Below are 215,703 nucleotides of genomic sequence, written 5' to 3'. Positions count from 1 at the left end.
CCTGAATGTACTACTAACCCTAAGTAGCCCACTATATACCTAAATCTAAGGTTAAGTGGAATAGCCTATGGCTAGACTTCGCCTATTATTATTTAATAAAGTCCTATTAATATTATTATTATTATTATTATTACCTATATAATAAACGTGTGATCTTTAAATTTCAACTCTAGTTGGCAGTGACACGTACGTCAGCAGTACATCATTCCCAACTAGAGCAGACATTTAAAAAGTCACCCGATGGAATATAAAAAAAGGATGGAAAAAACTTTCATGGGAAAAATTAATAAAAATTGATAGAAAATTAAGTAGTAATACGTTTTATTGCGAATAACAGATCATAAAAATTGTCTAACAAAGGTAAAAACTTTTTTTAAATATAAATTATGAACAAGCAGAACAAACAAACAGATTAATGACTATGTAGCGTAAGTCTTACATATTGTAAACGATATTCCTCAGCGTTTGTCAATATTTCATGAAAAATTCTAAACAAAACTGTAGTGAGAGAAAAATTTTAAGTGCACTTGGTGCAGGTAAAATTTATTTGTCCATCTTCTCCACAACAATTGTAAGATTATGTCAAAATATTTTGAAATAAATCTCACTTATACCCAGAGAGCGGCAAACCCCCAACGCATGTAAACCGCCCGTCGAAGCGATTAACCTTCAGATGACTATAATAACTGTGCGGTACAAAAAGGGGTTGGTTAGTTTTTCCAAACTCAGCAGCGATTATGGCAATACATACAACTCTGTACAATTTCACTTATTGGGTTATTTGGTGGTTTCTAGATGATTTTTGGTCTTTCTATACTTGCAAATCTATTGGAAGGATACATTTGCAGAACAAAAATCGTCAATGTAAATTATATATGTAGGGATTGTTCTAAAAAGTTGTGTAAATTGATTGTTATTAGATAAAAAATGATAACTTATAACTATACTATAAATATACTACAATTTTTGTATAAGATATTTGCTATAACTATATGAAAATAAAACAAAATTAACAGAGGTCTACAAGTAGTTGCCTATATATGAAACGGTCTTGAACTGGTATTGAAAATAGAAGTGGCATTGCCAAATTATTATGAAACCTCAATTATCCCTCTTTTTATATTCATATTTCAGAAAACGTTCAATAATTTTGTATATTTACAGTCAATGTCAAACAGGTAGTGAAACAAAGGTGAAAATTTGAAACAAAAAAGATAAATTATAACGAGGATAATTAATATATACAAAAACTATAAGGAAACTACAAATTCGAAAACTTAACAAGAGGTCAAAGGATCGTCTTGTTTGAGCAGTTGACGTGGTGGTTTTTTTATAGTTATTTTCAGTAAAAAAGTTTTGTGAATTGTATGACCGCTTGTTGAGATTCTGGGAAGTCTTTGTCAGCAACAAAAAAAAAACATATAGTTGTGAAAAGAAAAACCCAGCACAAAATTATACCAGTTGAAATTAAAAAAAAAAGATTTTAATAGCAAAGTAACAAAGAGATTAATTGAAGCTAACTAAAATAGAACAAACAAAACGACAATTATGAAAACGAAGTGTCCATAGAAATTTGCTGTCAAAAATTGCTTTATGAAACATACCAAATATATCATTTACATAGTCATCTAGAGATTGTCTTCACTGCCAAATGCTTGATTTCTTTAATGGACAGAGATTTTTTCTCTATTTTTGCCGTTAGGTTTTTATTTTTTGTTTCAGCTGTTTTTTGCATTGCTGCTATACTTCGTGTATAATTAACTTTTTTTGTGTTTTTCTTTGCCTGTTTTTTATCAGTTCTGATGACCGAGTATGGAAATTTAATTATTGTTTCAGCAATTTTAGACAAATTGGTCTCACAACTAAAATAGGTCAGGTTAAACAACTACAAAAAAGGCAAAAACAGCGTTAGCTGCCGTTCTGTAAATTGGGCAGGTGATTTTCATTAAACTCGTATGAAAAAAAAAAGATAATAAAATAAATCATAAAACAGACGAGTATTGGCTACGATAAACGATGCCTGGAGGATAATAACAGTAACACGCGTTTTTTCTATTAATGCCTTTTCTGATGCTGTAGACAGCAGCAACGAAATTTAACCTTCTTTTCGTTCCTGCTGAGGTTTTACTTGCGTACCCTGTTTGACCTAGCTGTCAGCTATGCAATCTGCAAGACGCGCTCGTATGTTTGACTACATAATCTCATGTTTGCGTACCGTCTCTACCTCTAAAGGAAAACATGTACATATTTAATTACTCGTCACGTTTTGTTCATTTAATTAAATCACTTTATAATGTTCAGTTTAAAGGGAAATCTTGCCCGTGACGTAAACAACTTAATGTTTAAAATGAGTGTGAAAGTGAAATTGGGGTTCAAGGTTTAAATTCTTGGGCTACAACAAAGATTAATGGTTTCGTCACTACATTTTTCACTTGTGATCGGATTACCTCTAGGTGATGAAATCGTAGCGGAACTCTCAAATTGTTATGTTGATATATTCAAATGTAGTCGATGGAACGTTTAGATTTTCATTAAGATGCATGAATCGTGGATTTGTAAACTGTGATAAAAGAAAGCATGAGAAAATTGTGAAGAAAATAGAGGATTATCAAATTTGTGAAATCTTAAAGAGGAGCGAATAAAGGAAGTCGATGGGACGGGGGACCTACTTTTATCCCAACGTTGCGATTAGCTGGATAATTAGCATTAGCGACGAACAACAGAGAAGACAGACGGCTTGAAACCGAAATGTCCATAAATTTGTGTACGCTGTTAAATGTGTCTATAATATTTACACAGAAACTAATCTTAAAAGAATAAAACTGTATCGCTGAATCGACAGATGGTTACTTTCCACGTTTTTTGTTTTGTATATTCAAGACGTAGTTTCCACACGTAAAGGTATGTTTCCATTAGGACACTCGTTTTGTTTTGTTTAAGTTTTATAAAACAAATACCCAGAAATGTATGATTAATAATTTCAAAAAACAAGATCGTGTAATTATAGTCGTCGCACGTAAGAAATATCAATACGTCAGTAATAAAGTCACATTTGAAAGTTAAGCGCTAACGATTCTTTCAGACTTTTTAGGAGATTGCGTAGTGGCATAGTGTTAATTTTGGGACAATATTTTAGAAATTTTGTGTTAGTGTGACTAACATGCATATGCGTACGAAGAAAGAAGTTCTCGTGTCATGTCAAGGACATGGTAGGCAATTAATTAAGACAAGTCCTTATGTGATGCCAGGACATCGACGGGTGATGAAAATGGTTAATCAGAATAATGATATTCCCGTTGTTGGATCTGTTACACTGGAATAACTGACTTCATAAAGGGATGTCGCAGCTGTTACCCATGGTTTGTAAGCAGAGTTACATGGTTCCGGTTTCCTGAGTCTAGCTTAACTGAAACCTGGAGCGGAAGCCGGAGAGTAGGGCACTGGTGCTAGGGTCTGCCACGAAGGCGTCGAAATCCGCCTTTAGGTGCCGCTAATTGTTAATAAATTGAGAAAGTGTTACTAGTACTGATTTACCAAAGCTTTATTTTTTTGGCTACAATTTTTACCAGCAAATCTGTATTACACCGAACGATTTCCATATCCCGTTAGTTTTATCCCTGAAATCGCAACGGAAACTACAAATCGTGTTGATATTATTCAAATAGCTTTGAACCAGGGGTAAGCTTCCGGTTAAAATTAAGAAAAGCTTCACGTTTCGTTAGCAAATTGCGAATTCATGAGCCGTATCATTTATAAAATGTTCCAATCCAAACCAGAAGCCGGTTTATGTCAGTTTTGCGAATAATATATTTTTATGCCTGTTTTTTCGAGGATCGATTATTCACACTTTGCACCTCTGAGTTCAGAATGGAATTTTTGACGGCCACCAAAAACAAATTTGTTTATCATTTTTAAATGCCGGGAATTATGACGGCGATAGGGTGGGAATCGTAACTGGAATTTCCAGTTTAAAACCGGAAAAACCACCGTATAAGGATCCTCAATTGTTCACATTTTTTTTAATCCGAGTTATAAAAATTAATATATGCGTGGTACGTGTTTTCAAGGATAATTGTCCAATATTTAATTAAATTAAACCCAGCTGCTTTTGTGTGCAAAGTATATACAACAAGTGCACTTGAGTAAATTTTAATTTAATAATGTCTTCCGATGACGTCATTCCTTTTCTGAACGAGATGAAGTGTTTAAGAAGTCGGTGTGGATGTTACAACTTTTTTTGATACAGCTGTGTATACAAATTTGAAAGTAAATTATTATAGTCAAAATCTTAAAATAATCAAAATTTTTCTGCTCATCGCGAACACAAATTTAATGACGCCGTTTAAAAATTTTGCAACTCTTATATTCCCCAAGGATCAGTGGTGGGTCCGCTGTTGTATCTTTGTATACTTTTGATCTGCCTAATAAAGTTAAACGTGCTTCATTTTATTCTTAATTTCTTGAATAATGATCTAAACTCTACTGTCCATCCAGTTTACTTTTAACCATATGTAAATTTTAACAAAAACTTGTACAAGTTTCTAGTGTAATTAACAATTTGGGGATTCTATGCAAAATTACAATAATTTGTATTTAATTACTTAATGCTTATTATGTCATTTATTTCTGTTTCTTTTCTTTTTATTTCCCGAGGGTAAGCTAAAGAGGACGTCACGCGTCGCCGTCTGTGTTGATTTTTATTAGACACGATCTCCGAAACTACTGGAGCGATTGTTGTCGACTTTTCTGTGGGTGTTAGGAATAACGTGTGGATGGTAAAATGTGTAGTAAATGTTATTTATATTTTATATATTTTTATTTCCCTAGCGTAAGCTAAGGAAGTCTAGTAAGATGAATTTTCAACAAACCCTTGTTAGTTCATTTGGTTTATTATTGTTATGGGTCCATTTGTCAACAGCTTATTATTTTGATTTATACCCCTATAATTTTTTATGATAGCCCCTTAATATTAATATACAAAAAAAATAATAATAACAAAATACGATTTGTTAAAAATTATGCATTAAAGTTGTTTAAATAATTTTAGAAAAAAAAATGTGATTTAATGACCCTTTGTAAAAATATATGTTGCTTTTGATATTACTGTCACGTATTATTCAACGTGTCATTAAATATGGCTTTTACGGCACTCCGATATATCAACTAATAAAGGAGTTACGGCCTGAGAAATCTGGAACACCCGGTGTACACTTTTTTTTTTCTTGGCGTAATTCTTGCATACTTGGTATCTATACCCCATCAATGTTCCCCAGAGCCGGCTCAGTCCCTTAAAATGTTTATAAATCAGCGCGCTTTTATCGCAGTGCGTTGCCAGGAGGAGAGGGAGAGTGAATTATAATCCGGTCCTGTGGCTGATAGACCGGCGTGGTGCAACACTGGGGGAGTTGCGACGCCTGCAGTATTCACGTGTCTCCGCCGCCGAGCTCACTCCTGCCTTCGTCCTGCCAGCACCCGAACGCGCGCGACTGCAACTTCCAAGCTTTCAAACTCCAACAAGTGCGTGTGCACCAATAAACGGTATGTGGATTTTTATGTCACACACACATACACACCTTCACGGGGAACCCCAAATTTCAAAACTCCCGCAAATCTAAATTTTTTTTAACTTAGCGCAAAACGTGTGCGACAGATAAACGCGCAATCAAAAGCTTTATTGGCACTTTAATCTTACGGACTCGCGAAACACATGTGATTCCCCTTTCGACTTTATTACTTTTGTATTTTACTATTTTTACTGCTCTGGCGGGTTGATGACCACGAATTGCGTTTTATGCGAAGCCGTGACTTTGTGATTTTTTTTATTTAATTCGATTTTGCTGATAAAGCAGGGATGAAATGTTATCATTGTTATAGCTTTTATGGACGCAGGGTTGATCAGGATAAGGTTAACTTTTCGCATCAAACTTTTCTTAGATACATTTTTTTTTCGGATATTTGCATTTACTGGAGCAAGGAAAAGTCAATATTTTATTGTTTTTCTTTGAAATAGTAAGAGTTTGCGACAAAGTGTACCTGTCTCTGATGATTGCAAAAATATTCGAATAGCGCGAATCGCTTAAAGTGAGATATTTTTTTCGTAACGGGAAATAACCGGATTTTTCAAGCCAAATAGTTTCGGGTTATTTCCTGCTGTGATCACACTCTTTTATTGAAAAAACGATAGATTTTACATATACGAAACGCAAGCTTACTACACAGTGTGCACGAATTTTTAATTTTGAAAAAATATTAGTTAATAGCGCTATTTATTTCTGGTTAGCAACAATGTTAAAACATTGTTAAAATCTAAATATATATTATAATATGATACAGTTTTTTAATACACAGGTGTCCCAGAAAAACTACGCGCTTTATGGATAGAAATATTGAAATTTTGTAAACGCCATTGTGTTTAAGGGGAAGTTTAATTTAGTACATGCAAATATGCGGCGTATAATTTTTTAAAGGATTTTGAATACACCAAAGTATTTTATATCACTTTAACAGTAATTTAATCATTTGTAATTAAAAGAAAAAAAACGTGAGGTGTCGTGGGACACCCGTATAGAACGAAGTACCTTATGCTTGTATACAATTTATGAAATAATACAATAAATTAAATGAAGGAATGATAATCAAATTGTAGTCATACTTTTTTTATTTAGTATGTCTCTCACTACATTTTTTACTAATTTTTGTAGTTGTATTTAGAAACAGAAAATAGAAAGTGTTCAGGAGTAATAGCAATTACATATGTCGATGTCAGGCTGTTACGGACGGCAACTTGGATGTACTAAATTAAGCTTCTCTTTTCAAGCTAAAAGCAATGGTGTTTACAGAGTTTTAATATGTCTATTCGTTCTCAAAATATAAGGCCGCGGAGTTTTATCTGGGACACCTGTATATTAAGAAACGTAATTCTAATTAAGAATGCTTGGAATAATTTATGATCGATTCCTGGATTCTTCTAGATTTTAGAAATGTAATTTTTATAGTTTGTTTCCAAAAATATTCGCAATTTTCAGTAACTTTGTCAAATTTTGAATTTTATTGTTTGGAAGGTAACGAAGATGTCAATTATTATAGACATTGATTGATTAATTTTAAATGACTGTTGAATTTTACGTAAATGTTGTCTTTTATAGCTTCCAAACATTGTATGACGTCATCGCAAACTTTTGTTAAGTAAACCTAGTTTAAACGTGCCTAACTGCCTAGTAACATATTTCTTTATCTCTCTTTTGTTCCTCCCAGAATTTTTTTGTGTTCCAAAAAAAGGCGAACTGGAGTAGACGATGGAAATACTTCGTAGTCTAACTAATTTCAAATTTTCAAAAAATTTTCCTTAACTTTTCTTTATCCAAATTATCGAGTCATGGCTACATTTCTCAACATTGGGTTTTGGAAAATCATTTATGCCTAATTTTTGTACGGAATTTAATTGTCCATCTGGAAAACTATGTTTTTGTCAACGAAACGATGGCAGCATCTTCATGCGGATTTCTGCTTTAAATATTATATGGATTATGTCATGCGATCCTCATTTATAAAAAATGCGTCGTATTTCATAGATAATGATTACGTTCTCCTTAACCACCGAAAACGACAACGGTGAGCTCTAGAATTGCATGGAATTTTAGATCGACCTTCGCCGAGATCCAGATCTTATATATTGGGTATAATAATCCTAATTTCGTTCCATCCCCTGTTCCGATAAGACTTAATTTTTTGGCAATAAAAGTGAAAAATGGCGGTGTATTACACTAATCTGGCACACCGCTTAAACACTCCAGACAATTGTTTTGCGATATTATATTTTTTTGAAGTTGTAATTCATGTATGCGCCACCTTCCCACCACATTTGAATATAAATATTGCAGAGGGATGACGTTGTATCCCGAATAAGGGATTCTCTGTAGAAGACCGAGACTTTTTAAGAGTGCTTTATTCAACCCGTCCAGGAGGCAATGCTTTATTCATTACAATTTTTATTTAGAGGAGAGCGTACGACCGGACTCTGAATCTAGCTTAGGGAACACGTATTTCTAGCAGTGAAAAAATATGTAAAATTATTTAGGCATTTCTAATTTGGTTGCGTTTGCAAGGCGAAGAAAGTTCGGCGTAAATACTTACAACAAATTACAAATTTTTTATATTTTACAGAAATGATTTTGGATAAAAGAAACACCGTTACGACTGTTTCTTCGGGAAAAGAATCGCCGCCATAAAAAGAGATAGCGCATATATTTCTTTGTACTTGAATCTGGTTGATTCTATTTCAGGTATATCCACATTTACCTATTCAATAGAGAACCGAAAGGCGAAAGACGTTTTAAAATAAATACATGTCTCACCACCCTTTCGGTGTTGACGATCTTATTAAGGCAGCGAACATTCGATAGATGCCGTAAAACTGGGAACTTTATTAGTAAATTAAGAATCAATCACAAAGTGACAATCAGGCTTTAGTTCGATCGTACATCTATAACGTTTTTTTAAGTTTAGTCCATCACAGTAATGAATCACTTTATTAGCAATCTATTGATAGTTTTTCCACGTCATATGCATATATAATTTTGTACTTAACAGAGCAAACATGCATTTTCGTGTTCCATGAGCTACTAAATGCCGAGAAAATATGAACTTAGACATTCGTCAAAATAAATCTATTAAATACTTCATTTGGCTGTTTCTTGAGTGGTAAAATTCGATTTTTATTGTTCAGTTTTCTATTCCACTTGATTTATTGCTGGAAAATTAAAAACAAAGAGAGCGGAAAAAATTTCAAGCTTTTTTAGCTTTGTCGAGATATATGAGTGAAGACTATGTTGTAATCATGTTCAGTTGGCAGGGAAAACGGTTTCAAGTTAAATCACGTTAAGAGAGAATGTTGAAACGTAGCTCTAATTGCAAAAGTGGGAAATTTTAAAAGGTGGTGGTTTTTTGCGCATATATGGAGTAAACATGTTGCAGGGAGTTTCGCAGTGGTTGAACAATTAGGATAAATCCCTTATTATCGTTATCTGCAGTCGGTATCATAGATTTTATGTACTCCAATTATTTCATAATTGTCTAGTTTAGCCAGAGTTGTAACGAGCTCAATTAATTGTAAGATCAACCCAATTTCTTCTATGGCTGGTTGTGCATTCAATCCAGGCCTTTACTGTTATTACTGTTAGATCGTCTGATAAACAAAGCATCTGTGCTGTTTCTACGAAGAACATAATCTCACTTTTATTACGTTTAATGCTTCAACGTAAAACCTAAACTTAAACTAAAAAAGCATAGCGCAATTTTATTTATTTACATAATGCTTTTTACTTCCAAACTTAAGCTACTTCGGTCTGTCTGTCTGTCGCTTGCCGCGTGTGTCGAATTTTATTACACCAATTGTTCTCAAATTTTAGATGTGTGTTAGGAATATAATATAATATAATCCACCAACAATGCGATCGAAAAGAGTCACCATTGTATAAAATTTTACAATTTAACTTTGAAACTCCCTCGACGAAATATTAAAACGAAATAATCACCAATTTGATTAGCGTTTTTAGGTCCTTTACTTTATTTTCTTTTCTTTCAACTTTTTACAACTTGTCTTTCCAAAATGAACCATGTCCAATGGGCGAAGATGATTGGGGAGGTATCGTATTAGTGAACGCCCGACCTGGATCAGAGTTGAGGTTCTCGGTGCTGACGTACTGTGATTAACATGATCGGACTGTTTCCTAATTTGGACAATTATTGATTCATTTAAAAGTAAAAATCATTATAATTATTCAACAGATATTAGAATTTTGGGTGCTATTTCGGGAATTGGGTTAAGTAGTGCGTTTCATTGATTTCTGAATTTGTATATTAACAGATCCGTTGATTAACAATATCATTCGCCCTATTTGCTTTTAATTAGTCGTTTTTTCGAATGAGTTTCCCACAGTTCTAATATGTTTCCGTGAAATGTGGGGCGCGTCGAGCACTGCGGTGCGGGCTAATAAAATGTGAGCCTGAAATTCTGTATCTTGCTCATTTCATTAAAGATACGGCACTGAAACAATTGAGTTACTTTTATAGCTCCATTCTACACCAAATATTCAAAATATACTATCTTAATAAAAATTAATTAACTTTACTTTTGTTGAGAAAGGTGGCGGGTTTTGCGGATCCGGCATTGCACTTTAGACAATCGTTATATTAAGGACCGTCATTATTACTTAATTAATGATATCATCCCCAAAGTTGAAACAATGTAATTTTGGGTAATGTAGAGCAACAAGGGCGCTCCGTTCAGCTGTGTTTATAAAGTCGGGATTTTAGGACTTACTCCTTAGCAAAAATGAAACGTTTGTAAAACTCAAATACGCGCCTTTTGTGTGTTTGCTTTGAAATATTTAAACAGGCCCTTTACAAGAGAAAGTATCTTGTTGGCGATTTTTTTTTCAGTACTTGGGTCGGTAAACAAACGCGAATTAATCTGTTTAAAAGGGCCATTCACACTTAAAACGTAATAACAAGAAGTTAAGAGAAAATAATGGTGTGTTTGAAGTCGTCTTTGAATTCATTCGTGTGATTAAATTATATCAATTATCCGGTAATTCAAAGACGCTAAACTGATTAATGGAAACAAGTAAATCAAGAAAATAATATAAATTTCTGTTAACAGAGCTAATGAGAAAATAAAAGACAGTTGCCCCTGCAACAATTGATATTGCGAGTTCTTTTGTCTTTGTGTACGTATAATGAACCCATTTCTTAATAGTCACACAAAAAACGTAGTCTAACCACGTATTTCGACTGTGCTTTTACCGCCGGGGCCTAACAAAGAAACCATAATTAATAATAGAATCAGTGAAACTATTCTCTAGGGCAGCGAGTAATTTCCCACAGCCACTTGCATTTAACCCGGAAAGGGAGGAGTTGAAAGAGTAATTGTCCGATTTGGGCGAACGACGTTCGCACCGCAATTCTTTCGACCGAAAATTCGTTAATTCGAGCAAAGTGAGTCGAAACGGTTAGAAACTATGAACTCAGAATCGTGCGAGCTCAGAACGAGGGTCCATTCATCTAACACCACTAGCCGCGAAAACACTTCACTTACATTTTGTAACATTCCATATTTCATCCCATATTTTCTCATCATATACAATAGAGATGTACTACTTTAACAAGATTCTCTTGCTTGTGTGTTTGTTTCAGCCAAAACAGGCATTTTCGTGCTTTTACGGTTGCAGTATTTCACCGAGATGCTCTCATTATGAGTCGCGCTAACACGAGAATTTTCTGGTCTCACTAACATTGACAGTTTTTTGTTTCCCAGAAATGCTTTCTCTGCGTTCTGAGTATCAAATGTGACTGTTTCTGTGAAATAATTCGTGCAAAATGCAAAATATGCTTTGTTTTCGACAAGTCACTTTTATACTTTTTTATTTATGACGAAGAGTCGTTGGCTGCATTTATCCTTGTTTTTCATTTTAGCGGCATAAAATGCGAACGTTTCAAACTATTTGGTAGAAAAAATAAACACACACCGAAAATATAACCGAATTCTCCGATGGTTTATTTAATACATTTATAAACTTATAATTATCGTTAAATTTGAATTTCGCGCTACTTTAAGTTTAATAGTTCCTACAATCAATAAAGCTCTGCACAACTACTAACAATCTAATTTACTAACTTCTTGACCTAAACGATGAATGGAATATAGTTTAAATCGGAATACAAATAATAATTATTATTCTGGGTACCCTCTAAACTTATTTAGGTCTGAATGGGCTGCCTTTTGTAAACCGGAAAGGAGGAGGCTAACGGAACAGACATACAAGAGTTCCTTTAAGCGAACTAGACACGGTCTTGAGGCCCTATCCTTATCCTTAACCGAGCTAGTCATTTTTTTACTTAAAAATTCACCCTTGGAGTCCACACCAAGAGCATTTGGTAAAATTTTTCCTTTCATTTATTCTTCTTCTTCGATTAAATTTCACGTTTTGGTGATATCCAAGTTCCTTTATATAACTCCGTTGTTTTAGTTTCTTTTATATGTGTCTCTTGTACTGCTGGTGGATCCAGTCTATATCTTTAGCTTCCGCCTCCAGACTTCTCACTTCTCTTTCTTCATTCAAACCCCGGATATTTCAAGTCCATTTCTTTTCTCTTTTCTTTTTTACCTTGCATTATCTCCGTTTTCATCGCCTTTTGGCTTCCGTTATTTGTAAACCGATTGTTTCCTTTTCTCTTCTCTTTTGCATTGTCTGTTCTGTCAGTGTTAAGTCACAATCTATGTAAATTGCTTCCTCCTTATTACCTAACTAAGGACTTTTCCTTTACCCTCAAAACTTTTCAATTTCCTTTTTCCTTGATCCAGATGTATTCTTCGGAGAAAAGTATTTAGATTCATCTTCACCTCGCTCCTGTGCACGTGTTTATTCATGAAGAGAAGAGCAATAACTAATAAACTGGAATAAAATACTTAGAATTTGGACAGTATGGATTTTAAAATTGCGTTTTACCTGACGTTCCTGTAATCTGTATTATTTAAACAAACATACATTTAATGAAACATGAAGTTCTTTAAGATCGTAATTTTAGACTTTTTTAATATTAATGACGACTACTTCTTGACCCTCGATTTATTAAAAAGACGAAATCAAATATTAATTTGCCTACATTTTTATTAATATTTTTTACATCGCGTATCCAAGGATCACCGAACGAATATTATTTGAGCGTTCAAGGGCAACAAAACCTTTAAAATGCCGCTTCGGGAATGATGCTTCTGGTATTGACTTGTTCCTTTATTCTGTTACAATTGTAATTATGTATAATGGATAATCTAAGAACACAATATTGTTATTTGTATTAGACTGTACATCAAAATTTATATAATTGTCGTCACAAAATGACGTACGTGTTGTATTGAATTTTCTGAAATTTTTAAAAATTGCGATATTTCAATGCACTGAATTAATTAACTAATCCTGGAAAAAGGTTCAAGTTATCGAAGAAATGAGGCCGTAAGTGGCTTCTGCGGCCCGGAATCTACAAGAAAAAGTATTTCGTTAAATTTCGAATATCGTCAAAAATGGTTCGAAATTTGTATGAGGTGGAAAATTTCAGTTTTGAAATGGTTGTTTAAAAATTCTGAAAAAATTCAGGGATATGTATTCCAAAGTGCTGATTCCAAAAATATAGCGAGTTTATGGTCACGGAGCAACATTTTCGAAAGAATCAGTACGAAATGCGAATTTTTCAAAATTTCGATAATTCAACGTTCGATTCCGGAAAATCCGTTACCTTTATCAAAGAAACGAAGCTGGAAGTGAGTTCTAGAGCTCGAAATATACAAGGAAGTGCATTTAGTTAAGTTTCGAAAATGTCAAAATTTGGCCGAAATTTGAAAAATTTCACTTGTAAAAAAGTCGTCTGAAAATTCTGAAAAAATTCAGGGATGTAGATCTCGACTTGCTGATTCCAAAAATATAGAGTGTTTAGGGTTACGGAGCAAAATTTTCGCTAGAATCGGTATGAAATGTAATTTTTTTTAAATTTCTAAAAATTTCGATAGTTCAACGGTCGATTCTGGAAAAACAGTTGCAGTTATCAAATTAACGAGGTCGGAAGTGAATTCTAGAGCTAGAAATCCACAAGAAAATGTATTTAGTTAAGTTTCGAAAATATCAAATTTTGGCCGAAATTTGAAGAAGGGGGGACCATTGGAAAAATTTCACTTGTAAAAAAGTTGTCTAAAAATTCTGAAAAAATTCAGGGATGTAGATCTCGACTTGCTGATTCCAAAAATATAGAATGTTTGGGGTCACGGAACAAAATTTTCGCTAAAATCGGTATGAAATGCGAATATTTTTAAATTTCTAAAAATTTCGATAGTTCAACGGTCGATTCTGGAAAAACAGTTGCAGTTATCAAATTAACGAGGTCGGAAGTGAGTTCTAGAGCTAGAAATCCACAAGAAAATGTATTTAGTTAAGTTTCGAAAATATCAAATTTTGGCCGAAATTTGAAGAAGGGGGGACCATTGGAAAAATTTCACTTTTAAAAAACTTGTCTAAAAATTCTGAAAAAATTCAGGGATCTAGATCTCGACTTGCTAATTCCAAAAATATAGAATGTTCAGGGTCACGGAGCAAAATTTTCGCTAGAATAGGTATGAAATGCAATTTTATTTAAAATTTTTAAAAATTTCGGTATTTCAACGATCGATCCTGGAAAAACGGTTACACTTACCAAAGAAACGATACCGGAAGTGAGTTCTAGAGCTCGAAATCTACAAGAAAATGTATTTAGTTAAGTTTCGAAAATGTCAAAATTTGGCCGAAATTTGAAGAAGGGGGGACCATTGGAAAAATTTCACTTTTAAAAAAGTTGTCTAAAAATTCTGAAAAAATTCAGGGATGTAGATCTCGACTTGCTGATTCCAAAAATATAGAATGTTCAGGGTCACGGAGCAAAATTTTCGCTAGAATAGGTATGAAATGCAATTTTTTTTAAATTTCTAAAAAATTCGATATTTCAAGGATCGATTCTGGAAAAACGGTTACACTTACCAAAGAAACGATACCGGAAGTGAGTTCTAGAGCTCGAAATCTACAAGAAAATGTATTTAGTTAAGTTTCGAAAATGTCAAATTTTGGCCGAAATTTGAAGAAGGGGGGACCATTGGAAAAATTTCACTTTTAAAAAACTTGTCTAAAAATTCCGAAAAAATTCAGGGACGTAGATCTCGACTTGCTGATTCCAAAAATATAGAATGTTCAGGGTCACGGAGCAAAATTTTCGCTAGAATCGATATGAAATGCGAATATTTTTAAATTTCTAAAAATGTCGATATTTCAACGGTCGATTCTGGAAAAGCGGTTAGACTTACCAAAGAAACGATACCGGAAGTGAGTTCTAGAGCTCGAAATCTACAAGAAAATGTATTTAGGTAAGTTTCGAAAATATCAAATTTTGGCCGAAATTTGAGGAAGGGGGGACCATTGGAAAAATTTCACTTTTAAAAAACTTGTCTAAAAATTCTGAAAAAATTCAGGGATGTAGATCTTGACTTGCTGATTGCAAAAATATAAAATGTTTGGGGTCACGGAACAAAATTTTCGCTAGAATCGATATGAAATGCGAATATTTTTAAATTTCTAAAAATTTCGATATTTCAACGGTCGATTCTGGAAAAACGGTTACACTTACCAAAGAAACGATACCGGAAGTGAGTTCTAGAGCTCGAAATCTACAAGAAAATGTATTTGGTTAAGTTTCGAAAATGTCAAATTTTGGCCGAAATTTGAGGAAGGGGGGACCATTGGAAAAATTTCACTTTTAAAAAACTTGTCTAAAAATTCTGAAAAAATTCAGGGATGTAGATCTTGACTTGCTGATTGCAAAAATATAAAATGTTTGGGGTCACGGAACAAAATTTTCGCTAAAATCGATATGAAATGCGAATATTTTTAAATTTCTAAAAATTTCGATATTTCAACGGTCGATTCTGGAAAAACGGTTACACTTACCCAAGAAACGATACCGGAAGTGAGTTCTAGAGCTCGAAATCTACAAGAAAATGTATTTAGTTAAGTTTCGAAAATGTCAAATTTTGGCCGAAATTTGAAGAAGGGGGGGGGACCATTGGAAAAATTTCACTTTTAAAAAACTTGTCTAAAAATTCTGAAAAAATTCAGGGACGTAGATCTCGACTTGCTGATTCCAAAAATATAGAATGTTCAGGGTCACGGAGCAAAATTTTCGCTAGAATCGATATGAAATGCGAATATTTTTAAATTTCTAAAAATTTCGATATTTCAACGGTCGATTCTGGAAAAGCGGTTAGACTTACCAAAGAAACGATACCGGAAGTGAGTTCTAGAGCTCGAAATCTACAAGAAAATGTATTTAGTTAAGTTTCGAAAATGTCAAATTTTGGCCGAAATTTGAAGAAGGGGGGACCATTGGAAAAATTTCACTTTTAAAAAACTTGTCTAAAAATTCTGAAAAAATTCAGGGATGCAGATCTTGACTTGCTGATTGCAAAAATATAGAGTGTTTAGGGTCACGGAGCAAAATTTTCGCTAGAATCGGTATGAAATGCAATTTTTTTTAAATTTCTAAAAATTTCGGTATTTCAAAGATCGATTCTGGAAAGACGGTTACACTTACCAAAGAAACGATACCGGAAGTGAGTTCTAGAGCTCGAAATCTACAAGAAAATGTATTTAGTTAAGTTTCGAAAATGTCAAATTTTGGCCGAAATTTGAAGAAGGGGGGACCATTGGAAAAATTTCACTTTTAAAAAACTTCTCTAAAAATTGCGGAAAAATTCAGGGATGTGGACATCGACCTGCTGATTCCAAAAATATAGCATTTTAATGGTCACGGTGCAACATTTTCCAAAGAATCGGTACGAAATGCGAATTTTTGAAAATTTCTGAAAATTTCGATATTTCAACGGTCGATTCTGGAAAAACGATTCCAGTTATCACAGAAACGATGCCGGAACTGAGTTCTAGAGCTCGAAATCCACAAGAAAATGTATTTAGTTAAGTTTCGAAAATGTCAAATTTTGGCCGAAATTTGAAGAAGGGGGGACCATTGGAAAAATTTCACTTTTAAAAAAGTTGTCTAAAAATTCTGAAAAAATTCAGGGATGTAGATCTTGACTTGCTGATTGCAAAAATATTTATATGTTTAGGGTCACGGAGCAAAATTTTCGCAAGAATCGGTATGAAATGCAATTTTTTTTAAATTTCTAAAAATTTCGGTATTTCAAAGATCGATTCTGGAAAGACGGTTACACTTACCAAAGAAACGATACCGGAAGTGAGTTCTAGAGCTCGAAATCTACAAGAAAGCGTATTTAGTTAAGTTTCGAAAATGTCAAATTTTGGCCGAAATTTGAAGAAGGGGGGACCATTGGAAAAATTTCACTTTTAAAAAACTTGTCTAAAAATTCTGAAAAAATTCAGGGATGTAGATCTTGACTTGCTGATTGCAAAAATATAAAATGTTTGGGGTCACGGAACAAAATTTTCGCTAGAATCGATATGAAATGCGAATATTTTTAAATTTCTAAAAATTTCGATATTTCAACGGTCGATTCTGGAAAAACGGTTACACTTACCAAAGAAACGATACCGGAAGTGAGTTCTAGAGCTCGAAATCTACAAGAAAATGTATTTAGTTAAGTTTCGAAAATGTCAAATTTTGGCCGAAATTTGAAGAAGGGTGGACCATTGAAAAAATTTCACGTTTAAAAAAGTTGTCTAAAAATTGCGAAAAAATTCAGGGACGTGGATATCGACCTGCTGATTCAAAAAATATAGAATGTTTAGGGTCACGGAGCAAAGTTTTCGCTAGAATCGGTATGAAATCTGAATATTTTTAAATTTCTAAAAATTTCGATATTTCAACGGTCGATTCTGGAAAAACGGTTACACTTACCAAAGAAACGACACCGGAAGTGGGTTCTAGAGCTCGAAATCTACAAGAAAATATATTTAGGCTAGTTTCGAAAATTGAAAATTTAGGCCGAAATTTGAAGAAGGGGGGACCATTGGAAAAATTTCACTTTTACAAAAGTTGTCTAAAAATTGCGAAAAAATTCAGGGACGTAGATGTCGACATGCTGATTCCAAAAATATAGCATGTAACGGTCACGACGCAACATTTTCCAAAGAATCGGTACGAAATGCGAATTTTTGAAAATTTCTGAAAATTTCGATATTTCAATGGTCGATTCTGGAAAAACGGTTGCAGTTATCACAGAAACGATGCCGGAACTGAGTTCTAGAACTCGAAATCTACAAGAAAGCGTATTTAGTTAAGTTTCGAAAATATCAAAATTTGGCCGAAATTTGAAGAAGTGTGGACCATTGAAAAAATTTCACTTTTAAAAAAAGTTGTCAAAAAATTGCGAAAAAATTCAAGGACGTGGATATCGATATGCTGATTCCAAAAATGCATGTCGATGGTCAGGGCGCATCATTTTCGAAAGAATGTTCACTTTACAATGAATAATCGTGTCTTCCTTTTAACATTTGCTTCCCTTGGTAAAATCTGTTTCCATTTCATTGCCTTGTCCATTACCATAATCGTCGATGTTTACATATTCTCGTATTTACTACTTTCTTGTTGTTTTTCTTATTGTGTTTGAAGCGAATATACTTGAAGGAATCTCTTTTACCGTTGCTGTGTCTCCTTGTCATTTGGTGTTTGGCTTAGTATAAAGTTTTCGAAACTCCATAAGTTTTATCATTCACTAAGCTAAGAAATGTTATCATCGGGTCCATCCAACGAAACTTTAAATTTTTGTGATTCATGAACCTGCCTTGAGCTTTCATCCTAGACATCCAAATTTTTCCAAAAAAATCCAAATTGTCTAATACTTCATGTTTCTTTTAACTGTATTTCTTTTTAGGTATTTATTGAAATTTTTTTAACTGGATTGGGTTCAGGCGTGTTATGTACCGGTCCACCGCATGGTTTCAACTTTTATTTGATTATCTGGACTGTCCTGGATATTTGACGTATTTATTGCCAATCTTTTATGCATTTAATTCATAAACGGCCAACTGTTGTTTTCTTTGTTGTAATACAGAAGTTTAATATTTCAGCGAAATAACTGGTAATAAAAAAATCTGATATCACTGAATATGAAGGAAGAGACTAGAATATTTTTGAATCACGATTTTACTTTTCTTCTTTCGCTGTTTTGTGTTAATTAGATCTGTTGCGTTGTGGGCAATTTTTTAATGCACGGTGATTGAGAAATTTGGTTATAATCGACTTTTCGGTGAGCTAGTATAACGTTTGTGAATTCGGAGTTCTGTTCTGTTGTTAACTTAATTCGCCACGGTAGAAATGTTCTACAAGATCTATATTATGAACAGACGTGATTATTATATCTACAAAGGGTTACACTTCTCTAAACAACCGTTTATGTAACAAAGCGTACTCGTCAACTACTGTTTATTTTATTTTATCTAGTGTAATATGAATCAGTGCCATTAACCCCTTTTAACTATGTAAGGAACAAAAGACAGAAACACAAGAGACGTGATTATAGTTTTCCCTTATCCGCGCTTTATCAACCAAATTGTCGCTCTTAGAGTCTCGCATTTGTAACATGCCGACGAGTTTGTGTATTTTTTTTTGTGAACAAAAATCGAGGCAAAACTTTCCCTTCTATTATAAATTATCAAAATGTTATACCTTGCCGATAATTGCTTTTTTACTGAAAGCTTGAAGTAATGCCGAATTTTTAAGTAAGTCGTAGCGAATTGTCCAAATGAGGTTTAGGGGAGCGCACAATTAATGTTCATCATTCATTCATTCACAAAATTTGTTTTAGGGGATACGTTCGCCATCAGGCCACTGTATTAATTATTATTAAACGAAAATGGGTATTATCTCTTTTTCCCTAATTAGAAAAATTTATACTTCTGTTTGCTCTTAAGTTGTTTATTGATTTTGCGCCCCCAAGTTTTAATAAAGTTATCAGAAATCCAGGGTGTAGTATTAATTTTAAAAGCTCTAATTAATACAAACGTAACGAACTTAGAAAAGTTGATTATGCTCAAATAATTAGATCAAGTTGGAAGAATTGTACTCACTCAACATGGATTGCTTGTGGGAATGATATTAACCGTGGTTGTTATTTCATTTAGAACATGCTAAATTCGTTACCGAAGTTCTTCAGCGTGTTATGTAAAATGTATTATTGAGGTTGATAGGACTCTTCAGACTATATTAAGTAAACCGGTTTTAGCCAATGTTGTTTCATTCGTTCTGTAATTCATCAAACTGGAATTCTTTCCCTATACTTCAATATTTTCAGAAGAATGAACCCGATGATGATATGAAAATTTTATGTTTGATTTATTCGATATTGGATATTCACTTACTCTAAAAGTTAATTAAAATTTAAAAACCAAATATATTCTCGCAGCAACTTAAAAATGTTCTGATAAATCACAGTTGGTTTCAACAAGATGGTACGCCGGCTCATACTACCGTTAGCCATTATTTGGACAAGAGAGTTACACAACGTCATTTTACTGTGTTTTGAGGCTCCGGACTCCGGTAGAAACTAAACCCACCTGTTCGAGCGTTTTTCATTCCTGAATGTTTTATCGACTCTACAAGCACACTACATCTGCTCGCACTAAACTACATAAAATAGCAATCGTAATAGTTTTGTTGTATCAAACAAACATTAATGACATTTTAATTAAACTTTCAACATTTGAGCACTGGAAATATATTAGTAATAATAATAGTAGAGAAAAAGTATACATAGTTATTAGCAGAATCATCCCTTTCTTGCCTCGAACATCCCACCAGCAAGTTCTGTAAATTTAATGTTATTAATTAACCGTAAAACCCTCAACTCCGCTTTTTCACTTTTCAACATTGTATACTTTTGGCTATATTGATTAACTTATCTTTTACTTCAACCCGCTATTACCACAGTTGCGAGCATGCGAAAGTGAACAAACTTCACAACTACATAAAGGCATCAGCCTTCAAAAGCAGGTAAGACATTAAGCGTCTCCAAACTGCGGTTAAATTCAACAAACATTTACAAAAACAGCACATGAAAAGCACCTTTCATATTACATTATCTGCGGATGTCAAGAAAACAACATCAAAGTTTTCACGGGGCCTGAATAACTTAAACAGTACGCTGGGGAAGGTTATTGTTACGATTTCCGAGGAAAAAATGTAAATTTTGTTATAAACTTTGATGTGGAACGTCCGAGATACGAAACACTATTCGATCATCATGACCTAATATCTCTAGGCTCAACAGCAGCCAAGCTTGTGGTTAATTAGTATTATAGACTTCGGTATACAGCTTCGGTATTGAACTTGGGGGTTCTGTTTTATAGGACAATTATTTGTGGTCTGACGCATTCCCTTATTTGTACTATTGTTAGCAGAAGTTGCAGTAGTATTTGTACTATATAATGTGCACGGAACGCCTAAATAAACTTACAATAAAGCAACGAAAACAAATTCTATGCTATGAAGTATACTGTAATTACAGAAACAATAGTTCTGAAACTGTAACCTATTATTTTTCGCGAGTGAAGCGAGCAGCAATTTGTTTCTTTTAAAACGTAATTACATTTCGAAAGACGAGTTTTACGACATCAATTTTCTTCATTCAATAATAATGGTAAGCGGGGAAAGACAAGCTCCTCCGTAGTCTAGTGGTAAGGGCACCTGCCCGGCACTACAATTTTATATTGATTTTTTGCAAGAATGGCGCAGTCAGCTGGATTCAAAATTTTGAAGACTTTTTATCGAGCGAAGCGAGTTGTATTATGCGTCATCTAAAAAACGAATTCTTTCAGAGAACAAAATGAGTGTATCCATACAACTTCTTGCAAATAAAATTCCTTGAAATTCTTTCAGCGAGTTTGAGTTGCATGCTTTTAGAAACGAAATCTTAATTCTCGTGGGAGATTTTCTTGGAAAGCGATAGCTAGATGGATTTAGAGAATATCCCTAAATGTTAGGTGTGTCAAATTATTAAATACATGGAAGGCGCGACCTGTCAACTGCCAAATTTGGCAATGTCAAAACCTTAACCCTTCTTAATGCGAACGAAGTTCCGCACACATCCATTAGTTCTATTAATAAAAATGGATACTTTAAAATTGCCTATCCTAACAAACCCTACTAAAGCGTCAGCTGCTGCGTCTTCCACCCCAAAATATGCTAATTATATCACGTAGCGTTTCAATAGTATTGAATAAACACAATCACTAAATATTGCTTAAATATTGAACATATTTATATCGACGGTACTGAAAATCTTTCTTTGTGTTAGACCCGGTCAAAGCGCTCATCTATTTGAAGTAAATGTTGACATCGGAAAAAATAAAAGTGTTCGATCTGGTGTGCATAACGGAGGGAATCAAATAAAATGAAAAACCAGCCAAGCTATTATTTTCCTATAGTAAAGGACGCTGATAAACCAATATTTAAAGGCAAACGCCGCTGACCCAATGATCTTTATAGCGTCGATTTTCTGAGGATTATTACTAATGCGTGAGATAGAAGGTCCTATAGAACCTGTTTACCATTCACTGTTGCCGTTAAGCTTCTTACACCAATCTCAAACATATGTATGCGATAAATTGGGAGCTTAAGGGATTTTTACCATTTTGTGTTGGTTGCGTAGATGTGTATAAGTGTCTGATAAGTTGTGATTCTTTCAAAAGTGGATACTTGTACGAATGAAAAAATGAATAGGAAAGATACGAACAAAAGCCAGGAGAGGCACCATGGTGAGAGACATCTTTGTTTATTTTCATCAAAACATGTGTACACAAAGTTCGACTAAGTTGCTGCAAAGAAAATGTATCGTTATTATATATTTGGTTTAGCCAGATAAGTTTTAAGATTTGTATGTTTAGAAAACAAGAAATGTCCTATAGGGGTTTTGTCGGAGTATACGTGGTCCTCCGACTCATAACGTCTTTCGCACGTCTAAGATGTTTAGGGGAAACACAGAAAATGAATTCTAGGCCAGTATGTGTAAATAAAACAAAATTACAGCCATGCTCTACTGAGTTTCATTTCGTCAGTGCCCTAAGGCTATACCTAAGATCGATAATCCGCACCTACCACGCGATTTGCAGAAAACCGTACAAAAGTAAAATTACGAAATTCCAAGTTTCCATTTTGAACTTTCCACAAAGAAGATGGTTAATTTACATATTCCGAATGACGTAATAGCCGCTAACCGCAAAGCCACAATAGCCCTGTACGAATCTCGGCGCCCAAGGTCGCCACTTTTCGTTTAATATTTTTAACAAAACGATAAAAAGTAACGTGACTGGAATTTCTCCTCCCGCCATTTTGTTTTCATATTAGGAAGTAGATTCGGACAGCGGAAAATATATGTCGCCATTTACCTCAATTCCCAATTGATCAACTGTACCTTATTAATCAAAAAGTGACATCAGGTGTGCCGCTGCATATGTATCGCATTTGTCGAAATTACAAAACGGCAAAACCGACATAATAATTCAGAAAAGGTTGACAAGAGAAGATAACACGAGCGTCATGAATACCTAACAAAAATATTGCATTTTCATGGTTGTTCGTAAGCATTCTAGCGCAAGAGATAAATGTGTACAGATTTTACAATGTGTTGCGTTTTTAATAATTATCGCTAAATGTAAACAAGTGTTAAAATTCCCGCTTAATTTATTTATAAAGTCGCTCTTCGGATGGAGTTCGATTTAAAAAAAAATTATATACTCGCACTCGTGCGGAAATTGGCGTGGTCATCAGTCACGCATCAGTCGATGTTAACATTATTTACGAATGATATGTTCATTTTGTGTCGCAGGAGCTTTTTGTTTCTTACACTGTTACTGGTATTATCTAATTTTTTTACTTCCCGAGCATAAGCTAGGGAAGTATTGTAATCGAGTCCATCGGGCGACTGGTTGCTTTCACATTTTCTGTTCTTTTCAGTCTTCTTTTGTCTTGGTTTGGTTTTTGGACCAGCAAATTTGAACTTCTTTCTTTGTTTACATTTGCCAAATTTGGTGTCCGTGTCCGTGTCGGTGTCGGTGTCGGTGTCGATGTCGGGGTCGGTGTCTGAACTGAGTCTAAACATAGGTATGTAACGCCGCGCTATAGAAAGAGAGAGAGAGAGAGAGAGAGAGAGAGAGAGAGAGAAATAAACTATTTAATAAAATGTGTTCGTTTGACTGTTCCAACGACTAAAATAGGTACAATAATTGATGCCATTTTCACACGCTTTATTACTCATTTAAGAACTAATATTTATATCACTCATTTTAGTCACTATAGGTCACTAATAACTATATTAAATGATAGGGATATATGTAGATACTGAAGGCGATAACGCTTTGACTGAATAGTAATTTGTATTTTATATCGAGTAAGTTATAAATACTGCTATAGTATTTGTAAATATTTACTTGTTATTTTAATTGGTAAATTACACATTGTACTTTAATTTGTTTGATACAATATTATTATAATAAACAACAGTTGATAATACATGGATATTTACTTTAATTAACCCAATCATCATCATGAATCATCATTTTGTCAAAAAATACAAATGCAACATATTTCTGGTTTTTATTATTAATAAGAAAAAATTAATGACTTCGCCGTGTATATGTGTTTAATTTATATAAATTGACAACCCAGAGTTTAAACTCCATCCGTGCGTCCCTGGGTCGACGCACTCTCTTTTTTAATTCTTTTTTTAGCTTTCCAACTGATTAACATTTCCCGTCGTTTCATTTTCACAACCAAAAAAGTGTCTTTTTAGAATATCTGATAAATCTTACATCTATCCCTTTTTCGGTAGTTTTTCACTATTTTATTCACATGCGTTTTAACCCTTGATTGGTGGTAAATTTAAACGAACGCAAGAGTTGCGTCATCCGCTGGAGAATGTTCAGACAAACTTTAGATATGATTATTTAAAAAAGTGGTCGAAAATGGTTTCGAAAGAACTTCCCTCGCCCCAGAAGTACAATGAGACACATAGCCAGCGTTTTCGAAAAACTATAAAATTTTATTTTGCCCCCCCTAAATTGAAATAAACATATATAAATGTTAATGCTAAAATAAATGTAAGAAGCGTGCCACGAGTATGTTTCAAATGAGTTTTTACTTAAGAAAACTTTGAAATGACGTCATTATCATTTTTGCAAGGACACGTATATGCCAATGCCAACACAAAAATTTGCTTCAATCATTGATGGTCTTTGAAATTGTGGGGTGGAATTCCATCGGTATTAATACATATCTGCGTAAATAATAATAATAATAGCCATGTACTGTAGAACAATAACTGAATCTTAGAGTAACGGTGATATTTTTAATGATGATAGACTAAAAATGAAAATTCCTGTGAGTGTGGCGAATATAATCAATGGGAAGTAATTAATTTATGGACGATGTAGGTACACATACACGTCTCTATTACACAGCGCAACAGCATAAATCCATTAATTTATGCTGACAATGAAGAATGTTCCTGTGTAATTTAAATATATATTTTTTTGTATTGTACGTTTTCCAGTTTGTTGCGAAACGAGGTTCCTTATGCGAGACAATCTCAGTTTGGAGATAACCGTTGTATGGGAGATCTGGCAAAATTGGTGCTAACTCCTCGTTTTCCACATCTCAAACATTCAAGTCACACATTGTCGACTCAGAGGACTCATCTTTGAATAAATTTTCGCCGAAGACCATCCATATTAACTAATTTCATTAAGATACTGATCTGGAGATTTGGGTGAGCGTGTTTGGAATGAGAATCGCGTTAAATATTTCACACAGGCATTAAAAGCCGCAATCATTGCCGTAAAAGGGATCAAAAGGAAGTAAGCGTTCAAATTTGTGCGAACCTACATCCCCTATTCTTCTTCAGCTTGTGATTTATAATTCTGTTTCGTCAATTTTCAGACAAGTTGTGAGGGATTAATGAAATTTTTAGTACCTAGTTATGTATACCAAAACTAGTGGTGCTGCATCCAAAAACTAATTACGCAGACCTCGTTATTTTTACAAGCCCCGATTACAAAATACTCCTTGAATTAACACGAGCCGGGATTAAATTGCCCAAGTTTGGAAAAATTCAAGTCGCTTTATTAATTTTTAATGTCATTAAGAGTCGCGGGTTGCTGTCTTGGTAGTCCCCTCACGTTCCAAGTTGAAAACTTGAACAAAATTAAAATTTATAACTTATTAAATTATAACTGTCCTGTAGGTAACGGCATGCACAGGGAGCATGTATAGCGTGGTGGCGCACCAAAACTACAAGAAAAGTGACCGTTCGCCGCGCCCACAAAGCGAAAACTCCAATACAGAAATCCGCACCGCGGACAACCACAGAAAACTGTCTCTCTACCAGAGAATTTTCAGATATGTCAAGCGCCAATTCCAGCAGGAAAAAGGTGAGTTCTGTATTTTCGTTTGGCGTAGTTTGTGCTCCGACCAAAAGATGGCGCTGCCAGTTTGTTGGAATATGAAGTATCGATCACGTGCATTTTCAAACGTCCAATGAGCTTTAATGCATTTGTTTGAATTATTAACGTCGGAAAGTTCATTACAAATTCGTCATTATTGATGACTTGATGAGTAATATTTCCTAAAAATAAAAAAAGTGCTTTTAATTTAATTTTAATTTTAATTCGTAAGCCACTGGATATGAGTGTGATACCTATATAGTCAAAAAGTTATTAATGATTGTGTTATTTGAGTATAGGTCTAATTATGTTTTGTTCTATAAATACGAATCTGAATTTGCTTTAGACAGGTAATTAGATCTTCGCTATATAAAACTGTAATTACTAGTAGTATTATGTTCTTTGATCGAATTTGGCATGCCTATAACAGTTGAAAACTAATATGTAACGGAACGGGTTTTAAAACTGGTCTTTGTGGGAAAGATAGACGCATTAATAATACAAAGGAATACAAATTACTTCTTGTTGGTTGAGACGCCTTCGCTGATTAATAATTAATTTTCGTTTGAGACGTTGTGAATAGTTGGAAATTCTACAAATCAAATACATAAAAGCGTTTACTTTATGCAAATAATTTAATGGAATTTCAACTTCAAACGGCTTTCATGACAGAATATGAAAATATCGAAATAACTTTATGTTGTAAATAAATAAATTAAGTTACGCTTAACGAACAACAGCTTCGGGTTTTTTCCATTTCTTCTCTCATTTCCCAAGAAAATATGCAGTCGAGTTCAAAACTTTTGGTGACTTAAATTGTTCGCTGTCAACACTGTTTCATCAAATAAATGTAGTTATTTTGACAAATTTAGTTGGCTGCCATGCAAGTTATTACTGTCAAATGTTGGCACACTGTGCTCTCAAAACGGTGCTTAAAAAATTCGATTGATTTTTTTGACATGTGACTAATTAGATAAACTTAACTTGTTTACATGAATTTAAGCAGGCGCCAAACCTATCTACTACACATCTAGTACGCACGTTCAAGTCAAACGTGCGCGTGCGCATTGCTCCGTAATAGAATAACTCTACTGTATGTGACTATACGAATGAAGCAAATTAGAAACATAGTAAAAAAAAATGAAAAAGGTCAAATTTTGTTGTCTTTGTAACAGTAAAAACACTAAACTTTTAATGGCGTATTTTAGTTTGTATTTATTTTCCTGTCTCTAAACCTGCTTGGTACTTAGTGTTGGCTTATGTTCTTACAATATGTCCAAACTGGTCACAGCTGACTGCACTTTATTACAGTTTAATCGATGTTCCTCCGTCAAGCTTGGATACATCCTTAATCGCTTTCAAATTCGAATAAAAGTACTTGGGAACTATCCTGTCCTCGACTTTAAGTTTTTTGTTTCTGTTTATAATGTGTCGTAGGGGAATTACACAACATTAATGACATAGTAAATATTGTTTTATAAGAAAAAATATCCATACGACCACTTGACATCCATGTCAGGTCTAAAACTTTCCAAAACTGGTAGCAACAGGCAACATGGCGCCTATCACCTTGTAAATTAGGATTTTTGTGGCAATAATCCGCTGTCTGAGTAATTTGATCACGGAGGACATTGCATTATTCATTGGGGAAAAAGTCGAGAAAGACTATAAAAAGGGAACTAAAGTCAAAGATTGATATCTGGAGTAAGGGTCACAAATCTGTTAGTTTCTCATCGAATAAATTTTTCACAACGTAAACTAGACGTAACACGAGCAGCTATTAATCGATTGCGTATATTCGTCCGATAAAAATAAAAACGTCGATCAACAATCGATTCTATAAAGAAAATGAAAAGTTGCTATCACATTGTGCATCAATATTTCTCCGAAAGCTATAATTACTGTATAGAAACGATCAGATGCGCACTCTATTTATAAAGCACAATAACGGTGTTTTACGTTTGGGACTAGATGGAGATTGCATTGTCTTCGCTTACATCGAATTTACAATAACACTTCGATATAGTTTCTGTCAGATCACTTATCTAAGCTAACCGCTTTCTGCTTCCCTATTTCCATCGCACGGGATGATGGATGGATAAACGAATGAAAACATCCAAATGTTACTTATGGATCACAATAATCACGACAGCGAAAATAATGAAAGCATCAGCAAGGGTATAAAAATCATACAAGAAATTACTTGCAATCAATACCGTAGAAATTGGTAACGACGACAATAATGCGCGGACAAAAGCATCTAGGGGAGATCCACAAACACTGCAAAAAGTTTTCACCGTAATTTATATCTGGTTTTTATGTTTGTCTAATTTTATCGTGTTTCCGTCTGTCTGTCTGTCTGCTTTTTGACCATCTAAACACATACTCTCCGCAAATACTACAATGTCTGTTGTAATACTTTAGATATACTTGACGTCATGGACAATAATCAATCCAGTAGTTTCAAAGATCAGATAGATAATTTTTATTAGATAAATAAAAATAGACACAGACTGATGGAAGCGGGAGACCCACTTTTTCGTATTTTAGTTGCCAGGAAACATGAAAGTAGCCATTCGTTGGATGGATGAAGTATTACAACATACAATATCTCCATAGCTTACGCTCGGGAAGTAAAAATTAAATAATATAATTTTTTTATTGATTAAGTCAAAAATGGAATATATCGTCCCTCAATTTTAAAACTGGAGGTGATTGACTGAAGCTATTTTTGATAATTTGGCATATTTAAAAAATTGGTTGAAAGTTGTTTCGACAGAACTCTTGAGGTACAATGAAACATATCCAGCATTTTTGAAAAGTAATAAAATTTGATTTCGCAATTCAAGTATAGACTCATCATACTTTGCGCATTTAAGATAGGATATTTTCAGCAATTCAAAAATTTACCATGCTTACGTTAACTGTAAAGTAAACCATCTGCAAGATTTCAAAGCTTTGGTTTTGCAAATTCCATATTAAAATGCAAAATGTTTCATAAATTTGATATTTTTTCCAAAAATTTTGACGTTTATAGTAAAAACTCAATTCGGTGTCGTAAACTATATTGTGTAGGACCATGTTATTTTGTACAATTTAAAACCCATTTACTACGTGCAAGTTTGAAGTGACGTCATCAGATTATTGGTGGGGATGATTAGACAGACGCACAAACGGATAGACGGACAGACGGGCAGATGGACAGACAGATAGACAGACGGAAACCGGAAACCGATTTTTTTCGCTTACGCTCGGGAAGTAAAAAGTTAAATTCGTAAAATTAAATTTTATAGTTTTTCTAAAAAGTAGGATGTGTTTGTATCAGTACAATTTACTCCACCTACGAAGTGAATGTATTTTTTAGGTTTAGATTCGTTAGGTATGCGTCAATAGCGAAAACTTTACTGGCGAGGAACGATCAATACCATACTTTGAATACGAAAATAATTGTTAAAATATATAATACGTGACAGTCACGTTCCAGTCGCCATTACCTTGTCGCCTACAAAAAAATTCCCACATATCAAACCGACAGAACAGAGGTTTTGTTAAAAAAATAGACGAAAAATCGTAGTGTGTTATAGGAATATATATTCTTATGAAGTTATAACGGAAATTTCTATTTATTTATTATGATATTACAGGACTCCAACTGTGAATACGAGCGCAGGAAGTGTGAAAGTTCTGTTACTTTTAGAGTCACTCGAATTCGATCTCACGATATAGATTGCGAATTAACTGCACCTCGAATAGGTTTGTAAGGTAATCGTCAGTAAAATTTCCACTCTGTTGCTAACCTGCACAAATTGTTTTTTCAAAATGATACTTGCTCTGCTGTGTCAAAAATAGTTGCGCGAAGTTAAAAGTGATAAAGCGGCGCCTCCTATGTAAACATCCACTTGACGTAAGAAAAATATAAACATCCAACCTACCTGTTTATACTGAATGAATAATAAGTAGATACCTGTTCGGAAGTGCCACATTCAAACATTTTCCTTTAAACATGCAATGCATTCAAAAAGTTAAGAAAAAATTTAGGAATAAAGTTACTTATTTTTACTCTCCGACTAAGCTAAGGACGTATTGTAATCGAGTCCATCCCTAGAGTACGGAAAAATGTCTGTCTGTCTGTTTGTCTTTCTGTCCATCTGTCCGCCGTCTGGACCGATTGTTGTCAAATTTGATGCGGCGATGATGGGTGACTTATCATCGGTGACGGCGGCCGGGCGGCGTTCACATAAAGAAGCACACCAGAGCAAAGTATGGGTTTAAATACGCGCCACTTCGGGAACGGATTATTCAGTCAACGAGTCAAGTTCAGTGAATATTGAGAGAATCCAGTCCAGTTGCGCCGGAATTATTTTGTACATAATTGGTGTGCAGTTAGTCGCGAAAACTTGATTACTAAAAAATAAATTGTTGAGTTTGAAATTTGTAAAATATTATTAACTAACTAATCTAAATGCTTTATGAATGGATTCAAATTTCTTGGAATTATTTATATAGGATGATTTAAAAATGAGATTTTTATTACACAAGTAATCTCCACTAAAACTTGTGTAATCATCTCCACCAACAATTTCATAACGTAGTTTCAAAATTTTGTACAATAAACATTGTTTAAAATTTATACATCTGCATTTGTCGTTTATCAAGCTGCTTTCAGAATTATTTTTCGAGCAACTGAAGATCTGCATACTGCGCTCGAATGCTGCTGCATGCGTGAGTTCGAATCCCGTCCTCGTTAACTTTTTTTCTAAGACATGGAAATTGTTTGAATGTTTGACTTCAGGTAAATAACTAAGGGAAGTTTTGTACATGAATAAAAAAAACTCCATTTAAAGGTTACGTCATAAAAAAGTTTTTAACAAATTTAATTTTAAGTGTCTATAATTTTAGGCTTTATAACTACGACACCTAAAAATTTGGAATATTTTGCAAAGAATTAGTTTATTTCTGATTAAGAAAATGTCTGCTGGTGAAAACTAAACTCTTGTTGATTATATATACGTACTACATAGTACCATTTGTCCTCATGGAAGTGTTAACGGCATTGTTTTAAGAAAATAATAAAAGTCTAACTTAACTTACAGTTAGTGTTTCATTATATTTATTAAAATTAATGCATTCATCCCCATAAAATAAGGTAGGTGGATGGAGTGTAGGTAGTACTTTTGCTAGGTAAGTTAACAGATTAGTGTACAGACTTTTTCCACAAAAGAGTGCAATATGTTTTAAAAATATTAATGATGTTAAATACAACATGCTTTACCAAATATGCATTTTGCATAAAACCCGAGCCTTCTCCAAGTGTCGCTGTAGAGATAAGCAGAAATTTACACTTTTAAAATTTTGTCGCTTATCTTTGTACTGACACTACATGTCATAAAATAAAACGTGACGTCAGTTTGAAAATTTGGTTATATGTAATTCGTATTTTGAGAAGGTAACGCTTGACCCGACGGAACAATCGTTTGTAGGCAGTTTGTGTCTACATAGCTTAACGTCGAAACCGTTGTTTATTGGGATGTTCCACACGCATCGCGTGTCCCCTACCACCAATCAAACATCATGGTGCCGTCCAAATGTGTGAAATGTACCACCGGGATGGCATAATTGACTTTTCGTCGTGGATCGGTAGAAATCGGAGGTACAAAGCTCTGTAAAGCTTCGCGTGAATAGACGGTTGGGATCGCAGTAGCCTGCGTAGCTATGTTTAAGAGTTGGTGTAGTCACACGTTGTTCTGCATCCTGCGAGTCCTGCGCTAAACTGAGCGTATTCCCAGAACGTGGATTGCTTCAGTGCACATTGATCTCGTACGCAGAGTCGCAAACCATAAGCACGTGCTATTTCGAGACGATTTTTTTTTCGCATTCTGCACAGACATTTTATAAAAACTTCCATGTAACATGTTCGGAGGGAAGAAGAAAGGTAAGTCTTTTCTGTGTCATCCGCTCTCGATAATGGACAGTTTAATTGGAATTCTTAATGAAAATGAATCAAATTTTAGGTCGCAGCAAATTGCATTACTTTCGAAAGCTGAAGAGTTTTTATAGACTTTTCCTGCGACAAACGATCGCAGTCACGAATTTTATTTGGGAAATTTGACATGTACTAACGGAGCTGGCAGCTTTATTGCTCCCGAAATAAACCGGTTCATTAGAATTAGACAATACGATCTTTTCCCGATTATGCAAATGGGCAATCAATGGCGGCAAAAAATTGATAAATCTGCCCCAGTCTGCTGAATCAAAACCCTCGTTTTTAGGCGCACTCTGATTCGATTACTACCGAAAACCGTTACATATTAAATTAAATTTTATCTACACACTCCAACGACAAAACTGGCAGCGCTCGGCTGAATTCACAATAAGGTGATATCAGCCCAGAATGTGTTATTATTGTGTGCTTTATTAAATTTGACTTGGTCTCATTTTGATTCAAATGATTGCTTGAAACCGGCATAGCAATAACAAAAATGGTGGAGGCGCAGGGTTAGCACCATTATTTTGGACAACAAAATGTTATTTTAATTTTCCCACGCACGCGGCATACAATTTCTATTTAGTGACGACAACAAATTTGAATATCGTGAATCATAACAATGTACGACAACTGAGTAGTCCCTAAACGTCTTGTCATCCTCCCGAGTCTGTTTGCTTCTCAAGCGATAACACCGCAGTGTTGTGGTAATGTTTGTAATGAATGTTTTATTTCATGTTTATTTTTGACGTTTTACGCAGTATGCATTTTTTCGTTTCCATCTGTCTGCCTGTTGTTTGTTAGAGATTTTATTACAAAAAATACAAAACCGTTTGCAATGAAATTTTTTGTTTTAAATTTACCGTTAAAACATTTACCAAAATTTGTCTCTTTAAACCCCCTCCACTCAAATAAAAAGATGATGACGTTATCTTCAAATTTCGCTATAACTTGAAAGAGTGCAAACTAACATGCTATTTTACCTATGATCTCATAACGCATCTATTTTTTTATATTACATATAAATACCATTATAAATACAAAGTAATATTTTTCCAAAGAAATGACAACGGACTTCTGTGAAATTTTGGTAAGTTGGAAAGTAGATAGTAGTAGAACTCAAAAAACAACTTTTTTATTTCCCACTTGTAAGCAAGGGAAGTACTGTAATAGGATCCATTGACGAATGGCTTATTTCTACGTTTCATAGCTTTCCTGTTGACAATTGTATTAGCACCAACATTTGATGACGTCATTTCAAAATTTTGCAAAGTAAATTCCATCTTAAAAATTACAAACCCCCCCGTTTTAATGGTATCAGAATTAGTAACAAGCCCCATCTATCGAGTATTATAGAGATAGAATGGTACTAGGCGTCATCCATCGAATGTTCTACAAATACCCAAAAACGTATAGCTATTAAAAAATTAATAAAAAAATTATAAAAAGGAAAATTAAGTTTAAAGCACAGAACGAGATGGGGTTTGTTAATTTCTATTTCTAGAATACTTGAGAGATGACACCAATTACCATTTTACTTCTAGAACATTCGGTAGATGTCTTTAATTTACTTTTGTATTTCATGGTTGGTGCCTTTCATTTCATAGTTAGACCTTGAGGTTGCATTTAACAGCAGCTCTCAAGCATACTTTGCGTAAGTTTTGTACTTTGGGTAATAGCTACCGAAACATGTTAGCTATTGTTTCAGAACTATTTATATATGATGTCACAAAAAATTAATGATTCAAGCAATTTGTTATATTGGTACATCTATTCCCTGTATAAAGTTGATGACGTCATCACAAAACTTTATCAACATCCACCCCGTAACACATAGGGGTTATCATAAAACATAAAATTTTCAGAATCAGCGTTTGGAATTTTTCCAAGAAACTATACTTGTTGACTGTACTTTAAGGGCTTGGGAAGTTCTGTCTAAATAAGTTTAGATCAAATTGTATCTGTTCTTTTCTGGGGATTTGATTTGTCTCCTTAAGGTGTCTCCACGGAAAATTAATGTTTCTTTTTCAACCTTGTTATATGTTAGTGTACTTTATCAAAGTAACGTGGCTTCTCGATACTATATTTTAGAATATTCACAAAATTTCGTCAGTGATCTTCCATCTTGAACCACAATCGCACAGTATGGCGGAAATTTGTGTATTGTTTTTCATCGTTGAACAATTTTTTTCTAGAACTTTCTTAAAATAGCATGTAAAATCTACAATTTATCCATGTCCAGAACGAACTTCACTTCTAAATGGAAGTCTTACAGTCTAGCTAACTACTGACTCATTATTTATGCTAATATTATTAATTCTCAACGTTAAATGTTTCCGCGCAAAACCGAGCTCGTTTTTGTAGCGTGACGTCACAGCGATAGTTTGTACTGGTTGTTAATTCATTGGTGTTGCTACCCTTTACTTTTTGCGAATGTTGATTATTGAACTGAACATTGTTGTCTTTTTTATGTTGTCATTATTTCTTGCAGTTTCAGTATTTGTTATGTGCAACCTTTGTTATTTTCGTGAATGTACTGTTTTTCGTCTATGTTGTCGTTTCTTTTTTTATCTTCTTTTACCTTTATTATTTCTAGCAAGCAAAAGCGGCCCATTTGTGCCGAGCCACATGACGAGGGAAATGCCCGGAATGTCGATAGCACCGAAATGCTGCAATAAACAATCGAGAAACTGCAAGGGTAAATATTGACTATGGTGTAAATGTAATTGCTGTTTTGATGGACAAATTGTTTAAGTTCGATTTTGGTCAAAATGCGAAAAGCTCCGTTCGACCGAGCAGTTACCATTACGTAATTTAGTAATTATCATATTAGGCGTGAAACGCGATTCGGTCCTTATAATCTGGTAAAACGCAGGGGAGAATGTAATAAAGTTAATAAACCAAAGGGGAATTCACTCAAACACAGTATGCGCAAAAGTTCAAATTGGGTTTGTCGGTGGTTTGGTCTTGCGAATTTTTACTGCTGCACATTTAAATTGAAAACTGATGTGAAAACTTTCTTTTTGTTTGTAGATTTATGCAATATGGAAAAGTGCAACTTTTACAAAGCCACAGATTTATTTTTATTACTTGTTTTCATCAAACTTTTTAAATTCAGTACTCCATAACAATGCACTGTTGCGTTCAAATTAGCAATTAAAGATTAAAATCGGTAGTTAAAATAACAACAAATTAGTGCCGCACTTTTTAATTGCCAGACAAAAAAATTACTACGGATTTATATGTATTTTGTGTATCCACCGAAAACAAGGTAGGTATATGAAACGACTCTTTTTAAAAAAAAGTATGTTCAAACTCTTTAGTACGTATGAGATTACGTAAAAGTCAGTCCCAATGCCAATTCCAATGTATGTTCACTAAGAGATGCAATTTCTTCTACGACGAGCAGATCACACAGAGAGCCGCAATTTCATTCTATTCGTGACGAGAAGACTAGTTAGAGCATAGATGCGTTTTATTCAGAAAAATCTCGCACAAAACCCCTGCCAAAATCCCCTCTAAGCTGAATATAACTGAAGGTTATATGATAAATTATTAAAAGAGATGAGATGTCTAGACATGTATTTCAAATCGACACGGAAATTAAGAAAGAAATTGCGTGATCAAAGAGACTGAGGATAAGAAATATGAAATCCATATATCTTGACATTAAATATCCTGTTTGAATCCTCTTTTCCTGTTTTCTTTTTTAACTAGTATTTTTTCTTCGAGTACCGTAATTTGGTTCGATCCTGTCGAAAACCCTTAATAATTAATTAATAATAAAACAAATTCTTAACCGGTCAGATTGACTTGTTAAAATTTTGAATTTCGCCTATCCGGTTATTCCACGTGTTATTCATTCCTTCGTTTGAAGCGTTCTTTAAATAGAAATGAATTAAATTCAGTGAAAGTGGATTTATGGCCGTGCAAAAATGAAATATGGCTTGCTTTCATAATCGAGTGGGGTTAAATTTAAGACAAATGTGAAAAGTGGTAACGAATAAAAAGTGTTTTACCTTCACACCACGATAAATTAATATTGTCTTTCATCCCCTAATTTCAAGTGTCTTTGATTTATGGATCCGGCTTTGAAAAGAGTAGTACGACTGTTAAATTTGATGTTGAAAACGGGTTTACCTTCGAGAATTCCGTTGGGGTTAAAAATGGGTGAAGAACTTCCATTGAACACGAGTTATCTACCAAAAATGGTGAAGGCGCCGGTTTAATGGAGCATTTGAATGACGCAGTAATTAGAATGTTAAGCGTGAAACACAGTTCTCTCTCTATAATTTGGTGAAACACAGGGCAAATATAACAAACCGAGCGGATACTTGATGAAATGTAGTTGTAGACACAAGTTGAAGTTTACGGTTGACTGAACGATGCATGGTAATATAACTTTGCAAAATACTTGGACGGACACATTAAAGTCCATTAGTCCTCAGGGAAAACAGTAATTCGGCCGCAAAGTTTGCTAACTTACTTACATTCAAACTTTTTTATTTAAAAAAATCGGTTTTTATTTTCACCGCTTTAACACAAATGGTGGAGGCGCCGGTTTGCGCAATCGAATGCAGCAATTATAATATTAGCCGATTTTCTCGCTATAATCTAGTAAAACACAAGAAATAACAAGGTACTCTAGAAAATTACAAATTCGCTTTATGTGGATATAGTTAGGACACGAGGAAAATTTAAAGTTTGGGACTTCGGTTGTTCATTAAGACACATAAATCCCACGGGATTTGTCAAGTAAAACACAAAAAGTGCATTAAGGTCTGGCGAGTATTTACGTTTAAACTAGAATGGCATTTAAATATTGCTTGTTCCAGACACTAATACATGTGGGGTGGAATAGCTTGTTGGAATTTGGGACGCTTTAATGGGACACGTACACCATAGATATTACGTGAGATACTTTCCCTCAGACTGACAATAGAAACGGTCTACCTTTTATTTTTTAAGTTTCTCGGCCAACTTCCATTTCCTGAATTCATTGCGTCGCCAAACGAAGATTTACACCCTGTTTCAAACTTGTAGGTGTTCGCTGCAACTTGACTACGAAATACCAATTGAGTAGACAAATATGTGATCATATGATCCACTGGAACACGCGCATCGAACAGCAGCTTAATTCATGGTCAAATAAGTAATAACGGCACCGACAATTGCTCACTGAACACACAAAACCGCTTTCGCCAAGTCTTAAAGTTCTAATTGCTGAATAACCAAATTAAGTTTTTAAGTATTTACATAACGATAAGGTCCCTACGTTTCTCCCTTTTTTCTCGTTTGAACAGAGAGCAGCACTTCTGATATTGTAGCATTTGCATTTATTTCATCTCTGCTTTGAGGAGTTCCATTGTTTTAATTCGCGTACTTAGGGAGTTAAATTTCAATTTTCTTCAACTTCTATAAAATCTATAGAGGATATCCTGTTCGAGCTGGATCTTAAAATTACTCACTGCCAACAAACAAAAATAAAATAACCGGAGGACTTTCATCGGAAAACGTTATTGTATTTCTCGGCGAAGTTTCCTTGAAATGCTTATGGCTTCTGGTTGAAATGAATCAAAGTTAAATTAAAAGTGTTCCTTCGAAACAACAAGTTATTGAGGAATTAGATGTTGCAATTGTTGTGGTTGCTACAAATTATTTTATATCTGTCAACGTGAAGTGTTTTCGCGTTTTATTGCCACCGCAGTCTGGACATCTGTTGTACAGATGAAAGTTATTTAATCAAACGTTATTTGTAAATTCCAATAAAAATTATTTTTATCCTCTTTCTGTTTATAAGTGTAAAATGTCAGCTCCGGATCATAACAATAGCTCTAATGTGTTGTGACTTGCGATAAATAAAAATTGACAATGATTGACTGGATATAACATGGAATTCATTGACACTGGCTTCTGGCCAAAGAGCTCCACCATTTATTAGACGAGTGTTCACTTCAGTTTCCATCTTATGCAACAGTTTAAGATTGCGTTCAGGCTACAGTATTTGTACAAATTGTTTCCTTACTAAACCATTACAAATTGGTTTTTTTGCATAGATTGCTATAGATTGACAAGGCGCTAGATTCATTAGTCATTAGCAAAGACTGCTATGTTCAGATTAAACGTATCTGAACAGATTAACTCTAAATTATCGTTTTGTTGCGCCCAATGCGAACTCGCTTTAGTGATCTAATACTTGTATGCAATGGCGTCTATTGAAAGGCGTTTCCATCAGCCATTGTTAAAGACGTTAACTGAGCACACGCCTGCAACCAACTAGATACATGACTGGACCTTATCGTGTTTTTGCATGTTTTAATCCTAGTCGTTCTGTCCCATTCGTTGAATAGTCTATCTATAAATAGGGTCGCAGTAAGTCATGTAAACGTGCCGCCTCTCAGATTTGAACTATATTAAATGCCCAAGGACGGATGACAAAGATCACACGCATCTGTATGTTGAAAATGTTCTGTGACAACCTTTCGTCAATGTTTTGTATTCATGTTGCTGAGGAAATTTTGTCAAAGATGTTTGCGGATTCTGCTCAAGTCGTCTAAAATCATCAACAACTTCCTCAGATACTGAAGGTCTTCCACAAGATTTCACGGTATTTGGCCAGATATTCTTGCTTACAAGCGGTTACAGAATACACACACTCTTTGTTTACGGAGTCCCTTGCGATAACAAGACATAACAACACTTACAAACGTGAACTTTATTACACAATACAATAAATCTTATGCGAGCTATTCCCCATTTTTTTACCATACGTTTCGAAATCACCCTATATTTTTCAATGTCGCGGGTGTGTCTGCGGTGTTTTGTTCTTTAAAAACGGGCTAATCATGTGTGGAGATGTGTCAGGACTAGCGTGTCCGCTTTCATCACAACTAAAATAGCGTTTTGCTTCTAGAAATAACAATAAGTGAGATGTTTGCGTACGAAATAGACTTCACTGCGGGATTTTCCTATAAATAGAGCATTTCAATATGCAAATGGAACAAACAGCAAGTAATTACAACAAGTGTTGTTGTGTACTCTATACAGTTTTGTATATTTATAATTCATTAACAACTCGTGGAAGTAAGTTTCAAATCAATTAATCAATATTTTGAGTGTCGATGACATGTAAGCCCGAAAAAAATTATGTTCAACGCGAAAAGTGCTGTTCCGCACACAAGAAACTTATCTACGGATAAGTTTTTATGGTGATCAATCACAAGGGCATGGGTATTCTCTTTAGCATTTTTTATTCAGAGAAGCTAAGGAGAATGCTATTTATATAGATTTCCGTTCGTTCCTGGTTGCAAATAAACTTGGAAGAGTGTTTTCAATTTTTTTTATAAAATTGTGTAAATATGTCAGGGTAGATATATGCACGTTTTAAAAATTCTTTTCAAGGTACATTTGGTTTTAGTATTCGAGTGGTTCCAAAGCATTCCCTGGGAATATCCCGAATCCAACTAAAACAATTTGACGTTCACTTTAGATTCTGGTTATTATTTATGAGTGAGTCGGCAGTTTGTGAATGGAATGGCAATTGTGTCACGTCCTTTGCTATTCTTTTTTTTTGGCAGATTTTAATTGCAACAATAAAACCATTCACGATTGAAATTTGTTCGGTTCTAGTGCACTGTCGTAATGAGCTACAGACCCGACGCTTACAAATTCACCCCTTGCAGACTCGAATAAATTGCAAGGCTTTGAGCAGCTTCATAAGGCGCTGAAAGTTTTCACTTTATTAAGCGTACCTACGTTAATACTACACATTTAATAAATTCTCTTCGTTCGTTTAACATTGCTACCCAACTGAATTCAGCTTTATCACAAAATCTCTCGGATTTCGGAAACTAGGAATATAATCACGTTGTATTCTCGCTAGGAACTAAAATTTATAAAATACGCTAGTAGAGAAACCAGTCAACCAATAATAGCTTCCGTATTTGAGAAACATGTGTTCATTTGAACGAAAATAAAGGCTGGAACTGTCTATACTACTTTATTGTAGATGAATGCGCTGGAAACATTAACTTCACTGGCCCGTTCACGTGTAAAAAGACATTATTGTTTGATTTAAAAATTTTTGAATTTAATCATTCCCCTCACTGGAGGTTATTGACTTGACATGGGCACAGTAGACTTTATACCATTTCAAGGGTTAACTTGTGTGGTATGTAGTGAACGAAGTGTCTTGTATTATGTTTTTATATTGGCTAATTATGCACCCTCTGCATAATATAAGATAAATAGATGAGAGGAAGCCAATACAAAGCAATTTAAACACGATTTGGTAACGCTGGATATCGCTGCCGATGTAGTGCAGTCGCGCTGTATTATTATATTACTGTTACCCGAATTTCCGCGGCAAAAACTGATAATTCCACCGACACCGACACCGACACCGACACCGACACCGAGCTCGTAGCTCGAACTCGACATCCTATTCCGGGACGCGGTATACGTGTTCTATAATACGAAAAGAAAGGAGTTAAAACTCCATTATTTAATTTAAATAGAGTTATGGAGTAACAAAATAAAAGGAATGTTGAGATGTATCCCATAATGTGTGAATTTATCCAAAGTTCTCGTACGTTGTGGTAATATTATTTGCATCAATTTTTGATGTGACATGCTAGTCACGTAAGTGCAGCAGACACTTTTATACGTATGCATATTCATAAGGCACGTTTTGCTAATTGTTTCGCTGAACTACGCCTGAAAACATGCCGGTAATTATTTCCGAAAAAGTAGCAATTTGTCCTAATTTCACACGCGTTTTTACGAGCTTCCAATCACTAAGAGCCCTCAAAGTTGTGTCTAATTAATTGTAACGTACGTCCTGTTGTCCGCAATAAAATAAATGTTGCCCGAAGTTCGCTTATGTTTAGGATCTCACTTAATTTAAAAGACAGCTAGATATTGATGGCCTTTTTTTAAGTAAACTTTCTTGCACGATACTTTAGAATAACTAAACGACCCCCATTTGTTAGGAAAATAAATTAACGCGCTTACGTACAAGTAATTACCACAAATAAAAATCGGTGGAAATTTATGAGGTGGTGTAAGTATTGTTTAAATTTTTTCAGTTATTTACTCCAGTTTTACAACAAGATTTATTATCTCGATATTCATAAAACGCAAAATGATGCGAACAAACCATATAAATTTATAACTGATTTTTAAACAGGGTTTGCGGAAAATTTATCATTGTAAAATGTTTCTAAATCAGATGGAATGGATACGATTGGAAATGGAGACAGAATAAAACATGATATTGCTAGAAGCAGGAGGTAATTACCACATTTGTTATTCATTACTATTATATTTATTCCACCTGTTCGCACTTTCTATGGTCTTGTTTCTAACGCTTTATTGATTTTATTGGTAGCGGTAGCAAAATACATAACTATTCAGTATCAGTACCAGTAAATTGAAGTTCACATGAAAAAAAAATCACAAGAATTTAACGAATTTGTATAAACATTTTTTGGAAAAAAATCAAAACTGTCATTTTAAAATTTTGTTTTTCGTTATACCAAGTGCTCTAGGTACCTATGTCTAGTACTAGTATATGTTTTCGCGTCTTGAAGTTATGTGTCTATCTTGTATGTAAGTAACTGTTGCCAACAACCTAAGAATTTGTACATATATTTTGCGACCAAGAGCTGCAAACCAATATATCTCTGTTTCAGTTGTATATAATTATCGCTTAAGAATGCTTCCCAAAATTATGTAGTAGTGAATTTATTACTGTTCGTAGAATGAATTTGTGCGTTCGAAAATACGGCCTTCCTGAAAACCACCCACTTCAAATTGGCTCCATAAAGTAGATGTTTTGATCTGTATGTATAATATAGTTACTAAATAAGTATCTGCCGTATTGACATCATTCGAAAGTTACGTATCTCTCTCAACTTTCACGATCTGGTGAAAGTTTAGTGATTATAATCGAATCTGGCAGGGTTCCGTCTGGATTTTATATACTGAAATAAGAGAACTGGTACACCTGCGTTAGAGGCTTTTATGACTACTAAAACCTTTTATATTAAAAAAGCATTCAGACGGTATAAACTCATTTCTATATTCCACTCGGAAAAATCCAGCCATTTTATTGCCTTTTGAATATTAACGCAGAAACTTAAGTGAACAACTTCTATATTAGTTTTAGAATTTTAAAATAGAATATTTCGACATAAAAACTTATGCAACGTAGCGTTTTTGTGTTGAAATGGCCTTTATTAAATTTTTTGCGTCGTGTAATGTCGACTGTATTAAAGGATAAATTAAGGAATAATTGGGGTTGCACGAGGGTGTGCTAATTGCAGAATGATGTATGTGAAAGAATTAAAGCACCCTTATGGTTTTCAGTGGCATTTTAAGAGCCACTGTAATGTATGATTTTCACGTTTGTTAATACTTACATTACTGTAAATAAGGTACAATGGAGTGTGTAGACACCGAATACAATGCTTTTTTAAAAAAGTACAAAAATTATTTCTGTTATGTTTTAAAACAACCTCTGGCGTGACAAAAACGACAATAAAAACCCTCGGTCCGTCGGCGTTACAATCGCCAAAACGCTGTTCGTCCACTAATGAGACATATTCTTATCCCACTTTTGATGTTATATCATTTCGTAATTATTTAATTTTATATATATCATCGAGCGATTTAAAATTGAACAACAATGCGTGCCGCATACTTTTTAACACATTGTGTTTTGTTTGTTTGTTTGTTTTACAAAGTGGCTTTTGTCAAATTTCCAAAACGGAATGCGTATATTGCCCCACACATTTTTTCTAGTTCGTTTGATTGTCGCCAAATATCGATTGTGACACTGATAGTTCCACTCCGTGACCACTAATAATACAGCCTTTTGTGGAGATTTATAGCTAGACCGACAATTCTGCACATATGACAATACATATTTCTGCTTTATCATCTTCGATTTATGGTTTCATGACTGAGCAGTGGTTCTCTTTTTCTTTGTTTAATTACAGTAGCCTCAAAAAATATTTTGGCGTGAACAGAATGCTAAAATCCGTGATGTTTTAACCGTTTTTTACACTAGCATGACATATACAAACGCGAATGTTGCACAATGTTGGAAATTAATGGTCCGTTTTCATCACGACTTTGTAATGTTATTGTGTTTATTTTTGTTTGTAATGCAGATATGCAGCATCCGAGCTGAAAAAGTAAATCGCGGTAAAACACGGAGCTTTGTTTCACAAAGAAGGGGATCTTGGAAAACGAGCGGGGAAGTATACAAAGAAAAACAAAACATGAATATAACAGATAACATGAAGAACAGGAAAGAAATATCGCATAGAAATAAGAAAAACTAATCAAGCCTCATTTTGGTATGCGGTGTTTTATGATACCACTTCTGATGTTAGCGGCATTGGATACAGTAAATGCTGTTCCAGTCAATAAATGTTTTTTTAATGAAATTGAAACCATCAATTGCACTTGAATTTAATTTAAGTTAAAAAATTTCACTCATCAATCATTGGAGTTAGCATTCTGGTTAATTTAGATGAGACAGGGTAATCGATAAGGTAAAAGTAAACAAGTTAATTAACCAAATATTCCTCTATTTACTTAAGGATATTACTTACGTGCATACGTCTTGTCTTTAACCAAAAGAATAAACAGTAAAAGAAGCAAGAAAACTATTGTGAATCTCATGTTTTTAGAATTAACGAAATAACAACTCTCAGCAAAGAGTTCGCGGAGAAAAATACATTATGGAACTTTGAGAATTACTGAATTATGCGGCAAGCCGACCTATTTACTGATAAATAGTTTATATTAAGTATAAACGACGCCGCAAAAGGTAACCTCTTATCATTACCTGTCAGGCAATTTATTTATGGTCATGCTCACAAAAAAACGAACCGGCGCTTTTTCACAAGTTTCCTCAATTTAAATAATGAAGTTCTAAAGTAAGTCCACGGATATCACCCATTAGAGGGAACAAAAGATGAAGGATTAATCTGTCTTACTTTGCGGTTAAACATCTGCCTCTTATACCGCGGATCAATTAAATTTAGGCTCGAGGATGGCTTTCAAAGAAATGGATTTTGTCGCGAATTAGTTCATACGTGTTTCTTTGTTAAAATTCACGTCAACCTTAGACAACACGTAAGTACCTTTTTTTTGTCGTCACCGCGCTCCCCTCCCGGGTCGCAGTACCGTCTTCGCGCGGTTTCCAGGTTCAAGGTCGCCGCCCCCAAGTCCAGGAGGAGCCCGTCTTGAAGGAAGTCGGCTCCCAGGAGGAACGACCGTGCCGGACGTGTTATTATTTTTCTCGTAAAACCGTTTTGTAATTTTATTTCTAAGATTATCCGGAAGATTTATTATTTAGCTGTGTGGCTGGTGGCAGGAAATAAACCCGGTTTATTGTGTAAAATCATTCCTTGCCCTTTTATTTTATTCTTGCGTTTTCGCGGGCGCTCACCACTTGAAATCCGTGTCTCCGGCTTGAGAGCAACCCCGGCGCTCCCTCTTCCGGAAACCGCCCCATGAAGTACAACAGTGACACCGTTGACATTTCTGTCAGAAGAAATGCGCTTAGACACTAGAAAACTGGGTCATTTAAAGTTAATCAAAATCTACGAAAGTTACAAATACGTGTCACTGTAAGCTTAAATTAGAAATATCGATACTAGGTTATGTGTCATAATTTTACAATGACATTTGTGGCGATAGGCACGATTACGTCTCAATCCGTCAATGTGGTGTTGAATAGACGTTAAATTAACGTAATGAGTTTACTATTAATAAAACGTCGATAATATATCGGCGAACTATGCAAAATTGGTGTAAAATTAATGAAACGTTCGGTTCCGTTACTCGTACTATAAATTTTACGGTTATTTTCAAATATGAGCACGATATATTTTATAACGTAACGTTATAGCATGAACGTTATTAATCCGTGTAAAAAATCTACTACGGAATTATAGTTAGAGCGCATTGGGAGTTGAGAGGTTAGAATTTAATACAAATTAAGTTGTTTTGATGGCAAACAATGAAGCGTTGGAATATTGTGGGGCAAATGGCGTCAATAATAGTAATAAGAGCTTTAAATTTAGCTGGTGCCGTTCCGTATTGTAGTTTTAATTCAGAACAAAGCAAATAATTCTTAACAAAGGCTGTTTTTATCGATTTCCAGCTGCAATTCATCGGCTTTGCCCAAGCGTTCAGTGACTCGGTTCCCCAGTGAACCCATTCTTATTCTAATATTTAGTTGAAAACGCACCTCCTTAAACTGTCTTTAACAGTTTGAAAAAGTTGAGGTCATAAATATGACATCTCGCCGAAGGCAATGTTTAAATTTTGCATAAATTTTGCTGAGGAAAGTAGCAACAATGCCATTATCGCGTTGAGGTTGTTTATGGCCCCGTTCAGGATCAATTTGCATGGATATATGTTAAGTCGTCGTAATTCGGCAAAAGCAACAAAAATTCTGTTTTATTCAAGTGCTATCACGATCAAATCTCCACAGAGTCGTTTGCAAGGAGAGGAAATAAAGTCGATTTTAAAAATTAGTCGCTGGGGTATATATACGTTATCGCTCCTTCATAGTCGTGCAATCGCAACGAAATAATTAATTTTTTCCCTGCCGGAGACACCGTGAGATATTACGGCCATAGTAATTTTTATCGAAAATGGAAATCTACCTTAAAGGTTTTCCGAGTGCGCTAAAATTTTATTAAATCGACCAGACACGATTCGCGAAGACACGTTTCGGGGGATAGAGTCTGGCATTTCTTTATAAATTAGAATTTTGGAATTTTTCGCTAATTCTATCGCTCCACATATCGATCCTACGCCACTGCCAGTTATCTCAGACATGCCGGTCGTCAATGCAGTAGTTCAACTTCTATCGCTCTCAAATTCTGTCCCTGACGATTCGCAGTTATGTCGGCTCACAATGCGAAATTCGCTGCTTTATGTGTGACCTCCGACTCAAATTCGATACCAATCATCGTACACTGCGCTGCTAAAAACAAACAACTTGTTCAGTTTTCCATCCGTGAGTGCCCACTCCTTGTATTTTCATCCCCAGGTGAAAAGAAAATTTTCAGCGTAATTTGGAGAGGTTTCTTTCCGCCGTAACAAAAGTTTCAAACAATATCTAAGAATCTGTAAAGTTATTTAAACAGAACTTCCCCCTTTACAGTATCGCGATACATAACTCCCACTAACCCCGATCTTTTTGAATACTCCGATGAGCCAACTCATTATAACGAAACTAGCCTTGCAATAGTGTTTCTGATAATTTTGTTAAATAACCAGCGAGTCGGCAGAATCTTCGCACTGATCTTTAACGATGAATGAGTGCATGAATGAACGAATGATAAGCAGTAAAAAGTCGATTTTACTTACTACTTTTGTTTTTTCTATATTTCCTCACTACTACGTTACGTAATACCGTGGTTAAAATTATTGCATATATTTCGAAATCACCCTGTCGATTGTGTTATTAATCTTATACTTCACAACTAAATCTGCCGCAGAACGGTCGGAATGATCGTACGATAAGCGTGTTAACTTTCCATAATCACTCCTGTTTAAATGTATATAAAGCAATTTTTTTCGTTTTAATTATTTTATTTTTTTGTTAGAGCAGAAAAACATATGCTAAACAATACACAGACCCCTACTTTTAATAAAAATGCTGACGTGTTTCTGTGAAAAACGAGTAAATTTGCCGGCTTTTCAAGGATTTAATTAACTTTAGTATCTAAAAAGAGGATTTCCATTTTAACTCCTTTATTTATTTTGTAGCGACGTTTTTAAACAAATTTGTCGTTTTTACAAAGCTGAAAGAAATTACAATATTAAAGGAATCTTGATAACAGCTGTTAATTGTATTTAGTACGTTTTAAATTAAAATTTAGCAAAATAAGCCACGTATACAAGCTTGCTAAATTGAAATGTAGATCTCGCAGACGAAATTGCGACAAATCGGATTAATTTTCAGGAGAATTCTTTTTCACGAAAATGAGAGAAAACAATACGTGTAAACAATAAATAGGCTTCGTTTGATGGGCTCGGCTTCGTTCCTAACTTCCTCATTCTAAATATAAACTTTTCAATATCGTATTCAGAAATAACATATTTTATAACGAAAACAATTTCCCCAATACACAACCATATTTCTCTTAGAAATTTTACGGTTTAATCAAATAAACTTCACCGAAGGGGTTATTTAAAAAACATGACCTCGGAATCTCATGAATCTCTTACAATGAAACCGTGTTTGTCGAAAAATCCAAGAATGTGAACAAACATTTTAAAATGAATTTCTGTGTCAAAAAAAGCAGATTAAAAAATGTCCACCAAATATATTAAATTTGAAAGATATTCGCAAAGAGAACATCTATAACACACGATAATAACATTAAAGAAAATATGAAACAAACAGAAACAATACTATTAAAAATAGAGTTGTCACAGTGATTTTTTTTATATATTGATATATTTATTTTGTTGAATCGTTTAATGAGACTTTTTTTTATTTATATTTCGCCTCTTTGCACCTAATGCGGGCAGCTGTTAGCTTTTAGTTACAGGACCGTTCCATTTTTAAAAGGGGCGGCGTTGAGAATTTATTAGACGACGAACAAATCGGGGGTGTAAAATATCAGCGTAATATCCGTCCGCAAAAGTTTTCAGAATTTTTTTGTTTTGTTGTAATCAATTGAAGCAATTCGCTGGCTACTTTGTCTGCTTATGAAAATGGCTCCTCATTTTCTCTTTCCGGAATGTTTTCTTTCTTTGTCCGGTTTGTCGGGACAGATTTAAATTATGCGTAGCAGAGCTTGAAAGAAGAAAAATCGGTGCAGTTAAAGAAATAATTTATACGAGAAAGAAAGGCGAAACATGCGGACACGTTGATGGAAAGTCGGGAAGTTTAAAAATGAAAACACAGAGGACGCTCATAATTGCCTTATCTTGTCCAAATGAACACAAAGCGCTCGGCTGCAATAATGCCAACTTTGGACATATATTCCAATAATAAGCTGCCAAACCGGACTACAATGCCATGGTGGACGCTTTGTGGGAAACTTTTCAAGTAAATTTACTGCTCTGACAGCTTGCTTTATTAACGGCCATTATTGACTTTGTTTTATAGAATTTTTGCCTCCTTTGCTATGATTTATCATCTAATCACGTAACGGCCTAAGCACCGGAATTATACAAGAAATAGCACTTTTCAGCTCGATGACTTACATATTTGCCAAACAAAAAGACCTACTGGCCTGAATGTAGAACGTAATATTTTACCCAAATGGATTTATATATAAAGAAAGAAAAAATTTCTTGCAATATTTGTGCCGTCATCGTACATCATTGAACTAATCTTTACTTCTTCGTGCGTCCTTTCCGTCGACAGTTACGCCATCATCTGTTCTGAACGGCTATGCTCCATTTATATCTTCTACAACACTAATTTCTTTATTTAAAGAGACTGCAGCCACTGTTTTCCCATCTCCACGCCATTTTCGTTCGGATGAATCAATAGTCTGCCAAACAATCAATCAAAACACTTTTAAGGAACGGGAACGCATAACTGACATTTACAAACTCATCAACGAAACCAGCACACAAACCTAAAAGCTTATTGTGGTTACATCAAGGTGTTTGCCTGGGAAGTAGCCGTTCTGCCTATACTAACAAAAACAAAACCGAGAAGATAATTCATGCTTCACATCGACAAACACTGTGACGATCATGATAATGATTATTATTATTATTTTTAGACCTAAAAATTGAAATTCTCTCTATTCTGTTGTGATATGTACAGGGTTTCTATAAATGATTATAGGGTCGAAGTAGGTCATGAATACGTGCCGCCTCTCAGATTTGAACTTTACTAAATGCCCAAAAACCACACACATCTGTATAACTGGTTACCTAGATGTTTCATACCTCATTAAAGAATAAAACTAATCCATTCAATAAAAAGAAACAAATTTATTGTGGTTAAACATCACAGTAAATGTTGAAAATGTTCAGCATTTTGTTCAAGGCACATGTTCACTCTCTTTTTCATTTGAAAAATGTTCATCAGTACTCTGAACTAATCTGATTTAAATTAAGCCACTCTAATTAACTTAAGCTTTCGGTCAATCTTTAATGTTGTTAATGTTTGTACACATTATTACTGTTATAAAGTTATTAGTTTGGTGCATTAAGCAGCAGATCCATCATAAGACCGTAAATCTTGCCACAAAGTGCAAGTTGCATCTTCAGTGCAGTGCAGATGAATTAGTAAGAAGTTGTTTCCAAGATGTGTAATCATGGCTATGCATATTTAAATAATAATCGCTTTCTGCGAACGAGAATTTAAGGAAATCGTTCTGGAAATTGCCACTGCAACCACAATTCATTTTTTTATGATACCGTCCTACGTCTAGGCAGGAAATGGCATAAATAACTTAACTCTGCACCGTCACCTGAAATATTGGTCATGACGCTTCTATTAATGTAGCTACAGAAATTTATATGCGGGCTGTAAGTAGCAGCTTTTGTTAAAAGGATATTTTATGGTTTACTGGAATTGCAAATGACAATACGCTATATATAAAACACTTGAGCTGATTCGACGATTCATCTGCAATGCAAAAAAGTGCGAGCGTTTAAAGCTTTGTGCAGAGGGAGATTAGCGCGTTAAAATAACGCAACAGAAACCACAACTCAGAAACGTTGACGTAAATTATAGCACGGTTGACTGCTAGGCAACGTCACAGACATGTCTTCAAGTAGAAAGAGAATTACATAGAATGAGGTGTGACGTAGGACAGTGTCATTCAACGTTCCGTGGGAATCGACTTTTAGGTACTGCTAAAGATTAATCACTAAAGTGAAGGAACTCTAGACAGCATATTAAGACTCACACTTGTATTAACTTAATTATTTTCAAAAGAAAGCAAACGGTACCACCAGGGTACCATCCTACATCTGGTTTAAGATTGTTTTAACAATCCACACGTTAAGCCGTAGGTATTTTGAGATTTTTGCAGTGATTTTTACAACTTTTTATAAACTGAACACGTATATATATACATAATACCCGTTATATACATACCCTATTTCCTATAATCCTAGAGTGTGTGGCTATTGCCAATATGTTTACTTTCTACGTTTGTCAAAAAAAACGGGTTTGTCAAAATCAACAAAAAAATCATGACTATAATGCTAATAGCTTTTCTGCAACGACAAACCATAAACTGGATCGAAAATGGAAATCTCTGGGGGATCAAACCAAAATGAATTTCTCTGTCCATTCGTGAACTGGGACACAGACATTAATCGTTTTACCGCCAAGAAGAGCAGCTTCTGAGCTTCAATTTATATTCTACTTGATGCCTTAATGTGTGGGAGATGTGTAACTACATTTTCGATTAGCTTTGTTGGTATGTTGGTAACTGATTGTCTAGAGAGATAGTAGAGATGTGTTCCGAATTTTGATACAGTCGGATCAATTCTACGAAAAGTATTAAGTGTTGGCCAAATGGACGTGGTGAATCCGATAACTTCTTATATAAAAAATAATCTGATTAAAACTAAAGTTTTTTGTGGGATGGCGCACGCGGAACTCGTTTACTGCGGTTTCGCGTCGCTAAGTGCACTCTCTGCGCTAGTTTAGGGGAGAGTCGGGATGCTTGGAACGTTGATTATTGAAAGTTTACGTTACTATATAGTATATCATATTTAAGAAATTAGAAGGTGTGTTTGTCAATTTTAGTTGCATTGACAGAACTTGTACATTAGTGTAGTATTTTTAGCATCCAAATAAGCAAAAGTGAGTTCTTACTAGGTGTCTGAATTTGGCTGCTCTCCCCTATGCAAGAAGTCGGTTTCCGAAGGGATGAAATCGGAGCATTCCGGGGGCGCTTGGCTACCCTTATTAGTTAATGATATTATTTTCGGTATGTTACTAAAATAACTTTAATTAGGATAACCTCCTATATCATTTTAATTACAACAGCTCGAATTGTTGTTCTCAGTACGAAACAAGCAAGCAGATGCTGGTGGCATCAACTCGTAACAACCGGCAAGAGAAACTCCTAAATTATCTTTCTGTCACATTCACGATTTACGGCAAATGCATAAATATTTCCGAATATGAATTCCCGTGACTTTGACGACGGTGTTGCTGATATCATTTATATCGACTACAACTTTTAAGATAAGGAAAGTGGTTTCGCAACTTTTGTGTAACTTCATCAATTTTGTATCAGTTCCGAGTAACTTCCGTTTAATGCCAACACGTTCTATGGACCCTATCTAGTACACTGTGAAGGTAAAATCGTATAAAATGTGGTGGGTATTGTTTGATTGACAGGACATCATTGATAAGAATAAATGCGCGGTGGAATTTCTAAACAAACATACTGCCCTACATAGTTCATGTTTTGTTTGAAAAATTGTCAGTCACAAAGTTCGCCTAGCGACTGGTCTAGATTTAAACTTTTCATAAACAGAAACAACGTTTAGTTCCACGTAGCTATTAAATTCTGTAAGTTTAGCAAGAAAAAATCCCGACCCTAAAAAACTACCCCATCGTGCACGATCCAACTATTCAGCGCCGCACCGCCACTTTTTATTCAACGTTACTATCTGCAATGTAGATACGCCAAAGAAGATAAACAAATTTAAGTAAAAGACCTTAATAAAATTAGCATAACATTACTTAGAGATAGAGCGATGCCACCACGCGAATGGTGGCAGTGGCGCTAACTAAGACTCGAGTTAATGTGCATCAAGCATTAAGTGGAGAACTCATAAATGATTTGTGAAGTTATAATTTCCGTCTGAATTTGGTCTTCACAAAAACAAATCCCCGAAATAAAAGCTACGTTTGCGTAAATAAACAAATAAAAAATATTTTATTGCACGGTTAATTTCATATTTTTTTATGTTTGTTTTTATATATAGGTAGGCCATGAAATGAAATCATAATATTTTGGGAGCTTCCCTACTGCCGGAAAATGTTTTGTTCGTGTGAGAGGTGAAGCGAAAATGACTATCTTTGCTAAACTTACGAAGAGATATACATAGCAGAATCGGAAAAACCGGACCCTGAAAAAAATGCTCATAAAACTTAAGATGATATAACTTATAGTACTTATGTGCTTATATACTAGCTGCGAACTATATAAAAATAAGTTATAATAATTGCATCTATAAATAAAACTTTCAAGAGAAAATGTGGTGTAAGGGCGACGTTGGAATTGAAAGTGAGCCGTCTCGTGAGAGCTTCAAACTTATGTAACGTAAATTATGTGATAACTGACTTGACTTCCCGGCTTTAATAACACACTAATGCTCAAAAATATTGAAATAAATTTTGAAAAGGTTTCATTGAAAGCATGAAATTATTTCCATAGTCTCCCTAATCTGAAATATTTTTGATCACTTAATATATTCAATAAATTTCTCGCCAAATAAATATAAATAGTTCCAAAAAACATCAGCAAAACGTGTTTGTGTTTAAATAACACGAATAGTCAAGACTGGTGATCAGTTTAATCTAAATAAATGACCTGTCAAGCCATCTAACCCTCTTTTTCTGTTTTAAACAAGGCTACCAATTATCGCTAAGTTTAAGTTAAAAATAAACAGACTTTTAATTTTGATTTATTATTGCTTTGTGGGAAATAAAATAGAAACCCAAATCGTGTACTCTCATCGCGGCAATAAATAATGAAGCAAGAACACTAGTAAACAAGAAATAAAATTCACGCTATTAGATGTATACAAATACCCAAATGACTTTTTTTATGAGGTATAAAAGCCAGATAGTAACATTTCGTAAATTAATGTGTACCAAATATAATACAACTGAAATGAAAATATTATCTGGAAGACTATCATAAAATTGAATCTTTTCGAAAGGTTGACAACTCGGTAGTTGATTAGTATATGAATATTTAAAACATCCGTGTCAATGTATTGACGACATTTCCTTACTTTACTGAATGGACGTAATTCTCCACTACATTACTTTCAAGGTAATGGCGTTCCACTGGTTAAAAAATTTAATTCAATAAACTCATTAAAATGTCATGTCTGTTGTTAAACTCTATCAGGAAATTTACCGCTTAATTCAGATGTGTAGATGCAATTATCCAAAGCAGCAACGAGCTTTTGCTCGAGACGATTTATCCAGAGCTTCGACAAGTTTTTCAATCGATCGTTTTCGTGCACAATTAAAAACTTTGAGTGCACTTCGAATCATCCTTAACAAATAAATCGTTGCTTGAATTTTTGTGAAATACTGCTTGACGCGGAAAACTGAAATAAAACAAAAGTCGAGTGAGTAAATAAAATTTCAAAACAAACTTTGTGACATGATCACATCATAAATAATTTCGTCTTAAATTATCACATAGCTGTGTTATTTTTAACGAATAACTAAATATAAATGTGAAGTATGTGATAATATAAATATCGCAGGGTTAATCGATTTTTTAGAAGCATTTGAGATTAATAACTGGAGCGTAAGTTAATAATGGGTTATTACCATACCTGACTCCCCTTTAACTATTTCTAATTACGTCGAATCTGACTCGCAACACTAAAAGATGGAATCACCTCGTTGACGCGACTTCAAATGACCTTTACTAATTAATATATGTGACTAAACTTATGGCACATTAAATTTCTAGTCTGGTTTTATTCCACTGAAAGGGAAAACGTCACTGAATGGTCGCCATGGTGATATTAATCAGCCACCCTTATTTACACGAAAAGTGACATTGAACTTTTTATACAGAGGGTGTTTATGCTTAGCAGCTACCGAAATATCTTATGAAGTCAACTGTGGCTGAAATTAAAATTTCCAGAAGACCGAACCCGTCCGAAGTTTGATGATCAATACGAATTTGCTGGTAGAAGTAAGATTATAATCGAAAAAGGCTCTGTTTGTACACATTTAGGCAAGGGCAAGATTAGTGAAAAAGGGAGAGGTCAGCGCGGTTGGTTTTTCTACTTCAGTCTGGAACTGATCTGTGTTTATCGCACATTGTCCACCGCATCCCAAAACGGTAACTAAATCCACCCTTTTCTCACCGGAGACTGGTGCTAAAGAGGCTATCTTCTTTATTATCTTGTTTTTTTTTTTTTTTAGTTAAAATTGGACTCATTTCTGTGGGATAAATATTCGACGGGGAATCAAATCCATTATCCCTTTTTCTACTCAACAAGTATATCTTCTATTTTCGACAAATTAGGGTTAGTTTTGAAATTACGTGGCGTGCACGAGCCGGAAGTCGTTAATATCGATCCTGATTACATTATCAAACTCTAATAATAGTCTTTTTAAATTTATTGTTTTTGCTAATGACTCGTTGGTTTTATCGACAAATTTCCTTCCACTTTTACTGGGTACTATTGACACATTTAATCTACTAAATTTAACTGTCACTGTCATTTATTTTTTTAAATAATCTAGCCTCTACACATATTGGACTTCACCACAGTCGAATAGAGTTTGACGTTCCCTGAGTAGATTTAAATCGTTTTTAACCAGATAACTTTCCGGGTGTGTACATGTCACATTTTTATCCAACGACAACTCACCTTCAACACGTGAATTTATCACAGTTCGTTCGACGAATAAGCTTGTTTAATGTACGGCTTATCGATGTTTATGCCTCAAAAGCGAGCTCATTTTTGTCGTGTAATGTCATACATGTTGCTTGTTGATATGGAAGGGTGTGAAGGGTAGATTTGCCTTCACGGACGTAAGCTTGACCAATCGCAAATTTTCTCAACGTTTGATAACTCCTAAATTTGAGACAGTAGATTTGTTGTTGAACCTCGCGTCGGAGCAATTATACAATAGATATAAAACACAAAGTAGATATTTCTTTTTTCGTTACCAATTATTGCATTCCTTTAGTTCTTAATAGTTTGCTTTTATTTTAGAAGTATTTACGAGATTTCAATAATTCAGTTCTTTAAACAGGTTGAAGTGCATGTATGTCATCCAAAAAATGCGGAAAATGTGGGGTGCGCCTAACAATGAAGCTCGTGCATTATTTGTCAGCAGCTATATAAAAAATTCAGTAAGTTGTGAAGTATAATACTTATGGTAATAGGTGGGGGAGTGAGGGATGCAAATTGTCGAATAAAACGGTCCCTGCTGGTGATTTCCCTCCAATGCGTGCATTTATTCCAGAAATTCTCTGAAAAATTAAACAACTTCCGGCGGGTTAAGATTTCCAAGTGATGCGGTTTCTACAATATCCTAATATTTTACCCGACTATAGATTATTCAGATTTAAGTAGACGCTTTTATCGTTTACCCATGTGCTTGTGCTAATTATGAAACACTCTACGTTTTCCGTCAAGCACCCTTTCTGCACCTGAATTATTAACAAAAATGTTTTCACATTTTCACTTGTACTGTTTCGACATGATCAAACCTTTTCATCGATTTGCAAACTGATGTGTTACCAACAAAAGTTTCCGACGCTTTTTTCAAGAGAGAAAACGCGACTTCAGCAATTAGCAAAGTGAGAACTAATATTAAATATCAACACTGCTTAGAAATCCTATATTAAATAACGAAGAGAACGTAAACGCTTGAGCGACTTCCGACAAAGTTTTAACCGGTTTTCTGACGTCAGTACAACGTTCTGAGTTGTAAATGTCTACACCGTGTTGCCGTCAAGTTGTGGTTACACAGAAAAGAAAAATTGTTTCAGTAGGCGGCGCCTCCCTTCCAAATTTTTCTTACATTCCGACAAAAATTAACTGACGGAACAAACAGACCGGAAAATAGGAGTATATCGTGCTTTTTATGGTCTGACACTGTTAGAACCTGTCTCCGTGTGTATAACGCATATAACAGTTTTTTACATTTTATCTAAATTTCGGAACGCAGTTTTTACCACTGTTTTCAAATAATGACAAACTGCTTAAAAAACTGCATTTTCAGTTTTCAACATTTTCAAATACCATATAAAATATGATCTCTCATGGAAACACGACTCAACAAACAGTATAAATACCCAGTGTCACTATCTATAATCGTGGACAAAAAATATAAGTACCTCATTAGCGCGTAGGATTTGTTTCCCAGTTTACACAAACAAAATAAACAGTGAAATTCACATATTTATCTGCGGCGTACCAGTGTTTGAAAATCTGACATAGGGAGTGGAATAATTTGTATTCAAAGCGAATTACCAAGTCTCGCCGGAAAAGAAAACAAACATTTTTTCTTAATAGTTGGGAAAATGTAGTCGTTTTGCTTAATTTGCATTACATTTAAACTTCATCATACGTTCGCAAGTGGGAAATTGAATAAAGTGAAAAATTTTGCATGATTTAGAATGAGATTAGGTTTTGTTGTTGTACTTATTTACGCTGCGTAATAAATTAAATTTGGGTTCGTTGGTGTCACCGTGAAGAAACAGGTTATGTCGTGAATTATTTGTTGAATGGCAGGGAACATAACCTCATTTTGTGATTACGTTGTAATTTAATGTGTCGACGAAAGTGTCGTTATTTAATACACTTAAATATTATTTATTATTGAAAAATCGATAATCACTTCATTTCAGACCAATGAGCGTAGTTCCGCCTTTGGTTGTAATATTTTTAAACCATCCAACGTCAATACGGTATTACAAACCAATCACCTTGCAATCCGGCAGTATTATCTTCAGATTTCGTGCCAAGAATAGAACATCGTGGTTAAATTCCTGATTTATAGAATCGACGTAGGTACCTCAATTGATAAAGAGATTGAACAGTCGTTTTGGTCTTTAAGAAATTCCGCTGATATATTGCCAGAAGACAAATTACCAAACCGAACTTGGGCCAACTTTTTTCATTAGACATTATAGGCAATACAAAAGAATCGTGATTGGGCAAAAACCACACATTACAATAAAAAAACAGCTCGATAAAAGAAAAATGAAAGCTGATGAGAACTATTAGCCTGTGCCCTGTGTTATATTACTGTATCCTTAATGGAACATGTGTCGTGTTGTTCTGATGGAAAGGGTTGGAAGCTCATTGTTTTAATACACGGCGAAATTGGGACTAAATCACTAAGCCAAATTAACGCCTACCCTACATGCTACAGTTTGCTGAAACTGTGGAATTAGCAATCGCCCTTAGTAGGAACACATCGCCAAGAAAATGCATCAATGAAATGCAAATGCACACACTAAAATGCATCCTAATGTACACAATTCATAGGTAGAATCTGCGTTGTGCAAATAGACCAAAATAGCTTGTTATACTAACGTAATTGATTGTCTGCCACGTCACTGGTTAGTGAACACAAGCCTGGTTAACCTGTCATAATATATAATCGTTTTAGTAAACACTCGATTAATTCGGTAATTAACATAATCAAATAACTAATAATTAATAACACAATGCGCTAAATTCTAATGTATGATTTTCACCTCAGAAAAAGTGGTTGATTTTAATCGCTACATAAAGTTTAAACATTAAAAATTCAGCTTTAACCAGGAAGTTTTAAACTATGAATTTGACTAAATTTTCAAAATCCAATAAAACGATACCGCAAGCCTACGCCTACTGTCTCGTCCAACCGCATGTCCGTCATTGTGCCAGTTGTTTACGTGTTCAGAAAGCTTTCACAGCAAGAGAACCCATTTATTAGTGTCACTTCGATCTAAAACAATAGCCGCACTGAAAGCAGAAACGTCAAAAGACATTACGTGCAAGTGTTGCTGCATGCAAATAATAATAGTCATGCGAGTCTGGCCAAAACTATCAAATAATTGTATCTCTTGTTACTTTCTGCCCACAGTCACGTACAAAACGAGACTTTTTAATTGAAAAATTACTCGTTATGCTAAAGGGGACAACATTCCAGACACGCGACAAACAAAACTTTGACACAGCCTGGACACATTTTGTATTCAGATTTGGCTACATTCTAATCGAGTGCATTGTGATGGATAGTCATGTGTCTTATGAAATTTCACAGAATGCTTAATCTAATTTTCCGGTTCATGTCTCTGCTGGAGACTAAAACACAGCTTTTACATTGACCCAATTTAAACATAATTTGAAAGAGTAACTGTTGTTGGATGTCAACTTCAGTTATTTCACTCGTAGCCGGATTGTTGGAATAATGAAATTTATTCAGTGAATAATCCACAACAATGCACACTTGAGGCAAGATTTGATACGCAGAATAATGTTAGAGGGTTGTTTTTAATCTAGATCAAAGTCAGAGGCGAATTACACACTTAAACAAGAAATAGGCTAGACGTTCATTTGTACTGCCAAGGGAAAAAAATGAACTCAAAAATCTACAATATTTTTAATTGTTTTAATCATAGTCTTAAATGTAAACAAATGTAAGATAAACATACGCCTGAAAAAGGTGCAAATAGAGTTGTGATTTGAAGAGGAGAAGCACGTTAGTGGATGTTCCACAAAAATGTTTTCTCTGACGGTTCATTATCTGCTAGTCCAAACAGCGTTGTTTGCTTGGCAGCAAGACGACCAAAATAAGCGTTACTTATTTAGATCTCCTCCAGCTAGGACGTTTAAATGTTTGAAAGCCGTAAGTAGTCTCGATAGATTATAGCCGGATTTGCCTAAATAATTTATCAAGACAATGCAAAATCGCTTTAGTAGTGTCGGGAAAGTTTGGAGCATCCCGTAAAAATTTCTCTTGTTTGCAAACAAATCGAAAGTTGGTCCAACTTTTCTCCGAACCCTTTAAAACTTTTTCTGTGTACTAAATAAAAAGCAAATCCACCAATGGGACGCGGGAAGCGTAAAGAAATTCCATGAATAAAATTGGCTTCATCAATGCGTTTGATTTTACGACTTCGCCACTCGATTAGGCTTTAATCGAAAAAGTCCAATTTGAAAAATGACCCCTCAAATCGACAACATAATTGCTGGAGAATTAACGGCAGGTGAGTTCTATCGCAGGTGCGGAAACGGTCTGACAGTTGTATAAAAAATCGAAATATATCACCCCATTCAATTACTTTTTCCTCTGAAACAAAAACATACAAATAAATCATGTTTGGATCTTGTGTGAAGTTATATGGGACATGAAAATCAGAATGTGGACCCGCACCATCAGTCACTGTCTAATCTGGAGCCTGGACACAACTAACCAGGAATGCTATCCAATTTTTATTACCGAGAATGTGTCAATTAAGGAAATAGCTGAATATACGTAGGTGTTCCTGGCAAGATGTCAGTCCTTAAGGTCGGCTTAAATTAAATTCGAGTTTCAAAAAACTTTTATCATAATTTTCCTTTATAGCTAGCTGTTTATACTTCAGAGTACAGAGAAGCGATTTTCTGACGGCGAAAAAGACCATTTACAAGTTTATCCTTGGCATGTCTCTGCTGTACAAACAATATATTGATTTAGACCACATTTCGCCTAACAAGCTGAAGTACACCTAGTGTATAGTGCTCCAACTGCTAGTTTTTACAACCGCATCCTATTACACAATAGGCCTCTGCCGCAAGTAATGCAACGGTCATAAACCATAAACTATCTACAGTACACACGGCTATTTACATTTTCAATAGAGTTCCTAATACTTCCAGTAATTGAGGTTGCAGTGGCATAAAAACGAAGTCAGGGTTGGACCACTATACCAATATCTGAACGATAGCAGAGGGGAGTATTGTTAATATGCTAATTCCATGCTTTCTGAAAATGTTATTTCCACTTTCCATTCCAAAATGAATGTGCCAAAATGTCAACTAATCGAAAAGTATCTTCCCTCTAAAAAATTAATGACGTCATCATATTCGTATTCCATGTTTCTTGCTACTTTTTGATCATTGATTTTATGTCTTGACACAACTTCTGAAGTGTAGGCACCAATTGATATATAAAATATTAGACTATACTCTTTTGTAGTTCGGTACCAAGGCGATAAATTCGAGTAAATTGTGTTGGACTTTTTCAATTCAGCCCCAAATAAGTAGTTTAACATAAATATAACTCAATGAGTGATACATCACTGTTTTTATCCTCTCTGTTATAACTTGCGACGGCTGAAGATCTGCGTCGTTTCTTCTCGGGTGCGTTAATTCTATAACATTTCCATTAAAAATAAAACAGAGACTTCCCCTAGCTTCGTGTAAATTGAGTCTGAGGTTTGCAATTACAAGGATTTTTAATCCATTTTGGCTTCACTATCGGTTCCGTTCGAATCTCGTTTAGCAGGTGTTAATTACAGGGCCTAAAAGCGAGGTTCGTTATTTTGCCTAATTGTCATTAAGGATACATTATATATAATGGCGAACGCGAGACTGAAATTCAATTGAGGAGCTACAGTGAAGCGATTTTGTTTCTAGAAGTGCAGCTACTTTGACGTATGTGTGTTGTTAAAATATTTAGGGAGTTTCCCCGTGTGCAACTATTAAATTCATACTGTTGATGCTACTGTGGCATGAAATTTTGCAATATAAGAACGTGCTCGTAAAACTATAGTGTCTTCTATTAGGAATTTACTTGTGGCGTTATTAGAAGACTGTGTAGCAATTTAAAGCATACAAAGTAATCTTCTGCTAATAGGTATACGCTATGAAATAACTATCTCGATGAAAATTCCTTTTGTAGGGTGTTTCCTAGCTTTTACCTCTAATATGTTCTCTTGACGTTACTTCCCACACTAATTAAATTCCAAGGGATCATCTTAAGAAGTGCACGCGGCTTTTTTATCGCAGCTAATTAAAAAAATAATCAAATTCGTCTCTATGTTCTAAAATTCCCTAAGGAGAACGATCTTTCATATCGACCTTACCTTTGCAGTTTCCGCGTTTGACATTATTTTATTCGTAAGAGAAAATGGTCTTCTTTGCTCTTATTTATTCAGTCGAATTTGAACGAGATACATAGTAGCTTTCAACAAGTTTGGTTTTGCACCAAATACGGTTTAAATTTGCATTAACTGAAATGATTGATGAAAAGCTTAATTCATCAAAATGATGAATTTTAATAAATGGCAAACCAAATCCGTCCACGCCCATCAAACCAGCTCAACCGCACTTCATTTCAGTGTCATTTTGATGTATTGTTACGTAAATTAAGTTAGCAAGATTAGACAAAACCGGTGCTTATTTTAGCTGATTATTACTAAAACATTTAATCATCAGTTTCAACTCACAGTGGTTTCGCAACGGTCTAAAATTGGCCAAATAAATAATTTTCGTTTGTCTGCCCGCTTTCTTGCGTCATTTTGGTCGTGGTTAAATATTTACCTTGAGCTTTTCTAAATCAGAGTGGATTTGAGTTTACCATTAAATTGTCAAAGGAAGTCTCTCATACTACGTAAGTTTATGTTACTTTAAAATGATTAAATTTTAAACAGTTAGAGTTGAAAATCGGGTACCACAAATATTTGTTGTTACTATTGACACTACATCGTACCGCAATACGCGGTTTTAAAAATGCCATTACATTTACGCATAACTAAACACACAATGCACCATAAATAAATCAAACTTTACATCAAACGTGGCCTGCTGGTTATAGATCGTCAAATTAGCATGAATTACGGACAATTCAGCACTACCATACATTCGCAAATATTGCCAACCGTACGATATATTACTGTCATTGATGTAGTTATCACTTAGTTTATAGGCGGTAGTTAAGACCTCTCCAGGTAGAACGCAAAATAGAGAAACCATGATTGCCAACTTCGCTTCAGCAAAATAAAGGGGAACAGGTTGATATTTTAAGGGCGCCAGCAAGTTTTTCTAAGACTCAGTAACAACAACATTAAACTTATAACAAACCAAATCCCAATAACTAACTACTGTTAGTTATTATCGAAGAAATGAAGACGGATATGACTTCTGCGGCCCGAAATCTACAAGAAAATGTCTTCAACTAATTTTCGAAAATAGTTGAAAAATGTTCGAAAATGTTAAAACTGCCAAATCAGTTAAATACTAGCACCGCCCATCCTTCCCCTTCTTTTCATTCTAACGGCTAATTTTATTCTGTTCTGTAGAACATTCAGATCGGATAAAATCAATCACTGAAAACGAGGCAGGGTGGGTGGGCGGGGCTAATTATGTTCTTCTGTTGACTGGGAGTGGAAAAAGGATGTGAAAAAAGTAAAAAAACGCCAATCGTAAGTTCGTAAAGAAGAAGCTAAAAAGTGAAAAAATATCTAAAAATTATAAAAAGAAGATACAAAATAAAAATTGAGAACCTAAAAAATCGAAAAACAGACAACTTAAAATTCGCCAAATTATAAAAGTAAAATACGATCATTGAAAAACCCAAACAATTTCAAAAATCGCAAAATTGAAGAACCAAATTTAAAAATCGATTGTTCAACTTTTTTCAACCTTTAGATTAATTTCAATTTTTCGTTTCTTCAATTTTTGATTATGCAAAAGGATATGAAAAAGTGCCAAAGTCAGTTTTATCTTATCACATACTAGCCCCGCCCAGCCACCCTCTATTTTCTTGGAAGCTATGTGATTTGCCAAAATCAGTCTTATCTTAACAAGTACTAGCCCCGCACACCCGCCCTCTTTTTTCTTAGAGGATATATCATTTGCCAAAATCAGTCTTATCTTAGGATGTAAAGATTTTGGCAAATGATATACCGTCCAAGAAAATAGAGGGCGGGTGGGCGGGGCTAGTACTTGTTAAGATAAGACTGATTTTGGCAAATGATATATTATTGAAAGAAATAGAGGGTGGGTGGGCGGGGTAGTACTTGCAAGTAGTAGTATCACCAACCTCTTATTATTTTAAATAGTAAGCATATCATTTGCCAAAATCATTTGTACTTTAGTAAGTACTAGCCCCGCCCACCCGCCCTGTATTTTCTTAAAGAGTATATGATTTTCCAAAATCAGTCTTATCTTAGTAAATATTAGCCCCACCCACCCACCCCCTCTTCTCATTCTAAGGACTAATTTCATTTCTGTTCAGTATAAGATCATTCCATCTATTCAGAGCGGATAAAACCAATCACCGAAATGGAGGCCGGGTGGGTGGGCGGGGCTAATTATGTTCTTCTGTTGAGTGGGAGTGGAAAAAGGATGTAAAAAAAGAAAGACTATTTGCTATAAAATTTATTTCTTATTTCATACACCTGACCTGACTTTACCTAACGTGACCTGACTTGTTCTGGCCATTGTCTCAAATAAACAAATTTTAAATATGTTTGTGAATCTACAAAAAAATGTGTTCAACTAATTTTCGAAAATAGTTGAAAAATTTTCGAAAATGTTAAAAATGCCAAAATCAGTTATATCTTATCAAATATTAGCACCGCCCACCCTTCTCCTTCTTTTCATTCTAACGACTAATTTTATTGTGTTCAGTAGAACATTCAGATTGGATAAAATCAATCACTGAAAAGGAGACAGGATGGATGGGCGGGGCTAATTATGTTCTTCTGTTGTGTAGGAGTGGAAAAAGGATATGAAAAAGTGCCAAAATCAGTTTTATCATATCAAATATTAGCCCCGCCCACCCACCCTCTATTTTCTTGGAAACTATGTGATTTGCCAAAATCAGTCTTATCTTAACAACTACTAGCTCCACCCACACACCCTCTCTTTTCTTAGAAGATATCTCGTTTGCTAAAATCATTTTTATCTTAGCAGGTACTAGCCCCGCCCACCCACCCTCTCTTTTATCAGAACGTATGCCATTTGCCAAAATCAGTCTTATCTTAACAAGAACTAGCCCCACCCACCCTCCCTTTTCTTAGAGGTTATTTCATTTGCCAAAACAGTTTTATCTTAGCAGGTATTGCCCCACCCATCCACCCTCTTTTTTCTTGAGTTCGAGTTTAAAATCGATTTTGGCAAACGATCAATCTTAAACAAATCAACAATTTTAAAAGTCCAAAAATTGAAAATCTGAAAAATCCAAAACAGAGAAGTCGAAAAATCGGGAGATCGAGAAATCGAAACTTCAAAAAAATAGTAAAATCGAAAAAGTTAAAAATCAAAAAATGTGAACTTAGAAATCGAAAAATTGAAAAATCAGAAAAACGAGAAATCCACGAATTAAAATATCTAAAATTTATAAAATCGAAATTGAAAAAACGAAAAACGGAAGAATTGTAAAATTGAAAAAAAAAAAATAAAAATTGAACATCGAAAAATTGGAGCATCAAAATCTCAATAAATCCGGAAATCGAAGTACATATTGAAAAATAGAGAAATCGAAGCACCAAAAAATCGAAAAATTCAAAAATAAAGAAAACGAGAAATCGAAAATTTGAAAAATCAAAAAATCGGAACCTCAAAAAATAGCAAAATCGAAAAAATGAAAAATTGAAACATCCGAAAACTGAAAAATTGGAAAATTCAAATGAAAAGTCAAAAAATCGAAAAATCGAGAAATCGAAATAGCCCAAACGGAAAATTAAAAATTAACAAAAAAAAATCGGAAAATTGAAAAATTGAAAAATCGGAAAATTGAAAAATAGAAACATCGAAACACCAAAAAATCGGCAATTAAAAAATCTAAAATTTAAAAAATGGAAAAATTAAAATATCCAAAAATTGAGAAATCTAAAACTTGAAAAATCGAAAAATGTAAAATTGAAGAAATTGAAAAATTTTAAAAGCTAAAAACGAAAAATCGAGAAATAGAAAAACAAAAAATGTGAAAAATCGAAATTGAAAAGTCGAAAAATTGAAGAATCGTTAAACTGAAAAACACATTAAATTAAAAAATCCGAAAACTGAAATGTCGAAAAATTGATCTTCCAAGAAAAGAGATGATGGGTGGGTGGGGCTAGTACCTGCTAAGTAAAACTGATTTTGGCAAACGACATACGTTCTGAGAAAAGAGAGGGTGGGTGGGCGGGGCTAGTATTTGCTAAAATAACAGCGATTTAGGCAAATAACATACCCTCTCTTTTCTTAGAGGCCATGTCATTTGCCAAAATCAGTTTTATCTTATCAGGTACTAGCCCCACCCACCCACCCCCTCTTTTCTTGAGTTCGAGTTTAAAATCGATATTGGCAAATGACATATCTTCCAAGAAAAGAGAGGGTGGGTGGGCGGGGCTAATAACTGCTAAGATAAAACTTATTTTGACAAATGACATATATTTAAAAAAAAGAGGGTGGGTGGGCAGGGTAGTAATAGCTACCGCCGACGCACCCCTTATTTTTTTAAAGCATATATCAATTGTCAGAGTCAGTTGTACGTTAGAAAGTATTATAACTAATGTTTATATTTTGAAAAAATCGCCAATAGTTTTGCATAAATCTTACCTCCTCACTCGTGGAGAACGTCACCGACTGTAGGTTAGAAAATTTGGGGGCGTTTAAAACTCACTAAAAACTTTTCACCCGGATTGATAAATAAAACTTTTGTTTCGTCGTGTGGAAGTTTGTGTTCCCCAAAGTAGCAGATATGATTGGTGCATGTTTCACAAGTTGTAAAGCAAAATTTAAATTAGTTGGGAAGTTTGAGGAACGAATTTGTCCTGAGATAACGGAGATCGAGCATAAAATTTTTGATTCAGTTGTCTAACAGCCAAATTTACTCCGGCATCGTCTTTTTGCGTTTTATTATCTGGTTCCAGATTTCGGAAGCGCGCTTGCTTTCACGGATAGTTTCCATCATTATCATTGTTCTTGTGAGGTGATACGGTATGTATATCTGTGGAATTGCGACCGCAGCCGTTGATTGATTGTGTCGACCTATCGGGGTGAATAATCCCGAATAGAGCAGTGTAATTAGCAAATGAAGATGTCCGCATGGGAAAATTACGCAATGGAAGCTGCCTGTATAACTGTATAAAGTGTATAAACGGCATAAACGACACAGCAGCTATACTCTGGTTCGCAGACCGTTGTAATGATGCGCGATAACGGTGCGCTGCTGGTTCCTTCAGGGATCTGTTAGTACACTGGCGTCCGTCGATTAGGAGTATCGTGCGTCGCGACGCTTTTCTCGATCTCGTGCCTACCACGCGGACTTTGATGCATCATGGGTATAGATATTTTTTCAATTTTATTTTTCTTCTCTTCTTGTTTCGACGCATCCACAGCATGCTCTTGTAGTTTTTGACTCTTTTCCCTCATCACTATCGCACCACTCGATGAAATTGTCGATTTCATTTCTGACCAACTATGGACACAAAACTCATTCGATCGATTTACTACTATACTTTAAAAACTATTCATGGAATAATTAATGATGTTGCATGATCGTTCGTTGAACAGATTATCGAAGCCATCCTCATAAATCGAAATCCGAGGTCTTTGACCACCGCTTCACTGTATGGTCAACGCAAACTGCATTCATGAAAAGTTCACAAAAATCCTTATTATCAATAAGCTTTCCCTCTTGTCACGTCTAAGAGTTCATATTTTAGAGGAACGCACTCAGTCGAAGTGCGAAAAAATGAAATCTGATCAAATTTCCAACGAACGCATTCATTTGCATGCAAATTTACTGAATATTTGGTGTACAAAAAATATCTACAACATGTTTCAGCTATATAGCAGCCATCATCAATAAAACTAGACAACTTGAAATTTGACACCTTGAAATGTTACGATCGCGTTGACGTCCGCAGTTTTATAAAATTCCCCAAACGAAACACCATTTTGCTGAATTCTCGTTCCCTCGGTATTTTGGAGATCTCTTCGCGTGATTTTACGTCTTCAAACTATATTCTTTGCAGTCTTCAAATTAACATAAACTTTTGCTATATGGTATCAACAAACCTAAAAACTTTTTCCTTTACGTGTGTGGAACAGTCGTTGATTATCACCAAAACCTAATTAACTGGAAATCCGGTACCTCCGGAAACTGAGATTGGATTGTCGTCCGCAATTTCCTTTAAATTCTTCAAATAAAACGACAAAATTTTGTTAAATTCTTGTCTCCTTTTGCGATTGCAGGTCATTTTCCATGTTTCCGCTTCTTGGAAATACCTACTTTAGGATACCTAACGCTTTTGATTAATGTGTTAAATAACGAAATTTCTACAGAATGTGTAAAATATGTTTTGTTTGTAGAGAGATAAAGTAAATGCGTATACATTTACTCAGTCTTTGGTATAACATTACGCAAAAACATCCACTACTAATCTTTTCATGTTTTTACATGCACGCAGCAACCGTTGATCCTTCCCAAAACCCGAAATCTGACACCTTCAGAGCTGGGACGTGCTCCGGCCAACAATTTCGTTAATTTCCCTAAATGTAACAACAGAATTTTGCCTAATTCTTGTCCCTCCATTTCTTCGCAAGTCTCTTCACATGTTTCCACATCACGAGCATTAGCGGCATGTTTCACCACGACCATTTTTGCATTTAAAAGCATGTAAAACAGGTCCGTCCCAAAGCGTGCCGGCTAGAGCTAAGGCTTCTGCAGTGCCGCAAATTCGTCCATTTCAGGCGACATAAATCTCTGTTTGCCTCCATAAAACACAATGTATTATATTAAATTGGACAGGTCAGGAGAAGTCTCTTCCGTACTTGTTAATGAAAAGCAAAATTGCGACGGTCAAAAATAGGCCGCTCTATTATTATAAGCACAAGCAGATAAATTATGGACGTTCCATGTATTTATTGCTTTCATCTTAATAAAGCCAACGCGATTAAACGTTGTAGTAGCGCTTTAATGTACGGTTACATAAATTGTACATCATCCCTTGGGGTTCAGGGGGTTTATAGTTGGAAATGTTTTTGTTACGTGCTGTCGACTCCTTTTATTCTGTCATTTACATAATTTTATCCAATCATTTCATATAGTGTTTATTGTTCGCACCCTGCTAAGTGCATTCAGTCAAATTTTAATCTCTAAGTACGTTTAAATTACGGTCTACTCGTAAAAAACTTTCTTAGTACTACAGCGATTTGTTAATGGGTTTAAATACCGAATTTTGATTGAGTTTCGCGCAACACCCTCATTTTATTACAACTATTATTTTAAATTAGGGCAACGATTTAAATCCGAAACTGCAACCGTTTTAAATTTTCGCTAATTGGACTAAGTTAAAACTGTTGCGGCTATTATGTTCACTAACCTCACAACTTTACTGTGCCAAGAGCGAAAAGTCTATTAAAATTTTTTACGACTTCTCTCCGTTCGGACATTTAATTAAGCGGCAAAGTATTTAGTTCGTTACTAATACTGGAAGGAAACACGCTTTAACACGTTCACGTTGCTACTTATTGCTTTTAGTCTGATTTTGATAGTCTTGGCTACTTTTATTCCATTATTGTTACAACCTACGAAATTGACACTGCTCTATACAGTCTAACTTCTATAATCCGAACCCACGATTATCCGAACATCCAGTAATCCGAACAGAGACTAGTTGAAGTCGATGTCTCTTTAATCCAAACAAAACTCTGCAACCGAACTGAATTTGAAAACATGCACCTACTTGCAAAAATGACGTACGTGTTGTATTCAATTTTCTGAAATTTTTAAAAATTGCGACATTTCAATAACTGAATTAATTAATCCTGGAAAAAAGGTTGAAGTTATTGAAATAATGAGGCCGGAAATCTGCAAGAAAAACTATTTACTTAAATTTCGAAAATCATCAAAAATGGGTCGAAATTTCATTTTTGAAATGATTGTCTAAAATTTCTGAAAAAATTCAGGGATATGTTTTCCAAGGTGCTGATTCCAAAAATAAAGCGAGTTTATGGTCACGGAGCAACATTTTCGAAAGAATCCGTACGAAATGCGAATTTTTGAAAATTTCGATTTTTCAACGTACGATTCCGGAAAAACGGTTGCAGTTATCAAAGAAACGATGCCGGAAGTGAGTTCTAGAGCTAAAAATCTACAAGAAAATGTCTTTAGTTAAGTTTCGAAAATGTCAAATTTTGGCCGAAATTTGAAGAAGGACCATTGGAAAAATTTCACTTTTAAAAAAGTTGTCTAAAAATTCTGAAAAAATTCAGGGAAGTAGATCTCGACTTGCTGATTCCAAAAATATAGTGTGTTAATGGTCACAGAGAACCATTTTCGAAAGAATTGCTATGGAAAGGTAATTTTTGAAAATTTTTTAAAATTTCGATATTTCAACAGTCGATTCTGGAAAAACGGTTGCAGTTATCAAAGAAACGAGGCCGGAAGTGAGTTCTAGAGCTCGAAATCTTCAAGAAAATGTGTTTAGTTAAGTTTCGAAAATGTCAAATTTTGGCCGAAATTTGAAGAAGGGGGGACCATTGGAAAAATTTCACTAAAAAAAAAGTTGTCTAAAAATCCTGAAAAAATTCAGGGATGTAGATCTCGACTTGCTGATTGCAAAAATATAGAATGTTTAGGGTCACAGAGCAAAATTTTCGCTAGAATCGGTATGAAATGCGAATTTTTTCCAATTTCTAAAAATTTCGATATTTCAACGGTCGATTCTGGAAAAACGGTTACATTTATCAAAAAAACGATGCCGGAAGTGAGTTTTAGAGATCGAAATCTACAAGAAAGTGTGTTTAGTTAAGTTTCGAAAATGTCAAATTTTGGCTGAAATTTGAAGAAGGGGGGACCATTGGAAAAATTTCACTTTTAAAAAAGTTGTCTAAAAATTCTGAAAAAAATGAGGGATGTAGATCTCGACTTGCTGATTCCAAAAATATAGTGTGTTGATGGTCACAGAAAAACATTTTCGAAAGAATCGCTATGGAAAGGTAATTTTTGAAAATTTCTAAAAATTTCGATAATTCAACAGTTGATTCCGGAAAAACGGTTGCATTTATCAAAGAAACAAGGCCGGAAGTGAGTTCTAGAGCTCGAAATCTACAAGAAAATGTATTTAGTTGAGTTTCGAAAATATCAAATTTTGGCCGAAATTTGAAAAAGGGGGGACCATTGGAAAAATTTCACTTTTAAAAAAGTTGTCTAAAAATTATGAAAAAATTCAAGGATGTAGTTCTCGACTTGCTGATTCCAAAAATATAGAATGTTTAGGGTCATGGAGCAAAATTTTCCCTAGAATCGGTATGAAATGCGAATTTTTTTAAATTTCTAAAAATTTCGATATTTCAACGGTCGATTCTGGAAAAACGGTTGCAGTCACCAAAGAAACGATGCCGGAAGTGAGTTCTAGAGCTCGATATCTACAAGAAAATGTATTTAGTTGAGTTTCGAAAATATCAAATTTTGGCCGAAATTTGAAAAAGGGGGGACCATTGAAAAAATTTCACTAAAAAAAAAAGTTGTCTAAAAATTCTGAAAAAATTCAGGGATGTAGATCTCGACTTGCTGATTCCAAAAATGTAGTGTGTTGCTGGTCACAGAGAAACGTTTTCGAAAGAATCGCTATAGAAAGGTAATTTTTGAAAATTTCTAAAAATTTCGATAATTCAACAGTTGATTCAGGAAAAACGGTTGCATTTATCAAAGAAACGAGGCTGGAAGTGAGTTCTAGAGCTCGAAATCTACAAGAAAATGTATTTAGTTAAGTTTCGAAAATATCAAATTTTGGCCGAAATTTGAAATAGGGGGGACCATTGGAAAAATTTGACTAAAAAAAAAGTTGTCTAAAAATTCTGAAAAAATTCAGGGATGTAGATCTCCACTTGCTGATTCCAAAAATATAGAATGTTTAGGGTCACAGAGCAAAATTTTCGCTAGAATCGGTATGAAATGCGAATTTTTTCCAATTTCTAAAAATTTCGATATTTCAACGGTCGATTCCGGAAAAACGGTTGCATTTATCAAAGAAACGATACCGGAAATGAGTTCTACAGCTCGAAATCTACAAGAAAATGTATTTAGTTAAGTTTCGAAAATGTCAAAATTTGGCCGAAATTTGAAGAAGGGGGGACCATTGGAAAAATTTCACTTTTAAAAAAGTTGTCTAAAAATTCTGAAAAAATTCAGCGATGTAGATCATGACTTGCTGATTCCAAAAATATAGCGTGTTGATGATCACACAGAAGCATTTTCGAAAGAATCGCTATGGAAAGGGAATTTTTAAACATTTCTAAAATTTTCGATATTTCAACGGTCGATTCTGGAAAAACGGTTACACTTACCAATGAAACGATCCTAGAAGTGAGTTCTAGAGCTCGAAATCTACAAGAAAATGTATTTAGTTAAGTTTCGAAAATGTCAAATTTTGGCCGAAATTTGGAGAAGTGGGGACCATTGGAAATATTTCACTAAAAAAAAGTTGTCAAAAAATTCTGGAAAAATTCAAGGACGTAGATCTCGACTTGCTGATTCCAACAATATAGAATGTTTAGGATCACGGAGCAAAACTTTCGCTAGAATCGGTATAAAATGCGAATTTTATCCAATTTCTAAAAATTTCGATATTTCAACGGTCGATTCTGGAAAAACGGTTACATTTATCAAAGAAACGATGCCGGAAGTGAGTTTTAGAGGTCGAAATCTACAAGAAAATGTGTTTAGTTAAGTTTCGAAAATGTCAATTTTTGGCCGAAATTTGAAGAAGGGGGGACCATTGGAAAAATTTCACTTTCAAAAAAGTTGTCTAAAAATTCTGAAAAAAATGAGGGATGTAGATCTCGACTTGCTGATTCCAAAAATATAGTGTGTTGATGGTCACAGAAAAACATTTTCGAAAGAATCGCTATGGAAAGGTAATTTTTGAAAATTTCTAAAAATTTCGATAATTCAACAGTTGATTCCGGAAAAACGGTTGCATTTATCAAAGAAACGAGGCCGGAAGTGAGTTCTAGAGCTCGAAATCTACAAGAAAATGTATTTAGTTGAGTTTCGAAAATATCAAATTTTCGCCGAAATTTGAAAAAGGGGGGACCATTGGAAAAATTTCACTTTTAAAAAAGTTGTATAAAAATTATGAAAAAATTCAAGGATGTAGTTCTCGACTTGCTGATTCCAAAAATATAGAATGTTTAGGGTCATGGAGCAAAATTTTCCCTAGAATCGGTATGAAATGCGAATTTTTTTAAATTTCTAAAAATTTCGATATTTCAACGGTCGATTCTGGAAAAACGGTTGCAGTCACCAAAGAAACGATGCCGGAAGTGAGTTCTAGAGCTCGATATCTACAAGAAAATGTATTTAGTTGAGTTTCGAAAATATCAAATTTTGGCCGAAATTTGAAAAAGGGGGACCATTGAAAAAATTTCACTAAAAAAAAAGTTGTCTAAAAATTCTGAAAAAATTCAGGGATGTAGATCTCGACTTGCTGATTCCAAAAATATAGTGTGTTGCTGGTCACAGAGAAACGTTTTCGAAAGAATCGCTATAGAAAGGTAATTTTTGAAAATTTCTAAAAATTTCGATAATTCAACAGTTGATTCAGGAAAAACGGTTGCATTTATCAAAAAACGAGGCTGGAAGTGAGTTCTAGAGCTCGAAATCTACAAGAAAATGTATTTAGTTAAGTTTCGAAAATATCAAATTTTGGCCGAAATTTGAAATAGGGGGGACCATTGGAAAAATTTGACTAAAAAAAAAGTTGTCTAAAAATTCTGAAAAAATTCAGGGATGTAGATCTCCACTTGCTGATTCCAAAAATATAGAATGTTTAGGGTCACAGAGCAAAATTTTCGCTAGAATCGGTATGAAATGCGAATTTTTTCCAATTTCTAAAAATTTCGATATTTCAACGGTCGATTCCGGAAAAACGGTTGCATTTATCAAAGAAACGATACCGGAAATGAGTTCTACAGCTCGATATCTACAAGAAAATGTATTTAGTTAAGTTTCGAAAATGTCAAAATTTGGCCGAAATTTGAAGAAGGGGGGACCATTGGAAAAATTTCACTTTTAAAAAAGTTGTCTAAAAATTATGAAAAAATTCAAGGATATCGTTCTCGACTTGCTGATTCCAAAAATATAGAATGTTTAGGATCACGGAGCAAAACTTTCGCTAGAATCGGTATGAAATGCGAATTTTTTTGAATTTCTAAAAATTTCGATATTTCAACGTTCGATTCTAGAAAAACGGTTGCACTTATCAAAGAAACGAGGCCAGAAGTGAGTTCTAGAGCTCGAAATCTACAAGAAAATGTATTTAGTTAAGTTTCGAAAATGTCAAATTTTGGCCGAAATTTGAAAAAGGGGGGACCATTGGAAAAATTTCACTTTTAAAAAAGTTGTCTAAAAATTATGAAAAAATTCAAGGATGTAGTTCTCGACTTGCTGATTCCAAAAATATAGAATGCTTAGGGTCACAGAGCAAAATTTTCGCTAGAATCGGTATGAAATGCGAATTTTTTTGAATTTCTAAAAATTTCGATATTTCAACGTTCGATTCTAGAAAAACGGTTGCACTTATCAAAGAAACGAGGCCAGAAGTGAGTTCTAGAGCTCGAAATCTACAAGAAAATGTATTTAGTTAAGTTTCGAAAATGTCAAATTTTGGCCGAAATTTGAAGAACCGGGGGACCATTGGAAAAATTTCACTAAAAAAAAGTTGTCTAAAAATTCTGAAAAAATTCAGGGATGTAGATCGCGACAGGCTGATTCCAAAAATATAGCGTGTTGATGGTCACACAGAAACATTTTCGAAAGAGTCGCTATGGAAATGTAATTTTTGAAAATTTCTAAAAATTTCGATATTTCAACACTTGATTCTGGAAAAACGGTTGCAGTTATCAAAGAAACGAGGCCGGAAGTGGGTTCTAGAGCCGGAAATCTACAAGAAAATGTTTTTGGTTAAGTTTTGAAAATGTCAAAATTTGGCCGAAATTTGAAGAAGGGGGGACCATTGGAAAAATTTCACTAGAAAAAAGTTATCTAAAAATCCTGAAAAAATTCAGGGATGTAGATTTCGACTTGCTGATTCCAAAAATATATAATGTTCAGGGTCACGGAGCAAAATTTTCGCTAGAGTAGGTATAAAATGCGAATCTTTTTAAATTTCTAAAAATTTGGAGATTTCAACGGTCGAATATGGAAAAACGGTTATACTTACTAATGAAACGATCCTAGAAGTGAGCTCTAGAGCTCGAAATCTACAAGAAAATGTATTTAGTTAAGTTTCGAAAATGTCAAATTTTGGCCGAAATTTGAAGAAGGGGGGACCATTAGAAAAATTTCACTAAAAAAAAATGTCTAAAAATCCTGAAAAAATTCAGGGATGTAGATCTCGCCTTGCTGATTCCAAAAATATAGAATATTAAGGGTCACAGAGCAAAATTTTCGCTAGAATCGGTATGAAATGCGAATTTTTTTAAATTTCTAAAAATTTCGATATTTTAATGGTTAATTCTGGAAAAACCGTTATACTTACCAATGAAACGAGGCCGGAAATGAGTTCTAGAGTTCGAAATCTACAAGAAAATGTGTTTAGTTAAGTTTCGCTGATCCGAACACACCTTTTCCACTATTAAATCGGATTATCGAGGTTCTACTGTATTTGTAACTACTGACACGACATAATAAAAGTTATCGTGCAGAAATAAAAAAGGCAATGAAATACTTTCGCATACGTAAAAACGTTTTGGTTCTGAAGATAAACTGTAGATGGCGCAACGGTCAGAAAAACGACACATTTTTTACGTGTATGATAATTTCATAATTAGATAAAGATTCTGAAAGAAGAAAGACTTGGATGGACTTTTTTTATCCCAGTAAAGTTACAATTTTCGTAAATACGAAGTTTTACATCTCAATTTGCGACCGAGAATTGAAACAAACGTACAATTCTTTTAATTTCTTTTTACGATAAACGTTACACGAACCAACCAATTTAAAAGGGCCTTCAGGAAGTAATTTATTTGAAGCTATAAAATTATAATCTTTTTATACGTCTTAAAATAATCGCAAGAATGTACAATTTGTGATTTATACCGTCGTAAAACTCAATTTTGTTCTACGGCACTAATAATTTTAAGAATATAGAAGACAATAAAGCACTCGTTAATTCAAAGTTAGTAAGAAATGAATATACGTTTTATTGGTTTTAAAGGAAACAAAATGATCTTTAATAGCGTACGGACTCATCTTTTGATTAAAGAAAATTACTCAAAGATTACGATTAAACTTCGCGTAGCGATTCTGAAGCTTATTTTAACTCTTCATTTTAACATAAATATTTTGACAGTTGAACACATTGACCTCCCGACACTGCTGTAAGTGAAGCTCCTTCCTGATACTGTTACAATATCGCAATCACCAGGCGATTAGTACGACGAAATTCTGATGCTCTCTTTATTTTTAACTTTTCTCTTAGCATCCAGACTAACCCATCAATAAACATGAATAATAACTATTCAGAGCAAGCGTCAACACAATAATTTAATCATTGTGTGATTCATTCATGAACCTTCTAATAATAGTTGCTCTTGTTTTAAAAAATTGATCCCTACAGTTTTGATTAAGACGCCTACCATATCAAAATTTGAATTGTCTGTGTCGACCTTTCAATCAAGATCACTTTGATCCCGCATTAATCTTGCATGAATGTGTTTAATTTATAATGTAGACTCTCGCATAGTTATGACATTAACCGTATCACAACGACAAGATTGAATTCCACCTCTGAACACCTTTGCATAATTGAAATTTCGTAATAAAAACACAACGTATTTAATCTTGTAAAATCTGTCACACGAGACGTTGTGTTCAGGATATTGAGGAAAACCGGAGTAAAATTACATCATGTAAAAATTCCCCATCAGATATGTAATTGTGTTGGCAAATTCACAAGACCGCAATGCAAATTTGTCTTGTCTTCTTTAAATGAATTTCCGAGAGTAGACTAAACTCAAATCGACAAATTCAATTATGAATGTTACAAGTGTGTTATCGGCTACCGCGCTGAGGAGCGAAACCGGTCGACAGCGATACATTAAGCTGAGAATACATGTCAGTGTTACTTTTTGCGAGACGTTCAACTGCAAACAATTTTCTAAATTTTCTCCTTTGGCTAGCAACATTGCACCAGCAACTTTTGTGCCTCAGAACTAAAATGAGAGTTCATTCTAAAGATTAAAGCTTTGGTAAAACCGGTGTCTTTGATTTACCGCTTGACCTTTTCAGGCGAGGAAACATCGGGATGTGAAGTCGCGGCTTTATGGAGACGGATGTATTGCTGGGTTTTCTGCACCACGCTTCTATTCATCAAGTTTAAGGTTATAGTTGGTGGCTGAAGTAGTGCAAAGGAGCAAGTGAAAAATTGTCGCTCTCATTAGTGTAATTTTTACAATTTCAGCACCCAGCACGCAACAAATGCTCCCAACTGTGTCAGGAGCAGACGAGTTCGTTATATAATTGACCCTTGTGAGGTACAGTTTAAAACCTTTCATTTTCGCTCAGTGTGTGCCCTGCATATTTTTATTTCCAACGAGCGAACGCGATTTGCATTTTAAATTAAATATAAAATTGTTTTTAATTAAAATGGCTTTCAAATATCATGGCCAAGTCTCATTCACGTGTCAATCATGCAATTAAATTGTTTCCAATTTTCCGGATCGCAAGCGCAGCCAAACCTAAAGAAATATGGGGATTTTATTGACGTATATGTGGAACTTCCTATGAATAAATATTGTTCGCTTCGGGTTGATGTAGGTTTACGCGCATCAAACCGACAAAGAATTATAAATAAAGTAAAAATTTTAAATATTGTATACCCACCGAAACCTAACTTGAATACGAAATAGACCCAATTCACATAAAAGCCTCCACTTCTGGCCTCTAGATCACTTTTTCCTTAAACTGCCGATTGTACAATAAGTTCGTATTCATCCAACTTCTTATTGTGCAAATTAGTTATTCAGGAAATTCCAAGGATAATACACATGCTTTTGATAACAGCGCCGGCTGTTGAATAAATTTTGGCGTGTTCTATTGTGGAACCAACTTATTTTTGTTCCATCCTCTTGTATGTCGTGCTTTGTCGACGAATTTATATTACAACCTCTTGTATCTTTGCTTCGGCTACACTTCAACCCACTTTGACGTTTCGTTGTATTTGCGTTTACTGCACATCTAATTTTACAAAGTATTCCATCAAAAGTTGTATCTCCCAGCTCCTTCAGCGAGTCGCAGATCAAAGTTGAAACTTTTATTCTACTACATTTTTCTACTTAATAATAGTAGTAATAATAATTAGATAAATACTATGCGAACGTTATCGGATTAAGAAAACTTCACAAAAATTTTTGGATCGCGTGCTTCCACGCAGTATGCTCCACCTTAGTTCACGTTCCTTATAAATCTGGATACATTTCAAAACGAAACGTCAAATATAAATATTGTTTATGTCGTTTTTGTCTTCTTTGTGAGATTATGTGTTTCACTATAACTGTTATTTTTTTTTCTCTCGTTTGTAGCGCCTTTCCCTTCTGGCGTACAAAATAATAATCCTTTGCTCTTTACAACAGACTGTGAGTTTCAGGAACAGAATCTTCAACTGTAAGTGGCAGTTTGTATGTAAATTCGTCTGAGAGAATTCGATATATGAAAATACAATTACTTTTGTTTATGCTCATCTGGACAGGAACAAAGAATTTCATTTTCATGAAAGCACATTACACACTTTGTGCACATGAAAATTATATTCATGTTAAATCAAACAGTAAAATGTATAACCTAAAGCAACAAGTTAACAAAAAGCACAACCGATTCTAAACGCAACCATTTTAAAAAAATATATACATATGTATCTTTATTTCATACTAGCGCGCTACATTTAGAAAATCATATCACCAAAAAGCAAAGTATTTTTGCAGTTGAAGTTGAATATTCAGATTTTTTTAAAAAGTCTTCTGCTGTGTTCATCCATCTTTGTTTTTAAGGTTCATACATTTTTTACAAGTTTTTCCTCGCAAAAACTAATAGCCTTTATTGACCTTTCTTGTTCAACGATGATTTTTCAATCTGATACAGTAGCATCGGCTTTATTTTCTTCTTGGTCATTCACCCTTGATGGCACTCTATGGTGGGAATGAAGCGCTAACGCATAGCCACATAACCCCTCTTGTTTTACGTTAACGCCCACCCTCTCATTGGTGTCTCTCGTTTTCACAAAGAGGCCGACCAAAACTTCCAAAGTTTCTTTTAAAAAACTGCAAAATTTGGGCAATAAGGGGTACGAGGAAACCGGGGGTTGTGAGAGCAGAGAGATACTTTTGTGGCGGCACAATATCACGTCGATAAGCGGAGAAAGGTAATTCGCCTCGTGGTCTAGTGGTCTGGATGTTTGCCCGGAAAGCGAGAGGCGTAACAACATTTTTCTCCGCTTATCTACACGTATGCTCCTTACGGTCCAGTACACAAAGGAGTTGTAGGGTTGGTATGTTAATCGCTTGGTACAGACTGGGTATCGAACGAAACGGGTTACCTCACAGGGTGCCACAGGTGTTGCCCTCCACCTTTTAGCCTCCGGTGCCTTACTAGCTCGCAAGGCTAAGAAGGAATGGCGAAGGTTCACCAGTACCTCCATACTTAGGACTGGAACCTTGGGACCGGCTCTAAGCCCTATTGGACGGGTGCCGTTCTTCTAGTTAACCGGCATTGGTGTTGGACTCGAAGGGGTAGTGAAAAGTTTCTTGATGGTGGGCTCGCCCTTCGGAAAAATAAGATTACCAGTACATGAGTCCAACAAAGACCAAAAATTCAAGAAGTAAAATTACATAATGATGGTGTGCACTTCTCTGCTTCTTCAAGCGAGTTCTTCTTTGTATCCATTTTTGTAGCAGTGCAGAACCGTCTCGAGTTCTATTCGTAAAAAGTATTAAGCTTGTCCGTTCATTTATTAATTCATTGACATAAACTACGAACATAATGGGTCCTAAAACAAAACCTTATTATTATACGGTGTAATTTTTCCAGTTAAATTTTCAGATGAGGACGTGATAAAACTGACGTTTGTTATTTGTGAAAAAACCCACGCATTCCCACCCATCTGACGAGTCAGTGTCAAAACCGCTTATGTCACAAAAGGTATTAAAAGAATAAAAGCGGAATCAAAGTGAGAAAACATTATGTGCGTATCGGGGAATCTTCGAACGTTTCTGAGGGCGTTCTTATAAACCACGCACAGCCTGATTGATCGGTATTTGGCATCAGTTTTCCAAAGCGTTGTTGTTTCTTTAGATTCTGTGTAAAATCTTTCGAATCCCGAGGGAGTCTAGCGCGGCTCCTTCAGGATTTATGAAAGTTAAGAGAATACGACGTCTGTGCCAATGCAAATTAAAACATCACCGCAGGCATGGAAACGTAAAAATGTCACGAACTACTTCACCTTAGGTTTTCTTATAAAATATGTTAATTTTAAATAATGTACATATTTTACGTTCCTGTCCGCTGCATTTTCGCATATTTCATTCCTCATATTAAGCTGTCCATGTCGGCCGTCGGCTCGAATATGCGCCTAAGCTTGACGTATTCTTCCATTTGTTCTAATAATTCCGACTATATTTTGACTGTTCGTACATTCGGTAGTCCAAAAACATTCGTGATTCTAATAGTCAACCTAACCCTTACGACGTTAAGGTGCGGCCATCTCATCACATTAAAAGCATACTTGACCTCTCAAATCCTCTACAAAGGAAAAAGAACCGACATATCTATACTTCGTACGTCGCACAAAACGTTCGAACATCCAAAACCTATTTGACGTCGTTTAGAAATCGTAATTTGTAACGTGAAGACGAAGACTTCCAATCATAGCCACATATCTCTTTAGGTATGTGACAGGAACTCCTGGTGGTAGATTCAAAATACAATCCATCATGTAGCTCTGTGCTGGACTGCTTCACTGCTATTGATTGAATTCACCGAAGAAATTTATATTCAAACATGAAATATCGTTAAATGCTCGTCGCCTTCAGGTTGAAACTATATTTCAGCTATCTGAGGTGGTTAAGGCGCGTCATCAGTCTTTCTCTAACCGTTTCATCTTCCATATTTTCATACTACTGTGTTTCACATCGAGATCTGAACCCAAAAAACTCACAGTACGAAACCCGAGATAATATGTATATGATGGCAGCCGCTGTCAGTTACCAAATCTCGTTATCGTGTTTTCGCAAAGAAAATTCTCAGAGTGAAACATGTCTTCGCATATTTTTTCCATAATATCAAATTAGACGCACATTTTGCGCCTTCAATTGTAACTTTGTAAAGTGATGTGAAAATAATTTCGTTTATCGGAGCTATATATGATTTAGTGGCTGCAATAACTCAACGTTATTACTTCGTTTTAATAGTGGAAACACTACCGCATTTGTAATTACTACTATTCCCTAATCGACGATGACTTTCATTGTATAATCGATGTAAAATATTGAAACTACATTATTAGTCACATAATGAACAGCGATCACAAAGTTAACGAACCACCAATCAGAGCAAACCACTTCAATTAAATTCACTATAAATTTGCACTACTATATTATTTACTTTTAGATGATTTGCTAATAATGAAACTCTCTAGTTTCACTGTATAGGAGCGATGATCTATCTCTTTTACAGGAATCAACAGAGCTAGTTTTATCCAAAACTGACAAACAAGGGTCGACAAATTTTAGATGATCCTGTCACTGAAGCCACAGAAACGTGATAAATGAGTTCTTGACATGACATTTTAGAGGTAATAGATTATTAAAATATTGCACCAACCAGCTAAACTGGGGTAAAAACGGGGGGCATTTAGTTGCGACTGAAATCTGCGACGACTTTCACGTATTTTATTTACAAAAGTAAATGAAGCTCAAATGAAACCAGTTGTAACTGGTAGTTATTTATTCAAACGAGTTTAGTGATCATAAAACCAGTTTTAGTATTATAGCTCGTTATAGTGAACTGACCAAATGCTCATATAATTGTTTATGTCAATGAAATGTGATTTGGCTGACATTTTTTTCTACCGTCGTGAAAAGAGATGAAAAACTTTGATCAGTATGTATATATATTTTCACTATTTTTTGAAAAAATATTACTTAAATTTACAAATGTACATATAACGAAGTTATTTATATACTCTTCTACATTAGTCTCCCACATTCTAGGTATTTCGAGTGGTTAGTTTTTCATTCGTCACCACCTCATTACAGTAAGTGTATGACTATAAAGCCCTTATCCCAACTCGATCATTCCCCAACCGTATGCAAACCGTCTTCAAATTTATCCTACTCGAAAGCAACTTTGTGTGCGCCACATCCACAATAAACGCCTTGTAAAAGCCAAGTTTCAGCGTGTGATGTCTTCTTTCATCTTGATTTTATTGCATACTTTCCACCAAAGTTTTACTTTGATAAATACGGCTCTATCACTAAAAAGTGGCAGGGCGAAGATTACACCTTCATCAGAGAGCAGATATAGATTGGGTTTTACCCTAGCTTTGTTATTTATCGAGAAAACACCAAGTTTATTCATCGAAAATATACGTGGATGCTAACGCCGAGATTAGACAGGATGAAATATTAAACAAATGGTAAATTTTACGCTCAGTCACGTACGTTTAACTCACATGCCATATCCACAAATCTCGATTGCCTAATGCTATTCAGGACGAGTGTGAAAACTTACTTTGCAAATTGAATACACTTCTTACCATGTTGGTGTTCACCGCCTGCGCTAAACGATAAATCTTGAGGAGATTTCATCGTTGCGGTGAGGTGCAAGCGCGCTAATTCAAAGTACTCAGCACTACAAAGTAAAGGGCGTGGCTAAGCATTTTTGCTTGCGCGCGGCTTCTCTGTAATTTACATAATCGTTTTTTATATTGGGTACCAGTTCCTGGCGAGATAAGAAATAATGCAACTGTCACCATATATTTGAGAGATAGTTTCCTTTTGTCGTCCTTGGGCATTTAATAAAATCCGCATAAAGTGATAGGCGGCACACTTGCATGACCTATTTCGACCCCATAATCACTTATAGAAACTCTGTAGAAACACGTTTTAGTAATTTATGTTTTTTGGAGGTGCTTCGTCGAAGTGTTAGGAGACAATTTCCGCATTATAAGAGTCCTTAACCATTAGGGTTCATTGTTGCGATATGTGCTGAAGCTAATATTATTTACCTAAATCCGGCCTTACAATGCACCGTTTTAATGGAAGAGTTTATTAAGTTAGTCCAGGGCGGAAATTTATGCACTCTAAAAGTGATCAATCATAACCGATAAGTGAAAAGCCGACAAATGCATTAATATTGGAAATAACAAGCAAATAAAATTATAATGGGTATGTAGTTTACTCAATCTCAGTTATCGTCACTTTATTCGAGAGTAAATATTACTGTGCTCCAGTATATCTGCACTTTAACTAATAGAATATGATCTGTTTAGGACATGCTTTAATTTTTTTTAAACATTCTTCAAGTAATAAATTACAATATTCTTATATATGTTTTTTAATATATATAACCAGTTCCAGTTTCTTTTTTGAGATGACGTCATCGATTTCCGTAGGAAATGAATAAATAAATTTTATTAACATTCACTTCCACGCCACCGTTATTTGAAAATATTTCTAACAAATGTCGAGATAACGAATACTATCTCTTTTGAAAAACTTTACACAATTATCTATTGTGCAGCTTTAGCTTGCATTCAAATCAACACATGCAACGACATAATAAATACTAACACCAATCATATCTACTCCGCTTCACATTGGAAAACAAGATTAAATTATACAATTAATAACATTATAAAACAACCAGGTCAAATAACACAATAACTTAGAGGATTTAGAACACCACATTGACCAAAAATATAATAAAATATACAAGTATATATATCTCAGAAAAATCCATAACACTTTATTTTTTAACAATGAAAAAGAATTCTATCGACATTTAACTAATAGATACAAACTCCGATGAACTTCAAAGGACTAACAACTTTCTGGTCGAAACTTTGGTCTCAAGAATTTGAATTGAATCAGTCCGCCCAATGTGTTCATCACATATTCAATAAACTGTCCACAGTTACACCAATGAATGATAATCAAATAATACTCGATGAATTGATGAACACCATCAATAGAACACAAAACGTTAAATTATTCAATAATCGTTAAAATTCGAAATGTTGTTTTGTTACGAACAAGTCATATTATGTCGTTTATGATCCAATTCGTGTTTTCTTCATTTTATTAAGATTATTGGAAAACAATAATTACAATGTTACGAAACCCATTCGCCACCCCGGTACGAGAACTTTCTACTAGGTACGGGTGACTCATCGTTGGTGACGGCGGCCGAGCGGCGTTCGAAAAACCTGGAAGCGGAAGTCGCCATGGGTTTAAATAGAGCGGCTTCGGGAACGCAATTATCATTCAGCTAGTTCAGTGAAGAGAGTCCAGTCAAATTGCGCCGGAATTATTTTGTACATAATCGCTGTAATAGTTAGTCGTCATTCAATGTAACAGTATGAACTTTTGTATGTTGAATACTAATAAGGTATAAATTTGTGTTTCAGATGAAGAATCAGACGAATTTAACTTTCATATAGCCAGGTATCGACCAGAAGAATTACAGAAATTAGCCTCGAAAACCAAATTTACAAGGAAAGAAATTCAGTTAATGTACCGCGGATTCAAGCAGGTTAGTAAAACGTATAAAAGAATTGTTTCGTTTCTCATAAATAAAATGTGGAACCAGTTGAATCCCAAAGAGGAAATAATATTACGGGCTTTAATTGTATATATGGGTTTAATGTTTGACTATGAAGTTAATTCCGAAGTAGATTATATAATCAAAGATAACTAGCCTTTCCACATCCTCTTTGACAATTGTAGTTTGCATATGTAAATGTTGGTTTTGTGGGATGAAAGGTGAAAGGCACAGCAATAACTTAAACTTCAGCATATTTCCATACCAGCCTGTAATTTCCAACTTTGTGATAAAATTCAAATTCGGATGTTACATCTTTGTAAAGCAAACTTACTTCCGAATATTAGGTTTAGTAGATTGTAGGGATGGTTTATTTACATCCTCATATTGAATTATCGATTACTTGCATTAGAAATGTACACACAATAACACACAACCAAAATTGTATTGCTGCGAGTTTTTGTTTGCTTTATTTAGCTGTTTTTCGTGAATTATTAAGTTTAAACGAAGCGAAACCATTATTCAGTATGTATAGTTATATTATAAGAAATACACCTGGCACGACTTAGCGCGTTTATATTAATATTCTGTAAATTTCCAGGAATGCCCGACTGGAATGGTGGACGAAGACTCCTTCAAACACATATTTTCGCAGTTTTTCCCCCTAGGCGGTAAGTTCTATGTGCTGCAATTACTAGTTTTAATAAATATTTTCCGATACCATACGTGACTACAATAAGACAACCAAAACAACGTAAATCTAACATAAAAGCGCACTGTGTGCTAGAATCACCGAGTATGAAAGAAGGAGGCATTAAAAAGATATTACACTATATCAACTCGGTATTACTATGAAAACCTTGAACATGTAACGACACATTTCAGACAGATCACTTCTCAAGAGGATACTATCACAACCGCTTAATGTTGATTGAGGAAGACAGTAAAACAACTAAATTAACAAATTACAGCAATAACGGTTACTTCAACGTTTATAGCGGCAATTGTTTAAAGTGCTATCTTGCACAACCCCTTGAGAAAGCAGATAAAACACATATGTTACCAAGGATCAGATTTTTTAAATCGGTTGAATTAAACCGGTTTCAAATAACTAATCGATTCGTTTTTCGTGTTGCAATATAGCAGTCACGGTTATCATTTAAGTATTTATATGTGTAGTTAACTAATTATGTGGTCTAAGTTTCGCCTAAAACCTGTTCTGCGTTGAGATAAACCGGTTTGCGGTAGCGTCACAACCGGATCTACGTGTATGCAATAATCAAGCGACCTTTGTGTTTCGTACACGTTCTACCGTTTTCTAAATGTAAACGACGTGTTTTAAACTTTGCGCTTTCCACAGAGTTCTTTTACCTCTAATTGTAAGATATAAAAGCAAGGTTGCAGGTGGATTACTTTTATTTGCTTTTCACGCTTTTGACTAGGGACCTTTTCTGGCTAGAACTCTTAATTATCGTAAGACGTGCGAGTTAGAAACTCCTTCTGAGGTTCAAATAGGTTGTAATTTATTTAAACTATTACGTCGTTCTGCACGGGAACTTTAACAAGCAAAGCTCCTCTCCATAAATAAATTGGGACCGGAAATTTATTTCCACACAACTTGTTTAAGGAGAGTGGAATTGGAAAAAACAAAGTCTTAAAATTACTTTTGCCGTTTTAGCGACAATTTGCACGATGACTTCAATTTTTACGTTGCTTCTACACTGTTGGTTTTAATGTTCCCTTTAATGCTAAGTCGTTTCGGCAGAATTTTATGACAGCTACAATAAAGTGACAAAACTTCAAATAGTGGATGCTCGTGAACTGAATCTAATAATTTTGACTAAATTTAGAATGAAAATAATACACAAAATAATATAAAACATTTATTTTTTGTGCTTGTCTCCAACGTTATAATATGGTAGCTCAGCCCTTTATTGTGTTTACTTACGACATAATCTCCTTACGAAACCCTTATAAGCTGATTTATCACACTTCCCGTACCAAAACTGAAGCAGAACTGCAGTTCTTAATTGTCCAATTTAAAATTAATAAGGCGAGTTGAGGGATGTCCTTTGTGTTGTTACCCAACGAACCTCTATTAATTTCTTGGGTATATACATCGCATTTCAAGATAATGATCTTAAACATGCAAATGGCAAAACTGTTGCTCTTAATGAATATGCATCCACTTTGAACGTGATTTTGTTGAACAGAATTTGTAGCTACATTAGGACTGCACGAAAACTAATGAACTTTAATAACTAACATAACTTCTAATTGCCTAATCGAGCGAAATGAGATTAGTACATTTCTTGTGCTCACAGCTAATGTGTTTCGAATTTAGTACAGCTGTATTGAGATGGTAATCTTTGTCTTGAGGAAACAGTGTTAACGACATATTGTCTGCAAGAACATCCCTAAATACATGTGACAATACTGTCGAATACTACAATTCTGCTAGCTATAACAAAGGATTATTCTATATTGTGATCATAGACGCAACAATGCACATTGCACATTTAAGCTGGGAATGAAACGAGAAACAAAACAAACGCGTTTCTGTAAAAATGCTTGCAAACACTATCATAAATTTACAACGTTTCGGTCAAGTATGACGTCATATCTTGTTAAAAATGGGTCTGTCTGTCTGTAGTCGGTCTCTTGGCAGTTTTATTAGATAGATAATCTCCGAAACTACCGCACTGACTGTTGTCAATGCAATACCAAAGACGACCAACCTGTTTCTGAATATTTTCTAAGTTCTGTTTGTTTATTCCAGTTCCGCGTGTGTATTTTTAAATTTGAATAAAGTTTTTTCTTTGTTGCGATTGTAGAATATATAGTCAGTATTACTCAAACAAACGCGTTTTCTGCATAGTGAGAGGGTAAGATCAATGAGAGTGCAGTGGCGTAGAAATATTATCGTGTTACTTGTCGGCTGCAGGTATTCTTCGCGTTACGAAAGGATGATATAGAGTGTCAATATTTAATAACACTTAAAATACGTGGCAGTGTTTACAAAGCATTGTGGTGAAATATGAAATACAACCCTCAATTCCGCCGCAATTATTCAAGGTACTTGAACCGTAATATCTTCTCCATTGATAATATCTCAACTAACGCAATAAATCTGAAAGTTTTTCGTTAGCGCTGCTAATTATTAACTCCAACCCCGCTAGAAAATTTCTAGAGTTCGAACTAGGTTATATAAGCTCTCATCAGCTTGTTTCGAATCATTCTTTGATTGATTAACAAAGTGATTAATCATCCAAGAAGCTTTTAGAGTGTCTGCCGATATTAGTGTTCTTAAAACTGGTCCAATTTTAGTTTGATTGCGTTCCAAACTTGAATCCAGCTTTTAATATTTTTTGCCTTTCAAAATCAATAAGAATATTGAAGAGCAAACTTGACACGACGCAGCGAGTTGAGTTTATCTTGATTTCTATGGTCCAACTCGCTTCTCGTCTTAAATAAAGAAGTCATCCATGTAAACACAGTTGTTTGGTATATGTTTGACTTCCAAAATACGGTTCGTTCTAACAGGCTCCATACAACTCAAAAATTAAACACTGGTTAAACGTGCAGTGCAAGATTATCCTTGACCCGCATTTAACAAAACATATGTATCTGAAATGATACATCAGACCGAAGATAATATCAGTAGCCATCTCATCAAGCGAAAAAGGGAACCGAGCAAAACAGCAATTCTTAGCAACATGGAAAGACTTTCAACGTATAAAGGTCACATCAAACCTCGGTACTCTGAGAAGTTTCCAAATCGGCTGTACTTAATCTTAAAAAGGTAAACAACATTAGCACGATTAAATCCGGACAAGAGTTCAATTAGGATGTCGCCTGATCCTTTTAATTACTCTTCCCTGCTGACTGATTTTTAAAGTGACAATTTAATCTTGATGTGATCATCAATTAATTAAGTGATTGGTATCTGATGCGTGAAATGGGTTTTAGCTATTTCCTCGAGTTAGACGACATGATAAAATACGACGAGGAAAATCATAAATAGCCGAAACGAGCGCACAACGGATCTGTATTCAAAAATTCGCCAAACAACCAGAATTTTACATCAAGCAGCGATTTCGTATCGTGAAACCTACTACAAACTCAGTCGCGTTTAAAATCAGAACGTGTATACGCGAATGCTTAATTATGAGAGAGGCGAGAAGAAGTTCACCATCGAGTCGTGAGATGAAGAGGTTTCTGGTTACTCGTAAGATAGGGTTTAGTCCTGAAATCCTGTTAAGTTCCGTAAAACCGAAAGCACTTCGACGCGGCGTGCACTTTAGGGACGTCAAGGGAATATGTTGAAGACTATGCGTTATCAGCTCATATACTACGTGATAAAGACTATCACTTTAATGTAGGTCTCGCTGCCCGCGAATTATATAGGGTCTGCATTTATTGATTCTCTCATTTAACAAATACACCCTTTTCAGCTAGTGTATAGTTGCAAGGCGCCTGGACGTCTGTCACTGAAACATTCATCGCGTTTGTAAGTCAACGCAAAATTCAAAATCTGCGTAAGGTTAAGGTTCCTGATCCTTTTCCTTGTTTTCATTGTCTAACAAAAAACGATGCACATAACAACGAAATGGAATTCGAAGGGGATAATTCGCTGAGCGACCCAGAGAAACTAAATCCAAGGACAAGTTATAGGCGAAAATATCCATTTCATAGAAGAGGTCACAAGAATCTGTGACCTAAAAAGAAGTGCGAACAATGGAAATGAGAAAGCCGAATTCTCAATAACCGAATAAATTTTCTCAATTAACTTGATTTAACCTCGCGGGAGTTCATCAAGCCGTTCTCACTTCACAGATACTTACTTTAAGTTTTCGTTAAAGCTGCCTTACGTAGCCATGTGATGAACTAATCAAACGCTGTCAGTTTATGTTATAACAAATAGTCTGTACTGGAGAAGGGTCATATCTATAATAAAAAAGTTGTAAATTTAATCAGTTTGAACGAAGCAGAACAGCGACACATACCTAGAAATCATTAGAATGCATAACGCACCTCCGAGACTTAATGTAATTATTTCAATTAATTTAATACGGGATACAAAGGAATCGTGACGCTGAGTAGATATGCATTAATTGCTTTACTGAGACGCTAAATTATTGCATTCCAAGCAAAAATCTTATTACAATATGTCTTCCTTGTCTCTTCACAACATATCTACTTTTCATCATCTATCATATACCGTGAGGTTTTTTTTCTCTGAAAATAGGATAATTCATGTATGTTGGGTTGCATATTCATCCTCTAAAAGTGAACATAAAATTCGTAATAATTGAGGAGTAGGCCATTACAATTCGATCAAATTTTATGTTCAGTTTTTAAGTCCAAATCAATCCATTACAAGCAGGTATGCAACCAACTTAACATTCATTATCTTATATTCAGAGAAAAAAATCCTCACGGTATGTTTTGAGAACGTTTATTAGTTGCAGGTTTTTGTGATCATACCGTCTCCGGAAACCAAAGTTTTTTCGTAGTTGTAAGATGATGCTTGTATGCCCGGGAATAGTAGTCGTTGGTCTACAAAAGCCAATAAAATTTTCATGAGTAGGATAGGATATATGACGACCCTATACGATGATTACGTCTGTTAGCATTTCTACGCTATTTAATGTCAAATGAAAGCAAGAAATGCATTGCTACAATGTTTGCTCATTTATTTGATGTTCGAGCGTCACTAACTAAGTTGCATTAGAAGTCACAATTACCCAGACAGTTTTTCTGTAAAACGACAAATACCAGTTAATACCCAGTCCCATCATTGTAATTCAACTAGAAAACAAGGTAATTTTCTTAAGATTAATAAAATGGAACTATTTTCCCGAACCTTTTCTTCGAGAGACTATCAAAAGGGGTTTTCGTTTATGATCGGGAATTTTTTATAACCCTAGTTTCAGCTCCTTATAAAAACCGACGATACGGAAATTCTTAGTTTGTTTTTCAGGCTTTGCGGAGAATACTTCAATGTGCAACACAGACGTCTATTTCACTTAATAATTCTACAATATTATTAGAAAACTAAGCACAATCCATCTTGAACATATATTCTAATAATGTCTACATACAATTCTACTTTCATTTTGAGTAATAACAAGTAGAACTTGTAGTAATATATAGAATTATAATAGCTGACCATGCTGTAAAAAACATCACAAAACTGGATGATCTATCTTCACCCTGTTCGTTCAACGGTGTCTAATATCCACATAAAGGTATCAGTTCCACGTCAGCGGCTAAGGTAAGTCAACCAGATTTTGTCAACGATGAAAGAAAATTAACTCTGCTCAGAGTTCCAGATATTTGCATTAATAAAATTAAATCTGCAATAAGTTCCTTTTGCAACTCTAAACTTCTTTAGATTTGAATGTGAAAACTTGCTGAAGCGCAAAGTATAGGGGAAACTACTACAGGTTATGGTTTTATTATTCTAAATCGTCCCTCTAGTCACTAATGAAGAAGTTTTGAAACAACAAACGGACTTTTTTATATTAATTCATACAAAGTAGAGGAAAATCACCTATTGCGTTTTTTTTTTAATTCATAATACAAAAATTGTTTGTTTTTCCCAAAATTTAAAGTCGTCTAGTTATTAACTTGACGCCATCTAATAGATAAACACCAGCTCCATGTTGGTTAACTGGAATGATTTGCTCTGATTTTGAGGGTTTTAAACATGCTCTTTTATGCTGATAATTAGAATTTTGACTAATTAATGAGTACTAATACAAACCACTAATACAAAACGGGCACGCTTACCTTCTCAAAAGGTTAATCAAAGTGTACTAACCAAAAAATTAACGTTAACACTCCAGTGAACTTATTTAATTAAAAATTAAAACATACAGTGAGCGAGTTTAACTTTGAATTAATTCACGAATGAATTAATACTTTGCGTGGTGTGTTATTGGCCAGGGCGGGAGCGCGTCACACTTATAAAAAGCGTACTTAACTAGACTTTATTTTTAAGGAATATAAATTTTAATATGACATATGTTACATATTTCGATTATGCCACGTTGTGTGAGTGTATTTTAACAACAAGTCGAATATATCATCGTAAATAATTCTCCCATCCAATCGATCATCAACCGTATTGACTCTAAAACTTTCTGCGAAACATACTAAAGATGTTCCGAGTGGCACTTCCAAAAACTTATAGTTTTGTAGGAGTGCGAAAATGTCACACCTCGGAAGATTTTCCTCAACACTTCTCTAAGTTTATTTAAAAATTCATCACTGCGGCAAAGCTACCTCTACCTAAAGCACCGAAGTTTTTCCATTTATAAATAATTTAATTATAACCTAAAACCGTAATTAGGACCAATTTAAGAAATTAACAAATTTATACCTGTGCAGCTTTTAAGGCTGACTTTTAATATCAACAAAAACACGTTTCAATTTACTTTCATAAACAATTCATTCGTTTTGTAAGGTGCATGGCCTTATGTATTCAACTAATATTCATTACAGCCTATCCCGCGTCCCTTCGAATTTACTAATTGCAGCCGCGGCGGTTGGAAAGAAAACATTTTGTTTTCATTTTCCACAACGCAAACACGGGTTTTCCGGGATCTCGTTTTCATCCAGTAATCTTCAAACGGCCATAAAACGCATCAGTAAAATCGGGCGGACTTCGACGATGGGATTTGTCAGCTCTGTGTTTACTATCTGTGCAAAAACGTAAATAATAATTTGCTTTTTCGGGATCTTGATCACATTTCAAGTCAGACCGGTTGAGTTTTCGTATTGACGACCTAAGTTATTTGAAGAAAAGAATGAAGTGATAAAATTCAGGCGTGTGGGTTCGATGCAAATTGTGCCAAGAGAAGGATAATTGTTCCACTTTTACCAATATTTACACTTCTTTGAAAAAGTGTGTGCACCAAAAATACCCACCGAGGATTTGGACAAGTTTTAGCTTTAATTACTAATGAACTAGATCGCGTCTCAGAAATTTCCATAATCTGAAACTGTGAGGCGAAGTGAAAACAAAAGAATAAACTATAATCAAGTTGGAACCGAAAGAGGAATCATAAAATTACATGTAACAGGGGTTTGCTCAAAAATAAGCCCAATATCAACTACTTAGGACTCCAGGATTGTGATTACTAGGATGAGCTCGCATGATTATCAGACCGAGTATTTTAACATTAAAATATAAGACAGTTTACATATATTATACTTCCACATCTCATAGCATTACACAGCAGATTTGGAAGATTTTAGTCGTCTAATTCTTGTCACTGGATGAAATGGAAATGTGGTGATCGCTTCACGTACTCACATCAACTTAATTTCTCTTAATAGCCTTGAATTTTTGTGCTCACGATTCCATTTTCTTCGCAAAACGTGCTGCTATTCCACTACTTTGAATACTATTATTATCCCTAGTGACGAAATGACAAACTGCTGCAATTTTAGCTTTATAAGCCATTTTATCGATCAATTAACGCAAAAGTAAAAATAAAAATGCTGCTGACATTAATTTCTTATGATTTATGGCAATACGGGTGCTGAAGCGGTAGAGTTTTAGCCTACATTGCAGTCGTTAATAAAACAAATTCAATTTGCCGCTTGATCAAAATTACGGTCTGTTCTATTATATAAAAAAGTTTTCAAACACTTTCTTAAGACGGTATGGGTATCGAAATAACTTAATAATGTGCAAGATCAACGGTGGGATTACGAAAACAGACAGAGTTTGCCAACAAAAACTATTAACTCCCCGAATGGTTCTAATTCCATTTAGAACTAATTCAACTGGTAACATATGTCTTTTGGGCTAAGCGTAATCAATTAAAAGGGTAGATATGTGTATTGTAGTTCAAGATTAATGGGTGTTTGTAAAGGGAGGCATGTAACCAGCAATACACGTCTGCTTTCTTGGCTGTTGTAAGCAAGGGGCATTTTTAACACTACATTTACTTTGACCCTAACTTTGAGATGTATCTTAACGACGTTAAAGACAACAAAAACATAATGCACCAAACAAACGAGATTAAAATGGATGGAGAAACGTAATTCGGATGAATCGATACCCAAGTCATTTATTTTGCGGTTGTTTCGTTTTATTCAAATTATTTCAGTACTGATATCTATTTAACTCGAATAGGATTTATCCCTTGTAACTGAGGGATAAATTCAACGAAAACTATTCCCAATATTTTTGTTTGTTAGAAATATTTCATCGAATAATCAGCAAATAACAGAATAAATGGCCAATTAATGCTTAATATGCTGTTTGGATAACTGCTGCATCGGCTAACGGATTATTGATTATACAACAAATTTAGCGAATTGTTAAGTTAACCCTGTCAGCGACTTAATCTGCTCAACCTACAAAAAACTCACTGATTGCGTTATAAATATAATTTGTATTTGCAATTAAGTCCCAACTACACTGCCTGCGGTGCGGACCGGCCATTGCAAAAGGGTCACGCACCAAACGTAACTATGTGAATCTAATTTACTATAAATCAAATAACGTGAATTGTTCCTGTCTTAATTTATCTAATTTACGACCTTTGGTAAACCAAGCGTAATGTAACTGCGATGTTACAAATCTCCCTAAATCGAATAGTAAACGCTAGATTAATATAGCGCAAACTTTGCGGACGTACATGACAAAATGAGTAATGTAACATCGATGTAACAGCTGGATCTACGTTACAGCTAGTTTATTTATATATTATTACAATATTTGTGTTACGGTTAATTTATGTAATGTTACTCTGTGCTGCTGTAGTTATGTCGGTGTAATGTTGTGATTATATTTTCGTGTTTGTGGTGACATATTCATAAGGGTTTAACTATTTCTTTTTCAGATGCAACGAACTACGCTCACTACGTCTTCAATACCATCAAGCAAAAGCAAACAGGAAAAATCAGTTTTGAGGTAAATTCCACATATATATATCTTTTTAGTTTTAACTTCCCTATCTAAAATCGTAGGCCATCTTTGCAAAATAATTAAACAATTAAACGCTTCTGCGACTCTCGACCAGTGCTATTTCATTCGATAAATATTTATTATTCACGATTGGGACGACCGGCTACGACCTTTCAGGGTTCGGTTTACCATTCTGCGCTCTACAATAAACTTTTTTTTAATTTTTAATCCAGGCTGAGTTCGAGTATTTATTAAAAATCATGCACTCATTAAAACTAAGTACAAAATATAAAATTTAACCAGGTTGAACTTATTCCTCGTTGGAATTTCTAATAATGAAAGATTAATTGGGGATTAGCCCGGAATTTCTTCACATTCTTACAGGTAGCCGACCCAAGTTGTTATTCTCTAGGGTCGTATCATCGTTCTGAAATGTTCGCGTGCAGTTTTTTCACTTTCAAAGAAAATAATAGAGTTATAAATTGAAATGGAATGAGTGGAATTCTAGTAGTAGCATATTAATTCAAATCCAAGAATACTCTGAGCAATGAAGATATATAACCCCAACAAAGTTTGCACATTTTCGCAGAAATAAAATGATTATGCGTATCGTGTGACCAAGTAATTTTCTAATCAAATCGACACCACTGCACGCATCATTCTGTTGTCCCTCTTCTGACATTAAATGGAAAAATGTAGCAGAAATTACAAAGCCACCATCAGTCGCAATATTTCCTAATGTAAATAACAAACAATTCTGAACGTGTCCTCCCTTAGATGTGTAGGTTGTAATAAATCTCTTGCCGCGAGCTTTTCGACTTTTTTTAATTAAACGCTATCTCTTTGTGGCGTTAGATCAAAGAACTTATCAACTGTCAAATTAAGCGTCATTTGCGACGCGCACAACTTTGCAAGAGCGAAAATTGTGGACTGACGTGTATGCGAATCGTCTGGTTGTGTAAACGTGGTCGGTTTCGCTTGACGTGAGTTCGTTAGTATCAGGAGTGGGATGCAAGTGCATCCGCGATGGTTCCACCTGCATTGTCTTGTCCTTGGCCATGGTTGGTGGGGTAGCGTTGACGCCGGGGTCGAGCCGAGGTATATTGATTCCTTCTATTAATAGCAGAGGGTGCGCTTGGCGCTTAACATCACTCTGTTCTTAGCCACTCTGAGCGCTGTTGTGGTGTTTTTTCGGCAAAGTTGAATTTTTGTCACAGGTAACTAGCTTCTGAGCTTATTTTAGCTTATTTATACAAAGTAGTTGAGAAGCGCGACCTTTAACCAATGGAATAATAACGGCATAAGCGACGTGCTACATAATTCACGTGATTTGCGACAAGACAGGTAGCAGATATCACGTCCACGCTCTGGTGCTTCTATTGTTTTGCGCCTGCATCTGCATAAAGTGAATATCTAATAACAGAGCTCACCAGTCGGAATCGGAATCTCCCCTACGATGTTCCGCCTTATTAAACTTTTCTATCTACTTTATATGTTGGTCAGTAAATTTCGTCTATTTCCTTTTTTCTTCTCCCCATCAATTTTTTGGGAAGGTAATAAAACTACTTGCCGGAACGTTTCATACGAATTGATAATGTCTTTACGCAATGCGTAGCGAATCCTTGTCGATAACTTATGCGTTTGTGGTCTTGTCAACCACCGAACTCAAATTACACCAACTGGTGCTCGCCTTCCTACAAATCGCTTTAATTAGTGGTTGCTGCCCTGCATAGCAAATACGCAACAGGAATTCGCTCAAAACAACTTCAAATAAATAAAGTGCTATCAGACGGTTGTTGTTGCTAGGCTCAGACACAACAATAACATGCCTTGTTTAATTATGTCAATCGAAACAAATAAAATCATTTCCTTTTCGCTTCTTCGTTTCGAGCGACTTCAGGTCGCTGCGTCTTCCATTGCCCTTAGTCATCATCTTTCACTTTATATTTTGATATACTGACGAGGGTTTGTCTTTTCCTGCTGCGTGACTCTTATATTTGAGTTAGAAGAGAAAAAAGAGAAGGAAATTAATTGCTACAAAAAATCACCGCGTTTCTACCGCAATTTGTTTTGGAAGTTTACAGTTGTTTGACATTTCGCTACATGAACATTAGGCCATTACAACGTTTAGTTTGAACAACAGGCAGGATTAATTTTTAATTTCTTAATCAAGTCCTAAAACGAAACAATGAAAAATGTACATCGATGAAAAAATAAGAGGGACAAATTTCGGGTGCTAATTTGAACTGGCATTGTTCAGCTGTACATAAATATTGCAGAACAGATCTAGTCACCCGTGCCTTCGTACACTCCCTCTGTACAGTTTGAAGTCATGTGAGGTGGCGGGATCAACCCCACGCCTTTAAGTCGTCCCCGTAGGGGTACTTACCACCATCAAGAAGATTTCATTACGGGTACACCGCAATCAAAGCCACAGTGGGGCTTGAGAAACGCCCCGAGGTTCCCTGGATTTGTTTGTAGATATATCCTTACCAATACCCAATTCCTGGAACATGAGGAGCGTAAGCCAACTACCACCGGACGGATTGAAGTATGTAAAAAATTGTTAACCCTAAGAGAGATCCCAGTTTTGAGCTGGTCTGGCCAATTAACAGATAATCTAAACCCGACCACTTACGAAATTGTTGGAGTCTCACAATTCGTGCCGTTAGACTGAAATACTATCTATTCACGATAATCACCCCATAAAACTGTCTTTTGAAGATCCTCGTCTTCCAAAGCCGAGAACCTATCCAAGCAAAAATCAGCTTCTCTAGTTCGAAAGGTTAGACACCGATATAATATCACATTGCTTACCAAATCCATAGACGAGGAGGTCAAGTTGCACATACGAAAGTCAGCTAATTTTGAGGGGTTTTGACAATTTCGACGAATCGCCTTTGTCCATGCGTATTTGTTGCTACTGGAATTTTGCTACTTCGTTATGCAGTGGTCACAGTAATTGTCACAGTTATGATGACCTATCATTCTAATCTTTGTTAAGGTAAAACCTTTATCACCTTAAATTAAATGATAATTATTTAAACTACAAATAGTGAAAAACTATGCGTTTGTCGTTTGTCAGAAGGTAGTATTTCAAAATAACAATATTTTGAAATTAAAATATCGAAGTGCTACTCTTTAAAGTTTAATGACCTATAACCTCACACGCTTTGTCGGTTCATCTGTAGAATATTCACTATTAACTTTGCCAGAATTATAAAACATAAGCAACGTATGGACTCTCACAGTGAAAGCAGGTCATATCATCTTCGTAGACGTGAAACATTTATAGAAAAATCAGCTGTGATTAGTTAGTTCAAGGTCAATTTATAACATTAAAAATCTCTCCGACTCCTCGATGATGCGACAATTGAAACATTGTGGTCGTTTTAAATTTAAACAGTGACTCTCAGGTACTTTTATTAACAACTGCACGACCTGCCTGAATCAGCAACATTGTTTACGGTCGAAATTGTCAACATTGTTTACAATCAACCTTGCAAAACGCAATTTTGCTTGTTCAAAGGGATTCAAACGCATTGTTTTCTTTGTGTCGGAACACTAAACCCTGGAATGCTTTACACTAAGTCAATTAAACGTCAGACGAGCGGCTTTTTATCCCGCTCCTGATATTATAAAAAAAAAATCACAAAAACTTATCTTGGAAATATTCTCATCTCTCGATCGCACGAAGGTTTTGCGTTGAAATGCGGCAGCAACCTAGTCAGCGTTTGAATTGAAAACCCTGAGCAAGAATAACATATTCAACATACATGAACAGCCGAGTTCTGCTTTTGAATGGCCGGTCAAAATCGCAATTCAGAACCAATATATTTATTGCGTACATCTCTCTTTGTGTTCTGTGCGACTGTCAGATCTGTTTCAAAAATTATGACGAGTTGCTGTTGTAAAAACGCACCCTTTGTTTGCTCCGTTGTTCCAGGGAATCTGGATTTATATCACGGCTCAAATTTACCATGTGACAGTCTAAGCTTCAAATGCATCTGTATAAGGTGTCAGAATAAGTCTTCGTAAAGGACGAAACGCTAATCCCCGGCATTGCGACATATTAAACTCGACTTAATTTGTTTTGCGAGGGTTGTAGGCCAGCCAAGTTGAACGAAAAGGCGGTCAACTGCTAGAAACCCTATATTAAAGTCAGATGATCGTTTTTTATATATATAGTGTAAAGGTTAAGGTTGTTGCTACCATGAATTAATGGTAAAATTGTCAAGAAATATGTAAAATATACTTTACTTTAACACTGATTCTTGTGGCAGCGTTGCTAAACGCTTGCGAAGGCGTTACTAATTTACAGACCACATTTTATCTTGCAGATTGGGGGTTAAAAATGCTCCAACCAAGTCAAAACTCAACATTTATTTCTCAATGCGAAGATTGTTGATGTAAAATATCAACCCGTTCGGAGAAACCATTAAATACTACCCCCAAAACAACCTTGCAGACTGTACCAAGTTGTTTGAATAAATTAATTTATATATTACTTTTTTTAACAAATTTATATGGAAGGTACAACTAAAAAAACAAAAATAAAAATTCAACGCTTTTGCAAAATATAATCTATACTTCTATACTTATATTATAAAGCTGAAGTGTTTGTTTAATTGAACGCGCTAACCTCAGAAACTACTGGTTCGAATTCAAAAAATCTTTTTGTGTTGGATAGTCCATTTATCGTGTCTACATATAGGCTATATAACATCGCGCTACGATCAATAGGAGCGAAGTAGCAACGAAAAATTCGGAAAAACGGGAAAATTATTCGTCCTTTGACAGCTTCCGTTGCTTACGCTGCTTATTATTAAACGGTTAAAGTTACGTAAAAATCATGTATGACGAAATTATTCCCCTCTAAAAGTTCTAAAGAAAAGTGCCCGACAGCATATGTCTATCTTTTAAGGTCGACTCAGTATAACCTTTTTTATGGTCATGAAATTTGTTCTACAATAATAATGCATCTATATAAATAAAAATGAATCGCCGACATGTATGTACCCGCATAACTTCAGAACGACTGCACCAAATTTGATGATTCTTTTTTTATGTGTTCCTTATTGTCAGGACAAGGTTTGTATATAAGAAAATTTACAATTTATCTCTATATATTCACTTTGGTGGTTTCGACAAAACCTCAAACTTTACCGTTATTCGAGGATTTAATTTGTTAAGTTTTGAATATTTTAAAATTCTCAAGACAAAATTTACAGATTTGATTGACTGTGAAAATAATTCTGTGTCGTTTTATGAAGTTCATTACAATGCCGAAAAGACGACAAGCTGACATAGGTCCACGAAGTCAATAATTTAATATTGTTTAAACAAATTGGTTTGTTTTTAATAATTTCGGGTTTGTAGGAAAACGAGTTTCGGTTTAATTATCGTATATTCATGCTCATCATATTTAAACATTATAAATGATATTAATTATGTCTAAAATTTATTTATTTATATCGTGAAAATGTATAGCTTTGATCAATCAATTTCAATCGTTTCGAAAATCTTCCCACAATTTAAACATTGTCGAGTAAACGAATCACCGAACTCAATAAATTAAAACTGAAATCGTACTTACCCTGTTTTCGGTTCTTTTCGGAAAAATATCTATTTTCGTTCGTGTTCACAGCACTAACACAACATATTTTCCGCAATATTTATTAATAATAAAGTAGAAATTCGCTAGAACGTCCCTCTTTTACGCCAAAACGACACGACGATCTTGCCGCCATCAAACAGAAATTAATACTGAACACAAAGCACCGCGAAAAGTGACCTTCGGACAGGTGGCTCAGGTGACAGTGACGTCATCGTACGTCACGATGAGATTGCAAAAATTATTTTTCATATTTTGGCCGGGAAAATGCACATTTTCGGGGATAATTTAACAATGTTTAAACAAATTGATTTGTTTTTAATAATTTCGGGCTTGTAGGACAACGAGTTTCGGTTTAATTATCATACATATTTATGCTTATCATATTTAACCTTCAAACTACCGGGTGGGAAAATTTACACATCGTTTCGGGTGGGGTCCGTTTGGACCCCATGGCCTTTTTTAGCCAAAATTAAAGAATTAATCAAAAATTTTTAACGAATCCAAATTATTTATTAATTTTAAACACAACCAAGTCAAAAAAATTACATAACAATATTAAATAAGCATTTTTCGTTACAGTTTTTTGTTCCAGCATTCCTGACATTCAACGTTACGAGTAGAATATTCTCGGCAAACAAATCTTTTGCAGGAAATGCAAAAATTTCTTGATTTCTGTCCCTGCTACTTATATAGACGAAGCAGCGTCCGCGGGATTGTACTGATATCGATTTTGATAACGTGCCATTGATAAAACAAAATTTAATTTTTTACAGTGATTACATTGTCACACTGACACCGATACTGACACTTGCAAGTCAGTATCAAAACTGCAACGCCGTCTATAAACTAGTAAAGAATAAAACAATGGTTTTTGTAAGACTAAATTCCCAGAATAAGACCTGCAGGTGCAATAAAATCTCCAAAATATAGACAAAAAAATGGCAACATAAAGAACCAGGTGGGGTCCATGCGGACCCCAAGAGACTATTTTTTTTTTTTTGTTACAAACTGTTACACCTATACAATTGATAATTTTTGTATGCATAGCAAAAGGCCTTAACCGAAGCTACTAAAAATACCACTATCGTTAAACCAGAAATAACGGGAAAAAATAGGAAAATGTAACAATGGGGTCCATTTGAACCCCACCCGGTAGTTTGAAGGTTAAACATTATAAGTGATATTAATTATGTTTAAAATTTATTAATTTATATCGTGAAAATGTATAGCTTTGATCAACCGACTTCAATCGTTTCGAAAATTTTCCCAAAATTTAAACATTGTCGAGTGAACGAATCACGGAATCCGATAAATTAAAACTGAAGTCGTACTTACCCTGTTTTCGGTCCTTTTCGGAAAAATATCCATCTTCCTTCGTGTTCACAGTACTAATGCAACACATTTTCACTAATATTTATTAATAATAAATTATAAATTCGTGAAAAGAGCCCTACTTTTAAGCCAAAACGGAGCTCTGATGTTGCTACCACTAAACCGAAATCAAAACTAAACACAGAGGACCGAAAAATGTGACCTTTTATCAGGTAGCTCACGTGACATTGACGTCATCGTACGTCACGATGAGATTGCAAAAATTATTTTTCATATTTTCGCTCAGAAATTGTACATTTTCGGGGTTAATTAGTATTTTTAGGCTCCAGTCTGCAAGTTTGTTGCGGGGTAACGATTTTTCCGAACGGGTTGAAATTTTGTATGAACAATCTTCGTATTGAGAAATAAGTAAATGTCGAGTTTTGACTTGATTGCAGCATTTTTAACCCCCAGTCTGCATGATAAACTGCGGTCTGCAAATTAGACAGCCCCCGCTTACGAAAGGTAAGTTTATACCAAAGTAAGTATTATCGAAATCACGGAAAGCCACAATCATCAGTTCCTAACTCATATATCTCTCTATAGACTTGTTGCGAGAACTGATGAATAATGCTTTGTAAAACAACCAAACAACATAAACACTAGCTATAAAATTCTGCATAGCAAACTTTCAGCATGATTTGATTTTTTGCTGCGCACAAAACATCTGAATAACTAGTGTTGAACAAACTTAGTGAATAATATCGAGAGTATTATCGGACCTCGGAACTTCCCCTACCCGTGTCACGTTTTGTAAAGCATCATTTGAACTTTATCAAATGACGTTGTTGACCCGATATAATTTGAGCAATTTCGGCTAGTTTAGGTGGAGGTCCTGTGTCTGAAAAGCGTTGTGCCATATTGAACGAAGGTGCGGTAATGGCTCGTAAATAAAGGGTGAAGGCACACTTAGGTTTACATTTAATAAGAAAGATAATCAGTTAGTGACCTGGAAGGAAGTCACTGCAAAGTGCCATTATTTCGTTTCTCCTCTCCTGCTGAAGAAATTACAGTTCGTTATAAAACACCCATCCAGAAGTTCTCGCCTTTGTAAAAGATTTTTCGGGCACATCTGTTTTACATGATACTGAAGCGTTAAAGAAAACTCCAAACGTGTATAATAAGTTGTCGCGGTATTATTTTAAAACAAGATGGCACTATTATCTAAATTGCTATTTTTTAACAGTACTAAAATACACGTAATCTCCGAAACTGCTGGACCGATTGTTGTCAAATTTTGTATGTATATTAGAAATATCATGTAGATGGTTAAATACTACCGTTAAATCATCCGCACCAACAATTTGATGACGTCATTTCATTGAATTGTATTTTAAAATAACTTTAATGATATATAAAAATATACTCCTATATTTGTAGTGTACGAACCCGCTTTCAGTTAATAACTCCAAGGTTCAATACGCATACATTACCAACGTTGGCCAGGAGTCCCCGTGGATTCAAATCAAACTAATTTCGACGTGACATTCTTTCGATGTATTAAGATAAATAAACACTCGAGAATGCTGGATATGTTTCCATGTACTTTAGGAGCGAGGGAACTTTCCACCAATTTTTTTAAGTTTATTTTAGCTGAAAATCAGTGCATCTACTCACGACATGATTAATCGTCTTCCCATTTTAAACAATTTTAAGTGGCTGGTAGCAACGGTCGTTTATTTTCCGGTAAGAAAAATCAATTAGAGATGTCTCAGGCCATTTCTTCTACAAAGACTAATGACGCAGCGAGCTCCCGATATTGTACATACCGACATTTTCAATTTTTCTCCAATTGTAACCCCTGAATCACCATTTGACTTATTACAATCGCCGTACCGGGATCGCCCTAATTTAATCAATTCTAAAGTGATTAAACGTGTACTGCGTTCTTTTTCAAAAGAGAAAAAATTCACTAAATTGATTATTTTACAATGAAATGTGATTTCCAATCGTAATTAATTTTGAAAACGTCAGTTCCTATTTTTAGATTACAGCGTTTTGCTTTTTTTACTTTGATGAAAATGGATTTTAGCGAGGTTTTTTGTGACTTGAATCGTTAATGTCACCCCTAATGCACGTCTGTGTTTGAGCATGTTGCTTGTAACATTCACGAGATTCGTATGAATGGACTGTGCTTAATATTTGAATGGCATCTTCTCTGTGGAGCTTTAAAGAGAGTGGATTTTAAAAAGCAATGTTTTGTAGCAAAAAATATACGGACAAAAACACTTTTCAATAATATACATATGTATAAAGCACATACAACTAATTCTTTTCTATATTCCACATTTACTAAAAGTGGATTAATAAGAAAACGTTGTTAATCCTGAGGTAATAATTGTTGAGTTTAACCTACGCCGATTTTATTCACCCGTTCAACGTAACAATATCAACAGATCATTATTTGTGGAATTTCAACAAAAACTTATACACGTAATTATCAAATAAATTTATCTTGTTGGACAAAAATATAAAATCTGCTTACTTCTTAATTAGTATCAATAACGTCGATTATGTTTTTTTGAGTGGTAGATCCTAGATGTACGTGGTTGTTTTTTATGTATGCTAGAAATGAAAATGTCAACGGTCAAACACCTCGAGATTAGATATGACCTTTTGCACAGTCTCGCATTTATCTCGACCGGTTTTTGTGTAAACTTCTGCAGCAAATTTTCTACATAATACTTGTCACCCTGTTCGTAATTAATCATTGAAAATGATTAAACCCTAATCCGTTATCCTTTAATTAAACTTGTAATTAAACAATATTCAAAAATGAACCGTGAATACAATCTTTATGAACGTTTTCACCCCTACGATAAATCTAGACTCGTTGCGTGCCACAGTCTCCTTATCGCGAGAACGTTCTATTTTCCTTAATGGAGATAATGATTTTTGATAGCTGTAACAAAATTCGAAATTAGTTTTATTGGAAAACTCTCAATCTGATAAATTAGAGATGAAGCTTAAAATTTTTGAGAAAATTTGTTTCATGTGTCTGCGCTCGAGAAGCAAAATTTATTTGAAGAGTGTATTTTTACATATCTGCTTGCTATTCTGCTTGTCAATTTCCCGACCTACTCAAAGGAGCAGACGTCTATTGTGATGGAAGCAATGACGAAGGTATTAGAAGGAATTCCTACACTATACTCTTCTTCACAAACTCCCATTGAACATGTTCGAGTGTTCGAGAGCATTTTGGTATCTGAAGCTGCAACCAAAAATACTTTCCTCGGGAAGGTTTTAACTTATCCGAAGGAAAATTTTACTGGGAAGTGTGATGATGTTATTTTTATTTTTACACTTTTGATTTAACAACTGCTATTAATAGTTTATCAGAATTTTTGCTATCTTTTTGGGCATATTAACAAACAACAGTTTGACCAAAATAACCCGGTTGAATGAAATAATCGTGTTGCCAACCACATTCACTTCAGTTACTTTTTAAAACTCATAAATATAAATAATATATACTGCCGCGACAAAATATGAGCTTACGGCGAATCCAAGTTTCACAAATTCGTGAAAAACACTGGCTAAATAATATCTGTTGATTTAAGTAAGAAATTATCTTCTTTTGTTTTTGTCTTCGTCTAATTAATTAGTACGTCGTCCCTAATATAGTATGCAAAAAGTGCTTAATTTTTGCTTAATTTGGCGTCGTTCTTCACCCGTCTAATTTCAAACTAAACTATTTAAAAGCTCGTGAGTACGAAATAATTAGAATCACGCTGTTGCGCGCCGTCTGGAGAAAAGTGATAGATTGCCTCAGTTCATTTTCCTTTTTAAACACGAATATCCGAATTCGTTGGCAGCGAATATCGAAAACGCACGGTTTAATTTTGAAAGTATGCATATACCGTTATTACCCAGTGCTGTATAGTTTCAATCAATATCGGATTATATTCCGTTTGAACTGCGTGCCATCAAATACGGTCCTGTTTATGAGCACTCAAACAGGCAAACAAAACCTGTTGCAGGCACGCCAACTTGCTCCTGAATATTTAGCAACACACGATACCGTCGTTTTGAACACCTGTGGCAACTTAGGTCAATTATGCATTCAAATCACATCGGCAGATTATGTTATCGTCAATAGATGGATTTGCTCTTCAATCTTTGATCAGCTATTGTCAGAATCGATTTTGTCATCCGGTCTAAAAATTTCTTTATCGATGTTTTCACAGAGCTGGAAAGAGTTTCAATTGACCTTTTGAACAAAGTCCAACAGTTATCTTTTCGCAGTTTATTGTTTATTTATTGTCATGGTTAAAAAGGTCAATGTGGGTCGGATGTAGAGCTGCACTTGATTAATACGATAAATCATACATTTTTTTGTCAGTTTTGTAAACTATTCTAATTTTGATTTTCGAAAATGATGTTCTCTGTTTTGTGTGTTTTTTTTATTTCTTGTCTTTGTTTCACTCAGTTTTATCGATTTTTTTTCTCTTGTTCACGGTTTGTTTTTGGTCTTATTTACTTTTCGCTCTCCTTTCTACCATATAAGTCTAGAGTAATTTACAAACCCACGAACTTAGAGTTAACGCAATATTTTTATGGCACCATATATTTTTATTTCCCACAGGAAAGCTAGGAATATTGTAAAATTTAGCGAACGAAATAATTTAATGTTTTATAGACTTTTCATAGCCCCAAATGAATGAAAAGTAGATCTCCCTTTTCCTTGTCTTCGTCTATTAACATTTTTTTTTAAGAAATAATCTTCATAACTACTGGATGCCTTTTCGTGAAATTTTAGATCATCTCAATATTATTATTATTATTACAATTTCACTCAGATAATTAGTAAATCACTAGTCCAAATTTAAGTTTAAAATATTATGAATCTGCACCTGTGATGTATCAATGCACTCATATTTTTTAAAATTGCTTATCGAATTTTCGTTTTAAAAAAATTAGGGAAAACATTCAGAGAAAATGTCTTATATTTTTACATTTCAAAATGTTTAATACTTATCCATCCATCACTGCTGGAAAAAACGAATATTGATTCCTTAGAAGTCGGCCGAATATAGTTTTGGTGTAAAATTTCTAACATGATATCTAGTCTGTATATCGATACCATGTGATCGGAAGAAAATCCTCTAGCGGGCCATGAAATTTCTTTTTAAAATAATGATATTCGCATTGCAGCTAGATCGTAACTGTCGAGCTGAACAAGAAACGTTGATGCGGCGAACACAATTATTTCCAAAATAAATTTCACGGCCTTCTAGAGAACTTTTTTTTCAATCATGTGACACTTAGAGAGAAAGATTTTTGATTTTAATTCAGTATTTGAATTATGTGATTTAAAAACTTTTTGCAAGGAAATATGGATTTTGTAATTATGGGATGGAGCCTAATTGCAAAGTCGATATTTCCTTATACAAATTTTCCATTTTAAACATATTTTAAGTTTCTTGTTGTGAAAAGAAGTCTACACATATTAAAACAAAAAGGCAAAATTTAAGCCCGCCCACCCGCCCTGTCTCAATTGTGATTATTTTTTTTTATTCGACGTGAACAAAGAGGGCGGAGCTTAACTGCACAATACTTATTTCTTTACAAGAAATTAAAAACATGAGTATCGTGTTGTTCAAGGAATTCTATGTACATTAAGAAAAAAAGTCAAAATATAAACCCCACCCACCCACCCCATCTCAATTGTGATGATTTTTTTTTTTAGAAACTTAAAACACATTTAAAATGGCAAATTTTTGTAAGTAAATATGGATTTTGCATATTAAATTTCGCTCCTTTGGCTCTCGACGATTAAAAAAAATCATCACAATTGAGATAGGGCGGGTGGGCGGGGCTTATATTTTCCCTTTTTTCTTAATATGCGTAGTCGTCTTTTCACAACAAGAAACTTAAAATGTTTAAAATGGTAAATTCTTGTAGACAAATATGGATCTTGCAATTAAGCCCCGCCTCTCGATCTTACACCGAATGAAAAATTCATCACAATTGAGATTTGAGATCGGGGTGGGTATGGGCGGGGCATAATCTTTGGTTTTATTTTTTTTAATGTACATAGTATTACTTTGAGCAACACGATGCTCAAAAGCATGTTTTTAATTTCTCGTAGAGAAAGAGAATTTTGCAGTTAAGCTCTGTCCCCTTGGCTCACGACGAATAAAAAAAATCATCACAATAGAGATAGGGTGGGTGGGCGGGCTTAAATTTTGCCTTTTTTTCTTAGTATGTGTAGACTTATTTCGACAACAAGAAACTTAAGACATGTCTAAAATGGTAAAATTTTGTAGTAATCAACTTAAATCCTCCACTTTTCTTATAAAACCTCTTTAAGTACGGCAAAAGTTACTATCAACGGCAACTTGGCAACGGAGTTTATAAATGACAATTTTCAGCTCTAAAAGCAACCTCAGCGGGAACAGCAACTGCAGCGGGCACTTCAACGTCAACAGAAAGTTTGTAAAGTTTATAAATCCCACTGCTAATGTCATCAAAAAAAGATGTTCATGGAATAGTTCCAAATCTGACAAAAATCTACGATGATTTTTCTGCAGAGGACATAATTTTGGAAATTTTTAGACTGAGGCGCCACTTGGAAGCCACCAGCACTTCTTCCCAAAAAGCGGTTCAGTGGACTACATTGGAGCTTTTCAGATTCATTGTAAAATTGGGCTATTCTGAGCCTGTTCCGAGTCTAGCGCTGTGAAAAGAGCTTTTCAAAATTAAAATTAAAATTGACAAAATCGTCCTAAGCGCGACTAAATAATCTTTCCATTTTATCAATTGAAAAAGAGAGGAAAGTAAATTTTGATAACATCATAGAATATTTAGTACTTGTTTTATTACCTGGGGGGGGGGTGTCACAGGATTATAGTTATTTTTCAAATACTATGACCGTTTAATCAAAAAGTCCATGTTGGATTCTTTTTTTTGCGAAAATTCATCACATAAAAATAATCCTCAAATTGACGTTTGACGTCAGTCCGAATTAGTATTTTAAGTATTTACCAAAGTTTAAAATAATCTATAAAGGTGTTTTAACTTCGCTTCCTGTTTAGGACTTCCTCAGTATATTGTCAAAGGTATCTCGGGGCAGTGTCCAAGAGAAGCTTCAGTGGGTTTTCGGCCTGTATGACTTGAATGGCGACGGTCTCATCACGAAGACTGAAATGGTCGACGTCGTTTCGAGCATTTACGAAATGTTGGGAAGGGCGACTCATCCAACTGTCAATGAAAGCTCAGCCAAAGAACACGTAGAAAAAATATTTCATGTAAGTAGAAAGTACGTCTGGGTGGATTTAAGCAAGTTTTTTTTTTAATTCCAGCTCATAGACACGAATAAAGATGGCGTTGTAACCATTGAAGAACTCGTGCAGTGGTGCTCTAGGGATGAACACGTTCTAAAATCATTAGAAACTTTGGACACTGTATTGTGATCGTATGTGCTGCTGTACTGGAATTTATGTCTGATTGAAATGGCAACTTCATACTACAGCATATTCTTCATTTCGACGATAAACCCCGAACCTGAAACAATTTCCCATTTATAAACGAGATACCTCCTGTATATAGAATAAGTGTTACAATTTTGGAATACTGTACCTATCTATCACATTTCATTATTTGTTACTGTAGATGTAAACTTTGCATAAACTTTATACGCCAAATTTTAATATTGTTGTGCTAAAATGTATTTTAATAGATAGTAACCTTGCACGGTACTGTATATAAAAATAAGAGAGCTAAGTGGCTAATTTTGGGGCCATTTATATTTAGTGGTTGTAGTGGGTAGAAGAGACATATTTTGTGCTAACATAAAATTTTCGATGTTTTTATCGTTACGTATAACATATTTTGGTGTCTCTACTATTATATTATAAGCGTCAGTATTAAAACTCTACTTCATATACTAGTTTGCTCATTTTTGTTGTCCTTCCGACGTTGTTTAGCCAATAACAATATCTTTGCACATACCTACAAACTGTTCTATTTTACTGCTATCGACCTCAAACAACACGACACACTTTTTTTAAGAAATTCAGTTTTAAGTTCATCTTTCAATTTCTAAATTCTGAAACTATTACATACGCATGTTATTCTTAAAAACGGGCTGAACCCAAAAACATTCGTCAATATTGTGAATATTTCATAAATTTTACAGAAACTTATTGTGATAGCATATTTATTATAAGTAGTTAAGTACATTAACTGTCACTTAATTATGATGTTACTAAGAACAATAAATATTAAATAAGTGTTGTAGTCCGTGTCATAAATAAAGTCGTATTTATTCCACTAATCGCTAGTCCAATCGAAAATCCTTACACATGCGTCATCTATCGACACACCTTCGTACTAAAAAAAACCCGCCCGAACTTACAAATTAGCTACCGTTATCATAAAAACAAACAACTGCAGTATTAATGAAAGATAAAACATTTATTATCTTATTTATCTAATCACATTTAGTCATGCCTTGTCTTGTAAGAACGGTGCTATGTAGAGGTGTATAGTGAACAAAATGCATCCGCACTTACATATCCTCCTATACTTTTTATTAATTTCAAAAACTTTGAATAAACAAATCGAAATTAAATGTCCGCAACATTGCAGTTGTGATATATTTGAAAATTTGAAACGTGCGACGTGTAGTCATCGGACTTTGGCGAACATTGAGTCAAATTTCCCAGAACAAACGGAAATTCTAGATCTGTCACATAATCAAATAAATCAGTTACCAAATGACGTATTTGTGGTAAGTCATTAAGAATATCATTATCATGAATTGTTTAATTAACGCAAAATCTCTTCTAGAAAGAAAAACTTACATCTTTGAAACTGTTGAATATATCTCATAATCAAGTAAATAAAATTGAAATATATTCATTTCGAGGACTCACTAATTTAAAAACGTTGGATTTATCATACAATGGCATACAATATATTCTTAAAAGCTGGTTTCTGAGCATGGTTTCTTTAGAAGAGCTGTATTTAAAACACAACAGTTTCAGCAAAATGGATTCAGGCGCAGTGTTCAATTCGAAGTCGCTAAAGGTAAGAAATACAACTACATTTTCTAATTTAGACAAACGACTTTAAACTTGACCGATAGAGATATAATGATAAGATCTAGTTCATGTACCAATTTTGTGCTGTATTTAAATCGACAGTTTAGTCTTGATAAAACTTAAATCCTTGCCGCAGATAAGTTAATTACGTTTTATTTTTAAACATTTCTCATCATATTGTAAGTATTTTTCTCCGTTCAATAACGCAATATTGACAAATATTAAACACGAAAAATCGATCACAAAAATGTTCACATTAAAGCTACAAATTGACGTGTACGTTTTAACGTCATAATAACGTCACCGTTATTTAATGAATTGAGTATAGTTGTGCAATATAACCTCTTTCTCACCGAGAAGATGATCTGGCGCCAAATTTGAATAAGACTACTTTTTTACGATATAATCAACAAAAATAACATTCTCACTTGTATTCTAGAAACTGGACTTGAGCGACTGTGGTATATCCTTTATTTCACCAGAAACGCTTTCCAAATTAGAAAATTTGGAACTTCTGGACCTATCTCGGAATTACCTTATACAATTAAAACTTGATACAATTAAATCCCTCTCTAATTTGAATACCTTGAATTTAAACAACACCCAGTTAAGATGTGACGGGCATTTTCAAGAACTGTCCAGTTTTTGTACAACCAAGGGGATAAGATTTATTCACCCGTGTGGAACAAGTAAAATTTTACCAAACGAGAAGTTCCAGCGCATGATGAATATGGCGCCACCGGTTGAAGAAAAAAATTCATGGATTTATGATGATGAACAAGACGTGAAAAATGATAATAAAACTGAAATAATCGAAACATGCAATAATACGCGTGTTGATAAGAGTCTGCTGCAGGAAATCGTTGACTTGTCACCGGTCTTATCAATTACAATTCCATTTATTTATGGAATTGCTGTTGGAGTTTTGATAGCATATATTTTGCATGTTTGTACGGATAAAAACAAAGAAAATTTGAACGAAAGCACGTACTTGAGTTTTGATGATGGCGACACGCATCTGCAGAGGAGGAACAGGCTCCATAGAATAAGTGCGAGGTTCAGTAGAAGTTTTAGCACAGAAGACAGACAGAATTTGCCGCTTCGTGAATGGAACATTTCCGAATCTACACCTGTTCTTTTTAGAAAAAATCAAGTGCGCTTGTAGTATTATTTTTGGGTCATGGCGTCATGATTCAAGTATTCTCTCTATATACGACTATACAGTATCTGTGAATTGTAATAAAACTCTGTGATATTCCTAAAAATACTTTTATTTATCACTGTTTGTACAAAGTGGAATGAATAAAATAAAATCGGAAATTATTTATAGTGTAAAATTACTATATTGCACTTATGAGTATGCAAAATATTTAAAATTTCGTTGGCACATAATTCATATAAAATTATTAAAATTAAGCCAAATTGGCTTCCGGTAAGAGTTCTCTAATATTCATATAGTCGGAGTCGGACGAAAAGAAATCTAACAGTTCTTTAAACGTAGGCCTGTTTTCCGCATCGTACTCCCAACACTTCATCATCACTTCGTAAATGCGATCGGGGCAAGCTTCGGGTTGTTTCAACCGATCTCCGTCTTCAATAACCTTGATAGCCTACAAAAAAAATAAAAACAATTTTCAAACACACCAAATAAAATACTTACGTCTGATCCTTTCATTTCTCCGTACGGAACGTCTCCAAAACTATACATTTCCCAAATGGTCACTCCAAAACTCCACACGTCGCTCTTATGAGAAAACTGACCATAATTATACGATTCAGGCGCATACCATTTTAAAGGCCACTTCCCACCTTGCATAGCCCTAGAATAAACGCTTTTTGCTTCACAAAATACACACACAAATTCTATAACTAACCTATAGTATTCGTGATCGGTTCCTAAAGCCCTGGATAAACCAAAATCGCTAATTTTTGCTTGGTGTTGAGACGCAAGCAGAATGTTTCTTGCCGCTAAATCCCTATGAATAAATCTTTGTTCTTCTAAGTAATTCATCCCTAATAAAGTAATGTCGAATTAATGGTGAACAAAGACCCGTAAAATACTTACAAATTCCAATCTTTGCATTAAAATAAGTAAAGATATTTGATTGAAAGTTTAAACAGAGTGAAAAAAACTTACCGCAAGCTATTTGGGCAGCCCAGATTTTGAATTCATAGTCAGGATTAATCCGATCTTTGTATAAAATAATATAATGTAACATGGACCCTAAAGCAACTAATTCTTGTACCATTAACAAAGGGCGTCCTACCGAAAGCCCGATTAATTTGACAACACAGTGGTGATTTAGTTTCATCATGACATGTGCTTCGCTCAGAAATGCTCCTCTATTTGTTTCGATTTGTTCATTTCTTAATGTTTTTATTGCAACATTTATAACCTCATTATTCCTTTTAGTGTAAGTACCTTTATAAACTGAACCAAATTCACCTTCTCCAATCACATTACCCAGATGTAATTGTTCTAAAGGTATATAGTCTTCTTCATTCTCGTTCGTCATGTAATTATTGTTATTTGAGAAATTTGTTGTAAACTGAATATTTTGAAACTGACTAGGATATTTTAGAGATTGAGATTCAGTAATATTCAAAATATCTTGTTGCGATTTAACCCCCCCACTTTTCTTTTTTTGTCTAGGAATAGTAGAAAACTGAAAACCGCTCGATTAAAAAAGCAAATTTAACCCAAAACCAACTCACTTCTGGCAAAGGTGGCTTAGGTTTAGGAGGTACTGGAGTTTGTAACATGGTAGGTAACCCATCCGGTATAAAGCTATAGTATTCGACTATATGTTCTAAAGATTCTAAGTAAGGTCCATTGTCAATAAATAAATAATCGTCCTAAAATAAAAACTTGCGTGTCACATGTTCGTTACGCGAGCAGAGCATAGAAAAATCAATAAAAACACTTACTTGCTTCCTAATGATGTAATTATAAAACAAATTTTCACTAATGAGTGTCAAAACAGGTTCTTTGTTGCGGTCGCTCCATCGGACCAAAAACGTCCCATCTTTCGTACTGAACTGTTTAATAATGGTCTCCGCTTCGCTGCGATCCAAAGTCCCATGGTACCACTGACTCTTATGAGTCCTGGGTGCTGGACATTGGTAATTTTCTAAAATTTCCGCACACTCGATAAACCCATTTTTCCTAGCAAGATGTGATGGCAGTCGGTTTTCCTGATCTCGGGGATTCACAGGAGCGTTTAAACTTAACAACTCTTTAACGACTTCTTTGTGACCGCGACTAGCAGATTCGTGTAAAGGAACAGCACCTGTCTCGGTATTCCTAGACTGTATATTAGCGTTCCCTACTTGGACGAGGAGTCTTACAGTACTGGCGTAATTATTTTGGCAAGCGTACTAAAATATTTTCGTGAGTTAGTACCTACAGGAATATGAAGAAGGTTGACCACCACGAAATTCTTGTGTACCACGTCATATTATTTAATATACGATATTGAATATGTGATTCACACGCCATTGGAAGTAGCGCAGACGCAGTTCAAAAATAAAGAGACCTAACCTCACTCATAAATTAAGTCAATGTCGAACTCGTCTAAATGTTCTACGTTGAGGCCACTACGACCCGTTTAACAAAATATTACCAGAAAAAAATTATAAATTTTCTTTTTATTATATTCAACCACAAATAGTTATTGCAATAATAATACGCTCTCTTATTTGTCAAGATATCTATTCATCAACCCGATTCGTGTGACGCACGTATCTACTATTATTTTCGGTTCAGTTTGCGACATCGCCGTCAAATCAGATAAGAGTTAGACAAAGCTATCACATATTAAATAATAAATATATTAATGCGTACTACGTTTTTCAAAATTTACGTTCGTGTCACACCCTGCTAGATGGTCAACCCCTCAGAACAAATTAATCTTACATGTAGAGGAGTGTAGCCAGCAGTATCTCGTAAATTTACGCTAGCTCCGTATTCTATGAGTTTTCGAAGGATGTCGTCTTTGCCGTTCATACTGGCTAAATGGACGGCAGTTTGTCCATTCTGATTTTTCGCTTCATGTCTATACCCAGTCTTTAATAATTCTGATACTATTGTGTAGTTCCCTTGACTTGTTGCTCGGTGGAGGAGATTTGTGCGCCCATGTCTGCGCGAGTTATCAGGGGGGGCATCGCCCTTGACCGGAACAGTTAAAGATAAACCCTCAGAGAGAACCCCCTTTGTGTTGACATAGTGTTCTATCAAACTTTCAAGGCCATGGATTTTTGTACTTTCATCTAATCCAACCGAACGTTTAACTCATGCTACATTAGGAAAAAATTTACTTACCAATAGAAAAAAATGCATCTTCGGTATGTCTACGGATTTGGAAATGACTTACATCGTTGTTATGACGTACTGATAATACAAAGTCTCCAGAAGATGAGTTGCTCTCACGAACTAGGAAACTTCCATCGGGTCGTCCGTCTACAAAATGTCGCCATTTGAATAATTACGAAGGGGAACAATTCTGACGACTTACCCTCGTTGAGTATGTTTTCAGCAGCTTCCCGAGATAATTTTCCATGATACCAAAAAATGTCTTCATCTTTGGACATTGTTTTGGGCATTAACCAAACTTTACATTCAAACTGGCACTTCGAGAAGAATTTATTTTAATAACATGTTAAAACACCACGCACGGGTTCATTTTGCAATAAATATTATTAACTATTACAAGGAAAATGTCAAATTAATTGATACAATCGCAAGATGTTAGACAGATTTGACGTACGACGTCGGCGATAGACATAACGCGCACGGTCCATACCGCGCATTATAAATATTATGTTTATCAAATTTTGTTCCGGCAGCTTGTTACTGTAACAGATAGATATGTCTCCGAGATACTTTATTACAATACTAGAAATTATTTCAACATGTTCTTTTTTGCCTCGTTTTTATACCCAAAATTTGCACCGGAAATTCTTTCTCCATAATAAAAATCAGAGGCGTAGCAAAACTTTTTTGAAACCTCAAAAAAGGCGCACTAGCTCTATGACACGTTGTTTACAACAGCGGCTAATTTTTCACGGTTTTTGATTTACCCGTAGATTTATCTATCTAAATCAATATTTTGTTGTTGTAAGTGAACGTCAAACTGACATGAAAAATTTTTCAATGATTGTTCTCGAACTTAAACTTGACAACTTATATTGAGTTAGTGCGCAATTATGGAGCACCTGTATATTTTATTAAACAAGTACTGCCGTGGAATTTATTAAATTGAACGGAATCAACTGCAAAATTGGGAAAAATTTATTTTAATGAGAAACAATGTCTGGCAGTGGTTGTTCTATTAGTTTAATAACATAAAATGGTTTAATTTCTGGTTGTATGTCGTAAATAAATTAATAATAATATAATTACGGTATTATGTTGTTGTAAAATTTCACTTTTATAATTTTATGAATCTCTTTACTGTTTTATCTTATCAAATACTAGCCCCGCCCGCCCACCCACCTTCTATTTTCTTAGCGGGTATGTCATTTGCCAAAATCAGTCTTATCTTGGCAAGTACTAGTCCACCCACCCTCCCCCACTCTTCTCATTCTAACGACTAATTTTATTTCTGTTCAGTATAAGATCATTTATTTCATTTAGATCGGATAAAATCAATCACTGAAAAAGAGACAGGGTGGGTGGGCGGGGCTAATTATCTTCTTTTGTCGAGTGGAAGTGGAAGCTAATAATAGAATATAGGATGTGAAAAAAATACAAAAAAAAATTGGAAACAAAAATGAATAATAATTTTCTTTTTTTATCTACAAAATTCTTATAGCGAGCTATTTTGAACGAACTGTAAAAATTGAAATTTTTGAATTCGCGATTTTGGAAAAATGATACTAATTTTCGAAGGAACGAAACCGAAAATGACTTTGGTTGAAAAATGATCGAAAATGTCAAAAGTGCCAAAATCAGTCTTATCTTGTCAAATACTAGCCCCGCCCACCCACCCTCTGTTTTCTTGGAAGGTATGTCATTTGCCAAAATCAGTCTTATCTTAGCAAGTACTAGCACCGACCACCCACCTTCTTCTCATTCTAACGACTAATTTTATTTGTTCAGTTATAAGATCATTCATTTCATTCAAATCGAACAAAATCAATCAATGAAAAAGAGACTGGGTGGTGGGTGGGGCTAATTATGTTCCTTTGTCGAGTGGAAGTGGAAGCTAATAATAGAATCTAGGATGTGAAGAAAATAAAAAAAATTGGAAACAAAAATGAACAATAATTTTCTTTTTTATCTACAAAATTTTTATGGCGAGCTATTTTGAACGAACTGTAAAAATTGCAATATTTGAATTCGCGATTTTGGAAAAATGATACTAATTTTCGAAGGAACGAAACCCAAAATGACTTTGATTGAAAAATTATCGAAAATGTAAAAAGTGCCAAAATCAGTCTTATCTTGTCAAATACTAGCCCCGCCCACCCACCCTCTGTTTTCTTGGAAGGTATGTCATTTGCCAAAATCAGTCTTATCTTAGCAAATATTAGCCCCACCCGCCCCCCCTTCTTCTCATTCTAACGACTAATTTTATTTCTGTTCAGTATAAGATCATTCATTTCATTCAGACCGAATAAAATCAATCAATGAAAAAGAGACTGGGTGGGTGGGCGGGGCTAATTATCTTCTTTTGTCGAGTGGAATTAGAAGCTAATAATAGAATCTAGGATGTGAAAAAAATACAAAAAAAGTGAAACAAAAATGAATCATAATTTTCTTTTTTTAAATACAAAATTTTTTTAGCGAGCTATTTTGAAGAAACTGTAAAAATTTCAATATTTCAATTAGCGATTGTGGGAAAATGGTACGAGTTTTCGAAGGAACGAAACCGAAAATGACTTTGGTTGAAAAATGATCGAAAATGTCAAAAGTGCCAAAATCAGTCTTATCTTGTCAAATACTAGCCCCGCCCACCCACCCTCTGTTTTCTTGGAAGGTATGTCATTTGCCAAAATCAGTCTTATCTTAGCAAGTACTAGCACCGACCACCCACCTTCTTCTCATTCTAACGACTAATTTTATTTGTTCAGTTATAAGATCATTCATTTCATTCAGATCGAATAAAATCAATCAATGAAAAAGAGATTGGGTGGGTGGGTGGGGCTAATTATGTTCCTTTGTCGAGTGGGAGTGGAAGCTAATAATAGAATCTAGGATGCGAAAAAAGTAAAACAAAAATTTGTGAAACAAAAATTAATAATAATTCTCTTTTTTTATTTACAAAATCTTTTTAGCGAACTATTTTGAAGAAACTGTAAAATTTGCAATATTCAATTAGCGATTGTAGAAAAATGGTAAGAATTTTCGAAGAAACGAAGCCGAAAATGACTTCGAGTTGAAAAATGGTCGAAAATGTCAAAAGTGCCAAAATCAGTTTTATCTTATCAAATACTAGCCCTTCCCACCCACCCTCTGTTTTCTTGGAAGGTAAATATGTCATTTGCCAAAATCAGTCTTATCTTACCAATTACTAGCACCACCCACCTCCTTCAGATCGAATACAATCAATCAATGAAAAAGAGACCGGGTGGGTGGGTGGGGCTAATTATGTTCCTTTGTCAAGTGGGAGTGGAAGCTAATAAAAGAATCTAGGACGCGAAAAAAATTTTGTGAAACAAAAATTAATAATAATTTTCTTTTTTCATCTACAAAATTTTTTTAACCGAGCTATTTTGAAGAAACTGTAAAAATTGCAATATTTCAATTAGCGACTGTGGAAAAATGGTACGAAGAAACGAAGGCGAAAATGACTTCGAGTTGAAAAATGGACAAAAATGTCAAAAGTGCCAAAATCACTTTTATCTTACTAAATACTAGTAGGCGCCCAATGCTCCAATTAACCACCCGGATAGTTAAAAAAAAAACTACTTAAATAATACAGGCTTCGTTGATAAACCTGTCATAAAATGAACAGATGAATAATATTAGTAATATATAATAGTAAATAGTTAAAAAATTCCATCAGGTACAGTTTAAACAAAACTCTAAACGAAAAGTTTCATCTAATTTGTATAAAAATAGACGAAGTGAATTTAAATTTGTTCTAACAAACGAAAATATTTCGATCTCCAATACTGTGTGGAAATTTAAATTCATTCTAAAATAAATCTGATAAAAATTTGTGTGCGGATAATTATAGTGCTTTGATTAAAGGAAACGTCAGCTTATGAAAATAAACGAGGTCTAAATTTAGAACTTGTAACATCTGCCATGTACGCATGTACGCCACTGGTTGCTGACTCGAAAGCGTAGTTGTTGTCAAATTGTAAAAAAAATGTGGGGGGGTGGGGTTAAGTAGGAAACAGTAATTTTGTAAAACAAGACAAATACAAATTAAATTAGAATTAATTAGTGCCGATACAACCACCCGAATGGTGATTATGTGTTGTTGTAAATAAAATTATGGTGGATGGTGTCTGTGGTGGCGTCAGGGACGTCTTTCAACCTCTTTGTGGTGATTAATTTGGATTAAAAACCTGTTGAATAATCATCAGTAAGTAAATTCTAACGTTGGAATAAATAAACGAACTACTTTTAATATGTAGGTTGAGTTTATTGACCTTTATTAAACAGTGGACAAGTTTGCAAAAAACCGTGAAAATTACCATAGTCAACATTCTATTTTTAACCCCTGCAGAAAGCACGGTCACAGCAAGATCACGAACGATTTATTGAAACTGCCGATAAGAGGACCTCAAGCGATGATAAATTCGAAGTGATTTTACGTAATTAAAAGTGCTAATCACATGGTAACGAGAGAAAATTAATCTGGGTTTGTTTTTCTTTGTGTCGATAAGCCTGACCCCTGTGAGGATAAGTGACCCCACAATGCCACTTTATATAAAACGGTAAAGTCGCCTGTGTCTGTACTTCAGTAAAGTGCTGTGCTTCAACGAGACCCGTTCAACATAACCTCACATTAATTTTTTTTTAATATACACTCTTGCTTGCCAGTGCAGAACTTCTTTCTCCACAAGTGTGCCGATTCATTTCCTTTTTAAAGTCTAAGTGTTTTTGTTTTTTCATCCTGGCAGCAAAGAGAGGAATGCTGAGTACTACTAGAGATTGTCTTGGTCTTCGAGTCCGTCTCAACTCCCTGCACCAGACGTGGAAGTGGTTGCACCAGACCATCACCCTCCACGAGTACCTCATCGCGCTAACAGCGTCGCATAAAAACGCTTGTATGTGAATACCTTAAGGACATAGGGCACAACACTTAAAATAATTGTGTTCAAAATGGCACTAGTGCAACAAAGCTTCAAAATGAGTGCTTTCCTCGCTCGTTTCAGCCGGGCCTACTCGACACCAGTCGAAAAAGACATTAAAAAATCAGTATTCATCTCGCAATCCAAAGACATTTACACCAATTTAGCCCTCGAGGACTGGCTCTACCGCAACTTCGACTTCACAAACCACCACGTTCTCATGCTGTGGCAGAACGAACCGTGCGTCGTTATCGGCAGGCACCAGAACCCCTGGCTCGAAGCCAACGTCTCCGAACTGAACAACATCTCGGAAAAGGGGGTGAAATTGGCGAGACGCAACAGCGGCGGAGGTACAGTTTATCACGACTTGGGAAATCTCAACATGACTTTCTTCACTGGGAGAGAACAGTACAACAGAAAGTATAACCTGGAGATCGTCACCAGAGCGCTGTTCAGGGAGTATGGACTCAAGCTGGAGATATCGCCCAGACAAGACCTCACGCTGCGCAATTGCAAAGTATCCTTTGTCGTGACCAATGATAAGCTCTGCATTGAACTGGTTTACTTGATAATACTTATCTAATTTCAGAAAGTTAAGTTTAATGAGGGCCACATTTACAATAACTATTCTGTGCAAATGAAGCCCACATATAACTCGACCTTGCTATTTTGCGACTTTTTTTTTTTCCTTCAATAGCGGACATTTTTAATACCTCCACATTTTTTCCTTGACCTAACTGGACTCTGTTCCCAAACCTGAAGTTATAACAATCGCGTAAACTGTGTTAGTTTGTTTCGCCTTTGAAGTCATAAAACTAACAAAATTATACAAGAAAGATCAGCAGCATAAATTTAAAAGAGGAGCAGTCGTAAAATGGAACCTTGAAACGCAATTTGTCCAAATGTATATATTTAACATAGTCGCTACATAGCACCCAGTTGAATAAAAAACTATTGATTTATCGTTCTAAAAGTCTTCAAATATTTCCTCAACAAACCAGGTATCTGGAACGGCCGCTAAATTAGGCAGACCCAGCGCCTACCACCACTGCACCCTTCTGGTCAACTGCAACAAAGTTAACCTCAGTCAGGCCCTCCAAAAACTGGACGCTGGCATCCAAACAAACGCGACTAAATCCATCAAATCAAAAATAATTAACTTGTGTGAAGAAAACCCCAAACTCGACGTACCTTCGCTGTATCGAGTCGTTGGTTGGGAGTATTTACGCACCCAGGCCTTATCTGTCAAAGACGGTGGCTTGGAACTTGCCAACAAACAAAAAGGGTTTCAGATGATCAACCCCACAGAGCAATGGTTTCCCGGTTAGTATCTAATTGCATGAGTGCGAGAGAGATAGCAAGTGCGCGTTTTAGGAACGTGATTCAAATGACCCTTGATAATTTTATCAACAATCGTTTTAACCTTCTGGGTTTAAGAATGATGCTAAATTGAGTTTGTTTATTTGTAGGTATCAATGCACTTAGAGATACCTTTCAAGGCTGGGAATGGCGTTACGGCCGAACACCAAAATTCACAATAACACGGTCGTTTACGGTTCCGGATAATTTGCTCAATACTGACGTTCCAGACGATTTGAGAGTAACCATGGTGGTTGAAAATGGCAAAATCAGCGACGTGAATTTGTTCCTTCCGCCAGGTTTAGCAGCAAATGGTTTCAGTGGTAATGTAAATGTTATAACGAGTCTCATTGGCCACAAATTTTCTGAGGAGGCTCTAGATAATTTAGAGTGGTCTGTTGGGACTTTGATTAGCGATAAAGATAAATTTGTTACAGACTGTGTGCGACAAGTCATGCAATCTGTATAATATGAGGTTGGACAGAAAGACAAATGATTTGTGTTTCTGTCCATGTTCTGTTTCTAAACGTACTATCACGGTACCAGTTTCCTCTTGCTAGTGCCATTTATTGTTTAGTTAGTATTTCGGTTAAATTATCATCACATTATTTTAACTGTTAGATAATTGTGTTATTTTTTGATGTGTTATTATCTTTAGATTAAGTTGAAAACCGTTCTGAACGGTCAACAAGAATTAATCATATCATTTATAACTTACATTATTATTAATTGACTATGTTTCATAACTTACTGGATCTGATTTTTGTAAATATTTTTTTAGTCTAATTGAGTAGGCGGTATTCATTTTTTAATTAGTTAATGTTTCTAATAGTGCTTTAACTCGCTTCTGCAATTTTGTGTTTAAGGTGTTGTGCCTTTTAGGTTAGGTGTTACTAATTGTTATTAGTAAGTTATAATAAGAATTTTTACAATAAATCAAGTATTTTTAAACTATTCCGAGTTTATTATCAGTACCTACCACAACTACAAAACGCTATGACATTTTATAACACTTTAATTTTACTAGATTAATAACTAGATGTCGCCATTTAGGTTTCTATAAATTTTCGACAGATGGCGCTTCAGAAATTTTTGAATTAGCTACTGTCAACTAACAAATTAGTCGCATCTTGACAAGTACTAGCCCCACCCACCCACCCTTTATTTTCTTACAGGCATATCATCTGCCAAAATCAGTTTTATCTTAGCATTTCTGGCATGTTTTCTGATCGTTTCATAACTAAAGAACGTGTTGATGTTAAGAAAAATTTTATTAAATATGAGAAAACTGGATTACTACAACATTTAAAATGTAAAAAAAGTAAACCAGAAACGAAACTTGTACAAAATAAACGGTATTTAAAAAACTAGGATAATTAATTACAACAAATTGAATACTAAAATAATATAAAGGAGTGAATCTGACTTACAAATCAAATTCATTCTATCACGCTCAAATTGCCGTTAAGGCCCTTTACAAAAATACATGTGACTTCGAATTATAATTTACAGATTAATGCAATTGAAGTACACATACATTTAACTCAACTGCTATTCATATCAAAATGAAAACAATTCTTTATATTACAATGAGTTCCTTTTTTTGTACAGTAGTAGATATATCTTATTTACATAGTGACTACCTACTTTGATATTAACAAAAATTAACACTTTTATCAGTCTTAAATATAAATAATTATTTAAGCAAAGCCGAAGCCTTCAGAACACTCATGAATAGCCTTCAACAGGTACGAGCGCAATTTGTCGTAAGTTTCGTACACGGGAAGATCCAGTTGGTTGAAGCTAAAACAAACAAACACTCAAAAATTGGTACCGTGAGTGAAACAAGCATAAATACCAAGTATGTGCAGATGGTAGTCGATCAGTTGAACGATCATCTCTATGAATTTGGAACTTCTGAACACCATTCATGCCCTCGAGGGCGGCAAAACCTTGTAAGGGAACTTTAGATGTCCCGGTTACAAACTGAAGGAACTTAGCACGATCTGCTTGATCAAAGGACCTCAACGCGCGCCAAAACCATTGTATCTATACACAAAATACGTTTAAGTAAAACGAAACACAATGTCTTAGACTATATGAAAACAAAGTGATACTCATTTTCAGCCGTGAGAAATACTTATCTCCTGTGAAATCCGTGCGAAATGGAAAATGTGTATAATGTATTATATTTCCGAATCAGCTATATCACACTACACATAATAAAATACTCACCTGAAGAGAATTCGCCTGGTATTTGTGGTACTCGGTGTTGGCTTTCAAGTCGTCAATGTCCACGTTTGGTAGACCAGATATAAGTAATTCAAGTTCTTGTTCATTAAATATTGAAATTAGGCGCATAGGAATAATGTCGTAAAACCCGTCTAAAAATGCGTTCAGTCTGGAAAAAAACAACGTCAATTATTAAATTTGTTATACCAGATTTTATAACACTCACTGTTGTTTGATAGCTCCAGTCATCTTCATCTGACAGGAAAGTCGAATGTACTCCATTTTGGTTTCTTCAGTGACTGGGACATGTCTCCCATTCACAATCAAGTCTCTTGTTTCAGTAACTCCAAATTCGTTAATTTCAGTACTAAATGTTAAATCGAGTCCTAAGTTATTAATATTATTTTCCATTAAATATACTAATCCTCTATAGAAACTGTAATCTTCACTTTCCATATCCGTGTATTTGACAGGAATACCCAAAATGTGTTTATAAAATGAACGCGTGAAGTAACACTCAAGTAATTTATTGTCATAGATAGCTTTAGCTGCAACCAAAGTCAATCAATCAGCTTAGATAAAACCCCCACGAACGTTACACTTACCGATAACTCTCCCAACGAACTTATAGTAACAAAGATGGTTAGGATTGTAATGGCTAGCCGAATTGATCATATAAGTGACTCTATCACCAGGCGAAACAGTAAACAAGGCATACATCGGATTAAAAATGTCACGTGAAATAATGACATACCACTCCCTCAATAAACCGCCTGCATCCTGTCCTTCCTCATCTAAAAACCCACCTCAACTCTTTTCCGAATCAAATTACCAACAACTCACCTTCGAACACTATATAGAACCTATTCTTCCACTCCTCCGGTGACCGTCTATACAACTCCCTGAACGAATCCTCAAAAATGTGGCTCCTCCTCACATGGACGGCCGTCTCTTCTCTCCTTATTCCCTGATCCATTCTTTCCAGCTCCGACCGGAAGTACCTCCGCTTGATATCGAAATCTAAAATCCTCGTATGATCCACGAGCACCGCGAACGGTCCATCAGTCAAATGCGAAGTGCTCTGCCTCAAAATCTGGTTCAACACCCTCCTGTGCTTCTCCGCAAAACTCAAAAACTTCTGCTGCTCTGGCGGCACCGGAGCTTTCGGGGTAGTTTCGTGCGGGTGAAGCTCTATTTCCGGATTCACGAACCTGCTTTCGGTTTGACTCCGCTCGTTCGACTCAGAAGACGCCTGACCTTCGTTCGACTGGGAAGTACTTTGTTCGGTGTCTTGGTCTTTCTTCGAGGGCCCTTGCTGAGGAGAGTGAACGAGGAAGAACGCCTCCACAGCGGGCTGCAGAAATTTATTAGTAGAATTACATACAGTGGACAATTACTATCTATCTATCTCTCTTTTACCCATATACATAATAGAATGACTTGTTTTCATTGTTAAAGTGAGATAGCGGTGGCCACAAAAAGAATGCGAGGATCGTTTACGGAATATTTGGGGGATTCCTTCCAGAGAATTTTCAGGGGGGATTGTACATTTTAGATAGGATTTATTCAGCAAAATTTTGGGGTGACGTCATCAATTTTTTAGGGGGATGAGCAAATACATTTTGATCGAGAAAACATGAAACTGGCAGGTAACCCGATGAACTCGATTACTTACTATATACGCTAAGGAAGTATTGTAATAGGGTCCTAATGGCACGAAAACATAGGTCTCCCATTCCCGTCCATCTATCTATCTGTTTGCTATCTGTAGCGATTTTTATTAGACAAATAATCTCCGAAACTACTGGCCGAGTGTTGTCAAATTTTAGATATATATTACGAATATCACGTAGATGGTAAAACGCTAACCAAAATCTGTCTAACCCTAAGAACAATTTGATGACATCATCTCGAAATTTTACATACTGTTCAACTTGTGGTTTATGAATCTATGTTGATTTTTTACCCTAGACATCTAGATTTTTAAGAAAAATATGGAAGAAATCCTCTTACATAACAAAGGTCCTAATACATAATCTTGTAGACCCGCGTACCTTATTAGAACTGAACCAACGAAACTATGTATGATTTTTGGCTTACCTGTAAGACGAGGACGGCATGGTGATCTGGAGTATGTTCCAACTCAGAAAGGCACTGGCTCAATGTTTCCCAAAGACTATCGATGCTGCTCAATTGTTCACTTAAGGCTGGTATGTCGTAACACCATGAGGCGTCGTTTCGCTTGACGTTCTGCTTGAAGGAATTTCGTATTTGTACAATGACGCGCAATACTCTCAAGAAAAATAATTGGCTTGAAGACTTTGAAGTTAAAGGCACCATGGAAGGTAACTGAAGCTCGCATGAAGCCTTTACTTTGGTAGATGCGGTGATGATCACAGTTTCTTTGGTAAACCTGTTAGCGATTGTTCCTTTGGACGTAGAAGGACCCATGTCGTCGTTATTAGCGGTGGTTGTTCGTTTCTGGGCGTTGTACTCTCGAAGTTCTTTTAACATATCTTGAATTTGTTCCTTGACGATTTCGCCGATGCGAACAGCACCGCTGAGAAGCAAGTTCAAAATCATGTAGCTCATTTCTAGGGTGGAACTTGCCAGATTCAAGAGTAAGTTGGTAATGAACTCGAGTCCTTCCTCGGAACAATTCTTGTATGTGATTACGTTAACAGCCAGATGAAGAGCGTTCGTAGGAGTAAGATTATCGATCTTTTGATGCTTGCTTTTCAAAGCTTTAGACGAAACGTTCGGAGGTTTGGCGAGTTCTGGCATACCTGAAGTTATCACAGATAGTAACCTCAATAAATTATCTGTGAGTTGCGTATTCCTATTCACAACCGGCGACGACAACATGTTCAACAACTGCCCGAACACGGACTGCTCGAATGAAAGAATTTTATTTTCGGGTTCGACAGTGGAACTGTTGCTACTACTTTTCGGAATACTTTTCCCTTTCTTTGTACTAACGGAATCCAATCTTAACAAAATCTCCCAAAAGTCGCTATACCCGTCTGCTTTCACTCTAACCGGCGACAAATTATTTTTATCTTCTCTATCATCTCTAATGCACTTTATTGGAAGTAAGCAAGACGGAAATGCTTTTGCTAACGACGTGAACAAATCTAGAGCGTTTCTACAAACTATAGGAGCAGCCTGTGGATGTATACTAATACTCGACGCGGACGACTTATCACTTCTTTTTCCGGTACTAATTCTATTAACAATGAAGACGTTGGCCGAACAACCTAGTGCAGCTTCCATGCGGATGTTCAACCAGTTTCCGTTATTCTGCAAAAGTTTCGAATCCGTCATCAATTTACTAGACAATGGTCCCGGTTTTGGCATCTTCCTCACGGGTTTATTTAAATTCTCGTCCGGTTTAACGTGCACGCTCTTGTCTATGATCGACAACAATGCATTAACGATCCATTCCCTCGTCGGCGCGTGGTAACACAAATTCCGAATGACTCTATGAAGCCGCAACTTCCCTAGGTGCGGATCATCCGTAAACAGCAAAACCAACAAACATGAAAGACCCTCATGATCCAACAACTGTCTTCCTCGTATCTTCAAGGGCGGACTAGGCGTGACAGGATTATTCATAAATTCTCTATTCCAGTGCGTCCATTGCACTCTCGGAAAGTGGCCAGACGAGTGATGAAGCGGCTGCCTTGACCTAGTCGAGTGTCTAATGATGCTCGTCAAATTACTCTGGAGAATCCTTTCTTGCACCATCTGCCGATTCCTCGCTTCCCAATCTCTGCGCAAAGTTTGCGCTTCGGCTGCCAAATCCGGCGGTAGAGCCGACATCTGCGAGTCTTCCATGTCAGAGAGGATCATCGTCCGCAGCGACGGCTGCAACGTTTCGAAGAAAGCGCCCGCGTCCAACGGCTCGTTCGGATTAGCTTGAGCCGCGGCTTGTCTTTGCTGCTCGAGTCTTTGTTGAGAAAGGACTTCCTCTTGCAGCGAAGGTGGCAAAGCTGCCAGAAATTCGGGACTCACTTCCGTCGATCCCGTTGCTGCTTCCGTGTTTTCGGTTCTCGCGGCGATGCGTTGCTGCAGACGCAGAATTCTGTGTTGTTCTAAAACCTCCTGACGCATGTCCGGCGGCAAAGCTTCTAAAAATGACGGATCTACCCCGTCGGGGATCTCTTCTGTCGGGTCGCTGCTAGGTCCTGGTTCGCTGTTGTTAGCGGTGGTAGCGGAAGCGGACGCTTGTTCTTGTTGAGGGGTGGTAGACGAAGACCCGAGAATCTCCTCAGGTTCTTGAGAGGAGTTCGTGGTTGCGTTGTCCTCAGTAGGCTCGGGTTCTCTCTCCGAGTTCGAAAGCGAATTGATTTGTTGATTGAGAGTGTCTTCGAAGATATCGGGACTGACGGGCCCGCAAGATGGAGGATTTCTGTTGCAGAAGGTATCTTCGCTGTTATCGCGTGAAGAATTGTCTTCGTTATTTTCTTGACTTGTGTTTTCCGCGATGTCGGGCGGGTGTAAAGAACCCCGCGGGAACATGGTAGTCAGACGTGGTGGCGGAATATAAGGGGAGAGAGTCGGTATTTCGAACGGGTTTATGGAACTTCCGTTCCTTTCTGTGGTTGCGCTTTCGTTACTTTCTTCAGGGTTGTTCCTGATACCATCGGAACGATCAGTCGTAGGACGTGAACTACGTCGCGTTTGTTCGGTACCGCTGTCAAAACCGATGAATGACGATTCCATTCTATTGTTAATTTCTGAACGATCGTCGTTTGAGGTATCGGATGTTTCAAGCGGAACACCATCAATGTCTTCGTCGGTTCCTATAATAATAATAATAATTTGATTGCCTAAAAGATTATTCCAGTTATAGGACAATTAAAAATATACATATAAATAGAATACAACACAAGCAAACTCAAATTACAACATTTTTAGAAAATTAAACATATGAATAAGATTTAAAGTAAAAAACGTCATCATACATACAGTTGGCAAAGTGTAACATTGTGATAGGAGAAATTTTCAAACATTTTTGTTTTTGGTGAAGGTGTATCAAGATGATCCTTGTCTGGGAACGGGGAAATACATATTATTAAAAAGGTAGTGACCGTCGAGTTTGTTATTCACAAGTTTAAAAATTTTGGAGATTGCTCGTTTCGATGTGTAACCCATTTCCTTAATTGGATCAATTTTTTATTCCTACATCTTTCACGATCTCTTTCCATTTCAGTGGAAAATCATCTAGTGTGTAATCCATATCCATACCAATGAAATAGAATTTCCTTATGTATGATACGGTAAAACATGTATCCTGATTGACTTGTAAAGGACGTGTATCTTCCTCATTGGTGACAGGACGAAATAGTTTGACAGCATCGGAATATCCGAGTATATTGCAGGTAAAACCAGTCAGCAAATCATTAATTAAAAAAATAAATAATAATGGACCTAAAATGGATCGCTGAGAACTCCGTATTTTGATAAATATTCATAAGGGCCTTGAAATAAACATAGAACTCTTCGACATATGACAATAACTTCAGTTGTGGGAACATCCATATGCACGTAACTTTTTCCAAAGTATATTATGATCTATGTAAATAACGTCCATCTGTATATTTCTATCCATAGATTGTGACGTGCTGCACTGATGAGATGTACGATTGTGCGCTGCTAAATAACACCTCATATAAGATTTGCTTGTACACTTTGCCAAAATTGAATAACAAAAATGGGTCTGTAATTCTTTACATTTTTATCTATCCCCATTTTTGAAGCGGGAACAATACGAGCCCTTTTATAATAATCAGGAAGATTTATTATTTTTAACAAAGCTTTAGAAGAAATTTCTGCAGTCTTTTGCCAAGAAAAATGGTAACATATGACCAGATGTAAATTTACTAGCAAGATAATTTAGAACTTTAAAGGCTTCTCGTTCTCCAACTTTGCTAAAAATAATATACCATAAAATAAACTAAATGAGAGTGAAATCTCATTATGCGTCAGGAATCCTTGTTATTGTTTTTGAGATTTAGTTCCAAAAGTTTTTGGATTTTCCTTAGAATTAGCACACAAAAATTAACAACAAGAGTTTTGGAGCACGTGGGAATAGCATCACTTTGAGGAAAAAGAAGTAAATTAAAATCATCTATCATAATAATAGACTTACCGAAGTGCAGTGGTACTAGAGCGTCAGTGAGAGCTGATGTATCAGCTAATGGAATGTTAGGAGGAATATATACGCTAACAAAATATAAGTCCCATGATGGTACATTTACAAATAATAAGGTCATTATATTACTGAACTTACTATTACTAGAATGACCGAAAGATGCACATCGCCTGTCACAACGTATAGTTTTGGAAATTTCTTTCTACCCTATAAAATTTTATTGACAATAGTAAGAAATATTTATGGCTCACACCAGTTCACCCGAATTTGTCGGAGAACATATAGCAGGTAGTTATAGTGTGAGTAACGAATCTGTATTATCCTGCTTTCTAGCATCTGGGGATTACCGGCACGCGACAACTTTCAGTTGTAAATATATTTTGCTATTGTACTACTGCCCGTCTCGTCATTGCCAATAAAATTTTATAGGGTAGAATGAAATTTCCAAAACTATATATTGTACGACTGAGGAAAACAAATTTTGACAAGTTGAGTAGATGAAATACTGTTAATAATAGAAATTCCGCGTATAAAATTTTGGGTATTAACCAGTTTCACTGGCATTAATTTAGAAGTTAATTCACTCACTGTTACCATTCCAACATATTTATTATTATAGCAGAATCGTCGAACAATTATTGATTAGAAATTGTTCGGCAATTCTAGTATATACATATGTATGGCCGAATGACGGTTAATAAATCCTTTTACGTAATTTTTCACTTACCGTCAGTGGCGTTAGGCTCAGTCGAATCTTCCGTTGGCTTGATATAATCGTCTTCCGAAAACTTGAACCTTCTCAGAGCCTCGGCATGCGACTTCCTTTTGTCCACGATTTCTACGTTTCTATGTTTGATGAGTACCGCCAGAAGTCTGTTGCACACTTCCGTCGTAACATCGTAGACCGACTCGTAATCCAAACACTTGGATTCGATGTTCCACCAGTGCAAAACCGGCGAAATGTGATTCAAAGTTGCCGCTAAACTAGGACCAAAAAGGTATCCAGATTGATCGACAAAGTCAATTTGTTCCTCATGAGAAGGTAACAAACCGAAATTGTCCATCACTACTAACCGAGCTGATTCCCGCATCTCAGGAGGACCTCCCAAAATGCTATTCGCCGACGCCAGAGTGACCTGAGGTTCGTGAGGCCCAAGCAACCTAAACATAAACACGTACGTTAACGATCATCGTAACACCGAACTAAAACTATATTTACCGTTGAAGTATCACTGGAGGATTTGGATTCCTCGGATTAAACAGATACTGGTACCGCCTAGCCCTTGTGACCCGCTGGGTGCGCGTGACTGTACTGGAACTGCTCTCGTTAGTGTTGCGTGACAGCAGCAGAGGATGCACGATTGGACCTATAATTTATGAATGTTCAACACGAACATTAAACTTTAGTGTTAGTACTCACCGGTGTGATCGCTGCTGTTGTTGATCTCATCGAACAAGGGCATAGGGAACGATCCGTGCTCTCCCATCGGGTATGCGACCATTCTTGTGACAACCTCGTTCTCAGCACCTGGATTTGTGTATTGAATCATCAAAACGTCATCGTTTCTATCCATGTAAGAAGCTAAACAAAACATTAAAACAGTTTTAGTCGCCTGTCAAAACTTACCTCGTCTTCGATCACTGCCGTCTTCGTCGTCGTAATTCGTGTCATCCGCGTCATCAATGTTCTCGTCGTCTCCTTCATTGTCATCGTTCTCTTCATCTTCGACCTGATCGGAAGGATTAGAATCGGACTCTCCCGAATCGGTACTCATCAATTCCTCGGTTGCGTCTCGCTCGTGCTCGAACGTCAAGTTCCCGTCTTCGTCGATGTCCATGGTGTGGTTCCTAGAAGACGCGACGTCGCTGAAACTCTGATTATTGTCGTTCCCTTGTTCCAACAACTGGTCGATCATGTGAACAAGAACGTTCTCGTTCTCGTTGGCCTCCACCTCGATCGTAGAAGTCACAACCGCTATGTCGTGCTCGGTGTTTTCTGAATCTTCGATCACCACAGAATCGTCAATAACGACTTCCCTCTGTGCGTTTGTTCCTTCAGTCGAGGTTCCATTTTGAGTTCCCGTACTCTCGTCCGCCGTCTGTTGATTCTTCTTCGACTTTTGCGTACTAGCCGGAACTGGTTGATTGACAATTCTAGATAGAGCCTCCAATGATTTTAGACACGCATTCACCGTAAACGGAGTGTTTGGTGATGACAAGTCCAAATAGTGGGGTACTCTCGCTAGATCATTAAACAACGACTTCCGAATCATCAGCCTTACGATGTTATTCATTTGGGGTGTAGGCGGTTGTGACTTAACCCTAGTTTGTGACGACGGACAATTGTCGATCATTATAGAAATGATCCCCGCGATCAACTGCACCTGACTATGTTTCTCGCTCGATTCGGGCATTATCAAAGCTCGGAGTAACGCAGCGCGGACTTCGCTAACCAAAGTAAATTGGGCTTCTGGAGAATGATTCGAACTCGCGATAGCTGCAATCAACATTCGACACATCGTGGAACAATCCGAATCAGAGATGTTCTCAGTTTCTGGAAGAATCTTGTCGAGGATGAAGGCCAAAGCTGTACAGTCTTCCTTGAGGCATTCGGCAGAACCAGCCTTATATGTATATTCTGTAATAATTCTGGCTACGGGTCCGTACGAAACCACGGCATCTCCTAGTATTTTCAAAATGACGGACTTGGGTAACATCATCTTCTTTTTCTTCTGTTCGGAGTCGCTACGATTCTCGGAATTTCCGTCGGTTTGAGTTCTCGAAGCGGGAGTTCCCGGTCCGGAATCGTCAATGTCCGCACTCATGGCTTCTACAGGTTTACTACTGCTGCTACTACTAGTACTCTGTGCGTTTGTTTTGGATGTCTGAGGTTGATTTTCATCGGGAAGTTCCAAAGGTTTAAGTAAAGCGTTAAGTAGGTCGCAAATTACTTCATTCGAAACCACTTCCTCTAAAGGTGGCGCTCTTGTACGTGTAGGTGGTTCCGTCTTTACGGGAATCCCTGAATCTATTTCTTCTCGATTTACTTCAGTATCAATGCGTAAGACGTTTTTAGCGACTTCGAAAAATGTATCGGGTGAACGTGTAACGGCTCCGCCGATTTGTCTCGTCAGGTAAAGCAACTCTTTATAATACGGCGGTATGGTCGAGAGCGTTCGAGCTCTGATGATTTTTTCGACTGCATACGACAACGTGTTCGGCTCCTCCAGAGCGTGTCGGATTAAAATCGTTGCCAAAATACCAAAACCAGCGAATTCTCTCATTTGTTTCATTTTCAACAAGCACTTGACGCCACCTTCTTGCACGAATATTTTCGCCAATTCGAAGTCTCTTGTAAGTCTGATGCAAATTTGTAAAATCGAGTGGAGGAAGTCTTTGTCTATGGGCATATGCATGAACTTGACGCACGCTTTTACGATTTCCGCTTCTTGGGATTTGGTTAAATTGGGTACAAGAATGCATCTTTTTTCTTCTTTTTCTGTTAGTTCGGCGTTCAGGGATTCCTCCGTGTTGACGATGAACACGTCGGAACAACTCGGTAGGCCCGAATTGATTAGAGTCATACAAATGGGTCTATTGTTGCCGCTTTCATCATTTAATTGCAGCATGTTGGAAAAAGTGACGGTGTAACGTCTTCGTCCACAAGTCACTCGAACGCTGGGTTCTCCGTTCCAATAAGCATCGTTGATTAGTTTGTTATTGCTATTGGAATAAGGTGCCCATTTGCCGGTTTCTAAGTGAAACCAACGCCACACGCGTGTCGTACTTAAGTGCATAGTTCTCTTGCGTTGGGTACAAGTCGATACTTTCGATACCGCGTCGATCAAAAGAAAAGACGAAGCCAACCATTTCGGTTCCACGAAATTTTCCGAACGAGTCATCGCATCTTTCACCACACTTATGAGCTTAATGAGAAGGTCGACTAAACCAGTTTTGTGTACGGCCAAAGCACACGGTATCTTCATTTCGAAATAGGAAGAAACTTCGAAGAATAGGATATACAGGTGTATGTAGTTACCTAATCGCGAAGTGCACGATAAATCAGCAATGCTTTGGTAGTCAGGATCGTTGTCTTGTTCCGAATAGTATAAGTAAACACTCTCTGCACTATCATAAATTTCTTTAACTAAAGTATCTAGCAGATTATCCCTGAAAGTACGGCCGTTACGTTTCATTATCGTCACGAGTAGTTCGCAGATCTTATGAACAGACTCTGGAGTTGCGTCTAACAACTTAAGGCACGCTTCTAGCGCGTGGTTAGTAAAATCGTCGATCAAACTTTCAGCCAATGGTTTTCCATCGTCTTCAACGACCTTCTTTTTGGCAGCATTCGGTGAACTGGAGGCGCCGAGGGAAATCGCTATAGCTTGCATCATCTGATCGTCTTCGTCGGAGTTTATAAAAGACGACGTCATGCGATAAAAAGACGGAGGATTTGTGAGCAAGTAATCGGTTGCTTGTTCAACAGTCAAAGTGTTGAGTAACGCATCTGTGACATGTTCGCGCGAAAAACCCATATCCATCAACTGGCTCAAACTCTCTGGGTTTACTTCTGGTTCACGACTGGAATTACCACCACCGGTACTGGTTTTAGGTCTACTGAGATCTGTCGATACGTTCTCTTCCGATTTTAACTTTTCTTTGATAATTTTTTCGCCGCGAAGTATATGCCGCAGGATCGTTAGAATGTTTTCAGACAAACGAGTGCCGTATGTAGCTATCGGTGCCTTATCCCACAACAGCATCACCGCCTCAAACGCCAGCTTGTGAATCTGAATGAGGTATTTTAGAGGATCGAAACTATAACCTTTGTAAGTGGAACTTTGAGACGCTCTATTCGATATTATGTGCGGCGACTCAAGAATCGCTTTCGGGTTAACCATTTTCTCGAGAAGCATCAACCACGCGTCCAAAAATCCCGCAGTACCTGGTAGAATGAGTCCATCAAACATGAATCCACAAAACCGTGAACGAATACGCGCTTTGAAATAAAACAACCCACCACTTACTAAAAAATAATAAAAATGGCGCAGTCGGTAGGAAACCCGAGTGTTTTTTTCTTTTTAATCCAAAAGAACGTATTCGTTTCACGACACAACATGCACTTACCTTCGGGAAGAGCTCCTTGCTCGAAGGCCTTCTCTATCGGTATCGTCCCTCCGGCGGTGAGAGCCCATCGGAACGTGTTGAAGAAAATCGCTTGACCTCCCAATTCGACGAATTTCATCAACATCAAATGATAAGGGTACCGTTTTTCATCGAACAACATCGGACTTGTAAACCCGACACTACAAATAAGGAACGTAATCCGTGACTTTAGTAACGGGCAAGCCGGCAACTTCTCATAGTCTAATCCATCTGCGAGAAGCATATTTAAAGCCGTAGCAACACTACGGGCGTACGGCGTCGGTAAAGGAGGTGCTGCTATTATATTTTGGCCGCGTCTTTGCCGAATCGGCGAACCGACGCACAATTTCACGAGCAAACCGAACAATTCCGCGAGCGCACGACCTAATCGCGACGAAGCCCCGAGCAGCGGTTTTATATACTTCAAGCTAGTACTTAAGTTGAGCGTCACAGCCTCTTGATCCACGTCCATGGATATCGTCGGTGGGTTGGTAGTGAGAGCTTCCATTGCGGATGCTACGTTGACGGTGCTATCGCTTCCGGTGTTGCTACTTTCGCACTATAAGAAACAAAACAATAATGGTGATGATCATTTAATTTCAACAACATGACAAACCTGGTCGAAGAAAGCGTTCAGTTTCTCAATGTCTTCTCTGGTAAAGTCGGAGGGTATGTATTCCTCGCTGCAGTAAGCTAATAGAAGGGTGCTTTCCCAAACTAGAGATGTATACAGGTCTGCCAATCCTTTAATCACACGTAGTCCCTCCTCGGAACCCCAATTTTGCAAAGACAGATTTCGAATTTCGCTTTGCCCGGTTCGACATACGTGCACTAGCATGATAATGTAGCCATGAGCCGCTCCCATGGCGTGAAGCAATGGCGTCACGGTTGCATTGTTGAACGCATTTTCAACGTTAGATGCACCCGCCAGTTCTAGTAATAATTTAGGACCACTCGGAACGTCTAATTTCGTGTTCATCGGCTTCAATGTGTCCAGGACTTGAGTCAGTTGAGCTAATCCCTCTTTAAACAAATTGGTTTCGTGGGCTAGGTTTAGAATGCTTTTGCATACTGTAGCTACGGCTTGAGCTGGATTGGTAACGGGGCAATTGACCGGCAAATTAGGTAACCCTAGTATTTTTAAAAGTGGACGAAGGCCTCCTTGTTGCACGAACTCTCGGCAATGATCATCCGTCGAGTTGTTACTCAGAATAGCGTCAATGAACTTCATGGTATTTAGTATATAATCAATGAGCGCAATGGGAGTCCTTTCGCTGTTCTCTTGCTGGACTTGAGCATCGTTTTGTGCGTTCTGGGACGACGTGGACGCTTCTTCTTCGTCTTCGTCTTCTTCGTCGGAAGAGCCTTCGGTGTTGGTTGCCGAACGTGTACTACTGGAAGGCGACACTTCGGATTTACTGTGGGGTTTCCAACATATGTATTTCGGGTCTGTTCCCAAATTGACCAGTTCTTCTAAAAGGTCGATGATAGCCTTGATGGCGTCACTCTTAAGACTGGGTTGGTGACGCATCAGCTCGTCCATGGCGTTACCGAGGTTACACGCGGTGTCCGCCATTGGCTCGGAGCTGCGTCTACGTCTCATCGCAGGGAGGTAATCGGGCGACAACATGACACTGAAGGTCTTCTCAAAAGGTTTCATTTTAATAAACTGTTGAAGCCCACGGTTATTCAAACACAAAGCGCTGAATACGTTCGGCAGCGACCCTAGAACTTCTCGAGTTGCCGGAATTTCTTTAACTAATAGCGAGTGCAGGACGACTTCGATTAAACCGTTATCCTGAAGAGCCGAAAGCAGGGATGGTTCTTGGTACACATAAACAGTCACGACATCAGTGGCTAATAAAAATAGAGACGGCCCGTAATACTCAGCGTTCGCTATGATATTTTTCAGCGAGTTGGGCAAAGTACCTTCCATCAAGTGCCGGATGTTATCCGAAAATGTCGAATCTTGTAGAGCCTTTTTTAGGAAGTTCAACATTGACTTTAGGAGAGCTGCTCTCTGAGGTAGGCATGTTTTACCGACGTTTTCAGCATGGTACACAAGATCCACTAATTTTGTACATTCCGACACACTGTCACTATTCTCGGACGACGGTCCTGCTGTTGCATTATCTTCTAAACTCTGCTCAGTAACCGTTGACTTCACTTCGTATAACTGTTCGTCTTTGCATAGTTTTACTTCCACCTAGCCATAAAAACGAATATAAAGCGCACACCAGACAAGTTACAAAAAACGTAGTCCTGAAAATAATTAGACCCAAATTTTTTCTTACAAATGAAAACAAGGCAACAGGAATTGTGATTAATTATAAGTAATTAATGAATATAATATATAACGTAGCCGCTAGTTCCTCTGACTTACTTTGTATGTGTAATTTAATTATTAATTAATTGGTAATTAACTTCAAACTAACGTACTTACATAATTTACCATAATTATAGCTGATGACTGTTAGTAATTACAAGTACTTAACCCAAATTAACCATAATTAACGGCTAATTTCTGACAATTGACCATTAGTCGTAGGAAATGAATTATAGCGACTTTAATGAACGAAATTTTTCACACCCTGCATTTTCAACAATAAGAGGAAACAAAGGGTCTACTTATTTTTAAAACTATGCTTCTGATTAACAACCTATATACATCTGTTTAATTATAACAACAATACTTACATCTAGGCGACTAATGAAGCTCTGCAGCCCGCCGTGAGTTTGGAAAGCTTGCATATCGATATTGGTAATGAGGTCAATTACCCTAACGGCTCTTGTAACAAACTGTAATAAATCCGCGTAAAAATTGCAAATTTTAAAATATGTAAAACGTACGGTAATGTGTTCTAATTCAACTCCGTGCCAGTTGATGACTTGTAGGAGTGATTCCATCATGCCACACGAAACTAAAGCTTCGCCTCCTGCTTCATAACTTGCTAAATGATACAAGAACGAAAACAAAGCTGTAGCTAAAGACAACGGAAATTTCGCATTAGGATCTAATGGTTGCTGAGGGCTCATTGTCACATCGCTACTCTCCATCAACCTCGCTTCATCACATTCTAATTCAATATCGTCATTTTTTTCACAGTCGACGTCTTCTCTCTTACTTTGATTTTCACCGTTTTGATTTGTAAGGGTTATAATACAATTCCTAACTAAAAGAGGCAAAAATCCGTGGTACTGACTAGCACCAGTTACATCAATAATATTATTAAGTCTAGATCCAGGTTTTCTGCAAAACAAGACGTTAGCTAATTCGTCTACAACCATTGAGGATGTTTTACTTGGGAATATGGGGGTTTCTATCTAGGTGTATAATAGCTGTAAGTGTTCGCAAAGCTGCTGAACGAATCTCCACCAAATGCGCTTCCTTCATTTCTACCAACTCCACCAATTCTTCGAGAAGGCCATTATAGAGAAGATTGTGAGGAGAGTCTTGTATAGCGTTCGAGTATACAAGCACGGATAGTGCCTGAAGCCGTGCTTGTACACACAACAGACGGTTATTATAATCGGCGAAATGGTGAGCCAAACGGACGTGCGTGAATAGCCACATCTGTTAAAAAAAATCCGATCAACAGTCGTTTTATTTCAAAAGCAACCCTAAGAAAAAATCTATTCAATGCGCGGTTTTTTAGCATCATAATGAACAATTGGCCCACTTATTGCACAGCTGGATCGATCTGGCACTTATTCTAAAGAAACCCCTGAATTATTTCCAAGGATACGCTTGAAGCAGTGAAGACGTGGTTACCTGTGGGTGTCAAGTTTATACGTAACGATCTGATATCAATTTATATCATTCGTTGCGAGATTTTTATCGATTTTCATCGTAAGCAAGTTTACGCCCAAGAATGGTAGATACATGACACATAAAATTCCAAATATCTATTCAATGAAAACGATATCAATTTCTGACGAACGCAAGATACTCAATACAAAAGAATCTTATGAATTTCAGCATGTACAAAAGTGCAACGTAAGCAACCTCGATGCTAAAAATACAATAGATAACTCCATGTTATGTTTGTGTGTCATCAAATGTAGAGTAACAAGAAACATTACAATGTACAGACGTGGCCATTAATATTGGCCGCCCCCCGCAGCCATGGTTCTAGCTATGAACCACGTTAATAAGATTTCTTGTAATTTGTAAATTAATACAAAGTTACAATAATAAATATTATTACTTATCGATATTATCATTAATGTTATTTTTATCCAACAGGTTTTAATTTTTTAACTCAATTTAGATTTGTGAGCAATAAAAAAGTAGCAATTGACAAATTTAACTCATTAGACACGAAATTCATAATAATTAAGTTTACCTAATACGAATGATATAAAATCATCGCGTTTTCTTGTTTCCTGTTAATATTGGCTAAACGCAATTTGACTTAAAACCAACAATATATAGTACAAAAATTTAAGACTTAAAAAAACAATTTTAGTTAATTATATGTCAAATTTTACGTCAAGTTACACAAGCGAACAACATTAGTCTTTTAAGAAAAATTGCAATAATTTACGAAAATTAAATAGTGATTTTTTGCTTTTTTTTAATGAACCTACAAAATCTGAAAAATAAAGAATGGTATTTTTGCAATATACTTTTATATATAATATAATAAACAAAAAATTATTAGCTTGAATAAATGCGCCAAAATGTTTAATGTTTAGTGACTTTCTACTGACTCGAAATAATTGCTGTAATTTCAAGGTTTTTATAATTACTGAATATAAACGTAAAATAAATATTTTTTTAATATCGTATCAGGGAAATTATCACCTGAAAATTTCATATAACAAAATTTTATAGTAATAATAAAAATCGACTTTTTTGAACAAAATGAGGCACTTTCCACCTCGGTACGTAATATACCATTTTTCAATTACATTTTGCATTATTTTTCAAATAATTTTTAAAATTACTTGAAGTGTCTTATTGTTAAATTGATTTTTAACCAAAATGAACACAAAACAAGAAAAGTGAAGAAAATTCTGTATTGTCTACCACCGAAAACACGTGCAATATAAAAAAAAATGTTTTTACTTAATAAAAGAATAAAAAGAAACGCAAGATTAAGTATTCCGTTTTTCATTTAAAGAGAACACATTTAAAGGTTCATGTCTTATTTTTGACTTGATTATTTCAGTTCAAGTATGAAAACAAAAAACTGAAAAAATGTGGAGCCAGAAAGTGAAAACGGATCGTTGCGCTCACATGTTTCTGTTTTGTTACGCATCAAGGGATGAATTTCGATAAATGAGCTAGGACGGTGATCAATATTAATGGCCCCAACTGTACATAAATACAAAATCTACGAAAATATACAATGACAGGTGTTCCAACAGTCCGACAGTGGAAAATTCTTGGTTTTTCGGAGTTCATGAAAATACAGGCCTCACTTTCAAGAACTCACCAACCACAGTTTTTTAATTAAATGGCTACATATTTTTTGCAAATTTAGATTCTTTATAATCAAGAAAATATCAAATGAAAAATTGAAATGTTATTTTTAAAGATGACAGTGTTGGTTTCAAAAAAGCAATAAAAACACGATCAAAAGCAACCATGATTTTTTGAAGATTTGTCTCTGATAGAATTTTCGTCATGTCAATTTGAAAACTCGAATTTATAATGCAACTATTAAAGACAAATCTTCAAAAATCCATAGCTGCCTTTGAACGTGTTTAAGTGTGAGGTTAAAGCACAAAGAAATCATAAAACAGGATGACGAACGCCACTGTCGGTATGCCCGATTGTTTTCTCCCCTTATATTTACAAATGGACCCATCCAGACGCTTTTACGTCTACTGCGACGCTTTATTCATGTGTTCAATTATAGCATCACCGAGCCCCGCCCTTATCATCCCCAAACCTCACGTCATGTCACCCTTAGCATTTTATACTTTTTTGAATACTTAAAAATAGCAATATGAAAATGTTTACAAAAATGTGAAAATTTTACAAAAAAGATGAATCCTTTGTGGTTAAAACGTATGGCAAATATATTAACGCATATACATAAAATTACCATTTTTTTTAATTCTGAACATTATTATGAAAGCATGTAAATAAGGCATTTATTTATTTTTCACAATCAATAAAGTGAGTGAAAAATGTAAAAAAATCGATATTATAGAACATTATTTTGAAAAATGGCAGATCCGAGACGCTTACGATACAACACTTTAAAACTACTACCTGATGCTATTCAACACTGAATTAAATTTGGTTTCTGCCAAAAGAGATATCTCCATATCTTATATTCAACTTTTTTTTGCAAAACTTATTTTCTTTATTAAAACGAAAAAAAAAGTACAAAAACTCAGGGCATTCTCTACACAGTGTAGATCGATTTTAGAATCAAAATTAAAATATGGAAAAATTTGTATGGTACAAATAATAAAATTTAACCTTAAAAAATGAAAATATATCATTTTTGAATGACAAAATCCGCAATTACAAATTTTTTACAAAAATGACTGACAGTTTTGGGGGGCATACATACTTGTTTATCAGTAGGCACATAGTAAATTCCCAGCAACGACTTCATAATTTCGGCAGGAGTCTTATGGATCTTATCCACATGTTCAATGTGAATAATATGTGGCGAGTGCTTGCCATTTTTCGAGCAAGCGTCCTTCGGGTCTTCAAATTCTCTATGAAATTCTACATGAAGTGTTGTAGCAGACGGAGGTAGAGGCCTATCGGCTCTGCAGCAGTCAGCAAGCCCAAAGCCATTCTCTTTTCCTCCCCAATTCTGCAAAACCAGCAACTAAGTATTCACAATGACGCAAAAAATTATACATACTTCAGCCAAATGGTGCAGTCTTGAAAGTAAAGAATTTTTCTTCTCTGGTGACAAACGTGAGATGAAGTTGCTGCGTTTCGAAAACATGTACAATAGATTTAAAACTCCTAAAACTACTGACATATCGTTGGACTCCAAGAGCACCAACAAGTGTTCTAAGGAATTGTACAAGTGCCGAGAAAACGAATGCTCGATTAGGAGGGTAGTGAAGTGTAGAATCCATAGTAGTAGCTTCTTTTCCTAAAATTAACAAAAAAAAAAAGTGAAATTGCATTGAACACGAATTTGCAGTTCTCACCGTGCCGTTATAATGAGTATCACAATGCAAAGCCCATTTATTTTCAAACGACTTCCGACCGGCTTCTCCGAGAATCTTGTCAAAAACGTCGAGAACTAAGGCCCAATGTAGTAATTCGCATTTCCCGAACGTCCATGTATTAATTTTTGATAGTTCTTCAAGGAGTTCAGTCCGGGAACATGCTTGAAGCCTTTCGATCAATTGTTGGCACTCGATAGGAACATCTGAAGTGCTCTTCCGCACTCGCGATCTGTCTATTTTCATTGTGCCATATGTTATGACAGGAGCATTACATCAAAGTTTAGGGCTTGAAAAAGCTAAAAACCACCTCGCATTAACCACGTTAGCAACCTGAGTTAATTGTGTTTAGTATGTATAAATATTGGTTTGGTATGTTCACAAGAATTATAAACAAAACTGACACAATTGCAACACGGGAATATCGCTTAGTCATTATTATCAGAAAAACGTCATCCATTAAAGAAAACTGCATAAGGTGTTGCAATTTATAGTTGCGATTTTTGTTAATGAAAACGGGGAAACGTTAAACTATTTTCTGAATTGTTTCCATTAATATTCTCGAATTTTATACGTACGCTCTATCGGCCATATTGGAAAACAACTGACAAACAATTTCACAAATACTGACAACTATGAAATTTAACAAAAATACATCGCGCTATAAATACCTCAAATTTGAGTCTGTCTACCCAAAGTCATGTATAACGAGCTCGATAGACTTTTTGTTTATGTTGTTATTACCGATGACCGATCCTTAGTTGATTTCCTTCACGAATGTCCATCAAGTTTCATTGAACTGGTCCAACAAAGAACTGCCAAATGATTATTCACTCAACACAAAACTTCAACAATATTGATCCACTTGATCATCACTTTTACAGCAAAACATATTAAAATTTAATTTCTAACCGCTTTATTTTCCTTTGAATTTCAACAAAATACAGTCCAATCGACAAAATAAAGGTGCTCTTAGACCATTGCTACCAACACTGAAACTCACCTGGCACTAAAACGATGCCCCTAGCGGCCACACCACAACCGCGAAATTCAAATCTATGCAAGCGTGGTGTAATTACAATAGTACCCACAAGGAAAAAATATACATTAGTATCGAGCATTTATATTAACATATATACCATTGTATCTACCTGAAATATACAACATTTATAACATTTCTACATCGTTTGCAATTAAACCTGGCGCGCAGACTCAGTTATTTCATTAGCTACTGCCGTCGCTTTGAGCCTCCGATCTAAAAATATTTACAACAAAAAACTTAGAGAACGCCCTTCTTCAAGAATATTCTTCGAACCTGGGAAATTCACAAAAAGCTTCATTTCAACCAGTGACGTAACTAAGAGAGGGGCTGAGGTCTTAAACTATCAATATAAAAATTTTTGCTTAATAATTTCTACATGATCTATATTTTAAAACTAGCAAAACGCCTAAATCAATACTGCAAATAAAATATTGTGATACCTAATATTATTATAGAGAGAGGTAATTATACAGAGATAGAATTGTACCCCAATGGATAATTACTAATTACTCAACAAATCAAAAATCTCATCTTGTACAAATAAGTCTATTATACATATAAAATATACTACCCCTTTAAGAAAAATAAAACTTTCAAAAAAGATTCGTTAACACAAAGGTACATTATGGTAATAAACTCTTCTAAAAGTACTTGTTTAGTTAATAAAGTGGTTGCAAATTAATTATAATTTAGTATTAAATCCGTGTCTACGCGTTTTTAAACACAAAAATGGTCGAAGTAAAATTTTTGTAAGAGTGAAAACCTATTAGTATATTATGGCTTCCCATTATTATTATTATTATTATAGAGAGGAACGGTAATTTTTACCATAATAATTAATAACAGATGTACTCGAGTCATTTAAACAAACTATTTCAGAACTTCAGAACGTCAAAGAATTCTTATTTCAGTGATACTGATGTGACATGTGCGTATTGTGGAACAGACAGAAAATAGAAAATAACTTATGACTTGTGAGGTACTATATCACATATTTAAAATTGTTTTGTATTTTTTCTCCAATAAATCAACAATAAAAAAATACACAGTCCGTTTTATTTGACCATGAATGTTTATATACAGTAGGAGCCAGAAAATCTTAACCATCAGTCTCATTCCACTATTATACAAAGTGTAAAACACCTGCAAGTATTGTAAATTTATTTTTTAAGTTTTTTCACTTTTGGTACTGCGGACTGCGGATGCGACATGACAAATCTTTTAAACTTTAAAAGTAAAAATGACAATACGGCATAGACTATATTAAAATTTTCAAAATGGATGTCGTATTTAAAAAATCGTCCAACAGTTCGTTTCATTTCAGCTCCGCCCATTTCATGTTACGCCAATGCTCGCGCAGTCACTGATCATTTGGTGGTTTTGTCATTATTCCATTGGCAACGCGAAATCAAAACTATCAACTATCAACAACTGTCAAAATCACAGGTGTTTTATTGTGGGAAGATGGAGGTTTGTTTGTACCTCTAGTACATCTTCGTAATAATTTGTTTATTAATATCGTGAAATTAATTGAAAATGTCCCGTAATTACACCAGAGACCACCTCAAAATCTCCGTTGTGAAGATCCTCCAAACACTGGGATGGAACTCTATAAACACAACACCTCTGGAAATATTAACAGATATTTTAGGAAATTACATAGGCCAAATCACCAGATCGACGAATAGTTATGCCAATGAATGTAAAAAACGTAAAAACCGCCTTACTTTAACTAATAATTTCATTTTCAGTTGGTTGTACGTTGCCAAATTTGGATCATTTAGGGTTAACATTTCGAGAAATGGGAGTAAGTGTGTCTGAATTGGAAGAGTATGTGAGATACGTAAATTTTGGCCCCCCGCCAAGCGCTGTACCGAAGTACCCAATACCTAAAGAAGATCACTTAAATTTTCTAAAACCCGGAAGTAAGGAAGTTGTTACAAGACCTGTGCACATTCATGAACACTTACCGCCAATGAACCCCTTATTAGAAGGTAAGACATACATCTTAGTAGCCCTCAACTTTAAAATACTGTTACAGGAAATAAAAATGAAGTTGAAGCCGTCAACTGCAAAGTGGAAGAACCTGAAGAATCTAACAGTGAAAATGCACAAGTATTTAAAAAACCGGCTGATATTTCACCATCAGAGTTTAAAAGACCAAGGTAATAAATAAAAAAATCTTTTGTAATTTTTGTGTCAAAATTTAGGAAAAACTACATACATGTAGAAATCATTGCAAATAAAGATACAAAAAGTTAAAAAAAAATACAAGAGATGGCGTATGTGTGACATATTTATTGTTACTGTTTGTTTTTTAATTGGTGTTACAGTGAATAGTACACAGATATTTAGAAACAAAAGGGATAAATAACGGTTATTGGTACATTATGTCCAAAAAACTAGAACAAGTTATTTATATGAACTTTGGGGTGGTTTGCTTCTAAATTAACCCCTCCAAACTGTTGGCTTTTGAATCAAACACTTTTTTGGGCAATATTTTTTTCGCACCGTTCCTCTATGCGCAGTACTGGGTATTCCCAGGTAGGTCAGTCAGACCGTTTATTTTTTACTCACATATTCTATGGAAACTACCATTTAAAATTACTAAGTACATGGAACATGTGTCATGGGCTCTCTGACTGACTGCAGTTGTTTAATTTGTGCTTTTTATAAAAATAATAAACTAAATATAGAAACATACAAAAATTAACGGAATCAATAAAATTTCACCCACATCACATGTCAATTTTTTTTAGTGGGAATATATTTTATAATTAAATACAGATATATTGTTGTGACGTCATTGCAAAATTTTGCCAAGTAGGTTTCACTTGAAATTTCCAAAATCAAATTTGACAATATTCTTAATGTTAAGAATAATAATAACGGTGTATAGTTTTAAATTGTTAAAACAACTCGATTCTCGTTACATTTGCTTCGTTACATTTTGTTTATTGAAAGTAGACTTCTGGATGTCCGTTTTAGTTTTCGCAGGGAAGAAGAAGGTAGCCGACCGACACGAGAAATCAGTAGCGTAATGATGACGACGTCTGGATTTTTATCACCAGCTCGAGAAGGCAAGCTACCTGAATCCAGGACCCCGATTGCTTCCGTGGATCCCGTACCACCCGTAAACCCACCATCCGAGAACATGGACGTTAAAAAAGCAACCAAAGTGTTTAAAAAGAAGCAACTCAAACCTGACGATGTGATAAATCCAGCGTTTTTGGCCAAGAATAGAATGAATAATGTCGTAAAACCAAAACAACAGAAACTGCCAAACAAAGTTCTCAACTCGGTACCGCCTAATAATGACGTGAACGTGATGATGCAGCAGAATAAAGCAAACCAAATGGCTAAATTGAACAAAGCCCTCGCTGCTGCCAGACAGAAAACCGAAAAGTTGAACACGACTATAACTCCGATTCCTATGAGGCCGCAAAGCCCGCAAGTTTTTCCCAACGAATTCGATAACGTTGACAAATTATTTACAGAACCGGACAAGAAGAAAGTCAATATTTTTAAGAAGATTTCGAATGTTAAAAACGAGAAAAACGACGTAAAGATTAACAAAAAAGATGATATTAAGCAGGAATCCAGAGAAAGCTCGCCGGATTTAATCATTGATGAACCCGACGATGTGTTACCGAAATTAACACATTTATCGAGTGACGTCACTATTGAACCTATTAATTCCGTACCTAGTAATAAAAGCCCCGAAAAAATGGATACGCATTATTTTGATGATGATTCGCAACCGGGAACTCCTTCCACACCGAAAACCCCGGAAATGATCTCGCATAGTCCACCCGTAATTAAAGAAAAACGGAAAAGGAAAGATAACAAGAAAATTAAAAGAGTAATAGTTCACGTGCTAAAGCACTTCACATACTTTGAAAAACTTGTAAATTTTATTTTCTAGATTCAGAAAACACAAAGCCCGCACCGATTGGACAATGACGCAATGGATATCGAAATGGAACGACCAAAAACTCCAGAAGTTTTACCCAAAATGGAACTGCCTCCAATTGTGCCAGTTCCAATCCCCAATCATGCGCCTATCGCGCCTTTACCATTTCCATTTAATTTTGGAGGTATAAAATTTCAACAATCTATTTGAAAGTCGTAGAAAAAATAGTATATGTGCTACTATGCAATAAATCATCTTATTTCCATTTTTCTAGGTCCGGGTTTAATACCGACACCGTTAGCAAACCCATTATTGCCTCCGCTGTCTTTTTCACCAATCAATTTGTATAATTTCGGTCAAAAACCGCCGTTGTCGACGTTTCATCAAAAATTATCGGAACCATCGCCTCCACCTGCGCCTCAAAGTGAAGTACACGTTATTGAAGATTCTCCACCGCCAACTAAACCAAGTCCGGAAAAACCGCCGCCGCCGAGTGACGTTGATTTGGACGATTCGCCAAATTCTAAATTAGAGAAGAAGACTAAAGAACATAAGAAAGAGAAAAAAGATAAAAAGCGAAACAAAAAAGATAAAATAAACAAGGCTGAAAAGAAAAAATTGAAAGAGGAGAAAAAGGAAAAGAACAAGAAAGAAAAGAAGGGGAAACGTAATAAGGACAAAGAGGTTTTCTGTTGTTTTTTATTAAATAAGTTTGGTGTTTATTTATTACGTGTTATAGATAAAAGATGCGGATTCTCCAGGGGTCAAGTTAACGCTGAAGTTCAAATCGCCTTCTCCTAAACCTACTGACTCCGAAACTAGGAAGTTGTAAGTGCGTGTAATATGTGGTTAAGTTTACTAGTAGTTAGTTTCAGAAATATTAAACCCATTGTTAAAACTGAAGAAGAAGAAAATGTAGCAAATAATGAAGAAAGGGTAAAGCGCGAAACGTCGCCAGGTTTAGCTAAAATTTCAGCTTTGGTGTGTGGACCACCTAAACCTAAACCTGTAAATCCTCCAAAAGCTGTACAATCAGGCAAGTTATTAAAGACGGCACACAACGCACCTTTTATTTATTTTTGTTATAAATATGCCAAATTCAGACTTAACTATTTGTTTGTTTAATTTCAAATCTGATTTGGCAGCGTTGCATTCGTGCAACGGGTTTTATTCATTTTATTTCTGTGAGTGTGTGTGTGCGATGTTGCCACTTTTCCAAGTATTAATGCAATTTTTTTGACACTTGAATTTTTAGTTTGATAATTTTTATTCACTAAGAGTTTGGCTTGCATAATTTAAAAAGTTGTACCACTAAGCATGGTATTAGTTTGTTTTAGCTTTTGTTTTGTTAATCGTTGTTTTGTTTATTTCTTATAGTCGTTTTGTTATTTTCACTTTTATTTTTAACATACTGATAAGGTTTCTCCTTACTATTTTTTTGCTCTGCAGCTTTCAATGACAGTTTTCCTAGTTCCTCTTCTGATAATTTCAATCAAACGAAGAAAACCATGCTAAAACCTATTCCTACTAAAATACGAACAAAAGAAATTAGGAGAGAACTTGCTGAAGTTCCAATATTACCACCAGCTCCTCCTTCCAGATATATTGTAAGTACAATGCAACAGCAAGAGAAAAAATCAAGAGCTCAGGCCGTACGAAAAATCAAATCTGACCTAACGAAAAAGTCATGTTCATTTTCCTCCCCACGTCCTTTCATTGTCATTTATTTTATCATGCATTTCTGTATATTTGCTTTGATTAATTTCATTTGCTTCATTTAATTTAATCAATGTCATGCTTGGTGGTTATTAGGCTCGGGGATTTACCTTCTTTAATTTCCATTTTAGTAGAACTAATATGTGCATGAACTTCCGTTGAAATAGTAATAAAGTGTGAATGCTTTCTCTATACATCATTAAAAATATCAGTTAAGTTGTAAGTTTTAAACAGCTGAAGACACAGCACAAGAAGAAACACCAATCACATCTTCACCTAGAACTGGTCCTGGACCAGGTAGGCCCAGAATTCATCCCATCAAAACAAAACCTCCTAAGCCTAAAAAACGACGAACACCCGTCAAGAAAGTAAGTTTAGTGTGTGTCAGTTTAATTCTCAGATTTATACTTTTTCCTATAAGTTGGACATGTATATTTGCTAGTTTTTGTCTCATATTGTTGGTTTGGTGTGCTCACGGTCTCATTCATCATCACCAAATATGCTTGCACCACAAACGGTCAGATTTGAAGCGCTTTTGCTGCTTAGACATCATAGCTTTATTCAACCCACGCGAAACATAAGAACATGATTCTTTTATCATTGTAATTCCAATTCACATTGTTTAGGACTTATTTTCAACCTTCCTCATCCTAAAAATCCAATCATTTAATGTACCGAAACCTCGTCTCCTTGTGCTAGAACCCCTACTCATAGTGCTAAACCTTAGTACCCGATTTTCATTTTTATATTGTAAAAGTGTCAGTGCTTAAGTGAATTGGAATTAGCTTCCTTGGCTCCGACTTTGTAAACCGTTTTAAAAATTATGCTGTTTAAGGACGCTGACGGAAATGAAGTTTGGATATGTCCGGGTTGCGGAAGGCAGGATGATGGTAGTCCTATGATAGGTTGTGATGGGTGCGATGCTTGGTACCACTGGTAAAATCGTTAATTTTTGTTGTGACACGATACTCTAAAAAAAAGTTGTAGGGTTTGTGTTGGTATTCAGGTTCCTCCAGATGACAGTGAAGATTGGTACTGTAGACATTGCTTATTAAAGAAAAACGAAGATCTACAAAGTGATAAACAGAAAAAGAAACGTAAAAAGAAGGAGAAAAAAGAACATTAGGTGTATGATTGCTCGAATTTTTTAACGTTATTTTATATGAAAATAATTTATTTATTAAGTACAAATGTAGTGTAATTTGTGGATATGCAAGATTATACAATATACTAAGACTTGGATTTTATTAGTTTTTTTAATGTTTTCCTAGTGTCAGAAATATCGTTTTGGCAGCCTTCTACTTCTAATTTAATCTGCGTGTGCAAATAATCGTTTTTTTCTTTCAGTTTTGTTATTGTTGCTTTCAAATCTTGAAGACTTCTCTAAAACGGTTCAAAATTAGTTAATTTGACACCAAATAAACAAATTCTTACCTCAAGTTTTGCCACTTTCTGCTCACTATCTATTTTTGTCTTGTGAATCTGTAAGTACAGTTGTTTATTGTGTTTTCTTAATTTTGAAACCAACTGACTTTGTCTTTCAGTTTCTTCTTTACTTTTCTGAATGGTTTTTTGATATCTAGATTTCAGTTCATTATTCAGAATTTCTCCTTGTTCTTTTAACGTGTGAAGAACAACGTGGTGGCTAGTGGTAGTTAGCTCTGTCATTTTCTTTGTAAAATATAGCTTGAGTTTGTTGGATTTATCCAACTCATAAAACAAAGATTCACGAAAATAATCAACTCTGAAAATATTAGAATCAACGTTTTTGTTTTTGTTGTTGTTTTTGTTTACAAGCCGTGCAAATAGGTTATATTTTCAGAAAAATATTTCTCGCCATCTTCTATCTCTTTCTGGAGCGTTTCTCTTTCATTGTTGTATAGATTTAAAACCTCTGTTACTTCATCTAGTTTTTCTTTAAGATTTTCTTCTAAAAGATAGTCGTTTTGTAGACTCGTCTGAAATGAAAGTGCTCTAAAAGTTTGATTATTTTCATAATTAGTCTTACTCTCTCTTGCAAATAGTTTACTTGTTGCATGACACTTTTCACATAATCTGATAAAAAATTTCTTTGTTTTTCTAATAATCGGTTCTTTAATAGTCCAATTAATTCCTGTTGTTCAATGATTTTTTTGTGTAATCGTATGTTTTTGGAAGTCAGGTCTTTGCACCTATAGATAATAAAACTCGTAATAAAATGTCAGAAATGTCTGCATTTACAAAATTTGCACTTACCATTGAATTCTTTCTTCCTCGATCTGAAGAAGTAATTCACAATTTTCACATTTAGTACACATTATTTTGAACCATGAACACTGATGTTTTTATGAAGTTTTTGTAAACACTAAACAGTTGTAAAAACTGTCAAATTTTAAATTGTTAGGGAATTTCGTTATTTACTTTATTACCAACAGCATTTACGGGAAATAAACATAGATGTCACTAGCGTCGCTCTAAAACTAATATAACGAGGACATTGTCTAATTTGACATAGTTACTAAAACAGCCGTTTTCAATCCATGTAATTTTTTATTTAAATTACAAAAGAAAAAAAGTACACTGTAAACCGAGACAAATTGTAAAAGCACATACATAATTAATTTTTACATTTACATATTTATATTTACAATATATTGAGAATTGAATTTAAAGAACAGAATATATTTACAAGCGTCTCGAAAACACATGTATTCCGCTAAGTCTCCTTATGAAAAAAAAAAAAAAATCAATTTTCTATCAGTTGAGAGAGTTCACGATGATTATTTACAAGCCAGGAAGTCTGGACTAGAACTGAATTGAATATTTTCAATGGAGATATTAAATTGATAAAGACAAACATAATAATACATGGACTTGCAAATAAAGATACTAATAAAATAATTTAAGCAACATAATTGTATTGATTGGAATTATCTTTATCACGCTCCATGTAATCTCTGTCAATCAGAGACTCGATACGTTTCTTCAAATCAGAAGGCTGAAACAATAAAAATCAGTTTAAGAACCACAATTATGAAAAGTAGTCACCTTAACAGGAAATTTAAGCTGCCCCAGAAGTTCACTAATGAGCAAATTATGACTAAGAGTTTTCCGCATTTTCATTATTCTAACAATGGCGGCATCAATTTGATACTGGCGGTCTTGGAATACCCTCTCTTCAGTGGCTTTCTGCTCTTCCGTCTAAAACATAGAATACATTGTCATTGGTTTACGTCAAACTGCTTAACCAATAGTAAACGAATTTAACGATTAAGCGTGAAACTTACGGTTTCCTTCATTTGTATTTGATTAATCTTGATGCGGAACAACTTATTTACAAAATCATTATTGAATTTAAATTTATCGTTATCTTCAATTTCTCTACCTTTGGGTATTTTGTTAAGAACTCTGGCTTTACCACAGGCTAAACTCTGTAGAGTTCTCCTCAACTCGCCATCCTCTATATTAGTAGCTGCTTTAATATACTCAAAACCGTGTTCGTCAGACTCATTAAACAGGAGTATTACGAGTGTTTGAAATAGTGACACAACCAATTCCTTTTGCCCCGCTTTAAATCTAGCTTTCAAAACACAGTGTCCCAGAGTGGGTTGCCACTGCAACTTCCTCCCGTTGTGTTTACTCAAATAAAACTCCTTAAAAATATCTTGAAATTTGACCATTTGAGCAGGCAACGTTACATCCATGGGCAAATAAGTTGGCCAATATCCCATGGTGAGAATATTCACAGTCATATCAAGGGGCATCAATTCGGGTGTGTTTATGTTCAAATGTTGCTTGAAAGCTACATTTATGTCTTTACTCAACTCCATATCTTTGAACATTCCTTCCAATTTCGATGTAAAGCCTCCACCGCACTCTTGTTTTAATTTGCTCAACATACTTTTCTCAGCATCCACGCTAGCTGATTTACCCACCAACAATCTTTTCGCTAAGTCTTTTTTATAGAACGCCTCGAACACATCTTTGCCGTGGATGAACCTAAACAATACCATTATTTTGTCCAGAAGACGTTCCAGTTCTTCTTCTGTAGCCTCTTTGTTGCCAGCGCGTAGCTTAGAGTCCACAAACTTTGCTATATAACAATAATAAAAGTAATAACAAGGGATGTACAAGTACGAAACAAAAAGTTAATTTGGACCACCCTATATCGATATTCAAAAATATCGTACCAAGGTCATATTTTAGAGACTAACCTCACTTTCAAAAAAACAATGAAACAAATAAAACTCATATAACAATAATTTTGGAATCGATTATTTTCAAAAAAAAAAATCTAATTTCATATTTTCTTGAAGTTTTACAGCTTGTAGAATGTGAAAGGGTCGATCTCTCGTTTCCAGGTACCTACTGAACGGATTATAAAATTGAGATGCATTCTAATTGTTACATCATCATTCTATATTCTACAACGGCTTTTGGACGTTTTCCATAATCTCTCTATGTAAAGAGTGCATGTTTTTTTGGTACGACTTACAAATTTTAGAGCCTTTTTATTTACATATTTATTTTTAACGATTTTCAAAAAATAGCCATTCTGTCCTTGACGAACTTGTTCAAAAATGTCAAGTTTACATAAAGAGCTAAATTTAACACCAACCATTCCCCACATTTTTATTTACTTAGAATAACTTGTGACGTTACAGCTCACAATTCCAAACCTGAGTCACTGCACTCAAAAAATTTAATGACGTCATAAGTTGTAACCAAAATGGCGGATTTTTTTTGTTGCTTAAATACTTAGTCCAAATTTGAGAATAATTTTTGAAAACAAGCATGTTAATTTGAACTTAATTTGTGTTATCATACCTATGAGTTCAGCTGGTTTGTTAGTCCTTTGGTTGATGAAGTGTTCAAACGCCTCTTTGAGTGAGTTGCTAAACATTTCATTCTTCTTAAAGCAGCTAGCAACAATATTATCCATAGCATCTTTAAAATCAAGTAGTTCTTGAACCATAGTTTTATCCTTTTCAGGATCTATAACAATAGTGCGTCCTTGTTTTTTAATAAAAGCGTTAAAAGCGTGGCAAAGTTCCTGCAGGCCGTTTTTAACCCGACTAAACAGTTGATACAGAAGAGATAAATCATGTAGACGATTTTCCTCGAGCAGATTGTCAAGCCCCTTTTGTAAAATATTATTAATATGTTCACTAAGCAGCTGTTTTTCTACAGTATGAATTAACTGATACTTTGTACTAGAGTCTAGATAATGTAAAACCCGTTCGTTTTCTTCATGAATTCTTTTATCTACATGAGCCAAAAACTCAGGCACTTCAAGTTCTTGCATAAGCCTCTGACCTTCAGCAGCATAAAGACGTTCAGTCGATTGTAGAAATTTCTGTTCAAAAGCTTTGTTATAAATTTGTAAATCTGTTAGCATACGTAAAAGAGATTTAAGTAAGATTCTGTCGACTTTATCGCCTTGTCTTTCCTGTTCTATCAACATGAGTAAACCTTCCACCACACGAGTTTGCACTAATGTATGCAACATGAAGTATTTACGAAACAAATCTAAGCCCATGTCCCAAATTGAAGAAATGTTTGGGTTCTGCAAGACATATGTGCGATCTAAACAAAGAAAAATACCTCGTATCATGATCATTTGATTGCAATGAGATTGCCAAGTGTCATTCATTTTCTTCAAGAATAGTAATCTATCCATTGTTTCCGTTTTGAACTTCTCGATATTGCTACGCACGTGAGCGTCGATGAGTTCGAACAGGTTCTTGTAAAGTTCTGAAGCCATTTTATGACTGCACATGTTGCCCACGGCTTGGTACAGCTCTTCGAGGAGATATTCATTGGGTTTTGATTGCTGAATAGCAATAACAGCACTGCTGAGTTTCTTCCAAGTCGTTTCATTGTAGTCATCAGGGAGCTTTGGTTCACCTACAAGCACGCAATATAGACACCGTAACTCACTTACGTACCTCTTACTTTTAAAATTCTTTATAATGAGCTTTTTGGTTGTCGGCTTAACCGAGTGGATGTTTAAATTCCTGTTGACGCCGTTCACATTTGAAAAATTTGCTCTTCTGTTTCGGTCCGGCGAATTGTCGCTCATGTTTTCATCAACTTCTATTTCTAATCGTATTTTTTTCGATATTTGTGGCTCGTCCAACCTCTTCAAAGGACTAGGGTCCCCAATCTTACTAACGTGTCTTGACATAGAAAAACATCACCAACTCTTACAACTTAATAAATTAATTGCGAAAATAAATCAAACACAGTTATTAACTAAACATTTTAACTATTTTCTAGAAGATACTAAAATTTTCTTTTGCAACAACACAACATACAAGTGCTACAGCGGCTGTCAAAACACAGTGTCAAAAGTGTCAAAGTGCCAAATTCGCAATAACGAGGTGCTCCATGGAGGGCGCTGGTGGCAAATTGACAGATAATAGAAAACTGTATGACCAATTACAAGTAAATTGTGATGAGTCGTGAATACTAATGACATGCGTCAGTCAAATAAAACCTTGCAAAATTATCTACAAATGTAAATTAACGAGAAATATAAATTTGAATTAATTGGACACGTCTTTCGTTAATGTACAGAGCGAATCACTAAGTGCACGGTTCTTGATTTCTCATTGATTATTATTAGAGATACCGGGTGATGGAATTTATGACATGATGAAATTTAAGGCATCAAGTCATCTTCTCAAAATTGTCTTCACTGTAAAACAGTGTCGGATTTTTTATACAATTATTTACATTTTTCACATATACAGGCTGGTACAATTACAAATACAAAAAAAATTCAGGGACGTAGATCTCGACTTGCTGATTCCAAAAATATAGAATGTTTAGTGTCACGGAGCTAAATTTTCGCTAGAAACGGTATGAAATGCGAATTTTTTTAAATTTCTAAAAATTTCAATATTTCAACGATCGATTCTGGAAAAACGGTTGCAGTTACTAAACAAACGAGACCGGAAGTGAGTTCTAGAGCTCGAAATCTACCAGAAAACGTTTTTAGTTAAGTTTCGAAAATGTCAAATTTTGGCCGAAATTTGAAAAAGGGGGGACCATTGGAAAAATTGCACTTTTAAAAAAGTTGTCTAAAAATTCTGAAAAAAATCAGGGATGTAGATCTCGACTTGCTGATTCCAAAAATATAGAATGTTTAGGGTCACGGAGCAAAATTTTCGCTAGAATCGATATGAAATGCGAATTTTTTAAAATTTCTAATAATTTCGATATTTCAACGGTCGATTCTGGAAAAACGGTTGCAGTTATCAAAGAAACGAGGCCGGAAGTGAGTTCTAGAGCTCGAAATCTACAAGAAAATGTGTTTGATTAAGTTTCGAAAATGTAAAAATTTGGTCGAAATTTGAAGAAGGGGAGACTATTGGAAAAATTTCACTAAAAATAAAGTTGTCTAAAAATTCTGAAAAAATTCAGGAATGTAGATCTCGACTTGCTGATTCCAAAAATATAAAATGTTCAGGGTCACGGAGCAAAATTTTCGCTAGAATCGGTATGAAATGCGATTTTTTTTAGATTTATAAAAATTTCGATAATTCAACGGTCGATTCTGGAAAAGCGGTTACACTTACCAAAGAAACGATGCTGGAAGTGAGTCCTAGACCTCGAAATCTACAAGAAAATGTGTTTAGTTAAGTTTCGAAAATGTCAAATTTTGGCCAAAATTTGAAGAAGGGGGGACCATTGGAAAAATTTCACTAAAAATTAAGTTGTCTAAAAACTGCGAAAAAAATCAGGGATGTAGATCTCGACTTGCTGATTCCAAAAATATAGAATGTTCTGGGTCACGGAGCAAAATTTTCGCTAGAATCGGTAAGAAATGCGAATTTTTTTAAATTTCTAAAAATTTCGATATTTCAACAGTCGATTCTGGAAAAACGGTTGCAGTTATCAAAGAAACGAAGCCGGAAGTGAGTTCTAGAGCTCGAAATCTACAAGAAAATGTATTTAGTTAAGTTTCGAAAATGTCAAAATTTGACTGAAATTTGAAGAAGGGGGGACCATTGGAAAAATTTCAATAAAAAAAAAAAGTCTAAAAATTCTGGAAAAATTCAGGGATGTAGATCTCGACTTGCTGATTCCAAAAATATAGAATGTTTAGTGTCACGGAGCAAAATTTTCGCGAGAATCGGTATGAAATGCGAATTTTTTTAAATTTCCAAAAATTTCGATATTTCAACGGTGCATTCTGGAACAACGGTTGCGGTTATCAAAGAAACAATGCCGGAAGTGAGTTCTAGACCTCGAAATCTACAAGAAAATGTATTTAGTTAAGTTTCGAAAATGTCAAAATTTGACTGAAATTTGAAGAAGGGGGGACCATTGGAAAAATTTCAATAAAAAAAAAATGTCTGAAAATTCTGAAAAAATTCAAGGATGTAGATTTCGACTTGCTGATTCCAAAAATGTAGAATGTTTAGGGTCACGGGGCAAAATTTTCGCTAGAATCGGTATGAAATGCGAATTTTTGAAGATTTCTTAAAATTTCGATAATTCAACAGTCGATTCTGGAAAAACGGTTGCAGTTATCAAAAAAACGAGGCCGGAAGTGAGTTCTAGAGCTCGAAATCTACAATAAAGTGTGTCTAGTTAAGTTTCGGAAATGTCAAAATTTGACTAAAATTTTAAGAAGGGGGGACCATTGGAAAAATTTCAATAAAAAAAAAAATGTCTAAAAATTCTGGAAAAATTCAGGGATGTAGATCTCGACTTGCTGATTCCAAAAATATAGAATGTTTAGTGTCACGGAGCAAAATTTTCGCGAGAATCGGTATGAAATGCGAATTTTTTTAAATTTCCAAAAATTTCGATATTTCAACGGTGCATTCTTGAACAACGGTTGCGGTTATCAAAGAAACAATGCCGGAAGTGAGTTCTAGACCTCGAAATCTACAAGAAAATGTATTTAGTTAAGTTTCGAAAATGTCAAAATTTGACTGAAATTTGAAGAAGGGGGGACCATTGGAAAAATTTCAATAAAAAAAAAAGTCTGAAAATTCTGAAAAAATTCAAGGATGTAGATTTCGACTTGCTGATTCCAAAAATGTAGAATGTTTAGGGTCACGGGGCAAAATTTTCGCTAGAATCGGTATGAAATGCGAATTTTTGAAGATTTCTTAAAATTTCGATAATTCAACAGTCGATTCTGGAAAAACGGTTGCAGTTACCAAAAAAACGAGGCCGGAAGTGAGTTCTAGAGCTCGAATTCTACAATAAAGTGTGTCTAGTTAAGTTTCGGAAATGTCAAATTTTGGGAAAATTTGAAGAAGGGGGGACCATTGGAAAAATTTCACTGAAAAAAAGTTGTCTAAAAATTCTAAAAAAATTCATAGATGTAGATCTCGACGTGCTGATTCCAGCTATATAGAGTGTTTAGGGTCACGGAGGAAAATTTTCGCTAGAATCGGTATTAAATGCGAATTTTTTAGAATTTCCAAAAATTTCGATATTTCAACGGTCGATTCTGGAAAAACGGTTGAAGTTATCAAAGAAACAAAACCGGAAGTGAGTTCAGGAGCTCTAAATCTACAAGAAAATGTGTTTAGTTAAGTTTCGAAAATGTCAAATTTTGGCCGAAATTTGAAGAAGGGGGGACCATTGGAAAAATTTCACTTTTAAAAAAGTTGTCTAAAAATTCTAAAAAAATTAATTGATGTAGATCTCGACTTGCTGATTCCAAAAATATAAAATGTTTAGGGTCACGGAGCAAAATTTTTGCGAGAATCGGTATGAAATGCGAATTTTTTTAAATTTCCAAAAATTTCGATATTTCAACGGTCGATTCTGGAACAACGGTTGCAGTTATCAAAGAAACAATGCCGGAAGTGAGTTTTGGAGCTCGAAATTTACAAGAAAATGTGTTTAGTTAAGTTTCGAAAATGTCAAATTTTGGCCGAAATTTGAGGAAGGGGGGACCATTGGAAAAATTTCACTTTTAAAAAAGTTGTCAAAAAATTCTGAAAAAATTCAGGGATGTAGATTTCGACTTGCTGATTCCAAAAATATAGAATGTTCTAGGTCGCGGAGCAAAATTTTCGCTAGAATCGGTATGAAATACGAATTTTTTAAAATTTCTAAAAATTTCGATATTTCAACAGTCGATTCTGGAAAAACAGTTGCAGTCCTCAAAGAAAGAAGGCCGGAAGTAAGTTCTAGAGCTCGAAATCTTCAAGAAAATGTATTTAGTTAAGTTTCGAAAATGTCAAATTTTGGCCGAAATTTGAAGAAGGGGCGACCATTGAAAAAATTTCACTTTTAAAAAAGTTGTCTAAAAATTCTGGAAAAATTCAGGGATGTAGATATCGACTTGCTGATTCCAAAAATATAAAATGTTTAGGGTCACGGAGCAAAATTTTCGCGAGAATCGGTATGAAATGCGAATTTTTTTAAATTTCCAAAAATTTCGATATTTCAACCGTGCATTCTGGAACAACGGTTGCGGTTATCAAAGAAACAATGCCGGAAGTGAGTTCTAGACCTCGAAATCTACAAGAAAATGTGTTTAGTTAAGTTTTGAAAATGTCAAAATTTGACTGAAATTTGAAGAAGGGGGGACCATTGGAAAAATTTCAATTAAAAAAAAATGTCTGAAAATTCTGAAAAAATTCAAGGATGTAGATTTCGACTTGCTGATTCCAAAAATGTAGAATGTTTAGGGTCACGGGGCAAAATTTTCGCTAGAATCGGTATGAAATGCGAATTTTTGAAGATTTCTTAAAATTTCGATAATTCAACCGTCGATTCTGGAAAAACGGTTGCAGTTATCAAAGAAACGAAGCCGGAAGTGAGTTCTAGAGCTCGAAATCTACAAGAAAATGTATTTAGTTAAGTTTCGAAAATGTCAAAATTTGACTGAAATTTGAAGAAGGGGGGAACATTGGAAAAATTTCAATAAAAAAAAATGTCTAAAAATTCTGGAAAAATTCAGGGATGTAGATCTCGACTTGCTGATTCCAAAAATGTAGAATGTTTAGGGTCACGGGGCAAAATTTTCGCTAGAATCGGTATGAAATGCGAATTTTTGAAGATTTCTTAAAATTTCGATAATTCAACAGTCGATTCTGGAAAAACGGTTGCAGTTACCAAAAAAACGAGGCCGGAAGTGAGTTCTAGAGCTCGAATTCTACAATAAAGTGTGTCTAGTTAAGTTTCGGAAATGTCAAATTTTGGGAAAATTTGAAGAAGGTGGGACCATTGGAAAAATTTCACTGAAAAAAAGTTGTCTAAAAATTCTAAAAAAATTCATAGATGTAGATCTCGACGTGCTGATTCCAGCAATATAGAGTGTTTAGGGTCACGGAGCAAAATTTTCGCTAGAATCGGTATTAAATGCGAATTTTTTAGAATTTCCAAAAATTTCGATATTTCAACGGTCGATTCTGGAAAAACGGTTGCAGTTATCAAAGAAACAAAACCGGAAGTGAGTTCAGGAGCTCTAAATCTACAAGAAAATGTGTTTAGTTAAGTTTCGAAAATGTCAAATTTTGGCCGAAATTTGAAGAAGGGGGGACCATTGGAAAAATTTCACCAAAAAAAAAAGTTGTCTAAAAATTCTGAAAAAATTCAGGGATGCAGATCTCGACTTGCTGATTCCAAAAATATAGAATGTTTAGGGTCACGGAACAAAATTTTCGCTAGAATCGGTATGAAAAGCGAATTTTTGAAAATTTCTAAAAATTTGTGTATTTCATGGGTCGATTCTGGAAAAACGGTTGCCATTATCAAAGAAACGAGGCCGGAAGTGAGTTCTAGAGCTCGAAATCTACAAGAAAATGTATTTAGTTAAGTTTCGAAAATGTCAAATTTTGGCCGAAATTTGAAGAAGGGGGGACCATTGGAAAAATTTCACCAAAAAAAAAGTTGTCTAAAAATTCTGAAAAAATTCAGGGATGCAGATCTCGACTTGCTGATTCCAAAAATATAGAATGTTCTAGGTCACGGAGCAAAATTTTCGCTAGAATCGATATGAAATGCAAATTTTTTAAAATTTCAAAAAATTTCGTTCCTTCAACAGTCGATTCTGGAAAAACGGTTGCATTTATCAAAGAAACGATAACGGAAGTGAGTTCTAGAGCTCGATATCTACAAGAAAATGTGTTTGGTTAAGTTTCGAAAATGTCAAATTTTGGCCGAAATTTGAAGAAGGGGGGACCATTGGAAAAATTTCACTAAAAAAAAGTTGTTTAAAAATTGCGAAAAAATTCAGGGACGTAGATATCCACATACTGATTCCAAAAATATGGCATGTTGACGGTCACAGCGCAACATTTTCGAAAGAATCGGTACGAAATGCGAATTTTTGAAAATTTCTGAAAATTTCGATACTTCAACGTTCAATTCTGAAAAAACGGTTACACTTATCAAAGAAACAATGCCGGAAGTGAGTTCTAGAGCTCGAAATCAACAAGAAAATGTATTTAGTTAAATTTCGAAAATGTCAAATTTTCGCCGAAATTTGAAGAAGAGGGGACCATTGGAAAAATTTCACTTTTAAAAAAGTTGTCTAAAAATTCTAAAAATATTCATAGATGTAGATCTCGACGTGCTGATTCCAAAAATATAGAATGTTTAGGGTCACGGAACAAAATTTTCGCTAGAATCGGTATGAAAAGCGAATTTTTGAAAATTTCTAAAAATTTGTATATTTCATGGGTCGATTCTGGAAAAACGGTTGCCATTATCAAAGAAACGAGGCCGAAAGTGAGTTCTAGAGCTCGAAATCTACCAGAAAATGTATTTAGTTAAGTTTCGAAAATGTCAAAATTTGGCCGAAATTTGAAGAAGGGGGGACCATTGGAAAAATTTCACCAAAAAAAAAGTTGTCTAAAAATTCTGAAAAAATTCAGGGATGCAGATCTCGACTTGCTGATTCCAAAAATATAAAATGTTTAGGGTCACGGAACAAAATTTTCGCTAGAATCGGTATGAAAAGCGAATTTTTGAAAATTTCTAAAAATTTGTATATTTCATGGGTCCATTCAGGAAAAACGGTTGCCATTATCAAAGAAACGAGGCCGGAAGTGAGTTCTATAGCTCGAAATCTACAAGAAAATGTATTTAGTTAAGTTTCGAAAATGTCAAATTTTGGCCGAAATTTGAAGAAGGGGGGACCATTGGAAACATTTCACTTTTAAAAAAGTTCTCTAAAAATTGCGAAAAAATTCAGGGACGTGGATATCGACATGCTGATTCCAAAAATATAGAATGATGATGGTCACGAAGCAAAATTTGCACAACACCACAGGATTGATTGCATTTCTGGGAGACATATTTTTGACGCATATTTTTTGGAATGACGCATGGACCTACAGATTGTCTGCAATGTTTTTTGTTAAATATTTAAACGCTCAGTGTGAATATGAAAGTTATGAGCTGTTTCAGATATTATTATAGTCAACTTTGTTTTTGAAATCTCTCATAAAATGTTTTGATATTTTTTGGAATCCACCACTTACAACGAACCAGTCTACTTTATCTTGGAATTCTGTTGTAATATCTTCTGATAACTTTGGTATTTTGATATGTAATACCAATCAACTTTATCTTGGAATTCTGTTATAAAATTTTCTGATAACTTTTGATATGTTGTTATACAATACCCATCAACGTTATCTTGTTTATTTCTAAGAAAATCTTCAGATAATTTTTTGTTACATGAAATGTAATTCCAGCTATTTTTATCTAGAAAATTTGTAATAAAATTGTTCGATAAATATTTTCCGAGTATAATATGCGTATACTGATTTAATTTTTCGACTAGCACAAATTGTTCTTCTATGAGATCATCATTTCGAGATTTTGAATTTTTCCATAAATCAGAGGGACCCTCAAACCAAGCATGTATAAATAAGTTTAAGATCAGTATATGGAGTACTTTTTTTTCAGGATATTTTCATCTTTGATGTTGCTAACAAATAAATAACTATTAATCAGTATAATAAAATTATCAACAAGACCATCCATAATGAGTTAAAACAATCTTAAATATTCACACTGGTAACACACTGATGCAACCCGTAGGTTGCATATTTGTTTGGTGTGTTGCATATAGAATACAGGAAATTTAATTTTTTAGTTTGTTTACACAAAGTATGCAAAACCAGTGCAAAACATAAATTATATACTAAAATTTCCTCGTGAAAAACTTCCGCAACCCATTTATCTAAATAAAATTCGCTTATATTAATGTGAGATTTTAATATCATATCTGATGTAACTGTAAATCCAAAAACTTCAGTGCAGCAGTTGGCATTAAACCCAAATATGAACAAGATCTCTTGCAAATGCATTACTTCGCAATTCCTTAAAAATCAGTTGATAGTGCCGTTGGGATTAAAACAGGAAGGAGGAGGAATTAGGGGTAGTATTTAGCCGAATTGGCGGAATTCAATCTTTACCTAAATTCCCACCAGGTAGTTGGCGCAACTCGTATACGCCCGTTCAACATGATATACTCTCTACCTGAAAATTTGTTTGTTGCAGTTTTTAGCAGCTAGTTTTGATTTATAAGGCTGGTTTGGCTTAAGTTATAAGAGTTTTACTGGATAGATGTCGACTGAGCTTAGTATACATTGCCACGCCCTTTTAATATACCTGGACGACTGCCCAAAGTATATTTTTCTCCTCGTTCTGGACCAATTAGTTAAATAGACTGATAACTGACAATCTTATAAAATATTAGAAGCATTTACGTGACTAATTAACTGCGTGGTTAAATGCGTCTATAAACTGGGTCTCGGTATTTCATTTTTTTAATATATTCATCTTGAAAGAAATTTTAAAAATTTAAACTTTTTTAGAATGACATTAAGTTATCAATTCTTAAGAGAATGTAAATTAGACTAACAATACATGAGAACGGTAAGAATGTAAAACTAAAATTTTTCGAAAATGCATGTTGAAAATGAATTCGCACAATCACTGACTTTAACAAAAACATTAAATTGTATTTAGATACAGCTAGCTATGTACACAAAAACAGTAAGAAAAACTATTCTATGCTATAACGCGATTTAATTAATGCGTGATAAAAAAATAACTATAAAAATAATAAAAGATAATTAAAATTAAAATTTCGCTTAGTAGATTCAATAAATAGTAGGCGGAACACACTGTTGTAGTTAAAACACTCTCATGCAGCTACCAACATTAAATTTTTATTAGATCATTATTGTTATCAATGGAGACATAAATTTCCATTGCTTATAAACAAGCAACAATGAAACGTCCGTGGTAATTTTATATACGGACAAATTCTACTTAAATGTGCCTCCTGTTTCGTTTTTTCAAATAACAATAATTTTCGTTGTGTTGGCGTCAGTCTACACATGCCTGATCCTTACGTCACAGCTTGTCTGCTTGTGTCTGCGTACAGTTGTTGGCTTGTTTGACAATAGAGGTGATTGTCGCGTTTTTTTCCGTAATCTTTTTTACAAAAGCGCTATTCGGATCTATCAGAGAATCTCTCTATACGTACCCATTCCAGAGTCGCGAACAACAACCGCATCATCTGTGAGTATTCATAATTTCCATACAACTGTTCCATTTGCCAAAAATGGAGGAGTATTCTGCATACATTAAACAACATAAGTATCTCAAAATTATCACTTTTTTCGTTTTAAGAGCATGAAAATGCCTAATAATCAGTCATCTGAAAACGGGCTCTACGACTATGAAGACACGACGTACATCTCCGAGAGCATAGATAACAACGGAGTGGAGGAGTTCAATGCTACCCCCGATGACGACTTCTCAGAGTACCTCTGGATGGAAAACGAAGAAGAGTTCGATAAAGAGGTATTTTTGCAATAAGTCACACTTCACGTCGTGAATCTGCGAATTTCAGGTCATGCAAAGGCTCGAAGAGGAAGCCCTTATGGAGGAGTGCATTGAGGCTATGTTAGCTGACGAAAACAGTGAGGCACCCTCCAATCATACAAACGGAGCTGAGTGAGTCTTTTTTTTATGTTGTGAAGTTTTATTACATGACCTTCAGACGCGGAGAAAAGAACAGCCTTGACTGAGTGGTTGCATACTTTTTTTTTTCAAAAGAAGTTTCAAAATGAAATGACATGTTGAATGAAATGTGATGTTTACATTATTCATTCAATCATGTTTGTTGTAAACACATAAGTGGCCTTGTTTTCAATAATAAAAATTTCAGGTCCTCGAAATAAACAACTTATCACTAGATAAGGCGTAATTTTTACTAGTAAAAATAAAACACTTGAGTGAAGATTAAGTTGTTTATAAATTTTGATAATTTCAGCCCGAATAATGAAGTATCAAACATGATCAACAACTTGAAGTTGGATTGTCCTGAAGTTGTGAAAGAAAGCAATTTAAATCCGTTGGCTGCTGAATTCATACCAGGTGGATCTCACACACCTGTAGAAACTGTAACTGGTTCGTCCTAAACTGTCTCTGGTACATGCAGTCATGAATCTCAACATGTACATAATTGTCAGAAAAAATAGTGGTATTTTTTTAATAATTACAATGTTTTTACTTCCTTTTATTGAGATTACTTATTAGTGTAACTGTCTTTCCAAAGTGTGAAATTTATTAACTGCAGGTCTAAGTCTTAAATATTTAAGATTGTTTAACACACTTATTTATACAGTTTTATATTATACAGTATAAATGAGATTATCTGTTCTTATCTAAGACATAAAGATCTCATTATTAAACATTGTTATTGAGGAGTGTGGAACATTTTGTGTGATTAGAGCAGCTTTAATGACCCTCCCTCAATTTTTTTTTTCTCTTTACTATTTGTATTTCTGTGAGTGTGTAAAATTAAAAAAAAAGTCTAGGTGTAAAATTTTTGTCATTAATTTTTTATTTCAAAAATATGTCTCGCAACAATCTCAAATTATACACAATCTAAGGGTTATGTAGTGATAATAAGGCTGTGCGAGTACACAAAAAAACTTTTTGTACCTTTAGCTTTTTTTTGCTCTCTTTTGTTTAAGAGGAGTTATTTTATTGTAAGCAAAAACATTCGTTGGTACGAAATATTATATAAGTTTGTATAATTGAATTGTAAAAAAAGAAATAAATTATTTGAATTGGTTTCAGCGTTTCATTTAACTTCCCATCAAGCTATTACCGGGTCTTCAAAAATCTTTGTTACAAATTGGTCATTTTATTTGTTGATTTAGGTGATTCAGGTTTGCTTCTAGAAACTTCTGCCACAAGTTGTGTAATAAAATTGTAACCAAACCAGTTTTGTTTCTTCAAATTTGATTCACAATATATCGGTAAATGCAGAAGATTGACGTTATTTGGAAGCTGTTTGGTTACACCCAGTTTCTGTTTTTCAAGTTGAAGGTGAGCGAAAGATTCCCAAGGGCTTGAAATTTTATTGAAAGAAATTTTAATTACAAAAACTGCACAAAACGGTTAATAGCTCACTAATACTTGATAGAAATTTGAGATAATAAATGCTACGACTGCCCTGTAATTCCATAGTAGAAAAAATTACAAGATTAGACCTGTTTGTCAACATAATAGAAAAAAAAAACAACAGAATTATGAGTGTGCTGCAGCTTTTGCTTCCTCTTTCTTGCGCTGCTTTTCTCTCATTAATTCGGCATCCCTACAAGATCAATCCGATTGGTCCACTTGGTGTAAGCTTTTATCTCTCTTACCTAAATTTTCGTTGTTCTAAGGTTAATCCATCGTTACGTGCTTTACCTTTCGCCTGTTCTTGTTGTTTTTTCTGGTTTTTCGCTCTAGCGAGCTCACGTTGATTGCCACCTACAAAAATTCGCTAGATTTACGCAAACTTAGTAAATAAAACAAACTTACGGGTCATTTTTATTCTGAAATTTGAAGGTTTTTGTAATTTCTAACAACAATTCAAGGCCCCAAGGGCCGCAGCCTCTTCTAAGAACAAATTGCTATTGAAAATCACAGAAAAATAATAATAGACCTAGTTGCGCATATCACCGCAAGGGGCGCGCAAACCGTGCCAACTTTATTTTTAATGGTGATTTAATTGAACAAAAAAAGCGTTTGTTTATTATTATTTTATAACAAACTTCCATTAGAAGAAATGCAAATTCCTAATGGTGTCTGAATGTTCAGTGTTTGAAAAATAAATATGTAAAACTTTGTGCGCAAACGCTTTTAATTTGGGTCACAAATTTAGGTCAGGTTTTGTGGAGATTTGCGTTCCGCTCGGTTGGTACCTACAGATTTTTGCTCACGTGATTAAACACACGTTGTGGTTGTTTCATCTCGCTTTACGCTTCCGCAGGGATATATATTGCACTTTGTTTATAGTCGACGCTTCGCGATTTATCGACGATTTGACAATCGTTTGACATCTGACAACAATGAACTGACGGGATGATCGAAGATTACATGGGTTGTTGTGATAAAATATGTAAATGGTTTTAAAGCTTAGTGTCAGTGATTTTTCTTATCTAGTCGATTTATTGACCACATGTAAACTAGACGAAAAAAAATGAATCCGGGCAGTGGAATGTGTGAAAGTTTAATAACTTGGTTTCAAACTATAGCACCCAGTAAAGCTAGAAATATTGAAGAGATTTGTGATGGGGTAGCGATGTTGGATGCTTTAATACAAATAGCGCCCGACCATTTCGGTAAATTAGAACCAAAAATCAAGAGAGATGTAAGTTCAAGCTGGAGACTTCGTGTCAGTAATTTAAAGAAAATTTTTGAGGCAATCACTGAGTACTATCAAGATGTACTCACACTACAGCTTCTGGAAGATGGAAAACCTGACGTAACTGAAATTGGGGCCAATAACGACAGTGTGCAATTAGCAAAACTTCTACGCTTAATTTTGGGTAAGTAAATAGACAAAGTTGTAACAAGTCAATCATGATCACGTTTCAAGGATGTGCAATAAACTGCGAACACAAACAAGCTTACATCACGAAAATCATGGATATGGAAGAATCCGTTCAACAGAATATAAAACAAGCTATAGAGCAACTAGACTTAGTAACTGGGGGACGTTCCGGCAGAAGTCTTCTAATTCTAGACAATGACGCTCGCGTGTCGCAATTAATGAGCGAGCTAGAAGTTGCAAACGCCGCTAAAGAAACTTTGAGTCAACAGTGCCAACAAATGGAAGCTCAAATACAAAATTTATTAGACGAAAACCAAACACTATATGGCGAAAACCGCTCATTCAAAGACAAAGAAAGCAAAAATTCTGATCTCAGGAAACAAAATGAAGAATTAAAAGAAGAATTATTCAAAGCGGAAGTGATGAGGGACGATTTTAAAGCCAAACTAACTGAACAAGATAAACAAATTAAATTGAACCAAGAGAAAATCGCTGAATTGCAACTAGCAGCAAGTGATACCTCTAGACTGAAGGATGAAATAGACGCCCTTTCAGAATCCGCTGCTAAGGTGCAAGTATTAGAGGCGAATTTAGCTTCATGTAAGAAAAAACTTGAAAAGTACTCTGACGCGAAGAAAACGCTTCAAAAACTAGAAGAGAAGAACATGGAATATCTCCAAAAAATCCTTGAACATGAAGAAGAATTGACAAAAGTTAGCAGCTGGAAGAACCAGTGTGAAACATACAAGAAGCAGTTGGTTGTAATTGAACAAAAATTAGATGAAGAAACTCAAAGAGCAGACAAAGCTCAATTCAACTGCGAAAAACTTGAAACTAAGTTAGTTGCGTTGCAGGGGGAAAAGGAGCGAATAGCCCAAGAAAGAGACAGCCTTCGTGAAGAAATAGAAGAATTGAAACTTGGACGACCGGAAAAAGACAACGGGGCTGCCGTGTCTCAAGAATTGACTCCCACTGAGATGAAGAAACGGTTGAGTTTTTTGGAGAAAGAAAACAAGAGTTTGCGCACGTCGATACAAGAGAATGAGGCAAACCATACACTGCTTGAAAGTGCTTTAAGTAGGATAGATAAACTGCAGCAGCAGAAGCGTTCTGCGAATCAACTAACCATGAAATTAGAGGCTCAGATTGAAGAATTGAAGAATAAGATTTCCAGTGATGATCCCCAGCAAGGTGAGAATTTAGTCAAAGAGTACAAGCAGAAGATAGCGTCGTTACAAGAGGCCTTAGTTACTAGAGAAAACGAATTACAAGCGGCACAAAATAAGTATACGAAAAATTTAGAGAAAGCGAGGGAGGTCGCGCAGCAGTTGGAACCTAAAAGTAACGGAGGAATGAATTCTATGCATCACGCTACACACATGAAGGAAATGGAAGAGAGATTAATGGCGGCTGCTTTTTACAAATTGGGTATGACATGTCACAGAGAGGCCATTGACGAGAGATTAGCGGTTCTAAGTGCTGGACAAGGACAGTCCTTTCTTGCCAGACAAAGACAACCCACGCCCAGAAAACAACCACAGAGATTCAAGTCTAAGTGATTTGTAACATATTTAGCTTAGTTGATTTTATAAACGTACCTTTTGCGTTAGTGAACAATATCACTATAAATTTTATCATTTACTGTTGTTTTAATCAGTATTTTTAATCTATGTTTAACAGTGTTGAAAATAAATTTTTATAAAGATGAGAGATCACTTCCGACGAAACTGGGAATCTTGTAAGTAAAATATCCTGTTTTTGGAAATATGTATTTAATGAATGTTAATGTAAAAGTTCATATTGTTTTTATTTACATATCACAAGATAAATAATTTATTTTAGTATTTTTGGGTTTGATACTTTGAATATTCTTGGTAACATTTCAGTTAAGGATTGGAATACTCTACTAGAAATGCCTTGCGGTAGCATGAATTGTAAATTTTTTAGATCAGAACCGCCCCACGACGCCATTTCAATCATAAAACCTTTGACACATTTGAAAACCAGTTCTGCTCTTTTTTCGCACCAAGATATTGTCATCTCCTAGAACACCAGTAAGTATTTGTTCAACATGTAACAATATTTTTACCTCTGTCATGTCATACTGCAATAGCAAAGGGATAGTCAAAGACGTGATGTCATTAGAACACGCAGTTTTAAGAATATTTCTCAGTCCTAAAACCACTGGATGTCTACTATTAATGTCACTACCTCTCAAACTATCATCAGAAACCATGTGAAAAACAACATGTACTTGTGCTAAATTGGAATGTCTAGTAATATAAAAGTCACCAGCTTGCAACAATTCACTGTTGGTATTCCTGCTAGTAGTTTCTTTCAGCTGAGACTTTAAATACTGATGCGCAGTAGCAGAAATTTTGTCAAGTTGATCATCTACATGCGGAAAATGAAATTCGTTAGTCCTTTGACAAATCTCCTGAAAATCTTGCGTTAATCGCGACCCTACTTTATTATCAGTCATTAAAACAAGTCCTGAAAGATCATTAGAATATAGAGCTAAGGCCGTTTGTAGTAACTGTGGTTTGGGTTCTGAACTGAAACAAACAACTCAACTTTGAGAATTCACAAGTTGAAAACTCACGACTGGTCGTTGTCTTCAACAGCACACAACTCCATCACATTTGCTGATATAATTCGTATATTATGCATTTGTTTTAATTGAGAACCTAAATGTATGGTGAAACTTTCCTCCAAAACGGGTTTACTTATTTCCCTGTTACCACTTGAAGTATATATTGTTGGCTGAGGTGAATGAGGAGTTAAAGGAGAACTGAAAATAATACAATTATACAACAAACAACAGTAACAACTAAAAAAAAAGTACTTAGGAGTTGGTAACGAATTTGTAGCTTGATTCTGTTCCAACATTTGCATCAACCACTCCCTATACTCCCTTCTCTGTGCTTCTTTAATAGTATCAAGCTCACTAGTTAATCGAACTTTCAACAAGGAGTGGTCTTCATAATGCCTCGCCACTAATTCGTTTATTTTTGACTCAGTCATGTCTTGCTCTAACCTATCTACAGCTTGGTTCATCTCTTCACTTTGCTTCTCTGACAGTTCTTGTATACACCTGTTCTTTTCCTCAGTTTTCGAGCGCACCGTTTTCGAATACATGTGCTCTAATTGTAGCATGGTTTCTAAAGCTGGCGAATGCACCATTTTGTGGTAGGCAGTTGCAAATAATTCTTCGTCAGAAGCGCATCTCTTCTCTCCATACTCCGCCATTTCTTCCTTCATCAATTTTTCCCATTCTTTAGTGATTTCATCAATGTTTGCGCTATCACTTCGTGCTTTCTCGGCGAGTTTTGTGGTGTAATTGTTATGGTAAAGTATGCTGCTTTCGTTGATGAATTGAGATAAGCGCTCTATCACATCTACAAACAAATATTATTCGGGGTAGTGCAGGTATTGTGTACTACCTTTTTCGATAAATATAGGGGCGTTATTTTTTAGAATTAAAACGTGGGCTAGTTCTTCCACACTTCCTTCAAACGGAATTTTAATTTCTGCTTCGAGAATTTTGTCGTCGTGGACGTATTCGAATTTGCAAAGATAATCGGACATTGCTAAAAGTAATTAAATTTACTAAACTAACATAGTTTCAGTGTTTTTATTTTATTTGTTAATAACATTCTCTGTTATTAACCTTAAATTTGGTCTACTTCGTGTCAACTTTGCAATTGGCATTTGACAGGAAACATGTAAACACAGATTATGTGAATAATCTACTCTTATTGGGCCCGCGATAGGCTCCACCCACTTTTATTTGCGCGCGCTTATTATGATATGTTTTTTTTCAATACATTTGTATCGTTTTTGACTGATTCTTGATTAGACATAAAAAATACGTGCGACCACAAAATATATTTTTGTATGGATTTCATTTGTGTTATATACTGGTTACATAAGAATAATTTTGCCATTTTTGTATGTAAAATATTTACATTGTATTAGTCTCTGATAGATGCTGTTATTTTTCTGGTATGTACAAGCTACATCTAACTTTCACAGCTGCGTCTATTCAAGATCAATATGTCAATACATAACTAAGGATATCGTGGTCATTTCAGACATAAATGCACCGCTTGCTTATTCTGGGTAATCTAAGCGTATGCATTGACGAATGTGTGCCGCTTTGTTCAAATACGATAAAGGTATTATAAAAGAAGGTAATGCCAAATCTATGACGTTAAATAAATTAAAACACTTTCTTTATTAATGTTCCTTTTTTCCTTTTTCTTTTGAACCCAAGACGAAAAGAACTCCATGCAAGTTGCTGATTAGACCCGAAACTTTCAGAAATAAAAAAATAATGTTTTAAATTAATAATATTAACAGCCTTAAAACATTTAAAACAGAGATCAATATTTTCGTATCTTGTGACACTATTTTCCTCATAATTTAATGTCGCTCAGTAAAATTTCAAGAACATAATACATACTGAAATAAAAATAATATCTTAAGACCGCATTTTAGTAATCATTTAAGTAATTTTGTAGATAAAACACGATAATTTAAACTGATCTAAAATTTCGAAGTAATAACGGAAGAGTTAGTAAAATCAAAACTATTAGTTATATTCAGAAAATTTTAAATAAATGTAATGTTTACAAATAATTAAGTTTATTTACACACTTATCTTTTCTTTGACGTACAAGCCATATAAGCGGTACCTAATACATTTCAGGATGTATTTTTATCTATTATTTATCTCCTCAAAAAAATCATGAGTAATATTATTAAATAAATATCACTTCAATTTGCAATGTGACCTGCTCTTTTACTTACGATTGAGCTCTATATTCTATTAACTATTAACATTAGAATAGGTACGTTACACCTACTAGTTGTTATAAAAAAATTAATGTTTGAACTACCAAATTTTTATTTATCTGAGACTTTTTGGAAATTTTAATGGAATATTCAGTTTGACTTTTACGTTTAGTGTTAATGGTAATGAAAGACGTTTATAAATGGTTAGTAAGTATGTCATCTGTCATTAGTACCAATAATTGGTACTTAGTACCAATTAAAAGTTGTCATTATAGTTACATACACCAAGAAGAAATCAGTGCCCACTTGGATGTTAGAATAATTTATGAAAATCCTGCAGTACCTAATCCTTGTTCTTTATTAAATCATATCTTTACTTATAGTCATAAACTAGTAGGATTGTTTATCTTCAATTTTAATACAAAAAAAAAATATATATATATTTACTTGCAGACAAATAGTGTTCTATTTGAAAAGTCAAAATCTGTGTTATACATTGTTTGTATCTCCATGTTATTTATTTTCGCGAAGCGTAATTGCTGATCATAAATTACTAAAGTTCCACTAGATAAAAAAAAAAACTGTTGTAGCGTTATATAAAATTGTCACGTGATGGAAAACTCAGTTTGTTATTATATCTTTGGTTATACGAACATCACAGAAAGTAAATGCAATAATTCTTGTTTGGGTTGTTTGAAATTATTCATATTATTTTCGTTTGTTATGAACAAAGGAATATTTAAAACATTTGTATGAAGTAGCACTTTCGCAACCAGTGCGTGTAATAAAATTATTGCGTTGTCCGGGACGGAGCAAATTTATTTAGATAAAATAAAATAAGTTGAGTGAGGGAACTAATTTACTAAAGTGTAAAGCAATTTGCTTATGTGCGCCACAGATACGCTTTTAGATTATATTTACATTTATACCATTTGCGACTTTTTTTTTGCTTGTCGCTGCCGTCTCATCATTTTTACTTCCCGAGCGTAAGCTCTCGACGTTTCATGACCGCTAGAGTACGAAAAAAGTAGTCTCCCGTTTCCGTCCGTCTGTCTGTCTTCGAAACTGCTGGACCGATTGTTAGTGAAGGTTAAACGCTAACCAAAATTTGGATAATCTTCTCCACCAACAATTTGATGACGTCATTTCAAAGAATTCCATGTTTAGGTGATGTAAATGGTGTACGTCGTTTACTTCTTTACAATGGAATTTTTTAACACATAATTACAAAATGTTGATATATATTTTAATTACAATAAATAATCACAGATTTTTTTTCATTTTCTAGAAAAACAATTTTTGCTTATCCAATACAAACATGCCGTATTGAAATAATTTTTATTTGTTACTCTTACAACAAGGGATGCGGATTTACTGAACTCAGTGTAAAATGTCAAAATCGTGAAGGCACTGTATCTTTCGCCGAACTTTACACGACAATATTTAAATAAATCAGTTTTTTGAAACAGAATTCGTTTTTATTACAACAAATTCGTTCATTCCGTTAATGCGTTTCATTTAGACTACTTTGTATGTGTTTTAAAATTTATTCTTTGAAATACATATCTTCGGGATTTTGCAGTTTCACTTTGACACAAGAACTAGTGCAAAAGATAGCAAAGAGTAACAGATTAACAAACTAAAATTTTCATTGAAGAAAGGAAAAAAGCAAAAATTAACCAAATTTCTTGTTTACGTACCTGAGTTCACTATCTAACCGCTAACCTATTCAAGCGCCAAGCAAAAAATCTTTCAGCAATATAAATTATTACACATAAAATATCCATTTATATACAGCAAAACCAAAAATATGTCGTTACATACAGCTATACACAAAATATGCAAAATAAAAAGTACAGTTTGTGTTCAATATGCCCAATAGTTTAGAATATTTATGCAAATATGCTTTTGCCCGTATCTCGTTATCACAAAACAAACACAGCAAAATCTAATTTTATAATTTTTCAAAGAAGCCAAGTTCTGTCGAAATAAACTTCGAGCAATTTTTTTAAGTAGGTGTTTGTGGAATGATCGGTGGGTAGTGTAGGGGCGGGTTGAAAGATGGCGCTGGACGGTTATGTGTTTACAAGCATCGGACCGCATTCTATTTTGAGTAGCGAGTTGCATGTTATGTTCAAATAGACATCAGACAGTGTACAAATCGTTTTGTTCGTGTAGCGTCCGCAACAATACGTAACGAACATTTGGCGAATCTCGAAGTGTAGAGTCGAAAAATTCAACTTCGGACAAATGCGTTCGTCTTGAACAAATTCGACAAACTTTGTTTCCAGTTACCAATGAAACATAACATCCTTTGCGTATATGTGAAAGTAGTTATTTTTATGTGTGGACGTTTTTAGAATTTTGCTCGTTGTTTCTTGATAGACCGGCTGTAATGATGGATGAAAATGAACAGGAATTGAAGTCACCAATCAAACGGCTGGGATCTACAAGAAAACTTTTGGTTTTTAACAGTGAGTCCACCTGTTTATTTAAGTTTTATTGTTGTCGTTGGACAAGGCCCACCACGATCCCCAATTTTTTCATCCAAAATGTAAAGACATAGCTCCAATATTGAGAATATTCTAACGTTATTTCAAGGACGTGTTGTTAGATTGCAACAATAACCTTTTATCTGAAAGTATCGTTCGTACAAGTAAAGTAAAAATCGCAGATATCGTCAGATTCGGATTGAAGTACGAAAACATCCCTTAGCAACCGTCACGAGAATATTTCATTATTCACACAAACACCCCATCTCGATCCTCGTATAATCCCACCTCAATTTCATTTTTGCAGCCATCCCGAAACGACCGAAACGAGAACAATTGAATTCAAATTACTGTCGTTGAAAAGTAATTAAAAGCATGACGCAGATTTTAATAAATAGAAATTGCAGTTTGAATGTCACGAATTTGTTTACAATTTTATAAAATGGCTAACTTTTCGTGTTTTCGTCAAGGTCACATCTTAGAATTTTTATCACGCACCAGAGGCGCTACCGGTGACGTCACGAACGTTTCTAAAAAGTTTTAATCAGATAAATCGCGTGGGAATTTATGATATTACTCTTATCAATGTGAATATTCTTAAAATTATGCAACGTTTCCGAGGCGCTTTGATTTATGAGTGAACTTGAACTTGTAGACGTACTGATAACGCAAGGTGTTTAATTATTAACTTTTTTGTTCTAATTGTGGTGTAAATATTAGTTTTATTGTAGTATAGTTCTGAGGCAATGTGACCTCTTTTTCTGGATGATATTTTAATAATCGGCTTCGCACGTTGTATATTTTATGAGCACTCGGGTCGATACAACTCACCGTTTTAATTGCTTTAATAAAACCGAGCTGAATCCTTTTATTAGAACGCTTTGTAAAATTGTATTTTTTGTTTTGTAATTACTTAATCCAGTTTGAGTTGCTTTGAAAATAATCCATGGTGGAGGCGGACATTGGAGAGTCGAATTTTGTAATTATTTTTTAATGATTTTAATGGAAAAATCGTGTAGGGGAATTAAGCGAAATGAAATCGGCGAATCGTTGATGAAACAAAGTAAAATATTATCTCTAATTACACTTTTTCGAAATTCGGCTTATATGTATTTTTGGCTTAAAGACTAATAAATCCACCGCTAACGATGATACTCCTTGAAAATATCGACGGTCGTATTTCTCCCAAGTTTAGTTTAGACAAGGGTTGGAACCCGTTCATTAAAATTGTAAGTCTTAAGTGCTAAACAATGTAGGCGTATTCAGCACATGATTTGTACAAAAATACGTTTGACGTGAGCAAAAATGGAGATGATAATTAACAGACGTTTCATATTTGCTATTAGGACAATGACACTAGTGTCAATTTTGACACACATTAAAATACAAAGCTGGCTAGATCTGTGCCGCTTGTGTTAAAAATCTCAACATGGCGGTGCTTATAATGGTGTGCTGGTTAGAATTAACCACAGAATTACGCATGATTCGCTCTCCATAAATAATTTATATGCGAAAAATATTCTAAAAATGTACGCCCAAACCTATAAAGGAAGTTGACCATGCCAGCCAATTACCATCACTTGTTTTCATTAATAAACTTAACCTACGAGTTCTGAACGTAGTAAATTTAACCTTAACATGTGATAAACTCAATGCCAACTAACAAAATTTTATTTTGAATGACTCAATTTGTTTGTATATATTTATGGGAGTAATTATTTTATTATATTTTGTTGTGATGTCGGAGCTGCTTTTTCTCCAATAAATGCGACAAAGTCGAGTAAATATATTTGCACAAGTTTGTAAATATTTTAAGTAATTTTGTTTCGTGTAATGTAAATGAAGACGAAATTAAATGAGAGAGAATTTTTCGTCTGAGATAAAGGAGCGAAAAATTTGTCGACTTGTTAGTAATCAAACACATCGACCAAAAACAACATAAACAAAAAATGTTTCACATAATTTCACGTAATCAAGAGAGAAACTGATATAAAAAATCTGTATATGAAGTTTTTATATTGGAGAAAGGAGAAAATGTTATGTACACACAACATATTTTAGAGGAATTTCGATATATTATTGATTTCCTGAACGTCTCCGTTTCCTTCTCTCCGATGTCTGTTTGTTTTGTCGTTGGCAACTTTATTAGACAGACAATCCCAGAAACTACTGGACTGAGTGTGTGACAATGATTTGATTGAAGCAATTTTTTTTTGTTGCTTTGGAACACTAAATAAAAATTAAAGTTTCCAAAGTGATTTTTTTAAATTTAGTCGGTATAATATGAAAAAATAGCTCAAGGCTACATTTATTAAGAGTCGATGTTTCTGTCAATATGAGTGCGTAGAATTATTTATTCCTAATGACCAACTTTGATGCACTAGTAACTAAAGCAAGCAGTAAATTAGTTTTTGAATTTCTGTTATAACACTTATTTATAATTTATCAACTCGATGACTTAAGCGTATTATTAGCTGTTGCTACCAACCTTTTAACTCATGGAGATAGATTTATGTATATAGAAATCATCGCAATGTTAACTGTCCATATATTTAGTAGTAAAAGATTACTACGTAATACACACGAGTTGCAAACAACGTGATTAAATGATTGTTATTTAATTTGTTTACGTAAATGATTTCAAAAAAAGAGTCAAATCTAGTTGTATTTGACTATCTGTATCAATCAATAAAAACGCGCTACGGATTTTTGAAAATTTGTCTGAAACGCCTATGTTCGAGTTTAATTGACACGAATAAAATGGCGCTACTGTCAAAATAGTACACGAAAACAAATAGGTATGTTTCGTCGGGTCTGAAAAATTTATGATATAAGTTTTGTGTTATCCTAGATTAAACTTTTCGGATAATTATTTTACATTGTTTGGCAAAATGAGACACTTCTTAAGAAAACTACCAACCTAGTTTTACGAATAATTCCACGCACTATTTCTGAAAACCTTGTAGAACATACTGATGTTATATCGTTTCGATAGCAGCGGAGGCGAGTAATCTAATCAATGGAAAATTAAGCTTCTACGCTTGATTAATGTAACAAGAATCTTGAGTACGTGTGTGAATTAATACGTTTCGATGGGTTTCTGCAAAATATTAAATCCACATTCGAAGTAAAAATCTAGCGAATTTTGTTGTCATTTCGTTTTCTTTTTTTCATTATTTTTGGGTGTGTGTCTTTACGTTCGTGTTGCGTAAATATTTTTTTTACGCGTAAAGTATTAAAGAGAATTGTGTAAAGAAAAACAATATAGCAGATAGAGTGTGTTTAAATAAGCGTGTTGACATTAATACTAAAAACATTATTGATTAATTGGGTGGCGTCAAATAATCGCAAACATAGCCCTCAACCACTGGTAGGAGTCTATGTTTGTAATGACGGAAGTTTTCTCGAGGGGTGAAAGCGAATCGATATTGACAGTCATCCTTTATCTTCGTACATTATATTAAATTAAACTAGTAAAAATGTGAATTATTGAAGTCAAGCAAGCCTTCTGTGGGAGTTCGTACAACGGAAGTGCTTTTTATAATTTTATCACTTCAATCTGTTGCAGTAATCAACATAGCTTGAGAATTTCGACCAAAACCGTCTCGCTTCTAATTTAAAATGCAGACTGGATTTTAGATCTTGTAGGACCCGTTTTTTTATGACCAACGCTACCCCATATGGTCAACACGTGGTCTATCGGCATCGGTTGAAAAAGGGCTACTAACTAATCGCTTCCAAACTGAGATATGATATATAAAGTTTTGTGTAGAATTTCCAACGTTTGGTAGACTTGTGATACGGGCATAATAGAATGGTGCACGGTCGGAAACGTATTTTTGATATCTTGTAGGGGAGATAGAGCTTGTCGAGAACATTCCGATTTTAAAATTAATAATCAAAACAATTTCTAGAAGCGGATGTGTCTTTCGTTTATCTGGGAGCTGGAGTTCGTAACGTAGACCAATAGAGTTATCGGACTGTCTCGTTCAGCAGACATGAAACATATTTCAGTTGGAAACTTTTTTAAGTCTTCATCGCTAGAAGTGGCAACAGGCTTGATTTACGTTTGTTTGATGTTTTTCTGTAATAGATGAGGAAATAATGCATCGCAAGCTGATTGGTGTCGGATTCAAATTAGAACACATGACCCTTGTAGTTTTTAATGGTATAGGAAATGGTTGTTTAAGTCATCAAGCTCATTACGTTGTCAAACAGGGATGTGGTTTTCCTTACTAAATCATGATTTAGTTTTTTCAGTCGTTGTTGTAGTGTCGTGCGGTGCTGTCGCCATGAAGCAGTCTCACACACGCAAAAACACCAAATGCGAATGGACTGAAGGTAAATTAATTCAATTAACACAACATAAACAAACAAAAATGAGCTCTTTAAAAGGCCAAACACTTGTAAAACTACTTTGTTTGTTTATCAGGTCTCATTACACTCGCACTTATCGTATTATCACTCGCGTTTATTGATAAATCATGAAAAGCTTTATTTATGTGTTAACCAAGTCGTAACTCGATACTTTCCTCCCAAAATACGCCGTCGGATAATATAATCAGACCAACATGTTCTTCGTGCTCCTCCAAAAAACAAGTAGCTTAATATTATGTTTGTTTTTTTAGTAGCTTTCAATCCGGCGGTTGTCTTATCTCGACATAATTGAGTATAACCAAGCCGGAAACCATACCATATAAATAAAACTGATGCAAACATGACTTTGGCGAATTCTCATGTGACATCACTACATATTTTCAACAATGAATTATAATCATCTAATTCCCTAATTGCTTCTAGACACTGGTTTTTGCTCAACGTAGGCGTTCTGTTGATGTTGCATTGAGCTGCAGATGCGCGAAAAAATAATAAACAATACCTAGTTCAATAGTCTGTCTCTGAGTTTGTTCACTGTAAACCACGCTGGATTTACTCTTTCACTCCACTTTCTTTCGAGTTTGTATACATTCAAAAAAGCGTTAGCAAGACTGTAATTTAACGCGCCTTCACCCACACACCCTCCGCCTTTCGGCGGGAAAAATTATAAATTTTGAAGAGGGGGGGGGACACAAACTGTAACGTTTCATGTTACATATAATAATTGCAAATAATTGTTACAAAATGGACGTTAAACGCTATAATAGACATACATAAAAAAGAACCGTGTCAACAGTGCTACAGCGGAAGGAAGTTCCGCTGCACATGTGCACTCAAATTCATAAACAATGTATTCTTATGAATGTTGATTTTTTGTGAATATTTAATCAACCGTTCTTTTAATATTTAATCCCCGAGAAAAACTGAAACGAAGGTTTAAAATTAACCAAAACGTTCCAGAATACCGTATTCGAAACTCGCTCAAGAAAACGCCGACTCGGGAGGATGCGTCATCCATCAAATTAATCACAGACTGCGAAGTAATATAAAACGTTCAAGCTTTATTGGAAAATATTCTTTAAAATTCCCTTGCCGTCGCGCCCTGTTACTGGGAGAATTTGTTTTCGCGGCGTATGTTTCATTGGCAACTTCTGTAATATATTCACGGAGTGAAGGCTGAAGTTTCTTAGGAACATCTCCTTGACGAGTTCAGGTTTTGTCTGACAGCATTGTCTGAGATTTGCACAATGCCTTCGTATTAGTCTAGTCGATCAATCGATAAGTTTTATTTGGTATTAAAAAAAAACATAAAATGGACGATCGTGACGTTAGCGGTTTTTCTTTGTTTCTGGTACAGTTTACGACTAATTAATGCGCTTTGCAGCGAAGATCTGATCGTGTTCGGTAAATTTTGTCGTTTAATTAAACTAGGGAGTTTGTGTGGCGTTCGTTTTGCGGCATATATTAACGAAATTGTAATCGAGTCATCCTTGGAGGTCAACCCATGCGGCTTTTATAAATGTAAATTCCATTTTTTCTATCTATGATTTACCAAAATAATTGCTGTCTTTTTATGTAACGTTTATGAACAAGATATCTTTTTTAGATCTGAGTAAGTTTGTTTTTATCAGCACCGCATTATTGCGTGATAAAAAATGTGATCTAGTCATCCTTGGCAAAAACAGCAAATGTATTTTGACAACACTGCAATGTTTCCATTTACTGTAAACACACAAGAAAATATGTAAGATGAATGTTGTCAGTTACACGTATTAAGAACAAAAAACGTTTAATATAAACACAGGATTTATATTCAAGGTTCAATCGATCATACATCACAATCGCAAGCGCGTACATTTCACGTAATAACAATATTAATAATTTTCAATAGTGCAGACAAATGTGTCTTTTATGCAACATCTATAAAAGAGAATTCATTTAAACACATTTTTTGTCTAGTCATTTACTGATATAAAAACTCTAAAAGACTTTTCTCTTATTCATTCTCGTTTCTGCTCTTTAGTATGGTTTCCCTATTATTACATACATCAATAACTAGCCTTCGAAAAAATTCAACGTAAATTCTTAAAAATTTTGTATCTTTTCATGATTCCCCACCAACAGCATTTCAACATTTTGCATAGTAAATGCGTTTTAAATTTTATAAAATTAATACCTCTAAACTCGTGGTTTATGCATCTGTCTTGATTTTTTTGGAAAACATCTTATATTTTGACGTAGAAACTGCAAAACCGAATGCTTTGAAAAATGTTACAGAAGTTTTAGAGTTCAAAAAATTTGTCTTTCCAAAAAAAGATATAATCAACCAATTTATTTACTAAACAAATCAAGGACGATTCATCCAATTTTCCAGAAAATTTGGGAATACAATACTGTTGCTACTAAAAATGTACTTCAAAGGGGAGGGAAATTCTGCATAATTAGCCTTGGAGCAGTTTGTTTTAACTCAATCTTATACGCAAACGCCGTTTCTATTTCTAAGCATAACTCGTGCACATTTTTTTAATATATACTCAATGAAATTTAGTTAAATGTGATAATAATTTTCTGTATTAGTATATCTCTTTTTTTTTAAGCGGCATCTAAAAAGTCTCTTTAAGCTTCAATGAGATGGATTAGATAATATAATAATCAGAGCATTTTTATCAGCACTTGTCAAAGAGTCGCTGCTGTGAACATATTTAATAAAATATCACCATGAATGTGTTCTCTTGGTACTTTTTTACCAGCGACTGATAATTTTCTTTTAATCTTATCTATTGTCACTTTTAATCTATTAATAAAGCTGTTTATTTTCATCTATTATTGTTTCTGTTTGTCGTAAATTGTTCCATATGTTATACAATTGTTTCCATTTTTATTTACAGTTCGATGAAAATTTCGCGTATACATTATAAAATAAAGCGTTGTTTACACTGTACACGCTTGACTGGTTAACATTTAGCTCTGCTGTGCCGAATCACAGCAGTGTAGCCAAGGCTTAAAGGTGTACCTCCTTATTAAATTACTTTTGACATTTAATATTGACTCGAGAAAGTGACTAACAAGGGTAAAACTTTTACAATCACTAATTGGCACGACTTTGTAGAATTCAGTGAAGCTAAGAAATCGTTTAATAAAAGAAAAATTGCCGTTTTTGTGATTCTGAAGTTATTTCCTCAAAAGTTAATAAAAGATGTATTACTAAATAACTTTTCCTTGTTTGCTACGATCCCCGCTGTTACATATCAAAGTCAATAAAGTGGAAAAAATGGACAAAGCACTGACCTTGAAAACACATGTGTCGACTACTTTGCTTTTTATTAAACGAACCGTTCTTAATTTTTTTGTCCTTTTTTAAAGATAGCGTAATCGCAGTTAAAACCACATAACTGAATAACTAAAACGACGATGCCATTTTTCTACATGGTATATCAGAGAAATTGAGTCATATCAGTTCCGTAAAAGGTTTATCAATACGGTAAAATTATTTGGCATACGCAGTCTATTTTTGACGGTAAGATCATAAAGTGAGATAGTTTAAATCCTGCCTTGAGTTGGAATTATGGAAAAAAAAATAGGTAAGTTTTATTTGTACGTACGTGCACTTGTAAAAACTTAAAATTTCTATTGTGCTGTAATAAAATGATTCATTTATCTTTGTTGAGTAAAGTAAGAAGTGAGGTTAAGATCATAGAACGTAGGTAGCTGTCAAACTATAGCGATTCTTTGTTTCTTAAATGCCTTAAGAGTTAATGCTATAAAGACAACAAATTTTACACGATTCAATTGTTCGACATGGATGACTAGATCGCTGAGTTCATAAAACAAGTTGAACACATTTTTCATGTTATTTAGAAAATTGACGAGTTTTTGTTTCGCAATATAGTACATCCCTTTTTAATGATTCCGCCTAATTTGGTGATTATGATTAGTATGGCTTATCTATGGACGCAAAATTCGTTCTTTGAACGTTTCCTGGTATGGAAAGGTTTGAAAATCCTTGAAGCATTTAAATTACAAAATTTTACTTGCGTTCCGCATTATGCTTCCGAGGTATTGGGCACATAACGTTGTATAAACAGTACGGTGTATTTTTAACCCGTCTACTTACACAATGAAACTTTCGGCGTTACGATTTATGAAAATGTTAGTGAAATGTTTGTATGAATAACGAATAGTAAACAATTTCCTGTAAAATGATTTCGTATCGCGTCGAGTGTAAGTGCGTGGGTTGTTATGTCAGAATTCCTGTTCGTAGATAATCGGATGTGCACGCAGGGGCGACTTAACCAGGTACAAACAAAGTGAATAGTAAAGCGGCTCTGCTTACTGTTCGTTCCAATCGCCGGCTGGTAAACTGTCAACGTCGCAAACGTTTGGCTGCGACAGGCCAAAATTTGTCCCTTCGAGCCGGATCCAGCCTAAAATGAAGTTGTTTTTCCCGACGGCGGCGGGTTCAGCGGGTCGTTGAGCGTTATCAGTGACGTTAGTCACGGTTCGCCGATTGGCCAATTTACGCGTAAAAACGCGGTCTCGTAAATAGGTAGCACAATTACGGGGAATTGGCCATCAGACAGCTGTTCGAATGAGTGATCATTTTGAATGGTTTTCGTTGGGATCCAAGGGTGTCTGCCGTCTGATCGGTCCGTACAACGTGCGCGTGGCGCAGACGCGGACTCGTTTTTGGCCGGGTTCTACCCCACCAGTCTGAAGCGATGCTACATCGCAACGCGACATACTACTATACTCTATTACCTTGCCTACAGCGAATAGTTTAGAATCGGGACGACCGATGTCGTATTAGCTTAGTTATTGGCTTTTTTATTTATAGAACCCACGTGCAACCGGCTCGATGTGTTTTATTTATACCGTGTTTCGGCGTTTTTCAGCTATTTTACTTCCGAAACTCGTTTCCTACCGATAAATGGCATAACAAATAAGAGATTTTCGTGTGAGTGCGCAACACGCAGCATCCCCAACGATGTTTCAGTGCATCATCCAACAAAAGAATGGCTGGATTCACCCCCATAACACAGAAACCAAAGATGTTTTTCCAGGTTTGATTTTTTTTATCTTTGTTCAGATAACAATGCAGTTGCCGATACACGAATCTGGACCCACATTACAGAATAACCATTCATATTACACACAATGCCCCTTCGGTTCTAATCGGATAACTTGGATGGTCCCTTCATGAATTTCATTAAATCAAAACTGACACCACCACCAGTTTTTTTACACCCAGGAGACACGTTCCCTAATCTGGAGTGACAGCGGCGGAATGAAAATTTGATGTAATTTCAAAAGAAACGAAAACTTCATATAGTAGAATTCAAGATCTAGAGAAAACTTCGATTGAGGAATGACAATCGATATCTAACTATTAGCCGATTCAATTATTTAATTCGGTATTCATACTTCGAAAGTTCAAATATATACAAAACATATATAGTATGGTTATTTGTATCTAACGCTAATAACTGAGTTGTTTACGTTTTTTATGGTCTCTGTGTATCTGCATAGTACTGTATTATGTATTATATATAAACTTGCGTCATTGTTCTGAAGATTAAAGGTAAATCTGTATGTTAGAAATAAGAGTATCAGACCTCTTAAATTATTAATATAGTGATGTCAATACCAAAGCTACTAAAAAATGGATGTCATAAAAATATACAGATTTTTCAACCTGCCAGACCTCATCAGGTCGTGTGAGTGAGCCCTAAAGCATAGTAATGGGAAAATCCAAGACCGCCGAAAAATTGGATATCGACTGCCTACTTATCCTATGTACATTCAGAGTGGTTATTAGTTCATGTCATCATAAATCACTTGATAATTTATGTTATCATACTTCGCCTGCCCCTAGAGGCTTAATGCCGTACGTACGCAATATTCGAACTGCTACTTGCACAGAAAACAAATTATAAGATAAAGAATCTACAAAAGTCAATTTTGGGAAACCATAAATTGATCGTGTCTTCTCCGGAATTAAAACGACTTTCGTTTTTAAAATGAAATTACAGTTTTTTGTTATTTTCTTGGAGAGGTTATCGTATTCTGGAACAATAACCTAGATAATTTCAGTTAACAGTGTTTGCAACTATGTTACCACATCAAGTGAGTATTGTTAAAAGAATTGGACTTGAACCCCAATTATAAAATTTAATAATAATAATAATAGTTTATTTGCTCTACAGAAACAATTTCCAATTACAGAGCAAAATACAATACAGATAATATAAAAAAAAGTAAAAGAATACAAAATAAATACAAAATACAAATACAAATAGTACAAGCAAAAAAAATACAAAAATAAATAAATTTACAATACTAATTGCCATAATCAATATCAAAGTTAAAATTCTTCGTAGATGGCCTTCTTAAGTTCCTTTATTGAACAGCTGAGAATATCACATTTAAATATTATTACTATTATTATTTATTAAAAAAGTTGAAAAAAGAGTAACTCAGTTTGAAAAACAGAAGTCGTCTTCATTTCAATCTCAAAAATTAACGTAAATCATTATACTTTATTAATTTACGAACATTAAAAGATTAATTTTTGCGATTGATAAGTGTCACTACAAAAAAAAATTCACATGATAAAAATTACAAAGAACCGCGCTAAATGTATCAAATATTGTTTATATATTCTATAGCGTTAAAATTTTACAGATCTAAATGTTTGAATTTGTGTATGGTAATGGAAATTGGTATCCGACTACTCAGTAACTAATCTGATAATTCAGCCATTCTAATGTAAAGAGAACATTAAATTCAGTGTCATTTCTCCCAGAGCTTTATCGACTAAAAACAGCTCTCTTTGGGGTATTGATTCTGTAAGAATTAAGACGATTGTTTAGTCTATAGGATGTTTTAAAACGTTTTTTGAGAGCATGGTTTACCATCAAATGTTTTTTTTTCTTATTTTTTGTTACCGCCGTTAATTTGAACTTTTCTGTTTTACTCATTTTTCTTTTTTGTCCTTTCTAATGTTTATACATTGTATGTTTTTTCGTTTTGTTATTAATAAGTTTGTTTGTTTTTCAGTTTTTAATACGTATTCTATGATCACTTTTACCTTTCGGTATCTTTAATTAAAATAAAGTGCTTAATTAGTGACTTTCGCTTAGTGGTGTAAGTTTATGGTGTATAATAGTTTTCTAGCACCCCATGTATGCTCTGCATTCAATATCGTAGAGTGAAAATTCTTGTCACCACTTTCGATTTTCTCACTAAATGTTATCCTGCTGAGTACGTTGCGTTATACAAAACGAATAGGTTTTTTAAATGTATATGTATAGTCACTATCGAGTGCACATGTAAACAAAGCACCGCCATTGTGTCGTGAATACAGTTGTCACCTTTTCAATTAAAACATTTCGGTTGTTACAAGCCGGGAATTCAACCGGAAAAGAAACCATACACAAGACGTCTAGTGTAGAAAAACAACACTGCTCAGTCATCTTCCGGTTTCATACTTTCTACAATCGAGTCCGATTTTATAGCCGTCTGTACTATATCACATTAGAACATTATTTTCTTGCTTGCGTTGCATATCTTGAAAATCAGCCTCGAGGGAAGTCCGATCCATTATGACGAAACAATTTATATCATGGACCCTCATTCGGGACTTATGCAAATGACGGCACCCCGCATAATCTATGTAGATTTATTGAACGCATTAGCCGAAAATGGAAAAAGGGTGCTGGTTTCACGATAATTGGATGTAATTGGACGAGGATGGTTTCGCATAGTTTCAGAGTTGAATGTCTTCACCTCCAGGCAACAACAGTTAGTTCTTTCAGAGTAGTTACAATAAGAAAGTTGCTCGGCCATTTTACACAATCGTATCAAATTTATTCATCTCCACATATTCTCAGCTTTCGAACGAGACATCCCATACCAAAATTGTTAACTATATTATATTTAGGCATAAAAACAAGTTTAAACCATCTAATGCTGCACAAAAGAATTTTGATTGAATTTTTTGCGCCCGTCATATGTAGGCAATTTGTGTTTTGTGGACCATGTCGGTCAATTACCGTTTTTATTTTGTTACCGAGTGGTGATTTAGTAATGGCGACGTGGCCGCCATGATGAGGGTGTTTTGTAAAGGTGATTCAGTTGTATTTTTGAACGATAGGGGAAATACGGCATTTATTTTTGCTGCATCTGTGCTCACGAAGAGGAGATTTTACGTGACTCATTCTGACTATGTTTAGATACCGACTACCCTGAGGATTTCCTTTCCTCTTCTCCTTTGTTAAACACAAGACAACAAAGAATACGCGATAAATTTTATTAATAGGCGGCTGTTTCGACTGTAAAATTCCCCTAGATTTACTAACAATAATAATAGTAATATTAACGACGGCTATCAAACTGTAGGTGACGTAGAACTTATTACTTAGTGTATTACGTAGTTTGTTCAAATGTCTGTCTTCTGGAGAGACAAGAGCGAGTGTAGTTCGCGACACGTCAGTTATCGTACGTATGATTACTAGTGATAGTCCGTGTATGTATAATAATTTTTAACAGCTTATAATTAGACTTATTATTAACACAACTATGACGTCTACAAACGTCCAATATCAGACAAGGAACGTCGGTAACTCAAGTGTCTAATATAACTTATCAGTATCCAATCTAACGAGTAAACCGTCTGTCTGAACCAGGCGGGAAAAATTTAAACTTTATAAACGATTGATTTATTCCGCGTACAGTGTTTTTCGTGAAAACATTCCACAATTGATGGTACCTTCTAGTAGTGGAATATTTATAACATCAACAACACTAATTATAAAATGATAATAACAAATCAATTACGTTTTGCACCAGGAACGAACCTTATTAGCGGTGGTGTCTGCGTGGGCGCCATTCCCCATTGTTTAAAAAAATCTTTGACGTCTGCGTCTATTTAAAATTTTCTCTCCTGTTGTAAATAACTCAACATCACACGACTCTTCTAGCGTTCGTTCTAGCTTGTTGGCGCCTTTTTGTTGGCGGTAAATACTGGAAAAGAGGATGTGAACATAATGATTTTACTAAAACGATAAAAACTGCTGTGTTCCGAAATGACCACAACAATTCCCCTAACCTAACTTCAGCACGTGATTTAAACCACGCCCACTTTGACGTCCACTATCAAAAATTGTCATTTTTAGGTGTGTCCGTGTCAAGTGAAGGTCGCTACGCTTGACTCGGCTTTGTCGATGCAATTTTCAACAAGAGTAATTGTCTCGATTATATGATGACGGGACACTATTGCAAATTAGTTCAATAACCTTTAACGTATTTGTTTCGATTATTACGAATTACCATAACATCGTGCAGTATGTACAAACAAGGACCTAAGGAGTTGTGATTTTGTAATTATTATGATTTGCGTGGATGAAGTCGGTAATGGTCGCTAGCGCGCCGTTGCTTCCCTAATACATTTTAGGTGTGAAGTGTGAACTTGACCTCCACGAGTTCAAAAGTAATCACTTTTGACTTGCATTAATGGTTCGTTAGTGCTTTTCACCTTTCAACAATCGCTTGTCTTTTAATTAATGGTGACTCACACTTTTAAGAGTGATTGAGTTTATCAGCACAATATCTAAATGTGGTTATGAAAGGAAAGGCTTTTAACTGTCTTCGGGCTCTTCTGGTATTCTACCAATTTGCGTGATTTACTCACTTAAACAAGAAAGAGTTCCAAAGTGATAGTAACGTAGCATAATTAATTTACCTCAAATAAATTACAAACGCGCATTTCGAACATAGCATTTTAATATATATATTAAAATGGCGGTGCCACAGTCACATTTTGGAAAGCTGTATGACATTCGATATATTCGTCCGAGTGCAGTATTAATGTAGAGCGGAAATATGGGATCATAAGAAATATTGTGCAGGAAGTCGAGCTAAAATATACAGTGAACAGTAAAAGGAGATTACTAGACGCGACAATAAGACAACAAAAGTGGAGTTCAGAAGAAATTTGACATCTAGTGCGGTGAGGGAGCGAGCGGAGCTCGCGACCCCCTTTTATAACTGTAGGAAATTCGTAAATTATTTCATTAAGCTAAAAGCTGAATAGCATAACGTAGTTCTGCGACAATTTACAAGTTTAGATGTATTAATTGTTGGTTTGTGTTCCTCGTAGAGTGACCGGTTTGTGTAGTTTGATGAGGGTTTGTAAATTTTCGTCGAGTACAATCCCCTCAAACGCAAACTCATTAAAAGTTACAAAGTAATTCGGTGCCGGCACTACACTCTATTAATGACATAAACAACCAAAAAACGCTTCTATCGAGATAACTTTGAGAAAAAATGACCTTACAGCTGATCTCCTGCAATACGATAAAGCAAGAAGAATAATTTGGTCTAAAAATACACCGCTCCATAGACAAACATCAGCTGTGTATTTATAAATCATTTCGAACAGTTGATCTCATATTGTTTTAGCACTGCCATTGATCAAATTTAAAAGAAGAAAATGTTTTTTTAATTCAGTAATTTATTAAAGTTGTTCAAATTAGTGTCAGCAACAATTTGGATGGATCGTCGTTTTAATAAAATGAAATCACGATTGAATTATATGAAATCCCTTACATGCGTAATTAAATCGTTAAATTGAGCTGACCTCACCGTGGTTAAATGTGTTGTGATCCAAGTCCTTGACTTTTGGTACATTTTAATTTGAGTTGATGAGATGCAGCCTAGCAAGTTCTTCCTTTGCATATATCTAATTTGCCTTGTGGAAACCAAGGGTCACTATTAATGACTAGTCACTGTTAATTTAATTCAAGTTAATTTGACAGAATGTCGCATTTTAACTGTCAAATTTGACAAAAACGCAAATTGTAATTAAAGCGATGCGATGGGTCGGGAATGACGAAGTTACTGTTCCTTAATTGTCTTTCTGCTAATAACATCTGAACAGTTGATTATTTATAATTGTGATGGACGACAAATTGTTCGCTTTAATTAACGAGGAATTTCCGCTTAAATCTCTTTCCCCAATTTAAGTAGTTACAGCGAAATTGGAAAAGTTGGACGACGCTATTGGCAGGTGCGAAAAGCACATGTTTCCTGTCAATTGGCTGCTAATTACTCCTGCTTTGATAAAAAATCAACTAGAAGGGGAAAGGTATATCACATTAATGATTACATATCATGAAAAAGGGAACGCAAAATTTGCATTCCTGTTCAAGTGCGCTAACCAAAGATAACAACTTATCTAAAAAAAAAGTTATAAATGGAATGAACCTGTAAATTGATTCTGACAATCAACCTGTTTGGGAGTTGTTAAGTGGTTGAAGATTGTTGTTTTAGGTAAGGTTATAATTACCATGTGATCGGGCAAATCTGACAGCGTAATCCTTTTGTCAAAGTGCCTCGAGCGTACATATTTCTTCGGTAGAAAGTTGAAAATCGAAAGTTGTGATACCGGGACGCACTTTTCATGATTCGGAAAGTTCAAGACTTTATACTACAAACTTAAAGCAATTACTCACTGTCCACACTATCGTGCATAGTTTATTTTCTGTACTTCGTCTTTTTGACAAATTTTATATATAAAACGGTTTACTATAATGCAACTAAAAAATTAAACAAACTTAAATGGCTGACATACGGACATTTTATTTAGGGCAACTAATTTTTCAATTTTTTCAAATTAGTACAATAATTTTTATATTCTTAGTATTTACTTTGGTCGTTACAAAATAATAAATATAAGACAGAACGTCCCTAGCTTCTGAAATACAGACGAAGAAATACACATTCTTCTTCACATCTTACATATAAAATTAGATTTTGCGAATTTTATTTTTTTTATGACAACCCCTATAGGTTAAAATTAAATGGGCTGTACAGGCAAATAAAGCATGCAATTTACCATGCTTCTGATAACCTTAAAACGCTTGCAAGATTTTAGAACTATCAGTTTTGAAGTTTCAAAGTTAAATTGCACAATGTTGTTATACAATTTTGATCTTTTTCCGAAAAATCTGTACGTCAAGGGTAAAAACTCAACACGGATTCATAAAGCACATTTGCAGGAGTATGTTATTATATAAAAGTTATAGAAGATTTACTGTTGTAAATTTTGGAGTCGGCATTTCTTCTAATGTTGATGAACCACAAGTGTTAGAAATGTCTGTACACGTTTTCAAATCTAGCAATATTAAATTTTCTCCGGTAACAACGCCACCTACTGGTTTATGAAAATCTCCTTAGAGACATCCCAAAAGCATGAATATATTCTGCTAGGTGCTGCTAATTCATGCATTCCAAGAAGGGTTCCTGTTAACCCGTGTTCCGTCTGGATGTAATATTCATATTTACTCCTACACTTGTCAGTGGATTAAACAGCAAATATGCTACACTGTGTGCATAAACAATAAAACTTGTGTGTGGATGTAGGGTTGACAACATGTATACGGTCGTAATTATTTTCTCTCCTCTTCGGAGGCATGAACTAAATTATTGTTAGAACGGTTCTACGTCTGTCGATTAGCACATTTAATTGGTTTTCGATGCCCAAGCTAAGCCCAGCTTTTAAAAGTCTTTGTGGCGGACGCAATAAAGTTAATTTAACTGATCGAAGCTATTTCTTCGTAATCCGCTGGACTAATGAATGGAAGGAATGGATCGATAAATTCTCAATGAAGATGGATGTTCACTAGTAGCCGTGTCTTATCGTTGGAATTATGAATGAAAGTTACATAAGGAACCGATATAAAAATCAAACATTCTTATCAAAAGAAACGAAACAAACACGAAATTTTTTAATCAATTTTAATTAACCCCAACTGTGCCAATAAGAAGGATAATCCAGGTTATCTCGGATTTCACGGATAGCATTTCAATCGACGCTTCAAGGAAATACTAAACTCTCCAGAAATAGCACCCTCCTAATCCTATTTTTAGAATGTTTTGTTTGTGTAGGCTGTTCTAGGGTGTTCTACATCTGAGGAAACATCGCTGATTTGTTCGATCATCCTGATGAAGTTTTCTCAGTCATTAATCTTGCCAACGTTCTCCAACTTTGCAAACATTGTACAGGTGGACAAAGCAGGCACGTTTTCAAAACAAAATTCCGTTCCGAACAATTAGTTTCGACGTAATACAAATAAATTTTCAACAACAAGCTATTTTTCGGGCCCAGATGTTCCTGGACATTGACACCAGGTGCTGGCAAGCGGTTGTCGCATTTTGACTTTTGTGAACACCGCTCGGGACGAATTTTGACAATTGAATTTGCCTTCCAAAAACACTCAGAGTATAATGATGCTATTACAGCACAGGTTACTACAGACATGTTGTGTTTTATATTGTGCTTGGCGTAAAGGATATCGTATGAGTACACAAACAACAAAGTTGTTGTAAAAATCGTTCACTTTTATGGTATTTGAGGAATTTTGACAAGTTTTGTTCGTTATTAGATGCCTATTGTGATGCTGCTCCCTTCTGCATTAGAATCGCGACGATCTGGTGTCGATAATGTCTACATGACATGAAAGCGGTTCTCCTTAACCAACGAGAAAACTTTAACTTCACCCTGTGACATTTCAATAGCACATTGTTTCCTCACTCGCCTGCACTGCATTTACAACGCAGTCTCCCGCTAATGAGTGGAAAAAATCAATAAAGTGGTAGTAAAAACCGTTGTAATGTTGTAATTAACAAACCACAAGTTATCCGAACTCCATTCAAACCGTCTACGCTATAGACTAATTTTGCGGAGCTTGAAGTAGGATTATTACGTTTATGGGCAATTTCGGGCAAGAGTAATAATTTTAAAATAGTTTGTATTCATTTAGTGATTTAATCCATCATAATGCTGCATGTTGCGTGCTAGAAGATAACTTGCATCACCTGATGTCGAAAGTGATGTTATAATAACAGGCGCTCTTGAAAATGGCGGACCACAAAAAAAGTATTCTGGAACTCAGGATAAAACCAAGTGTATAATTATGACCTCTGTTGAAACGGTGGATTAAATATTTATAAGAGGTTTTGTTTTTCGAATGTGTGTTCCATCTCTCGGTTAAGATTCCATTCGCTATTGTTGAGTTCTTTGGTCTTCGATTCAGCGAAACCGATACAGGTGGTTGAAAGGTATGCATTTTTGCTCTCGAAATGTGTATGGGTTAATTTTTGAATACATTAATCAGAGATCTTAAATTGAAAGCTGATAGGAGTGGAAGCACGGACTCAAGATAAAGTATTAGTGATTGTTCAAAGTTTCAAAGTTATGACAATATTAGGAGGCTTACAATTCGGTCTTTGTTATATGTGCACGCTCGGTTGGTGTTTGGCGGCTTATATTTTATTTTTAATAAAATGAAATTTTACCGTTTAACCTTGTTTGTTCCATCTCGCCGAACACAAAAGTAACAGTTATTTACAGTACAACGTCGTCAAATTTTCCGACAATACTGAAGCCAGAGTTTATACAAGTGTCACGTTTTTCCGTCTCAACAAATTTCTATCATTCCGGTTGCTTGAAACGAACGCTTCTAGTAATCACCTGGACGAAACTACAGTAGCGTCCGGTTATAATGAACTCAAAAAATGTAACAAAACTAGTTCATTATATCCGAAGTTCACTATTAACGGAAAAATAAAAACTGCGTTTGTTTAAATTCAATTTACTTCAATTCTACGTTGGGAACAATTCAAAAAATATTTCTTGGTTTATAAACTAAAAATAAAAAAAAACATAGCTATTTATGTAATTACATATAACAAGACGTCACATAAACACAAGTCTACTTGACAAAATCAGTTATTTTTGTCTGTACATATCTATTAGAAAAGTGAATGTCACTAATATAGCGTTCGAGGTTGCAAAAGCTGTTCCATATAGGCTCCGGAACAGTGCGCGATTCTAAAAAGTTGCGAGTCTCTGCCATTTTTTGCGCCATTTCATTAAGAGAAGGAACATAAACATCAACATCTTCATCAGACTCATTTTCCTCACCCTCGGCCTCGTCACTTGTTGCCATGACTGATGTCACTGATTCTATAATCTGCTCGTCAGTTAGTCTTTCTGTTACCGTTATGTCGTTATCAATTTCCACATATTCTTCAAAATTAAATTCCCCGATTTTCTCTTGCACTGCAATTTCAATTGCATTATCCACATCTGTGAAAATAAGTCCAGGATCATCTTCATGTTTTTTTAACCATTCTGTTAGGGGAAGCTCATCGTCTGCATCAAATTCAGCACTTTTTTCAGAAAATCCTCCATGCTTGAAACAGTTTGCTATTGTATCTTTGCTAACCTTTTGCCAAGCCATGTGAATAAAATTTACAGCATCTAAAATGCTAACTGAAAATGTTTTTCCGTTGTCCATAGCCTCTATCATCTGCGCGAGTAAAATTTTCCTATAATGGCTCTTTAATGAATGAATTACACCTTGATCCATCGGTTGTAATTTTGAACTCGTATTCGGTGGCATAAAAACTAATTTAATTTGGTTTAGTTTAATCTCAGGGTGAGCTGTACAGTTATCAACTAAAAGTACAATTTTCCTATTTTTTTGTTTTAATTGTTCATGCCATTCAAGCAGTTCATTTGTGAAAATTTCAGAGGTCATCCACGCGTTACGGTTTGATTTGTATTTTACGGGCAATTGTTTATTTTTGAAACATCTAGGATTGGCAGATTTGCCTATAACCAACAATTTCCTTTTTTCTGTTCCAGACATATTGGCAGCTACTAAAACTGTAATCCTCAATTTAGATAACTTTCCTCCAGCACAACTTTCTCCCACAAATTTTAAAGTCTTATCAGGAGTCATTTGATAAAAGAGCCCTGTCTCATCAGCGTTAAAAATGTCTTCACTGTCATAGTTTTTCCGAATATGAGGCCAAACATTAGTTAACCAGTCATTAACAACATTCAAATCTACTGCTGCAGACTCACCCACAATTTTTCCTGTTCGGATATTATGTCTTCTTTTAAAACGTTCAATCCAACTTTTAGAACACTTGAAGTCTTTGTTTTCGATTTTACTACCCATTTCATTAGCTTTTTCTTGTAGAATAATACCACTTACAGGAACGTTTTCTTGTCTTTTTTGTGTAAACCACTTAAGAAGCCCTTGATCCATTTCATGGTGCTTTGATTTTCTCATTTTTTTACACGTAGAATTTCCCTGACCATACGCTGATAAAATGGCTTCTCTTTGCTTCCATATCATAGAAACAGTGGATTTTATCAAGTTCATTTCCTGGCTAACATCGCGTTGTTTAACACCACTTTGTATTTTTTGTATAATATCATACTTGTCCTTTAAGGTTAGAGCTTTACGTTTTTGTTTTTCCATTTCGAACAATGTTATTACACAAGTAAGTACTTATGTAGCGCTACTTCGACACAGTGACCAAGAATCGACTGGCACAGAAAGCAAGTTGGTGGGGAAATGCGTAGCGCGTAAATCAGGGAATCCCCGAAAAGTTCATTATAAACGGAAAACTGCACTTTATTTTGAATAATATTTAGTTCATTTTATCCGAAAGTTCATTACAAGCGGATTCAGTGGTTCATTATAACCGAAAAAAAATACATTAGATATATGGAAAAAATTTCGTTACTTGAAATACAGTACACTATAGCCGGAAGTTCATTACAAGCGGGTTCATTATAACCGGACAATACTGTATAATTACTACCAGATCAATGCCAACGCATGAGTTAGAAGTATATTTACGTAAATTATGCTACTGGCTTAATGGTTCCCGTATTTATGTTTATTTTAGAAAAATCAACAGGTGTTTTCCTGGTGGGTTAGATAATCAAATCGTGGAAGTTCAAAGATCATGTAATGAAAAATCTATAGTTGGAGGAAAAGTTTTGTTTTGTAACTTTTCCCCAACAGTGATTCATGTTGTTGAAACAATAAAGATTTTATGTTATGAAGTTGGCGCGTTTAAACACGATTTTAGTTTGATTAGACAAGGAAAGTCGATTTTGACTCATGTATTGCGGGTGTTGTGGTTGTAACGTTTGTAGCTGTGTGTTTTTACCTTGTTGTTTTGAACATTAATCAAATTTTAAGTGTTCGTCAAATCACTTTGCACAAATAGTACTTACTTGACGAAGGGTTTTGCTGAAAAAAATTCAGCAATAAGTAAAATGTTGCAATTAAAAATAAACATAATGACTAATTTGATATAAAAATTATCTAATCAACCCAAGATCATCGATGAGTAGAAAAGAGATGAACAATTTTAATCGTTTTGCAAATTTGAAAACTGTTTTAAAGTGTGTGATGAGTTCGGCACTTGAGCCAGTTGGCGACAAATTATCAGTTTATTTTGACTTATAAGATTAAAGGAGGATGTGTACTATGTAATCTGAAACATTTTTATTTAATCGACAAACTAGAAAAGCAAACATTCATTTTTGACTGTCGTTTGCATGCTCATTTTGAAATCAGTAGTGCCAACTGTAATGTGTTTTTTGCGGCTTTGGGGTTATAACGTAACTCCTCGCTGCCATAATTTTCTTAATTACGTGGAACCTCCTTCGTAAAACCGGAAATTTAATTCAGCATTCATTGCATTGAAAACTAGGTTCAAAGAACGGCCGTTTTCAAAAGAACAAAGACTTCTAAACTTCTAAAAATGCGGACGCTCATCATCGCAAGTTCAAGCGAAAAATATCAAAGAAGTACGACAGTACTACGAATAGCAAATCTATCTAACATGTTCTAGATTTGCTTTCTTTTTCTTATTTGGGGTCAGTGGCCGTAACACATTTCTATTACGCCAAGCTAATTCATTTCCTAATAAGTACAATAACAAAAACCAAAAACGGCTTTGTTGCAGTTTATATACCGTTAAATTTGAATTAATCACAGCCACTGCAATTACAGTATCAACGTTAGTCTAATCGAAAACGGAATTTCGTTGTGAGTTGATAAAAATCCGTGTTAATGTTATCGTCGTTTTGATGTCCTTTGTTGCTTGTTAATTGCACAAGAACAGCTTTGATGTAAAGACGAGTTCAGAGATTATCTCTAGAACTTTCATAACTTACAGTGTGACACTGTAGCAGCTTGCTTTTAATTAAGTGAGAAATTAGACATTAATATTAAAATTACCACAATACAAACGCACACACAATCCTCGGAAGCAGAAACGTGTTTCCTTTATGAATAATGAAGAAGTTGAAGATCACAGGAGAATAATCGAAGAGAGAATAGAGGAAACGCTATTCCGCACACATTCAGGCTTATTTGCAAATTAATGATTTATTAGCGATGTTTCTTATCATAATGGCAATAATAATGGCTGTAAGTGTTGTTTTAATGACTTCGTTCATAAATCTTGCAGACAATTAGTGGAGACACTCAAGAAATTAAGATTGAAACGTTCAAAGCGACTTTGTTGCAGAAAAATTGATAAGTTGTTAAATGATTAAAAGCTCCAGGTTTCGAGTTGGCTGTGCTTTATTTTAACGGTCGATCGTATTATTATTAGCTATTGAATAAATAGTTCTTGTACGTTCGTTATGACTTATTGTAAAAGCTGAAAATGTTCTCTGTGCACTGGTAATTTTAGTTAAACAGTAATCAAAGTTGATAACTTTCCAAGACACGTCATACTAATATTTTTACATACATTAGCGTACATTGTAAAGCAGCTTAAATACTGTAGTTGATATGAGGTACGATAATTAAAATTAGAGTACTGTTTAGTAACACCGGAAAATTTACGTGTTGTTGTTTTTTTCAGATATCCGGTTACAGCTTAACGAACAGTTAAGATGTCTAGATATGCGTATGGAAGCTCAAGTGGCCATCGTAACCGAACTGCAAGATTTTTTTCGTCGAAGAGGGGAACTAGAACTTGATTACTCAAAGAATTTAGACAAATTGGCCAAAAGTCTACAGCTCAGGCACAAAGAACAAAAACAAAAGTAAGTGGTTTAGTAATGTAATTCGTTAAAAAGGAAAAGTTACTTTCGAATCATTGTCAAGATTGACAATTCAACGGTGATTCTAATCATACTTTTGTATATCGCGCCGTTTATGTTGTGTGCAATCTTTAAAAATGAAGCGAGATTGCTTGAATGCAATCTATAAATTATTGTTTGTATAGCGAAATGAAGCGACCTCAACTGGAAAAAGATTTATTACACTTTTCCAGTACATAAAAAGTATTATGCATAAAGCTGAGCAAATTCTCGTGCTATATTTCTGTCTGCTTTTTTTTAATAACATTCCTACATTTCTTTCTTTGTTTAATATAAGTAAAAGCATTTGCTCATCGCATACATATCGTATCATATACCTATATCGCTCTACCGCTTTCCGTTTTTACAGCGGTACCGGGAACTATCTTGGAATTGCATACAACCTTGATTGTTGTAAATCATCAAAACAAAAAAAGTTGTAATTTACATTGTCAATAAGCATTATAGCATAAACGGCGCCGCATATTAACAACTCTGTTGTGTTAATTAATTTGTTCGCTTGTAGAAGAGAACAATGGCCTTTATTTTCGAGTTATACGTGTTGGCAACAACTGGTAACACAAACTAAAAATTTAAGCAGGGATCATGTAGCTTTATCTGAGGTCTATTCAACGCATTTAGTGTCCAGGTTATCCCAGGTCATGGAGGATGTCCAGAGAATATACAAAAGGGTAAGCCCATTGTGACGTGTTATTACAAGATTTTTTTGTTGACAAAACGTTTCGCTTTTTTGTTTGTGTGTTTGTTCTGCAACAGATCAACATAAGACGCTGGAAGAAATTCATATTGAGAACATCTCGGCTTTTTTTTTAATATTTAGAATGTCAACAAAGTAACGCGTTTCCTCTTTATAAGAATTTCTTAAAAGAAGTGACAGTGTAATATGGAAGAATTATGTTTTTCCAAGACTAAAAATCTCGCAGAGGGTTTTTCGTATTTAGAGCCGTAAATCCGTTACGCGATGACTTATTTCTTTTGTTTTATCTTATCGTACGAGAAAAGTTTGCATTTTTACAACACTGGGTCGCCCAATGTATTAGACAATTTTAGTGTTGTGTATGTTATAAATGCAAATATTTATGTAAACTTTACATAGTTAATAGGGTCGATGTTTCCGCTACTGCTATCGTAGTGATATCGAATTAGCGCGCATTAATGCTTTTAACCTTGTTTGTCGTTCCTAAAATGGTACACTGAACGTTTAAAAAATAGTTTTCCTCAAATATTGTTATTAAGTCTATATATACACACACATTCTCGCTCAATAGTGTCTTGTCACTTTTTTTAACATGACGATATAAGCGGTTAGTTTGATAAGTGGTTACAAAAAGTGAAAAGTTAATATCCGGGTGACGTCGCAGTGGTCGTTATGAATTTGCTGACGTTTCGAAAGCCATAAAAATTCGTATTTTACTAAGAATTGTTTTGATAGTTTGGCAGATAATCATTTCTGGTTAAAGCGAATCCTAATACTTCAGTACATTCGACCTTGATATTTTTTTCATTGAACCACAGTTACACTGCTCATTGTTAAACAATTACACTAGGTAATGGATAGCTAACTGCTACTGTACAATGTGTAAAGAAGGACGGGTAGATTTTAGTGATTTTTTTTATTATGATGACAAATAAAATCAGACTATAACTCTCTTCTATTGTCAGACTTTAGTCTGACTAGTCTTGTTACAGAAAAAAAACTGCAGAAGTATCTTTAAGGTTAAAGATAAAGTTAAAGTGTCTATATTTTATTTAAATTTTAAAGTATCGTCATTCGTGAACACAATGAAAATGTTCTTGTTGTTTGTTAAGACAGTAATAACAGTTCGAGTCGTGTCAAATTATTGCCTTCGTAATTATTTTTTGTGTATTGTGCATAATATTTTTACATTTTCAAGCAAAATAAACTTTGACTAATAAATAAAAACGCATGGCTGCGACGTGAATGTGTTATCAGATTTAGCAGGATTTTCAAACATGACGGATGACAGCTGCATTTTCCTCTCTCTATTTTAATTCAATATAAAAACTTAATCTCACATCCGCAGGACGGAACAAGTGTTTTAGTTACTGATATATGTAACGAGATTTTGTTGTTGATCTCTGTGACAAAAAATTTCGCAATGTTTGCAAAGCTGTATAATTTGGAATGGGCGCAGGTCTGAACTTTCGGGATCTTCATAAAAGATTTTATTTATTTATTTTTAATGTACATACATTAATAAATAAGCCAGGGTTAAGAATGTTTAGGAGTGAGATCATTTCTTACTAACTGCGAATGAAACACGTGGTAAACCTTGTGTTTTATTAATGAAATAATTGTGTTATTATTTTGTGTGAGAACCAGGTCTCGTGTGTTGAACTGTTGCATGTCCGTCGTATCTGAAAGTTTATGAATTTTCTAATAATATTTCAGTGTCGTGAAATCGGATACGAAACACACGAGGAGATACTTCGTGTGTTGCACGAGCTACACACAACAATGAAAACATATCACAGTTATCAAGCGGAGCTCCGTCAAGCGGAAGCAAAACTGAAATCGGCTGAAACCCAAAGATCTAAATTAGAACAGTCTTTATCTCAAGACAAATTAGACAGGTCCAAGAAATACAAGTTAATGGAAAAGGAAGTGATGAAGGTAGTCCATTCCATCACGTTTGGTGTTTATTTTGACTTTTTTTCTCGTAGCGCAAACACAAATACACGGACGCAAAACTGAAAGCTCTCAAAGCAAGAAACGAATATATTTTATGTTTAGAAGCTTCCAACACCACCATCCACAAATATTTCGTAGACGATTTATCCGATCTCATTGATGTGAGTATAGTTTGCTTGTGTTGTCTTAAAATATCATACCTCGGATAAACACCCAAATTCTTCAGTGTATGGATTTCGGGTTCCACAACTGCATATCCCGCGCACTTCTCATGCACGTCTCGGCGGAAGAAGGTAGACAGAGGTCCGTTCAGAACGGTTTGGACACTCTATCCGCCTGCATAAACTCCCTAGACTCTAGATTAGACAAACAGCGGTTTCTCGAATACAACCATGCGGCGTTCATGATACCGAAAAAATTTGAATTCCAAGGGCAAAAACAGGAAGAGGTGGGTTCGACGCGAAATTGCTGATGTTATCTTTAAATTGGAAATTTTATTTTATTTAAGTCGGCGGAACCAGAGATCCAGAAAGTACTACATCAAGAGATGGAGAGTCGGCTGTGCCAGTTGCAACAAAGGGTAACTTCGCTGCGGGCCGAGTCCGAGGAGGTCTGGAAGACGCTCGAAACGGCCGAATCCACGCTACTGGAAATGCTGAACGCGAAGGACTACGATTGTAGTGGATACTTCGGAGAAAATCCAGTTCCTGCGGGAAAACCACCGGAGACGGTTTCCATTAAACTGAGGGCCGATCGACAAGAAACTGAAGAATTTTATCTAACGGTGAGTAGGTGTTTTAAAATTTCGATTATTAACAATACTAAAATCGCTCTCTCTCTCTGTGTGTGGAAAATTACCGGCGAAAGAGAGTCGAATGGGCGCAAATTCACGATTTTTTTTCGATGACTCACAATACAGTTTGAATGTTCGTATAAAAATTACAAATAATTAAACACGTGGTCTTTATCGCAACATAACTAACCAACTTCGTAATTAATCGTTAATTGTAACGCACTTGTAATTCATAATGTATGAGTGTATATAACAAAGTTAAATCGAAATTTTTTTATTACGTTAGGGCGGAAAAAATCCTGAAGCGTTCGATGATGTGGATGGCTCTAATTAAGTTTCTATTGAAATTCGTTGACTTGATTACGTGCAGATTTTGTATTCCACGTTGCGTGCTGCTAATTTAATTTTTGTTTTATGTACGGATTGGGGTAATGACACTGCATTGTTGATAATTGCGCTAGTTAGCAAGTCGAGTACGCTCTAAATTAATTACGTATAAATTTTTAATTGCAGGCTGAACAAACAAGGTTTAATATTAACCTTTCGTCGGGCTTGAATTCGCGATCAAAGTTTTGTTGACATTTAGTGCGATAAAAATTATTCATATTTTTAACGATTCGCACTTTGTAAATATTGACACTTGACGTGAGATAGGACGTGAGAAGTGTAGTCAAAATGTAACGATTGTTACGTCGTTTCGAAGTATTGCAGAAATTTTCGTTTCGTTGATAACTCGCAAACTTCGTCATGGATTTAATTATTTGTTGTTAATTACGCCGAAGGAAGTTTTTTTTTTGTTGGTTTTAGATCAAAGCGTATCACAAACACTCGGGTTCAATGACCATAAGGCAAATTGTGAATATTCTTTTATTTTCATTAAAAGATACAAAGTTGTTTTTTTTTAATAACTTGCTGAAAATGTATAAAAGTAATTAAATTTTTAATTGCTCATATGATTACATGTCACAAATACAGTAGATGAAAGCGTCTCTTTATAAACAAAAATGTCTCTTTTAATTAACACTTGACATGAGACTGGGACGAGCTTTGATTAAAAAACCATCACTTACATGCATGGCTTCAGGATATAGAAGTTTCACGAAAATGTTAAAATGATATATTTTTTATATTAAAATATGGTATTATAAAAAAAATTTTTGTCCGATCTTCGCTTGCTGTAATAACAGTATAAAAAAACTTTCGACAACACGATCACAGTATTTGACCCTAAAAAAAAAATATATCGACAAAACTTCGTATGAAATTTGTGTCGCATCTAACGATACTTATAAATTTTTCCATATGAAAGAATCCTGTGGAATTTCAACAAGTTTAAAATTGGCTGAAAGTATAATGTTTTACAAATTCTTCTAATATTGTAGAAATTCCGCGAGTATTTACTGGGGTCGACCAGGATAGCCCGTTTAGATGCCAAACAAGAATACATACGACAATCTTTACTCTCTGAAGCACCTGACTACTGCAGCACTCTTAAACCGGTTGTAAAAACTCCTCGACGAAAACGAATAGGACGATTACAAATGAGTGGCCAGCCGAAATTGTTTGGTGGTTCTTTGGAAGAATATTTGGAGGCCACAAATCAAGACATTCCTCTAATTATGAAGTCTTGCATTAGAGTTATTAATTTATATGGTAAAATCAGCGTTGTAACGTATTTATATTTTTATGACACCGTGCACTTGCAGGTTTGCACCATCAAGGTATTTTTAGAGTATCGGGATCTCAAGTAGAAATAAACAATTTCCGAGAGTGGTTTGAACGCGGTGAGGATCCTTTGGCTGATATGACAGACGCGTCTGACATTAATAGCGTCGCTGGAGTTTTAAAATTGTATTTAAGAGAATTGAGAGAACCATTGTTTCCTATTATTTATTTTGAGCAGTTTATGGAACTTGCACGTAAGTACCAAGGTATGATGGAAAGTGATCTAGTCACAATGCTAGACAGTTGAACTAGATCAGAGTCGCTTTTCCTAACCTAACTTTGACAAAGTTGCGACGTACGTTACACAACTTGTCTGTCATACTGACTAGGTCACCTTTTTTGTCCTAATTACAAATGCATGAATAACGATTTGTTTTTTTAGAATTAGAACCTAAGAGAGAGTTCATTGTTAAAATGAGGGAATTAATCAGTAGTTTACCCCGACCTGTGATAGTTGTGATGAGGTATCTCTTTGCCTTCCTTAACCAGTAAGTTTAAGTTGACTAAGTGTGGTGATGACATTCTGACATATTTTTATAGCTTGTCAGAATTTTCTGACGAAAATATGATGGATCCTTACAACTTAGCTATTTGTTTTGGACCTACTCTGGTACCAGTTCCTGATGACAAGGACCAAGTTCAGTATCAGAACCAAGTGAATGAACTGATTAAGAATATAATAATGTTCAACGATGAAATATTTCCGAACGATGGTGGAATTGTGTATGAGAAATATATATCTCCAGAACCAGACGACCAGTAAGTTTTTTCACAAAGTGTCAAGTTTGTTTTAATAATTTATTTTAGTGACGTCGGTGACTCACCATCTGATCAAGTACAAGAAGATCTAGATTCAGAAGTGTACCCGTCTGAAGACGGTATGCGAAATTTCTTATTTCATACTAATGCAAAAATTACGCATTGATTTTTAGATTCGGAAAACATGGAAGCGACAGCACAATTCGATTTCATAGCTAGATCTGACAGAGAATTATCTTTAAAAAAAGGCGACACGGTTACTTTGTACTCGCAAGTGTCGAACGACTGGTGGAGAGGCTCAGTAAAAGGACAAGAAGGACTCATTCCAGATAAATATATATCTTTGAAAATGAAGTAAGCTATATTCAATAAAAATAACTAAATTAAAATTTGGTTTTATTAAAAAACAAGATTCTTGCAGTTGGGTAAACCCACCTAATGTTTCGTCAAAAAGATATACAAAAAAAAATGTTATGTTATTTTATTGTTGCAGGGATGATGATCGCGAGAAGCTGGAGAACCTAAAGTCCAGTTCGTCAGAAGAATCGATGAGGAGGAGAGTTTCCAGCTCGAATGACTCCATGTTGTCCGAAAGTTCCGTCTCTGCAAGTAATTCGCCTCTAGTGCAGTGTGCCCCCGTCACATGGACAAATGTGACCGATATGAACGAGTCTTTGTCGTCTGAAAACAATCCAGTAATATTAAACCAAACGAGAGAGGTATTGGAAACTACTGTCTAGTGTGCACGTGTTTCGCTAATTGCCATGTTGCAATTTTTTATGATTTAATATAATTTTTTGCCTAATGCTATGCATTGCGTAAGTATTCTTAACATACAGTATTAGGATCTATATCTAATACTTTAAATTCATGTACACAGTGATCTCATTATGTTACGAGTAAGTTATCTAACTTTGTGATTACACATTTTGTAAAATTAGTACTATTGCTTTTGTGCATGTAAGTGTTTTAGTTTTTTTTTGTGTCGTGTCTTCAGTGTTGAACGCATGCGCATGTATTTTGTACAAAACAGAGGATAAATTTTTATTTAAATTATTAAACTTGTGATTTGATTGACGTCTATATTTGTACCTATTTGTATATATTTAAAAATAGGGTGCAGGTAATCTCTTTTTTGAAGTAATTGTATACACATTTTGTATGCATGAATTTTGTCATGTAGACTTATAAAAAGAATAAATGATTTTTTTGAAATTCTTGTTTTGAGTGTCGTACAAAATCAAAATTTTGCTAGGCTTCTAACAGTGTGTTTTATTTAAAATCCCAGTAACGACAAATCACGTGTACATGAATTTACTTGTATTTATCGTAGATGTACTGGGTTGAATAGAACACAGTGTTTTAGAAAAAAAAAGTAGTATTGTCACTTTATTATTTTATTTATTTTTTGTTGATTTCATAGTACATTTGCTAGACTACAATCCGAGACTGCGAATTTAAAGGTGAGCACTTTCGCATGTTTGGTGTTTATTTTTACTTGTTCATGCATGCGCACAATAACACTTCTAATAGCATTAGAGGGTTAAGATGGTAAAATTCTTTAATGCTCGATCTTAAAACGTCCTCGTAGGCTGCACTTTCATTATATGTAACGTTGTTTTTTAGATTAAGCACTAGTCAGATCACAACAGTTAAAACACGTCAGTTTGACGTATTTCGAACAACGTCTCACTACATACATTAGTCTCACGTTAAAACAATGACACTTCAGGTTTAGGGAATTTGGTGTTTGATATCAGAAGTGTCTAACTAGTGCTTGTAAATGTGAACCTTGACCCACGTGGGTTACTTTTAAATATGCAAAAATAATGTAACGCGAAAGTTAAGAAACTGAAAATTTGTTGAAAAATAAATTCATCCATCACCACGTATTCTTTCTTTTGCTAAAGTAACCCGCTTTTACGAAACCTAATAGATGTTTCAAGTAGGTCAACAGTGGTAATTAAGAGCGTCGGTCATTTGTACATGAAAAACTTGGCATTTGTTACGACTTGTTTTATTTATAAGCTATTCTGGGCAAGACAAGTCATGCATTTATCGATAATTACAACTACGAATAGAATGAAAATTTGTAATACTATAATTATGATCTAATATTTTTGGAATATTATACAAGGCTGCACAAAAAAAAGAAATGTTGGTAATTTGTTAATCGTTGCAAAAACCGGTAATATTTCAGTGCAAGTTGCCAAAAATGTTTCACGTTGTTTTCCAATCGTAAATACATTTAATGATCATAATTTCTAAGTTGAATGTTATACAGAAACATGTTTGTATACTGACTTTTATGATGTCAGTTTTTAATTGAAATGCTGTCTTAAACAAAGTTAAATATCTACTATTGTACATAATTCATTATAAGTAATAACGTTAAGATAATCTTATTAGTGTTGTTAAAATGTCATATTAGATAATCTATTTTGCTTAATTACCACGTGACTTGCAGCCTTCCACCATTTAAGAGATTTGCTGTCCCATAGATCATTCAGTGTTTAATGTTCAGGTTAAACTAATTATCTTCATCTTTCTTCAAAATTATATCTTTTGTGTATACCGGATGTGTTGACATCCATTTACATGATATTTTTGTTTCAGAATGGCCATAGTCGTTTCAAATCTTTGGATGTCCCTTTAGAGTCGCATTTACTTAATAAAACCCGCGATCCAGCTTTACTTCCACAATGTACAACGATAAATGTAACTCCGAGTCCAAGTACTACAGTTAACGGATCTCCTTTATTGTTAACTAGAAAGCTAGAACCTAAAAATGAGCCAATTGAAGATGACGAAAAAGCAGATTCCGAGAGCGCAGAAGATCGTAAGCCGGTAGAACCTGAGATTGACGAATCCAACGTGAATTTTAGTCAAAATCGGGAGGAGTGGCAAAGACGGGCAAACCAACAGTCACATATCCAGGTGTCGCAGTCGCAAACGCTAAAAGCCAATAGATTGTCCGAATCGTACTTGCAAAGGCAAAACCATACACCCGATCTGGTGATGGATCTGCCTCTAGTCGGTAACTCGAGTCCAAAGGATTGCGCGAAGAAGTCCATATCAGTATCTAGTAGCCAGGAAGGGTTAGTCGAGGACGATGCTTCAGTGAAACCCGTAGAGAGTCCTCAAGGGCCAGAGAGTCCAGATATGCAAACCGCTGCGGAAAGATTTGCCAAACAGAATCAATGTACGCTCAAAAAGAACACCAAAGTTCATGTTGAAAGTAGCGAACTTAGCACAGATTTTAACTTAATAGCTATAACTAGTCCAATGCCCGAGCGCAAGTATGCTACGATCGGAGGTGCGACCACTACTACTTTTAAGCCACAGCTCAAAGCGAAACCCCCAGTGCTCAAAAAACCCGCGTTTTCTGTACCATTGTCGGTTTCTAGCGACGTGTTGCGGAAAGACCAACCAGATCTTCCCACATAATTGTACCCTATTCGTTTGTTCAAGACAATAAACTAAAGGTATACTCTTGAAAACTCGTTATTTTTTAACGTTTCTGTTGTTATGAGTGACTGATATTTGTGTTGTACCACTACGCGTACATTACCCATACTATGCTTTAATTTCGTGCAATTTGCTTTTCAAGTCTGTTGTAAAACGATGGCATTGTGGTGCTTATGACGTGTAGTACCTACATTTGACATTTGTTGACACATTTTTATGTTTGAGGAGCTTGCATGGCTATTTCTTTTACACTCTGTGTTGTGCTGATTTGATATTGTTAACTGTAATTTTATATTTTAGTCACTTTAAGTAAAAACATAGTAATGGACGATTTTTTTAATGAGACTGATACAATATGTTTAGATTTAACCTAGAAAAATAATCAAAAAGTACTTAGACAGGGTGTGTGTAAGAGATTGTTTTTATATATATTTTTTGTTAGACTGATTCAACCATATAATATTCATGTGATGTAGCATACGTACATATTTATACAATGTCAAATTGTATTGGACTTGTGAATTTATTAACTATCACACCAATTTATGAATTGTATTCATCGGTGCCTATCTAGATATAAAGTCATTTGTTTATGGTCTTATCATTTACATCGAATCTATTTTACATGTTCTATCTTTAGTACTGAATATTGTGTATTCTATTTTAAGTCCTTGCCTTATACTAGCAAAGAGTGAAAATTAGTATAAGTTAATGCCATTCATAAATCCATCAGATTATTTTTAACATATAATACTCTGCAAACACGTTATTCATAGAAACCCGTTTGCTGAGTGCTGTGGTTCTTAATATTACTAAATGTATAAAATATATAATAACCTTCAAATATACGATATGCACAACACTGCAGTTTACTTCCACACAACGCCAGACGCCGGTAATTTAAACTTCAGTCTACAAACAAGAAGAAAATGTTCAAAACGGATTCGTCATATCGAGGGACGATGCTCAGCATACTACACTTCTTTACTGGTTTAAAGGAGGCCAACTACAGATGAGGATTCGCAACATTTCTGCAACAAAAGATTTTTCAGAAATTATTGATTAACAAAAACTTTGTCTAGTTAAATTATGTTTAGGATGTCGTAAGCATATTTTGTGCTTTGTAGAAAATTTAACTGTCTGTATAGGTGGTATATGTATATATAATACATCAAAACAAATGTAGCGAGACAGCTTTGTCTATGCTAACACTATTACAATACAAATATCAACTTCCGTCTTCGTAGAAAGACGGGGTTTTCATCTAACCTTAATTTCGGTGCTGGTTACCTGATTCCCAATTAAATCCGTTCCTTTATTTTTGTTATTTTACAGAGGTTAACCCTTGTGATTGTTTCTCGCCACTGTACTTTTGGTATACTATACAGTATATATGCATTTGTTTGTGTGTAAATATATAAAACACTATTAAATTATTTTTCTTAACAGCCTGGCAAATTAATTTTGCCGCGTAAAACTTTGAAATTACTTAAATTTCTAAGCGGCATGCGATATCTGGTGCAGTTTGACGCCCTTTACCACGGAGATTAAATAGGTAATTCTCTTATTATTTGTTAATATAAAACAACATTCTGTGAAGAACACTAGAGTGTATATACCTTTGAAGTGCCAATTTTTTCTTTGTGTCTTTTACATCACAATAGACATACTATTTAAATCTATAGTAGATGTCTTATAATTACTGTTATTAGTAAATCTTGTCAGACGAAATTTATGGCAACGCAGCATAAAAGGTAGCATAAATTATATAGGGTGCATTTCGCGATTGGTTAATTTCGTTTTCTCGATGCTTCATGATTTTTAAAATATGAAAAAGTAGATCGTCTGTCGTCCATTGTAATTAATATACTTAAGCAATGGCAATATTCAACAAACTACTGGACTGATTATTGTGAAATTTTAAGGGCATACGATATCTATATGGCGCCACGTTAGTCAAAATTTGTGTGATCATTCCCAACAAAAATTTGATTACATCTCAAAATATTGTAAAGTAAAGTGTGATACTAACTCTAAATAAATGTTTATAGAACAACAATCATTTAAAATTTATTAATTCATGCCCTTTAGAAAGTTTTAATATTCTTGTCGTTTAAAACTGTTTATAAAAGATATTAAAAAAAAGAATAAATCAGTTAGTTGTGTCGATTGTAATGGTGTATCCAATTTCATACAGTCATATTCTCGTTCGACGTACTACATCAGTTTGGCTTTCTGAGAGTTACGGATCAATATTTTTAAATTATGTTAGTACGTGAAACAATATTTGGGTGATTTGGACATACGTCTGTAAAATACCAATTACAGATTCCTACTGGAAAGCTTGTATATCCCAAGTGCACCAATAGATGTCTCTCCACGATGATCTTATTTTTTATCTGCTTGGTCTGGAGTGGGGAGACGACACTCTCCTTTCCCCCCACAACTCACAAAAACCATGCTGTCTGGCGCCTCCGCCAACATTGTGGAAGTCATTTCAGCCTGAAATATTCAAGAGACCGATTTACTTGATTTCTGTAAAAAAAAAACGAAAAAACCGGGTTCTGTTGTAACTTGTAAGAGACAACTCAGCTGTATTTTATTTAACCATACATATACACCCTGCGGGCAAAAGTTACGCATTAATTGCACCAAATGACCGACCAAGTTTTAAGTTTCAATTTTATTTGGCTAACACGATGACAGTCTCCATAATTCTAGTGTGTCGAAAATGAAAAGGAATACTGTAAATGATTAAAGAGCGACGAGGCGATTTTAATTTGTAAGCGTGCACAATTGTTCGAACGGTAATCAAGATCGCACGTTTGCATATGCATAAGTGCTGGTTCACACAGTTCTTAAACTTATTGAAGCCGCTCTTTAGTAATGAATAATGATATTTACAATATTTCATTTTTTACTTCTCGAGGGCGTGCTAGTACATGAAAATGTCGATCTGTTGTTAAAAAAAAGTGTCAGACCTCTGTTAAATAAAATGTATTAAAATCAGATAGAAGCCGTATTGACCGATCTTGCTAGCACTTTGACAATACTTTAAGTTTCTACAATTGTTTACAGATGATCTTCAAAAAATAAATGCAGAAATCTATATTTTTCTAAGAAACAATAAACAAATTTTTGTAAAATTTGGGCATCACGGTGGCGTTGTGAAGATCATGTGGTACATCAAAATTAATATATATGTATTTATACTTATCAAAAGTAAAAAAAAACTTAAACTTGGTTGTATTTCAGAGGCAAGGGAAGTTCGGGATAAATATCTTTACATATTTATTTATACTTTTTTATTTGTTTATCTATATAGCCATGTTGGCAGACGAAAATTTAACAGTTTTGTACTAAAAAACGTCACCATTTTACTCTAATTTACAAGATTTGTTGTCATCATGATTACAATTATGAAACTATATAGATTTCTCCACGCCGGTTGACATTCTGTCACTAGAATGTACTAAGTTGGGTGATCTGGGTTCACTTTGTGATGTACATTTAAATCGTTAGTGTCAACACTGCGCATGCGTCGTTACTTTGGTTTGATTGGTCACGTTGGGCCTTCCTTCGGGGTGCTTCCTTGTTTCGCAATAAATCAAACGTGTTCCGCAGATCTTGAACTGCAGTTGGTCTTGAAAAAAGGAAAATTCAAAAAGCCAAGTTTTATTTATGGTAGATACGAATTTATGAATCCGAAATAAATATTATTCGTGGTTAACCCCTGTTGAGGTATTGCTTTATACAAAGTAATGCAAGTTGTTGCTGTCGCAGAAATTTGCGGTTGCTATCGCAACTGATGGAAGAGTTGCAGTACATTTTTATTATTTTTTTGTATATGAGACGAAAATGACAGTGGGTAGTAGGATTTTCGTAAAAGCAGATCCTGCGGCTTATTTTGCATTCGAGCGTATAAGCTTACCCAATTCTCCTAAAATTCTGAGGATTGTATTGTTGATGTTAGTATTACACCATATCGCAGTGTATAATAACATTAATAACTAAGGTGATGCAGCGAAGCGCTCAAAGTTGGTTGTGGAAACTAGCCAGTTTGAGACAAAGACGGAAACACTGGGCCATCCGCCCACGTGAAATTATTAAATTAGTTACACCTAATTAACCTTTTTGTACAACAGGAACGTTTATCCTATGAAAAATATTATTTTTTTGATGAAAATTTTCTTTCACCGACAGTTGCGTACAGTTGATAAACGAATTTGTTCCTTTAATTTAAATAAAATTCTGTTACGAACAAAAAGGTGCGTGGTCGTAGAAGCTTTAATAAATGTAAAGAAAAACAAGGCGAATACATAATAAATTCAAACGACAGTTAATTAAACTTTGCAATAATTCATTCCTATTATTTATTTTTATTGTCATAGTCAACCCTTCAGGGTCGCCCTTTTCTAATATCTAACACTTCCTCTCGACTGGGGGTTGTGCCAGCCCTTGCCGTTCCGTGAGGGAACTATGCTTCATGCTTGCGAGACCCTTGGTGAAGTTGACGACGTTATCACAAAATTTTATTGTGAAAAACTCACTTGAAACATACCAATATCTATCTTTACTTTAACTAACATTATTACAATTGAGATGGCGGTGGGAAGGCGGAACTTGAATTTCGCCTTTTTTCTGGATATACGTAACAATCTTTTCACGATAGTACATATATTTAAAACGTTTAAAATGATAAATTTTTGTCGGGAAACATCGATTTTAGAATTAAGCTCCGCCCCTCGGTCTGACAACGAATGGAAAATTCATCACGATTGAGAACTGAGATCGGGGTGGGGCTTATCCTTAGATCATATAATAAATAGATACCACCATGCCGTGTTCTTTCCCTAGGACAGCCTGTGACGACATCCTCCTGTCACACATCTCTCTTGTGCATGGAGGGATTACAATGAAGCTATCCTTGCCTGATCACTATTTGAATTTTGCGCGCCTAAATTTTAGGAAGTATGTCTGAACTAACTTCGGAAGAAAGATGTTGACAGCTTGATTTTATAAATAATTCACAGTAGATAACGAAAGCAATAGTAAATTATTGGGCAGCAATTGTGATCCTTTATGACTACATCACTTAAAATAGGATCTTTGTTCTAAATTCTAAAATTGTTTTTTGTACAACAACTCGAAAGAGAGGTTATAGAAGAAACATCTGTCAAAAGCGATTTGTTGCGCTGGTGCGGTACAAGGATGGAAGTGAAATAGACATATACAGATGAAATGCATATAACAAAGATGAAGATGTGGTGATCACACAAGGATAGCATTATACTACTCCACTGGATGTAGAAAACGACAACAGATAGCTTCATGTCTAGTCACACCTTTCAGTTTGAGTATTGGTATCTATTTATTATATGATCTAAGGGCTTATCTCTCTCTTTTTGTTTTTTTGTTAATACATATAGTTTTCTGTGAGCAACACCGTCACTGAAAACATGTTTCACATGGCAAAATATTTTGGCTTATATGTAGACTTCTTCTCACGAATTTCTAATTTATTATTAATAAATACTAGTGAAAATGTGCTGTGAACATGAACGAAAGTGGACCGAAAACAGGGTATCAAGTTCCGTAATTAATTTACTCGACAATGTTTAAATTTTGAAAAAATTTTCGAAACGGTTGAAATTGATTGGTCAAAGCAATACATTTTCACGATATAATTAAATAAAATGTAGACATAATTAATATTATTTATAATGTTCAAATATGGTAAGTATTAATATGATAATCAAACCGAAAACAATTTGTTTAAATATTGTTAGGTCACGTGAGCTACCTGTCCAAAGGTCACGTTTTGCGGTCGTTTGTGTTCAGTTTTAATTTCTGTTTGATGGCGACAAGATCGTCGCGTCGTTTTGACGTAAAAGTAGAGCAATTTCGCGAATTTTTAATTTATTATTAACAAATATTAGGGAAAATGTGTTGTGTTATTGCGGTGAACACGAAAGAAAATGGATATTTTTCCGAAAAGGACCAAAAACAGGGTAAGTACGACTTCAGTTTTAATTTATCAGGTTTCGTGATTCGTTTACTCGACAAAATTTAAATTTTGGGGAATTTTTCGAAACGATTGAACTTGGTCGATTAAAGCTATAAATTTTCACGATATAGTTAAATAATATTTAAACATAATGAATATTATTTATAATGTTTAAATACGATAATATATGTTAATTAAATTGAACACCATTTCCTTAAAAACACAAAGTTACTAAAAACAAATCAATTTGTTTAAACTTTATTAAATTAATCCCGAAAATGTGCAATTTCCCGGCCAAAATATGAAAAATAATTTTTGCAATCTCCTTGTGAGGGATAACTTGATCAATACACTCAAAACAAAGTAGTAATATAAAAATATAAAAAGACTAGCAGGGAGTATTGGTAACTGCTGGATGCCTCAGTCTAGACAAATATATTTTAATCTAGAATAGGGTGATGGAAAAAATCGAAGGTCACACATATCTTTTTGTTTCGTCTGTTAGTGAAGATATCGATATGAAATAAAAAGGATAGTACATAATACTAACAGCATAATTACTAAGGTGGTAACTATTTTCAACCCACTGTTTCCACTTTTCATTTACGCTTGTAATAGGGTTCACTATGTAAACGGGTATTTCATGTTTTGTCCACGTTTTACACCCCCAGAGTGTGAAAAAGCAGGTCCCCGTTTTCTTTTGTTTGTCGTCTGCTGGCGATTTTATTAGACAGACAAGCTCCGAAACTACTGGACTGATTATTTATACTTATTTGATCATCCCTACTAAAACTTCCCTACCTGTAATTTGCGAAACCGTTTTTATGTTTTATCTTAGATACACATTTTTGGATAAAAAAATCAAAATTGTACAAGAATATTTTGCAATTTTGCTTTGAAACTGCAAATGTTCTGAAATCTTGCAAGTAAAAAGAAGTGATTCCAGGATTTTTTCTTTAACATCTCGCCGTCACCAGTTCTAGGCTTGTTCTGGAGCACCCAGCGCGACTTTCACTTCCAGGTTGAACGCCGTCCGGTCGCCGTCGCCGACGATGAGTCACCCGTCATCGCCGCACATACTAGAAAACTCTTAGGTTCGTACCAGGGCGGAGTATGGGTTTATTGCGTAACACTGCCCCGTCGTTAGTTCCGATCGTCCCGATATCGCTAACGGTGTTATTGTTATGCTCCGTTTACCGAACAGATAGAGTTGTAAAAGTGCATGATCTTCACGTAATCTTTTAAAACCTTAGTATTATTGGTCGGGAGTTGAATTAGGCACGGCCACTTTTGTACAGTAACAAATTGTACTTGCTTATTTTCAATTTTCTCTCGTTTTTCTTGTCTTTTGTTTTAATCGCTGATTCGTAAGAAAAGACTCGTACTTTGTTTTGGAATAGAAAACCAAGTCGGGCCTGTGATTATAATGTGGAGGAATCAGATACTGGAAAGAAGTGGGAGAAACATATGAGAATTTGTTTTCCATACTTAATCCCTTATAAAGTTTCTTTTTAGACGTTCGAATTTGATGTTATGTAAACTTGGACGCTCATTTTGAGACACGTGAAACACACGTGATCACTCCAGCTGTTCAGTAAACGGACTATAGTTGACAATATTCGATTAGATCCTCCCCTACCTAACCAGGCTTCTAGATCGGCTGCGCACAGTAGCCGTGAGCTGCCAGCTGGGCTCACAGCTGTTTGACTCGAATCTTCAAGTAAATGCTATACGCCGTTTTATGCCACCAAGTCAGTCCCCGAGCCCACTTGTAGTTTGAGAAACCCTGGCGTAGATTGTAAAACACTAACAATAATTTATCTGTACCATTTTTTTTAATAAAAATAATTTTTCTATCTTATTTGATATATGTATTTTGAAAACATTCAGTTCATAAATGTCGTTGTGCGGTACGTGACATTGTTGTTACACATATATTCTCCAAAAGTACTAGATTTACTGCTGTGAAATATTTGTATCATACCTCCCAAGAATTTGATGACGTCATCTCTACATTTTATAAGGTAAATCTTATCTAGTCGTTACAAAATAACATATTTTCTGTACCAGTTTATTTGGTACGTTGGATATCAAAAAAAAAAAATCAATATTGTACTGTATCCATCGAAATTAATACACGTGTCCTTGGTTAAAAGTTGAAGATGTTGTCACAAAATTGTATTAATTAATTCATTCGAAATATATGCATAGCATGCTGTTTTACCTATAGTTTAATGATCCACGCATATCTTTCTTAAGTTATAGAAATTATATTGCCAATTAGTTCCAAAATTTTCGAAACGATTTAACTGAATCAAATAGTAAAATATCTAGAAAGTAATAAATTGCTGTCACTTAGGCATTTTGGGTTTAGAAAAGGGTTTTCTATTACAACTGCTATTACTACATTTGTCGAAAAAGTTACACAAAAAAATTGTAATAGCAATAAAGGTTATGTTATATTTTGTTTTAAAAAACTAATAAAATTGTCAAACTAAATTTTATATTAATCTATTACGTATTGTGGTTTGTGTACAAGAAGTCATTTATCATTAAATTGTTTTTCGGATCAGATCGACATCGTAGCTAATAAGAGAGCGATTGTGTGTAAAATAAAATGCGAGATAACTCGTATGGTGGATGCGCCGGGTGAGCGCAGTGGCGATTCTTTCTACTTTGTTTATTTAAAAATGTACAAGTCCAGTTAGACGCACATTTCGCACTCTACTTCACACGTAACAAAAAATCATTTTTAAAAGCTGCGAATCGCAGGTGTCCGAGACTTCCATCATTTCGGTAGGTTTACTCTCACTCGAGGCTAATTTTTCACACCACAATTCTCTCTGAAATCATTTCTGGCTCGCTAAACATTTTAAACGAATTCCGTCCATCAAAATAGCACTTCTTGGCGACAATACGTACGTCGAACGTTGTTAAAAATTCACACTTTCGGCAAACGTTATTCAAGTCGGTGAACGGAACCCAAACTAGGCACTAAATATAAACAGATCGACGAAAATAATCCTCCACAGTGTTAAGTTTGCCTCTACCTAATACGTTGAGGAGTTCTAATATCGGCATTAAATAAGGATTCCAGGATATTCTGAAGCCATCGTGTCTTAGCTTCTCAAGTACTGTTTATATTACCACCGCACTTTACGGCGAACGAAATATCGTGTAGGGCATAATGCGAACACACAGTTAATGGCAACGTGCGACTAAAATGTGTCGAACGACCAAGGTGATACAAGAAAAATCTCCATTGTTGGGATTAGCCAGTGCTTTTAGAGAATAACACGACCGCCCCCACATTTTTAACGATAACGAGATTTGTTAAAAGCCTCAGTTAAATCCTTTGTTATTTCAAACTATTTTAGTGATCGAATATGCTAAATTTAAAAGCATCGAGCACTACGAAAGTGTAAAAAAAACTGTGGCATGTAGAAACGTCAAACT

General features: G+C 35.0%; 12 protein-coding genes and 1 long non-coding RNA gene across 23 annotated transcripts; 8 read left to right on the top strand and 5 right to left on the bottom strand.

The window, feature by feature from the left end:
- Positions 1-5,443: 5,443 nt before the first annotated feature.
- Positions 5,444-108,244, top strand: LOC135141407 (Kv channel-interacting protein 4-like). Of its 3 annotated transcripts, XM_064072476.1 has the most exons (7): positions 5,444-5,538; positions 25,781-25,967; positions 83,307-83,431; positions 84,042-84,111; positions 93,304-93,374; positions 107,394-107,606; positions 107,661-108,244. In XM_064072476.1, exons 2-7 carry the CDS (start codon positions 25,802-25,804, stop codon positions 107,769-107,771), a joined length of 756 nt encoding a protein of 251 aa, XP_063928546.1. In that variant the 5' UTR covers positions 5,444-5,538; positions 25,781-25,801; the 3' UTR covers positions 107,772-108,244. The 3 variants fall into 3 exon arrangements, with proteins under 3 accessions (XP_063928546.1, XP_063928547.1, XP_063928548.1); XM_064072477.1 differs by lacking the exons at positions 5,444-5,538; positions 25,781-25,967 and adding an exon at positions 31,711-31,911; XM_064072478.1 differs by lacking the exons at positions 5,444-5,538; positions 25,781-25,967 and adding an exon at positions 65,790-65,957.
- A 570-nt stretch (positions 108,245-108,814) lies between these two features.
- Positions 108,815-110,668, top strand: LOC135141339 (amphoterin-induced protein 1-like). Its single transcript, XM_064072350.1, has 3 exons — positions 108,815-109,090; positions 109,150-109,389; positions 109,843-110,668. Exons 1-3 carry the CDS (start codon positions 108,857-108,859, stop codon positions 110,566-110,568), a joined length of 1,200 nt encoding a protein of 399 aa, XP_063928420.1. The 5' UTR covers positions 108,815-108,856; the 3' UTR covers positions 110,569-110,668.
- LOC135141338 (tyrosine-protein kinase Shark) lies at positions 110,657-114,176 on the bottom strand. Its single transcript, XM_064072348.1, has 9 exons — positions 113,918-114,176; positions 113,725-113,862; positions 113,320-113,672; positions 112,332-112,781; positions 112,119-112,259; positions 111,541-112,069; positions 111,278-111,416; positions 111,064-111,223; positions 110,657-111,013 (listed from the first exon to the last, which is right to left on the bottom strand). Exons 1-9 carry the CDS (start codon positions 114,003-114,005, stop codon positions 110,816-110,818), a joined length of 2,196 nt encoding a protein of 731 aa, XP_063928418.1. The 5' UTR covers positions 114,006-114,176; the 3' UTR covers positions 110,657-110,815.
- Positions 114,177-117,660: 3,484 nt separating this feature from the next.
- On the top strand, positions 117,661-118,400 carry LOC135141377 (uncharacterized). The gene is made up of 2 exons (XR_010282378.1): positions 117,661-117,940; positions 117,993-118,400. It is a non-coding gene; the product is annotated as an uncharacterized LOC135141377 (long non-coding RNA).
- Positions 118,401-118,593: 193 nt separating this feature from the next.
- LOC135141376 (lipoyl amidotransferase LIPT1, mitochondrial-like) lies at positions 118,594-120,965 on the top strand. The gene is made up of 3 exons (XM_064072433.1): positions 118,594-119,169; positions 119,654-119,975; positions 120,122-120,965. Exons 1-3 carry the CDS (start codon positions 118,684-118,686, stop codon positions 120,478-120,480), a joined length of 1,167 nt encoding a protein of 388 aa, XP_063928503.1. The 5' UTR covers positions 118,594-118,683; the 3' UTR covers positions 120,481-120,965.
- A 298-nt stretch (positions 120,966-121,263) lies between these two features.
- Positions 121,264-141,688, bottom strand: LOC135141503 (E3 ubiquitin-protein ligase HUWE1). 4 transcript variants are annotated; one of them, XM_064072653.1, is made up of 21 exons: positions 141,372-141,688; positions 140,683-140,999; positions 140,385-140,624; positions 140,082-140,333; positions 136,851-137,122; positions 136,399-136,798; positions 136,246-136,347; positions 134,165-135,754; positions 133,531-134,107; positions 130,028-133,348; positions 129,821-129,982; positions 129,620-129,767; positions 129,475-129,561; positions 129,128-129,384; positions 124,344-127,048; positions 123,087-123,597; positions 122,849-123,037; positions 122,470-122,791; positions 122,247-122,412; positions 121,870-122,060; positions 121,264-121,814 (listed from the first exon to the last, which is right to left on the bottom strand). In XM_064072653.1, exons 2-21 carry the CDS (start codon positions 140,944-140,946, stop codon positions 121,712-121,714), a joined length of 11,859 nt encoding a protein of 3,952 aa, XP_063928723.1. In that variant the 5' UTR covers positions 140,947-140,999; positions 141,372-141,688; the 3' UTR covers positions 121,264-121,711. The 4 variants fall into 4 exon arrangements, with proteins under 4 accessions (XP_063928723.1, XP_063928719.1, XP_063928722.1 ...); XM_064072649.1 differs by having other exon boundaries at positions 129,128-129,561; XM_064072652.1 differs by having other exon boundaries at positions 129,128-129,561; positions 129,821-129,928.
- Positions 141,689-143,164: 1,476 nt separating this feature from the next.
- On the top strand, positions 143,165-148,618 carry LOC135141341 (transcription initiation factor TFIID subunit 3). 5 transcript variants are annotated; one of them, XM_064072365.1, is made up of 12 exons: positions 143,165-143,444; positions 143,494-143,736; positions 143,784-143,907; positions 144,731-145,604; positions 145,668-145,839; positions 145,930-146,339; positions 146,395-146,480; positions 146,525-146,691; positions 147,105-147,262; positions 147,606-147,739; positions 148,207-148,307; positions 148,359-148,449. In XM_064072365.1, exons 1-11 carry the CDS (start codon positions 143,279-143,281, stop codon positions 148,271-148,273), a joined length of 2,601 nt encoding a protein of 866 aa, XP_063928435.1. In that variant the 5' UTR covers positions 143,165-143,278; the 3' UTR covers positions 148,274-148,307; positions 148,359-148,449. The 5 variants fall into 5 exon arrangements, with proteins under 5 accessions (XP_063928435.1, XP_063928433.1, XP_063928434.1 ...); XM_064072363.1 differs by lacking the exon at positions 147,606-147,739 and having other exon boundaries at positions 146,531-146,691; positions 148,359-148,618; XM_064072364.1 differs by lacking the exon at positions 147,105-147,262 and having other exon boundaries at positions 148,359-148,618.
- LOC135141342 (uncharacterized) lies at positions 148,514-149,720 on the bottom strand. The gene is made up of 5 exons (XM_064072366.1): positions 149,607-149,720; positions 149,380-149,542; positions 149,166-149,329; positions 148,806-149,115; positions 148,514-148,754 (listed from the first exon to the last, which is right to left on the bottom strand). Exons 1-5 carry the CDS (start codon positions 149,666-149,668, stop codon positions 148,602-148,604), a joined length of 852 nt encoding a protein of 283 aa, XP_063928436.1. The 5' UTR covers positions 149,669-149,720; the 3' UTR covers positions 148,514-148,601.
- Positions 149,721-149,880: 160 nt separating this feature from the next.
- On the bottom strand, positions 149,881-153,697 carry LOC135141391 (cullin-4A). The gene is made up of 5 exons (XM_064072451.1): positions 153,306-153,697; positions 152,178-153,257; positions 150,638-151,443; positions 150,399-150,551; positions 149,881-150,348 (listed from the first exon to the last, which is right to left on the bottom strand). Exons 1-5 carry the CDS (start codon positions 153,535-153,537, stop codon positions 150,253-150,255), a joined length of 2,367 nt encoding a protein of 788 aa, XP_063928521.1. The 5' UTR covers positions 153,538-153,697; the 3' UTR covers positions 149,881-150,252.
- An 8,904-nt stretch (positions 153,698-162,601) lies between these two features.
- On the top strand, positions 162,602-164,435 carry LOC135141286 (polyadenylate-binding protein-interacting protein 2B). Its single transcript, XM_064072256.1, has 4 exons — positions 162,602-162,872; positions 162,984-163,157; positions 163,207-163,310; positions 163,630-164,435. Exons 2-4 carry the CDS (start codon positions 162,987-162,989, stop codon positions 163,775-163,777), a joined length of 423 nt encoding a protein of 140 aa, XP_063928326.1. The 5' UTR covers positions 162,602-162,872; positions 162,984-162,986; the 3' UTR covers positions 163,778-164,435.
- Positions 164,436-165,360: 925 nt separating this feature from the next.
- On the top strand, positions 165,361-167,841 carry LOC135141284 (protein hook). The gene is made up of 2 exons (XM_064072253.1): positions 165,361-166,183; positions 166,234-167,841. Exons 1-2 carry the CDS (start codon positions 165,835-165,837, stop codon positions 167,745-167,747), a joined length of 1,863 nt encoding a protein of 620 aa, XP_063928323.1. The 5' UTR covers positions 165,361-165,834; the 3' UTR covers positions 167,748-167,841.
- A 102-nt stretch (positions 167,842-167,943) lies between these two features.
- LOC135141285 (protein C12orf4 homolog) lies at positions 167,944-181,167 on the bottom strand. 2 transcript variants are annotated; one of them, XM_064072254.1, is made up of 6 exons: positions 181,143-181,167; positions 169,632-169,778; positions 169,034-169,586; positions 168,791-168,979; positions 168,278-168,743; positions 167,944-168,231 (listed from the first exon to the last, which is right to left on the bottom strand). In XM_064072254.1, exons 1-6 carry the CDS (start codon positions 181,153-181,155, stop codon positions 168,022-168,024), a joined length of 1,578 nt encoding a protein of 525 aa, XP_063928324.1. In that variant the 5' UTR covers positions 181,156-181,167; the 3' UTR covers positions 167,944-168,021. The 2 variants fall into 2 exon arrangements, with proteins under 2 accessions (XP_063928324.1, XP_063928325.1); XM_064072255.1 differs by lacking the exon at positions 181,143-181,167 and adding an exon at positions 169,859-169,906.
- On the top strand, positions 173,107-206,272 carry LOC135141283 (SLIT-ROBO Rho GTPase-activating protein 1-like). Its single transcript, XM_064072251.1, has 15 exons — positions 173,107-173,459; positions 196,602-196,785; positions 197,348-197,513; positions 199,256-199,477; positions 199,528-199,656; positions 199,722-199,943; positions 200,004-200,279; positions 201,671-201,941; positions 201,995-202,207; positions 202,396-202,501; positions 202,554-202,772; positions 202,821-202,891; positions 202,946-203,126; positions 203,266-203,491; positions 205,389-206,272. Exons 1-15 carry the CDS (start codon positions 173,381-173,383, stop codon positions 206,217-206,219), a joined length of 3,396 nt encoding a protein of 1,131 aa, XP_063928321.1. The 5' UTR covers positions 173,107-173,380; the 3' UTR covers positions 206,220-206,272.
- The last annotated feature ends 9,431 nt before the right edge of the window (positions 206,273-215,703 follow it).

This window comes from Zophobas morio, unplaced genomic scaffold (assembly GCF_036711695.1).
Source record: "Zophobas morio isolate AGI-343-1 ecotype UQ-CSIRO unplaced genomic scaffold, CSIRO_AGI_Zmor_V1 ptg000044l, whole genome shotgun sequence".
Lineage (NCBI taxonomy): Eukaryota > Metazoa > Arthropoda > Insecta > Coleoptera > Tenebrionidae > Zophobas > Zophobas morio.
The sequence above is the reverse complement of the archived record's forward strand: the minus strand, read 5'-3'. Positions and strand labels throughout refer to the sequence as shown.

What these genes read in the sequence shown, in the direction of transcription:
- LOC135141407 (XM_064072476.1), top strand. Translation starts at nt 25,802, where the DNA reads ATGTATAGCGTGGTGGCGCACCAAAACTACAAGAAAAGTGACCGTTCG. An exon ending in CCAATTCCAGCAGGAAAAAG is followed by an intron (nt 25,968 to 83,306) that starts GTGAGTTCTGTA and finishes TTTGTGTTTCAG; the next exon opens with ATGAAGAATCAGACGAATTT. An exon ending in ACGTAGAAAAAATATTTCAT is followed by an intron (nt 107,607 to 107,660) that starts GTAAGTAGAAAG and finishes TTTTAATTCCAG; the next exon opens with CTCATAGACACGAATAAAGA.
- LOC135141339 (XM_064072350.1), top strand. Translation starts at nt 108,857, where the DNA reads ATGCATCCGCACTTACATATCCTCCTATACTTTTTATTAATTTCAAAA. An exon ending in TACCAAATGACGTATTTGTG is followed by an intron (nt 109,091 to 109,149) that starts GTAAGTCATTAA and finishes AATCTCTTCTAG; the next exon opens with AAAGAAAAACTTACATCTTT. An exon ending in TCAATTCGAAGTCGCTAAAG is followed by an intron (nt 109,390 to 109,842) that starts GTAAGAAATACA and finishes CTTGTATTCTAG; the next exon opens with AAACTGGACTTGAGCGACTG.
- LOC135141338 (XM_064072348.1), bottom strand. Translation starts at nt 114,005, where the DNA reads ATGCCCAAAACAATGTCCAAAGATGAAGACATTTTTTGGTATCATGGA. An exon ending in CTGGCTACACTCCTCTACAT is followed by an intron (nt 112,782 to 113,319) that starts GTAAGATTAATT and finishes AAAATATTTTAG; the next exon opens with TACGCTTGCCAAAATAATTA. An exon ending in CTAAGCCACCTTTGCCAGAA is followed by an intron (nt 112,070 to 112,118) that starts GTGAGTTGGTTT and finishes AGCGGTTTTCAG; the next exon opens with TTTTCTACTATTCCTAGACA.
- LOC135141376 (XM_064072433.1), top strand. Translation starts at nt 118,684, where the DNA reads ATGGCACTAGTGCAACAAAGCTTCAAAATGAGTGCTTTCCTCGCTCGT. An exon ending in TCACGCTGCGCAATTGCAAA is followed by an intron (nt 119,170 to 119,653) that starts GTATCCTTTGTC and finishes TCAACAAACCAG; the next exon opens with GTATCTGGAACGGCCGCTAA. An exon ending in CACAGAGCAATGGTTTCCCG is followed by an intron (nt 119,976 to 120,121) that starts GTTAGTATCTAA and finishes GTTTATTTGTAG; the next exon opens with GTATCAATGCACTTAGAGAT.
- LOC135141503 (XM_064072649.1), bottom strand. Translation starts at nt 140,946, where the DNA reads ATGAAAATAGACAGATCGCGAGTGCGGAAGAGCACTTCAGATGTTCCT. An exon ending in ATACTCATTATAACGGCACG is followed by an intron (nt 140,625 to 140,682) that starts GTGAGAACTGCA and finishes TGTTAATTTTAG; the next exon opens with GAAAAGAAGCTACTACTATG. An exon ending in CGGCAGTGATCGAAGACGAG is followed by an intron (nt 129,983 to 130,027) that starts GTAAGTTTTGAC and finishes TGTTTTGTTTAG; the next exon opens with CTTCTTACATGGATAGAAAC.
- LOC135141341 (XM_064072361.1), top strand. Translation starts at nt 143,279, where the DNA reads ATGTCCCGTAATTACACCAGAGACCACCTCAAAATCTCCGTTGTGAAG. An exon ending in GAATAGTTATGCCAATGAAT is followed by an intron (nt 143,445 to 143,493) that starts GTAAAAAACGTA and finishes TTTCATTTTCAG; the next exon opens with TTGGTTGTACGTTGCCAAAT. An exon ending in TGCGATGCTTGGTACCACTG is followed by an intron (nt 148,308 to 148,358) that starts GTAAAATCGTTA and finishes AAAAAGTTGTAG; the next exon opens with GGTTTGTGTTGGTATTCAGG.
- LOC135141342 (XM_064072366.1), bottom strand. Translation starts at nt 149,668, where the DNA reads ATGTGTACTAAATGTGAAAATTGTGAATTACTTCTTCAGATCGAGGAA. An exon ending in TAAACTATTTGCAAGAGAGA is followed by an intron (nt 149,330 to 149,379) that starts GTAAGACTAATT and finishes CTTTCATTTCAG; the next exon opens with ACGAGTCTACAAAACGACTA. An exon ending in ATAACCTATTTGCACGGCTT is followed by an intron (nt 149,116 to 149,165) that starts GTAAACAAAAAC and finishes TAATATTTTCAG; the next exon opens with AGTTGATTATTTTCGTGAAT.
- LOC135141391 (XM_064072451.1), bottom strand. Translation starts at nt 153,537, where the DNA reads ATGTCAAGACACGTTAGTAAGATTGGGGACCCTAGTCCTTTGAAGAGG. An exon ending in AAATACAAATGAAGGAAACC is followed by an intron (nt 150,552 to 150,637) that starts GTAAGTTTCACG and finishes TCTATGTTTTAG; the next exon opens with ACGGAAGAGCAGAAAGCCAC. An exon ending in AGCTTAAATTTCCTGTTAAG is followed by an intron (nt 150,349 to 150,398) that starts GTGACTACTTTT and finishes TTATTGTTTCAG; the next exon opens with CCTTCTGATTTGAAGAAACG.
- LOC135141286 (XM_064072256.1), top strand. Translation starts at nt 162,987, where the DNA reads ATGAAAATGCCTAATAATCAGTCATCTGAAAACGGGCTCTACGACTAT. An exon ending in AAGAAGAGTTCGATAAAGAG is followed by an intron (nt 163,158 to 163,206) that starts GTATTTTTGCAA and finishes TGCGAATTTCAG; the next exon opens with GTCATGCAAAGGCTCGAAGA. An exon ending in AATCATACAAACGGAGCTGA is followed by an intron (nt 163,311 to 163,629) that starts GTGAGTCTTTTT and finishes TGATAATTTCAG; the next exon opens with CCCGAATAATGAAGTATCAA.
- LOC135141284 (XM_064072253.1), top strand. Translation starts at nt 165,835, where the DNA reads ATGAATCCGGGCAGTGGAATGTGTGAAAGTTTAATAACTTGGTTTCAA. An exon ending in ACTTCTACGCTTAATTTTGG is followed by an intron (nt 166,184 to 166,233) that starts GTAAGTAAATAG and finishes TCACGTTTCAAG; the next exon opens with GATGTGCAATAAACTGCGAA.
- LOC135141283 (XM_064072251.1), top strand. Translation starts at nt 173,381, where the DNA reads ATGATGGATGAAAATGAACAGGAATTGAAGTCACCAATCAAACGGCTG. An exon ending in AAAACTTTTGGTTTTTAACA is followed by an intron (nt 173,460 to 196,601) that starts GTGAGTCCACCT and finishes TGTTTTTTTCAG; the next exon opens with ATATCCGGTTACAGCTTAAC. An exon ending in CTGAAGAATTTTATCTAACG is followed by an intron (nt 200,280 to 201,670) that starts GTGAGTAGGTGT and finishes CTAATATTGTAG; the next exon opens with AAATTCCGCGAGTATTTACT.
- LOC135141285 (XM_064072254.1), bottom strand. An exon ending in CCCTATATTTATCGAAAAAG is followed by an intron (nt 169,587 to 169,631) that starts GTAGTACACAAT and finishes ATTTGTTTGTAG; the next exon opens with ATGTGATAGAGCGCTTATCT. An exon ending in AATTCGTTACCAACTCCTAA is followed by an intron (nt 168,980 to 169,033) that starts GTACTTTTTTTT and finishes TATTATTTTCAG; the next exon opens with TTCTCCTTTAACTCCTCATT.